Source organism: Carettochelys insculpta, chromosome 3, assembly GCF_033958435.1.
Source record: "Carettochelys insculpta isolate YL-2023 chromosome 3, ASM3395843v1, whole genome shotgun sequence".
Lineage (NCBI taxonomy): Eukaryota > Metazoa > Chordata > Testudines > Carettochelyidae > Carettochelys > Carettochelys insculpta.
Window position 1 is genome coordinate 87,519,651 of NC_134139.1, and position 254,551 is coordinate 87,774,201.

General features: G+C 42.9%; 2 protein-coding genes across 7 annotated transcripts; one reads left to right on the forward strand and one right to left on the reverse strand.

Annotated features, from left to right (window-relative positions):
• The first annotated feature begins 16,295 nt into the window (after positions 1 to 16,295).
• On the forward strand, positions 16,296 to 116,728 carry AGPAT4 (1-acylglycerol-3-phosphate O-acyltransferase 4). 3 transcript variants are annotated; one of them, XM_074988690.1, is made up of 10 exons: positions 16,373 to 16,396; positions 16,979 to 17,055; positions 42,370 to 42,610; positions 81,438 to 81,607; positions 87,568 to 87,729; positions 92,218 to 92,371; positions 99,796 to 99,898; positions 103,227 to 103,302; positions 107,901 to 108,099; positions 114,587 to 116,728. In XM_074988690.1, exons 3-10 carry the CDS (start codon positions 42,433 to 42,435, stop codon positions 114,676 to 114,678), a joined length of 1,134 nt encoding a protein of 377 aa, XP_074844791.1. In that variant the 5' UTR covers positions 16,373 to 16,396; positions 16,979 to 17,055; positions 42,370 to 42,432; the 3' UTR covers positions 114,679 to 116,728. The 3 variants fall into 3 exon arrangements, with proteins under 3 accessions (XP_074844788.1, XP_074844791.1, XP_074844790.1); XM_074988687.1 differs by lacking the exon at positions 16,979 to 17,055 and having other exon boundaries at positions 16,296 to 16,396; XM_074988689.1 differs by lacking the exons at positions 16,373 to 16,396; positions 16,979 to 17,055 and adding an exon at positions 37,084 to 37,222.
• Positions 116,729 to 117,705: 977 nt separating this feature from the next.
• On the reverse strand, positions 117,706 to 224,155 carry MAP3K4 (mitogen-activated protein kinase kinase kinase 4). 4 transcript variants are annotated; one of them, XM_074990279.1, is made up of 27 exons: positions 223,932 to 224,155; positions 203,992 to 204,182; positions 195,341 to 196,731; positions 180,464 to 180,706; positions 171,943 to 172,089; positions 169,587 to 169,744; positions 168,691 to 168,807; positions 168,233 to 168,332; positions 168,049 to 168,132; positions 165,029 to 165,283; positions 161,401 to 161,550; positions 161,033 to 161,194; positions 159,873 to 160,006; positions 155,684 to 155,762; positions 152,292 to 152,358; positions 145,461 to 145,557; positions 144,403 to 144,519; positions 140,248 to 140,348; positions 138,702 to 138,782; positions 137,331 to 137,522; positions 136,385 to 136,455; positions 133,164 to 133,280; positions 128,717 to 128,876; positions 120,562 to 120,684; positions 119,587 to 119,693; positions 119,108 to 119,287; positions 117,706 to 118,227 (listed from the first exon to the last, which is right to left on the reverse strand). In XM_074990279.1, the coding sequence occupies exons 1-27, from the start codon at positions 224,018 to 224,020 to the stop codon at positions 118,207 to 118,209; spliced, it is 4,734 nt and encodes a 1,577-aa protein (XP_074846380.1). In that variant the 5' UTR covers positions 224,021 to 224,155; the 3' UTR covers positions 117,706 to 118,206. The 4 variants fall into 4 exon arrangements, with proteins under 4 accessions (XP_074846380.1, XP_074846379.1, XP_074846382.1 ...); XM_074990278.1 differs by having other exon boundaries at positions 152,280 to 152,358; XM_074990281.1 differs by lacking the exon at positions 144,403 to 144,519.
• Between the last annotated feature and the right edge of the window lie 30,396 nt (positions 224,156 to 254,551).

Sequence of the window (254,551 nt, forward strand, 5' to 3'; positions counted from 1 at the left end):
ATACTCATAACCAGAGGTGAAAGCAAGGCAGTATTCTGCTCCAGCAAGAGCCAGCCGGGACGCTCCACTGAGAGCCAGCTGGGGTGCGCTGCTGGGAGGACGTGCATGGCGCAGTTGGTGGTGTGCTTTCCCAGTGTGCTTTCCCGGCGCCTCCATGCCTGTCCCGCTGTGCTGTCTTGCTGGACACTGAGCAGCTTATGTTCTGTCTGCGGCCTGCACCGCTGCAGGCAGCCAGTGGGCAGAAGCAGGAGGAAGACAGTGGCAAGCCAGCAGGTCTCTTGCATCACTGCTGGTTCCTCTGCAGCCATGCCCCCGCACGGCTGGCCCCCACTTCCCTTATGCCAGCACAGTGACCAGTAGCCACAAGGCAAAGACCCATCCACCCACAAGATACAGGTAACCTGGAAACAACCAGGTGTGCCCCAGGGCCTCCTCTCTCCCCGCCACACCCAGCCCCCTGCCCTGACTTCTGCACTTCCCCAACTCACCTACCCCATGCCCAGAGCCCAAAACACTCTATCCCCCATTTAAATTTCTTACAGGTACTGTTGTATCACACACACCCTGCCTCTTGCCCTGAGTGTCCCCCTCCCCTTTACCCAAAGGGGGGAGGGTTGTGATAGGACAGTATATGTAAGAAAATTGTTACTTTCACTCAGGTGACAAACAAAATTGCTCACAGTTAAATTACCAGCTGTGTTTTACAAAGCGTTTCTTAATGTAAAAGCATTATGGAGAAAACAATAAAAGAAACTACATTTTGAAACACCCTCAAGACCGGACCAGTGCCGGATGAGAGAATTTGGCAGATGGTGGAAGGTCAATATTTTCTAGCAGCCTTACGTACACTTTCATTTCTTACTAGGCTCTTAGACGCCATTTAGGGGTAAATTACAGCTAAGTACCAGCACAGGCCACTGAGAGCCAGGACTCGTGGCTGTAAACAAACTTTATGGGATTGACCACACCCATTATAAGTGGTCTTCCAGCTAACTAAAATCATTCAGGACTATGGAGTTTGCTGGATGAGAGTTCTGGGTTGGAGAGGTTCAACCGGTACACCCGTGCTAATCAGGTAATCAGAGATCACGCCATCTCCAACAAGGACTTGGCAAGTTAATCAACCTTATAAAATGTTCTGGGCTTACACCCATGGCTAAGAACAAACACAACTTTGAATCTCTGAGTCACTCTTTTATACAGTTTGTGTCAAGGAACTGGACATAAGTAATTCATAGACAATATGTCTCTCCATAGGCCATAGCTTCAGAAGGTTGGATTTTCACATAGCCAGAGTTACATATGTATTGACCTGCCTCTAGAGATTTTCTGGGAACCCCCATTTAACTTTAAACGTTCACATTGTTTCAAATAGTCCTTTGACGCTGACAAAACTTTCCAGGGTTTGCAATAGTAAAGTCTCCTCTTTGAAAGCGCTGCATGCCATCCTACTGTAGTGTAGGTGCACTTATATTTCCATAGCATATACTATTCAGAATCTGGGCTGGGATACAGCCTGTAGCAGGGTTTCCCAAACTTTACATAGTTAGAACCTGGATTTTTTTTCAGTACCTTTTTGTTATGGCCCAAAAATATAAATGCATATTAAAAAAAAAAAAAAGTGAATGAAAAATTAATACATTTTCACTGTTTATGATTTATTCCCAATAATAATAGTACATAATAATATAAATCTTGATATAAAATACTTAAGTGCCTAACTTATTGTTATTATCTTAATTGAGCAGAAAACGTACCAAATTAATAGGATCATGTGGGATAATTTGCACATTTTCTAAGGAATGGTTTTGTTTTTTCGTTTTTTTCCCAAGGACCGCTACTGGACCATGGACCCCACTTTGGGAAATACTGGCCTGTAGGAAACTTAAGATAAGCTTGACTTAAAGCAGCCCCTGAACTGCTCTGACATATGTGGGGGTGGGGGGGTGCAGGAAGCCCCAAGTAGCCAAGAATCAGGACAGCATTTGCTTTCTCCGTTCCAGCCCCATCCCGTTCTTCCAGGGCGCTAGGTTCTGTATGTGTAACAGAATCAGAATATAGTTGGGTTAAGTATGCAAGTTGCGTAAAAGTAAGTAATAGTGTAGCCAGATAGAGCCCTCCCCCTCCCCTTTTGCGCTACTCCATCTTGCCTTCCCTAGGTGCTTCAGAGCATGAAAGGGTTAAAAGGAATAGCCCAGCCCTGGAATGCCTGAGAGCGCAGATGGGCTTATTTTAGCCATGGTATTTGGAGCTCTGGAGGAAAGCTAAGAACAATGGGCTAATTAACAGCCGGGTCTAGGACTGCCCTTGGCTAATTACCATCAGTTGATTCGCCACACTTGGTCCCAGACACGAGGAAAATCTCCGGCCCATTAAGAAACAAATGCCCTCAATTGTTTGTACCTCGCAGGTGTGAACTAAGCCCTTCAACGCCCTGTGAGAACCAGCATCAGACAGTTTAATTCAATTGGCATTTTTTTAAAACAAGGAAGAAGCGTATGTGACCCAATGGGTATAAAAGAGGGGTCCAGCAGAGCCCTTTTTGAGCTCCAATCATCTTTCCTGCCGGACAGGATGGTGGGGGTCTCCCCAGGTCCCCGGGGATGCCTGACTCCTGGAGGAAAAAGGGACAAAGGACTTCTTCCCAAGGGATTGAGAGAGAAACTGGCCAAGCCACGTTGGTAACGCAGGGGTCAGAATAAGACCTGCTAGGTATTTTATCTTTTGCTTTTCATTTTTGTGCGCATTTAACAAGTATAGATTTATGAATTAGCGTGTATGCTAGCTATCTGTAATCAAAGTAAAAACCTTGTAACAATTGTAACCACAAGAGCTTAACTCACTAGGTAAACAAACAAAGCAACATTGTAACAGTAAGAGATTAACTTGTTAGATAAATAAACAAAGTAATTGATTAAGTGGTAACCTGACTCCTCCTGTTACTGTGCAAACCGAACACAAAACAAAGAACCCGGCTGCTTTCAGCCTGGTCACCGGTGGGCTCTGCCATAGACAAGGGCATAAGTGGCATCTCACCTGGCCATTGGCTAACAAATAGTTAGAAGCACTGAGTCTAATCCAGAAACTCTGTCCCTATGCAGGTATACCACTTCGTTGAGAACGATAGGTTCTCTTTTCAGTTATATTTGTTTTAAGAGCGATGTTGTTTTTCAAATGGTCTAATAATTAGGTATCAGCAGCTTCAGCCAGTTACCCAGTAGTTTTTGTCACAGGCAGCCTTTGTTTCTTTTCTTGCATCTTTCACTGGAAAATGCTAGTGCTTTACAAGGTCTGCTGACAAGAGATGATGAAACTGCCTGGTAATATGTCTTGATGAAAATGTAATATATGTTATGCTTTGAGTTCTTTTCTTTTTTGCAGAACCTGATCAATAAATTATTTTTCCTCTGTCAGCTGTCCTCTCATCACAAAACGCAAAACTTTCTGTGCTTTGAAAAATGGCATAAAAAGAGTTTCTGTTAAATTTGGTTTGGTTCAGGACTAAGAGCTTGATCTTGTATCCACTGAAATAGCTCTAGGGAAGAGCCCGGGTGCAGGATCAGACCTTACATTAGAAAAACATTTTGTTATATATTAATGTAATATGTGAGTAAAAAATTAATTTTGAGCATGCTCAGTAGCTATATGTTAATATTTAGAACACTCGTGCCTCCTTATAGCCAAGATTAAATCCTGCCCATTTTAAAAGACTACTTACCTGACTTGATCAGAGGTCAGCACACTTGTCACAAACTTGAGTGTTTAAGTGTTTAGAGATATTACACCAGTTTAAGACCACTTCAGCTAGTTTTAAAACTGGTGTAGCAAGTGGACAATCATCCTCCGGGTTGCTACGGAAACAATTCACATTAGCTAAATGTCTCACTAAAGCAACGCATGCTAATATCTGCCAAAATATTAAAGAGAAAAATCATGGTTACATAAAAAATGATATATCCTATGACATTAGAGCTTCTTTGTGTCTTTGGCTGTATTATGCACATTTCAGTTTATTTAATTTACATCTCTTGTTTTCTTCTCACTCTTTTATGTGGAGGTGATTCTTTTCTCTCGCTCTTTTTATTAATACCATACTTAGCAACATATGGTATTTTCCAAAGGTACAGTAGAAATTTGGCAACCTCAGGCAGATAATCCATATCTTTGCTATTTTTCTCAGCTCAAACAGATATTTCAACTTCCTTTCTACCTTTCTTCCCAGTCACTGTTTGTTCTGTAACTTCTGTTTTGTCCTAGTTCACTTCCTCTTTCTTTTATTCAAGCTTTTCTGCTCTAAATCTCTTTGCTGCTCTGCTTCCTGTTAGCTGATTCTTACACAAGTTCTGCTTCTTTAATTTTTGGGTATTGAAAATGCCCTTTCTTGAGGGTTTTGTTTTCTTTCTTGATTTGTAACAGACACGATCAGGCATTTTTAAGTCTATAGGTTTTACATGCACTGTGTCCTCTTTTAACTAATGAATGGGTGGTTATGTTAACATGGATTAGTTAAAAGATGATCTCCCCTAAACAGTGTAAGGAATGGGACATCACAGGTATGTAAATTCTTCAGGGCCCAATTTTGCTACCTTTGCTCACATTCCATAGTATTGTACGCTGCAAGATATCTTGTTGAATTGTGCCCTAAGTAATCAGGAATCAGATATCGCTGAGGGCTTTTGAGAGCGTGGGATCTGTTTTGTTAAAAGGATTACAACTACCACAGGTTAATTGAGATTAAGGAGATATCATGTGATGTAATCCCTAGTCATTTAAAAGAAATAGACTAAATCTCGACCTGGCACTGGATTTTAATTATTTTGAATAGGATGGAACTAAGAGTTTGGCTATTGTATGTCTGTAAGGTCTGCCATATGGGAACAGATTGTGCTGCTCCCAAGCCAGACAATTTGTGCCTAGAAAGTCTTTTTGGAAAAAAGACCGCTTCCGGTGTACCTTTCAAATCAATTAATCTTTATTGAAACGTCATCCCAGGTGCATTGTGTCTGAACGTCCAAGGCTGAGCAAGGTGTGAATTTCATTCTCTCACTTTCAGTTGCACTAAGTGGAATATGGATTGAGAGAAGTGTGTAGGTGCAGCGTGTGCCTCCCCACCCTGTGTTCCGTAGGAAAACATAAAAAACATTTTAAATGATTTTTCTAGGCAAGCGTAGGTTGAAACACAGACAGCAAATCAAACATTGCTCTAATTGTAACTTTGTCATGGAGTGGCCCGAGGGAATCTGAGGGCCAAATACGAGCTATGGAGTCCAAAATTATGGCTTAAGTGGTCAGATGCAATGGGCATTGCTGATTTACTTCAAGCAACAAGTACATTTTGAATGGATTATAATTAGTAGAGCTCCTAGCACAATGGAACCTGTACCTAGCTGGTGTCTAGGCACTACTGCAATATTAATGTGATTGTGCAAACATTTCTGTTTGTCTATGAAGAAAGGTCCCCAGGTAGGCAAAAATGATGGTTGTGTGGATTTACGTCTGGTTATTTATTATATATTTGAGCGCGTTTGTGTATGTGTCTATGTTTGTTTAAGATTTCCTCCGAAAGAGTAAGAGCTAGGACTTCCAAATTTGAAATGTAACTTCCTCTGTTAAAGCAAGGTAGGGGCTTGGTTGTGCCAGGGAAATAGAATTGCTTCTTGTAAAACCATACAGAAAAGAGACAAAATCATCAAACAGGTGAAAAAAGTTGCTTGAGGTCATGTCCTCTGCATCTGGGTCTGCCCCAACCCCAAGCAAGAAACTTCTTCCCCTGCGTGATTCATTAACACTCCCCTGCTGCCCCCAAGTCATACAGTCACAACTGCTTGCATTTTCTGCTTGTTACTTTTAGGACTTTTAATGCAAAAAACTGTTGCATTTTTCAATAATCCTATCACTGTAGTTGGCCAAAGACAAAAGAGGAGGAAATTATTGTCAAAATATCAGACTTGGATGTTCTAGGAATTGTCAGAGAAAGTCAAGGAAACGTCTCAAGGGGTAACCACGTTAGTCCATAGCTTCAGAAGTAACAAACAGTCCTGTGGCACCATAAAAACAAACAAATGTATTAGGTCATGAGCTTTCCTGGGTAAGACCCACTTCCTCAGATGTTGCAGTCTGTGTACATTTTGCTTCAATTCTTATATTAACAGTCATCCAATGTTTTTATTTTTCAATAAAATATAGCATCCAAGCCACTCCTGACCTGTGCCTCATTCATTTGTGCCCATCAATTTTCACATAAAAAAGCTACCAAGCATATGAGCCTCAAAAAATGGGAGCCACTTTAAAACTTCCTCAGAGCTTGAAGATGTCCAGATCTGTGTTTTCAGATTACTCAATGACCAAGAAAGAGGACAGTTGGGAAATGTGGAGACAGAGCCAAGTTTCCCTAATGCTAATGCGTTTTAGAATCCATGGTACGTTACAGCAGACACATCTCAAATAAGAGACCAAAGAAAACAAAACCAAATAACAACACCCGTCTCCTCCCCAAAAAAAACACTCTCTCCCTAGGCATGAGCAAACAGGCTGCTTCTACACTCGCCCCCTCCCATCAGAGGGGGCATGGTAATGAGGCAATTTGAAGCTGGCTAATGAGGCACTAACGTGCATGTTTATATTTGTGCATATTCATCACAAATTTTCAAGTGCAGACTTTGAATTACAGAGCGACAACGTAGATGGGCCAGCTTCGAAATAAGCACTCCGACATTCCCTTACTCCAATCTAGTTCTGTGGGAGTAAGGGAATGTCAAAGTGGGGGGCTTATTTCAAAGCTGCCCCCATCTACACTGTCAATCTGCAATTCTAAGTCTGCATTTCGAAATTTGTGTGGCTGCCATTATACTAATGAGGCACTGAATATGCACATTAACGCCTCATGAGCCTGCTTCAAATTGCCTCATTATCATGCCACCTCTGATGGGAGGGAGCGAGTGTAGAAGCAGCCATAGTATTTAAAGTATACACATCATTAATATTTGCAAATGCAAAAGCAACATATTTCAGGCAAACAAGAACATACAAACATTGGCCATATTCTTGCAAAGGGCAATTTTGGAGACCCTTTGAAAATATAATCCTCAGTGTCTTCTTGGCGTAAGACAGTTTTCTATAAAAAGAATAAATGTACTCATCACTGACTTGTGCTTTTGGATTTGTTACTGAAAATGAAACCACACTCAAAGGAAGAAACTCGTTTAACTGATTTTTTTTCCTCCTATTTCCTCCAATGACCATCTGTCATATACAGTAAACCCTCGAGTCAGTGGCCATCAGGAACAATAGATGTCCGTCAGTGCCCCTCCCACCCAAAGAAAGAAAATGTGGCAACTCACCAGAGCTGCTGGAGCTGCCGCTGGTGGGGCTGCTGCCATGGCTGGGGCTGTCGGAGTGGCAGCAGGACCCACCGCAGCTGGGGCCTCTGGCTCAACGGCTGGGGGCGCTGTGGAGCTGCTGGGGCAGCTGTCCCCTCAGGAGCCTCACACGCTCCTCCCAGTAGGGGTACGGCGTGTATGCGAGCCAGCAGTGCTCACGGACGCACCCACCCTGGTGGGATGAGCGCGTGGTGGCTCTAGCTGCAGGGCAGCTCATCTAGTCGCGTTAGCCCCTGCAGCTGTTGGTGGCCGCTCCAGCCCCTATGGCTCCTTCAGCAGTGGCAGTGGCTCCGGGGGCTTTGGTGGAGTCACCAGGATTTATCTGGGGGCAGGAGAGGAACCTGGCAGTGGGGGCTGTGCTATGGTGAATAGTACAAGTAAACCCTCCAATTTAATGGGCTTTCGGCATTAACCAACACCCCTGACTCCCTCCCATTAGTCTGTTAAATTGAGGGTTCGCTGTATATGGTATGAGTCTTTGTTAAGGAATGAATTGGACATCCACTAGTTTATAGCATGCCTCTGTTCAACACAGCTTCTCTGCTACACCTCAAAAATAACAGCATTACAGAAATAACTATGCCCATGGGACGTCTGACTTCAGCAGGTCATTTCTGTTTGTGTGTACTGCGCTCTCAAAATAGGACAAATAGCTAAATATAGTATGGCCTACACTTAAACAAAAGCTTGGTAGTGGGTCTAGAATGGATGCCGATATTCCACTATAAAGGTGCCTTGCACACAGTATTGCTTATTTTGGTACTTTTTAGTGATAGAACTACTTTCCCACAACGGGAATTTTGCTGCTTTAACTTAACAGGTAGAGTTAAAATGGCAAAGCTTTCTAGTGTAGACAGATCCTTGGGTTGTAGTTGAACTTTAGACCATTGAGCTGTAGAGCAATTACACACCATGTGTAGGCAGTGTTGGTTTCCAGCTGCCAGGATTAGGGGGTGGCTTTTATAGTTTTTATGAGGCACTTGTTACAGTAGCTCAAAGAGCTTGTTACTGTAAATTGAGTTACCAAATGATAAGCAGGACCCAAGTATCGTTTTTAGTATGTCTAACGCTGCGATTCCAGCCTAGCATGGGAATTTGCAGGATACTCACTACAAATAATAAATTTATAAATAACAAACATGCGCTAGACAATGTTATTAATATTGCAAAGTCAAGCACTCAAAAGATAGGAAATGCCAAAATTTGGGCTGACTGTGTAGGCTTAATTGGGTTATGTTTGTGTATTATATTCTCATTAAATTATCAGATTTTTTTTTTTTCCACAGGATGTCGGCCTCTTTCAGTGGTCAGGTAGATGGTGAATATTCCTTTTATCTTGCTCATTCCAAGTGTGCTCCCAGGCCATATTTAGAATCATAGAACACTAGAACTGGAATATTGACTTGATTCTGTTCAAACCCTGTTTTGAATGCAAAAGTGTTAATTTCTACGGGAGTGTTTCTATGGCCTTTATTACAACGGCAGTTGAGAGTTTCACAAATATTAATGAGAAGTCCTGTGGCCCCTTATAGGTAGGGTGACCATCTGTCCAATTTTTCCCAGGCCAGTCCCTTATTTAAGCTGTCTCACAGGTGTCCTGACTTCCTTGAGCAACTGGGCAAATTGTCCTGTGTTTTGCAGGACTCCTGATCCCCTGCAGCTCGTGTCTCAGGGTAGCAGCCTTCGCTGCAGGCAGCTGCCCAGTTCCCTGGTCCCTTGTGCCTTGGGGCAGCAGCTCCTGCTGCAGAGGAGCTTCTCCTTGCAGCATCTGCCCCATTGCCCGGCACACCATGGCAGCAGCCCCCTCTGCTGGTGAGCTCTGCCACAGGGTGGCTGCCTCATTCCTCGGCATCCTGTGCCTTGGGGAATGCAGCTCCTGCTCCCAGGAAGCTCCTCTGTGGGGCAGCTACCCTGTTCCCCAGCATGGTAGCCCCTGCTGCTAGGGATCCACGCTGCAGGCAGCTGCCACATTCCCTGCCCCCGCCCACCAGGAGGCTGCAGCGCCCCAATTTTTGGCACCCCCCCACATGGAGCTTGTGGAGCCCCCATCCTCACTCCCTCTCATTGGAAGGCTGTGAAGCCCCCCCCCTCTAATGCCCCAACATAGGGCAGTAGCCCCCCCATCACCAAGGAGCCCTGACATGGGACAGCAGCCTCCCCATCCCCTAGAGGCTGGTGTCCCATATTTGCCATAGGGCAAAGTGGTCGCCCTACTTATAGACTAACACATACATTGGAGCATAAGCTTTCATGGGCAAAGACCCACTTCATCAGCTGCAGTGGAGAGGAAATTCCAGAGGCAGGTATACATATACATGCACATGAAAAGAAGGGAGTACTAATCAAGAGGAGGGCCAGAGTCAATGAGGTCAATTTAGTCAGAGAGGATGTGACCCATTTCCAGCAGCTGATGGGGAGGTGTGAACACCAAGGGTGCATCTACACTTCCCTTCCTCTTTCGAAAGAGACATGCAAATGCCAGAAATCGAAAATGCAACTGAGGTGCATATTTGCATAGTCAGCACCTCATTTGCATATTCTTATTTTGAAAGAAGAAAGCCAGTGTAGACGCTGCTCTTTCGAAAGTAAGCCTTATCTTCGAAAGAATCCTTCTCCCTTTATTTAATGGGAAGAAGGATTCTTTTGAAGATGGGGTTTACTTTCGAAAGAGCAGCAGCTACCCTGGTTTTCTTCTTTCGAAAGAAGCTCTTTTGAAATAAGACTATGCAAATGAGGTGCCAAATATGCACCTCATTTGCATTTTTTATTTCCTACATTTGTGCACCTCTTTCGAAAGAGGAATGCAAGTGTAGACGCAGCCAAAGAGCGGAGAAACTGCTTTTGTAGTTGCCCAGCCATTCCCAGTCTTTGTTCGCTTTAAACTGAGGGTGTCAAATTTGCAAATGAATTGTAGCTCTGCAGTTTCTCTTTGGAGTCTGTTTTTGAAGTGTTTTTCTTGCAGGATGGCTACTTTTAAATCTGCTACTGTGTGTCTCGGAGATCGAAGTCTTCTCCTACAGCAATGTTTCCCAAAGTGTGGTCTGCAGCCCGATACCTGTCCTCAGAAAAAAAAAAATACCGGGCCTTAGAAAATATAGAAATTATCGTTCATGATCCTATTAATTAATTTTGTATATTTTGTATTTTCCTATGTAATTAAGGTAGTAACAATAAGTTAGGCACTTAAGTATTTTATATCAAGATTTATATTATTATGTACTCTTATTATTGTGAATAAATAATAAACAGTGAAAATTTATTCATTTTTCATTTTTTTTTATATGCATTTATATTTTTGGGCAGCAAAAAAAGGTACTGAAAAAAATGGGTTTCAACTATATAAAGTTTGGGAAACCCTGTTCTCAAGTCTTTTTTATGTTACCATTCCTGATATCTGATTTGTGGCAATTTATTCTTTTTACACAGAGTCTGTGCAGTTTGCCCAATGTATATGGCAGAGGGGCATTCCTGGAACATGATGGCATATATTACATTAGTAGATGTGCAGGTGAATGAACCCCTAATGCTGTGGCTGATGTGGCTAGGCCTGTGATGGTATTGCTGGTGTAGATATGTGGGCAGAGTTGGCACTGAGGTTTGTTGCAGGGATTGGTTCCTGAGTTAGCGTTACTGTGGTGTATTGCATAGTTGCTGGTGAAAATTTGCTTCAGGTTGGCAGGCTGTCTGCGGGTGAGGACAGGCCTGCCTCCCAAGGTCTGTGAGAGTGATGGATCATTGTCCAGAATGGATTGTAGATCACTGATGATGCACTGGGGAAGTTTTCGCTGGGGGCTGTAGGTGATGGCCGTGGTGTTCTGTTGTTTTCCTTGTTGGGCCTGTCTTGTAGCTACTATCAGGTGGCTTCTGGGGACACGTCTGGCTCAGTCAATCTGTTTCCGCACTTCCTCAGGTGGGTATGGTAGTTTTAGGCATGCTTAGTAAAGGTCTTTTAGGTGATTGTTTCTGTCTAAGGGATTGGAGCAAATGTGGTGGTACCTAATTGCGTGGCTGTAGACAATGAATTGATTGTGTGGTGTGCCCTGGATGGAACCTGGAGGCATGTAGGTAAGCATAGTGGTTAGTAGGTTTCCAATATCGGGTGGGGTGTATGTGACCATCGCTTACTTGCATTGTAGTGTCTGGAAAGGGGCTCTCTTGTGTGGGCTGGTCCAGGCTGCAGTTGATGGTGGGGTGGAAACTGCTGATGTCATGGTGGAATTCTTCAAGATCCTCCTTCCCATGGGTCCAAATAATGAACATGTCATCAATGCAGTGCAAGTAGAGGGGGGTGCTAGGTGATGAGAGCTGAGGAAGTGGTGTTCCATAAAAATGTTGGCATAGTGTGGGGCTATGCAGGTGCCCATAGCAGTACCACTGATTTGAAGGTATAAATTGTCCCCAAATCTGAAATAATTGTGTGTGAGGATAAAGTCACAAAGCTCTGCCACACCTCCACATCAACTGCTGCAAATGGACCACATCCTCCCTGACTGAATTGACCTCATTAACTGTGGCCCTCCTCTTGATTGGTACTCCCTACTTTTCACGTGCTTGTATATTTATACCTGCCTCTGGAATTTCCATGCTGATGTATCTGATGAAGTGTGTCTTTGCCAATGAAAGCTTATGTGCCAATATATCTGTTAGTCTATAAGGTGCCACAGGATTTCTCATTGTTTTTGTGGACACAGACTAACATGGCTACACCTCTGGTACATATATTAATGAATTTATCTTTGCAAATCCATTTAAGGGAATGAGGTATATTATTTCCATTTTGCAGATGGGAAGCTGAGGCATACAGGATTACAGCTAAACTTGCGAGGTTCCATTAGTTCAGGACTTGTCAATGATTGAGTGCCAATCCTGAGGTTTGGGGTTTGGGATCTGATTTTTTTCACAGGTATTTAACATGTACAGGTCCTTTAACTTCAATTACCCCAGTGAAGGCATCAGCATTTCTGAAAATCCAGTGGTAGGCTCTCAAATTTGGACTCTCTGAAAATGAGGAACCCACAATTATTGAAGGGAAACAAGTATTCCTTTTACAGTGTGGTGCTACTGTAGTTAGAAGGCAGGCTGCCAGCTTCCCTCAACAGGTGGCTGTGGACATAAGAAAGGCCCAGTCAAGTTGCTGACGGATATGCACAGGATAATGGGGGCAGGGAGGTCAGGCAGCAGCAATGGACACAGGTTGGGCCCTATTTCTGGTGGAACTGTGAAAGCTCAGGAGCCCACCCACAGCAGGAAAAACACAGCTTAAACCTCCCCAAAACTTCCGTCACTTTCCTTCCTCCCCTCCATCAGTCAAGCACTGCAATGAGTCTGCCTGCCAGTGGGCATGATGCAGTCAGGATACTCCACTTCATTCCTCAGGTGTCCCAAAAAATCAGTTCCATGCCAATGCTTCCTTTTCCATCACAGCAGGATCATGGTGGCTACTTTGGGGCTCAAAGCGTGCATTCTCCAAGCAGCCATTTTAGAACAACTCAGGGCACTGTCTCCTTTGCAGCCATCTTGCAATCTTCCCAGTAGCATCCAACAGACAAACAACATGGGAAGAAATGTGGGTATAGAGGCTATTTCTCAGCCACTTCCCTCCCTTCCTGTCTGGAGCTTGGATAAGGCAGGGAAAAGGACTGAAAATGTACGGCTAGATCCCCAAACAGGCATAAGAGAAACAACTCATCTGAGGAGCTGTTTTCTGCCATTGCTGCCATCTTTTTTCTCTTCACCCTGTGACGCGATCATACCTAGAGGAAGACATAAGGATAGAAAGCATAGGCCTGGGTGCTTTACCTTGAAGTCTTACAACTTCATATCCTCAGCCTTCTCTCCTGCTAGACCTCCTTTTATGTGGAGGAAGTGTCACAAATACAGACATAAAGCAAAGAAATCGTTGAAGTCCAGACAATACTCCTCAGAACAGGATAGTCTTCCAGAATCCAAGGTGGAGAAACCCACGAGGTTCACCAAGAACTCTTGTTCCCCGAACTGTGTCTCCACCTAGATGATGATGAAGACAATACCTGCCTTTGCTGTCTCCCCTGAAAATTCAGCCAAAAAGGTTGGGTGGGGGTGGGTAAAGTCAAAACGATAGACAACACCCAAAAATATTTTTCACCAGTCTGTAAAATGTTCCCATCCAAGTGGTCCTGCTTAAAGCTGCAAAGAAGGACTGAGACTATCCGATGAAGGCCAAGCACCAGATCACATGAACCAAAAAATTCTGTAACGTCTATTGGGCAAAGGCATTCTTGATTGCTTTCCCTCACATGGATGCAGCCTTGTCGACCCTTCTTAGGGACACTATCCTGCCTGTCATTGACAGGTGGGTGGGATCAGCCACTCACAGAGGTTATGAAAATGCCTCAGAGCTTCAGTGTAGGCTGCTTTTTTACTTGCCAGAGTAGCAGTTGCTTATAGTGACTCTCTGCTGTTTGACATTCCTCCACAAAGTCAAAAAAACCCAAAGATTTGGAGTCCTCTTACAGATAATGTCTGATACATAACAAGGCCAGGGGACTGACAGGTTGCAGAACCTCTGTGGCAAAATATACTCAGGTGGGGAATTTCTGAGACATATAAAACCAAGGGGAAAATGTCTCCATTCCAGATTAAAGGCAATCTATGAAGACACTGGCAGTCTTCCTGTGCCAACAGGTCCAATATCATATGAACAAATTTGCAGGGTGCACTCGGCCATCTCTGCATATCTGTTCACTAAACTCTGTAAGAATGATAGACTTTGGTAAAAAGCAGCAGCCTTTAGAAGGAGGGTTCTGCAAGGCATGACTTGTCTGGAGTCCACCAAACAAGAAGTGAGGGTGGGTACTGCTACAAAAAAAAAACCAAACCCTTCACTACGGAACTTATAGACCCGTCCACCACCGGAAGAATGAGAAATTTGTCGCACTTCAACATTTATGTTCTGGTAGGAGGATGGGTCCCTATCTGTATCCCATCCTCTACTTTTCATTTCCTTCTTTTGGGAAGTTAATTTTCAATCATATTGCATGTTTTTTTTTCTTTTTAGGGACAGCTGATGGAAAACTGTTTGTATGGCTCTGTCTACACTACAGAGGTCTTTCGAAAGAAGCTCTTCCAGAAGATCTCTTCTGAAAGAGCTTCTTTCAAAAGAGCTCATCCACACACCAAAAAGCGGATCAAAAGAGTGATCTGCTCTTTGGAAAGAGAGCGTCCGCACAGCCCTCACTCTCTTGAAAGAACAGGCCAGGGATCGAAAATGAAGACTGTTCTTTCAAAAGAAGGGCCCTGTGGAGCATCTACACATTTTCTTTCTAAAGAAGCTTTCGAAAGGGGGAGCTCTTCCTTAAACGGTAAAGGAAGAGAGAGTTTTGAAAGGAGCACCACATTCTTTTGATTTACTTTCAAAAGAACGCTTTTTTTTTGTGTAGACTCTCCATGGGCTCTTTTGAAAGAGCCCACGTCTTTAGAAAAATCTTTTGCAAGAACTTGCTAGTGTAGACACAGCCTATGTGTAACTGATCTGCTGAAGGCTGGTTACTACTTGTTGCTGTTGGGCCGTGCTATCTGTTATTGTGCATGCATTTCGAAACAGGGGTTTATTCAAATATGACAGTTAGCAGAACTAATTCCCTGGAGGTGTTCTTTGATGGAAGGGGTATGGATAATCATCCATCATAATCAAAAGTGCCTCTGCCTTCTGCAGTATGGAGGACTCAAAAAATCCATCCCTAGTGAGTGTGTGGACCCATCTCCTTATCTGAAAAATAATTTATATGTTTTACAATTTGACTGTATGACCTTTGATGTTAAATCGTGTTTTGCTTTTTCATCCTTCCCTTTTGTGTGCGCTTGCTATTTCTCATTGTGTTCATTCATAAAATCTGCTCTCCGCTCAATAGTCAAAGACTGACAGTAAATGTTTTGGTTTCACAGATGGTGAATATTGTGTGTCAGAATATTCTGTATTTGGAAACCTAATGTCTGCATATTTTTTGTTATCTCCAGATTAGTTTTGTCTCCCCCATTTTTCAAGTAATAGGTAATCCGGGGGGGGGGGGTCCTCCCCCAGTATCTCTATGGGACATCATGTTGTCTTTCCTACTGAATGTTTATATTGATCATATGGCCACGTGTTCAGTCTGTGATGGACTCATAAAATATTACCTCCTTTGTTCTGTGTGGCATTGAGCACGTATGCCCATTGAAGGACTCAGCAGAATTCCTAACAGAGTGCTGAATTCCCAAGTTCTGGATCTAGCACACTGTCCCTAATCAGCATATGAGCTGCAACAGGCAAAGTAAGATTAGAAGCAATTGTTCTCAAAATGCTAAATGATACTGTTAAAAATGTTTGGTGTGCTGAAAGAGTAGAACTGGATCAGATCAGCTGTGCTTATACTTAATAACTAGTATCCCATAACAGCTTATTCACCTGTATACTTGCATTTCTGCTTCAAGGTCGCCTCTCCTGAGGAACTTAGAGGAGAGAAAGATGCCGCTCTTGCTTTGTATAATGCAAATTGATCATACTCCTTTTAAATTAATAATGATCTAATTTAGCCAACGTATTTAGGGCATGACACTAAAACCACCGCTAGCCTGGCAAGAAAGATGACGGCTTTCTTTGGAAATGGAAGCAACAGGGTTAGGGAAAAAAGAGAGACACAATCGGCTATTGTTTGGGCTCCGGCAGGAGGGTTCTGTAGCAGTTTTCTCAAACGTGAACCACTTCCTTCTGCTCCTTGGTGGGGAAGGGGGGTGAGTCATAGAACTCCAGTAAGTAGCCATCTCGCCCTAACTGCTGAATTGTAGCTTTAAAAGGAAGTGACATGCGGTGGGGAGAAACGTCAGCTGAGAACGACTTTTTTTTTTTTTTTGAAGGTCCCACCCCAGGGTGGAGTCTGGCTTTCTTTCCCTGTTGGCTGACTTACAGGCAGCTTATGCAAACTAGTGGCAATTCCCGTGTCTCTTTTCCCTTGTCTGTCTCTGATTTCTAAGCACATATGCCAAGGTCTGGCAGGCACAAGGTATGTGATATGTTAGCAGAAGCGTTCTCTACTTGGCTTGATTTGTTGTAAAGCGTGAAGACTCTGAGCGAGGGCAGAGAAGCAAAGGGCAGAAAGAAGCAGGCTACAAACGAGCGTGTGTTTGTGTGGCTAGAGGCGAGGAGCAGGTTTACAGGCTCGTAGCGAAGAAGCACTCTGCTGATTTTCTCTGCGGGTGTGGAGTGCCTTGGTTTCAGGGTTTCTTTTTGTACGTTGGATCCTACTACTTGAAAAAAAGCTGAGGCCGGCCAGAATTTTCCTGCTACATGTTGGCTCCCTTTGTGTCATGCAACATGCTTTTTTCTTTTCTCCCCAGTGTTTCCATGGAAACTACACATACCATGGGCTGTGCCCTAAATATAAACATCCATAGCTCTTTCACAGTTTGGTATTTGTTGCACGTTTGGGGGGGGGGGTGTTGATGTCTGCTAGGATGCAGCATGCATTTGTTGTTTCCTCTCCACTTTCATTCTGGTTTTCCCCCCTTCACAATAGAAAAGGTTAGAGGGAGGGGGAGGGCTCGTGTTGCCTTGGAAACAGACATTTGTGGCCATCTATTTACAGCTGCTTTCATGAAGATGCTTCCTACATCAAGAGGACTGTATCGTGCCTAAATAATTAGTGGTTTGAATGAAACCTAGGTATGTATTGCAATAAATGCAGTGTATTCATTTTTTCCATTGTGCTGAGAAGAATTCCGTAAACGGAAATAACCTGAGAGCGGTGTTCAGAAAGAGTGAAGAAGAGGTTGTGGGCTTAGTACTGAATTTTTGATTTGAAGTTTTGTTGGTTTTTTTTGTTTGAAAGCTGTGGTTTTTTGTTAAAAAGGACTCTATTTGGCCCGTCTACAGTAATATAAGTAGACCAACTTAGCCTGGAAAACTTTACATTTGTTAGTCTAGAATCTTTAAACTATAGAACACATTTCCACTGTGAAATGATCCATGAGAGGATTTGGTTCAACAAGTGAGTGTTTATTCTTGTTTGTACAAAACAGTAAATGAGGATGTGTTCCATTCTACCCAGAACCTTCTATTCTGTGTGCTTGATTTTGTCTCATATCATATTTATTAGTCTTGCATTTCCAAGACCTGTACATGGTTAATAAGATGGTGTGTGCACTTCTCATAACTTGGTAGGGTTGCCATATTTGAACTTTCAAAAAAGAGGGCACCCTGAGAGGGAGCATATCTGTATTCATATCTACCAATTTACATTGTGTTACAGTATGTGTAGTACGTTGATATGAGTTGGTAGATTTTGAAAGTTCAAATATGATACCCCTATAACCTGTGGTGCAACTAATACTGACAGTTTTACCAAAGGAACATAGTGAGTTACCTCAACCTGAGCTGCAAAAGAAAAAAAATTGAGACCAAGACCCCCAAATATCTTTTGTTTGGCACCAAAGCAAGCCCATTGAGTTCCATATGCTTAATCCATTGTAACTGACAGGGAAACTTGGCTTCAGAGGTATATAATTTGTCTGTGTATTCACTTCTTTGATACAGAGGTGTTTTACTAAGGTCCATGCTGTTTTTTTTTCTTGTTTACCAAAAAATTAGGTGTGTACGTTTGTGTTCACCACATTTTAGAAACTGCAATAAAGATACACAAAAAGTGAGACTTACAGGTACTGTGCTCTGCAGAAAGGGGCATGTGTAATCTGTAGTAACGCTCTATGTATGGGACTAGTTTGGAATTCTACCATTGGCCGGTAGCGGATATCACACTCTTCAGGTCACTGCATGTGTTACAGAGAAAAAGTATTCCAGTTGGTTGGTGGGGGATGGGGAGTATTGCTCTTTGTGAGTATACAGTATAGCTAAAACCATTGTCCAGCTTTTTAATAAAAACAGTTGCTTGTAATTTGTGTAAAGAGTCAAAAATAGTTGAGAACCTAAAACTTGTATGGTAGCCGACTGCAAATCCAGTTCATCCTGGTGTTGTTCTGACGAAAAGTGGAGTTAAGAACTCTGAACTGTGCCTTTAACTGTTTGCTTACCTTCACACTGACTTGACAGATACGCTAAGCATCAGAGTCATGTTTGGGGTTATCACATAGGCTGGTTTGTGTTGATTTGTGCTTGGGGGCAGTGTACTGAGAGATTTGTTTGATTTGTGTGGATAGCAGTTGGGCCAAGTAGTCCACTATCTGTGTAGTCTCCCTTATACAACCAATGAAAATGATGCATGCAAATTACCTCTAGTCTGAGAATGGTGACTTGTGTTATCTCTGTTATCACGATGGTCTAAGAGAACAACAAGAAGTCTTGTGGCACCTTATAGACTAACAGATATCTGTTAGTCTATCAGGGGCCACAAGACTTCTTGTTGTTCTCGAAGCTACAGACTAACACGGCTACTTCTGTGATATGATGGTCTAAGACTCTCCGCATAACTGATGCCATGTTTTTCCTTAGCTGTAAGCCCCATGGGAGTGATCTATGAAGTCAGAATAGCTGGATTTTTTTTTTTTTGATGGCTGGTAACAAACTATGGACCCTAGTGATAATTCAGCCTGCTGATATTCTGAATATAAAGAGCTATTGGCCAAGCTTGTAGCTCCTTTCATTGCTTCACTCTGACTGGTTAGAGATTCTGGGTTTCAAAGGAACATAAAGAATTTCATTACAGAGGTACTGTCCATCCATAGACTCTCCAAGGCTGCGTCTACACGTGCACGCTACTTCGAAGTAGCGGCAGTAACTTCGAAATAGCGCCCGTCACGTCTACACGTGTTGGGCGCTATTTCGAAGTTGAAATCGACGTTAGGCGGCGAGACGTCGAAGTCGCTAACCCCATGAGGGGATGGGAATAGCGCCCTACTTCGACGTTCAACATCGAAGTAGGGACGTGTAGACGATCCGCGTCCCGCAACATCGAAATAGCGGGGTCCTCCATGGCGGCCATCAGCTGGGGGGTTGAGAGATACTCTCTCTCCAGCCCTTGCGGGGCTCTGTGGTCACCGTGGGCAGCAGCCCTTAGCCCAGGGCTTCTGGCTGCTGCTGCTGCAGCTGGGGGTCCGTGCTGCATATACAGGGTCTGCAACTAGTTGTTGGCTCTGTGTATCTTGCACTGTTTAATGAAAGTGTGTCTGGGAGGGGCCCTTTAAGGGAGCGACTTGCTGTTGAGTCCGCCCCGTGACCCTGTCTGCAGCTGTGCCTGGCTCCCTTATTTCGATGTGTGCTACTTTGGCGTGTAGACGTTCCCTCGCTGTGCCTATTTCGATGTTGGGCTGAGCAACGTCGAAGTTGAACATCGACGTTGCCAGCCCTGGAGGACGTGTAGACGTTATTCATCGAAATAGCCTATTTCGATGTCGCAACATCGAAATAAGCTATTTCGAAGTTGGGTGCACGTGTAGACGTAGCCCAAGTGTTTTATAAAAAAGATGTAGGGGGATTGTATTTTACAGGTGTGAAAACTGAGGCACAGAGAGGAGAAGTTACTTGCCCAGTGTATCTAGAGTAATTCACAGTGTATCTAAAGTAACCAAGTTTCCCGATTCCCCATTCCATGCCTTATCCACTACATAATACCACACTCCTTCATATCCATCTTTCAAGCTCCTAGATGTAGAATTCCATTCTTTTCAATCACACTGCTTTGTATCATAGCTACAAGGTCCTATTCAGCAACAAACATATGTCTGGCTGGGACCATACCGTGCAAAGAACAGGATTTCCTGTAGAATTAGTCTGGTTTTTGGCTTAAAGAAATATCATTGGAGGGAGGGGGCACTGAGGCAGGGGACTCTTATCTCTGATGAAGAGCCCTGGATTTCGGGTGACTCCCCTACCTATGATTATATGACTGAAATGCTGGGTGTGGGAGCACTCTCCTCTTCTAACATGTGACGTTGCTGTCATCCAGGCACAGTGGTGCTCTTCAGCATTACAGGAGCTACCCGTTCTGACTTTTCTTTGGTTAATGCTCACAGGTGTTTTCAGGTGGAAGACAATCTTCAGGCCTCTTTTTAGATGACTTTCAATGAGGTAGGGAAGAACCTACCTTCTGCTGAGCCATCAGGGAAGAACTGAGCCTGATCAGTGCCTGCTGCAATGCTTTTGATAAAGTAGAAACACAATCTAGGGCTCGTCTCTATGACAGGGTGGGTGGATGCTGCAGCGTTAGTTTGCTTAGGTGTGATCATTTGACCTCTCAGCACTCTCCTGTTGGCTCCGGTATTCTACCGGGACAAGAAGAGCAGGTGGTGTCGAGGGGAGAGCATCAGCCACTGACTTTGATGCATGGAAGAAACTGTGGTAGGTAGGTCTAAATGTGTCGCCTTCAGCTGTGCTATTTGCCTTGCCTAGATTGCTGGGGCGTAGTGTAGACCAGGCCCCAGCCCTGCTTTCTGCTGTGGGGCTGACGGTACTGCGCAAGGATTTCTGCAGGCTGAAACACATCTTTGGAAAGTGAACCAAGATTTCAAGACTGGGCGTATCACAGAGCTGTAGGGTGCTGTACACACAGAGGTAACCTGTGCTTGCAGAAGGCTCTTAAATAGAATGTGGTTATTGTGGGGAAAACTGTGTCCCACTTGGGAGTAGAAATGTAGAGTGACCATTGTTGTGTCACACCACTTTAAATTTCTCACTGCATTACAGGTTGTGGTTTCATAGCAGGGTAGGGATTCTGTGACAAGTAACTGATGATAGTCACATGGCTGGCCTGGGCCCTACAATGGGGAGGCAAGTGCAGTATCAGGTAATGTGCCCAGGTTTTACTGCTTGACAGAGGCAAGGTAGAACACTGTGTGCAGCACATCGTGATGAGGCTTTCTAACCCTGGAGGGCACCAGACCAGCCCTTCTATCTCTGCCCCTGAGGTCAGTATCATGACTCATTCATTACGCCAAGGCCTAATGGCGGGATTATACACGCGTGCTATGGTGCTTTACATTCTCTCCCCCTGAGCTCAGACTGAAAGTATAACGCCTTCAGATGCAAAACTACTGTTCTCTGCCACCTGGGCGAAAGAACAACTCCCCTTACACTGGGTCAGCACCAGAAGGGCAACATCCGTCCACACGGGCCAGCGTGCCGCACTGGATTAACTGAAAACTTGTGTCAGGCACCTTGCCTCTCTCCTCTGTAGTGCCCTGCTCAATATCTGGAATTCCCTGAGTCAGTGAGCAAGGCTCCCAGGGACAGCCCTGTCCTTTGGATGTTGTTGCTTGGTTTTAGTTATATTTACATTGCTCCTATAGGAGGAAACACTAGTCTTGTGGGTGGCTGCCCCTTTTAAGGGGAGTTAAGGGCTAGTCTGACAGGGAACAATCCCATTGTTGCTCACCTGTGAGCGAGTAACTAATTGCCTATGCAGCTAACGAGCAGCTGGACTTAGTGAAAGGCTACCAAAACTCCTCGGGAGAGTAGGTCCAAAGGAATAAAGAAAGGAAAGGAAAGGAACCAAACCAAACCCAGAGAGGAACCTCCCAGCATAGCTGTAAGAGCTTTAGCGTGCAAGGAGGTGGGTGTTTCTTGGGGAAAAAAGAGCTCCCACTGCCAGAAATCTCCTGGCTCTAGGTAAAGTATGAAAATTGAGTGCCGGTTGGCTGTGGAACTGATACAATTAAATGGTGCCTGCCTTCCTGAGAGGGAAGGTTGGGTGCAAGTCTTTCTGGTATTTGTTGAGCTTTCTGTTAATAAATTAAATTAATAAATCAGACCCCTAGGGGCTGCGGGGTGGGGTGGCATTCAATACGTAAAAGACTTGCTGAACATACTGGTGATTTCAGTGGAGAAATTAAGGCAGGACTACTGAAGTGGTGCACTGCCTGGCAGGGATGTTGCACAGACAGCACACAACTTTAACCTTGAAAATATAGCTGGGGCATGATGTTTCAGACACCCCCTCCTAGAAACCTTAATATGTGGGAACCCAGCCTGTAGTGGGACTTCTTGATGCTGAGTACCACCCTGGTATTACTCAGGTATAGTTGTGGTGCAGATAGACTTAACATGGATTTTGATAGGCTGGAGTAGTGTTTCTCCACCAGTGTTCTGTGAACAGCTCACAGGTGTGCTGTGAGTGTCTGACACTTTTCTTTATGTCAGACACTGGTGGTATATGTATTATGCTTTTAAAAGCATAGACAGTCTTACTACTTCCTTGTTATGATACCGGATTAAATTACTTCACTTTGTTTTTGCTATATATGTTGCTGTTGGGTGGTGGGGTTTTTTTGTTGGGCAACTTTTTTGAAAAAAATCTTCATAGGTCTTCCACCTAAAAATATTATTTGGTGTTCTGTGGTTTCAAACAGTTGAAGAAACACTGGGCTTGATCCCACAGCTCCTTGCTGCATGGTCTCAGGATAGTAGTAAGTGCAGCTGTGCTTCCCTCCCTCCCCCCTGAAAAAAAAAAAGTGTGTCCTGCTGCCATGCTGAAAGGAAACCCCTTTAGTGAGTCAGCATGTGCTTTGTTTCCTCAGCCACTGGCTTCTCAGAAAAGAGATGTCAGCATCAACAGAAATAGAGTAAAGTGGAATTGTTGGGCTTGACAGGGTTAAAACCTTGCAGGGGGCCCCGGGGCGGGGGCGGGGAGGGAGAATTAAAGGAAATGGTCAGTGACCACAATGGCTTTTCAAGAGTCTGAATTTGCAGAAAAGAAACCAAACCTTCTATACTGGAATGCAGGCAGTCTTGCCTAGAGGGTAGGGCACTTGATTAGGAGTCAGGAGACCTGGATTCTTTTACTGCTGCTCATTTACTCCTGATCTCTGTTCTTCTCTTTTCTCTCCCCTCCAAGGCCCCCCAACGCTGCAGCTGCCTAGACTGTAAGCTCCTGAGGGCAGTGATGTGTCTGTACAGCACCTAGCACAGCAAGGCCCTGACCTTTGTATGAGCTTCAGCTACATGCTTCTGTAATATAGGAATCATTGAAAATGGGAGAGGAAAACGAGCAGAATGACTTATTACCAGCCCAAGAAACTGAAGGGCTTTTATAAACATACGAGGGTGAACAGTACAAGGCAGAAAATAGCCGTAATAATCAATGAGATTACTTACTTAATCAATTACTCCCTTTCTTGCTAAAGTTAAACTGAAGCCTAACCCTGCTTTTGGGTCCATGTGGAAGGGATTGTTGGCAGGATTTGAGTCTGTTAGGACAGTCAGAAAGGCAGGGTGACCTGATTTAAGATGGTTAATAATGAGCTGACAAGAGAAGGCCTGAGAAGCTTGAAGTGCAGCTGCTCCTAGTCTCACTCCCGTTTCATGAGAGCGAATTCCAGGAGTAGCTATATGATCCCAAATACACTCACCCATTTTCTTCCCACACCCAAAACTTCCTGTTCCTTCCTTCCACTCACTGATGTCTGGAGACATCCAGGGATAGGGAGCTGGTACTGTTTGGGTTGCACGTGGCAAGAGGCAGTTGTGCGCAGAGGGTGACATCTGCATGCAGATCCTGTGGGAGTTGCTTTCTACGAATTATGGGGCTGACATTGAGGCCTACGTGCCAATCAATACAATATTAAAGCTGTGGTTGGACAGTGAAGTCTAACACAGATGTTGAAATACTCTCTCAGATAGCTGCAAAGCCAGATGCTTCTCAGCTATGGGCAGGGGCCATCTTAGGAAAAAAAGTCAATGCTGTCAAAGCTACAGCTGCGTGAGGGGAAGTGGGTGGGACACCAAAGTAATGTGAAGTTTCCTGCTGTAGTTCCTGTGCTAGGTAATGCTGCATGCGAGATGTCCGAGACTGGCTTACAGCTTTATTTACTTGAGTGCTTAGGGGTGAGAGGAGAGACATTAAACCCTTTACTATCACAGATGTAGCTGGGACACCTCACTCTTCCTGGTTTTTCCCAGGAACCTGCTACTGACTATGTTGGTGTTTCCTGTGTGCTTGGGGCAGCCCACCCAGGAGAGAGTCAGGTGCTGCCCAGCTGATTGGCAGTGGGCAGCAGTGTTTCCTCTCATTTTTTTACCCCATGCATGGGCAGAATAAATCTTATATGCACTGGCAATAGGAATACATGCTGATAGCTGTGGGTGCTCTGCCAGTCAGCTGGGAAACACCTGAATCTCTCTCGGGCAGCTTCTCAAGTGCTTGGTTTACAGAGAGCACTGGTGGGAAGCAGGTGTTCGGTGCACATGAGCACATACCTGGGTGCACGTAACAAAGTGTGGTCCACCCATGGCTGGGACAAATTAAAGGGAATGCTGGACCATTCCCCTGAATAGTTAAAGAAACAAACAAACAAACCCCATGGCATCAGTAAGGGTGGGAGGGATAATTAGATCATTGGCCTTCTATGCCCAGGGTTGTGAATTCAATCCGTGAGGGGGCCATTTAGGAGTCTGGGGCAAATAGATTTAAAAAAAAATCCGTCAGGGATGGTGATGGGTACCCCTGTGAGCGCAGGGGACTGGACTCAGTGATCTCTCAAGGTGCCTTCTAGTTCTGTGCGATAGCTATAGCACCAATTTTTTTTTTTTTTTGAGAGGTGGAGGTATAGCTTGGTAGTTAAAGCGTTGGCCTTATAAACCCAGGGTTGTGAGTTCATTCCTTGAGGGGGCCTTCTGAGGTTCTAGGGCAGGTTAGTTTTTTAGCTCAGTGGTTTGAGCATTGGCCTGCTAAACCCAGGGTTGCAAGTTCAGTCGTTGAGGAGGCCATTTAGGGATCTGGGGCAAATAGGTTTAAAAAAAAAAATCTGTCAGGGATGGTGTTGCTCTTGCCAAGAGGGTAGGGGACTGGACTTGATGACCACCCAAGTTCCCTTCAAGTTCTCTGAGATGTGTTTTTCTATATATAAACCAGTTCTTGGATGTACTACATTCTCTCTTTCCCTCTCTGGCTTTCCCCCTGCCCTCCATCTTAACAGGGTCCACCACTTTGCTGTTAGTGGGACAAGTGTAGCTGTCAGGCACTGACATTTAGGCCTTCTGATTGGGCCCTAAGGACCATGGAAAAAATGCTGAAAAGTTATTCAGAGCCCGGATTTTCAAGGAGTAGTGTAAGTGTCTAAAGAGCTAGGTGCTTTTGCAAATCCTGGCACATGTGACTCTCCATCTTGAGGTGCCTAAATACCTTTCAAAGCCTATTTAAGTCAGTGGCAGCCAGACTTTTAATCAGGCGATAATGGAAGGGTTTTGCTTTGAACTGCTCCTGGTTTGCATTCTGAGAGTGTAAATATAGGAAAAGCCAGGTTATCTGGTACTTGGGTAACGGGTGCGACCTGTTAACTAGCACCTGCTCTGCCAGGGCTGGTAGAGTGAGGCCAGTTGCTGTGGGCCACGGTGGCTGGACCACCTGTTCGTGGGCTGTGGGGGCCAGCTGTCTGGCTGGCGGCAGTGGCAGCAGCACAGTTGGAAACTGGTTGCTCTGTTGTGGCTGGGGCCAGTGATTGTGGGGGTGGCCATCTGGCCACCAGCAGCAGCAGGGATGGGAGCCGACTGCTTCTCCGGGGCCGGTGTCCATGGGGCTAGCCCTCCGGCCAGTGGTAGTGGGGCTGGGAGCCAGCTGCTCAACCAGTGGCAGCAGGGCTGGTGGCCCTGCTCCAATATCCAGCACATTTGATTATCCAGCACCCCTGTTTCTCTGGGAGTTCCAGATAATAGAGCTTTTACTGTAGTTGGATGGTTAGTCTGCATTCAGCTATTTTGAGTGGTCAAGTTTTCCAACCTGTTGTAGGTTGATCTAAAGCCTCTTACAGGTGGTTGGAACTCGTCTTTCACAGACCACTGAAATTTGCATGGGGCCTGCAAAGAGGCATTTTTAAAACTATTTCAGCTTTATCCTCCATCCCACCACCCCGGCTGACCTTCATGCTCTCATGCCTGGACGTCTACCAGTTGTCCTTGTCTACACTTGCCCCCAACTTTGAAGAGGGCATGTTAATCAGGGTGGTGGGTGATTACTAATGAAGTGCTTCGGTGAATATGCAGCACTTCATTAGGCTAATTCTCCCCTCTGGCAACTCTGAAGTGCTGGCATGCATGTAGGCACAGGCACTTTGAAGTGCCTTTATTCCCCCAGATTTTGCAAACACGTCAGTAACTGCACTTCTTTCTCACATTGGTAGTCCCAGTAGACTCAGAGAAGACTAGTTGCCTCAATAAAGCTGTTTATGTATGTATAAGTGTTTTCAACACGTAACGTGTTGCTGTTGTGGAACTGTGGTAAATATTGGCTTTAACCTTTAAGAGTAATAAGAGCTCATCATATGTAGGGTCTGGAAATAAATGTTAAGCTCCATGAATAAATAACATGAGACTTCACCCTTGTCTAAGACATCGTGCACTATGTTATGTGAGGTTCAGTGGCTTTAATTGGCACCTGCAACTTGCGCTAACCCCCTGCACAGGGTGAATTCCACCACTAATGATTTTTTTTAAACAAGATAACAAACATGTTTGGGTCCTCTAGGCTCTGACAAGCACTCTCAGCAAACTCCTTTCAACTATAAAATATATCTCTAAGGGTATGTCTTCACTACTCAGAAGAGTGGCTCTGATAGGGTCAATCTTCTGGGATTCGATTTCACAAGCCCAGTAGGGATGCACAAAAATAATTTTGGGTTAAGTGGACCTGGGAGAAGTAAGAGGTTGATTTGGGGGCGGGGGGGCAGCCTTCCTCTGTGAGGACAGCCAGGTGAGTCAGTTGTAGATAAGTTGATTCCAGCAATGCAACTGCTGTAGCTAGAATTGTGTATCTACAATCGACTTTAATGTCTAGTGTAGAACTGGCCTGAGTTTCAGCACAGTCCAAAGAACTTCTGTGCCCACAGAACAAAAGAGAACTTGATGCCTTCTTACTCATGAATAACCCCATTTCAAAACAGTGCCCTTTTAAAAGAGGTGTGATAAACTCAATGATATTTGGTGCACCTGGATCATCTTCCTGCCCTCTATCCAGTTCCACTGCCTTCTTCCAGCACTTCAGAAATGCTGATCTCCATGGTCTTCACATATACCTTCCCCTGCTGCTCACTTGCTACATTATTTCCTTTCCCTGCCCAGAACTCCAGTCCTCTTTCCCAAAACTGCAGCATTCATTGTTTTACTCTCCACTTCCCTGGCATTGTCACAGTGCTCTAAACAATGAGTTAGATATAATTGGTCTGTTCTAACGCATAGATGAAGCTGCTTTGTGCATGGTTGCTCTAGTTAATAATAACTCAGGTGGCTGCTCACATTCGTTGCTATTTATGTTATAGTGCCTGGAAGTCCCTGCTATGGGCCAGGACACCATTATTACTTTCATTGACTTGTCTTGCTGTATGTATTGGGCCAGGACACCGTTATTACTTTCATTGACTTGTCTTGCTGTATGTATGCACAACCTTCCTATGGCACAGAGAGAAGTAGCATTCAGGGTGGCAGAGCATACTGCAACATCCCTCTGCAAAAATATGTAAGTACTAGCTAGTTGTGTACCCAACAGTAACAGAGAGAAAGCCGTGTTAGTCTATATTCTATCAAACAAAAAAGCAGTCCAGTAGCACTTTAAAGACTAACAAATAATTTATTAGGTGATAAGCTTTCATGGGACAGACCCACTTCTTCGACCATAGCCATACCAGAACACACTCAGTATTTAAGGCACAGAGAACCAAAAATAGTTATCAAGGTTGACAAATCAGAAAAATTGTGATTGTGTACCCAGTGTGTGACTTTTCTTAAAGGGACTTACAAAAGGAACTGACATTGGGCTTGTGCTCTGTTTTGATTTGGGGGTCTGCGTCGCGGTTTCTGGCCCCAGAGTCTCCAGGGGGAGAGGGCTGATCCTGGCCGGGCTGGCTTCTGCAGCCCCAGATGTAGTTACTAGCAGGGAAGGCATCTTCCCACACTCCAAGGGAAGCTGGACCTGGGCTCCTTGATGGGGGTCCCATCCCCCCGACCGCAGTGTCACGTGTGGGGGTGGGGTGGGACAGAGCTGGGGCTTTTTCCCTTGGCCCTGACACAGCTGCAGGGGACGAGCTGTGGCACTTTTTCCTGGACCAGCAGAAGTGGGGGGGGCGCGCAGGGAGAATGAACCCACGGGGACAGTTTTGTTTTTCCCAAGGCCCAGCAGGATCATTGGGGATGGGGGGGCCATGGCTGTGAAAAAGAGCTATGGACCCAGCACAGTGGCAGTGAGTGGGGGTGGAACAGGGCTGTTTTTCCAACCCCAGCATGAGCTGCAGATGGGGGGTCCGGGGCAGGTTTTGTGGTCACAGCAGCCCAGTGGAGAGCTAATTGTGTGAGGGAGTTTTGGGGGGGCAGCGGGGCTCCCCCATGTGGTGCTGTGGCCGATCTGCAGGAGAGGAGAGTTGGGATAAAGGGCAATTATTTCTCCCAGCAGAATAGAGATCCATGTCTCCACATGGCCACTGTTTTCCTGCTGTTGCTGCCCCAGTAGTCACTCAGCAGTATGGCTGTTCCCTGTGCTTGTGGCCCCCAGTGGTGAGTCCAAAGTGTGTTCGTCCCTCCTGTCAGTGCCCTTTGTTTTCCATGTTCTGGGAAATCCTGGGATTTCAGGCATTTCCCACTTTCCAGGCACAACCAAAACCGGACCTTGGTTTAAGCTAGGGTAAGAGGAAGCTGCATACCCCATTTTGTGGTTGTAGCTCTTAAGGTTTAAGAGGAGTTCTTGAACAAATGTAGCACTGACAAACAGAGGCACTCTAAAATATATAGTAGATGTATAAATTATATGCAAAGAGCAATGTGGGATGAGCTTGTGCCATTCCATTACTTTAAAAAGTGGGCAAAAGGCTTTATTAGCTCATAATTGTTTCTGGGCTTCTTATTGTCCCCCTCCCCACACACATCACCTCCCTTAAATCCAGTGGGAAAGTGTCAGTGTAATTTTAACAGACGAACTTTTTTTTTTAAATCCAGTTAGCGAAGGGTAAGTAATTTGTAAATTCCTTTTAAAGGTATAGGGGATTTCTTTTTCCCATGCTCATGACTATAAAGCTCTCTCCACAAAGGCTGAATTGGCTATAGAGGGAGATTCTTCGATCTTGCCAAATGTACAAAGGCCCCACTAGAGGAAAGCGGATCTCCTTAGGCAAGTATTTTAACATGTAAGAATGGTCACACTGGATCAAACCAAAGGTCTTCATAGCCCAGCTTCTTGTCTTCTGACAGTGGCCAATCTCAGGTGCCTCAGAGGGAATGAGCAGACCATCAAGTGAGTCATCCCCTCTTCCATTTCCAGCTTCTGTCAGATAGAGGCTAGGGACACTAACAGATATTTTGGAGCATAAGCTTTCGTAGGCAAAGATCAGATACCTGAGCGGGGGGTTCCAGATGGTGACACAGCTGTTGATGGACCAATCTTCTATGAAGTTATCTAATTCTTTTTTCAACCCTCTGATAGTATTGGTCTCCACAACATCCTCTGGCAGAGTTCTACAGGTTAACTGTGTGCTGGGTGAAGAAATACTTCCATTTGTTTTGAAACTATTGATTTGTTCTAATTTTTTGGAAATCCCAACTTCTTGTGTGTTATGAGGAGTAGGTAACATTTCCTTAGTTACTTTGTCCACACCAGTCATGATTTTATAAGTTTCTATCCCCCACTAGTCATCTGTTGCCAAGCCAGTTTTATTAATCAGTCCTGATATGAAAGCTGTAATAGCCCTAATAGTTGCTGTTTTTGGTGCTTTTTAACAATACTGAGAGACAGAGAGGTAGATGGGGGTGACTGGATCTGCATGCAGTATTCAAGATGTGGGTGGATCATAGATTTGTACAGAGGCAATGAGACATAAAATATCATATTACAGGTTGAATCTCTGATCTGGCACTCTCTTGTCTGGCAACATCCATAGGTTGGCATGATGTTACACAGCTGGATATATGCTTATGATGGGTGTGGCCAAGATTCCCATGATGCCATTAAGTTTTACAGCCACCAGTCCTGTCTCTCAGTGTTCAGTGCTGCTATTTAGCTGTAGATTACCACTAAACATTTTCTAAGAGTCTAGCAAGAAGTGGAAGTAGTGTTAATGCTGTGAGACAATATTGACCTCCCACAGCCTGGCACATTCTTTTGAGCACGGGTCATTCCCAAGGGTGCTGGACTAGGCAGATTCAACCTGTATCTATCAGTTTCCTAATAAATCCCAAATTTGTTTGCTTTTTGACTGCTGTTGTACATTGAGTGGATATTTTCAGAGAACTACATTTCATCTGCCATTTTGTTGCCTGGTCACTCAGTTTTTTGAGATTCCTTTGTAACTTGTTGTAGTCTGCTTTGTTCTTCATGATCTTGAGTAGTTTTATAGCCTCTGCAAAGTAACAGAGAGGTAGCTGTGTTATTCTGTAACAAAACAAAACAGCAGTCATATAGCACTTTAAACACTACCAAAATGATTTATTAGGTGATGAGCTTTCATGGAACAGACTCACTTATGGGTCCTAGAATCACAGAATTGTAGAATCATATGGCAGGAAGGGACCTCAGGAGGTCATCTAGTCCAGCCCCCTGCTTCAAGCAGGATCAACACCATCTAAGTCATCCCAGCCAGGACCTTGTCAAGCCAGGACTTAAAAACCTCTAAGGATTGAGAATCCACCACTCTCTAGGCAACACATTCACCAGGACAGGGGTGAAGCACTGAAAATAGTTTTTCCTACTATCTAACCTACTCTCATTCTGTAACTTCAGACCATTGCTCCTTGTTCTGCTATCTGTCATCACTGAGAGCAATTCTCTCCATCCTCTTTAGAGCTCCCCTTCAGGAAGCTGAAGGCTGCTGTTAAATCACGCGTTAGTCTTCTCTTCTGTAAACTAAGTAAGCCCAAATCCCTCAGCCTCTTCTCATAGGTCTTGTGCTCCAGCCCCCTAATCATTTTTGTTGCCCTTTGCTGAACCTGCCTGTTCCAGCACATCCACATCCTTTTTATCCTGGGGGGCCCAAAACTGGACACAGTATTCCAGATGTGGCCTCACTGGTGCTGAATAGAGAGGAATAACCACTTCTCTAGATCTGCTCAAAGTGCTCCTCCTAATGCACCCTAATATGCTGTTAGCCTTCTTGGCTACAAGGGCACACTGTTTACTCATATCCAGCCTTTCATCCAGCATAACCCCTAGGTCCCTTTCCGCAGTACTGCTACTTAGCCAGTCAGTCCCCAGCCTGTAACAATGCTTGGGATTCTTCCGTCCCAAGTGCAGGACTCTACACTTCTCCTTGTTGAACCGCATCACCTTTCTTTTGGCCCAATCCTCTAATTTATCCAGATCTTTCTGGATCCTGTCTCAACCCTCCAACATATCTACATCTCCCCCTAGCTTAGTGTCATCTGCAAACTTGCTGAGGGTGCTGTCCAGTCCCTCATCCAGGTCATTACTAAACATGTTGAACAACACCAGCCCCAGAACTGAGCCTTGGGGCACTCCACTTGAAATTGACAGCCATCCAGATATTGAGCCACTGACCACTTCCTGTTGGGCTCGACCATTGAGCCAGCTTTCTGTCCATCTTATACTCCATGGATCAAATCCATACTTCCTCAATTTATGGGCAAGAATGTTGTGGGAGATTGTACCAAAAGCTTTGCTGAAGTCAAGGTATATCACATCCACAGACTTCCCCATGTCCACAGAGCCTGTTACATCATCATAGAAGTTAATTAGATTGGTCAGACATGACTTGCCTTTGATGAATCCATGTCGACTACTTTTGATCACTTTCTCTTCTTCCAAGTGCTCCAGAATGGATTCCTTTAGGATCCCCTACATTATTTTCCCAGGGTTTGAGGTAAGGCTGACCAGTCTATAGTTCCCTGGATTGTCCTTCTTTCCTATTTTAAAAATGAGCACTACATTTGCCTTTTTCCAGTCATCTGGGATCTCTCCAGATCTCCAAGAGTCTTCAAAGATAATGGCCAAAGGTTCAGCAATGACATCTGCCAGTTCCTTCAGTACCCTTAGGTGCATTAAATCCAGGCCCATGGATTTGTGTACATCTGGTTTTTCTAGGTACCTCTTAACTCGCTCCTTCCCTACCAATGGCTGCCCTCCACCTTACCATACTGCATTGTCTAGTACTGTTGTGTAGGAGCTGTCCTTGTCCATGAAGACTGAGGCAACAAAAGCATTGAATACTTCAGCTTTTCTTACTTCATCTGTCACTAGGTTACCTCTTTCGTCCAGTAATGGCCCCACGCCTTCCCTGATAATCCTCTTATTGTTACCGTGTCTGTAGAAACCCTTCTTGTTACCCTTCATATCCCTTGCCAGCTGCAGTTCCAGTTCTGCTTTCGCTTTCCCAATTACTGCCTGTTATTTTCCAGCTGTATATTTTATACTCCTTAATCAGTTGCCCACATTTGCATTTCTTATATGCATCTTTTTTTGAGTTTAAGATGACCAAGGATTTCCCTGGTAAGCCAAGCTGGTTGCCTACCATATTTTCATTTCTATCCCACGAAATCTCATCACCTAACACATCAGTTTGTTATCCTCAGCAAAGTTTGCCACCTCACCGTTTACTCCTCTTTCCAGACTACTTATGCTTAAATGCTGTTCAAGTCAGTGCTGTTTAGGCATGGGATTAAATGCAAGCCTCGACTGAGACCTCAGGGCCTGATCCTGTACCCTGAATTGTGCCATTTGACTTCAATGGGACCTGGATCATGTCCTAAAAGAACAAATTGAAAATATGAGACAATTCTGCCTGTAAACTTCTTCCATGATGGTTATCGTGTGATCTACTAGGTTGGAGAGGCTCTGTAGTGTGAAACATGAAACATTTGCTAACCACAAGCAAGAAGAGCAAAACATGAAGACTTCCTGTGACTTGCTGTATGTGTCTGTCTATAGAATTATCATTGGAAGGAACTCTGGTTTGGCTATGGTAGTCTCTGCAACCAGTTCCTGTTTGTGAGAGTTCATTTTACTCACCAGCAACTGGGGCAGTGAGCAGCATCCTGTACAATGTCTGGCTGTTCTAAATTTCCTGTTGAAGCTTAACCCTTCAGGTGGTCTTTCCTAGCTGTCTGAGGGGAGGGATAGCTCAGTGGTTTGAGCTTTGGCCTCCTAAACCCAGGGTTGTGAGCTCAATCCTTGAGGAGGCCATTTAGGGATTGGGGCAAATAGATGTTAGGGATGGTGCTTGGTCCTGCTGAGAGGGCAGGGGACTGGACTAGATGACCTCCTAAGTCCCTTCCTGTTCTAGGAGATGCAGATCTCCAATTATTTTATTCATTTATTTAATATCTGCAATGAGGCTTAGACCTTGCCTTACTGAGAATTGCAATACTTACCTTGTAGGTGTCTGGAATATCACTGGCACAACAATGGCGTTCACAAACCCCAAATTAAGATCTGGGCTCCTTTATACAATTCATAGACACAGACATTCCTCAAGAATGGGATTTGCAAAAGCTAGTGTGTTCAGCAGGGAACCACTGAAGCTAGCCCATGGGAAATACTTGGATGCACCTCTTGTCAACCCTGCACACTGCATGGATTTAGATGCCTAAATCCAAGGAGCCATGACTTCTAGCTCTACTGTCCACAGCTGGAAACCCACACTTAAAGTCAAATGGTCCAGGAGCCTAAGCAGCTACTTGCAAGAAATGCTAGAGGTGGGGATTGCTTCTTTTATATCTCTAAGACCACTGGATGGAGCCCCCTTCCAGGCTGAGAGAGACTTACTGGTTTAAATGCCACATTCCAGATGAGAGTTCTAACCACTGGACTAAAGTTTTGTAAGTAGACAGTTTTCTCTTTTGGATTATGAAAGGACCCAGTTTTCCCATCTTAGGCCCCACAGACAAAGCAGTTGGCTGGGTGGGGGTCTCCCTTTCCTTGCATGCCCCACCCCCTTTATTTCACCTGTTTTAAGGGTTGTGCTTGGACTTGGATGGGGGGGAAACTTGTGGGGCTTAAAGTGAAGGAGTGTACATGCCTGGAGACAAAGCACAGGCACCTACTGGACTTTTAAGTACCTGCTGGGTTAGGTGGCTGCTATATATGGGGTTTTGTGATGCCTAGTCCTGGGACTTAGGTTTCTAAACCCCAGGCTTAGTCAGTTCAGTCTGTTCAACAACCCTCCCCTCATATGCAACAAAGTGGCTGGTTTAAACTCTTGCTTGTCTTAGAGCTCACAATCTTATTTGCTACTTTTAAGCATATCATGTAAATGCTGAGGCAGGAATGAGATTTCAAAATGTGTCTCATTAATGTACTCAAGAGCCCAAAGAAATGGTGCAGTTTGACTGAATTTGCTGCTATGGACTCGCTAATGTTCGTGGTACTCTCTGGTCCAGCTTGTGTGAGCTAAAAGTCAGGCCGTTTAAACACTTCGTCAGCCCTTACTTGCGAACACCCAACTTCGCCCCGCAAGCAGTGTTTGCTTTGTCTGCTTGCTTCTGCCAAGCTTTTGCCCTGTGTGTTTAGCGCAGTCCAGTTGCCAGTGTAAACAAAGCCTCAGTTACAGTTAGAGATCCTAGCTCTGAGAGGATCGAGGTGGACTACATGGAGAGGAAGGAGATGTAGTGGAGGAGACTCAGGAAAGAGGAGTGAGGGAGCACTCAGGGAGGGGTCTACTGCAGGTAAGCTGGAAAGGGTCAGTAAGAAAGGGCGGACCCTGACTGGGGGAAGGAAAGCCTTGAGGTAGGACTGAGCCTCAGAAGGAACTTGGCAGCTCCCAGGAGTAGTGGGGGGAGAGTAGGACACTTGAGTATAATTGGAGGGGCAGAACAATCTTCTGTTATGAGGTTGGTGTGGGCTTCTGTTTCTGTCCCCTTCTGAGGTTACAAAAGATACCCATGTTCAGGGATGAGTCATTGTTGTGGGGTGGAATAGCTCAGTGGCCAGAGCACTGGCCTCAGAAGCTTAGGGTTGCGAGCTGAATCCTTGAGAGGGCCTTTCAAAGGTCTGAGGCATGTTAAAAGAAAAAAGCCCCTCAGGGAGGGTGATAGGTCCTGCTTTGAATGCGCAGGGGACTGGACTCAAGGACCTCTGAAGGTCCCTTCCAGTTCTGTGAGGTAGGTATATCTCCATATATACATCGTTTTTATTTTATTTTAAAATAAATGGTCAGTAGGAGGCACTGGAGACAGACTACTGCAACATCATGTTTGGGTGAGAGGGGGGTGCGCTACAGCTGTGAATGGAACTGCTTACAGCCCCGCCTGTCTGTGGGCATAATTCTGACCTTCCAAGGATATTGGGATGGTTATTAGTTAGCATCTGTTTGGGAGTTTGGAACTGGGAAGCTCCAGGTACCATTTCATGGCAGCAGCCCCTCCTCCCAAATGGGAGTTGTTTCCCATGCTGTTGCAGTGTAAAGGGTCTTTCCTTCCTTCTGTGGGTAGGGACTGTAGCTGCACATGGGGACAAAGAGAGTGTATGGCAGTCATGGGGAAGGGGTAGCTCAGTAGTTTGAGCATTGCCCTGCTAAGGCCGGGGTTATGAGCTCAATCCTTGAGGATGCCATTTAGGGATCGGGGACAAATGGATTTAATTAAAAAACAAACAAAAAAGGGATGGTGGTTGGTCCTGCCAAGACGGCAGGAGACTGGACTCAATGACCTCCTGAGGTCCCTTCCAGTTCTGGGACGTGTATCTCCATGTGAACAGAAGAAGTGTCTGATCTGTCTTGCTTCAGAACAAAGCTAGCTGTCTCTGATCAGAGGAATGCAGATTAGTGGCTGCTACTTGCAGTCCTGACCTTGTAACCCTGTAGTCAAATGAGTAGACCTTTAGTGTGTAGCCTTACTGAAATCAATAGTTACTATTCACTAGACAAGTGTTTGCAAGGGCTGAGCCCTCTGTCGCTTTCATGCCAAAGGGAGGGGCACATCACAAAGCATCCTGTCTGCTCTGGCCACTTCTCCCAATTATTTTAAGGGTGTTATTTAAAAAAAAGGGAGGGGCGGTGGGGGAAGCTTCTTGGCAGCTATCCCATTTTAATGTCTTTTGAGAATGTATTGATCGGGGCTTTGTCTTCAAAAGACAGCTATCAATTGTGAGAAAACTAGCATGTTAAATAATCACACACTAAGAATTATGACCTGATCCTCTTCTCAATGACACTGGGGTTACCGGTGGGTGATTGTTGAAAACAATGGGATGACACTGGTTTAAGTCAGTGGTGAGCAAACTTTTTACATCAAGCCCCACTTTTTGTCCCTGCTGTTAGCAGGGCCTCCCCAACCTGTCCGATGTAATCCAAACCAACGGAAATTTCGGTTACGCTCATATGCAAAACCCTTTCAGCGCATGTGAGAAAAATAAGTCTGTAGGACGTAAAAACGTTCTAAATCAGTCTGTAAATGTGAATACATGTACATAAAACAGCAACATATTTCAACATCTTTAATGAGATGGATGAGTCTGACACCCTGCAGCCCCTTTATGAAATGTCATGGCCCCTTCAAGAGGGCTTGCTCCCTACTTTGATCACCCCTGGTTTAAGTCACCTCTCCTTTGTCCCCTCTGTCTTTTTTAAAAACATGGCCTTGCCTCTGTTGAGCATGTCTTGGATTATTAAAACAGTTCCTTATGCTATTTACGCCTTTTTATTTAGACTGTGTTACCCAGGCTATGAGCAGAGGCCTAAATCAACATTTGTCTTTGTCAAAGTTCTGTCTCCAGTTAAATTAACTGTTTTTATTAGACTTTTGTGTATGGTGTCTTAGAAGTGTGTTGATGGAAGGATTCCAAAAGACATCCTGTATGGTGAGCTAGCCTCTGGCAAAAGACCTCCCGGACGCCCCCAGTTGCGTTACAAAGATGTCTGCAAGAGAGACCTCAGAGAGGTAGACATCGAGCTGGACAACTGGGAAGAACTAGCAGACGACCGCAGCAGATGGAGGCAGGGGTTACACAAGGGCCTTCAGGAGGGTGAGTTGAAGATCAGACAGCTAGCAGAGGAGAAGCGAGCGCACAGAAAGCACACTAAGGACTTGCCAGACACCCACTACATCTGCAAAAGATGCAGCAAGGACTGTCACTCTCGTGTGGGTCTTTATAGTCACAATAGACGCTGTAAATGAAGTCCTCAATTGAAACTTTAAAGGGCGCGATCCATAGTCTATGCAGACTGAAGGATGCCTACTACTACTACTTAGAAGTGTATTAAATGCTTCACAAAGTTGAATTTTTGTGGTTGAGCTATGAAACCAGACAGAATAACTATCGACTGTGCCATTGTTTTAATCAGTTATTGACATCCGTGTTATGTTTTATCAGTGATTGTTACGTTTATTCTTTAAAGTTTAGCATAAAAGGCCTGTTGCGTGGCATATGTTGGACATAAATGTAACATAGAGTAGTTTCCTTAAAAGCGTTAAGCTTGAACCAGAGAAGAAGAAAAGTACACCAGAGAATAATTTTTAAGGCTTTTGATCTACTACCCTTATACATGATTTGGTTAATTGTGCCAGCTAGCAATTCCCTCCCTTCTCCATTGGGGCAGGGGGCTGAACTCGATGGCCTCTCAAGGTCCCTTCCAGTCCTAGTGTTCTGTGATTCTATTCTATTCTGTGATTATACCAGCCTCTGTTTGCGTTATGGCTTCCTTGTTTGAGCCAGACTCTCTCAGTGGTTTTTGGAGATTACATTAGATTAGTGATTCTGTGACCTGGAATTAAACAGGCCAGCTAGTACAAAAGGCATTTAATCAGTTTTAATGAATGATCTTATGAGCAGCCTAATTGCTGGGGCTTCTGTTAATGTACAGCAAGCATTGATGTTTCCTACCCAATTGTATTTCAGTCCCTGGTATCCATGTCTAAGGCTTTGTCTTTGCTAGACATAGAAATTGACCGCTGATGTGTGATTTTTAGCTATATCGACTTATCAGCAGTCTACTAAAACGTCTGTCTACACGGCATGTTGATGGGAGCATTTCTCCCATCAATCTTCCTTAATCCTTGCCACTCACAATGAGTTCTCGGGTTGACTTTGACCCCAGAAAGCACCATTTTGTGCATGTGTGGAACAAAACGAGGGAAGATGGGCCCTGAGCAAGTCAATCTTCTGTGGTAGTGTGGCTTTGGCCTAACTCTAAATGTGAATAGTCCTACGAAAGGATTAAAGAAGTTGCTTTGTTTCGGATGAGAGGGTTCCTATACTTTTTCCTCCATATACTTGTTTACTTTTGGCCAAACTTTTTAAAAATAGCACTAAGAAAAAAGCACTAGTACTATCTTGTGATTCTGTTAAGATGAAGGAATACCTCATGAATTATAACTATATCAAATCCTGCTTGGATTTCAGAGGTAGCCCTGTTTGTTTTTTGCTGGAATGGACTAGGAGTCTAACAGCACTTTAAAGATCAGTAATTTCATTATGTTATAAGCTTTTGTGATGTCTTTTTTTAAAAGAAAAAAAAACCCCTTGGTATGTTGACCAAACTAGTAAACCTGAAATCCCAAAAATTGTTTTTTTTGTTTTGTTTTTGTTTTTTAAATATCAGATACGTGAAAACAGCAGCCTAATGAGAGTGTTACACGAGTATAACTGTTTCCCAGCCTTATTGGTAGTGGCTACTCCCCTGTAATTCTTGCAATAAACACATGCCATGTTGCCACTTTCCAGTCTGTGCAGAAATGTCAACTTGTCTTCAGGCAGCAGAGAGTGTAAATGAGCAGAAGAAAGAAAATCTTCATTACACGAAGGGCATATCTTGAACACTAAGATGGGCATCAATATCGCCATTAATTCATTTTATGCAAGTCACCAGCAGCAATGAGATCAAGTGTTTTAATTGGCCTTTTCTAGCCAGAGCTTGGTTTAAAAAAAAAAAAAAAATCTTCCTTTAAACCTAGTTGCTTCACAGTGGCATCAATCCAGTGTTTGCTGAAACAGATGAGCCATTCAGTCTGGGAGATGTAAGTCTGGGTTGTGTCTACAATACCAATAAAACAGTATAATTTGTGCTCCCCGCCCCGCCCCAAGGTTCCAGTATTCTAGGTGTTGAAGTAAAAAGACAGGGGTGGGTTCCCGGAGTGGTGGGGATCTGGGAACCAGGCGGCTGCCTAGCTTCCAGCTCCCCTCCACTTGCAGAGCTGGGAACCTGACCAGGGCATCAGCCGTGATTCAGTCTCCTGGCTCCAAGGAATGGAGGGGAGCCAGGCTGCACCTGGTTCCCAGCTCACCTCCGCTGGCTGGAGCCAGGAAACTGACAAATGCTGCTGCCCTGGGCAATTACCTGCATCCTGTAAGTGGCAGGGAGATGGGAACCAGGCGGCAGCCTGGTTCCCATCTCCCCTCGACTTGTATGAAAATTCTGAGTTACATGGGGGTTGCAAGAACACAACCCTTGCATAACTGGAGGGTTTACTGTAGAAGCTGAACCTCTCTAGTCTGGCACCCTCAGGACCTCACCAGTGCTGGACAAGAGAATTTGCCGTAATACCAGGAGGTCATCATTGTTTAGCATTGTTACCAACACTTCCACTGCTTACTAGGCTCTTAGATATTCAGGGGTGCATTACAGCTAAACAACAGCACAGAATATTGAGAGCCAGCACTGGTGACTGTGAACAAACTTTATGGGACTGTGGGAAACTTGTCTCCACCCTTGGTAAGTAGTCATCCATCTAACTAATGTAATGATGGATGTCTGTATTGGACAGGTTCAACTTGTATTACATTCCTTATGCCAGTGAGAATTCTGCCTGACTCAGTGGGAGTTTTGTTTAAGTGAATACTACTGAATTAAGTCCTTCATTTCCAGGCACTAATATTTATACTGCTTCTGGGGATACTGTGCTCAACAAGAAAATTGTGAAAACATTAAATAATTGAGCAAAATGTACATATTGAATGCTGCGATAAGCGCATTCTATATCCAAAATTGATAGTTCCCTCCCTGAGTTTAAATGTCAGGCCAACAAAATTGTGTCTAGAATGACTTCCTTCAGAAGCAGGATTGGGGACCAAGTGGGGAAGGAAAATACCGATGATAGATTGAGGGTTTAATTTGAATATACCCCCTAAAAAGTATGTTTATGTAAATGTAGCCACAAGTGGAGTTTTTAACAATCATAAAATTAAGGTAACATACTTTCTTTTCCAGCGTGACAGAACCCTCATAACCTGTTTACTTTAATATTGGAAAGTGTAAATATAATGGAAGGTTTGTTTATTCATGGAAGCATGCTTTGTTAAAATCAGTTGTATGTTAATTATACAAAATGCAGCTTTGCAAACCATGGTCCTTGTAGTAATGTGATAATGTTAGCTACTGTGATGACCCCAGCTGACTGAATGCTTCCAAGCAAATGGCCATCATGTTTTCTGCCCACAAAGATTGAATATTTAAACTTGGCTGTTTCTAGAGTCTCTAGGGTTGGTATATTTATAAATAGCTTTTCATGGCTATGACCTTCCACTGATGATATCTGTCAAGTGTGGTTATTTAGTCTGTCAGGTATGTCAGAAGGAAGAAAAATATTTTTAATTAATGTTACTGACTTTGAGTAATAAAGCAAGAACTGTCGCAGAGATATTGTGTATGCAGGCAACATTCTTAGGTTAATTTTTGGGGCATGAACATCTATCTTAAAATTGCCCAATGTTGAAAAAACATTTTTGAACTTTACCAGTTTCTCATGAAAAATAATTTCCTTAAAAGGGAGCTACAGGCTATCTTGTTGAGATGCTGTTTGCTAGCTCTCTAGCAACAGTTGCCTAACCAATGCTATTCTGAGAGCTTTGCTGCTGAGATCCCATTGAGGATGCCAGTGCATAAAGACGTAAACCAAGAACTTGATGATTTCAATGTACTGGACTAGCAGGAGAAAATCCACATAGGTCCTTCTCTGAAAAAGAAAGATTTCTCATTTTTAAGCTTCCAATATGTCATTTTAAATTGAAGTGGATCTGATGGCTCTTTGAAGACTGCACAATGTTCTGTGCAAGTTTACTTTTTCAGTTTATTTGTACTACTGAATAAAGGTTCATTCCTGCAAGATGATCTTCTTGCTTGCTTTATCTAACAAAGTACTTATATGGGTAGTTTGATTGGTTTCCTTGGAATTGCTCACTTAAATTTTAAGCATGTCTCTACTGCAGTGAGTTCCCAAACATCTGTAGCCTTTAGGTAAAACTTGGAATGCAGTGCCCCCAGGTACTGAGGTGATGAGTCAAGGCAAATCCAGATTAGAATAGAAATCTGAAAGGTCTAAACTCTTACTCTTCTGAACAGACCTGGTATACCTTGATACCTATACAAAAGTGAAACTCTGAAACGGTGGCTGTAGAGAAAAGGATGGTGCACCAGGCCCCATTAGTCATAGACTTGTAGGGCTGGAAGGGACCTCAGTTCAGCCCCATGTCTGAAGTAGGGTCAGCCCTAACTAAATCATCCGAGCTTGAGGGTTTACATAGAAATCTTGGATTAGTAATTTTTTAAAAGGAATTTGGGATAGGTGTGTTGTACAGGGGGATGAGATGTCAAAAGCAAAATTGATTACCTATGCAAGCACTTGTGTAGTACCTTTCTTCAGCAGAGGCTAACTGGCTAACAGACCATGCATCTTTTTTCAGAGTGCCTTGGTTAAAATTGTTGCCCCAGTGCATGGAACAAGTTTTACTGCTTTTCTTGTGTGTAAATTTTGAGGCTGATCATGAAGGTAAACTTCAAATATGATGTCTTGTGCAAAGATGTAGACGCCACTTAGTGCAGCTCTTTCATATTTTATTGATAAGGATCTGATTCAGCAAAGCTTTGAACATAGTTGACATTGAGTACCTGCATAATCTCTATCCATCTCTTTTCAGCAAAGCACTAAATCCTTGAAGTCAATGGGAGTTAGTCATAGGCACAAATGTTTATCACCACAAGTGATGTAAATTGATTGAAAATGTTACTCTCTTTCAGTGTCCATCATCAAGTGTTTGTAACTGAATCTTTTTCTCAAAAATAAAAAATGAGATATTTAGTAGGAAGGCAGTCACTTCATATTAATGCTAGCAATTAGTTATCTACATATTCAGTTTATTTGTTTTCTAACAGCTAATATTGTTACTTGTTTTTGCAGACTGTCTTCTGAACTCCTGGATTTTTCTTCTTCTGGAAGTCTCCCTTCCATTTGTAAGGAACCATGGACATCATTGGCTTTCTGAAATCTCAGTTTATTTGCCACCTTCTTATCTGCTACATATTTATAGTGTCGGGACTGATAATTAACTTCATTCAGCTCTTCACGCTTGTCCTCTGGCCAATCAACAAGCAGCTTTTCAGGAAGGTCAATTGCAGACTGGCTTACTGCATTTCAAGCCGTAAGAATTTCTTAAAAATTTTATGACCGTGTCTTGACCAATGAATTAGTTAATTAGTAATCTTGTCTCTCTTTGCATATTTGTGAATATAAATCCCTAACTGTTGCAGAGAGGTGGTGTATTAGCTAATGTATTTAAGGTTATTTATCAAAATATGCTAGATTATGCCTTTTTCATCCACTCATTGGAACATTCACTTGAGATAAGGTAATAGAGCTATTGGCTTCTCGTGATTAGTGTTGTGTTTGGCCAAAAAAGTTAAATATTGACCAAGGAATAATAAAAATCTTAGATATAATGTCACAATGTATATATCTACATATTATTCTAAATGGGTTTCAGCTCTTATGTGTTCTAATTTCTCCATTGCGCTCAAGAGATTTGTGAACACACATGACATTGTTTTTTTAAATGGGGTACATGTTTCAGATTTCAGTAGTATTGACATGAAAAGATGATAGGTAGTGTTGGCTCACAATATGACTCTTATATACAATATTAGGTCATACTTTCAAATCCATTATTACTTTTCATTGAGTAAACATGTTAATATTGAACTACTGTATCTTCATGTATCAGAGAGGTAGCTGTGTTAGTCTGTGTCTTCAAAAACAGCAAGAAGTCCTGTGGCACCTTTATAGACTAACAGATATTTTGGAGCATAAGCTTTCGTGGGGCAATGATCCGCTTCATCAGAAGCATGAGAAAGCTTGCGCTCCAAAATATCTGTTTATAAGGTGCCACAGAACTTCTTGTTGTTTTTGAAGACACAGACTAACATGGCTACCCTCTGATACTTGTCACCATGCAAGACACTGCATTTAGTGGTATTGAGTGTATGTACATGTGCATTATTTGCATATAACATATATAATCTAAGAATAGCCACATCCTAGACCAATGGTGCATCTACCCCAGTATCCTGTCTTGTGACAGTAGCCAATGCCAGGTGCATCAGAGGAACTGAACAGAACAGGTAATCATGAAGTCATCCATCCCCTGTCACCCATTCCCAGCTTCTGGGAAGCCAGGCCTAGGGACATTGCAGAGCATGGTTTTGCATCCCTGTGCATCTGGTTAATAGCCAAATGGATTTGTCCTCCATGAATTTATCTAACTTTTTTTTTTTCTTTAAACACTTTTTTGACCTTCACAATATCCTTTGGCAAAGAGTTCCACAGGTTGACTGTATGTCATGAAAAGAAATACTTTTTTCTGTTTTTAATCCACTGCTTATTAATTTCATTTGGTGACCCCTTAGTTGTGAGGAGGTGGAGTAAAAAAGGAAATGATGCTTGCTTTCTCCACATCAGCTATGATTTTATAGACTTTTATTATATCCTCCTTTTAGTTGTCTCTCTTTTCTGAGATGAAAAGTCTCCATCTTATTAATCTCTCCTTGTATGTGAGTTATTTGTTTTAATGCTCTTCTTTGTACTTTCTTCCAATTCCAATGCCCTTTTTGATATGGGGCAACTGGATCTGTTTGCAGGATTCAAGGTGTGGGAACACTATTATTTTAAATAGAAAATTATCATCTTGCCTCGATCTTATCTATTCCTGTCCTAATGAATATTCCTACAGAATACAGATATTCGGCTGCTACTCTGAAGCCAAATGGGTGGTTCGTTTAAATAATGACCTCCTAAATTTGGGCCACTTATTTCACTGAGTAAAACAAAGTTCAGAATAACACTGAGAGAAGGTCATAAGTCCACATTCTGCCACTCTTACTAAGGCTTAGTACAGCCTTACCGCACACCTGATTGCTTTGCCATCTGTGAGTCTAATTTGTACGGTAAGACAGCATTTAGTTGGGAATAGGGTGGCAGACTTTGGCTCATAAGTTAAAATGGTCTCTATTTTTCTGGAGTATCTATAGGCAAAGTGTTCATTTATGTTTAGAAAAAGTCAAATAACAAACTAGTGGAATTCTTTTCACTTCTGTGGAGTTATTCTTCATTTACACTAGTGAGATCAGTCATCAGAATAAACCCAAAAACTTAATTTTAAAAGTGAAAGCCATGTCATATTCCCATTTTCAATAGCCACATGTGAACTGTAGTATACAAATGTGTTTCCAGCTGTCACTGTTTCTACAATCCTTGGGCTACATCTTTATATTTGGTATTTAGGTTTCACTCAGTTCTAAGCTAAAACTTCCTTTGACCTCAGTGAGCAAGGATTTGGCCCATTGCTGTTAGATCACACGATGCCATAAATAAAGTTTCATTTAGCAATGAATGATGTCAGAGGGGTTGGCTTTTATGGGTTATTGTAAATGCACATGCCTTTTTGGAGCACATGAGCAGTCTTCTGCTAAAATCATTCAAGTGCTCTAAATGTTAGGTACTCAGCATAATTATGATATTCTTGTATCAGAAAACTGCCTTAGCACGAGTTCCAAAAATTGCTTTGCAGTTAAGTGCATGCTGAAAACAATGAGTCAATGTATCTAGCCCACTACAAAGAACCTGAGACAGGAGAAGAGACGATGAATCCCTGTTCATCTTGGAAAACCTGCTATGCTTAACTGCTCATAAGCAAGTGCTGCTTTTCCAAAACATTTGATGGAACACATTGCCGGTTGGGAGGCAAAATGGAGTCCCTCCTTGTGGTCCAGTGGTGGTTGGGGCAGCCCACACTGGAAATGACAAGGTCAGGGCAGGCTGTAAAGGGGAGAGCAGATATTCCCAAGCCTGGTGGGTAACACTGAAGTCGAACTCCCAACCAGTCACAGACTGGACTTCTGATTCCCTGTGCTTTTAAGGAAGTGCCCAAGTAAATAAAAATCATGCAGCCTCCTTACTACATTCAAGTTCTCGGTCTCCCAAGCAGTAGTTAGGTCCAATGCAATGAGAAGGTATTTTAAAGCACACTAGCTGTGTCTACACGTGCACGCTACTTCAAAGTAGCGGCACTAACTTTGAAATAGCGCCCGTCGCGGCTACACGCGTTGGGCGCTATTTCGAAGTTAACTTCGACGTTAGGCGGCGAGACGTCGAAGTCGCTAACCTCATGAGGGGATCGGAATAGCGCCCTACTTCGACGTTCAACGTCGAAGTAGGGACCGTGTAGACGATCCGCGTCCCGCAACGTCGAAATTGCCGGGTCCTCCATGGCGGCCATCAGCTGGGGGGTTGAGAGATGCTCTCTGTCCAGCCCCTGCGGGGCTCTATGGTCACCGTGGGCAGCAGCCCTTAGCCCAGGGCTTCTGGCTGCTGCTGCGGCAGCTGGGGATCCATGCTGCAGGCACAGGGTCTGCAACCAGTTGTCAGCTCTGTGTATCTTGTGTTGTTTAGTGCAACTGTGTCTGGGAGGGGCCCTTTAAGGGAGCGACTTGCTGTTGAGTCCGCCCTGTGACCCTGTCTGCAGCTGTGCCTGGCACCCTTATTTCGATGTGTGCTACTTTGGCATGTAGACGTACCCTCGCAGCGCCTATTTCGATGTGGTGCCGCGCAACGTCGAAGTTGAACATCGACGTTGCCAGCCCTGGAGGACGTGTAGACGTTATTCATCGAAATAGCCTATTTCGATGTTGGCTTCACGTGTAGACGTAGCCACTGTGTACATGGACTCAATGTTCTGACCCTAAAGGGTCAGCCCTGTCACCAGGTCAATATAGGCTGGGATCTTACTCAAAATATCGCACTGCAAAACAATCCTTTAGCCTTTAAAAACAGAAGTGTGGGATTTATTTTCTTTTTTAATGAAGAAAAGAGCTGTTAAATGGCAAAGCAGTCACATATATGCAAAGGTTCAGGGTCTAGGTCTCAGGTTCATAGTCGCATTGGTGAGTTTGCTGTCTTCCTAGTTCATCTGGAATACATCCATGTTTTGAATGAAACATTCAGTCCTTTGTTCAGAGATTCAGTTTATGGTAAAGCCCCTCCAGAGGTGAGAAGCAGGAATTAAGAGACAAGGGAGATGATGCACCTGCCTTTTATAGTTTCTTCTGCTATGTGTCCAGTACTTCCCTTATTTCAAGCAAAAACTCATAGCCAGTGTCTTTGAAAGGCCTTGGCATTGAAAGGTTCTCTCCCTAGGCATTCATCTGCATGCCTTGCTGAGTCATAGGGTGTCAACGAGTGATGCTTAGTCTGTGGCTTGTGAGTGGCATGAGGCTCTTTGCCATGTAGCTTACTGCTCTTCAAGGCTTGCTCCCCAAGCGCTGCAAACAGCTAACATGTGGCCCTGCAGGAGAGAGTCCCTGCTTTTCCCCCTCCCCCTGAAACACCATGAACAGTTGATTGGTGCTGCTTCTGGAGGGAACATGGGCGTTAGGCACTGCAGCCCAGGGCCTGAGCCAACCGGGGCTCAGCAAAAAGCTCTCTTGGCTGCCAAAAGTCCAAATCGTTTTGTGGTCTCCCCTCTCCCCCTTCTGGGCTGCAGTCACTAAAACCCCTTAATCTGGCAGTTGAGGGTGGGGGAAGGTGTCTCTGCATGCTGCTGGAGCCCTCTGCTCCCACCATTCCATCCATTTCCAGGAGCAGAGGGGGGTGTGCCTCAGTCCTGCTGTGCCACCAAAAGGGAGCTCCCAGGCCTAAGCCCCCTGAACCCCCTCCTGCACATCAAACTGCCTGGCCACAGCCTGGAGTCCTTCCTGCACCCCAAATCCTTCCATCTCCAACCCCAGCCCCCAGAACTTGCAACCCCTGTTGGAGCCCCCTTCTGCATTCTGAACCCTTTGCGCATTATATCACTTAGCTAAACTTTAGTTTTTGTTGTGTTGAATATTTGACTGTATTGGGTTGTATTTATAGTTTATTGCATACATGTGTTTGATGGCATAAGTGTGCACGTCATATACTAGTCATGTGGCTCTTTTGGTTAATGGTGGTAGCATAACTTGGAGTACCACTGGTGTAAACTCTGGCCCTTGGTGAGTCTTTAGTGTCTAGGCTCTTGGAACTACTCAAAAAGCCTAATCGGGGTGTTTTGAGTATTTAATTAACTCTCTTTTCCATTGCTAGGATTGTCAGCCTTGGCTCTGGGCCTTTTAATGTCAACCTTTGATGAGGTTACCAGATAAACCTCAATAGGGAACCAGGGGAACCTGTGACTGTGTTCTATTCTGAGTTTTAACTGCAGGGCCCTATAAGTAACAGTCACATGCTGCTCTGCTTCAGTCCTTCACTGCTCTTTCCCTGGACCTCTTCTTACGGGCCCTCTGTCCAGCCCTGTCTCAGGGCTGTGTCCCCAGATTCCTCTCTGCAGTCCCAGCTGTGTAACTCTGATTGCAAGGCCCTGAGGCCAGAGGGGAACACCTGTCACTCCCAGCCTGGAAGTGAGCTGCTAAGACCAGCAGGTGCAGATTGGTTGTGTTTTACCTGTTGGAGCACGGTCGGGCAAGATATGGCTCACGCTGGAGCTGGCCCACTGAGCCTTTTAATCCTGCCCACTCCAGTGCATGGAGCAGTGCTGCTCAAAGCAGCTAGCTGTTCCCTGTGGCTCTTCGTGCTGTGAGAGAGGCATTGCAGGCTGCCCCTACTTCCAGCAGAATCTCTTGGCTTTTATTGGCCAGCTCAGAGTTTTTTTTCTGGGGGGAGGGGGCACCATGCAAAGACTCCCCCACAGCACAGAGAACTACGTAAAATGTGAACTAGGGCAGCGAGCAAACTCAGAAGCTTGCCTGGGAGTACCGTTGGCCAGGAGCTTCTCTGACAAGCACCTCCCATCCAGAACCTACATCTGGCACCCCATCTCATGCCCTGACCTTACACTTCCTGAGGCCAGAAGCCTCTCTGGCACCTGCACCCCAACCTGACTCCCCACTCTCCTGTACCCCAGGGCCCCACCCCATGCTCCCTTCTGCAACCCAACCTCCATCCCAGACCAAACACCCCTTTTATAGAAAAGCTTGGCCCTTGACCACTTTCCAAAATCTTGGAGTGACTCCCCCGCACCCCCAAAAATGATTGCCCACCCCTGCATTGTAGGTAGGTGTCTCCAGCTTCTAAAATAGAAGAGAGAGAGAGAGAGAGTCTTCTCTAGGCAGTCGTTCCTCTCCGCTTGCTGCTTCTTGGAGTGAGATGTGACGGGATCACAGGAGCCCACAGCAGGGAGCCACAAAAGCTGAATATACCCCGCCGTGCCAGGTCTCATAGATGCCTCCATTTGTATTGCAGGGAACAAGTTTTGTTGCTTCACTGTGTTTTAACACTCAGATTGCATTGGCACTCTTTGAATGTGTAAATAGTGTCTTGCTCATGTATTTTATTCAGTTGTGAACAAGGGACTCCAGGCGTAGACCCTGATACTAGTCTACGGTGAGGCAGAATACACTGAAGTCAGCTTAGTTGGCAACTGGAGAGGTCCCCAAGGTGTAGAGGAATTCTCGTGTGGCTGGTGAGCTGTAGCAATTTCTGTACCATTTATGAGTGTTACTGAAGCGGTTGCAGCCTGGTGTAGACTTATTTGTAGTAGGAGAGTTGCTTATTCTCTCCAAGCATGTTGGTTAAAGATTCTGTCTACTGAGGGCAACAGCATTTTTGACTAGAGCGGGGTTCCCCAGTAGTTGCAAGGCCTCTAGAAGCCGGCAGTTATTCCACTTTAGAGCACCTGTCAAACTTCTCTAGTTTTGTGCTTGGAGCTGGCTCAGCACCTGGATAAACTGGGGATCAGGAACAGTGACTGTTCTTGCTCATTGTCCTCAATTACATAGAGCAGTGCTTCAGCCACTGCTCCGTATCTGGCTCATAGCAATGATTTGTGTGAAAGAGGGGTTATGAAATTTCATCCATTGATATCCCGAGAAAACTAGCTATAAGGTAAGAATGATTGTTATTCCTCTCTCCCCTCCACCCTGCCCTGAGTGTTGTAGCAAAGGCCAGCAGGCCTGGAATGAGTCATCTGTATGTTCTTGGTGTTTGAACAAGGAGAAGATGGTATCAAGGTTAAAACTGCATTCAGCCAACTAGTAAAAATTAGTGCTTTTTAAAAATACATGACATGAAGCATTCAGCACATTGGGGGGTATTGATAAAACAGTTTAGATTGAGTCATTCCACATGTAGATCTGACTGAAGTCCTTGCAGGACCAGGTGCTCGATTTATGCTTGGAGAAAACAATGAAGAATGTACTTTGTAATGGCAATAAATCTCCTATTGCTTTAAGCAGTTGCAATAACATGAATCACAGTCAACCACAGTAGTGAAGTAGAGCAGGCATAGTTAGCATAACTCCAGAGCAAAGTGAAGGCAGCATAACAAATTCTATTAGTTCAAGCAAACTCTTCCATCTTGATGTTTGAAGGTGTAGGCACAATGATTTCACAAAATTCAGGGGAGGAATGTTTCACCTTTTGAAACTATAAAAATTCTCATGAAGTCACAAATGCAGAGAGTGATTAGAGATTGGTTTTGCTTTTTTTTTTTTCTTTCTGTTTTTGACATACATTATTCTCGCTCTACCATTTCCAGCATCCGCTTTTATTGTAGTTATCTTCTGTTAGTCACTCACCATGACTAAGTACTGCCGGCTTCTTGAAATAATCCATGAATTTATATGTTCTCATCCTGATTCTAATCTCTCCTGCAACAGAAAACAGTTATCAGAATTAAACGTCATATGACTGACTTATTTTTACTGCCCCCATCTTTAAAACAGGAGGAGTTATAAATGGCAGCTTTGAGAGTTCTCCTGCATTGCCTGCCTAATGCCTTAGGAAGCCACTGCCCTCCATGAAATAATGCAGGTTAGTCTTCACTGACCAGTTTTTAAAGTATTATCCAGTGCTTCAGGGAAGCTTTGTAACTTGAAAGACGTTATTGGAGCTGCAGTTGCCTTTTTAATTTGAACTCCAATGGACAGAAGTAGTTTGCAAATAACTTAGGTTACTGCAGGCTGACCCTTAATGCTCACGCCATCTCTTTGCAAACCACAAGTCAAATCCTCATGTAGATCTGAAAAAGTGAGTTTGGTCTTAGTCTAGTCCTGGCTTGTCCAATAACTTCTCCCGGCTGGAAAAGTTGCAAGAGCGGAGGGTGTCATCTGTCTCCCATGAGTTCTGTGAGGAAGTCTATAGACAGCTAGTTTGCATTATTTCTGGCTCAAATCCAGGAAGTGATGATTAGTCACTCAGTCTGTCCCAAATGAAACGGAATACTGGTACAAAAATCTTTGCTCCTGGGCTGAGAAGACTTCTGTGCCAATGAGGCTGAGTTTTAAATGTGTGTTTTGTTAATTTGATTCAAATCTTTGTTCGTTCCCCATTTTTAAGTGACAGCGGCGAACTCTCCCCTGTACTGAACTCCTGGATGCTCCTGTAGTATAATAAAATCAGACACTGAAGCTTAACAATGTGAGCTGAAAATAAATGGTGTTAGAACATAGGTCTGATACACAAATGGATTTTTATAAAACTCTGTAGGGACAGATTGTGCTCTGGCTTTGCACAGGATTGGGAGGCACTCAATCTCTCCCCTTGCCCTGGTAGTGTGGGATGTGCTAGAGCCCTTGTGGGCAATCCCAGTACTTGCACGTATAGCTCTGTGTTTGACTCTGATCTTGCGGGCTGCAAAGAGGAGGATGCAGAGCCATACCCCTTCCTGCACTGGTCTGTGGATCTGCCCTATTGTGATGAGGGGGAGCAGTCTAGACCATCCCAAGGTAGGGTGTAGTTTGAGTACTTCCCCAGCAATGTGAGAGCTGGGGGAGAGATGTCTGGTTGTCTGGGGTGTGCTCAGGACCAACTGGCATGTTGTTACCCCATCCTCTGCCTCCCATGAAAGGGAGACTTGCAAGTACTTACATGGGTGTCAGCTGCTTAACATCTCCAGCCCGTTAGCCACCCTAACGATCTCCTCTGGGCTGTGTCAGTTTTTACGTTGCCTCGCAGGTTAACATCAGGTGCACTCCAGTCCCTGAGCTCCTTTTAAACATTCCTCTATATTAGGGGTCAGCAACCTTTCCAAAGGTGGAGTGCCGCAACTTGATCTTTTGACCCCTATGCGCTGCTCGAGTGCCGATGATGCTCTTTAAAGTCATTACTAGTCCTACTTACTGCAGCTTCATTGACAAATAAATGAAGACCCAGAGCTTTACCGTTTTAGGTGGTAGTTGGTAGCATTAGCTGGTCTTTTGTTCAGCCACAGGTGGCACAGCTTTGAGCAAGCTCCTGGCTGCATGGGGGAGGAGGGGTGGGGCTGAGTTCTCACCTCATGTGCCGATGAAAATCGGCTTGTGTGCCACTGTCGGCACCCATGCTAGGGGTTGCTGACCCCAGCTCTGCGGTGTCACTCTCCTTGTCCACTGGTTACTTCCAGAAAAAAATCTAAGGTCCTGCTGTTCCCGGAGGGTTAGTGTACACACCAGCATGTTTGATTCAACTCCAGATCAGCTCCTTATATAATACCACAGTACTGAGATTATTTTTACTATAACTATCGTACATTTGATCTTTGATAACAAATTTGAGAGAGACTGAGTGAGCACAATGCAAGCAGAAAATGTTTCCCAAATGGTGTTCTGTGGAACCCCGGGGTTCTGCAAAGTGAAAATAAGGGTTCTGCAAGAAAATTTTTTCGTGGCTCTGGAGCCGCATGCAGCTCTTTAAGGAGTCATTTGTGACTCTGGATGCTGCCGCTGCTGACTCCTCTGCAGTTCCCTGCCCTGCAGCTGGAGAAACAGGAGAACAAAATTTAATTGATTTAACGACTGGCAGGGTGGTAGGAGGCATCTGTCCGTTAACCCAACTGAATTTAATTTGATTATTTCAGTGGCAGCAGAACAGGGAGCCACAGAGAGTCCCTCACTTGCCCCGCTATCCAAGCAGACACATCCCACTGGTGGGAGTGGCTGGGCTCACCTCCACACGAGCTTTTCTTCCACTGGGCACATGTGGCTGCCCGGCTCAGGCTCCGCAGCCAGTACCATGGATGGAGTAGTCCTGGGGGGGGCGGGTGCTGGTTGGGGGTGATGTGGATTAATCCTGGCCATGGGGGCAGGTTTGCGGGATGATGGGTAAAGCTTGGGAATAGGGGGGTGGATTTGGGGGCGGAGGGCTGAGCTGGGTAAAGACTGGAGATAGGGTGTGAGTTTGGGAGCTGAGGAGGGTAGAGCCTGGGAATGGGGTTCCGCAAAATTCTTTTGAGTTTAAAAGGATTCCCTGGCCAAATAAAATTGGGAAACATTGGATTAGATTTTTTTTTTTAAATAAAAACCTAGATCATAACATGGCTCCTAGAACTTCCAGTCCAAGTATTTTTCTCACCCAAATATCCTTTGTATTATGTCAAGGAGAGCAATTTGTGATCCTGTTTTCATGTACGGTTCAAGCGTTGAAATCTGGCATGCATGGGAAGTGGAGGTTGCTGGTTAATCAAATGTGCTGTTCACTCAAGCTTTTTCAAAAAAAGGAAAAATGTTTAAAAAATGAAATGATTTTACTAAACCTTTTAGTGCTGTTACCATACACAGGACTTTGATTTATTGCTTCTTTACTGCCTTAGGGCCATCAGAACAGCCATCAGACTCTTTCCAGTTAACTGAAGGGAGAATTGTATTGTAGCCTTTGGGAAATGCTGGTTAACCAAGATTTCCAAAAATTAAAGTGCTGGATAACCAATATTTTACTGTAAATGCATTGCCTGATTACTTCCTAGGTGCAGAATAAAGGAGTATCTTCCTTCCTTGCCTTCTCTTACCTTTTCCAAAGTTCATTGCTCCTGCACCTCATAGTTGGTTCTTTGGTGTGCTGTCTGCCCCCTTGTTGACTTCATTGAGACTAACTCCATCTTGGTAACTTACGAGCTTACTTACATTCCAACTGAGGGAGACAGGTGAACAAACATCCGTTGTCTGGCAGAGAGCTAGTTGTCACCTCTGCCTTGAGGAACATTTTCTATATCTAATGATGTTTTTACATGGTATGTGTACACGAGTTTCGTTGTGAATGCTGATCACTGTGACCCTGGCTTTTGTTTAAGATCTCATTTCATCTTCTTTGTTGGAACCAGAACGTGCGGGCTGGCATTTGGGGCTTCTTGTAATGCCATATATCAGTGGGCATCCATGTTCCCTGTAAGCTGAGCACTTGGGCAGCCGCCCAAGAGAGAAGCAGGGATTGCCCAGCTGATTAGCAAAGTGCCCGCAGCTAGCAGTGTGTGTTTCTACTGGTGGTGCACAGTGACAGGGCTTGGTGCAGATAATAAAATTTATTTGGCACATGGATGGAATAATTGGAGGGAACGTTGGTTGGCATTGTGGGCAACTTAGAGTCATAGTCGATGTGGAAGCTCAGCTCCACAGTAGCCCCCTGCCTAGTGCACATTTTGAAGTGGCCCTGTAGAATGTAGCTCTGCAGTGGAAATTCTTCTCCGCATTCAAAACTATTCTGTTGAAATAAACCAGAATGTGACCCCAGTGCTTGAGTTAATCCCCTTTTTCCTCAAGGTGTCATTCAGTGCTGTACAGAGGGTCTTCAGTGAGAGGTAGGCCCTGGTTGGGCCTCTCTGCTCATGGCAGAATTAACTCGCCTCCATCAGTGATGACCAGGCCTCTTGCAGGTTCTCTGCATTGGGTGGGGTGAAGTTTAACTGATTTGGTGACAGTGCTGCCCCACGGTGGGTGCAGTTGGCTTTCAAAAGGAAGCTGAAGAATTAAAAGCTGTGGTACCACTGTGTGAACAAGTGCTTATTTGTAAAATATCTTGGCTTCTGCCCCAACTTATAAATAAATTAAGGTTATGCTAAATAACTGCTCGTATGTTTTCAAAGGGATATTATTACACCTCGGGATAAAGTTACTTGGCAAATTACGACGTACAAATTACTGTTTGGGGAATAGAAATACGAGATGTCTCGTGCGGCGGGGGGTGGGTAGTGGGGAATGGGTTTTTCACCTTATTTGCCGAAGGGAGCAGAAATGAAAAACAGTAGATCCCCTAGTCCAGTTTTCCCCTACCATCCTATATCGCAAGGTGTCTTCTGAGGTATCGTGTTTAATAACTGGTGATAGGCCAGGAATGAATATTGTGGTGTGGTGCATGCACAGGTTGTGTATGAGGAGTCCAGTAGGTATGATGGTAATATGTTTTTAAAGCCTGTTGTGGGGGCATGTTGTGATAAACAGAGTTGTCCTAGACAAAAGACTTTCCCTTTAGCTGTTTGCCCATTGTAAATTGAGCGAGATGGTGCTGGAGGCATTGAAAGTACACGAAACATAAACTCATTAATTTTCACCAAAACGAATCAAATACTCTTGTCCTGCTTTTCAGAAGAAATTTAATAGCTAGCAGCTGCCATGAAATCATATTACAAAGAGTTGATTATTTTTACAAAATAAACTGCAGTACCTTTTTAGCCTTCTGAGAGGTTTTATTTTAACTCAAATGATGTCATAGATTGGAAAAAAAAAGCTATTATGGAGTATGTCTTGTACTAGAATAGTACTTGGTGTGGAAGCTGTTTTCCACACCACTATGAGACATGGCAGTTCTTTGATGCGCTATGTATTTAATCTTCCCATCACCCCAGTGCTGTTCAATGAATGTATTCTGATAATACCCCCAAATGGTTGGTTAAGTAAATTTGAGGGACCTGTGCCGAAGGATAAGTCATGAGATCTATGGGAAATTTAGGAGAGAGCTAGAACTTGAACCTCCATCTGTTACATCTCCTCCTCCCTGCCCTCATCCTAACTACAGGACTGTGCTTACGACACGTATTAGGTCCAGCATATTCAAAGTGGCTATTGGCTTTAATGAGAGCTTTCAACACCCAAGGAATGAACTGGCCTGTAGTGCATATAACAGATTAGTATTGTTTGACATCCATGAGTAGAACAGTAATTTTATTAATGAATGTTATATTTTGGATTTCATCCTCCTGAGACAGATGGTAAATGGTAGAGTCTGGTGCATTATTCGCTATAGCCCTTTCTTAGAACTAGATTTAAAGTGATACATTTTATAGCAGTGCTACAGTGACTGAGTCCATATTGCACAAAGCTTTGCTACAAAACAGGAAAGTTGTATATGTCATAACCGCCATAATTCATATGTTCTAACTTGCCGTGTGTTCCCTCTGCGTAAGCAACCTAGTCACATACTGGTACGAATCATGAAACACTGCATTGCAATAAAACTTACCGACAAATCAGCAAAGTTATAAAATCTCACCTTTTTATTTAGAACAAAGGTAGTGAGCTGGGGGAAAGAGGTGTTGATTTAATCACTGTCAGAATAGGGGAAATGGGAGCAGAGGTGGTGAAAAAATTTTTATAGTGAGGGTGCTGAGTGCTACTTAACCCAATCTATAAACCCTGTATGTGATGGAAACCACTTCAAGTCAGGAGATACCCTGCTCCAGCACCTAGGTGATGGGAAAGACCTCATATCCCTAACTTGGGGGGCAGCAATTTAAAACGCACTGTTGTTGATTTTTAGTTCCTCCTTCTACTAATTAAAATATCTGGACTCCTTTAAAAATGTAAATACATCTTACAAAAAGCCTTGTAGGGGGTTTTTTGTAAATGTGTTGCAATCATACTTAAATTTCACCTGTGAGTGAAAAAAACAACCTTTACTAGATATTACTCCCCATCAGGTGGAGCTGAGTTCCGTCATTATCATCAGCCATTATGCACACAGTGATATGGGCCTCATGAGACTTTGCGGGGGGGCGGGGGGGGGGGCTAAAAGAAAGATCCATTTAATTTTTTAGCCAAATGCTCTCCCCTCTTTCCACCCCTATTTCCATTATTGGTGTAAGGTCCACATACCAATAAACTCTACTGACCTTTTTAAATGTGACAGGCAAACACTCATTCTTCTCTAGAGTAAGTAACTCGTGCCTTCAGAAATGAAGAAGCCAAGGGATTAGGGGATGGAGAAGAAACTCTTCACTGAAACTTCCGTTACTTACATCCAAATAAGAAGCTTTTCAAAGAATTCGAACAACTGGGCTTTGCCCAGGGTTTTCTCTGGCAGTCCAAGAAGTCCCAGTAGTGTTGCTTCCTAGTTAGTGTTGTTTCTTTGGGCCTCTGTAGTCTCCATTACCAGTGTGGTTTCACTGACCTTGCTTAACAATGAGAAGAAAAGTAGACAGTTCTCAATCTCCAGTAGCTGTGAAACCCCAAAATACCATTTGGTTTAGGAGTTGTTTGCCAAAATGAGAGGTTAAGAATTAAGGCTTGGTCTACACTAGACCTTAGTTGGCTGCAGATAAGCAATTTTTGGCTATGGCAATTGTATAGCTAGAATCGACATACCTGCAGTCGACTGTAAGGTCTGTCCTTGCTGAGGGAGGTTGACAGGAGCATGTAGTATGCGGGGGTTGACTGTGTCTTTACCAGACATGCAAAATCCAACTCTGGAAGGTAGACTCTCAATGGATCAATCTCCAGGTGAATATAGTCATATCCATAATTCTGTTTGCAGAGGCTGAGCTCTGATAGTGACATTGCCGTGCCAGTAATTTACTCCCTGTTTCTCAAACTGCTTAGTGTGCTTATAATAGGTACTGTGCTTTCCTGCTGGTAATAAAGGAGTAGAATGAGGAGTGTGTACAGATACCATATTCAACAATGAAAGGAAAAAAGATGTAAAATGTCTGATATGGGTCTCCTTTGCATGACATTTGCTGAAATCCCAGCCACGTGGAATTTATTGCAATGTATCACTGTCCTGAGTGAGCCACACATGAGAGAGTACATGGAGGAGGCACAAAACAGCAGCTGGAGGACAAGAGTATGCTTACTATAAACACTCTCCTGAAACCATCTAGTACCAGCTGAAGATTTTTGTAGAACTAGACAAATTTTTTCTAATAATTTGAACTTGAAAAATAGCTTTCTTTAAAATGAGCTTTCCTCTAAAAAGTTGTCTTTAATTTCTGGTCGGTCTTACTGAAATGGTTATCACAATTCACCTTTTAGATTTTAATAAAAGACTTTCTAGATAAAAAAAAAGATTATACTTTTTTGTTTAAACTTGAGAAATGGAATCAACTTCTTACTTTTCTGTGTGGTTGTTTGTTTGTTTATTCATTTATTTATTTATTTGGCACTTGTTCTTTTCTACTGACTGTTATTTACCTATATTTTAGATCTTATGCTAGGATATGTCTTTGTACATACAATAACAAACTTGTCAGTATGCTCCGGAAAGGGGCTCAGTTTTAATTTTTTAAGAGGAAGTGAGGAGATTTCATGTTACTTATACCCTCTTTACATCTTGTGTGGCTGTTGTATGAGGCAGTGGGGAACATGGCCTTGCTTGTTAGTGGCATAAGACAAGCACACACAAATTGAATTCAAATTCCATTGCAGAATTTTGCAGCGCTATCACCCCATGTGAAGTTGTAGGAAGGATTCTGGTGTTCTCCAGTGCCTGAGTGCGTGGGGTAGGCCAAACTGCCCTGTGAATTGGTTCTGTTCGCAGGGCCGGTGTGGTGGGTGTGGGAGAAAGAAGCGGGTGAGAGTGGGCACACGTGCAGCTTTCTCTCCCGGCCCTTTTGAGGATAGCCTGCACCACCAAACACAAGCACTGAACTGTGATCCGTAATGTTTTTGTGCACCCATACCAGAGTCGGCTAACATGTTGTGTCCCAAGTTTCTTGGCAATGTCTTCTGCAGGGCTGTCGCCCAAGTGAGATGGGAAGTAACGTTCTCCTTCCATTACTACTTCTTATCATCCACTCAGTGGTGTCTATGCCACAACACTCATGTGAACAACAAGTTTCTGGACTCTCTCTCTCTCTCCACCCTGCTCATCTGTCCATAAAGAGGGGAGGGTAGTTGATGGCTTTGGCTCCAATGGCCCCGCGTATGACCTTCAGGATAAGACCCATGCTGTAACGGAATGTAGGAACTCAGGGCTGTCTCTGAAGAATGCTGCAGTAGGGAACAAAACCCCTTTGAAAAATCCTACACAGCTGCACTTGCCTAGTTGAATTTTGTCTGCGTTGTACTGTTTGTAAATATGAATTAGGTTTTTCTTTCTCACTCTTCCTACTTTCTCCCCCCCCCCCACCCATTGGTGTCACAAATTGTTTCTTACAGGGTGGAAAAATAAACTGAAACACACACAGCTCTGCAGGCCAGTTGCTTTCTGGGAGGCAGTTAGTCTTACAGGATCTGTTTTATGTACTGCTATAGCATTTATAACTTAAAATAGGAATCTACCAAGCCAGCAAGCATAAGAGATTCCTCCTAGGAGGACTGTCTTCTGGTAGATGGTTCCTCCCATCTGATCTGCCATTTTAATTAGTATCTGGTTGTGGGTTTTTGTTTTTTTTTTGGTATTCTTTCTCTTTCTTTCCCCGACCCAGCATAACACAGTGGGATGTAAATAGTTATTTCCTTTAGTTCATGGTGCTAGATGAGGGAAAGGCATGCCTCAATCTGATTAGTACTATTTAAAAAAAAAATCTGTTTGTGTCTATTCTGTATTGGAGCAATTTTCAGTGGAATCTTAATACTGTGCATTTATAACTTGAAAAGTTAGGTTTTGAACATCGAGGACCTTTTGTGTCTTTGTAATTAAGAGCCAAAGGTTCAGGAATCAATGTGCAGTACTGAGGAGAGATTCTGAGGAATGAATATATCTTACCGTGCTAGGTGAAGGAATGTGGAGATTTCTGGCTGTCACTAGTGAATAAGTTTTATCTGGGTTTTGGGAAGCTTGGAGGGGTTTTAACCAGAAGGAATTTTACGCTGGCTCTTGTTAAAATGTATTGCTGCACTCTTCAACTTCACTGTTGCTATGAGGCAGCTCTTTTCTGTTCCTTCTTGTAATGCTGCTTTTAAAATAATCAAAAGCTGATGGCATTTTCCAGCCTTTTTGTTATTGTTCTGGCATTTTATCTAAACAAAGTTTTTATAATACCCTGCACTTACTGAAAGCTGCTGTATTGGAAAACTGGCTTTAGAGCAAACTTCAGCTGTCTAATTGAGTTTGAAGGAACAAAATTGTAATACATTCTTATCTTAAATGTCTTTCTGACCTTGAATTTCTTGGTGGTATTAGCTCCACATGATCAAAGGATGGAGAGAAATTTTAATCCAGCAATATTCAGAAGAAACCTTTCATTATTTGCCTGAATTCAGCTACATCTTCAGAGCTTGATCACAGGTTGCTCTGAAGTGTTAGTTCAATTTGTGACGTGTTATATCTGACAAATCAGTGGATATAGTTTATTATTGTCTGAATATAAATTCTCCTCTGCGTTGATGCCATTAATGACTGTTTTTCATACTGACATCCAGTTAAGATGAAAGGTTATTGCCTTCATGGTGCAAAAGAAATCTGTCACCAGTTTGGAGATGAATATCCTGTTCCCGTTTTCAGTGTGAACAAACACATGCATGTGCATGTGAAATTTCAGATTGATTTCCAGACAAATTTAAAGTAGCTTTGCGTTCGGGACATGTTACACTTGGATAATATAATACTAAAGATATTTTAAATACCCTAAGTGCTAGAAACTCAGTGAAGTCCTAATTAGTGGTCTGAAGCAACCATAGCTCTGTCCTCCCCAAGTCTCTGCCAACCACAGTCTAAATCAGTGGTGTGCAATAGAAATTCAAAGATCACCACACTTGTGGTTGTCGTCTTTCCATATTTGTCACATTCGGCCCTGCTCTAAATAAATGCCCTCCCATTCTAATTCAATGCCGGCAGCTCACCAGGGCTGCCACTCGCTTCTCCCATCAAGCGGTGGGGTGCACACATGGAGCAGGCGGACAGCACTCCCCATGTGTGGCTCTAGAAGGTGCTGCATTTAAAGGCTCCAAGTGCCACGGTCTGGCCACCCCCATATTTGCCACAATGCAGTGTCTTATTTGCCTTATGTGGTGAGTGGTGAACCTATTGAATGCCGCGGGTCTAAATGAATATAGAGAATGTGTTGGAGATCTGCGCCTGTCGCACACAGCTCAGATTCTCCTAGATGACTGAATTCCCAGATTCTGGTTGTATGGTAGAAGCTTATAGTGTCTACTGAGTGCTGTGATAGATAATGCAATGTCCTGCAATATCCTGGCAAGACCTTATCGCAGGGACGGGGAACCTACAGTCTGTGGGCTGCATTGGGCCAATGGGCTCTGCCTGGCAGGTGTGAAGAAAGTGGCTCTGCATGCTGCTGTTCTTCCCACCCCCCCCTCCCCCTGACATATGTGGGGACAGCAGCACGTGGAAGCGCTGTAACCTGCTCTTTTTGGCAGGCTCCACCCCCCATCATTCTTGCTGGCTGGGGATCTCAGCCAATGGAAGCAGGAGGGGGCAGTACCTGCAGGGTAGGGCAGCTCAGAACAGTCTGTGCTCCCCTTGAGGAGTTGCGCCTCTTCCCGCTCAGGTCATTACTGTGCTTCTGCAACCCACCCCCATCCCACACGTCGAACCCTTCGTTTGGGCATCACCCCAGAGTATAAGGGGACCCACAAAATTTTCCCAGGTCCCCAGAAGCTAATCCAACCTGGGCGGGGGGGGCGGTGCGTGGGATAGAGCCTTGATCCCATGGGGGCAGAGTGCAAGGGGAGTGAGCTGAGTGCGTCGTCTTGTGGTGGTGGTGGTTGTTTTTTCTCAGTTGGAAGCCGTGTCTGTGAGGGTTTTTCTCCCCCTTTGGGGGCCAGGTCAGTGAGGTGTGGGTGGGTGGGTACTGGTAGTCCTTATGCTTCTTTCTTGTGTGTGCCTCCCCTGACTGAATATTTTTTTCTTTCTGAGAGACAGTAGACACTGAAACAAAAATGGTTTCCCCACCCCGTCTTACTGAATTTTTATTTAAAAAAAACAAAACCCAGTTTTCCACCTGGCCCTGCCTCTTCCCTCAACCCCCTCACTTGACCCTGGGGGACTGGTGGGGCCAGTGCTGGCAGCTGGGGTTCGCCCTCCTCCCCCACCACGCACTGGCAGTGGTGGTGGAAACAGACTAGCCTGGCTGCAGTTCACTGTACTCCTACAACCACATCGCTCCATTTCCCACCAGTGAGTTCTGGGGTGGTCCCACCTCATCCCCCAACCAGTGTGCGGGAGAGCAGAGCAAGCTGTGGCTGTGTCTGAACATGAACTCATTGTGTGCGAAGAGGCTGGACCCCTACTGCAGGTCCCAGGCCCCTCCCCGCAGATGCCCAAGGACCCTTGTCCTGCTGGCTGGCCTCTTGTCTCCCAAACCCCATGTTTGGGAGGGGCATGTGCTCTACCATGCATTGATCCTCCTGGCAACTACATTGTTCATAGCCTTCAAAGAAAGAGGAAAGCACAGATGCTAGTCTGTTTGTGTAGCTTATCTTGCTGGGAATTTGGCAGGGACCAGTGCACCTAGGAAAAACTGCTCGTCAGGAGGGAGATGTGGCTCTGTCCAAGAGCTCTGGCCGAGGAGTTGGGAGTAAAGAGTGGATGCTCTTGCTGGACCATAGAGAGGGAATAAAGGTGCAATTGTCCTGAACGTCTACAAGTACATTCAGCCCTTAGCAAGGAAGGTATGAAGATGGCATAATAGCAGTTCTATCTATCCAGAATCAGACTTAGGCTGGAAAGAGGCCATAAGATTGTCCCCTCAGCAACTATTTATATACCACCTGCTGACAATGTCCATGCAAAATACGTGAGAGCAGAATACCGGCCGTTACACGAGGTGCATTCAACCTCCTTCAGGTCATCATCACATGGCCTAGTGACATGATCGGAGGGAAGGAGAAGTGAGGCTGATTCCTGTGCCACACTCGTGTGTCAGAAGACAGAAGTGTCGTGTGTAAGGTATTCCAGGATTTGCCCATATTGTGCAGAGACTAGACGGACTAATAGTGGAAGTCTGGAAGGTGAGCTTTCTGAGCCATCGCAGGAGAGCACTAGGAATAGACAGAGTACCCTTACCTACATCCTAATGAAGGATTGGGGAGGTGGTAGTGCATCTGGAGCATGCACAACAAGTAAGATGCGAAATGTTTTAGTTGGTTTTATAGCGGGAGGGTTGAGTTGTCTGTAGCCCAGAGGTAATCAATTATTTTTGCCAACGTCCAGACTATAAAGAAAACAATACAAAAATAACCAGGATAAGTAAATAAATTTTTGCAGTTCATTCAGAAGTGTCCAGTGGTTTGATGAAGGGGGGTCTTTTCCCACGAAAGCTTATGCTCCAAAACATCTGTTAGTCTATAAGGTGCCAAAGGGCTTCTCATTGTTACTTCAGGAACGACAGGAAACTAAATCTCAGGGGATTGATTTGCCCCCTGAAACAAAGGCAGGCTTTGAGCTATAAGGGTTTAGGGAAGGACTTGGATTTTTCCTCACCCCAGGAGACAAGAAAAACTAGTGTCTTGGATTCTGTAGGGATCCTAACTTAGGATTTGCTTGCTGCTGCTGGAAAAGGAAAATTGGAGAAGGAACAAACTTGAACGAAAGCTGTAGCTTGTTAAGTTAGGTCTTAGCCGTTAGAATGTGCACTTTTACTTTTTGTTTGTTTGTAGCAGTTTCTAATGTTGTTCCTTATAGCTTAATTCCCCTTAACCAATATCATTTTGTAAATAAATTGGTTTTATCTTTATTACAGATCAGGTATGCTGTTAACCGCTAATGTACTGGCTCATTAAAAGAGCAGTGAACTTGCAATTTTCTGTAATTGTTCAGTGAGAGGGACTGGGCATTGCAGGGAGACCTCTCTGAGGAGCTTGGGGGAAGGGAAAGGCTGGACTTCCCTGATTTGTTTCCTGCGAAACAAGATTTGGGCTGAGAGAGCCTGGAGGAATTGGGTGGTGAGGAAGACAGAATTGGGTGGGGCATCAAACTCCACACGGTCTAGTCTCCAACAAAGCTCTCTTGCTGAGGCAGAGAACTGGCACTGGCTCTCGGCTCTGGTGGTCCCTAGCAGTATGTTACCCCTATATGTGGTGTGTGTGGGTGGTTCACCAATTGTAGGGAGAATGGTGGTCTAAGGTCTGCATTGGAAGTACATCCCCCCCATTTAGGGTCATCTGCATAGCAGTCTTTGACCTTCGGGTGGAGAGGTTGGAGAAGGATTTGGGTGCTGGAACCTTGCCTGTGAATCTGTTGGACTTCTGCCATTATTCTTTTTGAAGACAAAAATCTTTTTATTACTTGTAAATTCCACTCGTGCTATGGCATGTAACAAGGAGCTGGCAGGCTGATTCCTATACCAGTAGGAGTAGAGGAAAGATGGATTCCAGAGTTGCCATGTTGATTTGAGTGGGAACTGTTGTCCCCGCTCGTAAATTAAACAAACCCCATTGTATAAACTTATTGAAGACCCTGAATCTTATTTTCCTTGTACCCAAAGAGTGTGACAAGATCTGTGACAAGAGAGTTGGACTGTGTTTATGCCTTCATTTTATGTGTACCATGTCTGTATACGTAGGTATAAACACACTTTTTTTAGAAATCTATTGCTGGAGGCAGAGCATGGTCCAGTGGAGAGGATGAAAGGGTGGGACTCAGCAGGGATGTTTTCACCACTGTTGCCACTGGGCTGCTGTGCACCCCAAACTAGTCACACTGTCTCTCTGTACCTTGGTTTTCCCCCTTCCGTTCCTTGTCTTGCCTGTTTAGAATGTAAGTGTTATGAGACTGTGGCTTACTCTGTACAGACAATACTTGTCACAGGTAGCCAAAGTGACACTCAAGCAGAAATTAATGAGATGTTAGCTTAGCACAGGTGAACTAGGGGGGCTACTTCATCTTAGTGGGACAGTGTTTGATGATTTGATTTCTGTCGAACATCTGCAACATGAGGAATACCTCCATGTGAAGCCTTATTAATTCTTTAACAAGAATTCACATGTAGGCCTTCAGGGACGGTTGTGAATGACTTGGGAGGTAGAAACTGTGGGCTTGATGCTTATCTTTGTCAGCAGATCACATTGCCATTTGGAAGAAATGGTTAGCTTGTGCAAATGCTGACAACAGGTGCTACAGAACTGCTTGTTGTTTGTGATGCTACGAACTGACATGGCAACCTCTCTGAAACAGTTTGAGGTAATTGTTAAAGTCCTTGGGGAGGAGAGATGAAGACAGCCTTCAGAGGTGAAATAAACGTGCCTTGTGCACTGAACTGTGATGTGAATAATTCCCCCAGGGTAGTTCAAATCCATGTGCTATTGTAGGCCTGTGTGTGTAATGTCACAGAATGATGGAACACTCAAACTGGAAGGAACCTCGAGAGGTAAAGTCCAGTCCCCTGCACTCCTGGCAGGACCAAACACCATCCAGATGATCCCTCACAGATGTTTATCTAACCCGCTCTTAGAAACCGCCAGTGAGAGAGATTCTACAAGCTCCCTAGGCAATTTATTCCAGTGCTTAATAGCATAATGTACTTCTGAGACTGGCTTTGTTTCACTATTACAGGGGATTGTAGAAAATTTTGATATATAGGAGAATCTTGTAAGGTGCGAGAGGGCAAAAAATAAATGAAATGCAGTTAAAATTTAGACTGAGAACTTCCAGCTCTTTTGGGGAGAGCTATTTAATGCACATCTAACATAATTTTGGGCAAGACCTTTTATACTGGGGCAGTGGTTACAAAGAGAATGTCACTCTTGGAAATAAGACACCTGTGACTGGCTCCTGCTGGTTGCCTTGGTTGGGCTCCTGGGGCTCTAGGTTTGAGGTGTAGACACTTGTTCTTCAGTCCAAGATCTACAACTTTTTCTGCTTTGCAGGATCCTAGAGATCAAGCTATAGCCCACGCCTGAATGTCTACATTGCAGTTAAATACCCCCTAGCCTAAGTCCGTGTGGATCAGTCATGGGTCTTTAATTGGAAAGTAGACATACCTAAAGAGGAACAAACTTGATGCGTTTTGCCCATCTGGTTAGGCCAGTGATGTAAAGGTAATCTGAGATGATTTTATCAGTTTAAGTCTCTCTCCTTTTTCGGAAATCTATACTTGAAGCTAAAATGCTCCATGCGTGTTCAGTCCCCACAGATAACTCCAGTTATAATTCACAGTGCACCTATGTTTTGGCTGCATCACAAGAGTATAGGCATTGCATGTAGAGCATCTTTCTGGTCTCGTATGTCTTCTGTGAAAGATTAGTACAAGATATTTTTGAAGAAGGTGCACAAAACTGTATAATAGGTAAATGTGGAATAAGCTGCTGAAATGCTTCTGTATAATGGGCCTAAAAGTAACACCAATTCGTTAATTTCAGGTTATTAAAATTCAAGTAAACACTACATTCACAGAGACCTAAGTTGTTGTTGCCATGGAATCACAATTTTAAATTGCCTGTTTTCTGTGTGTTTAACCTCTCAGTCATGATATGGCATTAAATGATCAGTGTAGCAGCTTAGCAGGGGGAAGGGATTGTACAATGGCCATTCATGTTTCAAAGCTTTTGTTAAAGGAGTAATAGCAGTGAGCTCTTAATTTCTGTGTAATCACACAGTGTTGCAGGAATCCATCTTTTCCAATAATAGTAAAACCTCAGAGGTTCAAACACCTTGGAAATGTAGGTGGTTCATAACTCTGAATCAAATTGTGTGTGTGGTTGTTCTTTTAAAATTTTTACAGCTGATCATTGACTTTAATGCAGCTTTGAAATGTTACCATGCAGAACAAATACTGCTTTTTTAGCCATTTTAATTTGGATGAAACAAACACAAATCTCGTCAAATCTTTTTTTTAACCTTTCCCTTTCTTTTCTGTAGCTTACATTTAACACTGTATTGTACTGTACAATATTTGCTTTTTTGTCTGCTTCCTGATTGCCCATACAGCTTTTCTTGTTGCTAATGTTTGAGTGGATTCAGGGCCCTGTCTTGGTGGTGGAGTAGGTTGGAAGGGGTCAATTGCACCTCAGCCCGGTGTTTAAGGGGGCTCGGAGCTCCAGCTGTTGCCACAGCTACATCGGATTGCCACAGCAGTGCAGCTGCGTGCAGCTGGGGGGTGAGGTGCCCTGTGCCACAGTTCAGGCAGTGCTGAGGACCAAGTGCCCTTGGCCACGCCCCTTCTGGGGCACAAGCTGGGCCCCCTCTTGTCTTGCCCACGGGCCCGTGGCAGCTGACTTCACTTCTAGCACTGAGTGGAAAGATGACTCCATTACAATTGTAACAGGCAGATAAGTAGAGTCCTGTTCCCCAGAAGGAGGCAGCGTGTCCTCTGTTTGCTGGCAAAGTCTATCGCTATCTCTTCAGAAACTGTGATTAAACAGGATGCAACCTTAGATCATTATGACTATATCATATTGCAATTCATCACGTAACACAAACATTTGCTGTGGAAGCTTTTCAGTGCAGGTGCTTTTGCGGTAAGAACACAACATTGTGTCTCATTTGATCTTGCAGAAGGAAGCAGCTGGGTGTTACTGTGCATATTTTTTCTGGAGCTCGTTATGTTTCATCCTTAGACATACAAAGTGGGAGGCAGGTGAAATTCTTTTGCAGGCTTTAGCCTCATCTGTAAAAAGTAAAGATTAGAGAAGTTAATGGAGTTAATGTGACCTGCTTTCAGGTTTTTCCAAACACATTAGTGTGAGAGTCTCTCTCTCTCTTCTGGTTGCACTTATGTAAATTTTGGAGAGGAATTAATGGAATGTGGTTAGGTTAAGCTGTGTGTGGTTGTTGGTTTTCTGGTTTTTGTTGTTTGTGGGTTTTTTTTAAAGTCCTTACCTATTGTACAAAGAGAAGTTTGTAGTAAAACTAAAAAATATTATGTCATGTTTGGTTTTGCATCACTACTGCTATGCATTTACTTTGTGCATTTCTTAAGGGAGAAAGAGAGTAACCAGAAGAGTTACCTGAAAGCTGAGCACTTGAGCAGCCCTGCAGGAGAGATTCAGGTATCAGCTAGCCCAGCTGATTAGCAGAGCACCAGCCAGCAGCCTCAAACCTGGGAGTTCAGGAGCTTAGTGTGGGCATCTCTACAGCTTGAGCTAGAGGTTGGCTGGCTTTTGGTTTTGGCTATAGAGGACACTTATTCCTTCTCTGTGAAGTGGCCCACTACATGGGATAGTTAACCACATGTACGTGTGTGGGTTACATATGCACATAATTTCAACTTTTAGTCTTCAAGTGTAGAAAAGGACTTGCTTATTTTGCATCTCAACAATCCTTCTTGTATGTTTATATTAATGGAAGTCATTTTTGTTTGAAGTCAGTTCTGACCAGACAATATCCCTTTAAAAAATTGGTAAAGATCCCTGATTTGGGGGGCAAGGAGCAGCATGCCAAGAAAGTAAAATAAACTCTGGACCACAGCTCTAGTCCCTCAAGTGTCATGTGATAATGGTAAACTCATAAGCAAACAGTATGAGAATCCAAGAAGTCTTTTTTCAATTTGAAGTGGGTGGTTGTCTTCTGAGCAGTGTTTTCAGAGTGGCAGAGGTGCAATAATTATTGTACTCAGTTTAAAGCAAAAACAGTGCAGGTGGTAAACTGCTTTAGATTAAAATATTATGCTGCAGCGTACTCTTACGATGAGTGCCTAAATCAAGGTATCTCATGCTGTGCATGAGAAGCCAGATCATAACCCTGCCTATCCTTGCCTCCTCATAAGAAATTACTTGCAGCATTTGATTATGTCAGCACTTGATTATTTATTAGGGATACATAGAAATGATGATGCATCAGCAAAATAATGTGGGCAGTATAAGGAAGATTCCACTGTCCGCTTTGTCCCTCTTCAGCAGATTCATGGGACACTGGTTTCTATGTGCTAACCCTGCACTTCTCACCTATACTGAATTCATCCCACAGCAGAAATAATTTTCATATTTCTGGATTTAATGACAGCTCCAAGATGCTTACATTGCACCTTCAGATAATGGGCAATAATCTGATTCTTTTAATATCACTGATTTCATGCTGCTTTAAATATATTTTTAGAAGTACATAGGACTGGGAAGGACTTTCTGGGTTATCGAGGCAGTCCCTTGGTATTGCACCAATTAATAAAGTTCATCTGCCACAGAAAGTCCTGAAACATAAATTGTAATATTAGACATTTTCCTGGGCTTTCACTCATGTTCTTTTTACCTAGTTCACTCGCTAAGTATACTAACTCTGTCTTCCCAGGGGTGGTATCTGTTTCTGAGGGTTCACTGTGCCAATCCCTAGTCTCTGTTCTGCTCTTTATCTTCAATCCTCCTCTCCCAGCTGAATTAAACTATCTCATCCCTGTCAGTGAATGAGAGGAAAACTGAGCACAATTTGGGAGCAGGGAAAGGAATTACCTGCAAGGAAACTGTGCACTTGGTTTGATGTTACAGAAGATGTGGAGAAAGGAGAGGGAAATGGCTAAGAGGTGGAACAGCTACTGTTCCTGCCTGCTGTTCTCCCTTGTTCAAACTCTCTCTAATTTTTGCTCAATTTTAGATTAATCTGAAGGGGACAACCTAATTTTACACAGCAGCAATGTGTATTTTGTAAAATCAGGTGTGATGATAAAGGCTAGTTTAAAAAAAAATTGTAAATGCTGGTTCTCACTTCCTAGGCTATTTTGTTTTAAAGCACTAACGAAGCATTTAAAAATCAGCCCCAAGTGAAAGGAGATGTTGAATATGGTTTTAGCCAATAATTAATGCATTCTTAGAGGAGCATTTAATTAAGCATGAAAACATCATCCCACAAAGGCATACCCTAAAGTACGCCCTTGAGTTTTTGTTCGCTTACCGTTATGAACTACAAAAAAAAATAAGCATTAAGGTTGCACAGTCAAAATCATCCACCGGGAAATACAAAAAACTAGGGGTCCAACAGCCCTCTCTATTTGACCGCAGTACACACTTTGTTTGTTCTGTGGTCTACGCTTTAGAAGACTAGTTTTTCAAGCTCTGGGCTGTGGGCCACGAACCGATGTTGATATTGCCTGTGGACAACTTGGTTATACAATGGTGATGGCTCTAGTAAGTCTGGAGATACTATCATCTTCTGGGGAACAACTGCTATAGTTGCCACAGGGATGCAGTGTAATCACGGACAGATGTATCTTAGCTATGGGTGGGTCTGCAAATCAAACTGTTGTCACTCTCGTTACAATATTGTACATCATGAATTATTTAAGAAGCCCCCATCCCCCAGGGTCATGTCATTACGTGACACTCTGTTTTCATTTCAAACAAAAGAATAAGTTTCTAGCTCATACGGTAACACAAAAACACTTGGAAAGGTGAACCTTAAAATCTCCAAAAACAAGTGGCAAATTTTGGGGTGAGAGCTCATAATTTTGTATACCAACCTCGTGACTTCTTAGGCCCAGATTTACGACTGTTTAACCCTTGGGGTCTGCAATACTGCTGTCTCCCCGTTAAGATAGGTCTACACTTCAGAAAAAGTTTGAGCACTTCTGTTTTAGAGCCTCAATGTTAGTAATAGATTGTGCTGCACAATGACCAGAAAAACAAGAATTGAAACTATCACAGCTGTGCCATAGGACCAAGTTAACGTTGTTGTTGGAACCTGAGCTTCTGCATGTCTCAGGCTACAAGTTTTTTTTACATGCTGCTTTGGGTTGAAAGTCATGCAGAGAGTTGCCGTCTAAGGAGGAGTTCCAACAGTGCGGTGAGTTGGATTGCTCTTTGCCTAATTCCAGATAGGCTTGCCTTTGTTTTGCAATGTCAGTGAGAGCGTTATTGGCTGTTTTAGATAGCTGGATATTTGAAGAGAAACCAGTGAAACAGGATTTGATGGCACTGCTCAGGAAATATTACTGATCATAACTGATGTTTAACTTGGATTTTTTTTCTTTGCTGCATTTCTCTTACATCTGGAGTGCATTATAGCTGTGTATAATCATAATAATGACCGTACTATGTATGCGCTCCTATTAGCATGTATAGCAGTACACTTCTGTGCACCTGACTGCCATATGATACTGGACACTGAATAAACTTTCTAGGAAAACTTGTTAAGAGATGATGAAACCTGAATTAAGCAACTACTTAAGACCATGATGAAAATCAGTGGAGTGGAATTTACTTTGTGTATTTGGGTGCCCACTTAAATTTTGATATTGTGCAGTCATGTTACTTAGCATGCTTCTGCTGCACACTTTCTGTACAGTAAAATGCCGCCTGAATGTACTCATTTTAATGTCTTATTTAAGTGTATTGCAGGAAGCTTATTTTGAGTGTTGAGAAAATTAGGCATTATACATTGCATTAATCCCTAATACAGTTGGACATTTTAATCTTCTCTTACTCAAGAATTTGTCATGTGTATACAATTGTACATATACTAAATTCTTGCTTGACATAGACCCATTTCCCAGGTGCAAAACCACACAGTTACTAGCGTACATGGCACTAGTTTTCTGAATCATACGCACTCTTGGATAGCAGCAGTTTTGGAATTGCTGGGGCTGTGAATGTCATGCAGGGCTGGATTTAGGGGCAAGCAAACTCCGGCAGCTCTTTCGGTTATGGTGGTGTTTCCTGTTTTTAGCAAAAAAGGAAAATGGAACGTTTTAAAATTAAATGTTTCAGATATTAATGGCCTAGAAAGTTCTGGACCTTTGTAGAAACTTGTTTGTCCTCCCATACTGAGAGCTATATTTTCCTTGAATCTCCTAAAATGTTTGCAGCCATGCTACTGCATGTATGCAAGAGGCAAGATAATGCCATTGCTATTTCATTGCTTGAAAATGCCATTAGCCAGCAGTGCGTCCTGTAAGTTGAGCGCATGTGTGGCTGTTCAGAAGAGAGTCAGGAGTGTAGGATGGCAGGAGATTCAAATGCTGCCCAGTTGATTAGCAGAATGCCCACAGCTAGGTTTTGTTTCTGTGGGTGGTTCACATTCACACATGTGCACGTAAAAACAAACCCTTTCTATCTATGTGTGGAATAAAAGATTAATGGGAAGGTTGCTGGCCAGTTTTTGGATCTCAGTGATGCTGTCCTTCAGTTTGTGATGGCAAAGGTGAGAAAAGCAACCTTTCGAACTAAAGGACTAAGTTAAAATTCTAAGGCTGTCACCTACTGTAATGTTGTTTCATAGTACTCCACCAAGTGTCTGGTGCACAGTTCAGTTACTTATACAATTAGAAATTTCTATAAGCTTAGGGGAAGTTAATTTTTATTTGCGTCTATGTGGCATGAATCAAATATGCTAAGATCCGTAAATCTCTGCAATTTTTCATCTTGTGTGAGAAGGACAAATCATTCTTGCAAATCATGCACCAAAGTCATGATGGCCTACAAATAGACTATAAACACCAGCAGACACAATGAGACATTGCTTAGGTGAATAAAGACAAAGAATCCTAGAAGTGGAAGGAACCTGAACAGGACTTCAAGTCCAGTCCTCTGCACTCCTTGCTGGACCAAGCACCATCTAGACCAGCAGTTCCCAACCTTTTCCAGACACGGATCCATTCTGACAATTCAGGAAGACTTGGTGACCCAAGGCAATTCAAAAATGGGGGTGGGGGGAGCAGAGCCGTAACTAGCTAATTTTGCACCTGACGCAAGAATATAAAATTGTGCTCCTCATGTTTATATATTCATAATAGTTACTTCATAGAAAAGAGGAAATATATTAATAACACTATGTGTACTATGGTTGGTCAGAGTTGTGGTAGTGGAAAGACACTCATCCCCAAACTCTTCCCCCCACCAGCATAAACCCCACGATTAGGAGCTATGGAAGTCCCACTCAGGGTCTGGAGGGGGCTAGAGGAGTCACACTGAGGGGCTAGGAGTCACTCACGGGCTGCAGGGGGCTAGGAAAGTCACATTCAGGGTCTGGAGGTGGCTAGGAGAGTCACACTCAGCCTGAAGGGGGCTAAGGGTGTCTCACTCAGGAGCTAGGGGAGTCACACTTGGGCTGGGAGTCACTCGTAGGCTGGAGGGAGCTAGGGGAGGCACAGAGATCCCCGCATCTGCAAGCTGACTGGGGCACAGAGTCCTGGCTGTCAGCATCAGCCTCGGGAACCTCAGGGGGAACCCCGACCCCTGTAGCTTGAAGGTGGCTGGGTCAGTGCCCCAGCCGGCAGCATCAGCTGCAAGATCCCTGCTGGGGTCAACCCACCTCCTGCAGAGGCTGGAAGCCAGGAGCTGGTCAGCTGTGCCCTCCCTCCCAACCTCAGACCCAGGCCCCCACCTTACCTGAGCTGGGTGCTGCTCCTCAGGTATGCAGTTCTCTGCCCTGCAGCTGAAATGGTTGTCAGTGTAATTATTGGCTTAAGTGCCTGACAGCTGTTAATCCAATTAAGAAGTTGAGAACCATTTCAGGAGCATGAATGGCTCTTAAGAGCCACCTGTGGAGCTGCCTACCCCAGCCATGACCCTTTTCAAATATATTCGCAACTCATGTTTGGGTCCAGACCCATAGGTTGGGAAATCCTGATCTGGACCATCCCTGGCAGGTGTATGTCTAATGACTCTTAACATTGCCAGTGATGGAGATTCCATAACCTCCTCTAGGCAATTTATTCCTTTGATGAGCTACTCCAACAATTAAGGGCACAGGAGCTGCTACCTCCATGTGCTTGTCCCGCCAAGTGGTGAGGCGCGTGTGTGGAGTGGGTGGAGGGCGCTCCAAGTGTGGCTCTATGGAGCTGCGTTTCGGTGCACCACGGCGTCCAGTTTGCCACGTGTGGGGAACAGCTAGCGTCCTGGAGGCTGCGGGGTTACAGCTTCCATCAGAGATACGAGGTGTGTTCATGTTAAGACACAGTACTGCCGAGCATGATTCTCTCTTACCAGCTTAGGTAAGATGCTACATGCAGGGCCACCTGGTGGCAGAACATCATGATTTTAGCCTTCCATTGCACCCACTGTGGAGCATTTCTTCCCTTGGTGGAGCTGCCAGAGCCCTTCACCCATGTAAAGTCAGGCGCTGCAGTGTGGATACAGCCTGCTCTCTACTAAGTCACCACCAGTGGCATGCAGTAGTTGTTGCCTTTCTCTCCATTCTACTACAGGGGGAAAATCTTTCTTGAAATCTGAATTTTTCATGGAACAGGAAATTTTCATTTCTAATTATTAACACACACGAGCACAAACGTAAAGCTTCAGACCCTGTGCTGCCGTCCTTCATGTTCTTCTTGCTGATCTTTGGGTGTAGAGTCTTCTTCTCTGTCCTTTTTGTGCCGTGAGTCCGTAACCTGAGGAATTACCACAGCCCCAGGCCTTATGTGTGGCTATTGCTATGGCATTGACTGCTGGGTTTCCTTTGTTTTGGATTTTTGTTGTGGTTCGAGTGCGCGGTAGCTTCTCCTTTTAGCAATAAACCCATGGAAAACCAGATTTAAAACTGGACTCAGTCTGTGGGCCATTCTCCTTGGACTCTGAAGATTGGACAAGGAGCAATGGGCTTAAACTGCAGCAAGGGAGGTTTAGATTAGACATTAGGAAAAAACACTTCCTAACTGTCAGGGTGTTTAAACACTGGAATAAGTTAGCTCGGGAGGAAGTGGAATCTCCATCACTGGAGATATTTCAGAGCAGGTTAGATAGGTATCTATTAGGGATAGACTAGATGGTGCTTGGTCCTGCTGAGAGGGCAGGGACCTGGACTCAATGTCCTCTCAAGGTCACTTCCAGTTCTAGTGTTCTGTGATTGTATGAAAAAGCCCTGCAAAGGAAGTAAGTGTTAAAATGTGTAGAGAGATTTAAAACCGGCCATCTGTTTGCAAAATCTGCAATTATAATTGTTTAAAAAGTTGAATACACTATCGTCCCTGATAACACACCTTTCAATTTTTCTTGTCGTTGGTAAAAGCAATTTCACATGGTGAACCTAGCATGCAAATATTTCTATGATTTATCATGCTTGTCTCATGGAGTGGAAGGCTTTCCTAAAGGTAATCTACACACACAGTATAGTTTTCAATTATTTTAATAAGATCATCCGTTAAAATGCAATTCTTTGAAATAAGAGCAAGCATCAACAGACAACTTTTTTTCCTCCCCTTTTCTCTAGGTGTAAAGGTGCCTAGAGACTTCAAAAATAGGACTGTTGCTTAGGTTAGGATTGGAATACTTAAAGGTCTAGGGGCCAAGAATCTTCATGAATTTGTATGTTACCTTGTGGTTCAGGGCAATGAAGTGCTAGAGAAAGTGGAGGTAGCATCTCTCTGTGTAGACACATGAATGCAAGGCTTGCCGCTCTACTATCAGAATCTTGCTAATATTACCAGCACCGTGTAAAGATCCTCTTGTGCAAGGCAGCAGGTATGTATAATTTTCATTGTGCCCAGAATGGTTACAAGTCCTGTGCCCTTCTGCCCCCTCACACCTGCCTTGTCAGATGATGCAGGGATGAGGACTGCAGTGTGGGGCCAAGGATGAGAGTGTGATGTAGTGGGGGATACGTGTGTACGTGAGTGGCTCTCTGCGGGTGTGGGGCTCCTGCTGAGGGTAACCGAGGTGACCAGGTGACACCTCTGGACTGCAGACAAACGAGGAGGTGGAGCCTGAGGAGTTTGAATTGGGACTGGGAGTTGGAAAGCAGTTAGTCTGGGCTGGGAGAGAGAGAGACAAAGGAGGGGGCAAGGCCCCTGCTCCGGGGGACCCTCTGGGCCTACCCTCTCCCCAGCATGGAATAGCTCTGCAGAAAAAGCATCTCTTATGTCAAAGATGCTTTTGATATGCCCCATACAGGTTCCGGGCTGGCTGAGGCAGTAGAGCAGCAAAGACCACTCGCTGCCTTAGCCGCCATGGAACCTGCATGGGCCACATCAAAAGCACCTTTCAGTCAAGAGACACTGCAGCTTTTCCCCAGAGCAGGCTGGGATGACATGGTGCGGCTGCCCAGTGGCTGCTCTATGCAGGTGCCGGGGAATGTGGGGCTTCTGTGGGTGGAGGATTTTTTGTCCCTGGCTGAGGGAGGGGGTGGAGAGTGACTGCTAGCCACTGCCCAATGTGCAGGGGTGCTCTGGAGGAAGGTCTCAGGTGGAGGTTGGGGCCGGGGAGAGGCCTGTTCCCCAATATTGGTGGAGCCAGGCCCCTGTTTTGTGAATATAGATGGAGCACGGGCATGGCGGACCCATCTAACTCTCTGCCTATGCTGGTGTGTTCTGCTTTCTCTCCTCCTTTCCCAGAAACGTGTCTTGTTTTCTTTGCTCTTTCCCTTCCTTTCATCATGTCAGGGTGATGGCAGGAGAGTTTATGAGCTGAGGAACCACAGTGAATTTGAATTTGGCAAAGATCAGCTGGAATATTCAACCACTGAGTGGAGAGGGGGAGAGTGCAAGATTCCTGCAGTGTCTGTTGAAAAGGAAAGATGTTTACCTCAGTATATGTGAGACCCAGCCAGCAGAAATGAGGTTGCAAGTTTAACTTTGTCCAGTGAAGGTACAGTAAGTGAAGTAGATGATAGATTAGTCTGAGATCACAGCTCGGTAAATTTTCTAATTTTTAGTCATTGGAGGCATTTTAGATACAAATTCAAGTATATTGAACTTGAGAGAGGTGGGTTTATAAAACGTGGAATCTACGTAGGGCCCAGTGCTGTAGTTCCTGTTTACGTAGTCAGTACTATTGAAATTGGTTTACTTTGAGGTACTGCAGAGGTCGGCAACCTGCCACTCTGGAGCCGCGTGCGGCTCTGTAAGGAGTCATTTGTGGCTCCAGACGCTGTCGCAACTGAAATAACGGAACTTAATGTGATTGGTTTATCAGCCGGCAGGGCAGTGGAAGGGACCCGGCCATTAAACGAACAGAACTTAGTTCCGTTATTTCAGCGCAGCAGGGCAGGGAGTTGCCCACACTGCAGGTGGGAGAAGTGAGAGGGGAAATGAGGGGCGAGGGGTGTCTGAGTCTGCTCCTGCAGGACTGTGCTGAGATGGAGGCGGGGGTGGGGTGGAGGGACACAGTGGCTGAGTCTGCCCCTGTTGCAGCCACGGATTTCCACTGAGAGGGAGGCGGGTGGGGAGAGCAGCAGTGGCAGTGCGTGTGCATGCAGCTAGAGGAAATTGTCGGTTGAGACAAGTTAATCCTGGGTTTGGGGCTGAGAGGGATTAATCCTGGAGATGCGGCAGGGTGGCAGGTTTGGGGCTGAGAGTGGTTATACTGGGGGTTGGATGGCGGGTTTGGGGCTGAGAGGGGTTAAGCCTGGGGATGGTGGGTGAAAGTGACTTAAGCTATCTATCTGGTACAAATCCTTCTGTACGCTGTCCTTATAATAGGGGTTACAAAAAGTACAGTTTGACATTATGAAAGACTGTCTTGTATTCACGCGCACTGCAGCTCTTGAAGTATCGATTTTGTAACGGAATTTTTAAAAAATGGCTCTTCTCTCTGTTTTGGATGCAGACCCCTGTCCTGTCCTATCCTATCCTTTTTGTAACGTTTTGCTGAAAAACCTTGGCAAACAGTTTAGAGAGAAAGCTGGACTCTCTTCCTTCAAAAAGAAAGTGAAACCCAAAGCTCCCCAAATTTAATAATGTTGATGTTGAGGTGACATCCTCATCCCCCACCTAAGTAGGATTTTTTTTTTTAAATTGCTGTTTAAAAAGCTAATAAATAGGCTTTTCAATTTTAAGCCCTGTTTAAAAATGTTAATACATTTATGGGAACGTTAAAGTATTAAAAAGTGCTGTTTATAAGTGGTGTTAAAACGGTGTTCAATTTAACGTGTGAATGAAATGTTTTAAAATAGCATGTGAGGTGTGTGTGTGTGTGTGTTGCTCCGTATGATGAGTTCAGAACTGCAGTGTTACATCTCTGAGGTCTAGGAACCTAACTCTCCTGTATTCCTTTGTTTCCTATGGGATAATGTCCTGTGCTCGCTCTCTCTCACAGACAACTTAAGGACTTCATGGACTGCATCCCCCTTATTTACGTTGGTCCCTGTGGGGGAATGTGCCTTGCTTTACATTGTTTTAAGCCCTGGTTTCCTGGGATATACCTGCAACATACAGTGGGGACCCCCTCTAGCAGGTTGGGAGGGTGGAAGATGGTGATAGCTTATTTGCACTGATCAAGAGAAGGGCAACATGTGCATGAATGACCTTGCGCTGTTGTGCTGCCCCAACAAAATGCCAGATAACAATAAATTACTGTGGCAGTAAGCTGGTAGCATGATGCTAGTTTCTTGCAAACTGGCACTAGGGTTTGTCACCTGACAACCACAAAGAGATAAACATCTAGAGGAATTTAAAAAAAGGAATTGGAAGGCTAATATGGGGGTGCGGGATAGAAGAGGATAAGAATTTCAGAGATGGGTTTTTTTAAATTATTTAAAAAAGCATACAGTTTTACTCTGGCAAATGTTTTCTGCAGCAGCAGAACTAGCACATCAAAGATAAACTACTAAGTAAGCAGGAGGTAAATGTTCAGTTCTTCTCAGGCAAAAATCATACTGCATCGCACCAGCTAATACAGATAGTCTTTCAGCTATGGCATATATTTAAGGTTGAAAGCCTTTAACTAGAATGCTGCATGCACGTGAAGTGCCTGTATAATGAACATCCTGATTTAGTATTTATAAATTCAACTCAAAGTCAATTTTTTTTAAATATGGAGCGAGAGAAAAATGGGACATCAAAAATAGTGATCATCCTTCATTTTTACTTAGACAAGTTAGAGTTCTTCCAGTAAGCAGGGCCTCATGAAATGCATCCTGAAATACTCAGGGAGCTGGAGGAGACACCTGAGCCGTTAGCTGTTATCATTGAAACACTATGGAAGATGGTAAATATTCCAGAAGACTGGAAAAGGGCATATATATTGCCCAGCTTTAAAAAGGGAAATAAGAATAACCCAGGAAATTACAGGCCAGTCAGCTTAACCTCTGTACCCGTAAATAACTAAATAATCCATTTGCAAACATCTGGAAGATAATAAGCTGGTAAGTAGCAGTCAGCATGAATTTATAAAGATCAAATCACGTCAAACCAACCTGACAGTATTCTGTGATAGACAAACAGGCCCTGTGGATAAGAGGGATGCAGTGGATCTAGCTAGACTTTAGTCTTGTGTGACCTTTTCCTTAATAAACTAGGGAAATACAGCCAAGATGGAGCTACCATAATATGGATGCAGATCTGGTTGGAAAACCATTTCCAGAATTATTATTGATTCACAGTCATGCTGGAAGGGCATAACAAGTGGGATTCCACAGGGATCAGTTTTGGGACTGGTTCTCTTCAATAGCTTCATCAGTGATTTCTACAATGGTACAGAGAGGGCACTTGTAAAGCCTGTGGGTACTAATCTGGGAGGGACTGCAAGTGTTTTGGAGGATAGGAGAATAATTTGAAATCATCTGGAGAAATGATCTGAGGTAAACAGGATGATGTTCAATAAGGATAAAGTCAAAGTACTCCACTTAGGAAGGAGCAGTCAGCTTCCCACGCGCGCAACATGGGAAATGGCTGCTTAGGAAGGAGTTTGTAGAGAGGGCTCTGAGGGTCACAGTGAACCACAAGTTAAATGTGAATCAACAGTATGACACTGTTTGCAAATCGTTCTGGGATGTATTTACAGGAGTGTTGTTTTTTAAAAAGAAAAAAAAAAAAAGAAACCGCATGAGAAGCAATGTTTCTGTTCTACTGTGAGCTGATCAGGCATCAGCTAGAGTATTGTGTCCAGTTCAGGGCACCACAGTTCAGGAAAGATGTACATTGAAGAAAGTCCAGAGAAGAGCAAGAAAAAAGATTTGAAGGTCTAGAAAACATGTCCTATGAGGGAAGATTGAAAGAATTGGGTTTCTTTAGTCTGGAAAAGACCGTGTGAGGGGAGAACAGCTTTAAAGTACCTAAAAGGTTGTTACAACAAGGGGATGGGGGTGGAATGGTTCTCTTTAACCACTGACGCTAGGACGAGGGTGTAAATTGCAACAAGGGAGGTTTAGCTTGGATATTAGAAAAACTTGCTAACTGTCAGGGTGGTTGAGCGCAGGAATAAATTGCTCGAGGATGTGGGATCTCTCCATCATTCGAGATTTTTAAGGGCGGGTTAGACAAGCACTAGTCAGGGATGGTCTAGATCAGTATTCCTCAATCAGGAGTATGTGTACCCTGGAGGGTACACCGAGGTCTTCCAGGGGGCACATCAACTCATTTAGATATTTGCCTAGTTTTACATCAGGCTACATAAAAAAACCACGAAAGTCAGTGCAATCTAAAAGTTCATTCAGACAATCACTTCTTTCTGCTGTTTCATATGCCTTACTCTAAGTACAATATTTCTACTCCAATTCATTTATTTGATAATAAGATAGTAGAAAGTCAGCAAGTTTTCAGGAGTGGTCTTCTGTGATATTTTTGCATGTTTTTACAAGTAAGTAGTTTTTAAGTGAGGTGTAACTTGGTGTAATTCAAAACAAATCTGACCCCTAAAAAGGGTATAGTAATCCGGCATTTGTGTCAAGACCTCTAATGGTCATGCATGCACCCTTAGGGATACACAAGAAACAGCTCTTCTGGTGTGTCAAACACGTGACATGTAGCTGCTACCGTGCTGGCTGACTGGCCCTTCCCTGTGCTGTGTTAGCACATCCAGAAGGATTGCCACCTATCAGCATCAGGCAGGGCCCTATTCAGAGAGTGGAGGCAACACTACTGCCGCTTAGCGTGGTCATTTCAGGCACATTTCACTCTTTTTTTGCTATGGGCACTTGAGCCCATTACAAACCCCCAGAGAAAATGGTTGTGTCTTTGCCCTGCACTCTTGATGGGCCTGCCTGAAGAGGACAGTTGTGTGCTCAGAAGCCACCTGTTACCAAACAATCCTTAGTTGCTATTTATAGGGATATGAGCTGCCCTCCGTGTATCTGAAGAGACAGAGGGCTGGGAGGTGGCTATGATGAGTGGTCTTGATGTATGATGCCTTATGAACACCCTAGTACCTAACAACTGCAAAGCCATTCTATTTTTCATATTGCAGATGAGACAAGGAGCCCTAATGTTTGTGCTTGAGCTAGCAATGTTCTGAGCATAAGGCTGCTGAGGTCAGGTTCTATGGGCTATTGGTAGACTTGGCCAAATATGATTTTTGTCTTTATTTTTATAATTTTGATGAAGAATATAATGGCTATGTTGTATTTTTAAATTTTTACAGTTGTAGGAAATGTTTGGAGGGGAGGGTCAAATGACGGCAAGTTGAGACAATTGTTTAATGACAGGCATTTGAGATTCAAAAGGTTAAAACTTTGACTATTAAAATGCAATTTGTCAAAACAAACAAAGTAAGTATACTTACATCAATCTCTTTTTAAGTTCTCCAGCAGCATTTGACTATTTGTAAGTTTTAATTGCTGTTGATAGAAATATTATTCTTCATTGGGTTGCATGTGTACAGGGAAATGGACATTTCCTGATAAAATTCTAATCCTTCCAAGCCTAGCTAACGTTTTTCGTTGACCCCAGCCTTTGAAGTTCTTAGAGCCCTAGCAAGATCCCCATCAGCAATGCTAACAGCTGCCAGAGGCCACAGAGAAAAGTGAGAGGGGACCCTGGTGCCATGCCTTGGAAGGGGCGGGGCCAGGAGCAGAAAGGAGTGGGCCAAGACCAGTCAGCTGTCATTGTTGTCCTACCGCCCCACTCCCTGCCAGCCATGCACAGCTAGAGTAGCACTGCCACAGCATTTCAAAGGGGCGAAAATAGCAACAGTGGTGTCTGGAGCTTCAGGCTCCTTTGAAACTCTGGTCCTGGGAGCAACTGCCCCCCTTCCATTTCCTTCCCCCTTTCCCATTGGCAGGCCTCACCCCCCCCCCAAAAATAAAAGCAGACACTTGCTTTCCTTCAATAAGCTTTCTTTAAAAACAACAACTGTACTGTTGAGAATGTCATTCAACTTACCTTCCATCTAATCCTGCTTCCCCACCCTATGCCAAGTGTTTGACCAATGCTTCAAGATTCAACCTAGATGAGCCACAGTCATTGCTTTTACTGTGCCCCGTAAGAGGCAAGTGACGGTCAGCACATAAGTGATCTGTGGGCACATGTGTATTTTATATATTCATCTATTTGTTGTTGTTTGTTCCAGAGTTGGTGATGTTGCTGGAATGGTGGTCAGGCACTGATTGCACCCTCTACACTGACCCAGAGAGTTACCACAAGTACGGGAAAGAGAATGCCATCGTAATCCTTAATCACAACTTTGAAATCGACTTTCTCTGTGGCTGGAACTTTTGTGAAAGATTTGGGGTTTTAGGGGTGAGTTTTAATTAGCCTTTAAAATAATTAAGTTTCACCTTTAACTTCTATAGAAAACATTTGTATTTTAATAAAGAACCAGCTCTGTGCCCAAACTTCAAACCGCTCTTGTGCAGGCATTACTTGGTCTTAGTGTTAGCTCTTTCCCCTTCATCTTACTGTCTTTTCTAGTTTGTAAAGATTTCCATAGGAGAGTGACAGAATTAGGACTATCCAGAGGGAAGACGAATAAAAGGTAATGTGATGAAGGTACACAGAATAATGAATAGCGAGAAGAGAGTCATTTGTGTATTCATCTGAGAGAGAGAGAGAGAGAGAGAGAGAGAAAATAACACTGAGGAGAGAAAATATGAACCCGCGTGTCCTGATCCTCTGTAGCACTTCACAGGCAACAGCGCAAATTATAAATCTTTGTATAAATAAAATTATAAATAATTATAAAAAATAAAACCTTAAATTATAAATCTTGTAAAATTACGATAAAGGGCCCTAATAATAAAAATTCTCAGAGGCAGAAAAAAATAGTAAAAAACTGTTACCGAAACTCCACAGGCTATACGTTTGTCTGAATCAGCTTTTTGCTGCTGTGAATTTATTTTTTTAAGAACCCTCTTACCATGCTTAGGTCTTGATTTATAGTCCTTCCTACCCCCGTTCCCAATGCAAGTAGTAGAGGTAAGAAGCCACAGAACATTATACTGATGCAGCACTGCTGAACTGGAAATTTGTCCCAGGCTGTTATGTTTTACAGCTTTCGAAGATAACCAGTTTCTGTTTAGTTTCACTCTTGCCTCCAGATAAAAGCCAGTATGCCATGTATAACTCTCCTGCAGTTACTTTATACTATACTAAATCAGCAGGGTTTGTTTTTGTTTTTGTTTTTTTCCTGTTTTATCTGGTTTCTTTTATTTATTACTGAATGTTTGTATCTTTGCCTTGATTGTTTTAGACTTGTGGGAGTGCTTTATTTTTGAAATATAGGAACCCAAATCATCAGAATATTTCACAGCAAATGAATTTAAATTTAGCTTATTTACTGGTAGTAGTTTAGTTTCAGTAAATTTATTATCTGAACTTATGAAACAACTTGATGGCTCTTTAAACATAGCAGTTTAGTTTTGTCAGTCTAGTAGTGTGTTCTCTCCTCAGGATGCGTTGGTTAGCTGGCTGAGACTGGAAAGATTAATAACAAGGATCTGAGGTGGATAAGTATGCACACACTTGCACAAATTTCAAATTTATTTCAGTGGCTATTCATATATATGTAAAATCAAAATTTGCTTTCTGCAGGCGTTCATGCAAGTTTGGATTACATGAGTGAACACCCAAGTCCCTACACAAAGATTTTTTTTTTTTCAAAGCTAGGCTGACTATATGAAGTAATGTACCCTTTCTGCTATCATCCAGCTTGAGTTATAATAGGCATCCATACAGTCACGTATACTATTGTGAGTGGAGTTCTCAAGCCTTAAAATCTCTCATTTTTGCAGGAAGGTGATGTCTTATGTGCAGTCATCCAGTGGTCTTTAATGGACTTTATCCTTTGGAGACTGAAATTTTAACGCTACAGGAGAGGATTAGTACTTTTTAAAAAAAAATCATTAAAAGAGAGAATGGAATTCATGCTTTCCTCTTTTATTATATATGCACAGAGCAGGTTCCAGTTATGTGTGCTGGCGGAAAGGAGGGGATAATTTGTATATTAAAGTGTAATTTACTCCTCCCACAAGAGAACAGTCTTGCTAATGTCACTCATTGAAAAGCTTCCTTCCTGCTGCTAGGTCTCTGTAATTAGGGACTTCCTTCTACACGTCAGTTGAGACTTCCGGCACAAAACAGCAGAAGATGCTTTAGTTTCTCTTCATGTGCATGAGAGAGATTATGCACTCCAGTGCTGACAAGATCTTTTGAGGGAAGCCACTGGCAGAAGAAAAATGTCGGAGTGTTAGCATTTACTAAGAAATTCTAATGAAGCAGTAATTGTTGACAAGAAATGGTTAGACCCTTTTACTGTGCATTTGGAAACATAACCCTCATAGGCTTATAGATTACAGTCAGAAGGGATCATGAGATCACGCACCTTTTGCATAACACGCAGAATTTCACCCAATTACTATTGTATTGAGCCTGCAGTGACCAGATGTCCCAGTTTTATAAGGACAGCCCTGGTATCTGGGGCCTTGTCTTACGTAAGTGACTATTACCACCCCAATCCACCTGTCCCAGTTTATCCACACTTGCTCTCTGGTCACCCTGGCTGAGCCCAATAATTGTTGTGAAAGCTGTTGCAGTGGCCTTGTTGCAGGTCATTCTTACCTTTTCTTATAATCTCCTCCAGTTTTTTGGTATAGTACACACTGAATATTCCATGTGTACTCTAAGTGCAATTTTCCCTCTTTTGGACAACAATTGCTGACCTGATTCTGGACTGGCTTTCTTTTTGCTTCCAGATGCAATTGAAAGTGTTTGCTTTGTTGTGAGAGGCTGTGTGGCTATTTGGATTAGCACACCTTTCCCTGCACTGTGGCTGTGGGAGCTGAGATGAGCTGAGGCACTTGAGTTAATGATCTAAAAGTCTGGATATTTTCAGGGAGAGCTTTCAATTGAAATTCTCCTGTTTTGCTGGTGTGAAACACCCTGGATTTCCCTGATCTAGTTTTTGCAGGTGGAGGAGGGAAAATCCCAGTAGACTGGCTGTGTGTGTTTTGAGAGGTGGTTCTTTTTTCTTTATGTACACCAAAGAGGTATTGTAGCTGTACCTTTTGGAGACATGACACAAGGGAATAGTTATATGAAAGGAGAAGAAGGAGGGGCAAAAGTAGTAATCTATTAAATCTCTAGAAGAGGACCTGTTCCTCACCTGGTAAAATTGAAGCTTTCATGTATTCATACAATACAGTTGCCTGCATGCAGACACCTTAACAATGCCCAGTAGGCGTGTTGTAAATGTGGATGTAGAGCTCTGTAACTCTTACTGAAAGGCAGTGCATAGCTTGTGACTGTTTCTAATTAATGCATAATAGTGACATTTTGATCCCATTTCCTTAAACTGTACTCTATGCCTCCATGAGGTTTCCTTCTCATTTGGTACTTCTATTGCAACTGCTATTTGAAGATCCCAGAATGTTCAAAACCACAGAATAATCCCAGGTCAGCGCTTAACTGGAAACTAGAGGAGAAAGTATTGTTAAGAGACGGACTTTTAGTTGTATAGCTGTGTGATGTTAACTGTGTGGGGTTTCTTGTTCAACAGTTTGTATAAAAAGTGTAATGTTATACTAAAGGGACACAAGCAACTTGAAAAATCACAATACCGTCTGAAAATAGTTACTCTTCTAAGTATACTGGAGGTTGAACCTCTCTACTCTGGCACTCTCTCATTGGGAAACATCCATAATCCGGCTTGATTTTAGTTAGCTGGAGGACCACTTATCATGGGTGTGGCCAAGTTTCCCATGGTCCCATAAAGTTTGTTTCCAGCCACCAGTCCTGGCACTCGGTGTTTTGTGCTGTTTAGTTGTAATTTACTCCTGACTGTCATCTAAGAGCCATGCAAGTGTTGCTAATGCTGCTAGACAATATGACCTCCCATGATTCAGCAAGTTTCCTTGTTTGGTGCCGGTCAGACCCTGAGAGTGCCAGACTAGAGAGAGTCAACCTGTATAATGAATCACAAAGAAAATATTTCTCTTTTTTCAGTTTACTGTACTTGGTGCATTTTGAGACCACTTAGAGGATACAAAGGTTTACTAGTTTGCTGAGATAAATCCTTTGACAGGCTCTTCCACAGGGTGCTCACTGGAAATAGCCAAGTTGAAACCTAAAAGGGTATCAGACAAGAGTGTAGGGGGAAAAATGTGAAACTAAGTATATTTATTACTGTTGTGTGTTCAGACCCACCTGAGAAATTCTTCTGAATGTTAGGAGAAAAGCCCTTATTTTTTTCTACAAAGGTGGTTAAACTGACATTTAAAGATCGGAGGGGTAGCCGTGTTAGTCTGGATCTGTAACAGCAACAAAGGGTCCTGTGGCACCTTATAGACTAACAGCTCAAAACTTTTCTGTTAGTGTATAAGGTGCCACAGGACCCTTCGTTGCTGTCACATTTAAAGAGTACTCTACCAGAAGATTGAACTTCCAAGAGATGCTTGTTTTTAAAATTAAGTGTGTTAAGTCTGTCAAATGTTTACAACAGGTTTTTTCCCGCTGCGGGGGGATGGTTAATTATGAAATATCATAAACTGGATTTATTGTTGTGCCTGGGTCCTGACAATCCAAATATGTATTGGCAGTGGGGGTGTTTTGTGCTGGTATGTGCCAATACTGCGTACCAGCACCTTCTCTGTGCACTCCAGCCAGGGTCCCCACAGCTGGGGCTGCCAACGGGGCTCTGCTCTCACCCATGGGTCCTTCTGTCTGCAATGTGGGGGGGAGGTGAGGGGGAGGGATGATTACCAGCACTTTTCTTTTTTTAATAAAAATCCAAAATCCTGTGTACTGGTACTCAGCAATACGGAATATGAATTCTGGAAACAAGGCTGCAGAGAGAGAGAGAGAGAGAGACGTCGGTGGTAGGTGATGGGTATTGGTGGCAGAAAGGTATCCTAGTGGAAGCGAATGGATGCAGGGTCATCCTGAAGCTAGGGAAAGAGACAAAGGAACCAACAATTATGAGGGAAGGACCAATGGTGGGGGCTGGAAGTGGCCTTGGAGAGAGAGGCCATGCTCCACGCAGCTGCTGCCGTGTAGTAGGGGCTACTTTAAATATCAAATGTCTGGACTGATTGTTTTGGAATCTGATTTGTACAAATATGTGCCAGAAATGGCCATGCACAGATGGATTCTTAATCAGGTGTTCATCAGATCACTGATACAGAGTTGGGCCTCAGCCAGGAATCTGAGACTCTGATGCTAGCTTCCCCCCATGCTGTGGGGAGATTCTGCGTTAGTTCCATCACTACTAATAGTATTGGGGTGAGGGGCTGGGGTGGGGAGTAGGGCTACATGCTGCAGTCTGGAAGAAATTCCTATTTCCAGATTTTGGTAGCTGACTTCCTCACACTTGCTGTCCTTCCTTCTGTGTGGCTGTTACTAGTAACGCTAAATTATGTATATTTGCCTTCTGGCATCACAAGTAGCTTAACTGGGAACAATAAAATGTCTTGGAAAGGTTATTTTGTGAGAGGAAGTATGATCTTGAAAATAGGGCCCTGGACTGGGGCTTGAGAATATTATTACTGACTTCAACATAAACCCCCCATGTGACTTGTGATACAAAGAGATTCAGGTTCAATCTATAGAATGGAGCTAACGCTTCCTATCTCCACAGGGATATTGTGAAAAGCAACTAATTAATGCATGAGTGTTGCTGGGGAAGTACAGTGAGTCCCATACATATATATTTTTTTCCTATGAATTCTGAGTTGTGTCCGTAGACTGCTGGTTGTGATGCAGACAGCCAAAAAGTTAAGCAGATTTTGCATGTCTTTATTACTGAATCTGAGGAAAGAATTGCTCTCACTCATAATATCTATTCCTGTTAGCTCACCATGGCAGGATATTGGCTGAATCACACAAAAGAACACGTACCACCGTTGCCCATGCTGTGTTGGTTCTCTGGATAAATTAAGATTTTAATTCTTCGTGGCTGGCATCTTAAATGCTTCCATGAGTTTGTCACTTTCGGAAACAATTTAACTTGTGTGGGTTTTAAAAATAGTGTATAGCTTCCTTTTATGTACTTAGTTGGAGCCAAATTCTGCCTTCCTACCTGATAAGAGCCATTAGATTGTTAAAACTATTGGTACAAGCTGCATAGAAAGACACTATTCAGTGTGGAACAGAGTATTGGCATCTGACCCTTTTGTGCCTCATGTACCTCTGCAATTCAATAAGATAGTTTTTTTGTTTTTGTTTTTTTTTCTTTTAAATAACACTTTTTTTTCTTTATGTACTTTCAGAGTTCCAAAGTGCTCGCAAAAAAGGAACTTTCTTACGTGCCTATCATTGGTTGGATGTGGTATTTCCTGGAGATAGTCTTCTGTAAGAGGAAATGGGAAGAGGATCGGAAAACTGTCATGCAGAGCTTGCTCAATCTCCGGGATTACCCTGAAAATTTTTGGGTAAGTGTTAGTAGAGTTGAGGTCATTGTTTATATTTTGAGGGACAGAGAACGTAAATGCAACAGGACTTGACTGGGTCAGTGCTGTGAGTTTGGCTTAGCTTTTCATGATTTAATTTCTGTGGGATGTACCTTTACCTTTTGTTGTTAGTAACATTAATCAAATGCCACAAATAGAATAGAATTAGAGACCAATGAAGAAAACTAGGATTTCCAGGGTAGTGTCTTTCTTCCCCTAATCTTCTATCAAAGATGGACCACTAGGAATGCCAAGGCAACAAATGGGGGCCTAAATTGTATAGGTGACAATTATTCATGTTTGGGTTCAATCAGTTGGACAAATCCCATTCCCCTCTGAACCTGGAAGTTTAGAGGTCTATGGAAAAATTGAGTATATATGACAATGGAATAAAAACGTGCATTTTTTGTTGTTGTTGTTTCCCTCATACCCCTGTCCCATTTTCATGTTCATACTCTCACCCGCCCCTCCATTTTTCCTGCTTTAACCTCATCACTCTTGAGGTCCATGTGACAGTCAGTTCACTTACACCAGGTCTGAGTCTGACCTACTTACTAACTTACAAAGTGACATTTGGTTTGCTGATTTTTCTAATCTGAAAAGGACTGGGTTCCCTGTGTCTGCCTGAAGGTAGGGCTAACTTCCCAATATGTCAAACAGTGTGACAGTGCTACAAAAAAAGCTTTGTGGGATGCATTACCAGGAATGTTGTGATCAAGACACAAAAAGCCATTCTTCCTCTTTACTCTGCGCTGATTAGGCTTCCATTGAAGTATCCAGTTCTGGGCACCACATTTTAGGAAAGATGTGGAGAAATTGGAGAGGGTCCAGAGAAGAGCAACTAAAATAAGTAAAGGTCTGGCAAATATCACCACCTATGAGAGAAGATTAAAAGAATTAGGCTTATTTAGTTTGGAGTAGAGAAGGCTGACAGCGGTATTATAGTAGCTTTCAAGTACCTAAAAAGGTGTCACAAAGATGAGGGAGAAAAATTATTCTCTTTAGCCACTGATAATAGATTTTTTTTTCCCTCATGTCCAGCCTAAACCTCCCTTGCTGCTATCTAAACCCATTGTATCTTGTCCTAACTGTTGGAGTGGTTAAGTGCTGGAATAAATTACCAGGGTTGGTTGTAGAATCTCTGTGATTGGAGATATTTAAGAGCAGGTTAGATAGACACCTACTGGGGATGGTCTAGATGGTGTTTGGTACTGCCAAGAGGGCAGGGAACTGGACTTGATGACCTCTTGGAGTCCCTTCAAGTTCTACTATTCTATGACTCTTCACCCATGCTCTCTCATTGAGCTGGGAAATGACAGACTGAAACTGGGAATGAAAAGGTGGTGTCTTTTTTTTCTGAATGCAGTGCTTGGGAAGACTCTTCATTTTTGTGAGTTAGTGATGGCAAGAGGAGAGTGATAGACTCACATATAGGGAAAGCTGTTTTAACCACCCATATAAGGGACCAATAAACATTGCTTATCAGGGTTCTTTTCCAATGAAGATGTGGACCTGAATTTCTGAGGACGTGCGCTCTCTCAGCTCCTTTTGACGTCAATGAGTATTGAAAGCACTCAGTGCCTTGCAAAATTGCACCCTGTGTATTGGATAGTCTCCAGTCAGGTGGTTGTGTAATTGTCTCACGTTCTGTTTTCTCTTGTAGAGTTTCTGCTGTTAGGTGTGTTTTTAAAGGTCAAATAATTTTTTTAATACACTTAGACTGCTCAGCACTAATTTGTGAGCACAGCTCACTCATCCTTTGTTGCCTGGTAGCCTCTTCATTTAATCCAGACCTGTTACAGATGGGGTATATGTAATTGTCATACAACTGGGGTAAACTCAGGAGGAAGTGGAATGTCACTTTTTGGTAGTGATCTGTGTTGGCACAGGGAGCAGTAGCACTTGTGTACGGAAGGAAATCAGTTAGATCCCCTGAAAGGATTTTTTTCATCGCTTTCTGAATGCTTCATCTGCATATTTAACACCATCTATATGCTGCATGAGTAAAACAACAGTCCTGTGGTGACTGGAGACTAGAGCAGACGATCCAGCTTTAATTTCTGTGGGACGTACCCTTACCCTTTGTTACGAGTAGCATTTATCAAATGTCACAAAACATCTCCTTGCATTTTAAAATAATTTCACTTTATCTCTGCTCAGCCCATTTTGTATTTGCTTTTCAGTTACCTTGCTGCAGTTTGTTCCCATACATGTGAGGATGAGAAATAAAATGGAGTATATTGTGGAGGACAGGACAGATACTGTTCAGTGGCATTCCCTTTATGGGGCTGTAATTTCTCTGTTCTCCCTACTCATGGATACAACATAATTGTGACTTCAGCGGGGAAGTGTTAGAGATCATAGTAATGTTGAGCTGGAAGGCACCTCAATCCATAGACACCTACTTCTACAGTTCCTGGTGGGCGCTTGACCCCTCACTCTGCCCCAGGCTCTGCCTCTGCTTCTCCTCTTCCCCCATCCTATTGATCTGCTTCTCTTTGGCTTGTTCTGCTGAACAGCTGATCCTGGGAGGTGCTGGTAGGATGCAAGCAGAGCTGGGCCTTGGGGCTGCAAGTGGGTGCTGAGCATCCACCTTTTTTCTGTGGGCCTATGGAGTCAGCACATCTGCCTCAAGAAGTCTCGTAGTCCATCCTTTTGACTGAGAGAGCATTAGGTAGCTTTAGACCATCCCTGATAGGTGTTTGACCTACTTCTTCTTAAAAGCTTCCAGTGACACGTTCCTCAATCGCCCCAGGCCAGGTGTCTGCAACCTGCAGCTCCAGAGCCACATGCAGCAATTTAAGGACTTCTTTGTGGATCCTAATGCCATCATTGCAAAGTTTTGTGTTTTTTAAATCCTGATTGTCTTCGATAAGCAGTGAATGTCTAAAAGCCCCAAAAATGAGCGACTCCTATCTAAATAACAAATGATACGTGATCGCGAAACATTGGATACCTTCCCCTCACGTCTTCCAGAGAGAAAGTTTGGAAGTGAAAGTCGGGAAGACAGTGGTGCAAAGACAATATCTAGACTACAGGCTTTTGTTGCCAAAAAAAGAAAAAAAAGTTGCATAATTTGCGTCTCTTTTGCCGATAGTTCTTGGCAATCTAGACACAGCTAAAGTGTGAGGAAATAGAATATATAAATGTTTATGAACATTCTGCAGTAAACATGTATCACATCACAAATAATTTTTTGTGCACTGTCCTTAAAATAAGGGTTATAAAAAGTGTGGTTTGATGTTCTTTGTTAAGGAGTGTTTCGTATTCACATGCATTGCAGCTCTTGAATCATTGAGATTTTTACTGAATTCACACATTTTGCTGACCGCAGCCTTAGATTAATTAGCCTGTTCCACTGCTACATGATCCTTTTGGTTAGAAAGTTTTTTCCAAATATCCAAACTGCATATCTCTTGCTGCAAACTAGGCTGCTTGCTTCTTGTCCTATGCTCAGTGGACATGGAGAACAATTGATCACCATCCTCTTTATAATCATCTTCAGTGTATTTGTAGGGCTGTTACCAAGTCCCTCTTCAGACTTCTTGTCTCTGAGCTAAGCATGCCAATTATTTCAATCTTTCCTCCTGGGTCATGTTTTTCTAACCTTTCAGTCATCTTTGTTGCTTTTTGTGGACATGAGGGTTAGATCTTCTCTGTGATGAAGTGTATATTTCTTCTTTTTTCACCTTCCCATTTCAGAGGAATGGCTTCTTAAAGAGCTATCACTGGTTTAAGTCTTCACGCGGGCCAGTAAGTGTCTTGTCTCTGAAAAGCTGGTTTCAGGTGTTACATAGAATTAAAACAAATTTTTGGTAATAATTAAACAGTAGAATCTTATAAGCTCTTGTATAGTAGTGCTACACATGCTTTTACCAGGACAATAGCGTTAATCAGATAGACATTTCAAATGGTACCTCACAAGGCACACTTTGTACATAATTGATCATAGTCCTGTATGGTGACCGTAATAGTACTGTCACAGATGGGGGTCCCATTTTTACGTTTTGGGAGTGGGCCTGAGAGGGATAGAGAGCTGGACTTTGCCATAGCTGAGGGGAGTTGGAATCTGGAGTACGTCCTTTTGAGACAATACGTATATTATTCGGTCAAAACAGGCATTCTAGTACACTGGCTTGATGCGCCTCCTGGTAACCAGCCTCTGTGTTCTCACTGGAGAACTTCTTTTGTTTGACGCGATGGTATAAGAAAGAGGGTGGGCTAATTAAAGAAACACTTGCATTTCTTGCACAAAATTCTGCAGCCCACAGTAGTGCAAGGTGGTAACCCCAGCCAGAAGAGCAATCTGGAGGAAAATAAGGGTTTTGTTTCCTGTCATCCGCTGTATTCCCAAAATACCGCTAACTAGAAGGGTTTTTAAAAAAAAAAAAAAAAAAAAATTAGGAAATATTCATGTTTGTGATCAATGTGTGAACTGGTTTTCTAATGACAGCCTTGTCTTGCTTTCAGTTCTTGATACACTGTGAGGGCACGAGATTCACGGAGCAGAAGCACCAAATCAGCATGCAGGTAGCTGAAGCTAAAGGCCTGCCGAAACTCAAGTATCATCTGTTGCCCCGGACAAAGGGATTTGCTGTCACCGTACAGTGTTTGAGAAATGTAGGTAAGGACAGTCACACAGAGCAGACTCTAAATGATCATTCCAGTCTCCGGCTGTCATCCTGCCTTGTTCTTTTTTTCGCCCTCTAGAGTGTGTCTGTTCAATATAATCCGGAATTCCCATTGGTCTGTGTTACTAACGATTTAGGGCTTGTACAGCTGAATTCAGAGGCAGCTCTGCTAACTTTTTGTTTTTGTTTACTCAGGAAGTAGTGAACACCTGTCAGCAACCCTGTCCTAAGGGCGTAGGTTCCAAAGGGTGGGCAGAAAACCCGCTTAAGGCTTATTGTCCACAAAGTCCATGCTTGTCAGGCACATTTAAATATAGTTGCCTGAACTATTCATAGTTCTCAGATCTGTCCTATCTCCTGCTTAGACCAGTGGACACTAGCGAGGGTGGCTGTTCAGTGCATGACAGGGACCCACTGACTTATTCGGTAGGCAGAACATTAGTGGCCAAATTCACATTCCTTTTGTCATGAAGAACTTCCGTGTTGTAATATTGGGCCAGCAGGCTCCCCTTTAGCTGTGAGGTATTTGTTGTTTCACCCAGTGCCGCCAGGTGAGTGATCAGTGTACACAGTGAAATATCAGAAAAGAGAGGGCTGCAATTTGTGTGGGCCCACAGCATTGCGGGAAAAAGATTTTTTTTTTTCCGCTTATCACCTGGTATTCTCTCAGGGAAGCAGTGTCTTGCTCATATGCGCAATGAGCTGTTTCTCTCCCTTTTTCATCGTCACAGTCCTAAGCCCCGTGCCAAAGGTCTCTCTGTCTCAAACCCATTAAAAAAAAAAATACGCATCACAGACTGGGCTTACCGAAGCTGAGTCTGTACTTAAGGCTTTCTTCAGTTTCTAGAAGGCCTGTTGGCAGCTTTCAGATCCTAATTCAACCTTTACACATAGATCAGTGATAAGGGCAGTCACGCTACTAAAATAAAGGACAAATCTCCTGTATTATTCTGACAGGACAGGGTTTCTTCATTCGTACAGTCTGAATGCTGTGAAGCACACATCTCACATGGACCACATGCTCGTCCCATGTCCTGCTGAAGAGGTAAACACCTGTATGTGCCAGGCCAAACTCTGCCGTCATCTACAAGCTGCTAGAAGGTAGCTGGGGGCCCCCTTGAGGTCAGATGTAGGACAAGGAACTTGGGTCCCTCTTGAAGTAAATAAAAGCTAATTTAAGCCTAGTATCAGAGGCCAGCATCCCCTGCCAGTGACTTTTGTCCATGTCCATTGTGGTCAAGAATTGGGGCCCTTCCCCACTTGCACAGAAACTCCTCTGCCCTAGGCATGTGTTGTGTATCAGATATTGGCTGTGTCTACACTAGCCAAAAACTTTGAAATGGCCATGCAAATGGCCATTTTGAAGTTTACTAATGAAGCCCTGAAATACATATTCAGCGCCTCATCAGCATGAGGGCAGCTGCGGCACTTCGAAATTGATGCGGCTCGCTGCCGCCCAGCTCATCCAGATGGGGCTCCTTTTCAAAAGGACCCCAGCTACTTTGAAGTCCCCTTATTCCCATCTGCTCATAGGAATAAGGGGACTTTGAAGTAGGCGGGGTCCTTTTGAAAAGGAGCCCTGTCTGGGTGAGCCGCGTCAATTTCGAAATGCCGTAGCCGCCCCCATATGTATTTCAGTGCTTCATTAGTAAACTTCAAAATGGCCATTTGCATGGCCATCTCCAAGTTTTTGGCTAGTGTAGATGTAGCCATTGTGGTTTCTGTAATCCACACTGACCTTGACCCAGATTTCTTAGGTAACAGTAAATTGTGGGGGAGGGGCCCAAAGGTCATTTGACTGTTGGAGCATCCCTAGCTCCAGCATGTCAGCAATTTGTACCTCCTGGGGTCTGGGTTTTTTTCCCACTAAGCCTGAAAAGTGCTTTTTTAATTGGACAGCAGGTGAGGTATATTCAGGTTTATTGGACAGTTCCTGGTGATAAGCCTGCAGCTTCGCTCTGGTCTCTGTTTGTTGTCTGTGCAGAGTAGGGGGTGGGAAGGGGTGGGAAAGAGATCATGGAGGGGCTGGTCTGCTTCCGCTACCAGATGGCTAAGTGGTGAACCACAGAGCCACATTCTCTCTGGTGTGAACATGACAAAATAATATTACAACAATCTCAGGTGTCTGTGAGGGATTAGGTCGCTCAGCCACATAGTTTACTTCCTTGAGGTGTTTGATTTTTTTAAACAGCCATTCCTATGCTGCTTGGATTTCACTCCTGTGCCCTGAATTGAGCCCCATAACTTGCTCACATGTACCATATGTCCAAGCTTCTGCAGTGAGATCATATCAGTCTTTCATTTTAGCTAGATTTTCCTGGGTGAAACATCAGTGAGTATTTCCCAAAAGGCCAACACATACTTCACCATGGGCTCCTTGACTGGAGAGGTCATATTTTCCCATTCCTCCCTTATTAGGGCTGGGGGAATCTTGTACTCCCCATACACAGAGTGCAGGTGTTCAAAAGAGTACAGTCCTGTGGATTAGTCAGGAGTCACCTGATAGGCAAACAGCAGTGAAAGTAAATGTTTAACCTAGTCACAGGTGCTGGCCTGCAAATAGTTTCAACTTTTTATTGAAAATAAATCATTGAAATCTCTCAAGCAGCTTGTTAATCTGAAGCGGTTGGAAGGTGACCGGAGGTGCTGAATCCCACATCTCTCATGGCCTTTCATGTAGGACAGACATCAAGTTTCCCTCTTGAACAGTCAAAACCTTATGAGAGAACTTTATCTGGGAACACGTTTCTAGCAAGGCGTTGGCCATTTTGTTTGCCTGTGCAGAAGACAGAGCTACTGCTTTTGGATAGTAGGTAGCCTGAACTACTACTCCCACAATATATTTTTATCTGTCTGGGTAACTTTGCCTAATTGTTTTCCTCAGTGTCCACAACAACCCTCAGAAGGTGTTCCTCTGTGATGGGACTGGAGAGGAGGACAGCCTTACCCTTCTGTGGGCCCTTCCTTGCCTTCTGGCATGGGTCACAGGACTTGCAGAGTTTTTGCACTACCTCAGAAACCTCATACCAGTAGAAATTCTAGAGTAGGTGCTTTTTAGTATTCTATATTCCCCAGTGCCCTGAGACGCTCATATCATAGGCTAGGCTGAGAGGCCCAAATCAGTTTGTTCGTAGTCCCACCAATTGTTCTAGTTAGGTTAGTTGGTTTAGAACCCTTTTATTTCTTTTTCTCCCTGGTTAAAAAACAAAATTCTCCATTCACTTCCTCAAGGGACATGATTTTCCCCAGAATGTCAGGGTCATCTGTCTTTGAACACTTTATCTCCTGTTGTGCGACAGTTCCACTTTCTGACAGACATTCAGTGTGTAGGAAAAACCCCTGTGCCCTGACAGTGTGTACATTGCCACAATCTCAGTGAGGTCGCTCTCAGCTTCACCCCAGTTTTTTGCCTAAAAGTCCCTTCTTCCTTCCCCATCGATAAGCCCATCCATATCTCCATATTCTTTCCTAGCCCTCTCTTCCCTAGGACAAATAAGAAGCAATTTTCCATTCCTTAGATGTCAGAAGGGTCCAACCTTGTATCCTGAATGGACCAAATCGTTCAGTAGAACTAAACTGTTCCTCTCTGCCATGGAATAATCTAATGGTAAACCCATCGCTAAATGGGGATCTTTCAGATGGATTTTAGATTGCATTCAGCTCTGTTACCAGCAAAATGACCTTCAATCCCCATCATAGGTTTGTACGCAATCCACAAGATCCATTGCCAAGTCTGTTGCCTTCCTGCAAAATGCATCTATTCCTGACCTATGCAAAGCAGCTACTTGGACTTCTCACACATTGATTCAACACTACTTCATTGATCAGGTTTAAGCCTCTGAAACTCAGCTGGGACGTAGAGCTCTTATTGTCCATTCAGACCTGCTTCTGAAGTCCCTCTTTGAGTTGTGAGCCACTATGGACACGCCTCTACCTACCCTCTATACTGGAGTTCTAATTTATTCCTCTGCGGTAGAGAAGGAATGGAGGCAGGGCAGGGTGTGAGCACTGTATTACTAACTGCCACTGCAGAAGGAAGACTAGGACGGCTCATGTGTGGCCCAGCTAGGCAGTGCTGTCAAATTTCCCCTACTAGATGCACAGGGTGTGTGATCGCTTGAAGTGGAGTACCTACTGGGACTCGCATCTAGAAGAACCTCAGGTACTGCTCAGAGTCAGTAACTGTTTCTTCATCTCCCGATAACAGGACATTAATCCTGAGTACAGTCTTAATTATGCCTTTTTATTTGGCAGCTTTGTGCAAACAGCAAATGAGCATATATCCTTAATAAGTAGTACCCTCTGGACAGATTATGGTAATCGAGTTTTGTCAGACTGAAAAGGAATCTGTTTTCTCTCCTCTGAAGAGAACATTTGACTGCTAGGGCAATAGAGTAAAAGAACAGAACGAAAGCCAAGTAAATCCTGTTTTATAGTTGCGTTCTGCTAAGTAATGATTAACCTAATACACTCCTTATTGCACAAGTATCATTAAACTGTCTCATTACCATTCTTTTTATTCTTAAAGATATAATAGAGGGATTGGTAAATGGTTTTACCCCAAGAGAATTTTAAAATATAAGACGTAGGCTCCATCTCTTCAATCTTTATTGTGCAAACATGTAGCTAGGAATATGCTTCAGTGTTTGTTGAATGACTCCCCCTCCCCCCACACCACCCAATAATAGGCACAGGTTGAACCTCTGTCATCTGGCAACATCAGTAATCCAGCATGACTTTGGTTAGCCAGACAACCACTTCCCATGGGTGTAACCAAGTTTGCCGTGATCCCATTGGGTTTGTTTACAGCCACCGGTCCTGGCTCTCAGTGTTCTGCGCTGTTATTTTGCTGTAATTTACCCCCCACGTGCCTTCTAAGAGCCCATAAGCATTGGTGATGTACTAGACAATATTGACATTCTGTGGTCCAGCAAATTCTTTCATTCAGCACCAGTCAGGTCCCAGGGGTGTTGGACAAAAGAGGTTCAACCTGTATAAACTGAAAACACCTTGTGAACATGAACATTTTAAAATTAAGGCTGTTTTGAATTTAAGAGAGGGAGCTAAATAATCTGAATATGGTGACTGGTTATAGCAGAACTGTGCCCTATGGCACCGCAATACTATGTTTTTAAAAAAAAAAAAAAATCAAATAAAACTTCCTATAGGCTGTGAGCCCAGTTCTCATCTCTCAACTAGTTTTATACCTGTTGTCTTAAGTGGAATCACTCTGGAGGTGCACCGGGGCAGGGCTCAATGGGAGGAGAAGGGGCCTTGTTATTTGGGTTTGCTGAGCTGGCATTAAGCTTTTCAGCTCAATACCTGTTTGTACAAAGTATCTGATCTGACAGTTTGCAGGAAAAAAATCTACACATTGCAAAGCCAAAATTTATAGCGTGTTTTCAGAAGAATTAAGGCTTGTCCACATGGACACACAATTTGCATCAAACAGGGATGTAAACCTGCCCCGTGCTAGCCTGCCGCATGCTGTGTCCCTTTGCATCCTGCTGCTGTTCACTAATGGCTCTACTGTGCTTTTGACCAACTCTTCCTTTTCAAATGAGGGTCAATCAGGTCCAAAGAGCCAACTGTTGCTTGCTAATTCGGTGCCCCAGCAGAGAAACTGAGATGAAGGATAACTCATGTAGCACCTCAGAAACAGAGGTGGTTTGTAAATGTTGGTAACACTAACTGAAACATGTTTACAGCTGACCGTGGATTTAATACAGTAGTGCACTGTATTTTGCTGCTGCTTCATTTTGTCTCTGCTGCTGCCATGTTGTGTATTTTTGCTCCAAATCAGGCATGTGGTTCGCGGTTCTCTTCATAATTCTGAGATTCTGTTGTAATCTGAAGTCTATTACTCTTCAAAATAGCAAAAAGCCTCAGTCTCTACAAACCATTCCCATATAGTCTCATTTGAAACATGGAGATATACATATCTCATCAAGCTGGAAGGGACCTTGAAAGGTCGTCAGGTCCAGTCCCCTGCACTCGCAGCAGAACCTATCACCATCCCTGACAGATATTTTCTTTTTCAATCTAACCTGCTCCCCTCGAAGATCGAGCTCACAAGCCTGGGTTTACAAGGCCATGTGCCAGCCACTGAGCTATTCCTCTCATTTGCATGCACATGCACACTCACCCAGTGTTTCCTTTTAATGAGCTAAGAAGATACTTTGCAGTATTTTTTATTTTTGCTGGGAAATATTCAGGCGTCTGCTGAATTACAGAAAGTTTATTCTCTAGTGGTTGTGAATTTGGCTGCAGTTCAGTTCAGTGCAATACATAGCCCAATGATTCTCATGGTTACTCATGTGCCTATATAGGAATTGCCAAATTAGATTAGCCCAGAGCAAGTCTAAATTGGTATAGTATCTCTGATAGCAGCCTTTAGCTAATGCTTTAGAAGAAGCTTTAAGACGCCCCACCTCCCCGTCCCCCCGTAATGGATGTGGTAATATATCTGTGGGGAAAGTTGGTTCCTGTCCTCAAACAATGTGGTGTGCTCTTACACCGTAAAGCAAGAGTGTCTGTATGCCAAATACACGTTATGCTTTCTAGATTAACTGTGGAAGTTAGTTGCTTAAATGGCTTATTTTTTAAATCTTATTCTGCGTTTGACCTCACAATCTTCTTGTAGCAGTGACTTCAACAAGTATTCACTTGATGCGATGTACAGTAAACTTTTTCATATCCAGCAGCCCCGGGACCAGGAGGTTGCCCAATATTCAAATATTCTGGATAATAGAGAGGTATACTTCACAATGCATAACACTAAAAAAAAACAAGATTAGATTTTGAGAAACAAACAAAAATGTATGCAGAGTTGTTTACCATCAGTAGTATTGTACACTATAATCTTACACTGTATTTATTTTTATTTACTTTCACTACACTTATGGAAAATGTAACTAAAATTTAGTTATGGTTAAAATGCTGGTTACTTGCGAGTTGCAGATGGTAGATTGCTAGATGTGAAGAAGTTTGCTGTAGTTTCTTTCCTCAGTTTAAAATTTACCATCAGTTTGCTGGGGTACTCTCTCTCATTTTGATAGGCATCCTCTTCTCTTTCCCCTTCCCATCCTACCCACACATTAATCATAGAAGGAAAAATAGCCCTTTTAAAAAACTAAACTGTGATTATATTGGTCTTGGAAAAAATGCTTAGATGCTGTGCTGCTACTAATGTGCAGTTGTCTATGTCATCTTGACCTTGCTTACAGTTTTAGCTATTGAGCTGCTGCTTGAGGCTTCATGTTTAAATATACCCACTGTCTGAGAGAGAATGAAGATGGACAATTGAAATTGCTCATAAAATGTTGTACCAAATGCATCTTAAATATCACTCGGAAACCCCTAAAGTCTGAAAATTGATTTTAACGTACTGTAAAACAGTTCTTTTTTTGTCTTGTAGTTTCAGCTGTGTACGATTCTACACTCAATTTTAGAAACAATGAAAATCCAACTTTGCTGGGAGTTTTAAATGGGAAGAAATACCATGCAGATTTATATGTAAGGCAAGTTATCCATGCTTATGGTTTGCCATCTACAGAGGTGTGCACTTCACTAACAAGCAGGAAAACGGTTTTTCTTGCAGGTCTTTTCGAACAAATTGGTGTCAGACTTTCCTCAGAGGTCCTACAGTGGACTTTTATATAACTGTATATTTTCAAATTATCTCCCTGTTTTGTTACGGTAGGAGTGTCCAGAGTGCACTGTTACATAGGCTTTTACAAGTTTTCTTTTTCTTAGCACGAGACCATTGTTATGTAGCCTTTGCTGGATTATTCTTATGATGCTCTTTCCTTCTGGGGGAGCTGTTGTAAACCATGGAAAAGTTTGCACATTGCCTTAATCTCTGTGCTCTAAGAATTCTCTCTGGTTAGAGTTGTTACCTCTGGAGGTGCTACTGTCATTTTGGTTGAGATCCTGTAAAAGGGATTTGCTTTTGTTTTGTGTGACCTCCTCTAGGCACAACTAGTGTAAATAAAACAAATTATACTAAGAAATATTTAGAATCCAAGCCCTTGACTTCTCTACCAATTAGCAATGTCCAATAATCGTCTGTCACTCAGCGGAGGTGTAAAATATACAGGTCCTGATTGGCAGGCTAGGTTTCACCAGAAGAACATAGATACCAGGCCACTGAAGCTAGAAAGTCCGCTAAGTGTGGAACTATAGTGCTGTAAGCCCTGATAGACTGGGAAGCCTATAGCTGACCTATAGCTCAAAAATGCCAGTCTGAGAAATGTGCTGAATCAGATGCAGCTTCCAAGCAGCTGAGTCTGAGTTCCTGGATGCAGTGTGAAGCTGCCATTCGTAGCTGGAATCCCTGTGAACGAAACTGTTGTGTTAATTCAATTGGCTAATGCTCCTTTGTGCTTTAGGGTTTACTTTACTTTCATGAGCACGAAAGATAAATTGATGGGCACTTTGTTATTCACATGATGTTTTAAGGAAACTTGTAACACATGTCTTTCCACACCCACCCCCCTGCAAAACCAAACAAACAATAAAAATTCAGAATGTTTGTTTCAACTTGATCTAATGGAAAGCCATTGTACCTACTCACCCTGAGTACCCACACGGTGTCAGTGGAAAATAGAGAGAGAGAGCTCCCCTTTCTCAAGAGAACTGGAGAGGAAAGGCTGTTGCCATACCCATCAGCACATCTTAGAATCCCCCACGTCTTGCCTAAAGAATATGGTCAGATGGCTGGCTCATATGTTCTTCACAAGCCTCTTCTAAACACAGGTGTTGAATGATCCTTCTGATGTAGGACATGTGCCTCCCTCCTTCTGCTCCCCATTCTGCCAGCCCCAGCCCTCAATCTTCCTGCAGGGTGGTTCTGGGAACATAGATTTGCTGTTCGTGGCCCTCATTAGTCCACTGTTCCTCTTTTTCTGCATGGATCTTGAAGTAAGCACAGGATTGGGCTCAACTTTTCTGGTCGTTGTTTCAGGACCACAAATAAGCTTGATGATCCTGGGAGCATCAGATTTGCCTAGCAGTGTTTCAAGGTCTTGCTGGCCAGGAGACAATTCTGCGTTTTAAAGATTCTGATGATGTACCTCTTGGTTTCTAGTAACAGAGAGGTTAGTCCTGTATTCTAACAAACCAGTGATCATGTACCACTTTAAAGACTAACAAAATTATTTATTAGGTGATGAGCTTTCATGGGACAGACCCACTTCTTCAGTTCTATAGAATCTCCAATCCAGACCCAAATACATAGTATAGAGGTTCAAAAAAATATTACAATTTCGTTGTATTTGATTTGCCAGTTTTTATTGCAATGTTTTTGGTCCTCTGTACTATATATATTTATATGTCTGTTTTATGCCCATTAATTCTTTGTCTAAGAGAGTCTGAAGTCTGTTCAATATACAAAGCATCTGGGCATTGTTGGAACACGCTGGCATGCATATGCATATATATATATATATATATGCCAACAATATGCATATGCATATATATATATGTGCCAACAATACCCAGATGCTTTGTATATTGGACAAACTTCAAACTCTGTCTGTGTCTACACAGGCACAAATCTTCAAACTAGCCATATTTCGAAGATTACTAATGAGGCGCTGAATTGAATATTCAGTGCCTCATTAGCATTAGGACGCTTCTGGTCGCGGCGCTTTGAAAGCGCGCAGCTCGGCGTGGCTACACGGGGGTCCTTTTTGAAAGGGCCCCACACCTTTCGAAATCCCTGTATTCCAATCAGTGAGTGGGATAAGGGGATTTCAAAAGGTGTGGGGTCCTTTTGAAAAGGAACTCCATGTAGCTGCGCCAAGCCGTGCACTTTCGAAAGCGGCGCTTTCAAAGCATTGTGTTTGGAAGCGTCCTAATGCTAATGAGGCACTGAATATTCAGTTCAGTGCCTCATTAGTAATCTTCGAAATGGCCATTAGCATGGCTGTTTCACAGATTTGTGCCTGTGTAGACACACCCTTTTAGACGAAGAATTAATGGGCATAAAACAGACATTAAAAACACTCCTGATCCACAAACGGGTCAGTCACCATTTTAATGGGGTGGGCCATTCTGTTAATGACCTGAAGGTTTGCATCTTACTGAAGAGGAATTTTTACAACACTTTGGAAAGAGAGGCTACTGAACTCTCTTTTATATTCAAATTCAACACATTAACACATGATTTGAACTGGGATGGGATTTTTTTAGGTCATTATAGTGGCTCTTTTGCATATTTGGCTTAATCTAATTCTTGATACATACACACACACACATGCACACCCACCCACTTCTGCCCCTCTACTCTCTGATTTGCTCACCCTGATAATATTTTTCTGATTTGTCAATCTTGATTACTATTTTTGGTTCTCTGTGCCCTAAATATTGAGTCTGTTCTGGTATGGCTATGGTCTGAAGAAGTGAGTCTGTCTCATGAAAGCTCATCACCTAATAAATTATTTTGTTAGTCTTGAAAGTGCTACCGGACTGCTTTTTTGTTTTTAAAGGGAAACAAGTTTTCCCTCTGAGTGCTCAGCTAGTAAACAAAATCTTGAGAGGCCTTCGTCTGTGAGGTAGCAGGTTAACTTATTTGAAACTTTTATTCAGAAATACAAAAACGCGAACCATCGTATGAAGCAGGAAAGGCCTTTACCGAGCTGCTGTTTTTATGGTGTATTTCTAGCTTGCAATATTTGTAAAGACTGTGTGTGGCTCTCACACTTGAAACCTACACATCACGATGTCCTGAATTTGTACCTCAAAAGGTAGAGTTAAAAGGAAAAAATAGGTGAAATAAATTAGTATTTTAATTTGGTTGCAGTTTTAAGTGCCACATTAAACAATATGAATGTTTGCTGTTTGCAGACGCATTCCATTGGAGGATGTCCCAGAAGATGAACAGGAATGTTCTAAGTGGCTTCACAGACTCTATCAAGAGAAGGTTGGTTTTTATTCTTTGGAGTGACTTATGGGACCTAAGATGATAAATAATATACATTGCTGCTATTGTGCATGCTGCAACAGGGATGTTTAGTAAAGCAGGTGTTCTATTTCTCCATACACAAAAAGCAGCCTTATACTGTCAATTAGTCAGAACCACCTTTATTTTATATTAAAAATACCGGAAGAAGAACAAACATAAGTAAAGTGTCAGTGAGAGGATGGAGGAATACAAAATGATCGCTGCCTCTGAATCGTGGAGCAGGCAGTTAAAAGTGCTGTATGCAAAAAAAACAAAACAAAATAAAAAAAACCTCAAGTCTCTCTCTCTCTCGATATGTTGCAGATAAACCATTCAGTATTTCCACTTGTGAAATTTGAGTGGTTTTTTTTTTTGAGTTATAAAAGTAGTCTTAGCAGAACTGTCTGAGCACCTGTTTTTCCTATTGTATGTATAGGATACATGCATTTAACAAAAGCCAAATATTAATTTAGCAGATTTTGTTAAAAATTAAGTTGGTGTCTTTCTGCTAATTTAGTGTTGCATCTTTAGGGTGGCAAAACTGCTCAGCTTCTGGACTTTCCTTGCCTATAAACATAGGAGGCAATGCTTCGCAAGTCCATTAGTTATACACCCATAACGCCCATTTTAGTCAATGGGAGTTAGTATGTGCAAGGAGAGTAGGCCTAGCCTGATTTAGCAGGAAATATATGAAGTATATTGTTTTGTTGTGTAATAATATTATCCTTCTCGGGCTGAAGCCAGATCCACACTAGGCAATATAGTAGATTTCAGATATGGCATTGTGGAGCTTGACTCGATGTTTCTGAAACTGACTTAGCTTACTCTCTTCACTGAGGGAAGTCAGTGGGAGTGTTTCTCCCATCTACTTCCCTTTACTCCTCGCACCAGGAGTACAGGAGTCAAGTGTTAACCCCAGACAGATTGATGATGTGTGAAATCGAATTCTGGAAAATTGACCCTGACCGGAAGTGTAGATGTGCACCTTGAGTGGCTGTGGGGTCTGCTAGAACTCAGCCAATTACTGTGTTTCCATATTTAAAGTGTATAAGGATATTTTTCCTCAACTGGTTAAGTTCTAGCCCATTCTTAGCTTTATCCACAAGTCCCTTAAGCAACTTCTTATTGTAAACATGAAGTACAAATTGCTTTTAAGAATTGTAGAAATAGTTGACTGTTCCCATCTACTATGAATCCCACCCCTTCATCCCACCATAGCTCCAAACTCATAATACTGAGACATGGTTTGTGGGGACATAAGTGAGATTGTCATCTCTGCCTGCCTGACTTTGTGGAAAATTGAAAGTAAACACACCTGGTTCTTTCACCTGATCACTTACATGCTATTTGCTGCTGCTTTCTACCCTGTGGTAGCTTCCTCCCTGGAACTTTTGTCCCCAGGGCAATTCCTCATCAACGGACAGAAGAACACTTGAGCTGAACAAGGTGCTGATTATTGCTTGACAGTTCCTTCCCTGCTTCTGTCTCCCTGCTGCAACTTTTGTATTACCTCTTATTGATCTCTACCTGAACATTAGCCTACAAGAAAATGCTGGGAAATAGTCTATAAATATCCTGTACTAGGTTCACAAATAAGCTGAGTATACAATATAATTTCTCCTACGTAATATATGGTGAGCTATCCCAGTTAATTATAAATCTTAATATTCCATTAACTGTAGGAAGGAAGAATAGAAAACTCTGTGCAGCTAACAGCCAGGGGATTCCTTAAAAAGATTAAGGTCTAACTCTGCTCCCACATCTTTTATTCCAGTGTAACTCCACTGATTTCATTACAATTATTACTGACTCTTATTGTGTACATGGGAGCAGAATCAGGCTCCTAGTCAGTCTGTATTCTCCCCAGGTTGCAGGCAGTTCTGAGATCAAAGAACCTCCTGGTTGCTGCTTCGAGAAACTGTGAAGAAAAAACCATAATTCCCTCTAATTTTTACCACAGTTTTTAAAAGAATGTATTTTTAAGTTGGATAATAAGAGCCACATTTGGAATGTTTTTAAAATGCATTTTCTTTTGCAGGACAATATTTTCTGATGGTTTATATTTGAAAACTTAACCAATTATGTAGTTTAAAGGGCACTAATACACCGAAAGGTATGTACTCATCAGCCAACCTACATGTGAGTGGGATATGTGTAAAGCATTCCAATGTGGGCATGTGTTAGCTGATGAGCATACTCCCTGCTGTGTGTCCTGTGTTACCGGACATACTGCTGTATGGTGTTTTATAACCCCTGACAATGCATTTCTTTGGCCTGTCACAGTGTACCTGGGGCATGCCAGAATGGTTTAAATGTTAAGGACTCCAAGGTGCTGAGCCCCTCCGCTGCTGATCCAGCAAAGCACCAGAGAAGAGGATTTGCTTTGAGTAAGGGGTCGATCCTGCTTCTATGCAAGTCAATGGAAAAAAAGTCCAGTTTGACTTGAATGGTGCCAGTCAAGCCCCAGTTTCACAAAGATCGCTGAGAATATGCAAATACTTAACGTAAATTATGACCTCTTGCTGAGAGCAGAACTAAAGTTCTGCCATTTCTGTGGTATCTAACAGCAAGGGATGTCTCTAACAGCAAGGGGAAATTAAAAATTCCTGGGTAATGGTGGTATTTAGAAAGCTAACAAAAAGTGGCTTGATGCGAAACACTAATGATTAGTTGCTTTAGATTAACATACCCATAAGCCAGACCTTCAGGGCACTTAAAGGGTAATTTCACATTTTGGGTAATTTGCCCAAGATAGTTAATAGATCGTGATGATTCCAGTATATTCTAGTTCCACAGGCACAAGAAAGAATGCAATACCTTTCTCTAATTTCCCTAAAAAGAGAGTGTAACGTTTTAATTATAAACAAGAAATCTGGTGGCACCTTGTAACAGATATTTTGGAGTATAAGCTTTTGTGGGCAAAGACCCACTTCGTCAGATGCCTGAATGTGTGTGTGTGTGGGAGGGCGGGGAGCATGTTCAGAGAAGGATTTAAAGAGGGGATCTCTCGTGAAACCCCCCACTCAGGCATCTGATGAAGCAGGTTTTTGCCCACAAAAGCTTATGCTCCAAAATATCTGTTAGTCTATAAGGTGCCACAGGACTTCTTGTTTTTGAAATTACAGACTAACACAGCTACCTCTCTGGTTTTAATTATATAATCTTTTGGAAGGTTTTTATATGTTCACTGAGTATTAGCTAAAACAGCTGTAGCCTGTAAATATTCAAATTATTATTGATTTAAGAATTGCTGCTGTAAATGAGCGTTTAAGTTCACCTAAGTCACCTTTCCTAAGCTGTTTGGGACATGCTGGCTGCTGATGACTTATTAATCAATTCTGTCACAGTACTGGCTATGTAACTTGACAGGGAGTGAAGGCCTAATTCTGAACCTCTCTTACAATGTTTTTCACACTGGTGTAAATCCATCAGTTCCCATGGAATTCCTTCCCCAGTAAACATTTTTGCCAGGGCTGGCTGCTCCATGACAAAACCAAATTGAGGTTTTTTTTCTTTTGACTTGAGTGGGAACAGGCAACACTTGAGCTGAGCAGATAGCAAAGAGAGACTTTTTTCCTCTCTGTTACATGATGTAGGGGCTGGCCTTGGAATTAAGACTGTCAGTGCTACAAGCAATCCGACTTAAAGTAACTTTTAGTAATCCTACTAAAAGTTTTCTAGGTGAACATCAGGTGAACCTCAAACCTCTCATGCGGAGAAGCCTCTAGAGCAGTGCTCAGCAGCCTTTATCACCTCATGGCACAATTCAGGACACCTTTAATTTCACAGCACACCCAATATATGTAACCCAATTCCCTCCCCCGAGCCAGGTGCCTACACCCTATCCCCTGCTGTAACCCCACCTCTCCTCCAAAACCAGGCACACCACCTCCTGCTTTAACTCAATGCTGGCTACTCACCAGAGCCACTCCCATGCGCTTCTCCCACCAAACGGGTCGGCAGACAGCACTTCCAGCCTGCAGCTCTAAGGTGCACTAAGCGCCTCTTTGCGGCATACCAGTGTGCACACCAATTATGGAGCACTGCTCTAGAGGAAGGTTAAAGGCCTGCACTCCGAATTTGGGTTCCATATGCAGCATCAGTCTGTTGCCAAAAAGGTATAAGAATTGCTGAAACTCTCTTGTAGCTCCACAGTCCAGCTGGAAGTACGTGTTGCAGAATACAGCGGCAAACAGAAGATTTGCTGATAGAGAATTCCTAGACAATTCTGAGATACGGGTATTTCTTTGGTGGCTGTAACTGTAGGTGTAGCGGTCATACCTGCTGGTGTAAGGATGTACACAACATTGTACAGATTGCGTTCTGTTTGAATGTCGTTCAGATTAGATGCTCATTAAAATTGCAGACTTTTGGGAATGGAGATTCATCTATGAACACGAATCAGTGCGTTCTCTGGAGAAGGAGTTTTCATTCTCTAAAAAGCACACCAGCCATCAAATGGTGCTCGAGCTTCCTTTCAGAAAAAATAGTACTCAGCCAAAGAAATATCAGAATTTTAAGAAACTGCTTTTATTATCCACTAGGCGTTCAGTGTTACCCTTCTTTGTTCTAACCAGGATGCATTTCAAGAAGACTACTACAGAACAGGAACCTATCCAGCTACTCCCGTAGTGCCCCCTCGGCGGCCATGGACTCTTTTGAACTGGCTTTTCTGGGCCTTATTGCTGCTATATCCTTTATTCCAGCTGCTTATCAACATGGTCAGCAGTGGGTCATCACTGACGCTGGCTACTTTTGCATTTGTCATCATTGTGGGTAAGTTGCTAGAAAACTGAACGCTCGCTTACAGGAAACAGCTCTTTACCAGGGCAGGGCCCTTTTTTGGCCAGGTACTATTGATACATGCCTCATGAATTTCCACATACAAATCACATGTAAAAATCCTGGTGCAGATGTGTATGTACAATCACATAATTAGAGGTACTGGTCTCCAGACTTACAGCCACCATTCCTTGCTCGTGTAAAAATATAGGCGTGGAATTAAAATTTGGCCTGTAGACACACTAGACCAGAAGCAGTGCATTTTCAGTGTATGGGGGAGAACTGGGGGTGGGGGGTGTTTGGGTTTCTCGATGTGGGTACAGCTGCAGTAATCAGTGAACCAACACAAGTAGGTTCTGTGAACTAACTGGCCCTCTGGAGACTGTGTAAAACTGAATAGGAAATTTCTCCTCTAAATCTTATTGCTAGTTCTGAACTGGGTAAGGAAATGCAGCTGAGTGGAGCTAAAATGGAAACTGTTGTTCATACTTAGGCTGAGCCCCAGAGTTTTGGGAAATGACTGAATTGCTTTATTTCATTTAAATTAGTTTATACAGTCCTACACTGCTCTGACCAGTTAAAGGAATATATTGGCAATTTCCTCCCTCTTACTCCCCACCCCGCGTTCATTCTTGGGGTTGACAATAAAATCATTTTGTGAGCTTGTTAGACACAATCTGAAAATGTCTCAGGAGTAGCCATATCAAAACAGAAAAGCCGTCATGTAGCACTGTGAAGACTAACAAAAATTACCATTAATTTCAATGGGAAAAAATTGTATGCATTCCTGAGCCCCAAAATGTACACCCATTTGTGGTAAAACAACACCAAATCCCATTAAATCCAGTGTAAGGGGGTGAGCAAGGCATGGGGAGGCAGCCCGCCCTGAGCGCAGCTTAGGTTAAGTGGGGAGGGGGTGCTGCCAGGGGCTCGCCATGTGGGGAGCTAGGCAGGCACAGGGGGCCCCCACCTGGTGAGGGGCAATGCCTCTCTCATGCAGGGCTGCACGGTGGAGGGGCCCCGCCAGCGGTAGCCAAGGCGGCAGCAGCGGGCAAGCCAGGCACTAAATGGGAGGGAGCGCCACAGATGGCGAGCAATGCCCAAGGCACAGCTGTGCAGGGCAGGTGGCAGCGGCCCCCTAGCCACCTGGGGGGTGAGCGGCAGCAGCAGGGCTGGGATAGGCTGCGCTTCCAGCATCCACGTCTCGCACAGCGGCGTGATCTACTGCTGGGACTCAGACGAGTCTACCTCCCCGTACCAGACTGCCGGCTCCCTGCACGGCCTCTTTGTCAAGACCAGCACGGCTGACTCTGTCCCCTCGGTGTTTGCTGACCAGAGCTGCCAGCCTCCAAATTGGTCCTCATAAATGCAAAGAAATGCCTTGTAAACTGAAGTAGGGGTATTAAATGAAACTCCTCATAAAGTCAAATTCTCGTAACTTGAATGGGTGTAGCTCGGTGTATAACTGTATATAGCAGCAAAATACCACACAAGTTGCTTGTCATTAGCAACACCAGTTAATGAAACAAATTAAGCTGGATGTGTCTCATTCCTGCACATCATGTGAATATCAAAGATGGGGAAATTGCCCTTGTAATGTGTTAAGCAGTTAAGATCTTTAAGCACATAAGAATGGCCATTACCCAGTCAGACCAAAGGTCCATCTAGCCCAGCATCCTGTCTGCCGACAGTGACCAGTGCCAGGTGCCCCAGTCGAAGGCAACTATCAAGCGACTTGTCTCCTGCCAACCATCTCCAGCCTCTGACAGAGGCCAGGGACACCATTCCTACCCCAGGCTAATAGCCTTTTATGGACCTAACCTCCATAAATTTATCTAGCTCTTCTTTGAACTCTCTTATAGTCCTAGCCTTCACAGCCTCCTCTGGCAAGGAGTTCCACAGGTTGACTGTGTGCTGTGTGAAAAAGAACATTGTTTTATTAGTTTTAAACCTGCTACCCCTTAACTTCATTTGGTGTCCTCTAGTTCTTATATTATGGGAACAAGTAAATAACTTTTCTTTTTATTCACCCTCTCCACACCGCTCATGATTTTATACAGCTGTCATATCCCCCTTCAGTCTCCTCTTTTTTCTAAAATGAAAAGTTCCAGTCTCTTTAACCTCTCCTAATATGGGACCTGTTCCAAACCCCTAATCATTTTAGTTGCCCTTTGCTGTATCTTTTCTAATGCCAAAATGTGTGTTGTTTTTTTTTTTTGAGGTGAGGAGACCACATCTGTACACAGTATTCAAGATGTGGGCGTACCATAGGTTTATAAAGGGGCAGTAAAATATTTTGTCTTATTTTCTATCCTTTTTTTAATAATTCCTAATATCCTATTTGCTTTTTTGACTGACGCTGCACACTGCATGGATGTTTTCAGAGAACTATCCGTGATAACCCCAAGATCTTTTTCCTGATTAGTTGTAGCTAAATTAGCCTCCATCATATTAAATGTATACTTGAGGGTTTTTTTTTTTTCTTCCCCAATACTTTACACTTATCCACATTAATTTGCCATATTCGTGTCCAGTCACTCAGTTTGGTGAAATCTTTTTGACGTTCTTCACAGTCTGCTTTCATCCTGACTGTTTTGAACAGTTTAATATCATCCACAAACTTTAGTACCTCACTACTTACCCCTTTCGCTAGATCATTTATGAGTAAGTAAGTTGAATAGGATTGGTCCTCGGACTGACCCTTGGGAAACACTACTCATTACCCTTCTCCATTCAGAAAATTTACCATTTATTCCTACTCTTTGTTTCTGGTCTTTTAACCAGTTTTCAATACATGAAAGGCTCTACCCTTTTATGCCATTAAAACCTAATTTACACTAGAACCTTTGGTGAGAGACTTGTCAAAGGCTTTCTGGAAATCTTAAGTATCCTTTATCTACTGGATCCCCCTTGTCTGCATGTTTAACCCCTTCAAATAGATTAGTAAGACATGATTTCCCTTTATGGACACCATGTTAACTTTTGCTGAACAATTTAAGTTCTTCTATGTGTCGGCCAATTTTATTCTTCACTATTGTTTCGACTAATTTGCCTGGTACTGACGTTAGCCTTGCCGGTCTGTAATTGCCAGGGTCACCTCTAGAACCCTTTTAAAATATTGGTGTTTATGTTAGCTGTCCTTGGGCACAGAAGCTGATTCAAAGGATAGGTTACAAATCACAGTTAATAATTCCACAATTTCACATTTGAGTTCTTTCAGAATGCTTGGGTGAATGCCATCCAGTCCCAGTGATTTGTAACTGTTACGTTTTTCTATTTGTTCCAAACCTTCCTCTAATGACACTTCAGTCTGGGACAGTTACTCAGATTCATCACCCGCAAAGAACAGTGCAGGTTTGGGAATCTTGCTAACAGCCTCAGCCATAAAGACAGAAGCAGAGAATTCATTTAGTCCCTCCACAATGGCTTTATTATCCTTGATTGTTCCTTATTGTCTAGGGCCCCCACCTGGTTGTTTAGCAGGCTGCCTGCTTCTAATGTACTTAAAAAACAGTTTGCTATTACCTTTTGGTTAGCTGTTCCTCAAACGCTTTTTTTTTGGCTTTTCTTATTACATTTTTACACATAATTTGGCAGTGTCTATGTTCCTTATTTACCTTACTAGGATTGGACAGCTACTGTTTAAAAGATGCCTTTTTATCTCTCATTGCTTCTTTTACATGGTTGTTAAGCCCTGGTGGCTCTCTTTTAGGTCTCATAGGCCGTGTCTACACGTGCCCCAAACTTCGAAATGGCCATGCAAATGGCCATTTCGAAGTTTACTAATGAAGCGCTGAAATGCATATTCAGCGCTTCATTAGCATGTGGGCGGCAGCGGCGCTTCGAAATTGACACGCCTTGCCGCCGCGCGGCACATCCAGACGGGGCTCATTTTCGAAAGGACGCCACCTTCTTCGAAGTCCCCTTATTCCCATGAGCTCATGGGAATAAGGGGACTTCGAAGTAGGCGGGGCCCTTTCGAAAAGGAGCCCCGTCTGGATGCGCCGCGCGGCGGCAAGACGCATCAATTTCGAAGCGCCGCTGCCGCCCACATGCTAATGAAGCGCTGAATATGCATTTCAGCGCTTCATTAGTAAACTTCGAAATGGCCATTTGCATGGCCATTTCGAAGTTTGGGGCACGTGTAGAGGTAGCCTTACTATGTTTTTTTAATTTGGGATATACAGGGAAGTTGGGCCTCTATTACGGTGTCCTTGAAAATTTTCCATGCAGCTTTCAGGGATTTTACTCTAGTTGCTGTAGGTTTTAATTTCTGTTTAATGAACCAGCCTAGCTTGATGGTGGTGAATTTGTAAATGAATTTCAATTCGGATGCCTCTCTCTATCTGTAATCTGGTGATACCCATGTTGCTAAAATTAATTTCTACTTTCACATACATTATTGAATGTCCTGGGAGGTTACTATGTTCCCTGACAGGATTGTGTATGCATTTATCCTTTGGGGCAGAGACTGTCCAGTTTGGCGAATATATATGGCAGAGGGACAGTGCTGGCACTTGATGGGCATATATCACATTGGTATGCAAATGTCTGAGCTTCTAATAGTGTGGCTGATGTGATTAGGTTCAGTGACAGTGGTGCTAGTACACAGATGTGAAGAGTTAGCACCAGGGTTTGTTCCAGGGACAGGTTCATGGTTTAGTGTTTCTGTGGTGGTGTACGTGTGGCTGCTGGTGAGAATGTGCTTCTGGTTGGGGGCGCTGGCTGCAGTTGAGGACTTGCTTGTCTCACGAGGTCTGTGAGAGCGAAGAATCATTTTCCAGTATAGGTTGTAAATGGGCAAGGATGCACAGTAGGGGTTTTAGCTATGGGCTGTAGGTGATAAGTGGGGTTCTGTTGTTTTTCCTCGTTGAGTCTATCCTGAGGCAGGTTAACTTCTGGATACTCAGTCAGTCTGTTTCCTTACTTCTCCAGCTGGCTCTCTTAAGAATGTGTGATAAAGATGTTTGTCTCTGTCAGCAGGATTGGCACCGACCAAGTTGTATCTTGGCCCCCCGCCCCCCGTAAACTAAATCAGCTGGAGAATGGGGGCACAGGCAGTGAAACTATCGTTACAAATGTGTGGCCCAATTCCACCATGCATACAAGGCAGTGGGTGCTACCCTCCTGCATGTCCAAAGGGTGCACCACCTTTGTGCTGGTTTAAGCTGGGGCTGGTGCCTTGGCCTTCAGAAAGGTCTTCTCTGCTACAAAACATTTTAGAATATGGCCTCTCCTGCAATGCAGGCTTCTTGTTCAGGAATCTGTTCTGGTTAATTGTTGTGAGAAACATGAATTAGATGCTGCAAATGATGATCTTTTTGTGAAAGAAAACATACACAGGATCTTTCCCCTTCACACTTGGCCAAAAAACTACAAGAGGAGCTGGGCTTTTCCAAGATTAGTAGGAATTGTTTTGTGATTGTACTAGGCTTTGGAGCAGGCTCAAAGTGCCGTGGCTGTGCATTGAAACTTGTGCTCCTAGCGTGTTAGATGGCTATGTCTACACGAGATGTATTTGTCTACAGAAGTTGCTGTCGGAAGAGATGTGCCGAAAAAACTTCTGTCAACAGAGCGTGTCTATGCATAAATGTGGAGTGATCTTTTGATCCACTCTGTCAACAAACACCCACCCCCCACCCCACACCGGAGCATATACGCCACTTTTTGGTCAACAGTTTGTCAACAAATAGCATTTTGTGTGTAGATGCTCCGCAAGGTTTGTCTACAAAACCCTCTGGTGTAGCGGTAGCCTATATGTCTTTATTAAACTTGTCCTTTACAGTGACAGCTTCCTCTTTCTATGGTGAGCCATAGGGTACAGTGATCAGATCTGAAAATCCTTCAATCAAGGCTGCCCAAAGAACACCATATATTCTGGAGCAAGGTTAGCTAACTACTGTAGTTTATTTTCCAGCTAAGTTATCCCTGTGGTGCTTATTACTCCTTTTCTGAGTATGAGGTTTCCAATGTCTTGTAAATAATGCTACTTTTTCATCAGAAACAGTAGGCCAAGCAAGGTGCATGAATACCCTCATTCCTTAAAGGCCAATGGCGGCGCCTGTGTTCTCCATTTGATCTGGTCAAAGTTTGTAGCACATTAGTAACTGTGGTTCTCCTTACTGCTGAAACAGCAGACAAATCCATATAGCGTAGCTTAGGAATGGATGCATGTTCAGTGATGTGCAAGGGCTTGGGTCTGTTTCCATAGCTTCTGCTGTCTGCCCATGGGCACATCACTGCACGTTTCCAGGGCCTGTTCTCCACGAGGGTTAATACTCACCCTACTTGGTTAAGCATAGGGGTCTGTGGATTAAAGAGTGCTTTGCAGTGACTATTTCTTGTATTATACCATATTGACAGCCTCATGCTACCATCAGCTAAGCCTTTTAAACCTACTTCCTTGTGGCTCACATTATTGCACTCTAGTGACATCACATTTTGTGTTTTCTTTTCCCCCCGTCCCTCTCGCGCTCTGCAGCTTCTGTTGGTGTCCGATGGATGATAGGCGTGACTGAAATTAACAAGGGGTCTACCTACGGCAACAATGACAACAAGCAGAAGCAAATGTAGTTATCTTCAGAGACTGCTTCAATCCAAAGGGAACAAATGCAACTTCTGAAAACTCTTTACGTGCACATCATGCTCCTTCAAGTGTGGGCAGAGCAATGTGTAGCTGAATTTGTGCTCCGGTTTTGTTTCCTTGGGACTGGGGATAGATTTCAGACTTGCTGAAAGGTGTGCACCTGTGTCTCACCTCTTCAACACAGGCTTGCCTTTGTTTTAGGTTTTTTCTGAAGTGTCTTACATTTGGAAGAAATAAAGCTAGTGTGATATGAAAGGGCCCCCTGGGAGATAAGTTGGCTGGCTGCAGAGTACACTCCCTCACCATGCTGTGAAAGACTGGGTAAAAGGGTGGTATGAGAACATTACATTAAAATGACTATTTTGTGCTAGATCATGTTAATGACCCCTAATCTGTTATTTCAATGTACTCAATTAGAGAAATGCCCAACTGATCCAGGCCCCCTGCAGAAACCAGGTTTCAGTAGAACTAGGCCCATGTGTACAATGAAATCCACTTAGTTGAATGGGGCTGTGCTTTGACTGCCAGATTAGATTAGGGCCTTAGTGATGTAGCAGAATTTTGAACACAGCTGTGGTGTTCAGACATGGCAGATGTAGCTAATGGGTTTTGGATTAGCTTCAGTGTGCTGATGTAAGCTGTGACTAGAGTTTACGTAGCAGGGAAGACAGAATTTTTTTTTAGCCTACAAACTCCTTGTACTTACCATAATAGGAATCATGCTGTTGCCTCAGAGGTAACTACATTTAACCCCAGAGGTTGCAGCTTATGATAACTGCCTATTTTATTTTTCTGCGCATGCCTTGAATGTCACAGCCCTGTGGAGTGGAGTTGACCTGGTGTCCAATAAGGGAACTCTCCCCTTGACTGAGAGAGGCTGGTGTTTGTATCAAAGCTCTGCTCCTTGTTTTTTAGACAACATAATATGTGTGGACATTTCCTCCTGCAAAAGTTCTTTGCAGCAATGTATATTGGAAAGGCACTAGCCTCTTGTTGTTCTTCTCCGGTCTAGGACCAACTTAGACCGTGAAAGGTACAGTTGAGACAACCTTCCTAAAGCCCTCTCAGACACAACAGGGATGGTAATACAAAGAACTCCTTGAAGTTAAATATGTGTTCATCCACTCAAGAAAAACTACTTAATGGGGTGGGGGGAGTAGCAAGGCTTCAACCTCCTGAGTCTAGCCTGCACGCTTTTCTGAGGCAGATTGCTCACTTGACTGGCAAATGGGTGCGACTTGAGGATTTCATACCCCCCCAGCGTAGGAAAAGGAGTTTGCTTAGGACCTAAGCTTGCCTTCCTTTCAGGCTCGTCCCTCAAAAGAACACATGGCTATGGGCTCCCTTTGGCCTTTTGTACGTGGACGAATAGCCTCGGCAATGCTGCAAATGTGTGGCAGCTGGCACCCTTTTGCCACAGTACATTAACATGGGTAGAAGTTGTACTGTACCAAAACTAGCTAGGGCCCAGCAAAGCAATGGGAGCCACCAGCCCTGAACACCATCATTTTGAAATCGTGGAGGTGGTAAGTAGGGGGCTGGTGATCTGGGGCTCACTGCTGAAGAGAAAATGTGTATTAGCTCACGGTTATACACCCCTGTAGTTTGTCTCAAAGGATCATTATTTTAATATTAATATGCAAATTTTGCATGATTGTGGCGTGTTAGTACATATCAATTATTCTAAAAGTAGATTAGGCTAAAGCACTTAGGTCTCTTGCATTTCATGTACTCCCACAAGTACCACGGATTTCACTGGGAATTTGGATGAACCTGGAATGTAGAATCAGACCTTCCAAATCTCTACATAAATTTAAATGATTATTCTGCCCTTGCTGCTAAAATCATAATTGTACCTCTTGTGGCTATGCTGGAATACAGTACCTGTAAAAGGTACCTGCCAAAATAAGTCTGGTTTAGTGTATTTTGAAAAACAACTGTCCTGTTTGTTAGACATCAGTATGTTTTACAACTGCCTTAACAAAAGAAGTCTTAAGTTTGTTTATACACAAAAAATAAAGTTAAAGTGTAAACATTCTCTGAAATGCAGGGACTTTATCATGCAACTGCTACCAAACCCTTATTTGGTTGAGTGTCTCCACCTTTTGGAAACAACTGTTTTACCCTACAACCGATTGAAGCAAAATTTAAAAAAATGTTTTAGGGGTTTCTCAGATCAGCTGGACACTGGTTTCAAGAGATAGTCAGTCCATTTTATGGCGAGAACAGCCATGGCTTCAGTAGATTCTGAAGTGCTCTTCACCAAAGATGATTCAATCCAGGTGGGTTGTATTGGAGTGGTAATCCAAATCCTGGAGGGCTTTTTAATTTATTTTGGTGGTAGGTTGCACAACCAGCTTTTGTTATACCACTGAGTAGGTTAGAGAATGTAAAATTTACTCCTGTGTCACACTCAAAGGAAGCAGCGCAGCCAAAATGTGACTTGGTTGGAGAAATTAAACTCTAAAACTGATTGACAATTCCAGTGCTGACAACCCTTAAATTCTATTTGCCCATCAATTGGGCTGTTCTCCCTTATGTATTAGAGTCTTTAGAAAGAGCACATGCATCAACTAGGTGCATAGGCAGCTATACTGGGTGTCCTTGTCATGCACCATAAAAGCATGATCACCATGGCTGCCGCTAGCATCATAAACACTGTCCTCATGGCAGCTGTTGTGCATTGGCCCTACTGTACAAGGCTATATAACCACTTGTTAGCCTTCTTTGAAGGAAATGAGAACCATCCAGCTATGAGTGGGTGAGAACCTTAACTACTCCTCTCAGTCCTTGCCTCTTGAAGTCGTCAGCTGACATATTTGTAACTGGTCCAACTCAATCGCACAGACGACTGATTTCAGAACTTTCAGCCCAGCTTGGTGGCCTCTCAAATGCTGAAATAAAGTGTCAGACTGGACAGTTTATCCCAGAACATCTTAGATTTGAAACACCTATTTGCATCTTCAACAGCAAAGCCAGACCTGCACCAAAATTTCCTAAAATAAACCATTTATTGAGAAAACCTTTTTTATAATTTCATTAATCAGGCTTTTGCATAACAAATCTGAAGCTAGGCAAAAAAAAAAGAGTAAAAGTTCACAGTCAGTGCACTCAAACAGGAGATATAAAAAACAAGGTCCAGGACACCTGATAACACTACAACTTTTTTGAACCTAGAAAGTTCAAAAATACTACATATTAACATTACAGTTCTCAATTAAATGAGAAACACATAAAGAAAGAACAAAAAGATAATGGTCCATATACAGTAGTAATGGCACTTTCACTGAAACATGCAGCTTCTTTAAACTTGCAGACACTGTCACGTGAGCAACATGTGTCAAGTAAAACATACAGAGAGCAGCAGTAAAAGTGACGCTTGTCACTTGTGCAGTCTTCAGTCATGGTACGTTTAAATTTTACACTGTTTCTAAGCACAGTCTTTATGTAAATATTACATACAGTAGTGATTAGCAGATCCTTTGCCAGAGCACAAGAGGACACACTGAGTAACTTCATTCTTCATCTGTGCAAACCTGGGAAAGGACAAAGAACTAATTTATACTGCCAGTCACCTCTTCTTCTCAACCACCACATAGATCATGCTTAACTCCCTCTCTTCTCAGATCATCAGTATGAAATAAGCTATTGCTGCACTTTGGAATACTTCCTGCTGATAGCACAGATCCATTTTCATTGCTCTAATTCTGCTAAGACAGACAAACTGTCTTCTTCAAGCACACATGGCTGTCATGGAGGACCACCAAGGGAAAACAGCCTGTGGGGGGTTGACTGTTACTTGAATTAGCTTAAAGAATGTAGCAGACAGGCATAGATGATTACCTGCTGTGTCGTGACTCTATGAACACATTTCAATAAACAAGATGTAACATTTTAAGAACCCCATAAAATCTACATCACGAACAAAACTAGAAAGTAGTCCCTATATAAGGGAAACCATGGCTTAAGAGCTGTCACAGATCTGACATAATAAAGTTTAGGGAACTGACTGCCATCTCAAGGCACTGCAAATGTACACTCAAGTTTTAGGTACGATGCCCATTTACAGCACAGCCGATAGATACTAATTTCTCAGAAGGTGCCCAGGTTGCTTTATTCTGCGTTTATACTAACAGCTCTTCAAACTGTACAGACCCACAGCTCCAGTGCATGTTTTCTGCAGCCACACACTTATTGAGAACGTAATGTAGCAACCTATATTATTAGCTAGTAGAATATCTGACTCTCTTTTCATTCAGATACTTCATAGTGGCTACAAATCCATGTGGGTGTTTTTAAGAGTGTTACTTTTTCTGTCCGGCAAAGTACAGGCTTACTATTTTCATTCATTCAATGTATTTACAGCTCATTTCTATGTACTACCCTCCTGGCACTAAAATGACTTGACATACATACCTTGACAAATGGATGATCGAGAAGCTGGCTAGCCGTCCATCTCATCTTTGGCTCACTTTCCAGGCAGTGAGAAAGAAAGTCCTTTCCTTCTGGGCTTACCCTTTCAGGAATAGGAGGCGTATGACCCATCCCCACTTTATACATGATCTGAAAGTTGTGTTCATACTCATGCCAAGGCCTCTGCAACAGGTAACGAATGCAAGGTTTGGTAAATGGATCTCCTAGCCAATAGTGATGGGAGCATACATTTTTCTAGCACTAGAAATCTTCTAAAAGCCTCATTACTCATGGGCTTAACACAGGGAACGGTGTCTTCTGACTATAAAGCCTTTAAAACAAATGGCTAAGAACACGGTGGGCCTCAGATGAACATGTGTAGTTCAGAGGCTGACACAAAATCACTGAGGCCAGTTGCTTATTGCACTTTTAGATACCTCAGTGATGAAGTCCATATAAACACACACAGTATCTGAACTTACCTTGCCAGTGACCATCTCTGTTACAACACAACCGAGACTCCAGATGTCTGCTGCACGTCCATGCCCCTCTCCTTTAGCTCTAGTAATTACTTCAGGTGCCATGTATGCTTTGAAACAACACACAGGGTTCCATCAAACACAGAAGAAACAGTATGTACGTAAATAAAGTGATTCAACAGGGCACTCAAATGCTTTTTATTCCTGTGGGTTTAGCACGTCATTTACTGGTTTCTTGAGTTCTCTGAAATAATTCCTGCAACCATGTTCTTCATCTTAAAATACACTAGTTAAAGGGCAGAAACAGTCCATGCTTTTTCTTAAAGCAGATTAAACACCAGTGCAAAAGTCCACTATGCTATTTCACTAAGGGGAGCTGCTGGACTTAAACAGAAAACAGAGGAAATGCCTGTGAAATACAGTTACATCCGATTGCTGTGCAGATGTAGTCTTAGCTCCCTAGAATTCTGTAACCCAATTAAATCTAAGACTTCCAGGGGCACTCAGTAGGAGTTCATACACAGGATTGGGCCCATAATACACAACTGACTTCAGAGCTGATATAGTTAGGCTTTCCATGGAGGTACGGCTACTTACCACAGCTTTTAATTTAGGCTAGCATGGTTAGGCATGCTGAGGATGCACAACAAATTAAAGAACAGGCAGTGTGACAAACACGATTTGATGTTTATCTAGCCAAAGAACAGGACACCTATGTACACTGTCCAATGAAGTCATTTTTTTTTTCCATTTACACTTTTGTTTGTTGTGCTCTACTTTGAGCCATCCTCTCGCACGCTATATACACACCATCTGTTAAAACTGTCTCAGCTACCCTTCCCCAAAAGGCCTACCAGATAAGGTCACACCAAGCTCTACTCAAATGTGTCCCCAGCACTGCCTTTTGACAGGGTTTCACAACACCATGCTAAACACAGTCACGACACTCTGGCATTTAGAACAGTTAGAAGACCTCACCTGCAGTCCCCAGCGTGCTGTTTACTTCTCCAGGCATTGTCTGTGTATTGTTCTTTAATTTTACTGAGCAACCAAAGTCTCCCAGCTTAATCAGGCCTGAGGAGGTGAGGAAGATATTGGCGCCTGGGAAGTGCAAACAGAACAAAAAAAAAAAAAATTTTAACAGCTGGCTGACTTGATGGTTGACAAGTCAGGACAACTCAGCACAGTGTGTTAAGAGGTATGGCATGGAAGTAATAGTTGACCTGTACAGTAAATGAAGCTTTAGTAGTACTCCAGAGATGATGCACAAAACTTTTGCTGGGCGTCTTCTGTAAACACTAAGGCTAGGCACACACTTAAAGTCCACAGCTCCGGTCACCCTGATCCAAGAAGTAAATTTCATGACCAACCAAGTGTCCAGGAAGCTAAGTGGTCCAGTGGGTTAATTCATTTACCTTACAAACACAGGAAACTGATGATCTTGCGCTATTTTTAGGATTCAACGAATCTGAGACATTTCATTCTAATTTCACATAGGCACTGATCCATATGGCAAAACCACCACAAAAATCTGTCACCATTGGCAGCCCCCAGACTATGAATCAGAATGAGATGCAGTGGTGGAATGCTGTAGGGGAGCCCAGAACATTCAGAACTTGATAACTTTTATAAATATTATGAAAAACAAACAAACAAAATGTTTGTTCTCATATGAAAAGAAACTGATGGGTGGTGGCAAGAATGAAATCACACTCCTGGGAATTCAGGAGCCTGGGGGCTATATAGAAGGAGGGCAGCATTTCTTTAGCAAGGAGGGCCCTGCTCCTAGCACAGCCTGACATTTCATAAAATCACCCTGGCCTCTTGGGAGGGAGCTCTCTTGGCTGTGATTTACAAGTTTAACTGATCTTTATTTGAACATTGGCCTCCACTAAGAATGTGAAGGAAGTTAAGACTGTAACCCGTCTCCTGAAACAGTTATCAGTGTCAAAGTGAGAGCTGGAGAGAGCGCAGGGAGGGTTCCCTCTTTGGATGTGCAGCTGCCTAATAGGTGCCAGGCAGGAGCTCAGAGTAGCTGCGGCTGGGGGAGATGCTACTCTCTCCAGGGTGCGACAGCTCCCCGCTGGCACCAGAGGAGCACACCTCTCCCCGAAGCGGGTACACTGTGGGGGAGAGGGAAGGTGGTGGCTCTGTGCATTGCCATTGCTCCCCCACCAGCTGGAGCTGTCTCACCACGTGCGGTGGGAAGCTCTGTCCCCATGCTGCTCTCCTGGAGGCTCCAACCTTACAGCTCCCAGTGGCTGTGAAGCGCGGCCAGTGGAGGGGGGGCCATACATAACCACTGGTTCCTCCCCACCAAAGGGGAACTGACTCAGGTAAGTGCTTCACATCTCCTGGACCTCAGCCCGGAAACCCCTCCCACACCTTGAGCCTGCTCCTAGCCCCTGCCAGACCCCCGCTAACCCTGAGATCCCACCCGCACCCTAACTCCTGCCCACACCCTGCACCCCCAGCCTCCTGCCCTTAGACCACTCGAGCACTCCAAACCCTTTGGCCCTAGCCCAGAGCCCCCCGCCGCTACCCCAAATGCCTCATCCCTAGCCCACACCACCGGCAAGAGCCCTTATCTCCCCCCCGCCGCACTCCTCAGCCTCACCCCCACCACAGTCTGATGCATTCTGTTATGTGCCCCACTACGGAAGTGATGTGGCGCACACCACCACATTAGTGCACCGAACAAAATTCATTCCGCACATGGTGAAAATCCCATGACACTCTCCCACAAAGTTACACCACCATGAAATTGACTATTTTTTAAATTCTATGACTCTGAAAATGACCAAAATGGAGAATGAAGTCGGTAGGGCACTACTTACCAGGCATATTAAAATGCTGTATCACGATGCCCTATCCCACTCCTGATACAACTGCTTTTCTCTAGAAAGAGAGGCTGCTTATTTGCAGGAGGTGGCTACACTGTCCCCCTTATGCCACTGGTGATTCCCCCTATATAGGTGGAAGAGTTCTACAGTAGCAATCACTGGTCTGCTTAACTGCACTTTGGTTCACATAGAAGCTACAAAGTGAAATTAGAGGACTGGAGACCCTTCCCCTTCATTTCAATACCATGGCAACCCACCCACATGTTCAGAGCAGGTATTCCCAACCATGGGTCGCCAGCAGCTCGGGGCTGCACATGGCTCTCAAAGAAGCCATTTGCAGCTCTTTAACACTGCCACATCCAACAGCTCTATCAATCAATAGAGAAGCAATTACGCATTATAAAGTCCGCTTCTCCCCCTTTGATATTCGTAGCCGTCTCAGGCAAGCCACTTAACAGACTCTTGCAGTAAGTAATTTTCACCTCGACTCCACCCATGGGTCACCAAGGCTTCCCGAATTCTCAGAATGGGTTGGAAAAGGTTGGGAACTGCTGGTTTAGAGCAATCAATTACAGAAGCAGCAGCACACCATGCAAGTCATGCACAATCTTGAGTTCAGAATGTGAGTGAACACAAAGAAGCTCTGAGTTGGTTGGTGGTGGGTCTCAGCAGAGATGCTCAAACCTTATCAATGCTGTAACATTAATGGGGACTTTTCTTTGCAGAAAATGAGTGGCACACGTGGATCAACAAAACTACTCCCTGCAAACAGTATATCCTGGAATTCTCTCAGGTTTATCAGCATTAGCCTTCTAGTTATAACACATAAAGGTATTTTTGTGCTTTTCTGGGTACGATGTCCTCTCACCAGTTCCCCCACTCTTTTGTTCTGTGATGTACAGGGGACAGCATCGGACTTCTTGTCTCCTGTATCCTAACAAAATATGCTCCAACATCCGTTTAGGGGTTTTAGCTCGTCCCGAAGAAATCAGAAAAGAACTGTAAACAGTCCTGAGAATGCTCAGTTTATGGAAGGGCAGTGCAGTGCCATGTGGCTGGGACTCTGTCCTGCCCCCACAGAGGGTTCCTCCACTGCTACCAAAACCTTGAGAAACAAAGTTCAGATATTTAAAATCAGGGAGGCAGAGACCTTGTCTGCCTAATTGCACTATAAGAAGAAAATAAGTAACAGGAACAAATTCTATTTCTTGGCTTTTTTGATGAGCAGCAGAATCTGTACATGTTGGGAAAGAATGGCAACTTCCTGGAGAGGTTCTCAGCAACGTGTCATCCGCACGCACTGTGCTCTGGCTGCATGTGCCCCTTGCACTTGAGACGTCAGTCTTCTGGCTAGCTGTACTCACTGGAGCCATGCCTGTGCCCTCAATATCCTTACCACTTTCCATACCACAGGGCATCATGGGCAGGGCAGGCCCAACCATCCCCCAGTTCCTTTGCTAATGCGTCATTCGGCTGTTACCATCTCCACAGTAGCAGGGAAGGGGCACAGGAAAACACATTTGAAAGGACCAGTTACCATAAGTTACGACTCGCTCTGTTGAGAGACTGCCCAAACCTATTCCACTTCTGATGACTCTCAGCAGTGACTTCAGGTGTAAGAGGCGGCTGCTAGGACTCGACCCAAAGAGTGACTGTAAAACAGCATTGCCAAAACAAGCCCGATGCCCCCACAAGGCAGCAGAGACTGCTACAATTCTCAAAGAAGCCAGAGGCTGCCTGTGTTCTGGTCAAATGAGCTCTGACCTGCTTGCAAGTAGGTTAGGGGATACCCAGAATGTTTAGTTTTTATCAAGGTACAAGCAGAGCACTCAGAGTATGGCCAAAATGTGAAGTCTAGCACCCCCGGACTGGTGTGGTTGGAGGAACAAGACAGGTAAGTGGTCTTTCTGGTTCAGATGGAACTCTGAGATGACAAAACATAAAAAAAAAAAAATGTGAATTCCATCTTTTTCCTTGCAGACAAGTGTATCTGCCATGATTGCCCATATTTCTCCAACTCTTTCAGCTGATGCGATCGCTAGTAAAAAAGGCTGTTTTTACTCAAGGAGAGTACAGCGAGCATGAGGCTAATGGGGAACCTATCAATCCCCTGCTAAATGACATGGAGAGCCAAGGAAGGAAGGGGCTCCCGCACTGGAGGAAAAGCATGGATTAGGCCCTTGATAAACCTAATTACCATACTGACTCTCCCATGGTCCTGGATTGGAGTACGATAGGCTAAACCCACTATGAGGTGCACTCTGACAGATAGGCCAGAGTTCTTGAAAACATAACACACCCAAACACAGAGGGTCAGATTCTTCAAAGGAAAGAGAAGGGCTGCAGCTTTGCCCAAACAGAAATCTTTTGCGCTTAGTTGCATACCTTAGTCTTGGGCAGATTTTTCTGCTTTGTGTTTATTACAAAAAGGGCCTTTAGTACTACTTGTCAGCTCTCATGGATGTCACTGGCATTGATTCAGGTGTTGTGCTGGCTCTAGCTGGATCTCACTGACTGCCATGACCAACCTTTCCATCACAAAGAAGGAAAGAATGCCCAGATGCTTGTAAGACAGCACTTACACAGTCCCCGCAGGGGTTCCCAGGGCATCTGCCACCCCATGCAGAAAATTCTGAGACGTTTTAGAATTGTCAGGATAGGGTGAAGTAACAGGAGCTCCACCGGGCAACGTGGGAGACAGCAGCCGGGATGAGTTCTGCTATCATTAGATGGCTGTGGTAGATGCTGAGGCTCAGTGTGTGGGCCTTGTGCCTGATGATCTTGCACACTAAGAAGAATGGGTCCCGCCCCTGGACAAAGCGGTTGAGGAGAGTCTCCTTGTTGGATGCAATCCCTACGGTGTGCAGCATGGCCAGGGTTGAGCGCCACAGGAGGAAAGAGAAAAGGGCAGTACTTCCCAGGTGTCCATGGGTGTGTTATAAGGAACTCCCACATCTGTGCTCCCCAACCGGTACACTTCGTACCAATATCAAACTAACATGTAGAGAAGGGTACCCTCACCAGATGCTAATAGTGCTGAAGCAAGCAGCACGGATGCTGCGATGTCACTCCATATCTTCCATCGCTGGCAACAGTACCAGAGTGCCGAAAAACACTGGTACTGAAAATGATGATTCTGGCACCAAAAGTCCCAGTATCAATACTAAGAGCCCCACTGATGTTATTCCTAGCCCAGGAATGGCTAAAGCTTGAAGCTGTTCCTTAGTGATACCAGAGTCTTTTATGCTGGCCCCAGGAACGTGTCTCAGGTCATATGCTATGTTTCAATAAGAAAAGAGGCAACTTGAGCTGCACCTTGTTACTCAGGGCCTTGGAAGCTGACCTAGGCCTGCACTCTTGTCAAGGGGTGCTCTCTGCCACAGTTCCCAGTGGCTGATGATAATTTTTGGCATATAGGGACAACAAGAGAGATGTCTTTAGAAAGAGACATATGGGAGCTAACAATGGATCCACACGCTCTGGAGTGCCCTTAGATGGAGAGGGCTCTGTCCCTGGAGGGTTCTGTTCACGAAGCTCAGAAGCAGGTCTCTTTATTCTGTCAAACAATGAAAGTTTCAGGGGAGCTTCCTCTCAACTTTTGATGTTTGTTTGGAAAGTGATCTGAACACAACACTTTTCAAGAATATGCCTTTTTGCCCAGACAGAAGAGGCATCTGGTATCCCCATCACTGAAGATATAAGCTCCCTCCCAAACAGTGGTCCCTCCAATTTTCAACATCCATGGGCAGAATAAGTTTTGTTACATGCACCACTGAAAGAAACAAATGCTGCCAGCTGTGGAAGGCAGTGAGCACCACTAGCTGTGGGTACTCTGCTAAATCAACAGGGTGGCACCTGAATCTCTCCTGGACAACTGCCCCAGCGCTCAGCTTACAGGGAACACTGCTTCCAACAGCAATAATATTTTAAACCGAGAGATTTGGTTTCACTTCTAGGGCTGCAGCCTAGTGCCATGTACAGACATGCAAAAATATCTCCTCAAACCATACCAACTAACACAGTTTAAAATCCATACAAGCCATGATCTGTAACCGCATACAAATAAAGCCAGTCAAGTGCAAGAGATCAAGGCACTGTTTGCAGTTCCATCCTGCAGCCAAAGAAAGAACAGGGGGACTGTTGGCCCCACTCTGCCTTTTATGTCTTCAGATGTTGGTGGAGAAAGGCAGAAGGCACAAAAGAAGAGGCAGGGTACAAGTGTGGCTCGAATGGGCAGCAGGGGCCAAAAAATTCTGATCCAGCAAGTATGGAATATATATAGATGGATCAGTCAAAGACCAATGGGTTGTCTCCTGCTAACGGAAAGATTCACCAAAAGATGATGCATGGCAGCTGGGCACTAGGGATCTAATGCAATGGTAATGTGCTGCGGCTCAGCCTCATATGTTTCTTCCGCCCCCCTCCACAAAAAAATGGAAGTATGTGACCCTACAGTTCATTTCATGGGGACCTGTGGAGGACAGCAGAATAGAGCCCGATTTACTGCCCCAAGTTTGAGGCCAGGTGTCAGTAACGTCAGTTCTGGGGACATGAATTAAAGTGTGCCCTCCGGCAACCTACATGATCCCCCAGTCTGATCAGATTTATCCCAGGAAATTACAGCCTAGGAGAAGTGCAAGGAAGTCCTCTGTTTCCAACTGGCCTTCCCCCAGTAACCATATGAATACTATTTATACATTGAGTATTGGGGAAGTCCTCACCAGAGCTGCTGAACTGTGCACACTGACTCTTTTCAGATTTAGCTTCAACATCTGATGCTGAAATTGTTCCCAAAAGGACACTCCTGTAATACTTGTCATTAGAAAGCTCAGTCAGTGGAGATCCTGTTGGGAGATGCAGTGCTACCGTTCCCTGAATTGCTGGATAGAAGTTCTCACTTGTTTCTCTTGGACAAGAAGATGGCACTCACCTCATCAGCCTAGGAGCACACCCTGAGGTTAAATGAAAAACTGCATTGGTGCTAAAGGAGTCTTGACTCTAGGTTCATGAGCCCTACTTTCTGTAACTGGCCCAGGATTTTGTCACAGAAACCTGGTCTTCCAGGAGGAAGCGACCGTCCATTAAGTACTTATCGAAATAAAGAACGACCACCATAGATAAGGGGTTATGGACAATGCAGAGGTGAGGTCACACCTGGGCAAAAAGCCTTGGCCAATAGGGAGAACAGAAAAGGAATGAATACTGAGAAGAGGGTAGGGAGGAGAGAGCAATTATCTCCTGAAAAAGCCAAAGCTGACTCAAGAGTGGCCTACCTGGATGGGAGGCCTCTGGGTCATGGACAGTTCTTTCCCAACTGAGGAGCACGAGGCCAAAGGACCAAGAACAACTGGGGATCTCCTAGACTGCTGCGATGATTCAGAGCCCTGTGAGCAAGAGGGACATAGAAACCCAGCATGGTTGGGTTGCACTGCCTTGTTCTAAATTGAGCATTTACAGGGAATAATTGTGTGAAGATTTTCTTCTCCGGTTTCCTGGCACTGCTGAGGAAGACAAGTCACACTAAACAAAAATAGAATGGCTAGACTGGGAGACTGTTTTGAAAGGAGCAGGAGACAAGAAACCATGTTACTGATCAGGTGGGAGAAGGAGCTAAACTGGAGAGAGAGAGGGTTCTTACAAGCATGCCAAAAAATGCTGCAATCTTTGTAGCTCCAGCCTATTTATTGTAAGAGATGGCAGAGAGCAAAATGTGTATAAACTAACATGTAGAGGAACAATGGAAAAGTCCCATTGTAAACCTATTTGTTTTTATAATGTCGCTTAACATGAAACAGTGGCCTTTCACCACGATGACGACTATCAACCCTTCAGAATCCTACAGCCCTCCTTGGGCCCTGAGAACCAAAAAGAAAGTATTATGATCAAATTATCTGATACTCATCAGCTCCCAGACAATTTCACCATTCCCCCAAAAAGCCAGAATAAAAATATACCAAATAAGTTACAGTTGTACTGAAGTTAGAAGTTTAAGGGCCAAGTTCTGTCCCTGGATGGAGCCACAGGACTCCACTGAACTCAAATGAAGTTGCACAAGTGGACCTAGATGCAGAATTTGTACCTAATTTTGATATTTCAACCTTAATGCTTTAAATAAAACTGGCCTCTAATGCAAACTTACCAGCTGCCCAGTGCCAGGCAGGGGATGTTAACAACATAATTACTGCTCTAATGCAGAGCACTTGCCTTAAATCCCCATACAGGTTTGGGGCAATAATCTCATGTACACACTGTAATGCAACCTTACCTTAACTTTAAACAAATAAACTTACCTTTAATGTCTCGATGAACTATGCCATGTTCATGTAGTACATTGATAGCAATTGTGATCTGCTTCGTGTAGAGCCTAATGACATGTTCCTGAAGGCCCAGCCTTGACACCTCTTCCAGAGTGCCCTCGTCACAGTACTCCATGAAGATATACATTTCTTCCTGTTGAGGGAATCAAATTAGATTTCTTTGGTGTCTATTCTGATATTATTTCTAACCTTAATTTATTTCCAAATTTTAACATTTACCCTCGCCTCCTCCCACCCACATTGTTATTTGTGAAACAGGGTCACAAGAACTTCCATACAGAATCAAAATGGTCCACCTAGTTCAATAGCCTTTCTTCTGACAGTGGCTGGTGCAGATGCTTCAAAAGAGAGAACCAAAAAAAAAAAGTTTATCAAGTAATCTAGCTCCATCGTCCAAACCAAGCTTCTAGCAGTCAAAGGTTTAGGGACGGATAGAGTCTGATAGCCATTGATGGTCCTGTTCTCCATGAACTTTTGTAATTCTTTTATTAACCCAATCACTCCCTTCTTCCTTAACAACATATTCTAGCAATGACTTCCACATATTGTATACTGTGTGGAAACCTACTGCCTATTAATTTCACTGCATGACTTTTGGTTCTTGCATCATGTGAAAAGGTAACATGCTAACATGCATCATGTGAAAAGGTAAACGACATTTCCCTATTCCCATTTCCCTATTCACTTTCTCCACAGCATTTCCGATTTTACAGATCTCTGTCATATCTCCTCTCTATTCTAAGGTGAACAGGCCTAGTCTATTTGATCTCTCCTCCTATGGAAGCTGCTCCATGTCCCTTATTTTTGTGGTTGTTCTCTGCACTTTTTCCAGGTCTAACCTGTCTTTTTTGAGATGGGGGAAGAGACCAGAACCTGTACTCAGCCTTCAAGGCATGGCCACACCGTGGATTAAAACAGTGGCATTATATTTTCTGTAATATTAGGTATCCATTTCTTAATTCTATTAGCATTTTTGACCACTGCTGTGCACTGAGTGGATGTTTTCAGAAAATTATCCACAATAACTTCAAGATCTCTTTCTTGAGTGGAGACAGCTAATGTAGATCATAACATTTTTTAGGTATCTCACTGTGCATTACCTTGCATTTACCAACATTGAATTTCATCTGCCGTTTCGCTGCCCTGGTACCTAGGTTTGTGATCTCTCTTTGTAACTCTTTGCAGCACACTTCGGATTTAGCTCTCCTGAGTAATTTTGGATCATTTGCAAACTTCGCTATCTTCCTGTTTTCTCCTTTTTCCAGATACTTACGAATATGTTGAACGACTCTGGTTACAATACAGATCCCTGGGGAACCCAGCTACCTAAGTGTCTCTCCCATGAATACTGACCATTTATCCCTACCTCTTGTTTCCTAATTTTTAACTGACCCATGAGTGGATCTTGCCTCTTATCCCACAACTTCTTACTTTACTTAGGAACCTTTGGTTTGGGACCGTGTCAAAGTCTTTCTAACACTCCAAATACACTATAACAGCGTTTCCCAAACTGTGTCCCCTAGAACACTGGGCTCCACACAATGTGAACTGGTGATCTGTGAAAAATTTTCAACGCTAGCAATATTTTTCCTTCTAAAATATGAAATAAGAAGTGCATCAAAAGTACTAAGGTATTTAAATAGTATTTAGATTGTAGGTATATTAATATTTATAATGCATTCGTAACAGTATAGTTATTGTGCGACTCCTGTCAAAACAGAGATGCAAACACAGATCTACCATTAAAAAACTGTCAAATGTTAATTATCTTTATTTTCCAGTAGCCTTCTGCAAAAATAAGTTTATAAAAACACTAAATTTAAAAATATTTTTCCATAACTATTTTTTGGTGCTTCTTTTTCATAAAAATGATTTTTTTTAGCCTGGAAGTAAAGATGGTCCTTTTTGGAACAATAATGTCCTTTCTATTTTTGCACAAAAGAACAACCGTAATCATCCATCTTTAAGCTGTTATATTGAGGTTTTGTTTTGGCTTTGTACTTAATTTTTATACTTACTTATAGCATTCTCCTGTCAGGACATTAGTTGCTCATTCAGATGGTTTTCTCTTGTTATTTTTTGTTCTTTAGAAAACAGACATCTAAAAAAACCTAACATTCAACTTTTAAGCGTTGTGTGCGCCAATTTTTGGTATGAGCCCCGCCCCAGAACAGCATGTATGTGGCCAAGTCAATATATTCCAAGCCCAAAAGTGTTTCATGACCAAATTAGTTTGGGAAATGCTGTACTGTATCAACCTTGGCTACATTTGTTAATACCTTGAAATATTCTAATAGATTGGGAAGACAATTTTCCCTTTACAAAAACTGCACTGACTCTTCCAATATATTGTGTTAATTTAGGTATCTAATACTTCTGTTCCTTACTATAGTTTCAAACAATTTGCCTGGTACTGAAGGTAGGTTTACTGGCCTGTAATTGCCAGGACTGCCTCTGAAGACTTTTTCAAAACTCAGCATCACATTAGCTATCTTCTAGTCATCCGATACAAAGGCAGATTTAAGCAAGCATTTATATATCACTGTTAGTAGTTCTGCAATTTCATACAGCAAACTCCTCCTTTTCTGGTATTCATTAAACCAGAACTCTCAATGAACCAGCACCAGCCCCTTCCGGCTCCGCCCCTAGGTTCTCCTGGCTGGGACTGGAGCTGCTGGCAGGGCTCCATCTTCTGCCAGCCCCTGGGGTTCTCCTGGCTCCAGGGGTTAAATCATCCAGTTTCAGGGTTGGAGCTGCGTGCCGTCAGCCCCCATGTGCTGCTGGCAGAGAACTGCATGCCACTGGCAGAGTCCCCGCTGGGCTGCTGGAGTTCCCCCGAACTGGTGCCCCAATGGCTCCCCAGGGCTAGACCTGCTGGCAGGACTCTGCCCCCAGCCATGGGACTGGTGGGGTCCCCTAGCCCCCTGCTGGGGATCCCACAGCTGCCTCCCTATCCGCTTCTCTACAAAGCAGCGTTTTTGAATATCTGACAACCTCCTGGTCTGGGGGTTGCTAGATTTGAAAGAGTTTACTGTATGGGTGTCCAACCTTTTGCCTTGCCTAGGCCACATTGAGTGAAGAGGAATTGTCTTGGGCCGCATATAAAATATATAATATAGTTAATATATATAAATCACATAATAATGTTAAAAGCTTACAATCTTGTGGGGCCGCATTACTAGCTGTCCAGGGCCGCATGCGGCCCGCGGGCTGGACACGCCTGGTTTACTGTATTTGAGTTTCTTCAGACCTCTTGGGTGAATACCATATGATCCTAGTGACTTATAACTGTTTAAGTCATCAATCTGTTTCAAACCTTCTTCTACTAATCTCTGATTCTGGGACAGTTCTACAGGTTTGTCATGTAAAAAGAATGGCTCACATGTGACATCTGTCCCACATCCCAGGGAAGACTGATACAAATAATTTGTCTAGTATCTTTGCAATGGCTTAGTCTTCCTTGCACATGTGTACACTGAAATCAGACTCGGGCTCACTGGGCTTGGGCAAAGAGATGTTTAGCTGCAGTGTACACATCACGGCATAGGCAATGGACTCTTGAGACCTCTTCCAGCCTCACAATTCTATGATACAGCTTTTCAGACTGAAATCTGAGGAAAGTGCAATGAAATTTGCATAAAGTCCCGGTTAATTACTCCAGGTTATACCAACTGAAACTGAACTTTCTCAAAAAACAAACTCTGAAAGGACAAAAATGATGCAGACAGAAGTCCTGCAGTATGGGGGCGCTACCTGATTTACTGCACAAAATGCTGTATGCATGATTACCTGCCTAGGATGGAACTGACATGTGCAAGCACTCAAAGACCCACAGTTGCAGTGAAAAAAGAAAATTTTGCAAACTAGAAAGTAGCAAACAAGATTAGTAATTTTGTCCCCCCTTTTACACGTTCTGCTATGTTGGAATGTTTCCATTGCTCTGGTTGGACAGTTTTCAATTTCTGCACCTCTACTGAGGAGGTCTCATATTTCTGTAATGCATTATTTTGCACAGTTGTAGCTTCTCATGAAAACATGCTGAAAATGTGTGGTATGATCACTGCAGCTAACATGTTAGCTGTTTGAAAATTTGGATATTTAAAAAGTGCTTATATAGCTAATTTGCACATGAAGATTTCATACAAGCTAACATGCTTGGGAAGGATTTGAAAACACTGGCATATCCTTCGCTATAACAAGCAGCATGAGTTTTACTACTTTGATGTCTAACAGCTTTCTACAACTTAGGTTTCACAAAAGACTAGATTCATGGAAGACAACTGATGCGGTTCACAGAGATTTTTTGGATAAGTAGAAAAAATTAGAAAATCTCAAAAGTGAGATAACTTGTGCTGCAGAACACGACTTGCCTTCTGAACTCGTAACTTTCATGAAAACCTAGTGATTAATTTTTTCTTACCCGATGGAGCTCCACACCAAAATAACGAACCAGATTAGGGTGCTTGATGCCTTCAAATATTTTCAGTTCATCTGCAGTTTCTTTGATGGTTTTGTGATCATTTGGTTGAAATCTTATCTGCAAAAAGTGATTACTTTTCATTACTGTTGCTATTGATTTAAGTGTGAAATGGGGGGTGATCACCCCAAAGAGAGGAATAACAGCTAAGAAGCCTTCTGCAGATGTCTTTTGGTATTTCTACGAAAACATTTAGGGACATGATGATTTATAGACATCTACAGGGATAGAAGGTGGTCACACAAAAACCAAAACAAAACAAGACCCTTGCAACTCAACTCAGATATGATCTAGAACACAACAGATTAAATACTGGAACGCCTGGAAATAATACCTGCGAGATCGGTGTAGAAAGGCTTCATAAAGAAGCAGGCCACCAAAAGGGACATGAAAGACAAGTTCCCTTAGGGAGCACAATTTAGTTGAGGCTTTTCCAAGAATGAGGTGGGACACAGAAGGAAGCTCAGAGTCAGGAGGCATTGACTGAGGCTGCTTCTACACATGCCACATCCTGTTGGAGGTGGCACAATAATGAGGCCATTCAAAGCAGGCTAATGAGGTGCTAATGTGCATATTCAACACCTCATTAGCATAATGGTGACCACACACATTTCAAAGTGCAGACTTCGAATTGCAGATTGACAGTGTAGATGGGGGCAGCTTTGAAATAAGCCCCCCACTTCGACATTCCCTTACTCCGATCTAGTTCTGTGCGAGTAAAGGAATGTCGAAGTGGGGTGCTTATTTAGAAGCAGTCCACATCTACACTGTCAATCTGCAATTCGAAGTCTGCACTTAGACATTGGCACAGCTGCCACTATGCTAATGAGGTGCTGAATATGCACATTAACACCTCATTAGCCTGCTTCAAATTGCCTCATTACCACACCACCTCTGACAGGAGGTGGCATGTGTAGAAGCTGCCTAAAAGAGAAGTTTTCTTTTCCTAAAAAAAAAATCCATTTAATTGGAACTTTAAATACAAATTAGCCAAAAAAAAATGTATTCCTCAGAAAGAGAGATTTCTTTTTTTCCCTAGCCAACTTATAATTAAGTCAAACAAAATGCTTAGTAAAAATTACAGAGGGTGCTTCTTTTATTGGATTGTCAAAAATCAGAAAATCAATTAATACACCAAGATCGTGATAACCATAAGAAAAAGTAAATATCTATTTGCACTTTAGAGTTGCAAAGACATAACTGGTTGCATCCGTGTAACAATTTCAGAAGATGAGGTTTCATACTTTGGTAAACGGTGATAAATATAAAAAGGTAGTAAAAGCGACAAAGACGGTTTAAGTAGTTTTCCTTGCCAAATACATCTCTAAGGTTTCAAAACTATGAAGCCATGTGTGTCTGGAAACAAGAACTTCTTATTTTTATGTATGTTAGTAACATCTGACATATCTATTCTAACCCTTATTTCAGTGGTTTAGGAAACTTAGCTAAAACGTATTGTGGACTGGGGTTTCAAAAGTTTCTTCTTTCTCTTTTAAAGCCTAAAGAATCACCTTGAGATTGAGATGATTTTTTCCTCTATCAGTATTTGAAAAAGAAAAAACTGAACCTTTTTCGTGCTCAAAGAGAACTCCCTTGAAACCTTCTAACACAGCTTGCATAGCTTCAATGAAGAATGAATATTTTGAAGACAAATGGTGAGGAAGAAGATTCCATTTTCTAGAAAACAACGTACTAAATATTTACATTCCTCAACAAGTGTGAGCCTGTCCTGCATACTCTCTTGAATGAATATATATGTTCATATCTAGAACATTAAATAATCGCACCTTTGACTGCAAAGAGAGACGGAGGCACCAGGAAGTTCTGAGAGGCTGTGTCTACATTACCACCTGCCTTTGAAGGAAGGATGGTAATGAGGCTGTTCAGAGTTTACTAATGAAGTGCTGCCATGCATAAGCAGCACTTTATTAAGCAAATTCTCCCCTGCGGCAACTCTGAAGTTTTAAACTTCGAAGTACTGGCACACGTCTAGCCGCGGCGCACCCACCGGTACTTCGAAGTTCCGGGGCATCCTCGAAGTTCCCTTACTCCTCAAAATTTTAGTGAGATGCCCCGGCACTTTGAAGTACCGGTGGGTGCGCCACGGCTAGACGTGTGCCGGTATTTCGAAGTTTAAAACTTAAGAGTTGCCACGGGGGGCGAATTTGCTTAATGAAGTGCTGCCTATGCACGGCAGCACTTCATTAGTAAACCCCCAACAGCCTCATTACCATCCTTCCTTTGAAGGAAGGTGGTAATGTAGACACAGCCAGAGTCAGGCTATGTCTACACTTAGTAAAAACTTCAAAATGGCCATGCTAATGGCCAAACGGAAGAATTCTAATGAGATGCTGAAAGACATATTCAGTGCCTTATTAGCATGCCAGTGGAAGTGCCGCAGTTTGCTCCCACGCGGCTCATCTACATTGGGTCCTTTTCGAAAGCACCCCACCAACATCAAATCCCCTTATTCCTATGAGCTCATAGGAATAAGGGGATTTTGATGTTGGTGGGGTCCTTTTGAAAAAGACCCTGGTGTAGATGAGCTGCGCGGGAGCGAACCGTGGCAATTCACCAGCATGTTAATGAGGCACTGAATATGCATTTCAGTGCCTCATTAATATTTGTCAATTTGGCCATTAGCATAGCTATTTTGAAGTTTTTACTAAGTGTAGACATGGCCTCTGTTACAAGCCATAGAAACAAGCCTATTTCCTCATTTTACATAAATGTTAGACAACAGCTTGGTACACGGTGGGCCCCAAACCAGTAGTGTCAAGTGGCCATCAGAGGAATTGGTGGGAACCATTCACACTAAGGCAACCTCCCAAATGTAAACATAAGGATGAATGCCAAAAAACTTAAGACGACAAATATCCTAACAAGCAAAATGTAATACATAGAAACAAGGTCTCATCTTAACTACAGATTTATTTACGTATATGCTGCTCATTTAAGGGTAACCAGGAGGGTACAGGTAAATAATGTGACTCAACCTATATGAAGCTAGAACTAATACTCCTATTCTCCCTGCTGTAACCATCTGACAGGGAAGCTCTGAGCGGGAGGCCAGCTAACTAGACTCATGCACATGTGAGATTATGGAAACACCACATGTATTCATTACATTAAATAGCAAAGGCACTTCTAGATGATGTACTTACCTCTTTCATGGCCATCAGTTCACCAGTGTCAACACTGATACAGGTATACACCTTCCCATACTGGCCTTCACCTACACAATTACAATAAAATAATAAAACAACTGAAACACACTTCTCAGCCAGGCAGATCATCTTCCCTGGCTTCCTTTATTTCAAAAGGATTTCAACTTGTAACACCTATTCAACATAACAAAGCAATTATAATCCTACGTTCAAGTTGGTTAAAAGTTCAGCACACTAATTCTTAAGCTTTAAATCAGGAGTGGCGCCTTCTGGTGATTATGCAGTAATAGCCTGAGACTCTTCATATGCAGTTAGAATCAGTAGGGAAATAAGCATCTCTTTTGCCTGTGGACAATAGTAACTACATAACTAATTAAACTAGTTTACTGAAGTTAGTGCCAACATGTGTAGCACTTAACCTACTGATATTTCCATGTGCAGAATACCATACAGCAGTGGTTCTCAACCCATTTTATCACTGTGGTCCACACACACAGCTCTTTGTGTGTGTTGTGTGGCTCCAGCCACACAACATATACTTGACATGTATGGCCCTGAGGAGACCACATGGGCTGCAGTGGTGTGCTGACTGAGCTGCACGTGGCTCAGGCGTTGAGAATCCCTGCCCTACATCATCAATGGGCGCTGAACATGTTCTGAGATTGCAGGATCAGGTACAAAGCAAAGCTATTCAATGAATGCTGCTGAATTAATTCTTATCACAAATCAATGCTTGTTTCTAATTAGTAAAAAATTCATAAAAATGCTACATGGAAAATTCTATTTGCAATAGTATTCTGTGTTTAATACTCTGTAAATTGTCCCTGTGGTAGCAAAACAAACTAATATCTACACCAAGATGCAAGATTTCACTTATAAATCAAAAGGTGAAAAAATGTCTGAATGCAGTATTTTAAACTACAAGGCACATCCACGGACTTACCAATTTTATTTCCTCTCTGCCACTTGAAGGTCACCTTCCTTAGGCCCACATGCATGATATTGTCATAAGATTTGGGGGTATCGCAGACTTGGCCAATGATGTTCTTCCTCCTCATTTCTCTGTATCTCTTTTCTTCAAACAACCGGACAGACTTTTGAACAGCCTCAATAGGTCCTTGCTTGGAAGCAGTGTCTAAAAAAAAAGCAGTGCACGAATTCGTTGATTCAGAAACCTATACCTCTACATTTGAAGTGCATGCCATTGCCACTATTGTATTATTATTCGATCATATGGAACAATGTTCAGATGTTCAAGGCAACTATTTTTTTTAATACAAGTTCAAACAATAACTAAGCTAGAATGAAAGAGAACAGAAAATAGATGTTCCGGTATCATATGAAACGTCTTACTTTATAACTTAAATGAAAATATTAACCTATTTTCATTTCCATTAACATAATTTAAGTAAATAAGCTGTACTCTAGTAATAAGTTTACAATACAATCATCTTCTTTTAGCCTTTAATTATTATAGATTAGCTCACTGCATATTGAAATAGAGGAAGAAAGAAATTTAAGGTTTTACTTTATGTAGATTTGAGAATTTTTCTCAAGTTTGAATAATCCTGAAGTGTTGCATGAAAATCTAATTTACTTCATGAACCTCTAGATCTAGAGATTCCATGTAACCCTAACTTCCCAAAAATGTCTTCTGTCAGCTGATGACGATAAGCATGTTGGCAACTATTAACATTAATTTTATGGGTCAAAAACAATAGATAAGGCCCCAAAGAACACACACTTTGGCTACATCTACACTACATTCCCCTTTTGAAAGAGGAATGGAAATGAGGGAGATTGAAAATGCAAATGAAGTGCTGATTTATAAATCCCACGCTTCATTTGCATAATCTCGCACGATTGAGTTTTCGGAAGAGACTTTTTCTAAAGCAAAATCAGCCAGGTAGACGGGGTTCCTTCGAAAATAAACCCCTTTTTTGAAAGAATCCTTCTTCCTATGTTGTTTCAGGAAGATAAGTTCTTTTGAAAATGGGGTTTATTTTCGAAGGAACCCCGTCTACACAGCTATTTTTGCTTTCAAAAATGTCTCTTCCGAAAACACAATTGTGTGAGATTACGCAAATGAAGCTCAAGAATTGTAAAACAGCATTTCAATTACATTTTTGATCTCACTCATTTGCATTCCGCTTTCAAAAGGGAAATGTAGTGTAGACGCAGCCTTTGTGTTACACTCCTCCAGTATCGGCAGTTGGTATTTTTCTGAAGTACGTTAAGGAATTTTTCTTAAAAATACACAGTTTTAGCTAAGCTTGAAACATGTTTCATGAAGTAGCGTTCCTTTGTCTCTTACCTTTGGTCTGGTTAATGAGAGTTCGAAGCTCCCAACTCCTCCGGGCCGATCCACTCAGATCACCTTTTGGATACAATGGTTCTGCAAAAACAGTAATGTGAGAAACTATGTTGCTTAACATAGTTTGCTTTCATACTACTTTTAAGATTAGATAGAATAAAATAGTGTTGTCACATTCAACAACAATCTTACATTTCACATTTCAGAATTAAAACACCTGATAGGTTAACAGCTCACACTAATCTTCATTATGGTATTCTAGGTGACAACTAATTACATTTCGAACTTTAAGACAACTAAGAATCTTTAGAAACTGTTACACACAAAATGGACTGTAGAAATGCAGCCTCTGTATACATATAAAGTGACTTTGCATCACAAAATCATTTAACTATAGTCAATCCAACCCAGCTAGGTTTCCCTTCACTATCAGACACAAGTAAAAGACAATGGATAAGGTAAACCAACAAACCAAAAATATACTTTGAAAGTTGTTTTGCTAAATATTTCTTCCAATTTGGAAACTGATGACAATATCTACTGTATTCAAACTCCAATCATAAGTGCTGGCTGAGACACTGAAGAGTTCATTGTCATACAAAATATAAAATGAATCATCTTAATGAATGGGTTTACCTTCCCAAGGAACATGTTTAAACATCTATCCAGTGCTTTTCTTGTGCCGGTATGGGCCGGTACTCTGTACCAGCACCTCAGTAGCCCCAGCTGCGGAATCCCTGGCTCGGGGAGCAGGGTTCCGGCTGGGGCGCAGAGCTGTGCCCACAGCTCCAGCCCCAAGGACTGGCAGGAGGCCAAGGATCCCTGTTAGCTCTGTGGTAGGTAGGTAGCTGGAGCACAGAACCCGCCAGCAGCCCCAACAGCAGGGGATTGAGAGAGGAGAACAGCCAGTTAAAGAAACCACTGTATAGATCACTTACATGCCTAATCACATGAGGGGTTCAGAGGAACCTGAGGAGGAGCAGAGGCCTAGATCAACCAATCGATCAATATGTGGTTCCAACTATCTCTGCCCACCAGTTGCGGATGCAAGTATGGGGTGTCTGGGCACTTCCAGAATACTGATGAAATAGAAACTATAAAAGCTTTGCTTTGATTCACAGTCCAAGAAATTCTCATCTCAGAGCTAGGTTTCTGTTCTGAGAAGGTGCATGAGAAGAGTGGATCTAGTCACTGATAGAGGAGATATTCTAACAAAATATCAGATAGGTGTTAATCCCATTTTAAATGCTGTTGTAGAACTCCCCCTACTCCATGAAAAAAAAGCCAAACAAGCCACTATCCTAAACTCAGGTGTCCCAGCTACATCTGAAAAATAAAAATGCTCAAAAATACATATTTGAGAAAACAAAAGCAACCCAATTCAAACATTGGCTCCTTAATTCCAATCTAACACAGCGAAATCTTGGTTAGAACTAAAGAGTGGATAAAGGAATCTTTGAAAGACGGATGGACCTGGGACAGGAGAGAGACAATACTTTAATTACACAATTCATTTGTAAGTCTACATCACAATCTGTACAATTACCTTCTCGCTCCTCAGTGGGACTTGAGTGACGGCTCAGGGACCTAAACTGCAGCTCAGCTGCTATTGAAGCCAGTCGATCATTTTCAGGGACACTTGAACCCCTGTCCAAAAAAAAAACAAAAACAAAACTGTACTAATTAGAAATTTAAATACATTTCTGAAGTGAAGAACCTTTAAAGCCTAGAGGTCAAGTATATCATCCTGATCCCTTTAAACAAAACCACACAAGGGCAAAACCAGTCCTTGGGAAGTAAGCCCAAGTACTGTTCACCTTCAGCATTTTCTTTCCTTTTCTCTTCTTGACATTACTGGAAAAAGTTGTCCCACTACAACAAGCTAAAGATTTGATCTTATATAATATTAAAGCATCTGAAATTCATGTTGATTAAAATGGGAATTATAAGGGCTCAACACCTTACCACATCTGGTGTCAAGCACTTCAGAGCTATAGTCAGCTCAGAGCTCTGTCTACTTAAAAGATAAACACTGTCAGAAGACAAAACAGGAACCCTAATTTGCACAAATTAATAATCTGCATATACAGAGTCTTGTAATTAAAACAGATAAAGAAATAGTGAGAAAGACAGAAGAAAATCTGCTCAAATAGCAGGCTTAGGAAAATAGAAGATAACCAGCCATGACCTTCTCAGATACTGGAAAGCCAACAACTGAAAAAAATTAGTATAGAAATTGCACATACTCACATCATCAAAAAGCTCGTTATAAATTAAGAGATACAACTGCTTTGCATTTAATTTTCCATACAGAGTATTTTAAGAACAGCCTTGAATGAACTATGGTAGCATTTGTGCACCATATATTGCTTAGAACAGGAGCCAGCAACCAAAATAGCAAGAAAAGCCATTTTTTTTAATTCAATAAAAAACTCAATACTCTCAATATTCTTTTTATTCACACTTTTTTTTTTCAAGCACACTTTGCAATTATAGCATTGGGAGCCATGAGGAAGTCCAGAAAGAGCCACATGCAGCTCCACAGCAACAGGTTGCAGACCACTGGCTTAGAGCAACTGGGTTAGAAAGTTCTCATATTTTATAAATTGTGCGCACCTAATACAAATGCTTAGAGCGGGAAAAGCTTTGTTTGTACATTATTGCAGTGGCTAAGCATCCATCCCTTTAAAGACAAGAGCACCCTCCTTAGTGAAGCGTTCGTTTTTCTTTCATAGAACAACTTCACTACGACTACGATCTGCAGATTATGAATTGAAACATTTGGGGCACCTGCACAGCTTCATTACAAACTGGAGTTCCCTGTAAACAGAGTGCAGTATAGTCATGCCTGAACGGCAACTCTCCTTCAATATTACGACAATACTGCAGCTTCCCAGTTTCCACAGTTAGATAGTTTTAGAAAACTATCTAGTTCCTGTGTGATCATAGTTCAACCTACGAATTCACCACCTCTGCTGTAGAAGGAAACACTGAAGTTTGTTATTCCCAATTCTCAGAAAAATGGCAACGTAGATGTGTCAAAGAAGGGCAACGTAGATGTGTCAAAGAAGGGCATGCTAACTTCTAGGAAAATATTTCTTACAAGAGCATAAATATGTAGGACTTCTTTCAATACTGCAAGCACTCCAATTTTTAAAGATTACTGGCTAAAATATTATGCATATGGATGCACTAAAGAAGTGAAGTCCCATTTCTCTGAAATGCATATTTCTCATTTCTTTTCCTTCCATCAGCTATTGTTGATCATTCGTTTGTAATTTGACAAATATTTTGTTCTATAATTCTCTTGTTTTTAATCAATTTTAAAATGTGATAATATGAAACACACAGTAACTATTACAGGCACCACCAGAGATGAATTACAAGTCTGTCACAGTTTCATACAATAGCATACCACCTCAAAGCCTTAGATAGTATTCCTCTGTTGCTCCTGCTAAAAAAACCAGCTGCTCAGTCAACACATCATGTAATCCACATGCTCCAAGAAAAATTGGTAGGGAGCAAGACAGAAGAAGTTAGGGGCAGAAAAGGGGAAACACATTTTACATGATCTGTCATTGTAAGAGTAATATTGAAAATGGACCAATTCCATGTGTTTTTAGAAACCACAAACACAACTCAAGCACAGCTCTCTTGGTTTCTGAAACTGCTAGAGATTCTAAACGAAGAGCACCGTTCAGCTCTGAGTTATTTATTCTGTCTTTCAACAATGAAAAAGATCTTTACAATGCTTTGCACTGTGGATCACTATTCTTAGGTCTTCTGTAATGACAGTCTTAAAATGGAAGTACAGAGAATGTTTGCTAAACACACAGAAGTATTCTTCCACAGTCAAGGGCTGTTCTTTTAGCGGACAGAGTACAGCTAGTTTCTATCAGTAGAGACCATTTTAAATAACAACTTTTAGCATAAAAACCCCAGAATGTAAAGTGACAACTTTAGGAGACACGCTATTTAGAACTTTATGTCAAAAGAACTGAGCCCCTATCCCTCCCTGAAATGATCTGTGAGACCACGACACACCCTTCCAAATATCTCAAAACCCACTTCAACTGTACCACCTCAAACAGGGGTCAGAAACCCCTGGCATGCATGCCCAGAGCGATATGCAAGCCAATTTTCATCGGTACACAAGGCTGGAGCTCAGCACTGCCCCTTCACTCCCCATGCAGCGGGGGCACAGAGATCAAGTGGCGCCACTCTGTTCCCGTAGCTGCGTGCTGCAGTAAGCAGAGCTGCCGTGGGAAGGTGGGAATGTGCGAGCCCTGTCCACGAGCCAACCAGCAGAGGCGTGGGGCAGGTGGGCCCAGCTGGGAACTCCCAGGAGCGTGAGCCTTGGCCCTTCAGGCTGCAAGAGCTGGGTGGCGTGGAGCTGCTCGTGCATTTTCAAATAGTCCTGTGAAGCTCGTAACATTTCTCAGAGCTTACATTATGTAATGTCTCTAGACAGGTGACATGACTAATTCCACAGTAATACTGACATTTTTAAGAACAGGAACGTCTAAGTTACTTACATCTCATTCATTTAAGATGTTTTTCAGGATATTGCAGGAAATTGCTAAAACTGCCACAAACACAGTTATGAGGTAATACATCAGATCTAAACTCAAAGTAGTACATGTTTTTTGAGGAGATAACTGTGGTCAGTTACTACCCAATAAGGATGCATTACACCAACCGCTGGAGACCAGCAGAAAGAAGCCTGAACATGAATCTGAGAGAAATATAAGATGAAAAATGTGGAGGAGAGAGGGGTGGAAATGATAGAAGGAAAGACTGAACACAAGGTAAGGAGAGGTGAAGGATGACAACTGAACATGACAACAAGCACTTTGAATTTGATGCAGAAGGAAGCTGGACTGCAGGAGAGTAAGTAAAGGCCAGAAAATATTAGCTTGCAGTAGATGAGGAAGGAAATAGATTGAGAAATTGTGAAGGAACCAACAGCATTTGTCAATGACCAGATATGAGCAAACAAATTAAAATGTGACACTAATGCTGCAAGCCTGATGAGACATTACTGGACTAGGTTTGCTCAGGTTTGACATTCTTTGAAAATGGCAGGGCTCCGAAACATGAAAGGCATCTTTGGCCACGTTCTTATTCTGCATATGACCAAAGATGTCTTTGGTCATGTGCAGAATAAGAAATTACAAGTAGAAATCCACCCACAAAACTAATTTTTAGTACTCTTGTATTTGCCACTAGGAAATTTTCACAAGTATTTTTCTTTACTTAACATTTCCACCGAATTCTGTATTATATTAAAATTCTTGGAGTTTGATTTTAAACAATAAACTGATGAATTTGTGTATTAACACCTCCTTGAGAAATACACACACATTGGAACATTTAACAACTACTAATAACCTACCAAAGCTAATCTACTGAGGAAACGAATGGCATACGTTAATTGTGTGAATTGATGCACCAATATGTAAAGTTAAAACTATGTTCAAATTACCCTCGTTTTAGACCGGTGCAGACTTATAAACATGCATTTCCACAGTATAATAATTTCACAATAGCTGAACACAGATGAGGAAGCCACTGGAACGGAACGCAGGACGAGACGGTACTTCACTGTTTAAGATACCTAATGGAATGGTATTTAAATGGGAGCCGTTTGCACCGGTGATGTACATAGAAATGAGACTGCTGTGCTGTGGAGTGGAACTACCTGGTATCATTTGCACTGCTGACAGGTTTTGGTTGAGCTGAGTCGCTACTGATGGGAGCGGGGCGACTCACAGCAGCGCTGCAATGGTTCCGCACATCACAAGGGACACTCCGTGTGCTGCGATGAGAAGAAAGACTTCAGGAAACAGGTGAAAAGGTGAATGGAGTTGAAAATTTAATTTAAAAAATTAGATAGGGAAACAAATCAAAATCAGCGTCAATTTTTAAAGTTTATTTATGGAGGAAAATTATTATTATTATTATTACTATTTTGTAAAATAAATTGGGTCTCAAAAGTTTTAGAAGCAGTCAAATGGGCAAATAATCAATTAAAATGGTAAGAGGTCAACATTTCAATAGTTACGTCCAGAAAAGCTCCCAATTTGTGTGTTAAACATGTGGCTTTGAAAAATGTTGGATGCACATTCTGAGGCTGAACTGAAGCCCCTCTGAAAACAGAACCCTTTATTTTATTTATGCAGAAGGCTGTATGGCAAAATTAGATTGAAGCACTATTTCTAGACCAAAAGTTTTAATGGGAAACAATTATGTAACCCTAGTTTAAAAATTATTTAACACAAAGATACAGAAATGCCACCATATTCAAGGATGTCACCTTCTAAGTCTCATCTAGACTAATCTACAGAAGCAAAGTCAGAGACATTACACACTCACTCAGGGGAAGGAAACAAGGTAGTTACTGATCAGTATTTAACATACTGAATCGCATGATAAATATTATTTTCCCAAATCAATTATGTAAACAAGGAAACAAAGAATGGCTTTGAAGCTGGAAACCACGTGGCTATCAAAGCATTAAGCAAAAGAGAAAACGCATAGTCTTCGAATTACCTCTTTAAAATACAGATTGCTTTTACTTTTAAAAAAAATCCTTGATTTTCCTCTTGCAAAATCAGATATATTGGCTTTATTAGAACAAGTATTTCAGAGAAACAATAATATTCAGTTTCCTGAGTTAAACAAACAGCTACAATAACACTGGCGTTCAGTGAAAGGGGAGAAAGTTGACACTTAAGCGTCTAGACAAGTGCTGAATACCTGAACCCTTCAGGAGTTGGGATGATAAGGTGAGGATTTGGTGGATCACTATGGCATCGAGGTACCTTCATAGGACGAGGACTGTTACGATGAGTAGCTGCAAATGGTAAAAGTCAACAAATATTAAAATGTCAAAATTAAACACCTGTTAGAAAAAAATTTAAAAATAATGTTGTGATTTTATTAAGACTCCCCCCAAAATTATGCAGTATTATAACAGGTTAGCTATTATTTACATAAAAATATCGTATGCATTCTGCATATACAAAACTCCAAAAGCTCATTTAAAATAACTCACATATAAAGGTAGTACTAATCATTCTAGTAACAGTCAACATATAAAAAGCCGTTAAAAACCATCCAGGTAATAAATACAGTTGTTAACAAAATGTGCATCTAATGGAAATACCATCACTGTAATTTAATTTTTTCAGCATCACAGGAAATGGATAGTTTGATACTTTTTATGCAATAAATAACAAATGTTAAAACTGAATAATGCCAACACTATAGCTTCATGAAATGCTCAACAGCAGAAATATTAATCTTCTACAGACTTTTAAAAATCAAAGCAGGTTGGTCAAATGCCATGCATGTCTGATGTAAGTTAAATTAATAATTTTATCAATTCTAAAAAGTGTCAGCAATGACTTTTTGAATTCAGTCAAGGCTGAAGCAGCATTTGCAAGTGTTTTAGTATTTTGGGCTCGCATGCACGTTAAAGCTATCATTTTAACCAAAATGAACGTAATTCTCATCTGTGATCTAGTTTCACTATGAATTTAAGGGCTTACATGAACAGCACAGAACACTTTGCTGAGTTACTCTCAATATAGTACTTACTGTACATTAACTACTCCATTCTACAGGAAAGCTGAGTGGGATACGGGTTACGTGGACAGAAAAGTACCAGACTCTCTTATAAATTTACAACTCAATTTTTTGGCATCATGTATAATAAAATGAACCCTCTCTCTAGACTCCAGGAGGACAGTGCACATAATTCTTTCAAACTACGCATTTGATATGTGATCTGCAGACAGGAGGATCACAACAGCAGTTATCTATGAAACACATCCTTCAACAACCAAAACACATAATAAATGCTGTGCAACTGACCAAAAAGTTGGACACTTCCCTTTTAAAGAAGTTAGATATCTGAACATCCCCATTAAACACCATGCTTTATCCCAGTACTGCAAAGATGTACACACAATGAACACTACAATCCTTGAGCTGTCCCACTGAGTTCAGTGGGACTCACTGAAACTTCATAAAGTTGAGAATGAGTGCAAATCTCTGCAGGGTTGGGGTTCAGTCAGTTAAGTGTATATAATTGTAATAAAAGAGGTTTTGTTTTTTTTTGCTACTTGCAAGTGAGTGTTCTACTTCGATATTAAACTCACTGAATTCAAAACAGTGCAGTTCAGTTGTTTCCCTCCCTTCATATGTGATATCTTCTCATCAGTCTTGTTGTTTTTTCTCTTCGCAATCCCACTTCTCTGTGCTTTTCACATTGCCTATGCTTCTTCACTCCCTGCTTTTTTTCCAACCCCTTCATTCCCCCAGCCATCCAAACCCAGCTGCCCCCATTCAGCATAGTGTGGAAGAGCTGCTTAGCTTTCCAAACCACCAAGTACTTCCCACTCTGTGTTGTCCCTTAATACTGTGAAAAGTATAAAGACAATGTGAAAAAAAATGAGGGATTGGTGTGAAACTTCAAGAAAAATGACTTATGAACGTCTGCTAATGATTAATTGCATCGGAAACCAGGTGCTGAAGCAGAAATTACTAGACAACATTCCTAACCACAGCAAGGGCGTTAAAAGGAATGATAATTGCAGTGTGTGCAGTAAGCAGCCAACATGATTTTATATCTTCCCAAACCTAACAAACATATTGGACGTACTGCACCAGATACCAGCACAGATGTCTCCTACAAAGACATAAGACACAAACATACATATGAAAAAAGTTAATATTCCTCATGCATGAAATACTACAAACACAGAGGGATTTTTTTTTTTGTTTCTAAACAAAGGACTTTTTTAACCTTGACAAATCTTACAAGAGTTCCAGGTACAATCAGAAATACTCTTGACAAGCCTGTGTTGTTTAAAGTCTAAAACAACATCACATCTCTACTGTTGTAGCAACCCTACTAAAAAGCAACATCAAAAAAATTCTGCAATTAACTTCTGCTGTTTTTGGTACAATTTATGTCAAAATTCTGATTCAATAATATAGGTAATTATGATCTTAGATGCACTGAAATTTGGCAGTGCTTCTTCTAATCTACCTTTTACAAAGAACCACTCTGGCCACTTCTACACAGGCAAGATCTTCCGGAAGAACGATACCTTCTTCCAGAAGATCTGAGGAGCATCTACACATGCAAGACGCTCTTTCGGATTTCTTCCAGAAGAAGGTGCCCCCTCCTCCCAATTCTGTATTCTGCTTCAGAATCAGGAAGAGGACCTTCTTCCAGAAGAACCTTCCGGAAGAAGGCATGTGCAGATGTCCTGGACTGCTTCTTCCGAAAGAAGCAGTCTTCCACGGTGGCAGCCTGCTGGAGAGTGGGGCCGCTCTAGACACCCCTAGTGAACCTCTATGATCCCCAGGTCCTTGTAGCCTTTAAAGCTGCAAGGACCTGGAGACCTCATGGCAGGAAGCTTGAGTGTGAGAGGCATGCAGGGCTGCCTGCCACGCTTCCCCAAGGCCCCGCAGTGCCCAGAGTGTGCCAACCCGCAGGGATGGCTAGCTGGCCAGCACCCTGCACTGCCCGGGAAGCCCCAGGAACCCAGACGAAGGCAGCCAAGACCCCAACCAGGCTCCAAAACGGAGGGCCCCCTCATGCACTGAGCCAGAGCTCCAGGACCTCCTGGAATACCCCAGCGTTCGTCCACCTCACCCAGAACCTGGCTGCCCTTGACCACCCCTCCCAGACACCAGAGGAAGCAGGTGCAAAGCAAAGGAGCTGCGGCAGGGGTACGTGCAGGCCCGGGATAGCACCTGCAGATCTGGCCATGCCCCTGCCAGCTGCCCCTTCTACTGGGAGCTTCAAGACGTCCTGGCTGTGGATTACGCCTCCCCACCCCACTTCACTGTGGAGACAGCTGCACCCGAGCCCCCTGCTGCACCAGAGGAGGAGGACGAAGGACCCGCCACGGTGGACGTCCCACCTGATGGAGAATCCACAGATGGGTCCCTCATCATTGCGGTACCCTCCACTGCCAGCAGCTGGGCCCCCTCCAGTCGGGCATCACCCGATATATATGAGGCCACCTCAGGTAAGTTTGCACAGTGGAAAAGCACAGCAGGGGGAGGGGGACACCTGGGCCCCGGCCACGGGCCCCGAAGCCGTAAAGCCCACACCTGGTCAGGGCCCAGGGCACACCCATGCCTGCAGGCAGCACGCGGCTCCCCCTCCCACGGACCACCCCCCGAGCATGCTGAGTCCCCCCCGAGCAGCATAGCTGCATCTGGAACCCCCCACGGCCGAGCCCCCCCAGCCCACTGCCAGGGTGGGCCACTGTGAATAGCGCCCCAGCCCCGGCATCATGCCCCAGTGGCCGCCACAGCGAGTGCATGCCAACCCGCATGGTGGCCTTCCCTCGCACATGCCTGTCCCATGGGTCCATGGAGGGGGTAACCATCTGGGGAGACTGGGGACATGCCACCCAGGTCCCAGATGTGGCACTGACTTCTCCCTCTATCCCCACCCTCCCTCTCTTAACAGCGGTACCATCCGAGGGCTGGGGCAGCCGAACGAGGAGCGCGGGGCCTGCCAGCCCCATGCAGGCTGGAGGACCCAGCAGCCCCTGCTGTGCGGCGGCCATGGGTGCGCCAGACCTGATGCAGCCGCCACAAGGAAGAGGTTGTGACCTACATGGCAGCCCTCCACCAGCAGAACACCCTTGCTGAAAGATCGCTGGCCCTCAATGAGGCCCAGCTTCAGTGGAGGTGGGACACGTGGGGGGAGGTGGTGGGGATGCTTGCACGGTATGCTGGGCCCTAGTGGGCCAGCCCCCAGACCCCAGCCGACCCCCCAAGGCCCTGCTACTGACCCCCCGAGCCCACCTACTCCGCCAGCTGTCCTGCCGCATTCCCCCCCGATGGCTGCCCCACTGGCCTCTCAGCAACTCCTGTGCTCCTAGCCCATGACCCTGAGGCCCTGGCCATCCTACTGCCCCTGGGCCTGCCCAGTGCTGCGCTGACAAACCTCACAGCATGGCTTGTGGTCATAATGGGCCCTGCGGAAGGTCGCCCGAGCCACAGCCCACCCCCCTCCAGCCCCTCTGCTGAGGCTGGGCCAGGTGCTGACCAGTCCTACCTGCTGGTGCTTCCAACCCCATCAGTGCCCCACAGGGGATCGCACACCCAGGGTGGGAGGGGCACCCCCGGCCTTCCACCCCGTCCCTTGATTAGGGCCCCCCACCGTTCCTGCCTCAGTCCCCATCTAGGTTTAAGTGCCCTTGCCCCCACGTATATCAGGTTTTGGTTGTTATTTTTATTATTCACCATTTACTATTTACATTGCTCGCAGTTGTTAAACATTGAGGGTTAAACACATGTTAGCATTCAGCACTCCCCGTGTCCCTGATTACTGTGGGAGAGGGTAGAGAATTGGGGGGGTGTGCATGGGGGTGTGTGTAGGGGGGGCCTGTGCGGAGGGGTGTGGGAGTTAGTAGTCCCCTTGACTGAATGCCTCCCGAAGCGCCTCCCAGATCCGGAGCGTGTCACAGTCGAGCCACCTGCTGGGGGCCGCAGCAGGCTGCTGGTAGCAGGGGGCCAGCTCCACCATCCAGCCCTGGGGCAGGGTCCCCTCACGTGCCTCGATAAGGTTGTGGAGCACGCAGCAGGCAGCCACAACCTGCAGGATGTTCTCCACCCCCACACTGAGGCGCGTGAGGGGACACCTGAACCATGCCTTCAGACAGCCAAAAGCGCACTCGACGGGATACCAGTCCTGTGTGAGCCGAGCGTTAAACAGCTCGTGGGAGGGTGTGAGGTGGCCCGTGTATGGGCACATCAACCAGGGCTGGAGTGGGTAGGCCGGGTCGCCTACGAGGCAAAGAGGCATCATTACGTCCCCAACGACATGCTCCTGCCAGGGCACGAATGTCCCGGCCTCCACTCTGAGGAACAGGGCGGAATTCTGCAGGATCTCTGAGTCATGTGCCCTGCCCAGCCAGCCAACATAAATGTCCGTGAACTTCCCACAGGCATCCACCACCGCCTGGAGCACGATGGAGTCGTACCCCTTGCGGTTGACATATCGGCTGCCACTGTGGTCTGGGGCCCTGATGGGGATATGCGTCCTGTCAATTGCTCCGAAGCACTGGGGGAACCCAAGTGCAGTGAAGCTCTCAAGGACTGCGTCCAGGTCCCCGATGCTCACCAGTCACCACACCAGCACGTGGCTGATGGCCCTCACAACCTACAGGGGAATGGGCGCACTCGTGGGCATATGCAGAGGGATCCCTGCCCCCGCCTTCCACTCCGTCCCTCCCTACTGGGTCCGCCTGCTGAGGGACCCCTCTGGCAGCGGCCATGTGGTATCCTTTCTGGGATAGGCCTGCCTCCCCCCCTCCGGCTCCCTCCCAATCGGCGCCTGGAGTTCCCGAGCCCACTGTCCCCCTCCCTTCTGTCGGTGGGGCAGGGTCTGAGGCAGGGCTTACCTGGAGGACAACGGCCCCGACAGCGGATGTGCCCACCCCAAACTGCTGCCCAATGGATTGGTAGCTGTCCAGGGTGGCCAATTTCCATATTGCGATGGCCATGCACTTCTCTGGGGAGAGGGCTGGCCTCATCCAGGTACCTGGCGTCGAAGCATGGGGGCAAGCCAGCTGCAGATCTCCAGGAAGGTCTCTTTCTTCATCCACAGGTTCTGCAGCCATTGTCATTGTCCCACTCCCCCATGACGACCCTGTCCCACCAGTCCATGCTGGTGGCGTGGGTCCAGAGACGCTGGACCAGTCGGAGGGGGCCCAGCAGGGCGGTGGGGGTTCAGGACCCATGGGCCTGGGCCTCTGTCTCCACAGGAGACTGAGGAGGGTGGCCAGGAGAATGGCTAGCATGTGGGTGAGGGCAAGCCTTTATAAAGCCCTCAGTTTCCCTAAAGCTATTCTTCCTCACAGCCATATTTCCTGCAAAACACTTGATGGGACTCCATTGGAAGTTATTTAAGGACCCTGGTCTATACTACAGACTTAGGTTGATGTATTGCAGCTTACATGGACCTAACTCTAAGCATCTTCATTAAAATGCAGTTCCTTCCAATGTAACTCCCCTACTACACTGACTTAACTTCACCTCTGTGAGAGGCATAGCATTTAAGTCGACCGTCCGTGTAGACATTGCATTGCTTACAATGACTGATGCTGCCCTTCAGATGCCATCTCACAATGCTGTGCACGGACAGTTAAATCAGTGCATGGGCTCCTAGGGACAGCAAAAACAGCAAAAGCTATTTAATTACTGCCATGGCTATACATCAGCATCACTTAGGTTGACAATTTTGTAGTGTACAACCTGCCTTTAATTAGAGGAATCACCCAAGTTACTTTTAAAAAAAGTGCCTGAAAATATGGACTGTCTTTATTTTACATGTTACTTGTGTTAACACTTGCATGGCATGACGATCACCCAGACAGTCATGTTTTTATATGAACAACCAGAAAAATCTTTAAAAATACCTTACTGTTAACTTTAATGTTTTAAAATGACCATACAATCAAATACTTTTTTTTTTCACATTTATTTATACCAACTAAAGTACCTAGGTTCCAGAAGAAATGACAGTAATTGCTGCCTTACCAAGGTACAAACCTGTAACAGGACTGTGAGGTTTTCCAATTACATGGCCAATGCATTCATTCATCAGAGCTTGTAAACTCTAGGAGAGAGAAACAAAAACAAACACATTATGATATTGTACACCACACAAGATAACTAACCAAAAAATCATGTATACAGATTAGTTAAAAAACATTTACTAGTTTTTCCAATTTTTAATCAAGGCTTTAAATGTATCTTCAGATATAAAAACCTCAAATTCCTAAACTATGTTTCTTAACAATGGATACGACCTATATGGTTACGTGGGCTACTAATGAAAATATATTTGTAAATGTATGAGGTAGCTTAGATAAAGGCTGAAATATGATTTTTCTAACAGTCCATGCTCACAGGGTGAAGTCCGCAAAAGTAGGGTGTTATTGATTCAACATATTAATACATGCGTAGTCTGCCACATGAAATACTACTGCTTCTATCTATACCATAAGATTGTATCTGGAGAGCCGTAAGTTAGCTAGGAGTGTCTAGCGATGAAATCCTAACAATAGACTTGCCAGAATTAAGTAGTTGAAAGACTAAAGGACGATAGAAAAAAACTGGGTGACAAAATATCTTTTATTGTACCAACATATGCTGGAGAGAGAGGGAGGAAGGGAGAGAGAGAGGCAGCGATGCTTTTGAACTTATACAGCACTCTTTTTCAGGCCTGGTTTCCCAGACTTGAAAAAGTGTTATTTCAGAAGCTAAAGATCATAAACCTATGCATCATGTTTGCTGAATAAATTGCCTTTTCATTATCTTCTTTTCTAAAAGGGAGTTCTGTGTCATAGAGAAGTATTAGACCTGTCTGACAACATTCAAATATACTGCTCACTCTGAGTTATTGTGCTCAGCACTGACAAAGGAAAACTTTCTTTGCATGAGAGCTCTCTCTTCTGTACACCACGTGCAATTTTCTCAAGAAAAGATGGTCCTGTAGTTAAAGCACTGAACTGGGACTCAAGAAATTGAATTTAATTCCCAAGCTTAATGGTCACATCTGAGCACAAAAATCTATTAAACTGACATCAGGTGTAAGATGGCACAACTTCTACAGACTTCAAACAGCCTTTTTCTGTTATACCAGGTCTGAATTTAGCTCAGCTATCCTGAGCATTACAGGGATACTTCTCTTGAAGTTTGTGTACACTTTCCATTGCAAACCCCATTTTTTGCAGAAGTGCCAAGTTATCTTTCAATGACAAGTCAGAACCTTCATCTTAGGATTTATTATATGAATAGCTCCCCATACTTTATAATGCTTTCCCTTAACACTAGGCTGAGGTTCTGCAAGACCATTTTGAAAGGCTCCTGCAGTGAAGACAGCCTTCCTTTTTGTGCTGATGTCCCGAACACCGGACACAGCAAGAGTAGCCACTTGACAGAGGGAATGAGATGCCACAGGCAGAGCACTTCTTAAAGCCTGGGAAATAGATGGAAAGGGACCTAGGGGTTATGGTGGATGAAAGGCTGGATATGAGTAAACAGTGTGCCCTTGCAGCCAAGAAAGCTAATGGCATACTGGGGTGCATTAGGAGGAGCATTTCGAGCAGATCTAGAGAAGTCGTTATTCCTCTTTATTCGGCACTGGTGAGGCCCCATCTGGAATATTGTGTCCAGTTTTGGGCCCCCCAGTATAAAAAGGATGTGGATTTGCTAGAGCAGGTTCAGCAAAGGGCAACAAAAATGATTAAGGGTCTGGAGCACAAGACCTACGAGGATAGGCTGAGGGATTTGGACTTGTTTAGTTTACAGAAGAGAAGACTTAGAGGTGATTTAATAGCAGCCTTCAACTTCCTGAAGGGGACCTCTAAAAAGGAGGGTGAGAAACTGTTCTCAGTGGTGTCAGATGGCAGAACAAGGAGTAATGGTCAGCAGTTGAAGAGGGAAAGGTGTAGGTTAGATATTAGGAAAAACTTCTTCACCAGGCAGGTGGTGAAGCACTGGAATGCGTTGCCTAGAGAGGTGGTGGATTCTCCATCCCTTGAGGTTTTTAAGTCCCGGCTGGACAAGGTCCTGGCTGGGATGACTCATTGGGGGTTGATCCTGCTTGAAGCAGGGGGTCCCTTCCAGCCCTATGATTCTGTGAAGTGGCTGGCTGTGCTTTAATGCAGAGCCAGCAAACGGTCCAGCCACTTGAGGAGAAGCCACGTCAGCAGCTCTCCCTGTTGTCAACTTCTTCCCCCTCTCGGGCCTTCACTCTGCATGCCTGAGCAGCCAGATGAGGGGCGCTGCTACAAAAATCTTCAGACCGTGGGTACTGCAGTGATGACATACCTAAGGTGGAGCACCCATGGGGACTCTTGAAGAAGAATTGGTATTTTTTAAAAGTACTATGTTCCCCAGCAAATGGAAGCATTGGCAAATAGGCCAATTCAGGATTTCTGTTCTAACAGCTAGTTTTGTTTTAAAGATAATACTAAAAGGAAAAGGACAAATGCTATATTTTCATTACTCTTATATAACAGTGGCTTAAGCTGCAAGGTGGTGTCACTGGTGAATCAACGCTCTTTTGCCTCCGGAAACAAGAGTTGAAAAATGCTTCTGAAAGGATGTACTGACTGTAGGACAGACTTCTGTTCATATTAATTTAAATAACCTGTCACGTTCTTCATAGAAATGCAGACATACTCGTTGAGAGAAGAGAAATCAACTGGTGAAAATATCTGTCACAATTACAAAGGAACACTGACTCAATAAAAGTGAACAGAGTCAATTGTCATCAATATTATTCTGTGTTCCGCTGCTCTGGGGAGAGCTGTTCTTTCACTTCCACTGCAGGTTTATGACATACCACATTGCAGAAGCAAAGCTATCAGGATTCTGTTTCACAGAAACAAAATGCTCCCTATACTTTAAAACCAAACACGAACTATGCTCTACCATATAATTTAACAGTTAACCAAGTAAGATTAAAATTTTAACTTTTGTACATTAATATAATTTAGCTCTAAAGAAATAAAGTTCGATTGTAATGATTTGTGTTTGCTCTATACATGAACATGAAGATATATTGTAGAGCATCCAATACATAGTAGTATTAGGTTGAGTGTAAATTAACAGCTCATTGGCAAACTCTGCCAAGCATCCAAGGTTGCACATGTAGCTACTATAATAGGCTTCAACATTGCAGAAACCTGACATGACAATTTAAAATTTTATATAAAGAGAGAGAGAGATGTTATTAGCATGCACTACTCAGAATTCTGCAAGCTCAAACAGAGAAATCAGCATTAGGTTTATAGAGTAGAGTCTCGGAACAATAATTAATCAGGCATAAGGGCACGGGAAACACCCCGATAACAATAAGATAATAGATTTTATTGATTGAAAGTGAACTGAAAGCAGGTTGGGCTAGAATGTAGGAACAATTCTCTCCTTACCAAGAAATCCTCTTCAGGCAGAGCTGAAATAAAGGCTGGCTCAATGGCTTGAAGAAAATCAAAACCTTGTGTTGCCCACCTATCAAACAGAAGAGAACTGTTCATTAGCCAAACACAATTACATAAATGTCACGTGAGTTCTAGTGACTTATCCCAATATACAGTAATCCCCCAAGATACATGCATTTTGAATGCGTGTATCTCACGTTAATGCAACAGAGGGGTGGGGGTGGGAGACCCCGCAGCCCTGTGGCTGGAAGCTGGCTGGGCAGCACCAGGCTGTCAAAGCCAGCTGCAGGGTCCCCAATGGGGGTTCAGGGGTCCCCACCACCTCACAGCTGGGAGGCAGAAGTGCCTGGTTCTCCTCTCCTTGCTGCTTGTGGGACCCAGGAAGCTGACAGCCATGAGTTCCCCACCACTCTGGGAACCAGGAAACTGACCAGCCTGGTTCCCATCTCTCTTTGATTGCACAAAAATTTGAGTTACAAGGGGTTAGCAGGAATGCAACCCCCACATAACTCAAGGGTTTACTGTACATGGTTAAGGATATGTCTATGCCAGAAAGGAAGGGTAGCAAAAAGGAGAAACAAAGAAAGAAGGAAACAAAAGAAAAAGGAAAGAAAGAAATTAAGCAAAAGAACAATGACAGCAGATCTTAGAGCCCAAGTCTACTGATTTGGGCTTGCAGAACTCACACAAAAGATCTAAAAACAGCAGCATGGATATTTGGTTTCAGGCTGGTGCCCATAATCTATAACCCTGAAAGGCAACGGTAGGTCACAGAGCCTAGATTCTAGTCCAAGTACAAATGTCTGTGCTTCTGTTTTCACCCCATAGTGCAAGCCCAAGTCAGCAGACCCAGGTTCTGGGGTTCACAGTTGCAGTTTTTGGTTTTTGTTTGTTTTTTGTTTGGTTCTTTTTGGTTTGGTTTGGTTTGGTTTGGTTTTGGTTCAGTTGTTTGTTTTTTGAAGCATAGACATACCCAGTAACTGCTGTTTAACTGCCTATATTAACAAAAATCCTGTTGGGATTTACATGCAGAGAAAAAGTATCTGGCTTTTGCCAATGGGTTAATCTTTAGATGATAAATGGACATGTAGTTCTGAATACTGGATTTTTAATATTGATATTACCAAAACAGAGATGGTAGGCTACCTTCCTCTGGCCTGGTTATGCACATCAGCCCATTGATTTCTTAGGAAATACAAATCAATTCCCAACAATGTGTTTGAAGTGACCAGCCCAAAACATAAGATCATGTTAAGATCATGGCAACTACTTCAGTAAGGAGTCACTAACAACTCTTTCTGCACAAAATCAAAAAGACATGGTACAAACAAGTAGATTTAAGTAGAATCTGACCAGTATTAAAATTACATAGCTAGTCCAACTGGGTTTCAGCTCAGATTGAAGCATTAAAGGAGTGAAGCTGTCATTTATGGATGACCTTTTCTAGCTGTAAGCTGCATGAAACATTCATTCTGAAGTGACTGAATCCTATAGAGGTTTCTGACATCAACCATCACAAAATAATGCTGAATCACCATGCAAGCTAAGTGCAGGTGCAGTTATGCTAGGTCAGCTTTGTCAATTCTCTTCATCCTTTGGGGCAAGACAGGGGTCTGTGTACCTTTTCAAACCAAAAAGCCAAACTATACCAAAATTCAGAACACAAGGTCAGCAAACAGCCTGTATAAGAATGCCAATTTGCATGCCTGAAAATACAGAACTTATTAATTGGCCTGATTATTGATAGCATAAATAAAACATTGTATTCAGACTTTACTTAATGAGACGACTTTTGTTGCATCTTTTCACACATTTCTTTGACGCTTACGTCATAACCAGTCAAACAAAGCTTTATGCAAACATCAAGGCTGTCTTGTGTCAATTTTGAGCACAAATTATTTTTGATGTGATTCACATGAAAAATCCAAATACTGCCCACTGCAGAGTCAGGACTGTATATGTTGCCCTTGTAGCTTAAGGTTCAACTTATCCAAATGACCAGTAATGTCAATAAGATAGTAAAACTTGAGCAACCAGTCATATCCAAAAATGACAAGCTCGTTAATGCAGGTGGCCAAGTGAGACAAAGCTTTGCCATAAGATAGCCAAAGAACATTGTTGTGCATTAGTAAGTCGGGATATTCAGACTTCCTCGAGCAGTGACTGAAACTGAGGATGATTAAGAGCTCAGACAAGAATACAACTGACACTTTGAACAACCAGTCTACATTTCTGAGCTCAGTAACACAAGACTGCACACAAAGCGCATCCTGATGCACACCACAACGAAAGTTCAAAAGCAAAAGGTTCAGCTGTTCTAACAAAAAAGAGTAAGGAATCCCTTGTATTTCCCTATCACGCTAGGAGCACCATCCATACACACAGACATAAGATTATCCAATTCTATTTCTTTCTTGTATGTAAAGTTCACCACAGTTTTAAGGGTGTCTTCACTTCTTGCTTGATTTTTCATTGGTAATATAGCAATCATTTCTTTATGCACATGATTTCCACCCACATATCCTCCCAGAAAATGATTAACGTCACGTGTCAGCTGTCTTGTCCAAAGAGAGCAAAGGAATAAGTAGTTGTACTCGAATTTTGCATTTTTTCTTTGTTGATTTGATGGGCCATTTTCATAGCTTTGTCATGAACTGTTTTTGTCGATTATGGAAGGCAATGTTGTGAAACTCATCAAGTAGTTTAACAAATGTTTAGCACCAATCTCTTCACGTAATTCCCATCAGTGAAAGGCTTCCCCTCGACTGAGGTTACATGCGCCTGCAAATCTTGTGGAGTTTAAGTTCTTAAGCTCCCATCATTTTTTTTTTGACCATACTAACAGGCTATGTTGTTCAGTGTTTATTTTTCGCTGTAGCTCCTCACAGGCTTCATGCATCACTCTTGGGTTATTTTGCAGCAAATGCTGTAGGTTTTGCCATGAAATACAATTTTACATGTAATATTTTATCTGAGGACAGTCTCTCACTACAAATGAGACAGTGTGGAGATCCAGACATATCCACCAATGCACACAAGTCTGTGAACACCATTTGAAAATTTTGGTACTTGTCATTTCTTTGAGTCATTTTTGCTGTTGGGGGTCACAGAGTTCTAACAACGGTCCCTGACTTAATCCTCTCTCAAGCACTTTAGGCTCCTCAAATAGGGGTCACTCACCAGCATAGACTTCTTTTAGCTGATGTAACTCAAAGTCCAAAGTCTGAGGTAGGACTTGGTACTGGGAGTTGGGACTTGGAACGTGTGGGAGCCAACACACTTCAAATAAATTAATTCATTTTAAATCTCTAGCTAGCTATAGATGAGTACACTAATTAAGCACAAGAAAACAAAATTCCCTGATTGGGAAAACACTTGCAAATATTCTGACAACCAACATGGGTGGTTAGAAGGAACTGAAAGGGTTCGGGGTAGTACAAAGGGGCGAAGAAAAGGGCAGAGACATGATCACACAGCAGTACAAGGCCACAAAGAGCACGCTGCCCCAACAGGTGCCTCTAGGGAAAAATCTCCACCTTAGGTACACAGGGCATGCAGACATCTGAAGTGGAATGGCTATGTGCAATTGCTCAAAGAACTATGAACATACGCTCAATTCACAGAGGCCTGTCACCCATTGCCCAAAACCATACACAGTCCCAAGGTCTCAGTAGATTTCTCATTGTTCCTGAATATCAAACAATGGCAGAAGAGTTTCTATCATTTTCATTTAGTCAGAAGACTACCCAACCTTTCCTGTTACAAGAAGCCCCTGAATGAAACACTTCTGTCACCTCTAGGCTGGATTAATCAAAGAACTCTTAACTGGAGGAAATCATCATCCATCCAGTGTTGCACATATAGTAATTCGCCATGCAACATCGCCCTTCTAACGAAGACAGCTGCAAAAATGCATGTTACACTAATGTTCTGATCAGAAATCAGTAAAGATGGCTAAAAGTAATGCTCCTTTAAGGTGTAAGCCCTTAATTTGTAAGCTTTGAATGATTTGGGGCCCTAGTTATTTCAGATATCTCTTCTCTCTCTCTCTATTCTGTGACAGGTAACATTCAGGGCAAGGAGTCTGGAAAGAAAAACTCATTAAGCACTTTAAGTAGTGCTTGCTTTGCACTTTTAGTACAGAAAATCTCACTGTGATATAGTGCCCTATAGCATTTACCTGGGTCTAGTGCCTCGACCGCTCTCGCATTTTGTTAGTACATAATTCATCCATTTTCTGGCAAAGTTGATATACTTATCTCCAATCTTCTGCCTGAATTCTCCAGACATTAGGCGAACAACTTCTTTATGGTACTACAATACATTAAAAATTATCCTTCAAATATTAAGTTAACAATTAAAATAAAACCATCATATACACTCATCCCTCGCTATATGAGAACAATTGGTTCCCAACTTTCTGCTTGTATGTGAAAACTCGTAAGAGGGACACTAAATTACCATTAAATACATGTTAAAGTCTCTGATTGGTTCCTAGTGCTCCTAACTCAGTGAAGGTGCTGCTTTTGAAAAGTAAGAGAACCATAGGTGGATGGGGGTGGGTTTTGAAAGGGCTAAAGGCTGGGGGCAGTTTGGGGCCATGAGTGGGAGGGTGGGCTAAAATCTGGTGGTGGCTCTGGTGAAGGAGGTGGTGGCTTTTTCCTTGGGCTGCAGAAGAAAGTGGCACCACTACTCAGCTGGCCCCCTGCCCTGCCTGCCCACTCCCCCCCCACCCCCCGTGCCACAGACAATCCCATGGCTGGGGCTGCTGACGTGCTGGTACTTAGGACTGGCAACTGCTGACACAAAAGAAGCACTGAAGATACATAAGGAGTGGACTGAAGCAGACATTTTCTGTCTGGCCCACTAAAGCAAGCATTGAGGAACCACATCCACTTGTTTAAAAGGGTTTAAAGAGAACCTTTGAATAGGGCTCAAAATTTAAAAAATACAATATTTTACATTTATATAGTAGCTTTTATGGGCACAGGAAGGAAAAATGAAGCTAACACAGATCAACTGACACGGTCCACGTCAGAATATTTCTGATCCCCTGTAAAAGTTTGTCAACAGGCAGAGCTTGAAAAGACTAAACTTTAAACTCAGATTCCTGACTAGGAATAACAATTTCAAAAGTTTTGGGAGTCTGACAGATAAAACAAATCTGCTTTCTCTCTCATGTCATCTAAAGTTTATTTTTCAAACAATGAAGAGATTTGCCTAGTACCGTATGATAATCTTATAAGATTTTATAAGAGTGGAATTTTGTAAGTTTTTCTACAAAAATATACCAAAAATATTATTCTACCACAAAAAATGTATTCTGGTCTGCTCACTTACCTCAAACCCAAAATTGTAACCCTGAATCATGGCTTCTCGGTAGTATTGCTGCAAAGTGGCAGATTCTGATTCATCAACTTCAGCATCAAATTCAGAAGTAAACATGCGATCAACCCTATCAATGGCACAGCTTATCTTATTGCATAGCTGTAATGCATCGCTCTGAAGAACACAAAAAAGGAGACCATAATGGAGGCTGGACTGGAAACATAAGCTACAATGACTTGCACTAATTACCAATGCAGAGTACTGGTTTATAACCAAATCAACAGCTTTTGAGCCATTTGTGTTTTAATTTATATCACTGAAGGAAATTCAAAATTATAAAACAAATAATCCCAATGGAAATAAATTAGAAGGCTGCTTACCTTTAGCTGCTGCAATGCTTTGGCAATGACTGGCTGGCTGGACGTCTGTTCATGATGCAAAGACACAAACCCTTCAATAGACTGTTGGAAGGCTTTTCTCTGACTTATGAGATGGGCAGATTGCATTACTACAAGGAGGAGGTTATCAACCTAGGAATGCAAGATTAAAACATACTGCCAAAGAGGACAATGTCAAGTTCTTACTGATACAATAAATCTGGTAGCCATTTTTAGGAAAAGGCTGTCTCATAATGGCAATTTTGCTAATCCCAAAATATTATAAATCTTATTCGTTAATGCTATAAAGATACTACATTTTACACAAGGCATTCTTCTGTGGCAACTGTGTTTTGACTAGTAATATGATTCCTGAATTATTTTTATAAGCATAAGATACATAAATTAAGATGGGTAGAACTTTAAACACCACATGTCTGGGTTGCAAGGGAGACACAAAGGTTTCTTTTGCTGAAGGAGAACTCAGATTTGAAGAGTATGGTAAAAGCTGTGCCAAGGAATTCTCAAACCAACAAGTTACACTTGGGAAATTATTTTATTAGCAAAATATCTCCCCAACGTCACCCAAAAGAGGTGATAAATGCGTGGAATAAGCAAACTTCATCCCTGCTACAAAAGAGGCTTCCACAATAGAAACAAACATTTTCTAAGCAGGCAAACTACGTTATGCAGTAAAACCCCAATTTATGTGACCGACTTACACTTTTATTGGATTAATGCAAGTCAAAACGATCAAGCGAACGTTAAAGGGAAACCCTATATACACATCATTTGTGTATATAAGTGAACACATACTCCTGGGGTTCCCAGAAGCAATGAGAGCTGGGGGCTGGCCAGAGCGCAGCTCTGCCGCCAGCTGCACCCCCGGGGAGCCACCTGGATGGGGAATCCCTGGCAGCAAAGCAGGTGTGAGTCGGCCAGGTGGTATAGAGCTCTGCCCACTGGCTCCAGGCCCCGGCTTCCCCAGGGTGGCATAGCTGCTCCTTGTCTGCCCCCAGCTGAGGGAGCCAAGGGGCTGGCAGACTGGTGCAGCTGCTCCCCAGCTCTCCTCAACTGGGGGAGCCAGGAATGGGTAGACTGGCATGGTGGCACAGCTACTCCCTGGCTTCCCCCAGCTGGAGGAGCGGACCAGCAGCATGGCTGCTCCCCATCTCCCCCTAGCTGGGGGAACCAAGGGCTGGAGACAGCAGGCAGAGCATTGCACCACCTGGTTGACTCACAGCAGCTTTGCTACCAGGGATTCCTCCAGCTAGGTGGCTCCCTGGGGGCAGACCTAGTGGCAGAGTGCTGCTGCTCTGGCCAGCCCCCCTGGCTGCTGGGGATTCCCCGGCCCCGTGGCTCAAGCTGGCAGGGTACTAACCCCACCTCAACTTGCATGAAATCTGACTTATGTGCAGTTGCCCAAGGCACGCAACCTGCACGTAAGCTGGGGTTTTCCAGTACTTGTAAATTCCCAAAACATGCATACAACCTTCAGGAATCAACACTCAGGGTTACAGCAAAGCCCACAAATATAAGGAAGATGGTCCCAGGGCTAAGACAAGGTCACAATTCACACTGTGAGCTCTGTTAATGACAAACTGCAAGAACCCATTTGTAATAAATGTATTAATTACAGCAGATCAAGTCCAAATTAATTTAGCTACTACTCCAGATTCATGACTGCCATTCATAATGTTCTTCAATATACAACCAAAATGAATGTAAATGAAGAGAGACATGTTTAGAATTAAACTTTTTATACTGAAAAGAATTTTATGCAGTTTATGATAATGTTTTTAGAAATTTTGCTTTTAATTTCCAATGAAAATATGATTTTTAAACATTTCCCTGCAGTTTAGAATACAGAAAGTGTGAAAGATTTAGTAGGTCTTCATACATCGCTTTAATTATTACTATGGTTACTTTGCTTCCTTACATTCCAAACATAGCCTTTCAAACAAATCAATAACATTTTTTCACATGTATATTACATGGTAGATATAATTTTCAAATAAGATTCTAGGTCTTGCACTTTTCCTGAAGAAATAAATACTAACTTTAAAAAAGCTTGATGTTTTAGAATATATGTAAAAAATATCAACTAGGACCTCGTCAGAGTTTAGAGTAGTTATTATTAGTGTATACTTATCAGTCCGTAGTATTAACAAACACACAAACAAACAAAACAAACAAGTAATGTTTCTATGGCTATGTCTACACAGCAGGGTTTTTCAGAAATAACTTATTTTGACTTCTAACATCAAAATAAGTTATTTTTAAAAACGTGTTCATGCTGTAAGAGTGCTTCAAAATCGAGCCTTCACACTAGAAAGCCCAATTTTGAAATAAGAGCAATGATGGAGTCAATGGAGGCCAATCAAATCATTAAATCGTAATTACCTCTGATTAGTATGCACCGAGTTTATTTTGAAATTGAAAGTGGGCGCTCGATAAAAGTCATTCGTTTTGGTGGAGTTACTATTTCAAGTTAAACACCTTGTTATTCCACAATAACAAGCTTAGCAGCATAGATGCAAGGGTTGTGTCCTGTTCCTCCCCCTCCTCCCGGAAAAAAGTTTTTTTCTGGAAGGAAAAAACCAACAACAGTGTAGACAAGCCCTACATTACAAACAGCCACATCCATGGAAGCGGAATTCTAACACTTCACTAGTGGAACAGCACAGGAAGCCTGAAAGGAAACCAAAGCTGGCTCAGGAGTTAAAAGTTCAACAGCATGAAGGAGTTGAATCAGGGTTGGAATGTGAGGAAGGAACAAAATCTTACTTTGCTGTGCTTTTAGGAGTTGTGAGCCACAGGGGAGGGGAATCCTGACTGCATTATTGGAGCGGAGGGAATTGTGGAAGGCATCCCCAGCTGGCTGAGAGCATAAATGGGAAAATTTCTTCCTGCAGAGCTTAGGAATTTCTGTATTTAGGTACTTACAAGGTTCCTACTACTTAAGCACATGTGCACTTCACAAATATGAATGAATTCCATTGCACATAAACCCAGTGAGATAATTAAGTATTAATTCAGTTTCTAAAGATGGGGAACTGAGACACAGAGATTAAAGCCAAGATTTTCAAAAACAGGTGCCTGCAGTTAAAATAAAATAAATACAAGTGGCGTGAATTTGAAAAATGCTGAGCATCCAGTAGCACCCACTGAAGTCTAATTTGAGGCATTCTTTTTCAATTAATAATTTGGAATAAGTGATTTGCCCAGCATCAGAAGCAAATTGGCATCATGACTCAATGCACCCAAAACAAACACCAATGACCTACCAGTTGACAAGATATGAGGCTTTTTGCTAAAACAAAATGCTGTCAGTCTAGCTACACATCTAACACTGAGCAGCTCTACTACAGATAATCCATTCATTCTTTAATTGGGAAGGATTATTTTGGCAGTAAGAATGCTGCTTTCAAAAACAGTCCCATGTTCAGTTCCTCTCATAACATATGTTTAGAGATAAAATACTAAAGCATAAACATTTATTAAGGAATAGTCCTTGGTTACTGTTATACTCCAATACATCTTAGCCACAGGTGGCAGAATGTCTCATTTAACTTCTATGGTCATTTTATTTCAGAAGCACGTCACCTCCAAGAAAATGGAAAACAGGTACCTGCATACTACTTAAGGTATCAACAGTTTCCACCTGAGGCACTATTTTGACTAGCTGTCCTTCCCATGTGCTCCAGCTGTTATCTAATTCATTGTGCTTGGTCATCAGTAAGTAGGCTTCATATGCAAGTTCCTCTGAATCTTTAGAACAATCCTTTCCTGCAGCTGCATTTAGCAGCTGTAAAATCATAGATTTCTCCCCTGCAAGACTATCTGGGACAAACACTTGTAAGTTTTCAAGTCCAGGAATTTGCACCTGAGAAAGAATAAAAATATTTTCAGTGAGCAAGACTGCAAAACATCACTCAGCTTCTCAACATGTTGCACATGCAGCAAAGTTAGCTTCAAATGGTCATTTTAACTTTAGTAACAGAGAGGAAGCCGTGCTAGTCTATACACTATCAAAACAAAAAGCAGTCAAGTAGCACTTTAAAGACTAGCAACACAGTTTATTAGGTGAGCTTTCGTGGGACCACGAAAGCTCACCTAATAAACTATGTTGCTAGTCTTTAAAGTGCTACTTGACTGCTTTTTGTTTTGATTTTAACTTTAGTCTTTTTCCCCATTTTAACTCTAGAAAATTTCACTAAACTGATACTCTCTCTAGGAGGACAGCCACTCTAGCACTAGCAGCATACCCACTTTTAATCACATCACACCACCTGTTCTGTTGCTTTCATGTTTGCGTGTGACTTTGCTTTTTAGCACAAAAGTATGGTGATGAGCAACTTACAATAAAAAGCTGCTCCCATGCACAACGACAAACATGTATCTTTTTAAACGATGTCCCTTTCCAATGTTAAAATGATTATAAGGAACAAATATATAAGCCAAAAATGTTGTGACAATAAAAATCGATTCCCTTCAGCTTAAAAATGGAACATTAAAAAAAACAGGGTGAAGCTCACTAAAATTCTAGAACTAATAATATAACTTGCCGTGTCAGGTCATGACAGAAACATACACTTTCTCAGCATAAAATGATTGATCAAAACAATGTCTTGTTTCTCTAGTTATTACTGACACTAAAATGTACTGAGGTTAATTTCATACTACTGTTCTAGTCTCCAAGGACAAATTTCCATTTTAAGTAAAGTATAATTTAATGAATACTACATAAGTTTCTTATTCTAAAAAAAGGTGCCATGACTCTTTTCACTAAGGCTGTGTCTATGCTACGAGAGAAAATCAATTTTATTAAAATCAATTTCTAAACGATGGGTTTTATTCATTCAATTTTGAGCATATTCACCTTCCCAGACGTTACATATAACAGACCTTACACTTTAAGGCAATTTGTAGGCACGAAAGAGCAAAATCTCTAAGGATGATGCTATTCAAGTGGCCAATGAAAGAATTCTCTCATTCCTCTTGTGCATTATGAAAGGGATCTTCACAAATAACTACATTTTTGACTGCAGTGTTTCTTCCTGGCCACAGTTTAAAAACTGCTTAATGACAGAAACCAATGAAAATTAGCTATCATGCATAACCCACTCAGTCATTTACAAATTTTCATCACAATACTAAAATTTGTCCATTTTCTTCTCCTCTATTTATCATGGTTCCTTCAGGGATGTTGGGTCCTCATAAATGAGGCCTGAAAATTCTTTGTTTAATGTTGCCTACCCTCTCAGTTGGCTCTCTGCCTATGTCTGAATGTAGTTAACTTGCTAGCTTTGAAGCTAGTTCTCCCTACACCTAACATCTCAGATAGCATTCTTCTAGTTGTAGAAAAGACAAAACTCTATTCAGAATCTGTCAAGATCCATCTACACTAGTTTCCCTGTGCAAGGAAACAGTTTCTATAAACAGCTTTTGTAAAGAAGATTGCACTGGCTGGAGTATAACAAAACATTTTAAACAATTCAAGATTACTAAGGTTAGATAACTTTATTAATTTTTCAGTTTTTGAAGTTTAACCCACACCCTCCACTACATCTGCATTCAAATAATCTTTTAAATAACTCTGTTTAAACCAGTTTCCAGGAGCAGAGGAAACCAATACAGGCAGGACCCTCAATATGTCAAAGCCTCTCCACTGGGAGGAGGGGGTACTGCAAAGGTGATTTAAAGAACTCCTAATCCCAACTTTAAAAATAAATACATCTTCTGTGACAAGGCTAAATTCAAATACCCCACAGAAAATTTCTAAATGTTTCTGAATTTTATAATTTGATTAAAGACTGGAACAAAAACTCAAGGTGTTTCTTGATACTTTTTTTTCCCTAAAGAAAATGTTTGAAAAATACTTAGCATCTGATTTGACTATGCTGCCAAACATTAAAAGTCAAGTGCATTTTTAGAAGGATGTTAAATACCAAAAATCATTTTGGAAAAAATAAGTTATCCATTAATAGAAGGCTAAAAGATATTTAAATCTAATTACAGAAAAGACACAATAAAAATTCCAAACTAATGTTTCTCCTCTGCCCACTAAATGTAAGTACAACTGATGAAAATCAACTAAACTTATGTTCACAAATAGGTTCAAGGATTGCTGTCAAGGAAGGAATTTTATGTTATAAATATTCCACACCAAATACAAAAGGACACAGGGCTGGAAAATCTACTACCATAGTATCCAAGTACCACACAATCTTTAGCAGACTTATTCTCATAACACTTATGAGGCAGGGAAGTGTTATTAAATCACATTTTTACAGATAGGATACTAAGTCTAGGAGAAACTAAATGACTTGCCCAAGATCACAAAGGAGGACTGTAGCACAGCAGCCAACTGAACCAGGTCTTTCAAGACCGAGGCTAACACGCTGACAACTCTATCATTTCTCTCCCAAGTACAAGATACCCAAGAAATACAGAGAGGAGACTTGGCCCAGTCTTTTAGATTGCTTTAAAGTTGCTGCAGCTGCACTTTCAAAACAGAAGAAATTAACTCATTTGTCACATCTCAGTTCTAAGAAGTTGACACTACAAACTCAGGGAGAAACAGATGCACGTAAGTCACACCCAGCTTCATTCGACACCTTGTTTAGCATAGCTCTAAATGGATTTTACCTTCACATACTGTTTTGTCTTCAGGACATTCAGGAATTCTTGCACAGGGACCGACAACGTGAATTCTGCTGCTATTTCAAGGTCCTAATGATAGTTTTAAAAAAAAAATTCTTTACTGAATTGAAGTTTTTTAAGCAGAGAAATGAATGTGAATAAGTTAGATCAAACACCGTTGTTATTTTACCTTCCTCAGCATCTTAGCAAAGCCAAGTGCTTTGGATGCCCTCTCTCTAGCTTCATGAAAGAGCTCCTTCAGTGCCCGACTGGTCTCTATAACAGACCTCCTGTAATGTTGATTAGAATGAAGTTATTACATTTTAAATATACAGTAGTATGAAGAGCTTAGAAATACACAAGATAAATGTGTACAAGCAGCAAACTGAAATGAACTTACATTGCTCAGACACGTTTGTCACAGAAATATAAAAATAAATAGATTGTAAAAAATGCACTGCATGCCCTTAGCTATAATCAAGGTTATTAGCCGTCATATACACCAAACGAAGATGAATTACTAGCTACAGACTGAAAACCACGGAGATGGTTTGGGTAATTTGTTTTCATGTGTTTCAACAAGTTTAAACACTGCAGTTTGCCCTTCAGTGAACTAAAGGAATATAAAAATACTGAAGGCTGAAGCACCTGATTTCATCTGATGCAGTACTGTCATCAGCACTGGCCCAAAATTCATCACAGCTCTCTTGCAGACCAGAATCTAAAAATATTCCTGTAGATTTCAGGAGCATTCCTGCAATATCACTGAAACAAAAAGAAAATGAAGGGAAATGTCACTTTCACTCATGCACTAACGCTCCTTTTATTTCCTCTTTATTGCAACCCAGGTAAGAGCCATGTTGCCACAGCTCAGCATCTTGTGGTGTCCCTCATTCATCTCCAGTAACAGTGAAAGCCCTGTAAGACAAAGAAGGCCGAACAGGCTTGCCACAGAAAGGCCTCCTGCTTCAGGTACAGCAAGTGCACTTATTGGATCTTGCCACCAGAACTACTCTGACACGGCAGAAATCTACAGCTACACATCAAACTCCTAGAAAACATGTATGAAGCAGAGTTATCCACAACAACCTAGCAACTAGGAGCAGAAGCCCAGATTCCAGACTGAGGGAATATAGTGTGCTGATCTGAAACAAATTTGAAATGTGGAAGTCCTCTATAGGAAGTCAATGTCAGGGGCACTTAAGTTCCATTCACTATGTCTTATATATTTCATTTCTAAGATCCTAGAATATATGAGTCAATGTGAACAATACTTAGATAAAATTATTTAAAAACAAGATGCCCGCTTAAAACTGCATGAACTGGAATCTACTGAGGCACTCAACTAGCTTTTAAAGTCCTATTTATATAGTTGATTTATTCTTTTGGTTTTGGATCCTGAATCTGCATTAAAATAAATCTTGTATGGGTGATATTATGTTCCAGACTAACAGAAATTACTTTGAACGACCAGATCCTTAAAATTAAGTGCGACTCCAACTGGTCTAAATGTCCAGTATAAACTGTGATTTAAGAAGGCCTACCAGAATAGTTTTCCAGCTTGAGCTTCACCTCCCCGTATGTAAGGTGTTATTTCTTTGGTGAAATTCCATTCTTCTTCTAAGAGATTTTTTAAACTATGAGATGCTTGAGGTAACTGCTGTAACATTTGGATCCAGCTTCGCATATAATCAAAATAAACCTGCAAATGGAAAAAAGGTAACTTAGATCGTACTTGTTATAAAACCTGTAATTAAAGAAGCCTAATTTTCACACCCACAAAAAAATCAACATAATAATACGCAGATGGAGGGAACGATTTGTAATATTCTGTTTGCTACACTAGAAAATATGCTGTAGGCTTCTCGGCAATTTGTGGCAGAGGAAAATGAATGAGACACGAAATTATTATTTTGAGAAGCTCATGAGAGCAAAGAAAAACAACAGAGACTGCAGATCTCTGCCTAAACATCTGGATTTGCATATAGTCACTCTCCTTCCCAATCCCTCTCCCATATGCAAACATGTACAGAAAGCTCAGCTGTGATCCACTACTGAGAATAGAGTTATTGTCATCCACTATTCACAACTGGGGGGGCTTACAGAGTGGAGGGAAGAGGTAATGCTGATTTAAAAGTACCTTAATAATGGACAGGTTTTCAGAGATTCTTGCTTTCACATGTGTACAGCCTACCAATATAAGCTGAGAATCTTTTTAACAAGGAATATTCTCTGGTGTTGCATATGCCCTCTCTACTGAAGGTATAAAGACCAGAAGAGTCATAACCACTACTCAGTTCCTTTACTAATACAGAAATCCAGAAACTCCTTAACAAAGAGGAAAGAACATGGATTTTCAGATCTGTGTGGACAAAAGCGTCTTGAGGAATTCTGGTTACTTAATTGTCTTCACTTTACCAACAAATCCCTTTGCAGGCGAGTGACTAGAAGTCCTTTCCACGCAGAGAGGTGGTAACATTCTTATCTGAATTATGACTAAGGATACAATTTGACAGAAGTCACAGATTCCATATCTAACAGTCCTCCCTAACTCTTGCCCACTGTGGCAGCAGGGATGGGTGGCTATCAGCCCCCAGGAGTGGAGTACCAGCTTTCACTCAGCCCTTGACAGTGGAGATGGTACTATCAGACCACCTCCCCTCCCCCAGAGGATTAGTAGTACAAGTCACAGATAGGTTGCAGGCTTCCATGAATTTTGGTTTGTTGGCCACTACCTGCGATAATATCTTAACCTTAACTAGGACTGTGGGACAGCTCTTCCAAACTAGGCATCTTATCTAGAAGTTTCTACGATGGAGTAGTGATTGGTAACATATCAAGTGAATTCCAAGAAGCCTCATTATAAATCACTGAAATAGGAACTTTCCTAAACACTGACTGAGCCCTAACAGAGAAGATACCCTAACTTGAGAGGGAAGAAGCAGTTTTATGAACAGGAAATCTTAACATAGATTTGTCTACATGTCTAAAGCTGAAATGTGGCCTCCATGAGGAGAGTAGCTCACAGTGCTGGGAGGCTGAACCGCTTTTGCTGAAAGTTTCCAAAAAATTCTGCTTACGGCAGACACCCAGAATGAGAAATTTCAGTGTGAATGGTGAAGTCTGGCAAAGGGTCTGATAATGGGAAATGTCAGCTAACCTTAACTATTTGCAGCACCGGTAGCTCTCCCTATAATGAAATATCAAAATGAGAATTTTCCCGAGACGACTCTTGTCTCTAAGTTACTTTAAAAAAAGCCACATACAATGAAAAGATATTAAGCTATATTAAGAAATGAGGGTTTTAATTTAAACCCACAAAATAAAATAACTCACACTCACTGAACACTAGCAGTATAAATTACCCTTTTGTGTTTACTTACTGCAGTACCAAAGATACTAAAAAACAAGAGATGCTTCTAGAATGACTACAATATCAAGGTGAAAATTAAAGCAAAAAAGGTGTCAGCCATACAACTGTTTCTCTGAGTTGTTGGTATACTTTAAATCTTAATATTATTTAAAATTTATTTTACTTGATTTATTACCACAATATGATTCCATGAAGAGCTATTTTACAGACAGAGGCAATTTGACCAAAAATATGTTAGAGACTCTCGCAGTACCTAAAAATAAAAGCCATTTCCACAATCCAGTCATCAAAATATCAACATTGTCTCAAACATACTTTCATTACAACCTCTGATAAGATTTGTTAGGACAAAGCCTATTATTGCCACTAAAAATATAAAGTAATATAAGCAGGCTAGACAGTTACTTGCTCAGAAAAGGTAACCAAAATTATCCCCAGACCTAGATTTAGGCAAATTTATACTAGATTTGTACTGGCAACCCATACAATTTACCAGGACATGGAAAATATTCTCTTTCGCTACTCACCATTAACATTTTATGAAGGTCCTCTTCAAAGGAATCTATGTTGTAGTCAATCTTCTGTAAGTCATCTAACACCTCACGTAACATAAACTGATAATATTGCTTCATTAGCAGGCCACCCTTCAAGACCTCTTTACACTCTCTTGCTAGCTGCAATGGAAGAGACCACAAACTGCAATCAGTCTGCTATTCTCGAAATTTCCTGAGATTAAAGTTTAGCGTGTTTAAATAGTGTATTTATGCCACTATTGTGTTTCTCGGGCTCTCTCAGATTTGTAGGATTATTCCTACATCCTACATCTTCATACAAGCTTTGCATACGTTCTCCTGAATTGTCTAAGTGCTACTGTAATGCCACTCAGCAAGTCACTGCATGTAGGGATGGCAGCAAATGCTAGAAGTTTTCTTCTGCTCGGTGCTTTTTTTGTGCCAGCAGCCCCGTCTGCAGATCCCTGGCTGGGTGGAAGGGGCACTCCGCCAACCCCATGGCTGGGAGCAAGCTGGGGCACAGAGCCCCGCCAGCAGCTCCAGCTGTGGGAAGCCTGCCTGGGGGGGCCAGAGGACCTCAGTAGTCCTGTGGCTGGGAGCTGGCTATGGCAGGGAGCCCCACCGGCAGCACCACGCACGGGAACTCCAGCTGAGGACATGGGGGTCCCCAGAAGTCTCACATTGAGAAGCCGGCTGAGTACTGGCTCCTCTTCCCTCCCCCAAAAGCAGGGCTTTCACTATCTGGAAAAACAATTGTATGCAACTGACTGGATAGTTGGACTTTTTATAACTGGACAAGGAGTTTTATGCCTTTAGATCAATTATTTAAATCCACAGCAAATAAACAGTAATAGGCCTCCAAACAGTTGCAAGTGTCAAACGGCCTATGTAAAATAGTTACTAAGTTACTTTTGGTTCTGTTCCTACTAGGCGAGTATCCACAACCCAAAACACATCACTTACAACTGACAATGTCAGGCACCCTTGTAGACAGTCTGGAATCAAAAAGCCAAGGACTGAATGAATACTCTACTTGGTCACAGAAATGATCACTTCTGGTCAAGACAGGCACAACAATGAAGCTGGCCATTCCATACCTGCTATAGGAAGCACAGGCTTTGTAAGCAACGAGGCTCTAGAAGCACGCTGTAGGGATCAATCATGCATTGGCAAAGAGTTTTTTCCTTCCCAAATCTGTATTATTCCAAACCAAACAACCATCTCTAGGTATGACTATGCATCATTTTCTTAAACATCTAATTGCATTAGAATTTTTAAAAATCTCTATTGAAAATGGATTGTAACGTTTTCCTTCAGCAAAAAGAAAATGTCATTATGCAGAATACAGCACAAGAAAAGCCTTAACAGAATAAAGTCAAGAAATACAAAAAGTCTCACCCTGTTTTATTTGTATTAATATAGTGCCTATGCAGCCTAGCCATGGACCACAAGCCACCAGAACAAACAGAAAAAAAAAACAATCATTGTCTCAAAGAACTGAAACAAACAAACACTGCCTCTTAGGCCAGATCTACACTTAAAAATTAGGTCAACCTAGCTACATCGCTCAAGACTGCAAAAAATGCTGTGCCCTGAGCACCATGTGCCGCCTACCTTGAGAATAGATGCAGCTGGGTCAACTGAAGAATTCTTCTCTCAACCTAGCAAATGGATTAACTACACTGATGGGAAAACTCCTTCCACAGACATAGGAAGTGTTTACGCTGTGGTGCTACAGTGGCAGAGCTGCTGTGTGGTAGCTGTGCCATTATAGCCTAAACATGACCCTATGTGAACTACACTATTCTTGTACTACAGACCTGGTATAGTTCCAAAAAAATATTCTGGAGAAGGGATAGTTTGGCTCGGATTCTACAAGTACACCAAATGCAACTAGTTTAGATTGCACAAAGGTTATTGAAACATTGCAAAGTCAGGTAAAAGCAATAGCCAAACCTGTGGCATGTCACACATTTTAAAAAAGAAGCACCCCCCCCCCCCCCCCCGCTTTTTTCCAACTTTCCATCCACGCATAACAACATGCGCCCTGCCAATCTATTCACTAGATAGGTACAAGGGAACAGTATATCATTCCTCACTTACAAGACATATACCATACTCAACAGATCTTAAGTAGGTGTGGTGGTAATAGTGGGTGCTCAGTGACCAGCTGAGAAAGCCTTTTATTTGCAAATTGGATAATGTTCACCATTCCTGCTGACCCCCTTTACATAGGTTTGAGGGGTTGTTACAGAATTTCTCAGCTGATTTTTGCTCCTGAAGAAAGCAATGGACTTTCCTAAAATAGCTAGAATTGGTGCAAAATTAGTGACTGTAGCATAGGAGTTTACTTAAGTAAAAAGAAACTAACTGCATAGGTTAACAGAAGGGAGGGATAGCTCAGTGGCTTGACCATTAGCCTGCTAAACTCATGGTTGAGAACTCAGTCCTTGAGGAGGCCATTTAGGGATTGGGGCAAATAGATGCCATGGATGGTGCTTGGTCCTGCCAAGAGGACAGGGGACTGGACTAGATGACTTCTTCAGGTCCCTTCCAGCTCTAGGAGATTTGTATCTGAAAATATAAAGATTACTACAGGGTCTATAGGCCATTTGTTAAAATTATGACCTTTACAGTATGGCTCACAATTCTCAATAGCTCAGTTAACACATTTATGACTTTATAATGGCCTTTCTAAAAATTGTCAACAGCTGTTTCCACAGTAGCACATACAACATTTTACAGGTTTAACATTTAATTCCTTTTGTAAAATAGATTTTTAAAGTTATATAAAAAATTAGCACTGAATTGAAATGTTTATAAACTTTACCTTAGACTTTTGTGTGACAGTACTATAATAAACTCATACTCCCATTTGGTGGAACTTTGCAATAATGCAAATTTTTAAACATAAAACCAGTGAAGTATCCATATTATAGATGCCTCAAAGAAGTTAACAGTACAGCCCCTGTATGTACTGTTCACTGAAATACTGCACCTGTCCATAACATGTATCAAAGTTATGAAGAGTGATAGAGTACGTACATATATGCAAGTCTCTTTCTGAATACACATAAACAAAAAACACAATTTCTATTCCATATTATGGGCTAACATGCCAGCAACATTTCATTTAAAAATTAAAATAAATTATTCATTCAAAAACCTAAACCAGATATTTACTACCACCTTGGCATAAATAACTATTCATATCCCACAACAAAACAATTAAATACAAAGAGAAGTTTTTTTTAAGCTGTAACTGGGCTAAACAAGCAGTAAGAGTGATAAGAATACAAAACAACGAAGCAACAAGCACTTGCAAAAACATGGCCTAATCTAAACTACATACTAAGGGATGTCCCATATGGTGCAATCTGCATTGATGAAAAGTGTTGTTGCCAATGCTGCTTCTCTGAAAAATATGCACAACAATTCAAGAGCTCACCTGCAAGTTAGGCTTCTATGACCAAGCTTCTGACAAACTGGACCAACCAATTTCCTGAGGTGTTCAGACTCTCTAGGCAAAGTGCCCAATTACTAGCTTCAAACGTTGAGCCACCCCCCACCCCCCACCCGCAATAAACTTGACTTTCTTTAAACAGATTCTTCCTTTGTCCGTAACATGTTTGTGACAAATACTTACTGAATAGGAGCAAATATATGGGGAATAGACAATTTCTTAAAAATTAAGTATCTAACTAGCTGTTAATCATATGGATTGATTTAAAACAGCTTGGGATGGCTCCAGATTGCAAAATATTTCATCCTAGAAACCCAATTTACAGATCTGGTATCCTCCTCTTGCCCCCCTCAATCAATCTATAATCTGAACCAAAAAAACTGTAATTTGCAGAGCCCCCTGGCTACCCAGTGAAGGCAGGAAAAAGCTCTTACAAAATGATAGAACTCAGAACTCTCTGATAAGGGTGCAGAGTTTGACTTGTACAACCTAGTGTGCCTCAAAAGGACCAACAGGTGGCAACATTACATAAGTCTTCCTTTTAAACTTTTCCTTCTCACCCAGAGCAGTAGCCATTAGAGTTGTGTGAACCCACAACAATATTTTTTTGGTGACATGAAAGATTTGAAAAAAAAAGTTTCATTTTGTATCTTCATGGAGAAGAACGGCTGGTGGTGTTAAACTATTTTAAAACATACATGATGCAATAATTCAAACAAAGGGCTTAGTATGTTCTCCTTCTTCATGTTTGGATAAAACAATTCAGCAAATTCACCAAGAATCTGTAAAATGTTTCAGTTGATCTAAATATTCATTTTGCAGTAACAGAAAGCTTCATCCAGAAAATTTCACCCAACTCTAGGGGTCATGGTACGAAGCGTGGGTTATGAATGCTGTCAGGAGAGAATATCTGCAGCTTTAAATACCAGAGGGGAGAAGAGACAGTTTTCTCCACCTCCAGATACCCACCACACTTCCAGGCCACAAAATACAGAAACATTCTCAATATAACTCATGGCAAAACTCTCTCCCTCTGTAGACTTTAAGAGATAACCAAAGGCAGTAGGGCAATTTCCTGGCTGATATAAATGGAATAAACTGAATTTGGAATAAATAAAAAGAGACTGTTCCAAGAACTGCCTTATACTTAAGGAATACTAACATGCTCTTAACTAGAGAGGCCAGCTATCTCCAACTTGCAAGGCCAAATTAGTTATGACAAGAAAAGTCATTTATAAAATGAAAGTGTAGGAGAAAGGCTCAAAACCTAACAAATCTTGAAGTCAAACATCAAAGCAATCAGGGCATCTTGCACACGCTGGTTTTATCTGAATAGTTTGGAGAGGGGAAAAAGTTACCTGTTACAGAATTTGGAAGGGTCTGAACGTCTACTGGGTAGTATGCTTCTAATGACTCAATTCATATCCTATAAACTTAGCAAGGGAGGGAACAGGCAATAATAAGAGGGTCTATAAATACTTTAGAAACAAGAAAAAAAGCAAAGGAAAGTATGGGTCCACTACTAAACAACATAATAATGGATAATACCAACAAGGCTGAGGTGTTTAATGCCTATTTTGCTTCAGTTTTCATAATGAAGCTTAATTATGACCAGATGCTTAACCTAATTAATATTAACAGGAAGAGGAAAAGAATGCAAGACAGAATATGGAAAGAACAGGTTTAAGAACACTTAGATAATATATGTGCATTTAAGGTACTGACAAAATATCCACTCTCAGGTACCTGTACATCACTTGCTGTAGTACTCCTTTCCAGACGGATATTTCCCATTTTGTATATGTGAAACTGATCGTGCCTTCCTAAGTGAAGAACTCTGCATTTGTTCTTATTGAACTTCATACTATTTTTCCCAGAGCATTTCTCCAGTTCGTCTAAGTCATTTTGAATTATAATCCTATCCTCCAAAGCACTTGCAATCCTTCCCAGCTTGGTATCACCTACAAACTTTATAAGCATATTCCCTATGCCATTACCTAAATAGTTGATGGAGGTATTGAACAGAATTGGTCCCAAGGCTGATTGCTGCAGAACCCCACTAATTATCCCCTCCATTGATAACTATTCCCTGAAAACAATTACTCACCCAGTTAAGTATCCACCCACTAGTAGCCCCATCTCGGTTGTATGTCCATAACTCATTTATAAGAAAGTCGTATGAGATTGTATCAAATACTTTACTAAAGTCTATATATACCACATCTAATGCTTCCCTTTTATCGAAAAGACTTGTTATCATATCAAACAAAGCTAACAGGCTGGTTTGACTTGAACTGCTCTTTACAAATCTATGCTGATAGTTAATTGTCACCTTATTATCTTCCAGATATTTCATAATGGATTCCTTCAATATTTGCTTCATTACCTTTCCCGGCATGGAAGTTTAAGATGACTGGTCCGTGTACTCTTGGGTTATCTTCATTTCCCTTTTTATAGATGGGCATCATATTTGCACTCTTCTAGTCTTCTGTGACTTTTCAAAGTTAACTAATGGCTCAGATATCTCCTCAATCAGTTCCTTGATTATTTGTGGATGCATTTATCAAGCCCTTGTGACTTGAAGACATCTAATTTTTCTAAGTAAATTTTCATTTGTTCCTTTCCTTTTTTTAACTTCTGAACCTACTTCATATTCTCTAGCATTCAGTATGGTGGGTATCCAATGACTAGTCTAGGAGTCACTAAGTGCCTCTAACAGAGGAGGGATTGCTTGATGATTCCCTGCTCTGTTCACTCCTCCTGGGGAATCTGGCATTGGCCACACTGTCGGCAGACAGGATACTGGACTAGACGGATCTTTGGTGTAACCTAGTATGGTTGTTCTTATGTTAATTTCCACATTTTCTGTTATTGCTTTTCCCTCTTCATTGAGTAAGGGGCTTACCCTGTCTTTGGTCTTTCTCTTGTTTCTAATATATTCATAGAACTTTTTCTAATCATCCTTATGTCTCTAGCTAGTCTGAACTCATTTTATGTCTTCATCTTTCTAATTTTCCCCCTACATACTTATTTGTTTGTACTCTTCCTTTGTAAATTGACTTAGTTTCCACTTTTTGTATGACTCCTTTTTGATTTTTAGATCATTCAAGATCTCCTGGTTTAGCCACGGTGACCTCTTGCCATACTTTCTTTCTTACACAGTGGAATAGTTTGGTTTTATGCCCTTAATAAGGACTCTTTAAAAACTGCTGATTATCTTCAATTGTTTGTCCTCTAAGACTCACTTCCCCTAGGACCTGACCTCCCAAATCCCAGAATTTGCTGAAGTCTACCCCCTTGAAATCCATTGTCTTTGTTTTGCTTTTCTCACTCCTCGCATTCCTTAGAATCATAAACTTTATCACTTCATGATCACCCTTCACCCAAGCTGCCTTCCACTTTCAAACTCTCAACCAATTCCTTCATATTTGTTAAGGTCCAATCTAGTACAGCCTCACCCTGTGGCTTTCTCCACCCTCTGAAATAAAAAAAAATCGTCTCCAATGCATTCCAAATCTTTTCAGATAACCTGTGCCCTGTAGTGTTACTTTCCCAATAGATGTCTGGAAAGTTGAAGACCCCACACATCACCATCAAGTGCTGGTCTTTGGAGGATTTTTTTTAATAGCCTCATCCATCTCTTATTTCCAGTTAAGTGTCTGTAATAGATCCCTACCACGACATCACCCTTGTTTTTTAACCCTTTCCCAGAGATTCTCAACAAATCTCTCTCCTATGGTCATCTCAGTCACAACCCAAGTATCTACATTTTAATATATAAGGCAACTCCACCTACCTTTTCTGCCCTGCCTGACCAGCTGGTGCAAGCTGTGCCCTTCTATATAAATATCTTACATATTATTTCTGCTGTGTCCATCTGTCTGTTTGGGCAAGGTTCTAAATTACTCCCCGCCCCTGTACTATGCCAGTCCCAGCCCTTTGCCTGGACAGCACAGGGCCCGGCCTGGCCCAGCCCGGCCCAGCCTCCCCATGGGGACAGACAGATACACACAGATGCACACACACACCATGCCCAGTCCCTCAATGGACTCCTCCACCCACCACACCATGCCAGCCCCAGCCCCTCCCTCACCCAGCGCAGGGCCTGGCCCCAGACCCCTAACGGAGACCCCACACACACACCCCAATTTACCAGCCTCAGCCTCTTCCCCTGCCAGCACAGGACCCAGCCCAGCTTCTAAACAGAGCCACCCACTGCACCGTGCCAGCCCCAGCCCAGACCCCAATGTGCCCCCGCTCGCACCATCCCAGTCCCAGCCCCTCAGTGGACCCCACTCGCATGCACAGTGCCAGTCCCAGCTCCTTCCCAGCCAGCAGAGGGCCCACCCCTCCACAGCAGAGCTCCCCTCTCTTCCTCCATCGGTCCCAGTCCTTCTCCTGGCCACCACAGGGCCTGGCCCAGCTCCCAACAGAGCCCCTCCCTCGGCCAGCACGGGGCTCAGAACATTAATTTTGGATGTGTATTACAACAAGTTTCTGTCTACAACTTTCTTTTGGCCCAATTTCTGCTTGCAAATGGAGCTGCAATGGGATCCTCTAGTTCCCGCCATGCGTATTATCCCAAGCCTCAGGGATACCATCCATGTCATAGTTATTTATTCACTAGTATTTCAAGTTCTTCGTGCTTATTCACCATACTTCTTACACTCGTATGTAGACAATTAAGATACTAATTTATTTTTGCCCCCCCCCCAGTTCTGTCTTGTCTCTTCCTAATCCCTGATATTACAGCCCACACTCCCCCAGCCCTTCCAATTTTGTTACCCATCTCTCAGGTCTCCGTGTTTATAACTCACCCGTGTGCTACAGTCACCTGTCCCCTTTAGTGCCCAATAATTCTTTAATGAGACATTTTGATTCTTGGCCATATAACTCAGAGGTATAAGTGACCAACTCTTTCTTACATAAACCTTATTTTCATATGCAATTAGAGTCAATTTAAGAGATGCATTATAAAAAGTCATCTCTGTAACAAATTCGCTTCAAAACAAACAGAAAACATCATAATTAACGGACAGAAAGCTTTTAATAAAAAAAACTTTTGAAACAAACCTGCTTAATACTCAAGAGAGATGGTTCTCCAGCAGGCCTTTGTTCCAACCTTAACTTGAGACATTCATGGATAACATTGAGAAGTACTCGGCAAAGGACCAAGAAAGCAGGTTCAAAAGATGGTAAATCCATGGATTTCAGTTCTTCCATTGATACAATGCTGCCTTTTTGCTCTGAGGAAAGTGAAGAATTTGACAACTGCACATAATCTGAACACAACAGGAGATCTGGGAATTCTGAAAACTGAAACAAAAAATAAAAAAATAATCCCAGTTTAAAGATCAATTTTTTAAAAAACTGCATGCATTAAAAAAAAGATGGTTTGTAATAGCTAGGCTATTAATCCACTGTGATCTGATTCACTGGAAAGTCTGCACAGGTACTATTTCAACTTATGTCCTTTTAAAATAGCTAAAATCCAATGTCCTCTTAAAGCTGCTAGACTAGGTACAAATAATTTAACAACAGGCATGGACACTTGAGAGTGAACAATCCAATCTTGTAATTTATTTTAAGATCAGAAAATTATTCAACAGTCAAATGAAGCAGAAGATTCTCTGCATAGAAAGAAAACTGAATTCCACAGGAAATAAAAGGTTTACACCTAACACAATACTGGAACAGGTATTCAGATGATCCTAGGATATTTAAAGGTAATTTCAAGATTAAAGCTCTTTTAAAAATGTTCAAATGTTTTTAGATGAATGGAGTAATTCTGGAAAAGCAAGGTGATACTGGGCTATGTCAAGCTGTGTTATATTTATATGACAGCATTAATGTATTTCCTACAACTGTTGTATTAAAAGTAGCACAGTGGGGAAAGTGTGCAAAACAAGCAATAGGACTCATCATTCAGCTAACCAAACAAAAGCCTCTTTGAAAATGTTCTGCAGAGGTTTGTCAGTTTCAATGTTCCTTAAAGTTATTTTGCAGTTAAAACAAGTAATAAAAAATGCAAAGTATAACTAGAATATATAGGTTGAACCTCTTTAACCCAGCACACTCTCATCTATCATCATCTGTAATCCGTCACGACGTTAGTTAGCCTGACAACCACATGTCATGGATGTGGCCAAATTTCCCATGGTCCTGTAAAGTTTGTTTACAACCAAAGGTCCTGGTTGTCAGTGTTCTGTGCTTTTATTCAGCTGTAATTTACCATTAATGTCTTCTAAGAGCCCAGTAAGCAGTGGAAGTGTAACTAATGTGCTAGACAATATTGACCTCCTGTTGTCCAGAAAATTTGCTTGTCTAGCACCGGTCAGGTCCCGAGGCTGTTGGAAGACAGAGGTTCAACCTGTATTTGAACTGAGCATATTAAACTTACATTTAAAACTGACTGTGTTCATTCTCAGTGATTTTATCTAAGCTACAAGTCTAACCAAATGTAATATGTATTTCCGGCACAGTTCCTAGGAGTTATGTATTATCCTAGGACAAAATCTGTTCCTAAACTCTGTAAGGTTTATTAAACTCTCTTGCAGTTCTTATATTGTTCACATTATTATAGTTGAACATCTTCCACTGATGTATGAAGAGATGTCATTCGCATCTGTCATAAATGATTCTCTCCTTTTTCTTTAGTGACAGAGGCACACAGTAGCAGATTAACGTAAAAGGTAAATGGAGTAAGACTAGAAAGTAGATCAAATGATGAAGTGCCGTCATGAAAATTAATAACTTTAAACATGCTATTTTTAGGCTCACCAGCTGATAGAAAACTTGTTTATTCCTTTACACCCACGTCCACATTTTTGACATTTTGTTCCTACTGCATCATGCAAGTTCTGATTCCCCAGAACAGTCGCTCAGAATTATTTTGCCTGACAAAGTCAGCTTTTACACTTTTGTTTTTGAGCTGTGGCATCTGTCAAGCTCAAATACTTTTGCAGAAACATAGTGTGTTTATTCTTTCTAGCAATGGCACGAAGCTAATTGCCAGGCATACATTTTAAAGAAACTTTAACCAGAGCTAACCTATTACGTGATAGAAAGTTCTTTGAATCTGACCCTCACCTTAAAGACAAAAATGGCGTACAGGTTAAAACTCCCAAATCCAACACTCTCTCATCTGGCAATATCCATCATCCAGCAGGACCACAGATCCTGCAGGACTAGAGTCTTCCAGGGCTGGGAGGATGAGAGGCCAGCCAGACCAGCAGCAGGAGCTCAGGGCAGGACAGCCACAGTTGGTCTGGCTGCAAGGGGGAACTAGAAGAGGCCAGGGAGCCTGGGCCAGGAGCAGCAGCAGGGAACAGCGGCCCAGGCTAGTAAACTGGCAGCTCATTGCTGGGGATGCACAGGAAGATGGCACCTGGAAGCCCCAGCTGGGGCCGTGTGGGCAGCTGCAGCAGGGTAGGGGTGGCTGAGGCCAGGAGCTGGCAGTGGGGAAGCCTGCACTAGGGGAAAGGAGGTTGGGAAGCCACAGGCAGGGAGCCCAGGAACAGCGGCTGAGGTCAGCCGGGGGGTTAGAACTGACCAACCTGCGACCGGCACAATCCCTGGTCCAGAACCACACAGGTCCCAGGGATGCCAGACAAGTATGGTTGAATCTGCAGTGGTGAGGGCTTCTTTGCATTATAAACATTTTATAATGAGTAAAACTACTTCCTGTGCACATAATAGGATAGTACAGTGATTCCTTACAGGGAATCTCCAGCAGGCCATTAAAAACAATATGAAGAAAGAGAGACAGATATACACAGATTTTTATTCCAACAATCTATCCATTCCAAACTGAAGTTTCAAGTTTCCCCTTCAAGGTTTATGTCTCACTCACCACTCTCATTTCCTCTCCAGATTGGCCAGATGAAATCACTTTTACAGCCAATCAACTGTTTCTCAAGCAAACCAGTAGCTTTAAAAGAGACAGACCCCTCCTTCTCCACCCAAGGAGTGGAACACACTGGATGAAATCCTGGACCCACTGAAGTTAAGGTGTTTGGGTATCAGGATTTAACCCACTGTCTCCATAGAACTCCCAGTCTCTGCTGAGACAATAATCAAGAGACCAAGGTGTATTACTCAGCATGTACATGTGATACAAAGTATGTAATACAGCTGCTTATATATTTGTAATATTTCATAAAAATGGATTACTTCAACACTACTCTGCATCCCTGAGAATGGTCTGCTACTATAATAATTGGTCTTTCCAAAAGAAATATCAATGCATCTTCCTTTTACCCAATTCAATTTCTTAAAATTAATCTATCTTCTGGGCTTTTAATGGAACCAGAAGAATAGCAGTGAAAGACTTAAAAGGGGACTTTTTCATTAGCAATAAGCCATATGACAAGTAGTAAGGAGGAATTTTATTGCCCATGTACAAACGTAAGATTAAAATCTTCATTTTAATATAAATCCAGTTTTTCAAAACCAATTTTGCTAACAATGTCTGTGTCTACATTACAATAACAACTTCTAAGTTGCTTATTTCAAAGTTGAGCATTTACGCACACCGTACTTAAAGTTAAACTTTGAACAGGGCACTACTTCATTCCAGGGAATGGAGTAAGGACTTCGAAACTGGGCTCCAAACTGCAAAGTATGGGGAAAATGTGTGTAGAATCTCTGGTGGCTACTTCGAAATAGTACCTAACTTCGAAGTTAACTTTAAAGTTAGTTCCTAGTGCAAACATACCCAATGTGTTTTAAGAGCTGAACTAGGAGCAAAAATAACCTAATAGAACATGGAACACAGCTAATTTGAATACGGAGTTTAGTGCTTTTTCTGTAAACCCTGATAAACCCAGGGTTGTGAGTTCAACCCTTGAGAAGGCCATTTAGGGGTCTCAGGCAAATAGATCAAAAAATATTTCAGGGATGATCTGTGGTCCTACCAAGAGGGCAGGGCACTGGACTCAATGACCTCTTGAGGTCCCTTCCAGTTCTATGAGATATGTACATGTACTTGTTAACAATAGCAATATTACACAGCAAGGCTTCCAAAAACTGGGCACCTATTATTAGACACCTAAACCCCTATCAAGCCACTTAAATAATATGCTTGATTTTCAGAAGTTCTGTGTAGCCATAAATCATTCTCTGGACATTTTCCCAGCACCTCTAAGACAACATTCCATCTTCCTCCTTCCACATGCAGAATAAATTTTGCTATGTACACCAAAGCATGTGAGGATTTGCACCATCAGTAAACACACATGCTGCAAGACCTGGGCACTCTGCTAATCAGCTGGGCTGCATTTGAATCTCTCCAGGGTTGCTGCACAAGCACACAGCTGACAGGGAACACTGCTATGAAATATTACGCCATTTGTTTATCTCCCAAAAGGTGGTCTTCTGGCCAAACTTTACAAAGGTGCCTAAGTTATTAACACGTCTTTAATTTCATAGTCAATAGTTGTTAGGCACTGCTTTTAAAAATCTGGGTATAAAGCACCTCTTATTGAAAGCAGGGCTTAAGCCACCAGGGGAAGGAGTACACACCAGTTAAATACTGGTGTCTTGCTTCAGTCAGCTGACTCAAGCTCAAGGGGCCTAGGCTGTGGAGCTCTAAAAAACAGCAGTATAGATGCCAGAGCTCAAGCTGGAGCCTATGCTTTGGGACCTTACAATGGAAAAAAGGTGCCTCAAGCCCAGATGTCAACACCGAAGATTTTAGAGCCTGCAGCCTGAGCCCTGTAAGCCTAAGTAGGCTGACACAGCCAAACAGCAGAGTTTAATTGCCTTGTAGCCATACCTTGAAGCACTTTTGAAAATTTTATCCAAAGGTCCTTAATTTTGAAATAGAGATTTAAAAATGATGACCATAATCTTTAAGGCCCTGGTCTTACATGATTTTAACACAGATGAAGCCTTCATTAGGCATAGAACTCACGGTAGTACTGGGGCACCAGTGTGATGAATATCTAACCTCAGTTTCGTACATTTCAAACATTTTTATTCAAACTTGATTTCCTCAGTTTTTAGATATGTTGTTTAAATTATGTAAATGGTTAGTTTTCAAAATAGGAGAGTTCAGCAAACAGGATTTTTAAATTAAAGCAAATTTTTAAATAGCTACTGAAGTAAAAGTTTCATCATATTTTGTAAAATGTACACACAAATACTTAAGCACACAGCAAATATAAAAAAAAAACACTAACAAACAGGTTTCTCATGAAACACCAATGAACTCCATTATTATAAGCATGAATCTCATTCTGTTTTACAATAAGCCCGACCAACCCACAAAAGTACACCATAACAGATACAACTGTTTAGTAGGTAATATTCCAGAAGGTGGTGGGGGGGACAATGCGAAGACATTTGCATAATCACTGAATCACTCTTAAGTTATCCATAATACACACATGTAATAGAATGACTTCTGCAAGTCTTCTCTGTAAACAATGTACTACAAATAGGACAGTTTTGTTCTAATAGTCTTCTTGAAAATTAGCAGTGCTGTCATTGTCTCTAAGAGCTAGTCTACTGGGGAAATTATTGTGTAATAAACTAGGATGTTAATTTAAAGCACACTAGCTACTTTGCACTAGCTCTTCACATAGACAGTCTTACAACACAGTAGGGATGCCTTTGCAGTCATTAGCTTAATGCACATTTGAAGTGTAATAAGCTAATGCGCACAAAGGCCCTTCTAATGTACAACACAAGTGTCCATGGGGGAGTCAGCACAAAGCAGCTTGTGCACACCAGCTACACTCCGAATTTTCTGCAGTGTGGACAAGCCTTCAGACTGAAAAGGCAATATTATTACCAATTTACATCCAATATATAAAAGTGTGCACTACTCTAAATTTTACTTTTGTCCTCTCAGTCCAAAAAAAAAAAAAAAAAAATCAGTGAATTGTCATGATTACTTCTTTTACAGGAATCTAATAAAAGGATAAACAAAAAAATGGAAGTTCACCTGTCACAGTGACAGCCCTAATCAGTGAGACAGACTGCTGCTGTGGCAGTTTCTCCCAGCTGGGGACTGTAGCACTTTCAATTTACACTTTACTTGCATTAACGTGCATACCGGGGGGTTACTATGTTTACAATAAACAGAACCTTAGAGTTCTATATCCAAAGTAACAAAAAAGGAAATTATATCAATGTTAACTTGAATGTTCTGAAATGGCCTTTTAAAAACTGCAGTTTCTAATAGACTATTGATGTATACCCTTTTAATAGTAGCATCTGAATTTAAGTAACAAATTTAATTAAAAAATTAGTTATTTTCTTTTGAAATCTAAAAGCTTTGTCATCAAAGTAGACTGACACTGACTTACAAAGGGAAACTGTGAAAATGATTATACTTAGAGTACTGTCAAATGCAAACAACAAGCAAACTGAAAAATATATTTGCCGTATTCTTTTCGTTAGTAGCAATCTATTCCTATAGTAGGTAAAGCATTTCAGACAAGTGTTGATTTCCAACATGACAATATCCTGTTATTTTTAGAGCACTGAAGTTTACAAATGTTGTTTCAATAGTCCAAAATGATGGAAAACCTTAATGAAAATGAACTCCACTTGGGGCTATGTGGTTGTAAAAGTGCTCTCAACTTGTCTACAGAGAGAAAGGATTAGTGGGTCTTAAAAGTACTCCTCTGCTTAAGTCTCAGAATATTTAAACGTGGGGCTCAGCCAGCAAGGGTTCTGCAAACTACCGGTAGTTTACAGGCTGTAGTCTGAGAACCATTGCTCTAGAAAGGCAGAAAGCTTTACTTGAATAGATACATAGGAAAAAAATGTGAAGACTTTCCTTCAAACCTTGGAATTATTTTTCATTCCTATTCATGTTTAAAAGTATTCTACTCCACATATTGTGCCAAACTTTCGTACTTCCTATTTCTTCCTATAAAATGTGAATGTACCCATTTGTTTATTAATACAGAATGGCCAACACACATCAGCAAGAATGTGAACACTCTTTCTGCACTTATCAGAGAGGTAGCTGTGTTAGCCTGTATCTTCAAAAACAACAAGAAGTCTTGTGGCACCTTATAGACTAACAGATATTTTGGAGCATAAGTTTTCACGGTCAAAGACCTGCTTCATCAGATGCATGAGCTGGGGGTGTGGGGGTAGTTTTCCAGAGGGGGATTTAAAGAGGGAGGCTCAGTCAAGAGAAAGGCCAGAGCTCACAAGGTCTATTGAGTCTGGGTGGATGTGGTTCATCATCCACATTAACTGCCACTAATAGGCCACATCCACCGTGACTGAATAGACCTTGTCACCTCTGGCCCTCTCCTTGACTGAGACTCCCTCTTTAAATCCTTCTCTGAAAACCCCTGCACTCATGCATCTGCCGAAGCAGGTCTTTGCCCACAAAAGCTTATGCTCCAAAATATCTGTTAGTCTCTAAGGTGCCACAGGATTTCTTGCTCTTTTTGCACCTGTATACGCTTCAGAAATGCAGACATGCTGTCATACAAAATCAGTTTGAAGATGGCTGCAGCTGTAGCCCACTGTTTCAATTTATTTTCTGTGGAGAAAGAAAGGTTACTCACCGTAGTAACAGTGGTTCTTCGAGATGTGTCCCCGTGGGTGCTCCACGTTAGGTGTCGGGCTCGCCCGGCGCTGCAGATCGGATCTTCCAAGCAGTTTCTGCCGGACCGCGCATGCGCCGGTGTGCGCTGCTCCCTTGCGCGCTCCTGGCCACGTGCGCGATCCGGTCCCCGCCAGTTCCTTGACCAACCGCCTCGGATGCTCCTGCAAAACACTAAACAGAGATCCGAAGCGGGGAGGATGGGCGGGTAGTGGAGCACCCATGGGGACACATCTCGAAGAACCACCGTTACTACGGTGAGTAACCTTTCTTTCTTCTTCGAGTGTCCCCGTGGGTGCTCCACATTAGGTGATTACCCAGCAGTAACCCAAGATAGGAGGTGGGTAATCGGATCATGTACAGCTTGTCCCCGAGAGGACCGCTGTCGAGAGCTGGGTATCCCCTTGGAATACCCTGTGAAGGGCGTAGTGCTTGGCGAAGGTGTCATAGGATAACCAGGTCGCCGCTCTGCAAATGTCTTTTGGCGCAACGCCCTTGAAAAAGGCTGTTGATGCCGCCACCACCCTAGTGGAATGAGCCCTGGTTGTGGCCAGTAAAGGAGTCTTTTTGAGTTCGTAGCACATTTTTATGCAGGATACGATGTGCTTCGAGATTCTCTGCGAAGAGAGACCTCGTTTCGATTTGGGAGCGAGAGAGACTAGGAGTCTATCCGTTTTCCGGAAGGACTGGGTCCTGTCTATATAGAAGGCTAGCACTCTCCTCACGTCCAGGAGGTGTAGGCGCGCCTCTTTGTTAGCGTTATGAGGCTTTGGATAAAACAAGGGTAAAACAATAGGTTCGTTAATATGAAACTTAGAAGAAACTTTAGGAACAAAGGCTGGATGCAGCCGTATGGTTACCGCCTCCTTGGAAAATACTGTACAGGGTGGCATTGCCATAACTGCCGCAAGCTCGCTCACCCTGCGAGCTAATGTGATTGCGAGAAGGAAGGTCGTCTTTATCGTAAGGAGGTGGAGGGAAACCGTGGCTAAAGGCTCGAACGGTGGTCCCGTTAGCGCATTAAGCACCAGGTCCAAACTCCACGAAGGTGGAAGCGGTTTCCGAGGGGGGTATAGGTTTACCAACCCTTTGAGGAACCTGGTAACCATGGGATGGGCGAACACCGTGTGCCCTTCCTCTTCGCGTCTGAACGCCGAAATGGCGGCAAGGTGGACCTTTAACGAGGATAGTGAGAGTCCTCCTCTTTTGAGGTCCAGTAAATACTCTAATATTACAGGTATAGGCACCGAAAGGGGGGCTAGCTGTTTGGTAGAACACCATGCCGTGAAGCGAGTCCATTTCTGCTTGTAGGTCTTCCTGGTGGAAGTCCTCCTGCTACTTTCTAGGACTTGTTGCACTTCCTCCGTACATGTGCTCTCTAGGGAGCTGAGCCATGGATTAACCACGCTTGTAGTCGCAGGCCTTGGGGGTGCGGATGCACTATGGACCCCTGGGCTTGCGTGAGCAGATCCGGCGCCACCGGAAGGGGCATCGGTGGACGGTCCGACATGCGCAGGAGTAGGGGGGAACCATTGCTGTCGATCCCACGTTGGGACTATCAGGATCATTCGGGCTCCTTCCCTCGTGGCTTTCTGCAAGACTTTGTGGATCAGCACTGTGGGAGGAAAAGCATAAAGCAGGGGGCCCCTCCAGGAGATCGCGAATGCGTCCCCCAGGGACCCCCATCCCAGTCCTGCCCTGGAGCAGAATTGTGGGCACTTCTTGTTGTGTTGAGTGGCAAACAGGTCTATCTGGGGAAAGCCCCATGCATGGAAAATCGGTCGTAGCAGATCGGGACGGATCTGCCACTCGTGCGTGAGTGCGAAACGCCTGCTCAGCTGGTCTGCCTTCACATTGTGAGCACCTGGTAAGTACGAGACTTTCAAGGTTATATTGTTGGCCATGCACCAGTTCCACAACCGGACTGCTTCCACACATAAGGCACGGGACCGAGCTCCTCCTTGCCGATTTATATAAAACATGGTGGAGGTATTGTCTGCACTGATCCCGACTACTTTGCCTTGTATATGGTCTCGAAAGTGTCTGCAGGCGTTGAACACTGCTCTGAGCTCCAGTATATTTATGTGCAGTGACTGTTCCGTGGAGGACCACAGTCCTTGCGTCACCTCTTCGCCCATGTGTGCTCCCCACCCTATGTGGGAGGCATCTGTAGTAAGAAAAACCGATATTTGTGGTTGGTGGAAGGGTACCCCTGTTGGCATGTTGTTGGGGTTTACCCACCATTGCAGGGATTTGCGCACCTCTGTCGTGGGCGACACCACCCTGTGAACGGTGTGTGCTGCCGGTTTGTATACGCTCGCCAGCCAGTGCTGCATGCAGCGCATGTGTAACCTGGCGTTCTGTACTACGAACGTCGCTGCTGCCATGTGGCCCAGCAGCTGTAAGCACGTCAGAACCAGCACCGTAGGGCTGAAGGTGATGACTTGCACGAGGGAGCCGATGGCCTGAAAGCGTGTCTCTGGTAGATACACTCTTTCTGTAATAGAATTTATGCGTGCCCCTGTGAACTTTATGTCCTGTGTGTGGTCTATCTTTGATTTTGCCAGACTAATAACCAGGCCGAGCGAAGAGAACGTGCCTGCTGTGACGTGTATCACGCATAGTACCTCTTCCTTCGAGGCCCCTTTGAGTAGGCAGTCGTCCAGATACAGGAATACAAATACCCCCTGTCTGTGCAGGTAGGCTGACACCACTGCCAACGTCTTGGTGAAGACTCTGGGGGCCGAGGAGAGGCCAAACGGTAGGACGTTGTATTGAAAATGTTCTTTGCCTACCATGAACCGGAGGAATCGTCGGTGAGCCAGATGGATAGTTATGTGAAAAGACGCGTCTTGTAAGTCGAGGGCTGCGAACCAATCTCCATCGTCCAGTGCCGTAAGGATGGAGGCGATTGTGATCATCCGAAAGCGTTGCTTGCACAGGTACTGGTTGAGGCCTCGAAGATCTAAGATGGGCCTCCAGCCTCCTGTCTTTTTCTCCATGAGGAAGTACCTCGACTAGAACCCTTTCCCTTGCAGTTGCTCTGGCACTCTTTCCACTGCCCCTATGAGCATGAGATGGTCTACCTCCTGCTTGAGCCTCGCTACGTGGGAGGCCTCCTGCAGGTGGGGCCTGGGTGGAGGTCGTGGCGGTGGGAGCGACTGGAAGGGGATCGCGTACCCCGTGGCTATGATCTCCGGCACCCATTTGTCTGTGGTGATCCTTTGCCACTGGTCGTAGAATGGTGGAAGGCGATGGTGGAATAACAGCTTCGGATGACCTCATGCAATGGTAGTGATGGCGCAGCCCTGGATCTGTGTGTCAAACTTGTGGCCTTTGGCCCTGCCCCGAGGACGCACGGCTCTGTTGGGAACGTCGCCTGGGAGTTCTGTACTGCTGGTGCTGTTGATGTCGCCCTTGCTCGTAACCCCTGTGGTACTGGGGACGCTGTGGCTGGTACTGGTACCGTCTTTGTTGAGGGTAGTACTTTTTCTTTCTGTATGGAGGGGTGTAAATCCCCAGGGTCCTAAGTGTGGCTCTTGAATCTTTACTGGAATGAAGGACCGGGTCAGTAGATTCAGCAAACAGCTTCTGCGTGTCGAAGGGAAGATCGACGATCTTTGCCTGCAGATCCCTCGGTATACCCGAAGTCTGGAGCCAGGACTCCCTTCGCATCACCACTGCCGTAGCTGTGGACCGTGCTGCTGTGTCCGCAACATCCAGGGCGATCTGAACTCCCGTCCTCGAGGCCGCGTAGCCTTCTTGCACGATGGGCTTGAGCACCGGTTTCTTGTCCTCTGGAAGCGAGTCCATGAGGGAGGTTAACCTAGTGTAGTTGTCGAAATTGTGGTTCGCTAGATACGCTGCGTAATTTGCCATTCGCAACAGTAGTGTGGAGGAGGAGTAGACCTTTCTGCCGAACAGCTCTAGCTTTTTGGCATCTTTGTCTGTTCCCCCTGTCTTGAATTGAGATGTCTTTGATCTTTGTTGCGACGACTCTACCACCAAGGAACTTGAAAACTTTAAAGAAAAACAGCTAAAAACCATTGAATACGCTAACTTGGCCGTAGCCTAGTCGGATTCCGTCTGCAGCCGACGGCGGTTAAGAGGAACTGGCGGGGACCGGATTGCGCACGTGGCCAGGAGCGCGCAAGGGAGCAGCGCGCACCGGCGCATGCGCGGTCCGGCAGAAACTGCTTGGAATATCCGATCTGCGGCGCCGGGCGAGCCCGACACCTAATGTGGAGCACCCACGGGGACACTCGAAGAAGAATAAAAAGATTTAATCACATCAACAAAAGTACTAGCATGGTTCTTCACACCATCATGTGATACACCTGAATTTATCAATCCTCAAAAAAACGCACCACCACAAACCCTTGGAGGTACATAATGTCACCCTTTTCCAATCAGGGAAACAGAACCAAGAGGATCCAGTAACCTGTCCAAGAACAAAAGAGAAAATCCCTATTAGAGCTGGGATTAAAATGCAGAAGGATCCCTGGATCCCAGAAGTAGCAGTCCTGCCACCAAATCAAGGGTTTTAGGACAATATTTTTGCTTACCACAGAGTGCTGTCACCATCTCTTGATGGTGGCACTCTCACACTTTTTCCTAAAATACTTAATTAACTCAGCGAAAACCAACCAAATAGGCCCACAGCCCTGTCAAATCATTTATTTATTGCTACTTAGCAAGTCTGTTGTGAAAGATGACATTAAGAAACATACAAACATTTTTTCATGGCAGATTTATTCAGCCCTAGCAATTCTGGGGACAAATAAATCCCTGGATGGGGGTTCAGGGGAGGCAATAGCCACGGGAGGAGGGTGGATTAGACAGCACAGGACTGAAACCTGAAGCCCCACAGCCAGAGCTTGAGGTGCTGTGACCAGAGCCTGAGCCCCACCCCCTCCGAGAAGGTGGGAAACTTACAAGCTGCTTGCTCCACTAGTTTCATGCCTCAGGTGACTGGCAGGGGGACGGAGGGAGAATGGGTGGCAACACCAGATCACCAGACAGGGGAAGGAGGGCACTACTATACCACACACACCCCATCACAGGCCAGGAGACTGTGGCGGCAAGAAAAGCCCCTGATGGCTGCATGCACCATGGACGAATAGAAATCTGGCTACTAGTATATAACTAAATACATAACTGTCTAAAACTTATTTTTATGCTCTGATTATTGAGCTCATGGTAAGAAACGTTATTTTTGTTCCAAAATATAAAGGTATAACAACACATTTCATAAATTACCAATGGATTATTCCAGTATTAAGTCTCAGAGGGGTAGCCATGTTAGGCTGTTGTGTCACAAGTAACAAATAGTCCTGTAGTACCTTAAAGACTAACAAATGTATTAAGTCATGAGTTTTCATTGGTAAGACTTACTTCTTCTGAAGAAAGGTGTCTTTACCTACAAAAGCTCATGACCTAATTTCTTCATCTTTTAGGTGCTGCAGGACTGCTTGTTGTTTGTCCAGTATTAAGTGTCAGGAATATCAGCAATTCATGAAGCTACGTAACTAGTTTCCTGGAAAGAACTTCTCCATGGAAAACTGTTTCTATCCAATCATTGTTAAATAATCAATCACTTAGCCAAGGAAATACACTGCTTTGAGCAGCAGCTTAAATACATTAACCAAATGCCATTTCCAAAATTAATGTAACAACCTACTTTTTCTTCTTAAAGTTATGTACAAACACAGAATCTTGTAAGATTATTCCAGTTCATGTACACTAATTGCCATAATGGTTCACAGCATCATTATCAAGAAAAAATATACACCACAGAAAAATTTAAACAGTTTCAGGATCTGGTATTGCAATTTCTTTTCAACTTTCTTCTCTAACCATTTTTCTTAGATGAAGTTCATGGATAAAGTGATGAAAACTGCAGTGATAAAGATGCTTTGAAAATATGCAGTACTGCTCAATGTTATTCTAAACGTACAGTATGCTGTAAGAACTATTTACTGCGTGGTTAAGATTAGATGATGTGAAGCTGTGTGCTGAAATCTGCATGTACAAAAATAGATGGTAAACCCTAAACGGCACTGTGTGGTTTAATTCAGTTCTGCAGATGTGATTTCAGATCCTTGTTTGGATTGCAAATTCTTGTCATAAAAACTTCAAAAGAGTATAGCTAATTATCCTGGCACCTTAATTACTGCATGACATTTCAACCACTACTCTCAGGTTACTGCTTCCATCATTACTTTCCATTTAAATTCAATGTAATTTAGTGTATCACACAATGGACTTAAGTAATTTTCTTTTATAGATTTTAAGGTTAGACAAAATCATTAGATCGTATACTCTGACCACCTACTCTTACCACCACGGAATTTAATCCCATCTTGGAGGCTGTAACTTACATATGGCAAAAGCAGTTTCCAGAAAGGCAGCCAGTTTTAACTAAAAGAAGTAGAGAAGCTACCATTTACCCCTTGGGAGTTTGTTCCAATGTTTACTCACCCCCACTATTCAAAATGCATACCATATCTCTAATCTGAACATATCTCGCTTTGAACTTCCAATCATCAGAAGCTTTAAACAATAATGGTGCTTACAGTAAATATAGTTTATGCTATATGCAGAATTCATTCTTACTTCCATTGAGGTTAATAGAAATGTTTCTTAATTTCACTGGTAGCTGGAGTAGGTTGTTAATAATAGTGTACCCCTTTTCCTCATTATATTAATGAGTTAAACATTTAAATCTTAAACTATCTCAAACAAATATGGCACTTAGATTCAGTTACTGATTCTTGAAATTCACCAATAATTACTACAGGTTGAACCTCTCTAGTCCAGCAACATCCGTAGCCGGATATCCATTTATCATGAGTGTGGCCAAGTTTACCATGGTCACAAAGTTTGTTTACAGCCACCAATCCTGCCTCTCAGTGTTCTGTTCTGTTACTTAGCTCTAAGTTACCCTTAAATGTCTTCTAAGATGCCAGTAAGCAGTGGATGTGTTTGTAATGCTGCCAGACAATACTCACCTCCCTCTGTTCTGCAAATTCTCGTATTCAGCATAGGTCAGACCCCAAGGGGCCAGACTAGAGAGGTTCAACCTGTACCACTCTATATAATAAGAGTGACACGTTTTACAAATTAAACTGCAACACCTAAGAAAGCACCTGTTTCTAATTAGTAGAGATTACATCTCAAAGATAAGACAGAAGGCCTTTTTTGTTATTGTTTTTTAAAGCAGAAACACGTAAGTCAGAAAACTGAGTTGGTGAAAATAAATGATGTGTTCCAAGCTCCCAATTCAATGTTAACTACCACATCTGAAACAACACTGAAGGGAGGAGAGGGCTGAGAGTGAATCTAAGTATTCCCATTTATGCCAGCAAGGAACCTACCTCCAGCTGGTGATCACCCTTTACCAATGCCATACGGGCCCTTCGCAAGGAACCATGCATTAGCTTGTGAAGTCTTAAAATTAGCTTCCTCAAACCCATTTGCTTCAGTGCTTTGTCTACAAACGGCCTGTAAATAGAGGTCAAACAGTGTCTGCTGCACCCTGCCTCGGCAGTGCACTCCGGAATAACCCAACAGGCCAATTCATCCTCTGATTCAAGCCTGTCAAGCTTCCTCGAAAAATGGTCCTGCAGCTGAAAGTCAAAATTTGGCTTTTTGGCAAAATTGTTCTTGATGGCTTGTCTGAGTTCCTCAACATTCTTCTCAGAGATTTGTTCCTCATCTTCACTTTCCTCTATGCATGTTCCTGAGGATTCTTTTGCTTCCACTTCCCTGTCATCTTCCTCATCCTCTGGATCATTGTCCTTGGACTCTCGAGGAGAAGGAATTTCAAACACTGGCCAGCCAATGTCAGACAGATTCTTGATGCCCAAAACAGTTCCCATAATCCTTAGTTTCTGGTTTAAGTCTTTTGTAATGTTTAACCACAGACAAAGCGCCTGCACCCTGTCTTGGAAGTCCTTGGCAGCATACTTTTCATAGTCCTTTTGAAGGGCCTGCAGAGATGGATAAAGTGCTTCTACGTACTCTAGCAGCTCCATTATCCTCTTTACTTGCTCAAACGAAACCCGCTGACGATGGAGGTGTTCATGGTAACTTGTGTAACCCACAGCACTAGCTCCATGGGCTGCTTTGCAATGTCCTTCTCCTGAAGTACCATTTAAACTAGCTCCATTTCTTACACAGGAGAAGCTTTCATACTTCACTTTGAAGGTGAGGATTTCATTAATAATATCTGGGATGGCTTGACGGGCCGTGTACAGATAGAAATCTTGGTCATTAACAGTCCGGCCTGCATGCCAAGCTTGCAGTTCAAGCCAGATCAGTTCATTGGATCGATTCAACCAGACAGAAGAGGTGTTTTCCTGTCCTCTCTGCTCCCTGTCCTTTTTCTTTGAGACTGAGGTAAGCTTTAACAAAAGCCGCAGGGTTTCAAAAAATTTTAAGCGGTCTGCTGGACAATCAGTCCTAGAAGTCTGGCGTGCAGTTCTGGCTATAGGCATGGGCACAGAGACTGGAAGCTTAGCATTGCTGCTACAGCCAAGGCTGAGGTAAGGCTTATTGAGATCAACATCTGGAATTGATTTTTTTGGCAAAGACCCACCAACTGAGTCTAACATGAATGAGCACTGCACATTTTTCTTCAGGTCTCGTTCTGTTGTCCTAAGAGTGGCTCGGATCTTTTTCCCATGCTTATAGCTGTGTTCTTCCACATTGTCAGTGGTTTTGCCATTGTCTTTTTGCAGAGGCTGATTTGGAGCACTCATCTTTTCTGTAAAAGGAATTGAAAAAATGTTTGACTACAGCAACATAAAGACCTTTATTAAGAACGCTGCTCCTTACATTTCATAAGTCTCATTTTATTAATACTTTCTATGCACCAAACATCAAAATTCTAATTGATTTACATGATATGCTAAAATAGATGGAAAGAAAATGGTTCCATAGTTTAAAATAGCATTTTGATTTTGACTTTACAAGTTTAGATGGCATTCCTTTGTTATTTATAGAATGCCGTAACTTCCACTAACAGAATTTACATTGTCAACGTCCTAGCATCTGATCAAAGTACTCATTTTAACAGTTATATACACAGTGATATGTTACTCACAATCTCCATCTGCAGGAGTTTAAAAAACAAACTAGGAAAAGCTAAATTAAATAATTTACGTCAGATGTTAGGTACCTATAAAATGAACTAATAGGATTTTTTCACCTCTGAATATTCTTCAATATTAATCCACAAATTATTGGCACAACATAATACAATAGGGTCAATTTTTTTCTTTTACATTATAGTCAAGTAGATGCCAACAATTCATATAAACAAGTGAAAAGCCAGAACACATACACTTCCCAAACAAATAAATACTTAATCTGCTTAAAATTTAAGAGCATACCATTGTATTGTGGGATTTTCTAATAGGCTTCACTCTGCAACCCCTGATAAGAACATTTCGCTGCACTAATTATAATAACCGATTTCTAATTATAATTTTTTTTTTGCTGCACGTAATAGCTGGAGTCAATGAATCCAGAGAGCACAGAGGAACTAAGGCAGATTGACTGTGAATGTTTGGACCTTCTTTAGTTACTTGCATACAGTATTTACAAAATGGGAAATCAACAAGTGATCAAAATGTGAAATTGTCAAAGTTACACCACTGAGCATTGTGTCTGATGGCAGTAATTCTCCTTTCTTTGCACTAAATGCATTAGAAGTGTAATGAAATGGTACCTGCAAGCAGTAACAATCAGAACAGGGTACCCAACCACCTAGAATCCTACCTCTATGAAGCATCCTGTTTAAATATTTTAGCAATGATGGAATGCTAATTACATTTCAACACTTTTTAAAATATATATCTAGTACACTTAAGGGAGCCAATACTAGCTGTGTCCACAATCAGATGGAAATGAATCACAAGCTGTTGTTTCCCTATAACAGTGAAATAGTTTAAAATGACATAAAAATCCTATGTTGTCAGGGCAGGATTACTTCCAATATTGAGTACATTTCCATGTATTGTTTACAGAAAATATCTGCACTATAGCTCAGAAAGAAACGAAGAAGGTGTCCACTATGGACGCATCCGAGCGGGTTCAGCAGAGAGCAGCAAAAACAATTAGAGGCTGGAGCACGTGACCTATGAGGAGAGGCTGAGAGATCTGGGTTTATTTAGTTTGCAGAAGAGAAGACTGAGGGGTGATTTGATAGCAGCCTTCAACTTCTTGAAAGAGGGCTCTGAAGAGAATGGAGAGAGGCTGCTCTCAGTGGTGACAGATGGCAGAACAAGGAGCAATGGTCTGAAGTTACAAAGGGAGAGGTGTAGGTTGGATATTAGGAAAACTATTTCACCGGGGAGGTGATGAAGGACTGGAATGCATTACCTAGAGAAAGTGGTGAAATCTCTATCCCTAGAGGTTTCTAAGTCCCAGCTTGACAAAGTTATTGCTGGGATGATTTAGTTGGGGTTGATCCTGTTTTAGGCAGGAGGCTGGACTAGATGGCCTCCTGAGATCCCTTCCAGCCGTAGAATTCTATGATTCTGTGTTATTCTGTTATTCCATGATCAAGATTCTCCTCAAACTTTGTGCCTGCAAAGCCTCTCCTAGGATGCCCGCTGCGTAAAACTCAGTCACTGGTCTCCCCTTTCACAAAAATGCACGCAGAAAAAGTCACGGAGGTACTCCTCTCCTTGTAAGTTTTAGCCCAGATATTAGGCTCTCACCTGTGATGTGGGAGACCCTGGTTCAATTTCCCGCTTTACCTGCTAGGGAGTAGGAATCTGACTTGGGGTTTCTCCCACTGCTGGTCAGTGCTCTCACCTCCTCTAAAAGCTGTAGCTTTTCTTTTATAAAATAAATAGGCCTCAAAGCAGGTATTTTAAGGTCATGTCTACAAGGTGCTTTAGAGCTTGTCTGCACAGCACCTTTCTCACTCAGCGGTGTGAAAAACCACACAGCTCCAAGCACAGCAAGCTACAGAGCCGTGAAGTACCAGTGTAAACAAGCTCCTTCAGTTGTTAGCTACTGCCCTTCTGGAGGTGGTTCACCTAGATCACCGGTTCTCAAACTGGGGTCCACAGACCATGTTTTTCCGATAGGCTGCGAGGCTTGGGGCTCACACATACAGCCCCATGGCACCCCCTCCCACTGTGAGGTTCTTACCTAGGACCAGCTTCTTGCCGCAAGCAGGGGGACAGAGGGGCAACCCACCGGGGGGGCGGGGATTGATGAGCGGCAGCAGCGTGGCTCTGTGTGCTGCTGCTGCTCCCCTTCCCCGCTGCTAGGGAAATGCAGAACCAGAAACTCTGCATGGGAAGATTTCCCCACTGGTCCCATTGGCCAGAACTGACCAATGGGAACAGCAGAAGGCGTTACCTGGGAGCTGCAGGGAGTATAAGCCAAGGTAAGTGACACCCCCTCCCCACTTCTCCCCCCACTCAGCTCTCCTACCCCAGTCCACTCCTGCATCCCCTCCTGCCCAGCTCTCGCACCCCCAGTCCATTCCTTCACCCACCCCCTTGGTCAGACATCCCACGCCCAGCCTGCTACTGCACTCTCCCTCCCATCCAGTGCTCCACTCCCATCCCATGCTGCACACTCTTTCCTGGTCAGACCTCCACTCCCATCCTGCTCCTGCACCCTCCTCCCATCCACACCTCCACTTCCATCCCACTCCTGAACCCTCCTTCCTGGCCAGACCTCCATTCCCATCCTGCTCCAGCACTCTACCTCCCATCCAGACCCTCATCCCTATCGCACGCTTTGGCAGCCCCTCGCGCACACTGAACCCCCTTACTTTTGGCCTCCACCAGAGCCTGGGGGGATGATACACAAAATCTAATCCTGCAACCCCCAAATAGTTAATCTGGCCTGTGGGAAGCCCGGAAGCTTGGCCCTCCCTTGCCCCCTGCCGTAGGACTGGAGACCCAGGGGAGTGAGGTATCTCAGCTGGGGACCACATCAGTGTGGGTTGAAATTTTTTTCTTGGGGACAGGTGGTGTTTCTCACACTGGTGTGGCCTGACCGATTTTTCTGTAAATCAGTGACCTCTGACCCAAAAAAGGTTCCCCACCCATACCATACACAAACTGAAACCTCTTTTGTTGGGGACTTACATTCTTATTTTAAATTTATTTAAAATGAAGCTTGGCAAACTAACATGATAAAGTTAAAGAGCTTAGTCTGTTTAAATATTCTGAATCTGATTAATAATATTTCCTGCCTATCTATTTTAGATGCCCCCTTATGATATAACTACAGGAGTCAATTACGAATAATTTAGTATGTAAGGTATTTAGAGATAAATTCAGGCGTTCTGTCATCCTGGGTGGTTGGCTGGCGGCCCCCAAAAAGGTATGCATTGAGAGGAATGGGCCACCAGCCAAAGAAGTTTGAGAACTACTGACCAAGAGTGCTGGGAGAGCTCTTTCCCAGCGCTGGCATCCTGACCACACTGCAGTGGCAGCACTTAGAAGTGCAGACAAAGCTTTAGTGTGTGGCAATCTAGGATGTAAATCTACTGTGCTGTAACCTGCCACATGCATGGCTATGTGGAGCCTGTGGCCTTGCACAGCAGCAATATCTGCACCTCCTCTTTCTCTGATTGTTCTGTGGATTTTTTTGTTTCTGTCAAAATGCCTGAAAAGCTAAACAAAATGCTTCAGAATGACTTTTTCGGTCCCTATTCAGTAGCACCACAGGCTCTGGGGCCAGCCCTCAGGAAAGGGGCAGGTTGCTCTTACGGAGTCTGAGAGCATGAACTAATACGTGAGTTTCCTGTCTCTCCAGAACGGAGACTAAAAACGGGCCCACCCTGCTGTGGAGGAGAGCAGGCGATCTACACACTTGGCTTTCAGAAACAGAGTTTCTTCACTAGACAGCAAATCCTAATGTGACTAGAAAACTGTGCGGTAGAGGATAGCTTTTTTTCCCAATGAAGTGCTAATGGTTGAAAGTACTTCTTCCCATTGCACACCATTGGCAATGTCCAGCAAATCTCTCGGAGGCAGGGCAAGGATTGGTCATTATGGACTTCGCACTTTTCTGTGAATAAACTACAGATTGAACCTCTGTACTCTGGCACCCTTGAGGCTTGACTGGTGCTGAATGAGAGAATTTATTGAATCACAGGAGTTTAATATTGTCTAGCTGTATTGCAAGCACTTCCACTGCTTACTGGACTCTTTGAAGGCATTTAGGGATAAATTACAGCTTAAAAAACAGCACAGAACACTGAGAGCCAGGACTGGCAAATGTAAACAAACTTTATAAGGACACAGGAAACTTGGCCACACCAATGATAAGCGGACATCCAGCTAACTAAAATCATGCCAGACTAGGGATGGTGCCAGATGAGTGCTAGACTATAGAGGTTCAACCTGTATACTGATTAAATCACTGGTGCTGTCTTAGTTACCAATACTTTTATTAACAAAACTTTGTTTTTTGTCTATTTCCTTCCCTAAAAAATGTTGACATCTTTGGAATGGATATAACTGCTGCTTTATTTAAAAATTCTTCCTTCCTGTTTTCTCTGCCTGCGGTTCCACTCCCCATCATTCTCCCACCTTTGCCCTTTTCTGCATCGAGGAGGAGTGCGAAAAGGAAATACGGGAAATACGGCAAACCCTAGATTTAGCAGACCCCGATTCATGGGCATCGGAAACAATGGACATCCGCCAACCTGCCCTCCCTCCCCGCCAAAAAAAGTGCTGCATTGGTGACTCACCAGAGCCAAAAGAAATGGAGCCACCGCCGATGGGGCCACCACAACATCTTGGTCTGCCAGAGAGGCTGGGGCCATGGGAGGAGCATGTGGAGGCCATGGTGGTTCCTCCAGCAGCCCCAGCCACGATGGTTCCTACAGCCACAGTGCCCCCAATGAGTCATCTGCATTTTTAGGGGAGAGGGGAAGGGGGGGGCTATACAAGTAAACCCTCCGATTTAACAGACTTTTGGCATTAATGGACACCACTCCCACCATTAGTCTGTTAAATTGAGGCTTTATTCAACTCTCTTTCTTGCACATCCAATATGTAGACACAGGCTTTTTAATTAGTATAGTAGGAAAATTGCTATCGCTAAATTTTCTCACTTTTAGGCACCCATTATAAGGAATACTGGCATGATGCTGCACCTGATATGAGGGTCCAACTTTCCATCATCGTTCCTAATATTAAGTGGGTTTATGATTTTAAAAAAAAAAAAAGCAAAATACACAATTCCTATTAAAAATGTCAAATATTACTTATTTTTATTTTCCAGTAATTTTCTGTAAAAATAACAAATTTTTAAAAACACAAAATTTAAAAATACTTCCCTGTATCTAATTTGTTTTGCATTCCTTTTTCATAAAAGTGTTTTTAAGCTTTAAGGAGGGACATTCCCTTTTTGAATAATACTGTCCTTTCTCTTTTTGTACAAAAGAACAATATTAACCATCCTACTTTTGGATATTAAAATGATGTTTTGTTTTGAGTTTGTACTTAATTTTATATTTATAGAGTTGCTAACCGTCCTCCTATCATTAGTTTTTTCATTCAGATTATTTTCTCTTGCTATTTTTGTTCTTTATAAAATAAAAGATAGCTAAAAAGCTTAACTCTTTTAGATCAACTTTTGAGCATTATAGATGGTAATTTTTAAGTATCAACATGCTATAAAAGTGCAAAGTATAATGAGAAAAGCATATCTGGCTGCCTGGTATAAAATGCTATCATTTTCACACTACAAGCAAAAACTTTGAAAATAATTACAATTCTCAGCCTAAATAATAGCATCCCATTAGCTCACAAATCACTCAGTATAGAGTAGTAAGAGCCAGTAGATAACAGTTTCAGGAAAGCCATTGCCGTTAGCAACACACTGGTATTTAGTGAGATTCTGCAAGCCAGTTTAAGGACCAGAAGGTCTAAAACCCAAATCTGGAGAGCTGCCAGGCAGCAGACAGCTCGTTGCATGGTGATAAAAAGAGAACTGTGAAGTTCACTGAGGTCATGTCTGTACTCACCTGGAAGGTTGACAGCTGCTATGCAATTTTAGGTACTCTAATTATGTAACTAAAAATCAACTTTGCAGCCTTCATCTTCCGCAACTGTCTTCACAGCAGAAGGTCGACAGGAGCACTCCTCCCGTTAACCTTCCTTAATACTCGTGGCTCACAAGGAGTTACGACATCGACATTGACCGTAACCCCAGAAAAGCGCCATTTTGTGCATGCACGAAACGATGCCTCGGAAGATGGACCCTGAGCGGTCAACCTTCCGTGGCAAGTAGATGTAGTCTGAGAAAAACTTCGACAAATAACAATAAACAATTCTCATGAAGTCCATACATTGGGAACCTCCGTGGTTCTGACCCCTTCTTTCGCTATGCAATACCCACTTGGAAAACATGTCTGAACAGCAAGTCTAGTTGTAAAATTAAGGCTACAATAAAAAAAAAGGGGTGGGGGGAGGTGGAGATCCAACAGATCACAACAAGAATTAGTAAAGAACTGATTGTTAGTCTGGTCTAAAAATTCCATTACGCCACGCACTGAAAAAAGCGCTGTCCACCATTCACTGAAATTGTATAAGATGATGAATAATTGTGCTCAAATTGCTTCTTTGCCTTCCTAGTTTATTCTATCATTTGGCTATAATGCACGAATCTCTACATAAACTTATATTTTTAGAGAGTATCTATAGTCAGTTAATAGAACGCTAACAAACTAAAGAACCTGCACAATTTACAAAAGTTGCTGTTTCGCTTGCTCACTGCCAAAAGGTAAACAGGTCTCTCTGAAATTGAACTGTAAATACAATAGCTATTACAGTTTATTGTTTAATGGCTATTATGGTTTATTGGCCAATGTACATTAAATAAAAAGGTGAAATTATGGCAAATCTACATTTCTCTATGAAAAGGACCTATGAAAGTTTACAATAAGATGTGACTACTGAATTATTACAAAAAATATCATGTACTACTACTATTTGTAAATAAAAAGTTTGTTTTGTTTTTTTTTTGGTAAGTCACATACCTTTAAAAGTGGACCGGCTAGTAGGTTTCCCAAGGTTATTTTTCTGGTGCTTTGTTGACATACGTTTCATCTGTCGGGGTGTGCTAGGAGGAGAGGTCCCATAGAAAATGTCAGCATTGGTTTCATCTGATAGTTCCTCAGGTTCAGATTCAAAAATCTTGCAAGGATCATCTTCTGACTTGCACTCTTGTCTGAACACGGAAAAAGAAATTCAGAATATGAAGTTAAAAAAATAAAGCTAAATACTTAAGAAAGATAGCCCATTACTACGCCAGCTCCCCACAGCTGTACTTTCCTGTCACTCCCATATAACAACTCTTTCTCAACACAGCAAGTCTATTTTCACCTCCCGCTATTCTTCATGCAGTGGATATGTAGAGCTTCTCATACACCACGCCTACTATACAGGTAAGAGAAACAGGCATTTTAAAAAATGTGTGACAAAAACCTGCCAGAAACTAAAAATCAAATAAGGGATGGATGATTTTAAGCTAAACTCAAATATGTATCCAACCACTGAACACTACTAGAATTAAATGGTCACTGGCCACGTGCAGACTTACACACTTTAGATATTCCACTCCCTCTCACGGGCATTGCTTAAGCGCATGAAGGGAAGCACTGCATCCTTTCTGGACTCATACATTACGAGATGGAAGTTCAATGCCTAGTCCATTGATTTCAGTATAAAATAAAATCATGGCCCAGTCTCTTGTTTCCTGTTTCTAGCAAGTAAACAGTAACTTCCTCATAAGGGTTTTACTTTGCTTGTCAACAGTGTTTTTTGGGAATTTTTTTATATATTAAACATCTTACCAGCTCTTCTGAAGTATTACATATGTGCACTACACATATGCACACATACAAACACGTTAAAATGAACTACAACAAGTGCAAACCCTTCACAACAGTTGTCTTTCTTTAATCCCAATCCTGTGAATTCTTAGACATGTGCATAGCTTTACCTCTGTGAGATGCCCTATCAGTTTCAATGGAACTACTCACGGTAAGAAATTAAATGCGCATATTTGCTGGATCAGTGACAGCAGTGCCACTGATCTGGAGGTATAAGTTGCTCCCAAATTGGAAATAATTGTGGATGAGAACAAAGTTACATAACTCAACCACCAAATTTGCCATGGTAACATCAGGAATAGTGTTCTAATCACTTGTAGTCCATATTCATGTGGAATATAGGTGTAGAGAGCCTCTACATCAATGGTGGCAAGGACGGTGTTGTCAGAAAGGTTTCCAATATTTTGTAACTTCCTCAGGAAGTCAGTGGTATCTCAGAAATAGCTAGGAGTGCTGGTGGCGTAGGGTTTGAGGAGGGAGCCTACACAGCTGGATAGGCCAGTACTAAAGGTGCCAATACTTGAAATGATAGTGCATCCTGGGTTTCCAGGTTTATAGATTTTTGAGAAGCAAACACAATAAACCAGGTCAGGGATCAGAAGGTGTGTCTGGGTGACTTTGGTCCCAAGTAGAGGCAAGGAGTTCCTTAAGAAGATGGTGTAGTTTCTTTTGATATTCTAAAGTGGGATCAGAGGAAAAAGGTCTGTAAAAGGTAGTGTTGGAGAGTTGTCCAGCTGTCTCCTGTTCATAGTTCAACTTATTCATGAGGACTACCACACCCCCTTTGTCAGCCGGTTTGATTATCACATCAGAGCTATTTTTGAGACTCTGGACACCATAGCATTCAGCACAACTGAGATGTGTGTGTCGCTTGGTGTAGTTTACATATCATGTCAGCCTGTGCACAGTTGTGGAAGCATTGAATATAGAAATCCACACTGTCACTACGACTGTCGGGGGAGTCAACATAGAACTTTTTTTTCTTTTGGGGTTGGTAGGGGGATCTAGCAAGTCAGACTGATGTTCATAGGTGTGCTGGAACACACAAAATTGTATTAAGTTCATGGAGGAGGAGGAGACAGAAAGACCAACCCCCGGATAAGAAAGACTCTTCTGCCGGGCTGAGTCTAGCTGGAAAGGTATCTCCAGATCTGAAGAAGTGGGTCTGCCCCACAAAAGCTCATCACATAATAAATTATTTTTTTAGTCTTTAAAGTACTACATGACTGTTTTTTGTTTTGTTAGACTACAGTCTAACTTGGATACTTCTCTGTCACTATTCAGTATTCATTGGGAAAGGATATCTCAGTCCCCCAGAACTCAGACGGGATGAGTGTCGATTACAGAAACACCTTACCCTTCAGCACCTTTTCTCAGTGGTCACAAATGCCTGGGGAAAATGACTTTTGCAACAGCTGAGTCACAGACAAAAGCAAGAAAAGTGAATAGCTCTCATATCTTGAAAGCAATGCTCTTCCTGACCACTCTCGGTCTAGAGACTGTCAACACTGCTTTCTGCCCAGCTGCCATCTCCTCCACTCTTGTTCCCCCAACAATTATTTTTTCAGCCCTGTCTTTGGATCAGCTTCCATGACCATTGAATCTATTTTTTATCTAGCAGTATTCTTTTTCTGTAAGAGCTAGATCGCATCCAGTGATTGAATACACCCAGTTTTTATTCTAAATGAACACAGAAGTAGTGAAGCATGACCCTTTTGAAACTTCTTCGATTAATTTCTCTTCCTATAAAACAAATTCACAGAAGCTAGATTTTATGTCACAAAATCAGAGCCTTAGAACTTCATATATGCCAAATTCTGCTGAAAAGAGAAAAGGAAACAAAGTTGTAAAGGTAAGGCCAGGAAGTTAATGAGGAAAAGACACCCTCCTTCACCTCACCTTCATCTTTTAAAAAAGTTTTATCGCAGAAAGCCAAGCCATATTTACTTTTGTAATTTTCGTTCAGTAACCATTTTTCAACTACCACCTCGAAAGAGAAATAGAACCACAGTGTTTCACAAATATTCTAAAAACCCTACAGTGAGGACTTCAATATAATTAACTAACTTTTAAATTAAGAGGAATTAGAGGAAATATGCTATTATTTCTACAATAAATGTATGTGAAAGATTTCCTAATATTTAGGTGCTGAAAAAAGATAATACAATATTTACTTCAGTATTACCTCTAACGGAGACAATATTTATCCAGATGGTGATGACATGGAGGGAAAGAAATTAAAAATTTCCCAAAATACATCATTTATATGCAAGTTATTCAAAATCTAAGATTTCATTAAAACAAACTTGCATAGCACAAAAGGTTATAAATTGATATTAAAACTATTTAAGTGCTAAGAGTACTAAAGTATCTGGAGTGGATCAAAATAATTTATAACATTTTTAAAATAAAATAAGAGGAAACAGCAAAACTGAATATTCACACACCTAAGCCACAGGCACAAAATAAAACAAGAAAACACATTATTTTGGTTCCAACCTTACATGTTATTTGTAAAAACAATAGGTGAAAAATGTTCAGGCAGATACAAAGGAGATACCTGAAGACCACAGATGCACGATGTGAACAAGGCTCTTCAGTAAAGAAAGTTACATAAAGCCTAGAATTTTGCTTAGTAATTTAAAGCAGTACTAAAATGATAAAAGTCATCTTTGGGTCCCACTAATGCCTTGTCCACACTGGGCTTTTGTCCTGGTTACAGCTCTTGAGACTGCACCAGTGCAAACAGGCCACGTTTTGCACTTATGCCACTAAACCCTGCTTGATTCCAAAGTACACCAATGCAAGACGTGATTTATGGTGTCCTTCCTCATCTGCACTAGGGGCTTGTGGTAGTGCTCCAAGGCCTGCCATTCTAAAGGCAGCCCAGGGCTTTTTGTGTGACCGGAGCCTCCGGGGCACTGATCTGAGAGAATGGGGAAAGCATTATTAAACATACAAATATCACTTTGCACAGAAAGGCTTGCTAGCTAGCAACTCTTTTATAAAAAGCAACTACCACCACCATCAAAGAAGAGTCTCAGAGGGATAGCCATGTTTCTCTGCATCTGTAAAAACCAGTGAAGAGGGTTTTACGCACAAAAGCTTATGCCCTAATAAAGCTGCAAGTCTCTAAAATGCATAAGCACTCCTCTGGGGTTTGTTGGTTTTGTTTTGTTTTGTCCAATAAAGAATACATATAACTGTACATTATTTTTATGGTTTAGTCTAATTAAAAACTACATAAATTACAATAATTTGGACAGCTATATGTGCATATTGGTTTTTCCTAAAGCAAAGTAATCATTTTAGGAGAAAATGGACAGAACTACCACCAGCAAAAGTTGGTGGCTGCATTCCAAGGACACCAAAAAATTTCTTGAGAGAGCCCTGAAGCTCTAGCCTAGCTGCCTGCCATCAAGGACTGTAACTCCCCAGCAGAGGTAAGGCTTTAAGAGAGATGCACCAAATAAGCACATTTGCTGTGTGACCCTGGTAAGATTTTGAACATCTAACATTTTTCCCAAAAACATAAAATACGTCTCTGCAAAATACCGTGGAGGAAAATAGCTATCTTCATTCATACAATGGGGACTTAAAGCCAAGGACAGAAAAACAGCCATACTGGATCAGAAAAAAAGGTCCAGTATTCTGTCTTCTGACAGTTTGCCAATGCCAGATGTCCCAGAGGGAACGAACAGAAAAGGCAATCAAATCATAAAGTGATTCATCTCGTCACCCATTCCTTGCTTCTGGTAAGCAAAGTATTTTTTGCTTTGACAGAACTCCCTATATAAATGGGCAAGAGACACCTTATCTTTTTCTAACGTCCTTTAGTAAAAACAAGTCAACCCAAACAAATATGCAGACACTAGCAGCATATCTCAAATAGAGCTCTCTAACTGCAGTCAGATCCTTTCCTGTTAAAACTTTTTCACAGTCCTACTAATTAATCAAAAACATCTCGGGAAACACTAATCTATTATCCATGATCCAGGTAGCTACACCATTTGCCAGGGCGTTTTTTTTTTTCCTACCAGAACACAACAAATCTGCCTTCCAGCACTGTTTTCCCCCCGCTTCACTTCACAGATGCCTGTGGTTGCTGCACGCACACCCACAGAGGAGCAGGTCCCCAGGTGCAGAGTCATTCTCTGCCTCGCCCCAGCCCTGTGCCCCCAGGGCTCTCCCCTCATCTGCTGACAGCACTGCAGGGCTGGCTCCAGCCAGGGGGTGATGTGGGGCTGTCCCTGCACAGACAGGAGAAGCAGCAGTAGAGTCTGAAGACAGCTGAGATCAGGAGGACCCTCCACTGATCCAGCCCCTTCCTGTGCTCCTGAAGCCCCGGCTGGCATGCCCCGCGCCCAGGCTGGGAGACTAAGTCAAGACAGGCAGTGGGTTCCATCTTGGGGTAGGGGCTCCCAGGCGCTGGGGGCATCGAGGCTCAGGAGTGGCATGAGCCTAGAGGCAGTGCAGTCCAGGTGGGATGCTGCAGGGTGTGTACAAGGGGAGCTGGGATTCCCCACTGGTGCCAGGCAGATGCATGCAGCACTGGGAGAGGTCGGGGAAGCCCCGGTCAGGCGTACAGGGCCACCCCTCTCTGCCTTTGTCAGGCAGATCCCTGGGCTGGAGCTGAGCCACACTCCCCCCAGGGGAAAAGCCTCAGAGACAGGCAGAGCTGTGGCGGAGCAATGGCTGGCTTTCTGGCACAGACCCAGCACTGATGGGGTAAAACAATGACATGTGCCAGGGAACGAGTCTCTCAGTGTGCCTCCAGCCAGGGCAGTGCCAGGGGCACAGAGCTGGAGTACAAGGACCCTTGTCACAGAAAGCTTTACCTGGATGTCATGCAGGAGAATTACAAGAATGTGACCTTACTGGGTAAGGAACCCTGTTCCCCAGGGTAGCAGAAGCAGAGGGATCACTATCAACCCAAAATCAACATTGTCAAGGTTCCTTCCTGGTCCCCTAGATTCCAGAGGGATCTGCCCCATAGTCCCCAGAGCTCTTGAGAAACAGCCTGTCACCTCCACAGTCCTTCCAGGGAAGAGGCATTTTGGAGACTTAGTCCATCCCCATCCAAGAGAGAGAATGGGTGGAATAGTCTTCTTGTCTTCTTAAACACGGGCTCATTCTTGCATGATAGGATTTAGAAAAGATCTACACTAGACATTAAAGTCACTTGTAGACATGCAATTCCAGCTACGGCAACTTCGTAGATAAAAATCGACTTATCTACAATCAACTTACCTGGCTCACTCACAGAGGGAGGTCAATGAGAGAGTTTCTCCCATCAGCCTCACTTACTAGGCACACTATCGAGGAGTACAAGGGTCGAGTGCCAACCCCACATCGATTATGCACATCCCTACAACGCATGCAAAATCAAACCCCAGAAGATGGACCCTGACCAGGTCGATCTTCCACATAGCAAAGACACACCCTTAGCGCGTCCCACTCGTCCCAGGATGGACTCTGAGCCTGAAAAGGGCTCTGGTCTCATAAGGCTTACAAAGGAGTAAGAGGCTGAATGAAGCCTTGTTCTTTGACTGATTCTTAAAATCTTTCCATCTAGCAATCGTTGAATTGCGTACAAAGGAAACTGCAGATCTCCTAGGTGGCATCTCAGCTCCCCGAACAGTCTCCTGGAACATTTCCCCAACTGCTGGCAGGATACAAGGACATTCTCCCACGCAGCACGTCTGGAAACATCCCTGTCTCTGAGTAACTGTAAGATCCTGGAAAAGAGCAAGGACTGGGTGCTGAGCCACACAGGGAACCACTTTCATAGACTCCCAGAATACTAGGAATGGAAGGAACCTCAAGAGGTCATTGAATCCAGCCCTCTGCCCTCATGGCAGGACCAACTACTGTCTAGACCATCCCTGATAGACATTTATCTAATCTGTTCTTAAATATCTCCAGAGATGGAGATTCCACAACCTTCCTAGGCAATTTATTCCAGTATTTGACCACCCCAACAGTTTGGAACTTTTTCCTAACGTCCAACCTAAACCTCCCCTGCTGCAGTTTAAGCCCATTGCTTCTTGTCCTAACCTCACAGGCCAAGAACAACACATCTTCTCCCTCCTCCTTATGACACCCTTTTAGACACCTGAAAACCGCTATCATGTCTGCCATCAACCTTCTTTTTTCCAAACTAAACAAGCCCAATTCTTTCAGCCTTCCTTCATAGGTCATGTTCTCTAGACCTTTGGTCATTCTCATCGCTCTTTTCTGGACCCTCTCCAATTTTCCCACATCTTTCTTGAAATGCGGTGCCCAGAACTGGACACCATACTCCAACTGAGACCCAACCAGCGCAGAGTAGAGCGGAAGAATGACTTGTCGTGTCTTGCTCACAACAGGCGTATTAATGTATCCCAGAATCAAGTTCGCTTTTTTCACAACAGCATCACACTGTTGACTCATATTTAGCTTGTGGTCCACTATAACCCCTAGATCCCTTTCTGCCATACTCCTTCCTAGACAGTCGCTTCCCGATCATTTTGAACTATGACCCTATCCTCATAAGAACATAAGAATGGCCATACTGGGTCAGACCAAAGGTCCATCTAGCCCAGTATCCTGTCTGCCGACAGTAGCCAATGCCAGGTGCCCCAGGGGTGGTGAACTAAAGACAATGATCAAGTGATTTGTCTCCTGCCATCCATCTCCTGCCTTCAACAAAAAGCTAGGCTCCATACCTTACCCCTTGCTAATAGCCATCTATGGACCTAACCTCCAAATATTTATCGAGCTCTTTTTTAAACTCTGTTAGAGTCCTGGTCTTCACAGCATCCTCTGGCAAGGAGTTCTACAGGTTGACTGTGTGCTGTGTGAAGAAAAACTTCCTTTTATTAGTTTTGAGCCTGCTACCCATTAATTTCATTTGGTGTCCTCTAGTTCTTATATTATGGGAACAAGTACATAACTTTTCTGTATTCACTTACTCCACACCATTCATGATTTTATATACCTCTATCATATCGCCCCTCAGTCTCCTCTTTTCTAGACTGAAAAGTCCCAGTCTCTCTAGCCTCTCCTCATATGGGACCCGTTCCAAACCCTTAATCATTTTAGTTGCCCTTTTCTGAACCTTTTCTAATATCAATATATCTTTTTTGAGGTGAGGAGACCATATCTGCATGCAGTACTCAAGATGTGGGCATACCATAGTTTTATACAGGGGAAGTAAGATATTCTTTGTCTTATTTTCTATCCCTTTTTTAGTTACTCCTAACATCCTATTTGCTTTACTGACTGCCGCTGCACACTGCGTGGATGTTTTCAGAGAACTATCCACTATAATTCCAAGATCCCTTTCCTGATCTGTTGTAGCTAAATTTGCCCCCATCATATTGTATGTATAATTGGGGTTATTTTTCCCAATGTGCATTACCTTACACTTACCCACATTAAATTTCATTTGCCATTTTGCTGCCCAATCACTCAGTTTGCTGAGATCCTTCTGAAGTTCTTCACAGTCTGCTTTGGTTTTGACTATCCTGAACAGTTTGGTGTCATCTGCAAACTTTGCCACCTCACTGCTTAGCCCTTTCTCCAGATCATTGACGAATAAGTTGAACAAGATTGGTCCCAGGACTGACCCTTGGGGAACACCACTAGTTACCCCCTTCCATTGTGAAAATTTACTATTTATTCCTACCCTTTATTTCCTCTCTTTTAACCAGTTCCCAATCCATGAAAAGATCTTTCCTCCTATCCCATGACCACCTAATTTACATAAGAGCCTTTGGTGAGGGACCATGTCAAAAGCTTTCTGGAAATCTAACTATACTATGTCTACTGGATCCTCCCTGTCTGCATGCTTGTTAACCCCTTCAAAGAACTCTAACAGATTAGTAAGACACGACTTCCCTTTACAGAAACCATGTTGACTTTTGCTCAACAAATCATGTTCTTCTACGTCTCTGACAATTTTATTCTTTACTATTGTTTCCACTAATTTGCCCAGTACTGACGTTAGACTTACTGGTCTATAATTGCTAGGGTCTCCTTTAGAGCGTTTTTTAAATACTGGTGTTATATTAGCTGTCTTCCAATCACTGGGTACCGAAGCGGATTTAAAGGATAGGTTTCAAACCACTGTTAATAGTTCCGCAATTTCACATTTGAGTTCTTTCAGAACCCTTGGGTGAATACCATCCGGTCCCGGAGACGTGTGACTGTTTAGCTTATCAATTAGTTACAAAACCTCCTCTAATGATACTTCAATCTGGGACAGTTCCTCAGATTTGTCACCTATAAAGGATGGCTCAGATTTGGGAATCTCTCTAACATCCTCAGCCGTGAAGACTGAAGCAAAGAAATCATTTAGTTTTTCCGCAATGGCATTATCTTCCTTGATTGCTCCTTTTATGTCTCTATCGTCCAGGGGCCCCACTGCTTTTTTAGCAGGCTTCCTGCTTCTAATGTTCTTAAAAGCATTTTACTATTGTTTTTTGAATTAATGGCTAACTGTTCCTCAAAATCTTTTTTGGCTTTTCTTATTACATTTTTACATTTAATTTGGGAGTGTTTATGTTTCTTTCTATTTTGACCACTAGGATTTGACTTCCACTTTTTAAAAGATGCCTTTTTATCTCTCACTGCCTCTTTTATATGGTTGTTAAGCCATGGTGGCTCTTCTTTAGGTCTCTTACTGTGTTTTTTAATTTGGGGTATACATTTAAGTTGGGCCTCTACTATGGTATGTTTGAAAAGTTTCCATACAGCATGCAGGGATTTTACTCTAGTTACTCTACCTTTTAATTTCTGCTTAACTAACCTCCTCATTTTTGTGTAATTCCCCTTTTCGAAATTAAATACCAGAGTGTTGGACTGTTGCGATGTTCTTCCCAACACACGAATATTAAATGTTATTATGTTACGGTCACTATTTCCAAGTAGTCCTGTAATAGTTACCTCTTGGACCAGATCCTGTGTTCCACTCAGCACTAAATCAAGAACTGCCTCTCCCCTTGTGGGTTCCTGTACCAGCTGCTCCAAAGCAGCTGCAACCCCTCCCAGCTTGATATCATCTGCAAACTTAATAAGCGTGCTCTCTATGCCGATATCTAAATTGTTGATAAAGATATTGAACAGAATCGGTCCCAAAACAGACCCATGCAGAAACTCACCTGTTATACCTTTCCAGCAGGATTGAGAACCATTAATAACTACCCTCTGAGTAGTTATCCAGCCAGTTTTGTACCTACCTTAGAGTAACTCCATCTAAGTTGTATTTGCCTAGTTTATTGATAAGAACATCATGCAAGACTGTATCAAATGCCTTACTAAAGTCTAGGTATACCACATCCACCACTTCTCCTTTACCCACAAGGCTCGTTATCCTATCAAAGAAAGCTATCAGATTGGTTTGACATGATTTGTTCTTTATAAATCCATGCTGGCTATTCCCTATCACCTTAACACCTTCGAAGTGTTTGCGGATGATTTCCTTAATTACTCGCTCCATTATCTTTCCTGGCACAGAAGTTAAACTGACTGGTCTGTAGTTTTCTGTGTTGTTCTTATTCCCCTTTTTATAGATTGGCACTGTGTTTGCCCTTTTCCATTCTTCTGGAATCTCTCCTGTCCCATGATTTTCCAAAGATGATAGCTAAAGGCTCAGATACCTCCTCTATCAGCCCCTTGAGTATTCTAGGAAGCATTTCATCAGGCCCTGGTGACTTGCACGCATCTAACTTTTCTAAGTGATTTTTAACTTGTTCTTTTTTTATTTTATCTTCTAAACCAACCCCTTTCCCACCAGCATTCACTATGTTGGGCATTCCTTCTTCAGACTTCTTGGTGAAGACCGAAACAAACAAGTCATTAAGCATCTCTGCCATTTCCAAGCTTCCCGTTACTGTCTCTCCCTCCTCACTGAGCAATGGGCCTACCCGTCCTTGGTCTTCCTCTTGCTTCTAATGTATTTATAAAAAGTCTTCTTGTTTCCCTTTATGCCTGTAGCTAGTCTGAGCTCATTTTGTGCCTTTGCCTTTCTAATCTTGCCCCTGCATTCCTGTCTTGTTCGCCTATTTTCATCCTTTGTAATTTGTCATCTCAGTTTTTTATATGATTCCTTTTTAATTTTGAGATCATGCAAGATCTCCTGGTTAAGCCAAGGCGGTCTTTTGCCGTACATTCTATCTTTCCTACGCAGGGGAATAGCTTGCTTTTGGGCCCTTAATAATGTCCCTTTGAAAAACTGCCAACTCCCCTCAGTTGTTTTTCCCCTCAGTCTTGCTTCCCATGGGACTTTACCTACCATCTCTCTGGCTGTGGCCACACTTGGCCAAAACTTCGAAATGGCCATACAAATGGCCATTTTGAAGACTACTAATGAGGTGCAGAATTGAATATTCAGCACCTCATTAGCATTAGGATGCTTCCTAATTCCTTATTCAGCTGGGAGGAATAAGGGATTTCAAAATGTGTGGGGTCTGTAGCCGCACCGAGCTGTGCACGTTCGAAAGTGGCGCTTTTGAAGCTCCGCAGCCAGAAGCGTCCTAATGCTAACGAGGCCATTAGTAATCTTTGAAACGGCTATTTGCATGGTAATTTCTCAGTTTTGGCCAAGCGTGGCCACAGCCTCTGAGTTTACCAAAATCCACCTTCCTGAAATCCATTGTCTCTATTTTGCTGTTTTGCTGTTCTCCCTTCTACCTTCCCTTAGAATTGCGAACTATAAGATTTCATGATCACTTTCACCCAAGCTGCCTTCCACTTTCAAAGTCTTAATCAGTTCCTCCCTATTTGTTAAAATCAAGCCTAGAACAGCTTCCTCTCCATAGCTTTTTCAACCTTCTGAAATAAAAATTTGTCTCTAATGCAGTCCAAGAACTTACTGGATAGTCTGTGCCCTGCTGTGTTAGATTCCCAACATATATCTGGATAGCTGAAGTCCCCCCTCACCACCAAATCCTGGGCCCCTGATGATTTTGTTAGTTGTTCACAAAAAAGCCTCATCCACCTCTTCCACCTGGGTAGGTGGTCTGTAGTAGACTCCTAGAAGGACATCACCCTTGTTTTTTTACCCCTTTTAGCCTAACCCAGAGACTCGCAACACATCTCCACCTCAGTCCACGTGTGTACATTTTTAATATTTAAAGGTAACACCTCCTCCCTTTTTCCAGTCTATCCTTCCTGAGAAAGCTGTACCCTTCCATACCAACATTCCAATCATGTGTATTATCCCACCAAGTTTCTGTGATGCCAACGATGTCATAGTTGTATTTATTTATTAGCACTTCTGGTTCTTCCTGCTTATTACCCATACTTTTTGTATTTGTATATAGGCATCTAAGATATTGATTTGATCTTGCCACCCAGTTTTGCCCTGACCCTCCTTTTACTCTGCCATTATAGCTCATTCTCCCTCCCATTTCTGACCCATCTTCCAGGTCTCCATGTTCTCCACTTACCTATGGGCTTTGCTCCCCTGTCCCAGTCAAACATAGTTTAAAGCCCTCCTCACTAGGTTAGCCAGTCTGTGTCCAAATAGGACCTTTTGTCTTCTCAAAAGGTGAACACCATCTCTGCCTTGCTGTCCTTCGTGGAATAGCATCCCATGGTCGAGGAAGCCAAAGCCCTCCTGGCGACACCATTTTTGCAGCCAGGCATTCACCTCCATGATGCGCCTGTCTCTGCCTGGGCTCCAACCTTTGATGGGAAAGATTGAAGAGAATACCACCTGTGCCGCACACTCCCTCACCCTTTTGGGTGGCTTGTGCATGGCTGTGCCACGTGTGAAGCCGCTATGGGCAGGAGAGCAGAGGAGCTGCCGGCCACTCCTGTGTGAGGTGAGTGGGGGAGCAGTTTGGGGCTGCAGGGGGAGGGTTATGCCTGGGGGCAGGAGGACCATTTGAGGCTGTGGGGGAGGATAAGCATGGGGGTGGGAGTGGGGGCGATGTGGAGCTGTGAAGGCTTAAGCCGCCTGGGGAAGGCAAAGAGGCAGGTGAGTTCCCACTTTTTTTTCCCCTAGAAAAAAAAGCACTGCCATTTGCACTATAGATATTCCAATACCTTATCCCAATTTTTCATAATATACAGTAGACCCCCCAAGTTACGCATAGGTTGTGTTCCTCAGCAACCATATGTAACTCTAATTTTGCGCAAGTTGGGTGTGGTTCCCAGCTCCCCTACACTTGCAGAGCCAGCAAACTGACCAGCACAGCAACATCTGTTAGTTTCCTGGCTCCAGTGAGTGGCAAGAAGCTGGGAACCAGCACAGTGCTGGTCAGTTTCCCTGCTCAGTAAGCAGAGGGGAGCTGGGAACCAAGATGCTGCCTGGTTCCCAGCTCCCCACCATTCCCTGGGACCAGGAAACTGACCATCGCAGTGCTGGTCAGTTTCCCAGCTCCGCAAGTTGAGGGGTGCACAGAACCAGGCTGCCATCTGGTTCTCAACTTCCCGCCACTCACGGGAGCCAGGAAATTAACCAGTGCTGCTGTGCTGGTCAGTTTCCCGGCTCCCCTTCACTCACAATTTCAACTCACATTAATATAAGGAACGCGTAAGTCAAAATTGTGTATGTGGGGGGTGACTGTACTGGAAAGAAAACCCAAAGCACACTATTACAAATGTGCTGTGACGAGGCAATAATGTTAAGTGTAAGCAAAATGTGTTCAAGTACATTCTAACCAAAGGTAATATCTGATCAACATCAAGAAAACAGAAGGACAAAAGCAGAGAATAAATTAAGGAAACTGCAAACAAATTTTCAACAGAAAATGCCCATGTTTTGTCACAAGCAGAATTCAGGACTGTTGTAGACTATTTAAATGATCTACAGAAAGAGACTTTTATTCTGCAAGTGGTACCAGCTAGAAGTAAGTACAAATAAATACAATAAAGAGAGCCTTTTAATATTTTTGGCTGAGCTTCATGTTCTCATCATAGAAAAGATTAATCAGAACTCCCAACTCTTTTTAACTAGTAAAACTGGAAACTGAAAAATATCTATTTTTTCACCTTTGATTATATTGCTTTCAACTCCAACCTGAGCCTTGACACATTTGAAGCACAATACGCATGTAAAGGTGAGTAGATTTAGAACTATGGATTTTATTCCCTCATAGAAAGAATAAAAGTGATATTGTTCAAAGGAGACCTACAAAGGGAAAAAAGAAATGAAGCTGAGAGAGGCAGGGTCATTCTTTGAGACATATAAAGAAGGCCTGAAACTTTTTGCAGATTTCAGTTGGTTGCTTTGCTAGCTGCAAATACTCTCAGGGTTTGGAGGAGGATCAGCTACTGAGACTCAAACGGATCACCAGCTCAGACTGCAGCAAAAGCAGAGGAGCTGGTAGCTGTGCTCCACTCAGTCCTTCAACCAGCAGTTCTCTTGCACCCCAATGCCCTGGTTAACAATTACTGAGGTCAACAGTGCATCAGTTGTGCCACTGCATTACCTGCTTTGGCTAGTAAGTACAGTAGAGCCTCAATTTACACAAGGATTTCGTTCCCATGCACTCTCACATAACCCAAATTTCACGTAAGTCGGGGGGCAGCTTTTTGCCCAGCAGAACACACATTCTGCAGCCAGGGAAGCAGCAGGAGCACCTGGAGCTAATTTGCAAGGTAAGTCCTGGGGCTGAGGGGGCAGTTGGGGAGCGTTAAGTGTGGCAGTGGGCTGGGGCCATGGGAGGGGATCAGGGGGGTTAAGTCTGGAGTGGGTGTGGGCTGCTACCCTCTTCTAGAATATTAACATAGGAGGTATTGGGTCTGGGATGCAGGTTGGGTGCAGAAAGGAGCTTGCAATAAGAGATTGGGTGCAGGAGGGTGTGTGGAACCTAGGAGTGAGTTTGGGTAAAGGAAGAGGTTGAGACCTAAGGCAGAGGACTGGGGTGCAAGAGGGAATGCAGAAGTTTGGGTTGTGACATGGCAGGGAATTGGGGTGCAGGGTATGGGTGCAAGATGTGGAGGCAAGGGATTTGGGATATGTGCATTAGGGAGGCAAGAGTGGCAGGCTGATGGAAGGGGAGAGGCAGAGGCTAAGACACTTAACTGGGCAACTCGGGATCAACAGCCTGCCATCAGTTCCCTTTCTTCCATCCCCTGGCAGGCCATTCAGAATAGCCTGCTGAAGGGCCATGTGCATCTGTGAACAACTGCAAGCCCAAGAGAGGTGGAAGAGTGCTTCAAGCTGCCTGTTCTTCAAACAAGCAGCTCTCATTGCCTCACAGTCTACAAAGCTGTTAACACTCATGCTGGCTGGGCATGCACCATCCCTACTCTATATGCCACCCTAAGTGGAAGAGGGTAAAAGTTCAACCCCAACAGCGGCAAAAATGAAGTTGACAAAACACCGGTCAGTTTCACAACTGCTACTAAGAATCCAGTAGGTACAGTGAAACAGACTTGGCTGGGCTCTCTTTTATTTTGTCTTTACCTGGGAAAGCTGTGAGAAACATAGAAGCGCTGAAGCAATCCTCCAGAGAAGAATGCCCACACCACATTAATCCAAAAAAAGCTAGAAAACTGGTAAAGCAGCACGGACTGTAATTCCTCTGCGATAATCAGAGGATTAGACTAGTAATGGGAGAGTCACCTTCTCCTGCACAAGTCAGAAGACTCTAATATCACTATAGAGAAGACAGAAAATTTCTCTTTCAGCAGTCAGTAAGCATGTAGGTGGTGTAGAAGTAGATTCAAATTAATCTTTGCTAAGCTTAAAATGTCAGGGCTCAAATAGGGAGTACAGACAGCACCCGTGTAAGAAACCCAGCAGTCTCATCTTTCCCAACAGCTGAAACAGGAGAAGTCTGGGCTTCTTATCAGGGCATCATCCTTTCACATCACTGAGCCAGTGCATGGACCCACAATGACCTCCGGACAAAAGAGGTCAGGTAAAGCTTTCAATCCCTGTGTAGAAAATATAATATTGATCTTTCCCAGAAAAGCATTTTGACTCAGAACTTCTGTACCAAGCAAGGCAAGAAACAAGTAATTTTGAAGAAATGAACATGTCTTACGGAAAAATCCTGCAAATCTATGTAACAATGTTTGTGTAAAACAAGTCACAGAGCTGAAGAAAGAAGCTGAGCTAGCTGTATTTTCCAATATAATCCTGCTTGCTGCTAGAAGCAACATATTAAATGGTCAAGATGGTTTTAAAAATGCGCTTTTAAAAATACTAAACTGTGGATTTTTAAATGACAAAAATGTTTCACAGGACATGTCTGTATGAATTATTTTAAAAACTTGCCATTTTCAAGGGAACAAAGCATGAAGATTTTAATTAATACTATTCATTAGATTAAAAATTACCCAAATACCCTAACCTTTTCCTTCTAATGTCAGTGGCTCTGTTTTTCACAATAGCATAGCTTGCATTCCAGAAGGTCCAGCATCACCAGCTTATGTAACAATAAAACCAACCTTGACACAGAAAGCACTAATTAACAGCCATGAAAACAACTGAAGCAGCCAAGCTCTGCAAACTATATCCTTGTTGCTATGAATGCTAAAGACATCGCCAGGTGAGTTTGTTGGTGAGGATGATCACTCATTGATCCTACCCTGACACAAGAGACTATGATATGCAAAAATGAGTTGGTAGGTTTTGTCTCTTTAAATACATGAAGAATAAGAGGTCAAGCACTTTCAGGTTAATTTTCCATTTGAAAATATAACTGGAGCTAGACAACTAGTTTTCTGTTCTTTTCACTCCTAGTGTACTATCAATCCTCAAATGTAGTTTAGCAGCATCAAATACATACAAAATTCAATTCATGAAACAACAGTGGATTTCCCAAAACACCAAATTCCCCAACAGACTAAGAACTCAATTCATCATTGCCTTATGGCCTATAAATGTGGCAAATTCATCAGTGGGAAGTTTCCCAGTCTCCACATGTTACAGAGCTGGCACAAAAGGTCTTGGTTGCCTCACTGGAAAGCCCTTTTCCTTGCTTCTCACCTCTCCTCCTTTATCCAATTCCAAGTCCTGACAAGAGGGCTGAAGGGCTGTCACAGAACACAAGAGTTCTACACACGTGCAAGTTCAGACTTTCCTAAGGCTGTTCTCCCCTTTGCCAAAGGCCAAACTGGCCCCTGAATCAAGGAAGTACTCATGAACTAAGAACACATTTTCCTCTATTTCACATTTCATACCATGCAGTTCTTGGGCACAACTGGTAAGTGGGGCTTGTAGCCAAAGCTTCTAAACTATCAAAATAAGCTAAGAAATTGAATGCTTTGGACAAGAATCCTCAAATAAGCAGGTACACCTTTTACTTTTTAAAATTTTAATGCAATATTCCATGTGTCTTAAAAAATACATATGAATATCAAACAAGCACCACTTATGAACTCCTGCCCAAACCCCATTAGCAGCATGATTTCACTTGTTGCTCTTAAGTACTCCAGTCTGGTCATAACAAATAAATTTGGCAGACCAATTTTTCTCTTGCTCAAAACTCGCTGTGCTGAAGGGAAGAGTGGTATTTTTGAGGAGGAAGGAGAGGATTTAGGGAAAACTGTGGTTTTAGAGAAGGACTCAAGTATTTTGGAGTATCTTGTAGCAATAACTGATATTGTGTAATTCAAACAAAATGTTACTTTGTACTGTGCGTTTATCTTCATCCAATAAATATATTACTATATTTATGCTCTGACAAGCTATTGACGCCCTGATTTACAGCAGTTGAGTAATAAGCTAGACCAAGACAATGTTTCACAAATGACAAATGAGGGATCAACTGTTATTTTATAAATGCACATGTTTTATGAGAAATGCCTAGAGCTTTACTTCATTATTTGTTCCAAAAGAGACTATAGTACAAGCAGCAACAGTGAAATGGACAGCAATACAAACCTGAAGGAAAAGTCCAAACCATAAGAGGGAATCTTCATGCTTTTATAACTGGACCAGAAATTATCAATTTGTGTCACATGCCATCAAGTGGCCTTTAAATATTCTAGAGAAAACCCTTACATTTTAAACAGAAAATTTGGCAACTAAGTTTAGGGGGCATTGATTTAAAATACCTGTTTTCAAAACCAAAGGCTCTAGTCAGATCCACATGAACAGTCTCTTGAGAATGTGCAGAGTCTCGACAACTTCAGCAGGGTTCTTCCCAAGTAGATCTGATTGTGAAACTAAAGTCTAAATTTACAAGCTATATTTAAATCCACTATAATTCTCCAACAACAAAAATCAGCACACTGATCGTTGAAATAAAAATTCCTTATACAACCATGGAAATCATTTTACGCAAAAGATAAGTCAGCTCATATGGAGATGAATTACTGTAGAGAACAGGCATTTGCACAACTCAAACTACGAATACCCAGTTGTTTTCAGACACTTCCTACCCACGCTGAAAAAAACTAAGTATTTCACTTTCATTTGTTAGAGACAGTTGCCACCACGTTAGCTACACCCACATTCAATGGAAATCCATGACCATACTCTACCCATGCGGAAGAGTAATCTACTATACATGAAGACACTAAATTTGACTGTCTTTTGGCTTGTGGTCTTGATAACATCAGATTTATTTTTAAGCCTTTTCTGCTTCATCCGTACTACTAGAAGACCTTCTGAAAATGAACTGGAAATTTCTGAATTCACTTATCCTATTTGCCTTTACAGCGCACAATACTCCTGCTAATGTCAACATAAATTAGTAAGAGACAAAATTATTAATGTATTAACAATAGCATGCATTTATGAGTTTATTTGAAAGATATTAATCATGCAAAGTCAAACTATCCGCAATCCACATTCATGGTCTCAGTCTAAACTATGTCTAAGGATAAATAACCATGTCCCTTTCAACACATTATGATAATAGTCAACCAACATCATCCAAGAGGGATCTCATGAATGTGCCTGAACCTAGATCTTTACAGTGTGCCTAAGAGTTCCTGACTCTTCTCCTTATGTCACTAATTGTATGCACTCGAAGCGTTTTACAGGAATTTTTCCTGCATGCCTCCTGGTGAGAAGTAATGTATCAACCGGATGTTATTTTAAGGAGAGAAATAATTGCTTGGAAATTAATAACTTAGAGTTATGCAACAGGTCTGCAGCCAGTTGGAACTACTAAACTATTACGTTATTTGCATGCTCATATCTCAGCAAGGCTGAGGAGACTTTCAAGAAGCCAATTTCACAGTTCAGACTGTTAAGAAGGCTGAAGCAGCAGGGAGAAGCTTGAGGCTGTAGAGGATGTTTAGGCAAATGTTTTCTTCCATCAGCTATCGAGTGCACCATTGCCAAAAGCAATAATTTGAGAAAGAGGCACTTGCTCCGAGACAAGCACCAGAGAAACCTATGTTTATCCACAACTCCTACAAACCCCGCCCCACCCCCAACGTTCTTGCACGTCTAGATAACCATCACCACGGATAGTAAGTCCATGGGGAGAGGTCACCCTGTGCCACCTTCACTGAAAAAAGTAGTGATCCACATGGGGTTCCCTCGCCTTTTTGATCTCCGGGAATGTGCCACCTCCATGACATACTGCCGGTCCGTAAAGCTCTTGGGGTGGGGGTGGGGGTGGGGGTGGGGGGAACAGGAAAGGACGCGCCCGTTTCTTTCGGGAATGCCCCGGCACCAGCACCTGCAGCTCCGCGCGTGTGCAGCGCGGACAGATCTCCCGGCGGCGGCGCAGCATGTCACTGCTCCCCACCGCCGCAGCGGGAGATCGGCTGCCGAGAGAGCCTCTCCTCCGAGGCCGTCTGCAGAGCTGCTCAAGTAGCAGCTGCGGCTTTTTCCCCCGCAAGACAACGAACCCCCAGCTCAGCCGGGCGGGCGCCGCGGTCGGTAGGGGCGGGCGCTGCGGGATGCTGCTCGCCCGCGGAAAGGGGCAGCAGCCCCCACCCACATCCCCGCCCCAGCCATCTGCGGCCAGCGGCTCTCGGCTCCTCTGCAGGGCAGGGCTCAGCTCGTCGCCGCCACCCTGGCGGAGCGGTGGGTCCGGGGCAGGCGGCTGCTCCTGTCCCCTCTGGAGGGGGACGGGGGGAGGATCAGGTGCGACCGGGAGAAGAGGGCTCACTTTGTAGCAGCGGGCGGCCAGGGTCCCTGTCTGTGCGCGGCTCCTTTTTTAGCAGCGCCGTTTACTGACCTCCTCGGGCTCAGCCCCGCCGGCGGCGGCTCTTCCATGGCGGCGGCGGCGGCGGCAGCAGGAGGGAGCAGCTCGGCGACGTCTCTCATGCATGCACCGAGGCTGGCATGGCAGCAGCGGGCTCCTGTCTGCAGCCCGGCGCAGAGCGGCACCGGAGGAGAGGAGGCGGCGCCTCTACCCGGCAGCGGGGATCCGGCCGCGAAGAGCCGCCCGCGCGGCCTCCATCTTGCAAACAGTCTCGGGGGCAGAAGCCGGGAGCAGCGCTACGGCGCGCGACGAGGGACACGGCAAGCCGCAGGCTCTCGCGCCTCCCTTCGCGAGAGGAGTGGGCGGGGCGGCGTGAGACTGTCCTTAACCTCCGCACAGGGCCTCGCGCGGCCCCGGGGACAGGGGCAAGGGACTGTGATGAGTATAATGATGTCATTGATCCATACCTGTTGTTTGTGCCCTTTTTACTGACCCGCCTTTTATTCCACCCTTCCCAGCTCTGCTGCTGGGACCTTTCCCACAGCCCAACCCCTGGGGAGAGGAGCACTTTTCCCATCCATGTGCAGAATAAATTTTGTTTTGTGCATCGAGGCATGTGCAGTGTGCACCACCCATACAAACGTGCTGCCCGCAGTAGGTGGCTATGGGGAGTCTGCTAATCAGCTGGACAGCATCTGAGTCTCTGCTAAGGGGGCTGCCCAAGTGCTCAGCTTACAGGGAACACCAGTCAGGCACCTGGGGCTACCTCTACACTGGCGGCACCTGTCTGCAGAAGTTGCCACTGGAAGAGATGTGCCAACAAAACTTCTGTCGACAGATCATATCTATGCATAAAAGCAGATTGATCTTTTGATCAGCTCTGTCAACAAAAGGGCCCCTGGAGCATCGACACAACTTTTTGTGTTGACAGTTTCTGTCAACAAAATGCATTTTGTGTGTAGACACTCCATGAGTTTTGTTGACAAAACTCCAGTTTTGTCTACAAAACTCTCTAGCATACACATGACCTGAGAGTCTCTCAGCTCGGCTATTTCTAGAGGAAATTTCTTGCCCTCCCATTTACCACAAAAAGCCCAGAAACCTGAGCACTGAACTGGAAAAACCAAAAGCCAAATACAACAAACCCACCCTCCTTGGCTTTTAAACATCTCGGCTGTGTCTACATGGGAACAAATCTTCGAAATAGACATATTTCGAAGATTACTAATGAGGCACTGAATTGAATATTCAGTGCCTCATTAGCATTAGGACGCTTCCGGCCGCAGCGCTTCGAAAGCCCCGCTTTCAAAAGCGCGCGGCTCAGTGTGGCTACACGGGGTTCCTTTTCGAAAGGACCCCGCACCTTTCGAAATCTCCTTATCTCAATCACTGATCGGAATAAGGCGATTTCAAAAGGGGCGGGTCCTTTTGAAAAGGACCCCCATGTAGTCATGCCGAGCCACACGCTTTCGAAAGCAGGGCTTTCAAAGAGCCGTGGCCAGAAGCGTCCTAATGCTAATGAGGCACTGAATATTCAATTCAGCGCCTCATTAGTAATCTTCAGAATGGCCATTAGCATGGCTATTTCGAAGATTTGTCCCCATGTAGACACACCCCCTCATGATTGTTCAGCCAGTCTTCAGATTTTGGGAGCTGAGGGGAAAGATTTGAAGACTGGCTGGATAATCACGAGAAGTTAAAAAGCCAAGAAGGGTGGGTTTGTTGCATTTGGCTTCTGGTAAAATACTGAATTAATGCAGGGGCATGGTGCTAGTATCCTTTCATCTAAGGAAGACAAGGGGTGCTGGAAACCTTGATTGATTAAGCACTCACACCCTGCTCTAGGAGACAGGGATTGGGATCACTCAAGGAATTGTCCAAGAACAAACACACAAAGGACTTGGCTACACTAGCCCCCGCCTTTCGAAAGGGAGATGCTAATGAGGCACTGCCATGAATGTGCAGCACCTCATTAGCATAATGGCAGCCGTGTGTTTCGAAAGTGCCACCTTCTAAACACGTGCTGCTTGTGTAGATAGGGGCCTTTCAAAAGGACCCCCCAGACTTCAAAAGCCCTCTTTTCCCATTTGGTTTTGGGAAGCAGGGGCTTTTGAAGTCCGGGGGTCCTTTTGAAAGGCCCCTGTCTACACGTGCAGCATGCATTTTGAACATGGCACTTTCAAAACACCCGTGGCTGCCATTATGCTAATGAGATGCTGCATATTCATGGCAGTGCCTTATTAGCATCTGCCGAAGCAGCTCATTAGCACACCCCTTTCGAAAGGCAGGAGCTCATGTAGCTATGGCCAAATTGATCCTGAAAGCTGACCGTTCTAGCAGCCTTGGAGGAGATGGGGAACGTGCATTGCTTTTATAAACAGCTTTTGGCTCTCAGAGAAATGTACAGCAGGCTGGTTGGACACAGTTGTTCCTCAAGGACCACCTTTCGTCAGGCTTGTCAGACCTCCACCTCTAAAAATTGCTGAATGAAAGCTCTACAACAGGCGTGTCCAACCCGCGGCCCGCAGGCTGCATGTGGCCCTGGACGGCTAGTTATGCGGCCCCACAAGATTATTATGTGATTTATATACATTAACTATATTATACATTTTATATGCAGCCCAAGACAATTCCTCTTCACTCAATGCCCAGGCAAGCCAAAAGTTTGGACACCCATGCTCTACAAGGTCACACAGTGTAGTCAAATGGCAGAGAAGAGAGATTTGGGTAGTTTGACAGGCCTGGAGCAATCAAGTAATTCTCTGGCCTCCACTGACAGATTTTTTTATTTTTTGTTGTGTACCACCTTGAGCACCAAAAAAACTACCCTCTGCAGGCTCCTGCCCTGCAATAGGTGTTCTGGTTTTTCATTTTGGAAATCTGGCTACTTTAAAAACCCCTAAAGAATTATCTGCCAAATTCAAATAAGAACTGAAGAAGAACCACATTATCCATTGGGAATGAAAAATGCAATTTTCTGGCTGAATGGAACTGGCTAGAATACCTAGGTTAATACCCATAACATATATGTGTGGTCAAGCCCTCATTTTCACATCTTACTGTAATGAAACAGAGTAGTGACCCTAGGATTAGTACTGATTTAGAAAGAGTGCTAGATATTGTATCACCCTCTCTACTTCCCATAGCACCAAGGAATAATATCCATGTGGTATATATCATGTTTCTTTGCAATATTAAATGCAAAAAATAAGGGATTAGAATCAGACCCTAATTTATATTAAGACCCTCCCTGAAATTAACCACATACCTGAGTGCAAATGTATTTATGACTCTACAAATATTACTCCACACAACAGATTCTTAACTCATATAAAATTATTAACTTATTTACATGTTCCTTTGAATCAAAGAGAAATATCTCAGTATGTTTAAAATTCATCACCTGTGAATCACAGTTAAGCAGGAAATGTACTATTTATTTTTAGTAAGAATTTTTCTGTTTTGTATTAACACTGATTTTAATCATTAATAATCCAGAAGATATTGCTAGTATAAATTTATGAGCTTTGTTAAATAGCCAATCCCAACTGTCTGGAACCAGATCAATGGATGTACGCAGACTTCCATTTATCACTATAGTTCACCATCAAGAGAGAACATTTCTGTACAACCGTTATACTTTCTGAAGTAAAACGTTACAAATAAAAAAAAACCAGTCCTGCAGTGAATTAATGCAATTGTCTCTGGCTCATATACATAAATCCAGAAACAAGAGTTTCAAAAGCCCCATAACACCTAAAATTTCTATGTCATTAACAATACCGAAAGCACCAAAAATCAAAAAAGCTGACATTATAAGTCTAATTCTATCTACTCAGTAAATAAGTACTTTATTTTATCCCATATGTAGAAATGTGTGTGCATATATGAAAAAATAATGCAGCTTGTGAAGCAAGCCATGTGGAAGAAGATGTATGTATAGATGTATATATCTTCTTCCACACGACTTGCTTCACAAGCTGCGTTATTTTTTCAATATATTCAGTTGATTGCTGAAGACAGCAAGGACAAAATGTTGTGCAGAAAAAATCATAACTACACAAACTGTCAGAATTTTTGTGACTTTGCAGCGTCGGTCTGATACCTCCTCCTTGGATTTGTTTGTTTGAGGCAAAGGTGGTTATGCTTAGCAATCCCTGTAGAAGTTTCTGAGTTTCACATTCTCTGACTCAGAACAAGCACTGTAACATCTAGTGGAATCACACTGATTTTATTATGTAGTGTAAAAATTTCTGATGCCCCTTTTGTCATGGAGATGATGACATGTTGTGACTATGCTTGTGGGAGGCCTGTGGAGGATATACTACTGCATCCAGGGAAAGGTCAAGCAAAGTGGGGTTGATTGATTATATTTCTCTGTTTGCTTGAGAGTGAGGCTGAGGAGACACAACACCCCTGTCAGAGAGAAGGAGGGAGAAAGAGGGACGCACACAAAGTCCCTTGCACGAGGGTGGAGGTGAGGATTCCAGAGAGTTGCTTAGATGGAGATGGTTGGGAGGGCAGCCTAAAGGGAACGGGGTAGGGATGGGAGGAAATGCAGCAAGTGGCTGGTATGTGTAATGTGCATGGTGACCGCCACAAGAAACAAGATGTAAGACTAGACTGCTAGATTCTGATTCCAGCTACAAGTAAAACTGAGCAGTTTGATTTGACTGTTGGAACAGAAGGACATTCGAAAAGGAACAACATAGGGATCAGTAAATGAGATTTTTTTTTTTTTACATTCTCTCTCAATTTACTCAGTTAAGATATTGTTTGCAATATTCCAACCTTGAGCATTCAAAATCATAAATAAGGCCCCCTAGATAATAAGATAATAATAATAATTTAAACTCATGTATTAAAAAAATTACTATAGTTAAAGTTCTGTTTATTTCCCATCTTGTTTCGAAGCTTTTATGGAGCACACACTTCACTTTTTTATTTTTTCTCTGCAGCCAAGATAATTAGAAACTTACTTTTTAATGATTGAGGAAATTTTTGTGCAATCTCTTCAATCTAAGAATTGGGGCTTGAACAAATACACAAAATTCTGGGACTCAGATGAAATTGCAAGAGTTGGCAACAAAAGTGGAGTCATAGTTTTAGAATAGCATTCTGAATGTCCTCCTTGAGTGCTCTTGTAAATACTTCGTATTTAGTTCTCCCCATTCCATCACAAACATCAGCTAGGCCTATCATGTTTATGGTTTTGTTACTTCCGGGCTACATCTACACAGAAGCCTTGTTTCAAAATAAGCTATTCTGGAATAGCCATTTCGAAATAAGTGCCAGTCCCTGTCTTATCACCTAATTCAACATAGTTACTTTGAAATAGATGGTATTACTCCTACAATGAGGTTTAACAATTGCAAAATAACACACCCGCTATTTTGAATGTATTTGAAAATAGTGGTTGTGTAGCATAGACGATAGCAAAGTTATTTCAAAATAACAGCTGTTATCTCAAAATAACTTGGCCATAGCCCTAGATATGCTTGTTTTTTATCATATATTTTTCCTCTCTCTACAACAAATACTCATAGGCCATGTCTACACTAGCCCCAAACTTCGAAACAGCCATGTAAATGGCAGTTTCGAAGTTTACTAATGAAGCGCTGAAATACATATTCAGTGCCTCATTAGCATGCGGGCGGTCATGGCACTTCGAAATTGACGCGGTTCACTGCTGCACGGCTCGTCCCAACAGGGCTTCTTTTGGAAAGGACCCTGCCTGCTTCAAAGTCCCCTTATTCCCATCTGCTCACAGGAATAAGGGGACTTCGAAGTAGGCGGGGTCCTTTTGAAAAGGAGCCCCGTCGGGACGAGCCGTGCGGCAGCGAGCCACGTCAATTTTGAAGTGCTGCAGCCACCCACATGCTAATGAGATGCTGAATATGTATTTCAGCGCTTCATTAGTAAACTTTGAAATGGCCATTTACGTGGCCATTTCGAAGTTTGGGGCTAGTGTAAACACGGCCATAAAGTAACAATGAATAAAGAAAAATATATGTCCAGCTGCTAGACTACTATAAATAATGTCAGAGAAAATCTTTATTAGACTTTTTTTCAGTTGAACACAGTCAGGTCCAAGTATTTGTTTCATTTTCTGTGTTAGCTATTCACAGGAAGGCGAGACTTATACCGAAACCAAAGGTGCATACCACAAACTAATGTCAGGCTCTTTTATCTCATGAATATTTCATTTATGCATTGAAAAACATTTTTTTCAGATAGTAAGAGTGCCTATGGGTTTAGTTATCCTCATAGCTATTGTTAGAGTCACTATATATATTTTTTTTTTAAAAACTGGAAACAAAGTAAATTTAGTAAAATCCCACCTTCATTACACTGTAGAAAGCATTGAAGTGCAAGGTTCAGTTAAAAATGCTGAAGAAGGGATTTGCAAACTTTGGAAATTAAGGTTATGTCTACACAGCAGCATTATTCCTGAATAAGCTATTCCTGAAGAGGTATTCCAGAATATTTCATTCCAAAATAGCTCTGCTATACTCAAAAACTACATCTACACTAGGCCCCTCCTTTGGGTAGGGGCATGTTAATGAGGCAGCTCAGATGATGCTAATGAGGCGCTGCTATGAATATGCAGTGCCTCATTAGTTTAATGGCAGCCGCAAGCAATTTGAAAGTGCTACTTTCAAAACACACATCACTCGTGTAGATGGGGGACTATCAAAAGGACCCCCCTGACTTCGACAGCCCCTTCTTCCTAAAACGAAATAGGAAGAAGGGGCTTTTGAAGTCAGGGGGGTCCTTTCGAAAGGCAGTCTACATGGGCAGCGTGCCTTCCGAAAGCGGAACTTTCAAATCACATGCGGCTGCCGTTATGCTAATGAAGCGCTGTATATTCAAGTCAGTGCCTCGTTAACATCCTCTGAAATGCCTCATTAACATGCCCCTTCTGAAAGGAGGAGGCTAGTGTAGATGCAGCCAAAATGCATTTCAAAAGAGCACTTAGCTATTTCAAAATAGAGCGTCTACACACAATATAGCCTATTTCAAATCACAGTCACTGTCTACACTAGGGCTTATTTCAGAATAGACTTCATTCTTGTCTGCAGAGCCCCTATTTCAAAATACCTGTTTTGAAATAGGCACTTCCTTGTACAATGAGGTTTACCAATTTCGAAATAAGGCATCTGCTATTTTGAAAGTATTTCAAAATAGCGGTTGCAACGTGTACAGCCTCAAGTTATTTCAAGATAGCAGCTGCTATTTCAAAATAACTTTGCTGTGTAGATATAACCTTGGGCTATGTCTACACTGAGTGATCTGTTGATACAAGTCACTGTCAGAAGAAATCTTCCAACAAAACTTCTGTTGACAGAGTGCATCCACCCACAAAAGCGAATTGAAAAATTGATCAACGCTGTTGACAGAGAGTGGCTGGACTGCAAGGACCTCTCTTGACAGAACAGCTGACTGGAAGCATAGCAGACAGGGCTGCCCGGTGACCTGGAAGCCCTGTTTGTCAACAGAGGATCCCTCAGAACATCCACATGGCTTTTATGTTGACAGATTCTGTCATTTTGTGTGTGGACACTCCGTGAATTTTGTCAACAAAACTGGGGTTTTGTCAACAAATCTCTCTTGTGTAGATGTCGGCTTAGAGATAAAGACAGATCTTCAGTGATCCAGTGGAGCTGTATAGGTATATGATACCCAGTTTGACAATTTGCAAACCTCGTCTGACAGTGCTTATATGTTCTATAGATCTTTACCTTGTCCCAGCATCCGAACAGGGTACCAAGATAAATTTCCATGTGAAAACTCATGAATTGTCCCATCCACAGGTATGTTTTTTCCATAGAACAGTAAACTATTTCATATCTGACATTCTATCACCCAGAACTCTCAAATAACCAGCATTTTACCCATAAGTAAATTTTGGTTACCTTTCCCGTAATACAGTATAGTGAATATAAATACAAATAAATAAAGCAAATACCGTATAAGTTTACAGTGTAAAGTACTCTTCATGCACTTTTGTTTGCTTCTGAATATCTAATCTTGTTTTTCTTTAGAGTTATGCATTGCTAGGTATACCTCTCTATTATCCAGAATATTTGAATATCTGGCAACCTCCTGGTCCTGGGTCTGCCGCATGTGAAAGAGTTTACTGAGGGTTGTAGTTCAAATATAAGAAAAAGGCAGATCTTTTTAAGAAATACATCTCAGTCTGCAGCAAGGAATTATTTGAGTCTATCTGCGATTCAATTCATGTATGAATCTCTGTGACAAATTAAAGCATCATATTGTATACAAGTCTACTCAACCAGCTCTGATCAATGTGATTCACTCACTCCAGCAGCGTGTCTGATAGCTGCCAGAGCTTGCTCAGCTGCAGTGTTCAACAGCTGTGCTATAATAGAGCCAGTTAACTTGACATTTCTGTCTAAACACTGTCAGTCTGCGTTCTGCATGTTGGATCGTGTGGGTTTTTGGTGCCATTAAGTCATCTCTATTATAGGAGCATGTTTGTAATAGTAACATGAGGTCAGAAACATTCTTAAGATTATTGACCTGCCACTTCAACTGGATAAGGTATTCTTCTCTACTTCCTGTCCTAAACAGTGATTGTGCAGAGTTGCTGATGCCATTAGTATGACTGCATGACCCATGTAGGAGGCAGATGAATTTTGATGGTGGGTGAGGTGGTATGATCTCAATGAGCAAAACCCTGGCCCTGGGCCTAATGCTTGTACAGTGAAACATTGCTAGAGATGCTGCAAGGTGCTTTGACAATCAACATCAACCTACCCTGGCAGGATAGTATTCCACGATTAGGACCAAGTTCATTGCACTGTTTATTGCTCCATTTTGTGGGAGCAATGTATTAACTTCAGTGATTACCATCTTAGACTTCCTCTGAAGCTGAGTTTCACCACAGATGAATTTTGGACTACCTTACCTCTTTATCTGAAATCATATCTTTTGTAGGCATGGCCTGGTTCCAGGTGTGTTGAATGCATCTACCTGATTACACAGTTCTTCTGTACACATAATTGCAGGTTTCTCTATGGCATCCTGCCGCTTGAACACCTGGGCTTTTCCAAAGTCTCAAGATGGTCACAAAGATAACCTTCTGAACGTGAATCACTTCACGTGTAACCAGTGCAGCGTTTGAGCAAACTCCAAAAGACCTGTGAACAGCCACTCTTCATCTCAATGGAGCATTGATTATAAAACTTAACAGCTGTGATTTAGATACACCCTTGTTAACTGTTTCACAGATGGACAGACCATGCCATAAGGGAGAGAGGTGGTCATATCCTGAATGTCATCTGTATCTGTTTTGGGTGACATCTAGGTTTTTACACCTTATGTAAGCGGAGTGTGGACAAGTATAACTTTTTTTTCCTTTTTTCTGCAAAGCTTGAGGTTCCCGTCCATCAACTTATTTGATTTACATGTATTTGTGAGAATCTGTATGTAAGTTAAGAAACTGAATCTAAATCATAAGGAGCATAGAGAAAAGGATGACAGAGAAAAAATGAGCAGGTGGGAGAAGTATGAGGACATATGTGATTTGTATTCAGCCACAATAAGTCAGTTTAAAAAGAGAAAAACTGTCCCATTTTTGCTAAAAAAGATAACTCAATTATAGTTGTCCATAGCTGTAAACTGAGTTTTGGATTTAGAAATGAAATTTAAAACTGGAATTTAGTTCTTAGAATTTCAATGAGATGATCATCAATCTTATGCCTAAAATTGTTTTATAAGTAGATATTAATCTACAAAAAAAGGATATGGAAATAGTTCTAGCTGAGGGGTAACTGGTGAATATGAAAAGAATTGGGTGAATAAGTGACAGAAAAATATCACACTGGAACATGCTCAGCAGTTCACCTCAGTCAAAGGTGGTTTTATCCGGTGTTCTGCTGTCACTCTCAGACATGGAAAGAGAGTAATAGCAGGCCATAAATGAACTTCACTCCTCCAGGTGTGAAAGGAGGATACTCTGCATACATTGGGATACAGCCCCACCAGCTAATGGGGGCTGAACCTTAATGCTGAGATTTCAGACAGGTGCTTTGATATGCTCAAAATTTTGAGGAGTAAGGGGACTTCAAAGTTGTCCCGGCACTTCGAAGTACCGGTGGGTGCGCCGTGGCTAGATGCGTGCCAGTACTTCAAAGTTTAAAACTTTGGAGTTGTCGCAGGGGGGAATTTGCTTAATGAAGTGCTGCCTATGCACAGCAGCACTTCATTAGTAAACTCCGAACAGCCTCATTACCATCCTTCCTTCAAAGGAAGGTGGTAGTGTAGACAAGCCCATTATGTAGCAGCGAGTGAAAATAATCAGAATAAGGCCCCAACGTTACTGTTCATCTTTATGATTCTGCAATTAGTCTTGTCTGCTGCAGCTCAGTTTTGTGTTCCTGTTTGACAATGTTTTCTTTGACACAAAAACCAAAGCAGTTTTTTAAATATGATATTAATGTGCACTGCTAAATTTTGATATTAAAGTGTTACATAACCTGATGTTTCATCCCCTAAATGGTGAATAACAACGTTTGAGCAGGCTTAACCAATTTACTTTTCCAATGATAAACAGCTTTTTTTAATTAAAAAGCAAGTGGCAACTTTTAACCTTGTAACTCTGAATTTGTGTCATCATGCTCCACTGATATGATTGGTAATCACAGATCCAAACACACAAGTGATAGATGGAAGCTTAGAAAGTGAATTTAGTATGTGTGAAAGGTACTGGTTTTCCATTCAGTCTTGGCATAACGTAGTTGGGTTAGTGAATGGAGCTGGAGGAGCTGCCAGAGTGCAGATCCCTCCTTCATCCCTGGTGGATGCAGCGGAACCGTTCTCTGAACACTCTGCCCCTCTTCCTGACGTTTTATTATTAATTGTTATTACTATTATTAAAACAAAGAAGAAGAAGCAGCAGTACTCACCAACATTCACCGGGAGTACTTCCTGCTGCTTTTTACTGAACACAGCAACTTCCAATCTTGTTGTGCAGAGATGAAGAAACTAGGAACTGTTGGCAACCATAAGGCATGCATAAATATTCCATGGCTTGGAAGATGTTTTTGCTCCTTAATTCCTAATGGAGATATTTAGCATCGGCTCTCCTACTTAGGCCAGGCAGTCCCAGCCTGAGCCAAAACTTAGTAAAGTCAATGGAAAGACTCACACTGACCTCAGTGAGCTTTGGATCATACCCACAGTCCCTGGATTGCCCATTAATGCATACCCTATAATCTATACCAGCCAGAGCTAGAAGAAAACTGACAATGTAGTGATTTCACCACCCACTCTTTAATGTAAGGAGTTCATCTATTCTCTCAGTAGCAGGGAGTGCTGACTGCAGCTAGCTGACTGATTTGTCAAAGGCATTTGGTATCGTCAGTTACAACATACTGTCACACTAGTTACATAACAGTAAGTTGGCTGGATGAGGTCATAAAGTTATTTATCTTCAAGCTTTATCTCCTTAGTTAGGCATATAAACTGTAGACAGACTGGTCTGAAATGATCCCTTTTTGATCTTCACCTTGATGTGCTGCAAAACTAGTTTTCTACAACTACTCACAGAATAAGGAGATATGTATTATGTACAGGTCGTATCTCTCAAAACCGGACTTCTCTCATCCAGCAACATCCGTCGTCTGGCAGAAGCATGGATGTTACTGGATCAAACAGCCCTGGCTGAGAAGCTGCTATAAAAAAGGTGGCAGCGTTGTAACAAGGGGGCTGGCAGCCCTGCATGAGGGAGGCCAGGGGCTTGTGTCCCTTGTGCCAGCTTCTTGGCAAGGGCTTCTGCTGGTTCCCTGTGGCAGTTCCCTGCCTTGGGCTGAAGCCAGCTGCTTGGCTTCCTGTGTGGGATCCCTGCCTGGGGCTGGAGCCAGCTGCTTGGCTTCCTGTGTGGGATCCCTGGCTGAGGCCAGAGCTGCAGCCATGCAAAGTCGAGGCCAGAGACATCAGCCCAGCAGGGGCCAGGGCCAGCTGCCGGTAAGGGAGCTGCTAGGGCTGGAGGGGAGAGGAGGTGGGGGCGAGGCACAGGACCTCTCTTCATCTGGCAAACTCCCTCATTTGGGACAGATCAGGTCCCAAAGGTGCCGGACAAGGGAGGTGCAACCTGTACAATCATTTGTAAAGGTTATAATTCATATGGACAAGGGACAATTCAGATTGCCACACTAATATGAACTTTAAATTTCCTTAGTCTTCTGGATTATGATTTTCAAACACAATACTTATTAATGTCAGTGTTTGCACTGAAAGAAAGAGGGTAGACACGTACACATTTATAGAGTACTCTCCATGCTGAGATATTGCAAAGCACTTTCAAGTTGTATACAAACTACATGGTAGAAGGATCTTTGAATTAATCAGTGAAATGCAGCTATTGTGGGGATGAATCCGGGCAAATGTTTAAAAGCCCACCACCATAAAGATATAAATATGATAAATGCATAATGTAAGGGTAGTGGGAAATAAGAGAGCAGTGTAATGACTTGTATGAGATGCTGTTCTTAATTACCATGGTCTAAATCTGGAGTAATTTAAGGTAAGAATGCTGTTAACGTTACCCCAGATTAACAGCACTGAAACAGACAGCAGAATTTACCTTTTTGTTCACATGTTAAGGATTTACTTTAAAATTGCCCATGTGAAGAGACTTCATGAAAACTGTTTATATATTAGAACAACTTTATGGGAGAATCTATTTTCCTTACGTTGAATAGTCAATTACGTTATGCTGCATCAGCTTATATTATACCAACTCAATCATGTTTTACGCTAGACTGTGCTAAATTGATTGATTAAAAAAACCAAAACATTCTATACTATATTTTGTTAATTCTGGATTGTAGTGTGCAATATTTTGAGTAGTTCGTTCAGGCAAATTGTAAATCTATATTGTATTTTGTTCTTTTTTACTTTTTGTTATTAGTGCAGTAAATATAACATTGTAGATGTTTTAACTATAGAGGACTTAGTGAAAGTGAAGACATATATTGGTTGTATTTGGTCTGCTCTAGCAGGGAACTCAATGGTGAACACGCTGCCCCCTGCTTACTCGTACAGCATCAAATTCTTGCTCAGGCAAAACACTTGTAAAAACCAGGTGAATTTCACCAGATGCGGCTACATGGCATTCTATACTTAGCGCATTGAGGGACAATTCAATAAAGCCCTAAATGATTTATCTGATTTGTGGTAACCAAGCTACCAGCTGCATTTTAGAGGAAAGAAGTGTGTGTGGTGGGAGTGTTCGGGAAGTGGTTTTAATCTATTTAGACTACATATGTTTGCAAAGTACATTTAGTAGAACCATTCCAAATACACTCTTCAAATGTATGACAGTCTGCCCACCAGGGTGACCCAAGTGGGAAGAATCTACTGTATATGGATCTACTTGTGGAAGCTGCAACACATGGTCTGTTGAAAAGGAAGTTTTGCCTTCCTCATCACTTGTCTATAGTGGGTAAGGGCAGAGCAATCAGATTACCCTCTGATGCAATCCTACAAGCATGAGTCTCCTTGAAAGCTTAAACTGGAGATGTCACAATTATAGCTTGCAAACCTATCTTAACAGAGTCAGCTTTTCCTTTGTCCATTAAGGATCAACATGTCATTAGTAGTTTTAAAGTTTGTCATTAGGAAGCAACGATTAAAACAAGGCACAACACTTTATCAGGGTGTTTTATCTATATCCTATTTGATCACAGATATTTTGTGCCTTAGCGCAGCAGCCAAAGTTACTTTCACAAGTTGTCTGCCTGCAGGTTTTTGAAGGCTGAAAAAGATGCGGTTGCATTTACAAATGTATATTTGAACATGCAGTTCAGGAGTTAGACATGTAGGCCGCATCTACACTAGCCCCTTCCTTTCAGAAGGGGCATGGCAATGAGTGAGTTGGGAAGATACTAATGAGGCGCTAACATGAATATGTAGTGCCTCATTAGCATAATGGTGGCCACATGCGATTTGAAAGGACCCCCAGACTTCGAAAGCCCCTTCTTCCTATTCATGGCAGGGCCTCATTAGCATCTTCTGAACTCGCTCATTACCATGCCCCTTCTGAAAGGAAGGGGCTAGTGTAGATGTAGCCGTAATGACTTGACTAAATTGTGCAAATACTCATATTCTTATGCTAGTTTGCAGGTTCAGTGTGCAAACAATTTTTCCCATATTTGACTGATATTGATAATGTGTCCCTATGCATGTATAAATAGTCAGAAAATACATTATTTAAATGCATGAGGTCTTAAAGAATCAGCATGGGCAGCTGTTTAAAAAAATTGGTTGATCTGTTCTGTTTTCTAACTTGGCTTTTTAAATGTGAAGTCTTTTGGTCCATATCTCTGCTTTTTTACAAATATGAGAAGGGTTGACGGAAAATAAAATAGACAGGGGAAAAGTCAAAAATGTTGAAATAAAAATACAAACAACAGAGTTTTAACTCACCTGCGTAAAATCAGAGGTGACTTTGGTAAAGTGAGCAAAAGCAAACAAAATGGGAGACTATCCTGCAAAGCAGTAACTGTGAAAAAGATTGGGGGATTCAGTGGATAATCAACTGAAAATGATCTTGTAGTGTGACACTGTGGTCAAAAGAGCTAATCCTGGGGTGCATAAATAGAGGATTCTCGTTTGGGAGTAGAGAGGTTATTTAACTCTGTATTTGGCACTGGTGTGAAAAATGCTGGAATGCTGTATCCCGTTCTGGTACTCACAGTTCATGAAGGATGTTGATAAACTGAAGCGAGTTTGGAGAGGAACTGTGATTATGACCAGAGGATTAGAAAACATGCCTTGTAATAATAGACTCAAGGAGCCCCATCTATTTAGTTTTATTAAAAGAAAGTTAAGTGGGGACTTTATGCCAATCTATACTTAATAGGGGGTTCTTCAATTTAGCAAAGAAAATGTAATACAATTCAAGGCCTGGAAGCAGAAGTTAGACAAGTTCACACTATAAATAATATGTATATTTTTAACACTGGGAGTAAAAATCATTAGAACAATTTACCAAAATTCATGGTGAATTCTCCACCACTGACAATTTTTAAATCAAGATTGGGAGTTTCATCTAAAATATGTGCTCCAGGAATTATTTTGGGGAAGTTCTCTGGCTTGTGTTTCTCTGGAGGTCAGACTAGACTGTGATGGGATGTCTCCCCCACACAGGTGTAAAAGGCGTTAATCTTGAGTGGGTACAAAAGTGGAGGTGAGTCCTTCAAGCGGCTTAGAGAGGCAGCCAATCAGGGAAAAGCAGCTGAGAGCAATCAATATCAGGGCCCAGTAGGTAAGGAGTGGCTGAGGCACAGACATAAGGATTCAGGACCAGCTCCTGCAGGCTGAGAGCCCTGAGGCACCATGGACGGAGCAGTGGCTGGCAGGGACCAGGGGAATGAGAGGGAGTTTCCAGGTGGCTGCTAGAAATGAGCTGAGGATGAAAAAGCTGATAGGGCCACAAGAAAGTGGACAGAGAACTATACTGAGCAGTTGAAAGTGGGGGCCATCCATGGGGCCCCTGGGCTGGGACCAAAGTAGTGGGTGGGCCTGGATCCCACCCCCCAACATGCCATTGGGGAAACACTTGGACTCTGAGACTGTGATTTTAAACCCTGAAAGGGGGAACACGGATGGTGACACAAGCCAGAGAGCTGATTCACGAAGCAGATGCTGGAGTTGCTGAGGCTGTAAGAGGGGCTTCAGTGACAGTGTACAAGCCACAGACAGAGGGAGGGAAGGGACAGCCTCATGCTAATTCCCAGAGTGACCAGCAGAAGGTGCCAGTGTGGCAGACAGCAATGTGCCCTGTGATCACAGATGATCACAATGGTCTCTTCTGTCCTTGGAATCTATTAATCTGCATATAAATGATGTTGTGTGTCACACACTGGTAGGTTAGAAAATACGGGGATAGATCACATACACAGGAATGCCTGAAGTTTACTTAAAAAAAAAAACGCAAGGAACAAGAGAGCTTAACTAAGGGTAAGATAAAACAGTACCTGCCTTCGGTTGTACTTTAGGCTGGGCTACATAGAAACACACCTGGATTTCATGAGTTGGGTTTGCTAACGTCAATTTAATTATTTTGGTGCAAGTCTCTGTGTGAGTACTGTACTTATTGTGGAATAAAAATGATCAGCTAAATCTTTGTTTACCGCTTTTCTTCTTCTCCCCTGAGACCTAGGCCCCTCAATTCCAGTCCCTGCACCCATGAATATTTAAGTATTATACAGAGTGGAACAGATTCCACTGGAGAGACAGAGAGACTTACCACGAATGTTTGTGGCTGTGTCTACATGGCCAGCCTGTGTCAACAGAAGTCACTGTCGGCAGAGAAACTCGGCAATACCTCTGTTGACAGATTGCGTCTACACATAAAAGCAGATTGAAAGAGCAAGACACTCTGTTGCCAGAGAGAAGCCAGACTGCCTGGCCCTCTCTTGACAGAATGGCTGACCGGAAGCTCTGAAAACAGGGCTGCCCAGGGAACCGGAAGCCCCCTCTGTTGCCAGCACTGTCTACACATGCACTCTGTGAACAAAACACTGTCAACAGAGGCACTATTCCTTATCGGGAACAGCTGAATTTGGTCGACAAACACTTGACAGAGCACTTTAGCCGCATAGACACTCGGCGAGTTTTGTCGACCAAAGGGCTGTTTTGTCAACAGAAGCTGCCCGTGTAGAAGTGGCCTATAACTAGGAGACCCAGATTCAAGTTCTCACTGAATATTAGGCGGAGGGGAGGTTTTAACCTTGTTTCCACCATTTTGGGTGAGTGATCTAACTATTGGGCTACAGCACATCAGGGGATAGCACCACTTCCTCCTTCGCAGTTTTCTAGACAAAGGGCTGACCTGGCGTAGGCAACTCACTCCACGATGGCATTCATACAGTGGGTCCAGTGGCGACAGATACCGGAGTCCCTTTAAGGGATGGGGTTTAACTTGCCTCTCCTTGGCATTTCCTACTGGATAGCATATGAAATTTACCACTCAGCATGCTGGTGTCTGCAAATCCCTTTTTTAAGTATCTAACTTTCTGCATGCATTGCAGGGAGCCTGGGTACCTAACTGGGGAGGGAGGGGGCTGTGAATTCCACTAGGTGGCAGGGCACCTAAAAATTAGGTGCTACAGGGCTGAGCATTGAAAGGCCAAAGTTCCCCTTGTGAATCTGTTTTACGTGCATAGCTGTATTGGCAAAAAGAGCACATCTCTAATGGACATAGCTTTGTTGCCAACACTGTCTAGTATAGCTCTGCCCTTAGTTAACCTGTCAATTTTTTACACTTACCTAAGATGCATGTTGATAAACATATTCTGATCAGTAAAATAGGACCCAAGGGCTAAATGCTACACATTTCAGGAGCTGAAAACTTACATTTTTTACTAAGTAATGGCTTCTTTGCTGAATAAGCAGCACACTTTTGTTGTTGAATTGATTTTCACATTCTTTGCTGACCCAGCTGCATATTCTATTTGCCAAAAAAATTATCATATCAGTACCCAAATTCCAGTGATACAAATAAAAGTCTGTCCACTTTTTCATGAGTGATCCTGTTTTCCTAAGGTTCATGTTGGTATTTTTTCTCTCTTTTTTTTTTTTTTTAAATTCTAAATCGGGTTGCAGAAGGTACAGAACTCTGAAAAAGATTTGAGGGCTGTGAAGCATTATCAGCTGCACATTAGCTCCTCGTTTGACACTATGACCAAAAGAGCTAATGATATGATCCTAAGATGTAAGAATAGGGGAATCTAGAGCAGAAATAGAAAGATTGTTTTACCTCCCCATTGACTGATGCCCACTGCTGGGATACTATGCCCAGTGTTGGTGCTCACAATTCAAGAAGGATGCTGGTAATTTGGGGAAGATTCAGAGAAAGGCCATAAGAATGATTACAGTATTGGAAAACATGACCATAGTGAGAGATTGAGCTCTTTGAATCTATTTAGCTAAACAAAGAGGTTAGGGGGTGACTTGATTACAGACTTGAAGTATGTACATAGGTAACAAATATGTGATAATGAAGTCTTTGGTCTAAGAGATGAAAGTATAACACAAGCCAATGGCTGGAAGTTGGAACTAGAAAAAATTCAGACTAGCTATAAAGCATACTTTTTAAACAGTGAGAGTAGTTAATCATTAGAATCAGTGAATTTTTTTGTGCTGGTACTTGTGAGTACTGAATACTGGCACCTCAGCAGCCCCCACCTCAGTATTGGCTGGGGGTGGTGAAGTGGGGAGCTGGCTGAGTACCAGCTCTTCCCCTCCTTCCCTCACCCACCAAAAAAAAAAAAGGAAATAAAGCATCAATTAGAATAGCTTACCAAAAATAGTGGTAGAATCCCCATCATTGACAATGTGGATGGGATTTTTTCCAAAAGATGTGTCTGAGGAACTCTTTTGGGGAAGTTCTCCAGCCAGTGCTCTCTAGCAGGTCAGACAAGATAATTTTTTGTCATCTTTTCTGGCTGTGGAGTCCAGGAATCTATGTGTAGGAGTAGAGGAGAGTGCCATTCTATAGTCATAGTAGAATGTACCATTAGTGATCACGACCTAGACTTTGCCATTTGCAATAGGAATGCGCTGCATAACCTTCCACCCCTCTAGAAGAGGCTGAGAAGGGATGGTGTCTTAAGGAAGCCCTTTACATCCTTCAGCGTTCTGATATTTTCAAGGGAGTGTACAAGCTACACCATCCTTTGGGAAGGTGTAACCTGCGCCTCTTGACTTCCTTGGCTAGCTCCATAGGCTGAAGCAGGTGGGTGTGATGTCAAGGCCTTGCCCCCGCCCCACTTTGTTTGGGGTGGTTTGTGCCCCAGGAAGTAGCAGAAGGAACCAGTCTCTACAAAGTTTCCTACTCCTGTTTGCAACGGGTCTGCAGGGAGGGAAAGGCTCCTCATGCTTCCTCTTCATGTGCTGCCAAACTAGAGCTAAGGAGAGTCTGGCCCCACCACAATATTGTAGCAGAAATAACATCAGCAGGTTTGCTTACCTGAAAATAGAGTCCAGCTAGAGTTTGTGAGTACCCCAAAAAGGACACTGTTGTAACTTCATATACTGAAATCCCAGAGAGCAACAAGCTGGCAAGGTAGGACATTGCTGGATCAACAGTAAAGAGACAATGAGAGATTATGGTTCTAGGAATCAGTTTGCTAATTTAAAAGAGTTCCAAATAGAGTAGTGAAAAAGGGAAAAAGAGTCTAAAAATAGTTTATAGGGATTGCCAATGTGCATTGATGAAAATACCATCTGCCCTTGTACAAATTCATTGTCATGCTACTTCCAGGAAAAATACAATAATGAAGTAAACATTTTACTCATAAAACAGAGTTTTAAGTGCTTTTATGGACAGAAAAATTACAGGCTCTTATGACATTGATTTTCTGAAAATGGATCCATCAAATGGAAAGAAGGGTAGCTGCGACATAAGCACGACTGTATTTACATCCTATGTGTTCAGTGTATCCGGTTCCAAGAGATCAAAACTATCACGAGTTACACTCCTGAAAAATCAGCCCATTTAAAAGGAAGATGAAAACATGTTTTTAGGCCAGTCCCTTGATTTGTGAACTACCCGTGTCCTTCCCCAGGGTGTGTGCACTCACAAGTAGTGTTGCCCCCTCTGTCACATGTAAGTGGGGGAAAGGTAACTTTGGCTCTTACTGCAGAAGCTCTCACTCCACATCTGCCTCTCTGACTTGGCAATCAATGCTCTCCTCCCATCCCTAGTCAGTATCGTCCCCACCCAATTCCCCGTACAGTTCAGCTCCCCCTCAGGTCCATCCATCAGCCACCATCATCATCACACCATCAACTCAGTCTTCCTGTCCCATTGACACCGCCTACTCTCAGTTCATCTTCCCTGTGCTCTCCCCACCTGCTCAGAACCCTGCATCAATTCAGCCTTCCCCTTCATCATTTCAGCCCCCTCGCAGCCCCCAGACCATAGTTCAGCCTGCCGAGCCGCACCTCTGCTCTTCCAAGTGTACTTCACCATGTGAAGACCTGAGGAGTTACAGCAGGGTGCCTCCTCCCATTGCCAGGTTGACAGTGAGAGCCCCAGCTACTCTGTGCTGATTGCAAAAGCTGCTCCCTGCAGGAGTGCCATAAGGAGGGGATCTCACTGTCAATGTGCCCTGGGTATCCAGGGCTGTCATCAGGAACCTGGGTGCCAGGGCTGTCTGCAATTTCCAAGTTTAAATAAAATGTATTTAAGAGTTAGCTCATGAGTGAGGCTTAATTTTACTTAGACATCAGGTCTCTCATGATTTATTTGCAAGAGTTGGCATGTCTGCACACTAATGTAATAATCTTGTAAAAATATGCCTTGGGAGGTATCATTTGAAAATTATAACTCAGTGATTACTAATATATTTCTGGTATATATATATTGAGTATTATGAATGTATGCTGGAATTATGACTGAAGTGTATGCAAACCAGATATGTCACGTTGGTAAACAGGTCCGCACTGGACAAAAGAATGCATTTGCCCTACCTGAAAGTTACATCCAAGGAAATATTGTACTTTGAAAGAGTATTTACATACCCAGTAAACAGACCCATCGAGCTAACCAAAGTGGGAAGGGAAACCTCAGACTAACAGCTGGTGGAGGAGACAGCAAGAACACCCACACCCATAATGACAGAGCAGCTTGGTCTGGGTTTTACTTTTTTAAAAAAAACCATTGCAAAGGCTTACTAGCCTATGGTCGGGAGCGTAGGAGTTGAACCTCAAGTGATCACCAACTGAGTCAAATGGCTGCATACGCTGTATTACAAGGGTGTACAGAATGAGATATTTTTTGAAAGCCAATGACATACTGGTAATTAATATCATTGTTAAATCCAGATACTTAACAATATTATGTTTTAAAGTCTACGGCCAAACAGGGAAAACAGGTTCTCACCTAGAGAGGAGAGAAGGCAGATATTTATCCGTCGCGAAAGTAAATTCAGCACAGTGGAATCAAAGCAATGGAAGCTCCCCTTTCATTCAGGGAGGGAAGAACAAGGAAGCAGGTCATCCTGCTTCTGGAAACAAAGTCTTTGGAAGAGACAAGTAAAGACGGAAGCCATCTTTGTATCAATCACAGACAGACAGACACAAGAGAGCAGCACTCTTGCTAGCTGAGAGAGGTGGGTTCTTCAGCCAAGGGAGAGTTGAAGTGTCTGGAATATAGGTGAGAAATAACCTTGAAATTTGCCTGTACCTTACTAGATAAATGCCTGATTTACACTTGGAAATTAGGCTGGTACATCTGCATTGCCCAGGGATGTATGTAAAATCCACAGCCCAGGATAATGCAGTTAAAGCCACCTAATGCCCAGTGTAGACAATGCATTTGTTGGCAGGAGAATTTTGCCATTGACCTAGCTATCACCTGTCAAAGAGATGGAATATCCACACTGATGGGAAACCCTTCCTGTAGGCTTACGTAGCATTTTCCCAGAAGTGCTATAGTTGCACTGCGGCTATAACTTTATTCATTTTACTTGGCATCAGTCAACCTGCTTTAGGCAGGGGGCTGGAGTCGATGACCTCCAGAGGTCTCTTCTAGCCCTAGCATTCTATGATTCTATTAACCTGTGTCCTGTTAATAAAATTGTCTTATTTTTACTAGACACCGACTCAAAGCTGGGCTTAAAGGAAAGGGTGCATCTACCTCAGTTATGTTTATAAGCTGTGATGGTGGCAGCAGTGGTGGCCAGAGCCCAGACCCTTTACATCACCACTGGAGTCCCAAACAGCACACTCCAGGTGGTGCTGAAGGGATCTATGGGGAGGCTAGCTTCAGCCCTGGCCCTTCTGGGAGCGTGGAGCCAACCTTCCCAACCTGACCCAGGAGCCCAGAGTCTGCTGGCACCCTCCCTACTCCCCGGTGGCAGTAGCAATGCCTTCAGAGCTGGGTGGCCACAGAGCAGTGGCAGCTGGCTGGAAGCCCAGCTCTGAAGGCAGCAATGCCTCCCGCAGCAGAGGAGTGGTAAGGATGGCAGCGTATGGTATTGCCACTCTAACTTCTGTGCTGTAGCTGGAGGGATTTTCAGAGCTATGAGTCTGGCCAGGAGCTACCGCCCTCCAGCCATCCAGCTCTGAAAGCAGCATAGAAGTAAGAGGTGGCAATACCACAAACCCCCCTACAATAACTCACCTTGAGGATGGCACCCTCAGTTTGAAAAAACCGTGGTCTCCCCCGTGAAGTCTGTGAACTTGGTGGTATATTAAATGCTTTCCTGTTTAAAAAATTCTCTGTAAAACCATTGTTTGTTCTAGTTACACAACAGCCTGTGTACAAAAATTATCTTTTTTTCCCCCACTTAAAATCGTGAGGGAGTTCGATGTTTCTGAAAGTGCGAGATTGACAGCCTTGAAGATGGAAGCCCTAATTTTATCCATAGGAGAGGCTTAAGGAGGACAGTGGCAATGCAAGTTTCCACAATCTACTTTCCCAACATCTCAGCTCAGATCTAGAGACAGTAATAGGATAGCTCAGTCTTTGTACCTATTTACTAACACTACCTTGATCTGAAGGTTTTTGCAAAATAGACACTTTTCCACTAGATATTGGAGAGTTGTTTCACACAGATGACTTAAGTAACCTTCCATATGGTGATGATTTTGACCCACATTCTTTGGTTCTTACTGAGCTGAAATTCCCAATGACTTCAGTGGGACTTTTGTTCAATTCAAGAGCCTAAAATTTGTCTCTTAGGTGACTAGCAATGTGAGTCATTCTTGAACCACTGAAAGTTGTAAAACCATCATCCAGTTCCCTTGAACCACCCATTTCCCCTGAAATAAAGACAGCAAAAGTCTGGGATTCTCTTGGGGATTTTATCAGCTATCTTTGTATCCTTGCAAAATGGTTTTAACCTGGAAAGCGATCAGCAATCAGGACTTAAGGAGATTTCAAGTTGTCTGCAACTTTGCTTTGCTCAGAGCACCTAAGCCAGCTTCTGGTAATCATTCAGTATTAAAGATTATATTTTATAATATTCATATATAATCTTTTTTCTTCCAAAATGTCACATGATATTACTTGGACTATCTAATCATAATTGTTCATTTGATGTTTCTGCACAAGAGATAAGAATGCAGATTACATGTACACTTTTAACAGAGACAGTGGTCAAATATACTGATCTAGAGTAAATGGCCTGCTACTGAGTGTAAAAAAAAAACATAGAATTTTAAATGCAAATTGTACTGTCTCCCACCCGCTGCCCCCCAAAATACTTCTGCATACCAGGCAAACCACAGCCTACCATACCGAGATGTATGTTGGTCATATATGGGTATCAGCAGATAATTCCCCATGGATTATTGGGCCATGTTCTAGTGAGAGAAACTGTTCAGATATGGAGCATAGTCTATAGTCTATACAAACTATAGAAGTGGTTACAGAAATGGTATGGAATCATGTCTGATTTTTCATCAATATGTACAAGTATACAGTCTTGAAATGAATTGAAATCACTCTATGTTGTGCAAAGAGATCTGAACTTTAGAAGGGGGTCTCCACTTTGCAAGATTTGTATGTGGAGATATGAGACAAGCTGGTTCACATGAGCATCTATTATGTAAGTATAACATAAAACCTGAAGAACTCCATGGCTGTGTCTACTCTAACGAGTGGTTTCAAAAAAACTCAGACCTCTTCTGACAGAATCTGCTGAGAGTCTACGCACAAAATGCATTCTTTCCATCTGAAATTGAAAGAATGTGGCACATCTTCCGGTGGGGCCCTTTTATTTTTTGAAAGATCAGTCCTCATGGCACCATGTTTTTCAATTCCTGGCCCATTCTTTCAAACGAGTGGGGGCTGTGTGGATGCTCTCTATTGAACGAGCAGATCAATTTTTTTAATCTGTGTTTTGTTTTGTTTTTTGTGTGGATGAGCTTTTTCAAAAGAAGGTTTTTCAGAAGCAATCTTCCAGAAGAACTTCTTTTGAAAGATCGCTGTACTGTAGACATACCCCATGTGACACAGTAAGGAAACAACTTTTAGCCAAAGAAAAACATGGTATGTTAGTGATATGTTTAAATGACAAGTCAAAGATATTGTGCAAGAGATTTATGAGAGCCCTTGGGAAATGCTGTGGTAGCAAAGTAGATTCAGAAGTCTTACATTGTTTATGGAAGATATTTGCTTGCATTTTGCTTCTTCATAGGTTTTGATAGTCTTATGGATAGTTTGTGACATAACGTTAAAAACCAATGGAAACAAAAAGTAACATTACTATTCACTTGCCTCATGAAATTATTCCCAGTCAGATCTTTCAGAAGATTTTAAAATGTGGTGATAACAACACGCACTTCCCTTGCCAGTTGAACTTTCAACACTACACTGCCCAGTAAAAGTCACAATGAACATAAGCATGGAAAAAAACTATGTAAAAGGTCCTCACTGGCATTATAGTCGTGCATCTGCAAGGAGCAGCCTGGCACTCAGTCAAATGCTATGAATGTTCAATTTCTTCATTAAAAGAACTTGTCTTCACAGTTTTCCCTCTACAAAGACGCCTCTTAACTTGGATTCTTTCCTATGTTATAGAATGCCAGCTAGTTCTGGAAAAAACAGGACAGAATTTAAAAGCACAAGGAGTGAAGGACATCTTATAAACAGATGTGCATTTATAACAAAAGATGTTTTGCCTTACGTATTGAGGCTGGATTTCTTATTTAATTAAAATGTACGAGCCACATAATGAACCTAGTTTCTATTAACTAATTTTTCTGTCTTGTAACCTCCTACATCTCTCATTTAAATGACCAAACAAATTGTGAAATCAGGCAGCTACTACGATGGTATGAAGAGATTCTAATAGTAATGATATGCTGTACCTGAATTTCTCTGCTGTACCATATGAGCTGGAAGAGCGAGATAAAATTGCAAGAACCTTCTCTTCTGCAGCTCTCATCATCTGGAAAAGCCTTCCAGTGTCTGTCTTACTGAATCTTTATGCCTCTTAGTTCTTCTGCTCCTCTGGTGTTTATTAGCTCTATGATGGAAAGATCTTGTGTAGAATCTGCATAGGAGACTGTTTAAAAAAAAACCAAATGTTATTGTGTAAGTGGAACAGCAGGACTCAGCTGCCTAGTTATTCCACTGAACTTTGTCTGGGACAATTCATCACAGCTGTGTAGCAGTTTCCATTTTACTCTATAGTCAAAATGATGGCCAGGTTTTTTCCAGTCTCATTTTTTACCACGTTGTTTTAGAATTTAGTTCTTCGTCTTATGCATTTAAAATGATACAAAGTCACACTAATCAGCCAGAGGTTCTAAAAACATGAGGGTGCCAGACAGCTGGGCAGCATGTTCCCTTCCAGTGTTAGGACCAGACTTTGTGGTGAGGCAGAAGAGAAATACTGAGGTAATAATAATGAGGTAGCTGCAGATCAGGACAATGGGCTTGACCTCACTTTCATTGAAGTCAATGGCATTGACTTCAATGATTCAAGTTCAACATCTTCACTTCCTCCTACCCAGTCCTATGAAATTTACTCTTCAGGCAGCTACTCTCTCATTTGGGAGGGCCCCTCAGTCAGACAGGGGCACTGAAGTAAATGTCTCCCTTTGATTGATTGATTTTCCCTCATGCATAAACTCACCCCCAAGGTTGGCCTTGGGAAAGCTGGTGATAGAAGACCTATGGAGCATAGCTCCTTAAAGAGCTGAGCTTCCTGGGCTTGGGGGAAAGGGGTTGGAGAGAAGTGGAATGTGGGAGAAGTGAGGGAAGTCCAGGGCAGTAGAACAACAGAACCACCACCCAGATTTCTTGTAGGGGGTCTTAAGCAGGGGCAGCAGATTTGCAGAAATGGTGGCACTACCAAGAATGCCCAGAGCCACCACTGCTGTTCCACTCAAAGTCCCCTCCCCAACTGCCCCTGGGAGAAAGTGTGGGTGGGGGGAGTGGTGGAGGCTCTGGGAGGGAGTTTGAGTGCTGGGTACAAGTTCTGGGCTGGGGCAGGGGATTAGGGTGCAGGAGGGGATGCAGGCTTTGTGAGGGTGCATGGTATGGTGTTGACCTGAGGCAGCCAGTATGGCAGCAGTTGCCAAGGTGGGGCACAAGGGGGTCACTGCACATTGCTACCCACAGGCACTGCAACTGTAGTGTCTCATTGGCCACAGAAGCACTCGAGGAGGGGACAATGCATGGAGATGCCCCTCCCCTCCCCAAGCCAAAGGGGTGTGCTGGCAGCTGCACAGAGTGAGCAGTGGAAGCCACGCTTGCCCCGCTGGGCTGTGGGTGACAGTGGCAGGAACCCCTGGGCTGTTTTAAATCATTCAGGGGTGGCAGATGGGGCTAGGAGATGCACCTGGTGCAGAGGAAGGTGGTGTGCAGGGGCAGCAAGTGGGGCTGGGAGAGAGACCCTGCCCCAAACTTTGATGGAGCTGGGCCCCAGGCTGGGAACATTCCTGGTGCCTGGACGCCCCGGGTCCATAGAACTTGTCGCCCAGGGTCTCGAGACCTGGGAGATTAATAGATTCCAAGGTGATAAGGGACCACTGTGATTATCTGGCCTGATCTCCTGTCCAGCACAAGCCATAGAATTTCTCCAGAATAACTCCTAAAGTGGATCTTCTAGCAAAACCTCCAAACCTGCTAGCTACCCTCTACCTTCCATGTGTTTGGGAGGTCAAGCCTTCACTGAGCGTATCCTGGGCAGGATCATGGCAATCAGCCTCCACCCCTATGATGCTGAGTGGTGGTATCAGGAACTTCCCACTCCTCTAGAGGGGTAGGGTTAGCAAGCGCAGCGCAGACTTCCCTGTCACTCCCCACCCCCTGAGGCAGCAGCAGAGGTATCTTTTCCCCCTCAGAACAAATGTGGTAGCAAAAGGGAGTATTCCTAGGACTCCTCAAGCACCTGGGGTGCACCTTGTCTGAGAAGGTGCACTCCACCAACCACAGTTTTCTCCTGCCACATGCAGATCCCCCTCTTGGAGTGTCATTGGCACCCCCACCCCTACACCCCAAAACGGTGGGTCTGGCTGGCACAGTTGACTCACAGAGTTATAGCTTCAAGTTCTCTACTGACTCAGGGACCAGTTATGCTCAGTTCACTTTTTCAGTTGTTCTGTGCAAACACGACAGCTAGAATTTTTTTTTTTTCGGATGACAGCTGAGATTTTTATAGGCAGGGCTCCATAGCACTTGTTCCTTAATCCAGCCCTGTCTAAACCCATTCCGTTGTGGCTGCAAGCCTTGCCTTGCAGAAGACTGATCTAAAGGAAACCCTGGCAGATAAAACTGAGAACTTACTGGTGGTTACGTGGCCTTTTCCTGGATAGATTAGATGAGTCAGAGGTAGGAAAAGAACATGTGCAGATGAAAATTCTCTTAAAAAGTCATATGTGAATTTCATTTTTAAAACAGACTGATTATATCTTCAAACCAGAATGGCACGGCTGTATTAACTATCTAACATAATATATACTGGACATAATTACTTGGAGAAATTCATATTCAGTTTGTATGTCAGACTTAGTGAGTGGACATGTTCAATTTATATATGTCAAATATATTTACTTAATACTCAGGCATCAAATTGGCTTGAGTAAACCTGAGTGGTTAAGAAAATATGTTCAAATTTGGCCCCCAATACAGCAAAGACTGAAATCAATGGGGTTACTCAAGACAGTAAAATTAAATACATGCATAAGTATTGGCAGGAGCAGGATCCTCAGGCCTGATGTTAGGCTCCGAAAGCCAAACAATGGTTTTGAAACTGGGCACTCCAACATTGAGGTACCCCCAAATAAGTAGACTTTCAAAAACATGGAGGCATTTACTTACATTTAACTTCCTTCCTCTTCTTATCTCTTTACCTCCCCCCAAAATAATGAACAGATTAGGAAACAGTTGCTGACTTTGAAGTAGAAATGTAGTCAGCTGCCATACTAATCCTGCAGATCTTTCTATAACCCAGCGTAGTCAACAGAAAGGGTGTTGTATAACTTTTCCTAAAGATGTCCTTGAGATACTTCTAACGTGTGTATTACATTTAGTCTGCCTGTAGTTCCACAAGACTGCCATAGGGAATCATATCAGTATGGCTTAGCTGTCTTTGCAAGCACATTTCTGTCATGCTGCGTACATTCTATTAAACTCTTGCTGCACTGTATTGTATTGTAGTAGTTCCCTTGTTAGCCATTTCTTTCAATACCAGTGTAAAACAAAAAGTGCCTATCCAGATTTCAGACTCTCTAAACACAAACCATACTCCAGAATTTAAAACTGACAACTCAGATGCTTCTCCTCACCAAAAGGAGGGAAATGAGAAAGCCAAGCAATGAAATTAAAAGACTGAACCTTGGCCCCATCTTCTATAAAGACATGAAAACTCATATTGCTCCTTCTCAATAATTGCTTCTTAGATACACTGCAGAGCTGGTGCTCCCTAGTTTGGGAGTGTCTGGGCCTTGATATTCAACAAATTAAAGGTGTTTCAGACCATGAGTAGGAAGTTCATTCTCCACTGAGAATGCTCTGTCAACAGCACTCTCTCTCCCTTTTAAATTCGCGTGACTCATGCACCTCCCTGAACAAGACCATACAAGTAAGGTATTTTTCAGAGTTCTCAGTTCTCTAAGGCACAGCTGTTTCCAAATTAGCAAGGTCACTTAGCCCACGTACCCTTCTGCTGTAATTAGCTTTGTTTTTCAGGGGAGGGTGGGCAGTTTTCCACTATCTGACAGTTGACCTTTCTGAGGAACTTGTCTTGTTGCTCGCTGATACCATCTAGAATAACAATGCTTACCGTGTATTGACCATTTTTCATTTTCAAAGCCATCCACAGGCACAAACTTACCTCACAACTGGGAGGTTGGTAAGCATATGTGAACCCTACTGTACAGAGAGAGTGAGAGTTGGGGCACAAAATAATCACTGTCTGGGCTGGATTTAGAGCTCAGGAGATTCCAGCTCCCAGTCCTGAGCTAATGACATGCTTCCTCTCTCATGGATATTCATTAGGAAGCTTACCATTATGGGGAGCTAGCAGTGGGCCCCTACTCCCAAGCTCCTCAGGAACACCTTCCCTGCAGCTGGCTCCTCACGGCGCAGCAGTGGACTTTGGAAGCAAGAAGCACAGTGAGTGGTTGTATTTCCTCCCACTTCCTGCCCTTCTGCAGCTGTTCAACAGCTTCCTTACTGGCCGTCTGCCACTTCACAGCAAGGGAGCGGAGCTCTGGCAGCAGGTGTCTCCATGCCCTTTTACCTTGTTTTGGAAGGAGGTGCAGTGATACCTCACCACCTTGAACTGGTCTCATGCAGCTCAGAAAAAGTACGTGCTCCCCAAGGATGCCTTTGGCCACCTTTGTGACACAGAAACTTGGCAACTGAGGCAAAAGAGGAGACTTGTTGCATCAAAATCCCTAAGGCCCAGTACCCTGCACCAATATGCATACACTCAAAGATTTTGTTTAGCTGTAGCATCAATCCTTCATGTAACGCATGACCAAGCCTGCATGGCCAGAAGGTGGGTCAAGCTCTGGAATAAAGCCTCTGCCTTGTTTGAGTCACTTCCTCAGGATAAGCTGCAGGAATTCAGTATGACAGTGAACATTCAAGTGAAACTGACACATCACTAGTAGGTGGCCTTTGAAGTTGATCCAGTAGCAAGAGCAGTCTGAAAGGGCTCCAGCCACAGCTGTCTGTGGCACTCTTAACCAAGCATGGGTCATCTATTCCAAGGGACCATTGTGATCGTCTCGTCTGGTGGTTATGGGAGGGGCAGCATGTTGCTATATTTCTACAGGGCCAGAGAAAGGTTGCTAATGCGTTCATGAGTATAATGCATATACGTTATATTGCATAATCATATATTTATGAGATGCAGACTTATTTCTTGACATTTTAACTGTATTAGGTTTTAGTTGCTTGTGTATAATGCTGAATTGGATACAAAGCTGGTGGTGTATTCCCTTTCTCTCTCTCTGCGGCCCTTTCCCTTGATTTTCTCTCATGTTCTGCCCTGGCTAAGGCTGGCCCCTTAAGCTTCCTTTTACCCTTTTTTCACTTTTTTTGTCTTTAAGCTTTGGTTCTCTTCAGCTTTGTCTCAACTTTGAAAACTATTTCACTCCAGACTTTTCCTGCAAGCTGGATACAGTGGGAGACATAATTTTATTTCCAGTCTGCTAATTCTACAGGCTCCTGACACTACAATTGCAAAGTAAAAAAACCCTCCTGATTATTTGCAATAAATGGTGAACATCTAAAAGGCCAACAATGAACAACTCATATTTAACTAGCCAGTGATATGTGATCTCAAAATGTTGGATAACTCCACCTTTGCTATGTGCAGTGCATTCTGGGATATGATACTGTATCTGGGTTTTGATTGTGTTGCTAATAAAGTCTTGATTTTGAAAAGGAAAAGAAAAGTTGCAGCATTCCTGCTATGAAGGGCAACACGCATTTTAAGAACAAAAATTGAAATTAAATGTGAAGTAAAATTGGCATAATTAAAGTTAGGTTGGAATGGCTTCAAAAAAAGAGGAAAATAGAAGACGAAAACAGTATTTCAAACTGAATGGACACAATCCTTCGCATTTATAGCGAGTTAGCTGGGCTCCATTTATGTCTTATTTGCAGCAAGAAATTCGCCAACAAAAAAATTCAACCTCAAGAGGCA

Coding starts and splice junctions, on each gene's coding strand:
- MAP3K4 (XM_074990278.1), bottom strand. CDS start 224,020: ATGAGAGACGTCGCCGAGCTGCTCCCTCCTGCTGCCGCCGCCGCCGCC. Junction 165,284..168,048: donor AGACAAAACAGTATGTGAAG/GTAAAATCCATT, acceptor ATTCTTTCTCAG/GTGCAAATTCCTGGACTTGA. Junction 152,359..155,683: donor TGCCTGAAGAGGATTTCTTG/GTAAGGAGAGAA, acceptor TCTCTCTCCTAG/AGTTTACAAGCTCTGATGAA.
- AGPAT4 (XM_074988687.1), top strand. CDS start 42,433: ATGGACATCATTGGCTTTCTGAAATCTCAGTTTATTTGCCACCTTCTT. Junction 99,899..103,226: donor CATGCAGATTTATATGTAAG/GCAAGTTATCCA, acceptor TGCTGTTTGCAG/ACGCATTCCATTGGAGGATG. Junction 103,303..107,900: donor ACAGACTCTATCAAGAGAAG/GTTGGTTTTTAT, acceptor TGTTCTAACCAG/GATGCATTTCAAGAAGACTA.